This window comes from Epinephelus fuscoguttatus, linkage group LG18 (genome assembly GCF_011397635.1).
Source record: "Epinephelus fuscoguttatus linkage group LG18, E.fuscoguttatus.final_Chr_v1".
Taxonomy (NCBI): domain Eukaryota; kingdom Metazoa; phylum Chordata; class Actinopteri; order Perciformes; family Serranidae; genus Epinephelus; species Epinephelus fuscoguttatus.
In genome coordinates this window covers 1,009,565-1,291,267 of record NC_064769.1, presented here as the reverse complement: position 1 = coordinate 1,291,267, position 281,703 = coordinate 1,009,565, and the positions used below count along the sequence as shown (strand labels likewise).

At 41.8% G+C, this 281,703-nt stretch overlaps 2 protein-coding genes and 1 long non-coding RNA gene across 4 annotated transcripts in view; 1 reads left to right on the top strand and 2 right to left on the bottom strand.

The window, feature by feature from the left end:
• Positions 1-95,463: 95,463 nt before the first annotated feature.
• slc27a6 (solute carrier family 27 member 6) lies at positions 95,464-214,650 on the bottom strand. 2 transcript variants are annotated; one of them, XM_049604041.1, is made up of 11 exons: positions 214,042-214,650; positions 202,405-202,614; positions 191,869-192,027; positions 161,368-161,492; positions 148,578-148,772; positions 111,516-111,606; positions 111,187-111,385; positions 103,070-103,167; positions 102,647-102,777; positions 102,517-102,564; positions 97,384-97,457 (listed from the first exon to the last, which is right to left on the bottom strand). In XM_049604041.1, exons 1-10 carry the CDS (start codon positions 214,526-214,528, stop codon positions 102,532-102,534), a joined length of 1,728 nt encoding a protein of 575 aa, XP_049459998.1. In that variant the 5' UTR covers positions 214,529-214,650; the 3' UTR covers positions 97,384-97,457; positions 102,517-102,531. The 2 variants fall into 2 exon arrangements, with proteins under 2 accessions (XP_049459997.1, XP_049459998.1); XM_049604040.1 differs by lacking the exon at positions 102,517-102,564 and having other exon boundaries at positions 95,464-97,457.
• Positions 214,651-233,458: 18,808 nt separating this feature from the next.
• Positions 233,459-235,620, top strand: LOC125905873 (uncharacterized). The gene is made up of 4 exons (XR_007451706.1): positions 233,459-234,146; positions 234,222-234,282; positions 234,601-235,402; positions 235,496-235,620. It is a non-coding gene; the product is annotated as an uncharacterized LOC125905873 (long non-coding RNA).
• A 22,258-nt stretch (positions 235,621-257,878) lies between these two features.
• Positions 257,879-281,703, bottom strand: part of lmnb1 (lamin B1) — a 103,529-nt gene continuing 79,704 nt past the window's right edge. The window contains exons 5-11 of the mRNA XM_049604049.1: positions 276,993-277,118; positions 272,968-273,188; positions 272,597-272,825; positions 272,359-272,463; positions 266,490-266,609; positions 261,420-261,524; positions 257,879-259,502 (exon numbers count right to left, since the gene is read on the bottom strand). Of these exons, the coding sequence (XP_049460006.1) occupies positions 259,461-259,502; positions 261,420-261,524; positions 266,490-266,609; positions 272,359-272,463; positions 272,597-272,825; positions 272,968-273,188; positions 276,993-277,118 (948 nt within the window). The 3' untranslated portion in view covers positions 257,879-259,460. The remainder of the gene's footprint in view (positions 259,503-261,419; positions 261,525-266,489; positions 266,610-272,358; positions 272,464-272,596; positions 272,826-272,967; positions 273,189-276,992; positions 277,119-281,703) is intronic.

Below are 281,703 nucleotides of genomic sequence, written 5' to 3'. Positions count from 1 at the left end.
CTCTCCCGAATTGATCATTTTGTTGATAGCACCGTAGGCTCGCTACGAACAACGCTCGACTCTGTAGCTCCTCTTAAAAAGAAGTTAAAAAAGCAAAGAAAGTTCGCTCCTTGGTATAACTCTCAAACCCGTAAGTTAAAACAAATATCGCGAAAATTTGAAAGGAATTGGCGATTAACCAAACTGGAAGAATCTCATTTAATCTGGACAGACATTCTAACTATTAGAGGCAAAACTTATAAGAGGGGCCTCCGCAATGCCAGAGCAAACTATTACTCAGCTCTAATAGAAGACAATAAGAACAACCCCAGGTTTCTTTTCAGCACTGTAGCCAGGCTGACTGAGAGTCAGAGCTCTATTGAGCCTTGTATTCCCTTAGCCCTTAGCAGTAATGATTTTATGAGCTTTTTTAATGACAAAATTCTAACTATTAGAGGCAAAATTCATGACCTCCTGCCCTCAGATAGTACCTATCTAACCTCAAACACAGCTGTAAAATCTAATATATATTTAGATTGCTTCTCCCCAATTTCTCTTCAAGAATTGACTGCAGTGATTTCTTCATCCAAATCATCAACGTGTCTCTTAGACCCCATCCCAACTAGGCTACTTAAGGAGGTCTTACCTATAGTTAACACTCATATATTAGATATGATCAATATATCCTTATTAACAGGCTATGTACCACAGTCTTTTAAGGTAGCTGTAATTAAACCTCTACTAAAAAAGCCCACCCTGGATCCAGAGGTGTTAGCCAACTATAGACCAATATCTAATCTTCCCTTTATGTCAAAGATCCTTGAGAAAGTAGTCGCAGACCAGCTGTGTGATTTTCTCCAGGATAATAATTTATTTGAGGAATTTCAGTCAGGATTTAGAGTGCATCATAGCACTGAGACAGCTCTAGTTAAAATTACAAATGACCTTCTGATTGCTTCAGACAAAGGACTCGTCTGTACTTGTTTTATTAGATCTTAGTTTGACACAATTGACCATCAAATTCTGCTGCAGAGACTGGATCACTTAATTGGCTTAAAAGGTTCAGCACTAAGCTGGTTTAAATCTTATTTATCTGATCGTTTTCAATTTGTTGACGTTCGCAATGAACCATCCTTACGTACTAAAGTTTGTTTTGGAGTTCCGCAAGGTTCTGTGCTCGGACCAATCCTGTTTACTCTATATATGCTTCCGTTAGGTAACATCATTAGAAATCACTCTATAAATTTCCATTGTTATGCGGATGATACTCAGTTGTATTTATCAATGAAGCCAGAAGAAAGCAATCAATTAACTAAACTCCATAATTGCCTTAAAGACATAAAAACTTGGATGAGCACCAATTTCCTGATGTTAAATTCAGACAAAACTGAAGTTATTGTTCTTGGCCCCAAACAACTCAGAGACTCTTTATCTGATGACATAGTTTCTCTAGATGGCATTGCTCTGGCCCCTGCCACTACCGTAAGAAACCTCGGAGTAACATTTGATCAAGATTTGTCTTTTAATTCTCATTTAAAACAAACCTCACGGACTGCATTTTTCATCTGCGTAATATTGCGAAAATTAGGCCTATCCTGACCGAAAAGATGCAGAAAAATTGGTCCACGCTTTTGTTACCTCAAGGCTGGATTACTGTAACTCTCTATTATCAGGTAGCTCTAGTAAGTCCTTAAAAACTCTCCAGCTAATTCAGAATGCAGCAGCACGTGTACTAACAAGAACTAATAAACGTGATCATATCTCTCCTGTTTTAGCTTCTCTGCACTGGCTCCCTGTAAAATCCAGAATTGAATTTAAAATCCTACTGTTAACTTATAAAGCTCTAAATGGTCAAGCTCCATCATATCTTAGAGAGCTCATAGTGCCATATTATCCCACCAGAACACTGCGCTCTGAGAACGCAGGGTTACTCGTGGTCCCTAAAGTCTCCAAAAGTAGATCAGGAGCCAGAGCCTTTAGCTATCAGGCTCCTCTCCCGTGGAATCATCTTCCTGTTACGGTCCGGGAGGCAGACACCGTCTCCACATTTAAGACTAGACTTAAGACTTTCCTCTTTGATAAAGCTTATAGTTAGGGCTGGCTCAGGCTTGTCCTGTACCAGCCCTTAGTTAGGCTGACTTAGGCCTAGTCTGCCGGAGGACCCCTCTATAATACACCGGGCCCCTTCTCTCCTTCTCTCTCTCGTATCCTATTACTGCATCTAGCTAACCCGGCCATTCTGGATGTCACTAACTCGGCTTCTTCTCCGGAGCCTTTGTGCTCCACTGTCTCTCAGATTAACTCATATCACAGCGGTGCCTGGACAGCGTGACGTGTGTGGTTGTGCTGCTGCCGTGGTCCCGCCAGATGCCTCCTGCTGCTGCTGCCATCATTAGTCATTAGTCATACTTCTTCTGTTATTATACACATATGATTATTGTCACACATGTATACTGCCAGGTATTAATACATACTTTCAACATATTGTACCGCAGTAACCAGAACTATAACTATAATATTATTACTTCCATTAATGTTGTTGTAAGATACTGTCATTACCTGCATATCTCTCTCTCGCTCTCTCTCTCTCTCTCTCTCTCTCTCTCTGTGTCATATGGATTACTGTTAATTTATCATGTTGATCTGTTCTGTACGACATCTATTGCACGTCTGTCCGTCCTGGAAGAGGGATCCCTCCTCAGTTGCTCTTCCTGAGGTTTCTACCGTTTTTTTTCCCCCGTTAAAGGGGTTTTTTTGGGGAGTTTTTCCTTATCCGCTGTGAGGGTCTTAAGGACAGAGGGATGTCGTATGCTGTAAAGCCCTGTGAGGCAAATTGTGATTTGTGATATTGGGCTTTATAAATAAAATTGATTGATTGATTGATGTTCCTCCAGAACGCATGAAATTAGGTGTGGGGTGCCCCAAGGGTCAATTTTAGGTCCAATTCTTTTTAATCTATACATGCTTCCCCTTGGGGACGTCATCAGGAGGCACGGCATCAGCTTCCACAGTTACGCAGATGACACACAGCTGTATATCGCCCTGTCTCCTGATGACACTGGGCCAATTGATACCCTTTTTAACTACATTTTAGATATCAAGTCATGGATGGCAGTGAATTTCCTACAGCTCAACCAGGACAAAACAGAGATTTTAATTATTGGTCCTGAAGGCCAGAGAGAGAAACTTTTACCAAAACTACAAGATTTTAAACCTTCACAATGTGTAAAGCACCTGGGCGTCATTTTTGACTCTGAGCTTAGTTTTACTCCACACATCAAAAATGTAACAAAGACAGGTTTTTATCATCTTAAGAATATAGCCAGAGTCCGCCCGGTTCTCTCTCAGACTAACACAGAGGTGCTGATGCATGCTTTTATCTCTTGTTGTTTAGACTACTGTAATGCCCTGCTGTCTGGTCTTCCCAAAAAGACCATCTCTAACCTGCAGCTACTCCAAAACTCAGCCGCATGAGTGCTGACGAGGACCAGAGGGCGGGAGCACATTTCACCAGTTTTACAATGGCTGCATTGGCTCCCCGTGTGTTTCAGGATCGATTTTAAGGTTCTTTTATTAGTTTTTAAATGTCTTAACGGCCTTGGGCCATCTTATTTATCTGACCTGCTTTTCTCATATCAACCCTCGCAGATCCTGAGGTCCTCTGGCAACGGCCTTTTAATTGTTACAAGAGTTAGAACAAAAACCCATGGGGAAGCTGCATTCAGCCATTATGGCCCTCACTTATGGAACAGCCTGCCGGAGAGCATAAGGACTGCAGAGACTGTTGATGTTTTTAAAAGGAGGCTCAAGACTCACTTTTTTAATTTAGCTTTTAACTGATTTCTTTTACTCTTTTAATTCTTCTATTATATGTTCTTTTTACTTTCTAATGCTTTTAAATGATTTATTTTTAAATCTTTATGCATTTTAGTTTCTAAATCTTCATTTATTTATTTATTATTATTAATATTATTTTAATCTTTAACTCTTTAATTTTTCCTAATCTCCACACCATGTGTGGAGTCCACCCCGGTCTGTCTGGGTCGGGGTGGTCTCTGTGGCGGCGCTCCCTGTGGCCGTGGGCTGTAGCGCCTCTCAGTGTGGATGGCTCCCCATAGGTGGTTCTTTCCTCACCTGGTTCCTCAGTGCCCAGCCATGTTACTGACTATATTGACTGTGTGTGTGTGTGTGTGTGTGTGTGTGTGTGTGTGTGTGTGTTTGGCTGACGTATTGCGGTAAGCGAGTTCCGTTTCCGGTGTTTCTGTGACAGCGTCTCTGTACTGCTCTGGTGAATTCTAGTAGCCTGTTTTCTCACTTCAGTTGCTTTAACATTGCTTTAACGTCGACTTCAAGTCTTAACCCACACTAGTTCTGTTTAAGCACTTATAGCTCTCCTCCTTTCTACGACTTTATCGCTAATCTCTTAGCTGTTGTTTGCACGTTACTAGCCTTGGTAGCTACATTAGCTTTAAAGTTAGCGATGGCTTCTCCCTCTGCTTTCTCTTGCTCGGTGTGTCAAATGTTCAGTTATGCCTCTGCCTCCTTTAGCGACAGTGGTAATTGTAATAAGTGTAGCTTATTTGCTGCGTTGGAGGCGAGGCTTAGTGAATTAGAAGTGCGGCTCCGCACCATGGAAAACCATTCAGTAGCTGCGGTAGTTAGCCAGCCCCCTGTAGCCGGTGCGGAGCCACATAGCATAGCCTTAGCCTCTGCTAACTGTCCTCCGGTAACTCCCGTTCAGCCGGGAGGTTGGTTCGCCAGAAGCACAGCTCCAAGCCGAAGCCCACGGCTCACCACCAGCCTGTTCACATTTCCAACCGCTTTTCCCCACTCAGCGACACACCCGCTGAGGATAAAACTCTGGTTATTGGCAGCTCTATTCTGAGAAACATGAAGTTAGCAACACCAGCGGCCATAGTCAAATGTATCCCTGGGGCCAGAGCGGGCGACATTGAATCAAATTTAAAACTGCTGGCTAAAGCTAAACATAGATTCAGTAAGATTGTTATTCACGTCGGCGTCAATGACACCCGGTTACGCCAATCGGAGGTCACTAAAATTAATATTGCCTCGGTGTGTGAATATGCAAAAACGATGTCGGACTCCGTAGTTTTCTCTGGACCCTCCCAAATCTGACCAGTGATGACATGTTTAGCCGCATGTCATCATTTAATCGCTGGCTGTCCAGGTGGTGTCCAGCAAACGATGTGGGTTTCGTTAATAACTGGCAAACTTTCTGGGGAAAACCTGGTCTTATTAGGAGAGACGGCATTCATCCCACTTTGGATGGAGCTGCTCTCAATTCTAGGAACCTGGCAAACTTTATTAGTAATTTAAATCCCTGACAACCCAGAGTTGAGACCAGGACTCAGAGTCGCAGTCCTATACGCCTCTCTGAGCTTCTAGTTCAGTTACCCAGCCATAGTTTTCATAGTTTTATACAAACGGTGTCTGTCCCCCGACCACCTAAATTATTTAAATCTAAAATTAAACAAAGAGGAGTTGTGCATAACAACCTCATAAAAATTAAAACCTCTTCTGTGACAGAAAGACAAAACAGAGAATTAAATGCGGACTGTTAAATATCAGGTCTCTATCGTCTAAAGCAGTGTTAGTAAACGAATTAATATCAGATAATCATATTGATTTACTTAGTCTCACTGAAACCTGACTGTGTCCAGATGAATATGTTAGTCTAAATGAGTCCACTCCTCCCAGTCATAATAATACCCACATTCCTCGGAGGGGGAGTTGCAGCCATTTTTAACTCTAGTCTGTTAATCAGCCCTAAACCTAAACTAGATTATAATTCATTTGAAAGCCTCGTTCTTAGTCTTTTACATCCGACCTGGAAAACCTCGCAGCCACTTTTATTTGTTATAGTGTACCGTGCTCCTGGCCCGTATTCTGAATTTGTATCTGAATTCTCAGAGTTTTTATCCAGTTTAGTTCTTAAATCAGATAAAGTTATTATTGTAGGCGATTTTAACATTCATGTCGACGTTGATAATGACTCCCTGGCTACCGCGTTTATCTCATTATTAGACTCCATTGGCTTCAGTCAGGGTGTACGTGAACCCACTCATTGTTTTAACCATACCCTCGATCTAGTTCTGACGTATGGAATTGAAATTCATAATCTAAAAATCTTTCCACAGAATCCCTCGCTATCGGATCATTATCTGATTACTTTTGATTTCTTTTTACTTGATTACACGCCACTCAGCAACAGTTACTATACTAGATGTTTATCAGATAGTGCTGTCGCAAAATTTAAGGAAATGATTACTCCGTCATTAAATTCAATACCAAGTCCCTCAGTAACAGAGGTTTCCTGTATCGACTTTGATCATTTTGTCGATAGCGCTGTAGGCTCGCTGCGAACAACACTTGACTCTGTAGCTCCTCTTAAAAAAAAGTTAAAAAGCAAAGAAAGTTCGCTCCTTGGTATAACTCTCAAACCCGTAATTTAAAACAAATATCGCGAAAATTTGAAAGGAATTGGCGATTAACCAAACTGAAAGAATCTCGTTTAATCTGGACAGACAGTCTCAAAACTTATAAGAGGGGCCTCCGCAATGCCAGAGCAAACTATTACTCAGCATTAATAGAAGACAATAAGAACAACCTCAGGTTTCTTTTCAGCACTGTAGCCAGGCTGACTGAGAGTCAGAGCTCTATTGAGCCTTGTATTCCTTTAGCCCTTAGCAGTAATGATTTTATGAGCTTTTTTAATGACAAAATTCTAACTATTAGAGGCAAAATTCATGACCTCCTGTCCTCAGATAGTACCTATCTAACCTCAAACACAGCTGTAAGACCTAATATATATTTAGATTGCTTCTCCCCAATTTCTCTTCAAGAATTGACCGCACTGATTTCTTCATCTAAATCATCAACGTGTCTCTTAGACCCCATCCCAACTAGGCTACTTAAGGAGGTCTTTCCTTTAGTTAACACTCATATATTAGATATGATCAATATATCCTTATTAACAGGCTATGTACCACGGTCTTTTAAGGTAGCTGTAATTAAACCTCTACTAAAAAAGCCCACCCTGGATCCAGAGGTGTTAGCCAACTATAGACCAATATCTAATCTTCCCTTTCTGTCAAAGATCCTTGAGAAAGTAGTCGCAGACCAGCTGTGTGATTTTCTCCATGATAATAATCTATTTGAGTAATTTCAGTCAGGATTTAGAGTGCATCATAGCACTGAGACAGCACTAGTTAAAATTACAAATGACCTTCTGATTGCTTCAGACAAAGGACTTGTCTCTGTACTTGTTTTATTAGATCTTAGTGCGGCGTTTGACACAATTGACCATCAAATTCTACTGCAGAGACTGGATCACTTAATTGGCCTAAAAGGTTCTGCACTGAGCTGGTTTAAATCTTATTTATCTGATCGTTTTCAGTTCATTCACGTTCAAGATGAATCATCTTTACATACTAAAGTTTGTTTTGGAGTTCCACAAGGTTCTGTGCTCGGACAAATTCTGTTCACTTTATATATGCTTCCTCTAGGTAACATCATTAGAAATCACTCTATAAATTTCCATTGTTATGCGGATGATACACAGTTGTATTTAGCGATGAAGCCAGAAGAAAGTAATCAATTAACTAAACTCCATAACTGCCTTAAAGACATAAAAACCTGGATGAGCACCAATTTCCTGATGTTAAATTCAGACAAAACTGAAGTTATTGTTCTTGGCCCCAAACAACTCAGAGACTCTTTATCTGATGACATAGTTTCTCTAGATGGCATTGCTCTGGCCTCTAGCACTACCGTAAGAAACCTCGGAGTAATATTTGATCAAGATTTGTCTTTTAATTCTCATTTAAAACAAACCTCACGGACTGCATTTTTTCATCTGCGTAATATTGCGAAAATTAGGCCTATCCTGACCCGAAAAGATGCAGAAAAATTGGTCCACGCTTTTGTTACCTCAAGGCTGGATTACTGTAACTCTCTATTATCAGGTAGCTCTAGTAAGTCCTTAAAAACTCTCCAGCTAATTCAGAATGCAGCAGCACGTGTACTAACAGGAATTAAGAAACGAGATCATATTTCTCCTGTTTTAGCTTCTCTGCACTGGCTCCCTGTAAAATCCAGAATTGAATTTAAAATCCTACTGTTAACTTATAAAGCTCTAAATGGTCAAGCTCCGTCATATCTTAGAGAGCTCATAGTGCCTTATTATCCCACCAGAACATCAGGAGCCAGAGCCTTCAGCTATCAGGCTCCTCTCCTGTGGACTCATCTTCCTGTTACGGTCCGGGAGGCAGACACCGTCTCCACATTTAAGACTAGGCTTAAGACTTTCCTCTTTGATAAAGCTTATAGTTAGGGCTGGCGCAGGCTTGCCCTGTACCAGCCCCTAGTTTGGCTGACTTAGGCCTAGTCTGCCGGAGGACCCCCCTATAATACACCGGGCACCTTCTCTCTCTCTCTCTCTCTCTCTCTCTCTCGTATTCTATTACTGCATCTTGCTAACTCGGCCATTCTGGATGTCACTAACTCGGCTTCTTCTCCGGAGCCTTTGTGCTCCACTGTCTCTCAGATTAACTCATATCGCAACGGTGCCTGGACAGCGTGACGTGTGTGGTTGTGCTGCTGCCATGGTCCTGCCAGATGCCTCCTGCTGCTGCTGCCATCATTAGTCATTAGTCATACTTCTACTGTTATTATACACATATGACTATTGTCACACTTGTATACTGCCAGATATTAATACATACTTTCAACATATTGTACCACAGTAGCCAGAACTATAACTATAATATTATTACTTTCAATAATGTTGTTGTAAGCTACTGTCATTACCTGCATATCTCTCTCTCTCTCTCTGTCTCATTGTGTCATGTGGATTACTGTTAATTTGTTATGCTGATCTGTTCTGTACGACATCTATTGCACGTCTGTCCGTCCTGGAAGAGGGATCCCTCCTCAGTTGCTCTTCCTGAGGTTTCTACTGTTTTTTTCCCCCGTTAAAGGGTTTTTTTGGGGGAGTTTTTCCTTATCCGCTGTGAGGGTCATAAGGACAGAGGGATGTCATATGCTGTAAAGCCCTGTGAGGCAAATTGTGATTTGTGATATTGGGCTTTATAAATAAAATTGATTGATTGATTGATTGATTGAATTGATTATATGTGGGGGTGGGAAGGGCGGGATTTCAATATGTATGTATTATTTTTGTTTGTTTTTATTCTGTGAAGCACTTTGTGCTGCATTTTTAATGTATGTTGTGTGTAATGTATGCTATACAAATAAAGTTTGATTGATTGATTGATTTTTGTTACAGCAACTGTCATATCAAAACAACACAGTTGACAGTGTTAGAAATATAAAGCATTGTAGCACAACATATCTTCACAATGGCTTGAGTCAAAATTGACAAACTACCTTTAAATGGACAAACTATAGTCTCCGTATTGAATATGAACTGACATTTTACACCTGCTTCAATTCAAATAGAAATGAAAATAACTTCCCATCAGTCATGTCATAACCGAACTAATATCTTGTCAAATGAAAGCTATTAATGTCACTATTTTATCCATAAACACACATATGACAGCATGGAAATACATTTTCATATCAAATATATCCTCATTAAATGTCCAACACTGCACAGAAACATCACAAATGCACTTCTGAAACAACGCTGCTCACGCCACCGTGCAGCTAGCAAGAAAACTAAACAACGCTGCTCGCACCACCGTGCAGCTAGCAAGAAAACTACGGTGAATGTAACATTCACGTGTACTGAACTTATTATTAGCTCTCAAAGTTACTGTAGAGACCAGTGTTTTACTTCCTACTTATCTTCTAACACACAGCAAACATAAATGCATCACAAAACGTATTACAATCACTTTTCTTACCTGTAAAGGGGGATAATGAACTATAACTATAATATTATTACTTTCAATAATGTTATTGTAAGCTACTGTCATTACCTGCATCTCTCTCTCTCTCTCTCTCTGTCTCATTGTGTCATACGGATTACTGTTAATTTATTATGCTGATCTATTCTGTACGACATCTATTGCACGTCTGTCTGTCCTGGAAGAGGGATCCCTCCTCAGTTGCTCTTCCTGAGGTTTCTACCGTTTTTTTTCCCCGTTAAAGGGTTTTTTTGGGGGGAGTTTTTCCTTATCCGCTGCAAGGGTCATAAGGACAGAGGGATGTCGTATGCTGTAAAGCCCTGTGAGGCAAATTGTGATTTGTGATATTGGGCTGTATAAATAAAATTGAATTGAATAATACAAGGAAAAACACAGACACGATGTTACGTCAGTCACGTCCAGTGTTGTAATGGACGAACGAAAGCAACGTCTTCCCCTCTACAATTTAGCTCAGACACAAGCAATCAAAACCTGATCAATGATTAGAGAAATAACTTTCAAAGAAATAAACTTGAAGAAAAAGAATCACTGTAGCAAACAGTATAAAATAGTAATCAGAATAGCAATAGTAACCAAAATAGCATCAGGAATTACTTATGTTTTAAACACAGATGATCCTTTTTTAATTTATCACTATACTCATTTGTCTGGGAGACTAGAGTAGTAGATAATAGATCACTTAATAAGCAGATCACTATGAATTTCACCTTTATCAGTTTTTACCTTTGATGAATAATGTTTTGTTTTTAACCATGTACTCTCATGAATTAAAGCATTCTTTTGCTTACTGTTTTTAGCATGTTCACATAAGTATTTTTTAGTGTTTTAACAGCATTTTAACTTAACTTTTACTTTTATAACCACTACACACTCCCCCTCAACATAAATGTCGTACTCGACATTGAATGATTAAGGCAGTTGCATAGCATACAGTCCATATTCTTAAAGTACGTATGTAGACACTCTGTCTACCCAAAGTCCTTGAGTGTGTGTAACATGTGATGTGTATGGCAGATCCAAGCTGCTTCAACAGGCCAGTATGAGTGTGTTTGTGTGTATCACTCTGTTTTCTCAAAAGTCCATGAGTGTATGAGGATGTGTGTGTCAGCACTTGGTTGTTGCACAGTCCATGAGTGTGTATGTGTTCATGTGTATCTTCCATTTGGAAAACAGTCCATGAAGAAACAAATGTGTATCAGTATGAATGTGCACTCAGCTCAACAAGAGTCCATGTGAGTGTGTGTGTGTATGTGTTAAACAGTCCATGAAATGTCTGTGGTTACCTGTGCAGGAGCAAAGGTTGATATGTGGGGAACTGGACAGAATCTGGCCACATGGTCCCTGGTTGATAGGCTCTGTAGTGTTGCATAGGGTCACACCTATACATGGATCTGGCTGGAAGTCCCATGTTGTAGCAAACTGGATTACCAAACTCATTATAGGTGAATAGCTTTGGTGGTCGTCGTTCTCTCCTTGGCCGCTCTTGCACTTGTTCGTTGTCACTGTTACTTTCACTCGGCTGAGGTGAAAGAGGTGGCTGCACAGGGTTGTCTCCAAGAATTTCCAGTCCATCTGGTGCCTCATCCCTGTCCAGAAACTCAGTCCCGCCTTGATCCTCCCTCAGTTGTAGCAGTCTTTCTTGTTCCTCTCCTTGATTGTCATGTGCTCCCGTAGGTTCAGAGTCTGCTGACTGGTCAACATGTTCTTGTGTGTATCCTGAGAAAGCTGTTGAGGTAGGTAATAGAACCAGTCATCCTCTGAGTCCTCACCATTGTCTTCCTCTTGCTGAGTATTTGTTGTCCCTTCATGTGTCTGTTTTAAAATTTTCCTCTGTGGTCTGGCAACTTTTAGGGGAACTTCCAAAGGCAGATGATCACACAGAAGCAAGAAATTGCGATGTAGTATCCTGCTATCTCTCCCCTTTCCTTATTCTGGTACAACTTCGTAAACTGGAGCATCCTTGTTTACTCTGCGAACAACCTTGTGGATAGTTTCTTCCCAATGGCTGCGTAGCTTGCCAGTTCCTCCTCTTGGGGTCAAATTCCTAACCAGAACGCGATCTCCTGGTTCCAACTCTGAGCTCCTTACTTTACGATCATGGTTTCTTTTGCCTCTTTCAGCTGACTTTCTCGTGTTGTTCTTTGTTAGTTCATAGGCTTCTTGCCTCCCTTCTCGCCACTTTCGCATGTACTCTCTGTGGTCAAGCGTCCCTGTTTCTGGTGTCAAGCAGAAGAGTATGTCGACAGGCAGTCTTAGGGTCCTCCCAAAAAGAAGATAAAAGGCAGAAAAGCCAGTGACTTCACATCTTGTACAATTGTATGCAAAAATCAACTTGTTCAATGAGTCCTTCCAGTGCAATTTTTCTTTTTCTGTCAGTGTTCTAAGCATCTGTATGAGTGTACGGTTGAAACGTTCAACTTGTCCATTTCCTTCAGGGTGGTATGCCGTTGTTCGCGAACCTAACACTCCAGAGGTCTTCTTCAGTTGGGCGAGGAGCTGATTTTGAAATTCACCTCCTTGATCGTGATGGATGCGCTGAGGGAATCCAAATTTCAATGCATAATCATTGAAAAGCTTGTCTGCTACTGTTTTTGCCGACTTGCAGGTTGTGGCGTAGGCTTGGGCAAATCTTGAGAAGTGGTCAATAACAACCAATATGTACTCAGATCTGCCTGCACACTTGTCAACATGTAGAAAATCAATGGAGACTAATTCAAAGGGCTGAGTTGTGACAATGTTGGTTAGGGGTGCTCTAACCTCTCGGCTGGGCTTCTTTTGTTTCAAACATGAATAGCTTCTAGCCACAGTGTTCAATGTCCTGCTGCATATAAGGCCAAAAGAAGCGTTCTCTTACCAGTGAGGTGGTCAACTCCTTGGTGCCCCATGTCATCATGCAACTCCTTAAAAACGGTTGCCTTGTACTTTTCTGGCAAAACAAGTTGTGTTCGTGTGGCTGTTTTTCGACGCAAGATGCCATCATCATCAAAGGTGAGTTTTCCCATTCACTTAACAGCCTTTTACTTTGTGCACTGAATGCTTTTAAATGTTTGTTATCAGGTCTCTTATCCAACTGACGAAACTCAATCACTGGGCCGATATTTTTATCTTCTTTCTGAGCCCGACAAATCTCTGCAGGCAAGAGAGGCTGATGTTCTGACTTGTTGATGTCTTTACACTGAGCAGACAGAGCCATGGACCTCACTGGATTAGGGTTTGGGTCCTCAACTGACTGTACTACTGCTTGTACTGAGCGAGATGACATTTCCTCAGTACAGTCTTTCAACAGATTGTCGATAGGTACTGGCATCCTCAAGAGACAGTCAGCATCAATGTTTTCCCTTCCTGGCCGGTATCAAATGGTGAGGTGAAAATCCGCTAATTCAGCAACCCACCGGCTTCCAGTTGCATTTAGTTTTGCTGTGGACAATACATAGGTGAGCGGATTATTGTCCGTATACACAGTGCATGATGAGCCGATCAAATAGTCCCTGAACTTTTCACACACGGCCCATTTAAGGGCGAGGAACTCCAATTTTCCGGAATGTAGATGGTAGTTCTTCTCGGATGCAGTGAGGGTTCGGGACACGTATGCTATGACATGCAGTTTTCCTTCCTGTTCCTGATACAATACTGCTCCCAGGCCCAGGTTGGAAGCGTCTGTGTGCAGGACAAACGGTTTTCTGAAGTCAGGAAAGGCAAGAATTGGTGGCTCCACTAAATGATCCAAAAGTTCCTCAAGCAAGTGCTGATGTTTCTTTGTCCATACAATGGGCTGGTTGGAGGGTGCTCCATTGTGTTTTCTGTTAATCTGTCTCGTTCTTGTGCCACGTTTGTCACTCTTTTGTACATCAGCAGGGTTCTCATAAGGTTGTAGAGAAGGGCTGCGATTCGAGAGAAATCCTGAATGTACTGGCGATAATAACTCAGGAGGCCCATGATGGCTCTCAATTCTCCCACTGTGGTCGGCTGCTTGTCTTTTAAGGCTCTGACAGCTATGGTGTCAGCAGGATCAATTTTGCTGCCCTCTGATGAAACGACCCGCCCAAGATAGCGAACCTCTCGTTGAAACATCTCACATTTGGCTGGCTTCAGCTTTATGCCATACTCTCTTAGTCGCCTCAGCACAGTCCTGACATTTTCAGCATGGCTTTCAAATGACTGACTGAACACAACTGTGTCGTCCAGATATGGAATGCAAATCTCATCTCGGATCTCCTCCAGACATTCTTCCATGCATCGCTGGAAGGCAGCTGGTGCATTCATCAGGCCAAAGGGGATTCGAATCCATTCATATAAGCCCCAGGGGGTTACGAAAGCAGTAAGGGGGCGACTCTTTTCCGCCATGAACCCCTGATGGTACGCTTTTCCCTGGTGCAAGAGCGAAAACCATGAGTTGCCACCTAGACCATCCATGATGTCCTGCACTCGGGGTATGGGCTGACGGTCTGGTACAGTTTGCGGTTTAGCTCACGGTAGTCGATACATAGGCGTAAGCTTCCATCTTTTTTTCGAACACACACAACTGGGGATGCATAGGGAGAGTTAGATTTGCGTACCCAACCTTGTGCAATGAGATCATGCAAGTAGTGTAGAAGCGAAAATCGGTGTCTGGAAGTGGGCCAGATGGCCAGATGCAATCGAGTTTAATGTGTTCACAGGCTTCAACACATACAACTCATTGAGTCAGGCTCCGGAGCAAGACTGAAGTTTCACTTTCTGCACTCTCCCTTTTATGCTGGTGAAGATTCGAGAGAATCTCCACCCTCTTCCTTTAGTCCTTCCTACCTGCATTCAAACCTATTGGTGGCAGATCTTTTTCTTTTTAGCCCTTTTCCATCTGGTCCAAATCTATTGGTGGCAGGCCCCTTGGGCTCTTGTCTAAACATGACCTAAAAGTGTAATCCCTGGGCCTGGAAATCCCCAAATTCTCCCACCATTAGATTCGAGCCTGGTTTCACTTTATTTTTTAAAAACACATGAAACCTGGGTGTGTGTATCATGCAATACTAACATTAGAGTGTGTGTGTGTTATCATCAGACAGTACATGGTGTGGTATATGTGTGCTTTTCAATGTGAATACATAACCTTGTGTTATGAATACATGGACTTGTATAACAGTGTTTTATCATACATAAATGTATAACAAACAGTTTTATAAGAACTTATACATAAAACATTGTTATATGAACTTTTACTCTTAATCAACTTATGCAGTAAAACACCTTTACCTGATTAAAGATTAAATCTTACACTATAGTGGCTCTTCATTTCTTGATATAGTGGTTTCGGTACAGAGAGGTAAGTTTTGGCCACAGGCTCGGTATCTGTCAGTGAGATGGAGAGCTGCAGATTCTCAATACAGCCGATGTCGTCATCAGAATGAGAGAAAGAGTCTGACTCTTCTCTTAACATTTGTTTAACTTTTTCTCTTTCAGGTGGGTTAAGATGGTTCAAATCGACTGGGGGATCCCATTCATCACCAGAGGTTTGTTCTCTCCTTACTCCCACATTACTCACTGTTACTGGAGGAGAAGGTGCAGGGCTGTTCAAAGATTGTGGCTGGGTAAACTGCTTGAACTTGCTGCACTGTCACCAGTTCTGCCGGTGAGCACTATGTCATGATCTGTTGGGTTTTGCACATCCACAATTATGAATGGTTTTGCCCCTTTTTTCAGTGTCACAAGAGTATCGGTGAACTCAAGGCCCTCTGGCCACTGTGGATCAACACTAGGCTCGAAGATCAGTGTTGTCTTGTCTTGTAAAGGTGCTGTCAAAACACGGCACTCTACTTTTAAAGATGTGTGTCTGGGGACATGCACTCGCTCTCTGGTCGTCTTGACTACATACTCATGTGATCGCTATTCAGCAGTAACTTGCTCTACAAAAACTTCAGCGAGATCCATTCCAAAGCCAGGAAAAGCTGCTTGGACAGTTTTGATTAGCTGCTGTTTATCAGTGGTGTTATTCTGCTGTAGCTCAATACCAACAATCAGTTCAATAACATTTGAGCCAATAATAGGTTGAGCAAGACTGCTACCTTTAATCACCAGTGTGGGAACAACAACCTCTGTTGTGGGAAGTCCATCTGCTGCTAATTTAAATGTCACCTCTATCCATCCTGAGTATGGCAGGTCTTCTCCATTAGCTGCAATGAGGTTTAAAGTGTCATCAGCGTCAATTATTTCAGAAATGTCCCTCACGGTTACATGTAGTGAGTGCTCTGTTTTCCAATGTTCACTCACAACAGTCACTTGTGTCCCATAAGGCTCTAAGATGCTGGTCTTGAATATGGCAGTCGATAAGATATTTCTTTCCAACTAGTGGAGCAACTTTGACTTGTTTTCTCTTTCGTGTTGTGGCTCGGACTGTATCACATGTGGTTATTGAGCATTGGTTCTTGTGGACTGCCCAGTGTTCATGTTGACATGCCTTAGAACAGTATAACACACCTTCACATGATGCACATTGTCTTAGTCTCACATTTCTTCCATGTACACCACAGTGTGCACAAAGTTGGGGCGCTGTTGATGAAGCGGTCACTCCCTGCCCCGCTGGGGTAACCCTTGCCCGTTTAAAGCACTCCCTCTTAATTGACCTGATCTTCCCATTCTGCAACCGGCTGAGAAGTGTTCACTACTGCCACACCTGAAGCAGTGAATGCAGTCTTCTCTATTTCCTGTTGACAAGCATAACATGTCCTTCTACGATGTGGTGCAGGTGTGGGGAGAGGGTGTTGGTTGCCAAACCTTTGGTTGAATTGAGGATAGCCGTGTTGTGCTGCAGGGGCTGGAGCAACCCAGTGTCTCTGTGGTGGGCCATGATGGGCTGGCGTTAGCTGATGTGGCATGCAGTCTGGTGTGGATGCTGGATCTGGGTGCTGCTGGGGTAGGTAGGAGGGCTGCTGCATAGACTCTTTGATGGAAGACACTTCAGCTTTAAGATCCTTTAAGAGACACATGTTAGCTTTCATCTCCTGCAGTTCAGAGAGAATATCAGTTTCATTCTTACTGTGACTTGGCTGGCTCGTTTTCTCCTTCTTTCCAGCAGGAGTGTGGTCAGACTGAGCAGAGTTTTTTCTTGTCTTGCCTCTCACTTTCATAAGCACATGCAGTATCCAGTTTTTCAAACAGGAGTTCATGAGAAACACCAGCCTGCTCCAGATATAGCTGGAGATCCCGCTTGATATTATCGTTCTGCAAGCCAGTCATAACCGAGTGCAGGAACATGTTCTGTACTAGCACTGGATCATATCTCAGGCCTGAGTCTGACTCTTGCGAGGCAAACAGAATCTTCTGCCTTAGATCAAGGGCACGGATGAGGAAGTTTTGAGGTGTCTCTTTCATGCCCTGAGCTTCAGATGACAGCTGCTTGTATAATTCTGTTGCGCTCTTTCTTTGGTAATGAAAACGAAGTATTCTTCTAAGTGTTGGTAGTGTGAGGTCACTTTTTCCCTCTAAGTAACTGCGCAACTGCATTCCCGGAACAATGGCTCTTAAGACGGCATCAACAATCTCAGTCTCGGGGAAACCCTTGAGGAAGCCATGCTCAATCTGCCGTGCTAAGCTAGAAAATGTGAGGCGGTCTTTTTGTCCTGGTTCTCCAATTTGTCCAGCTATTTTGAATTCTTTGTGCCAGGGGTGAGGGGTCTGACCTGCACCTGCACCTGAAGCTGGCGTTCTGTGGATGACTGTGGTGACCTGAGGCTTGTGTTCACTTCCCCTGTGAGTGCTTCCTGTAGAAGGCAGTGACTGTAACTGAGGGGGCCTGTTTTCTTGTGCATTGTCCTGTTGATTTTGCCCTTCATTTAGTGGCGCTTGAGGCTCAGTTAAGTGCTCAGCCATGGCTACCTCTGCTATTTTGTCCTTAAAGAAGAAGAGCTCTGACATTCCCATATCCTCAACTTCTTGCAACTCTTCCCTCTGCAGGTGATTACTGATCATTGTGATTAATGATGCCCTGTTCTTTCCTTCCACATGCTCGAACACTAATCCAGCAATAGTGAGGAAGTCACATAATTTCTTAAGATTGTCTGTTGGCAGTGTACACAAAAGTCCAAGTATCTCCATCTGCACTGTCTCTATCTCAGTTGACTCCACTGTCCTTGCAGCAACAACTCAGTGTTCTGTAGAAGTAGTAGTTTGTGTGCTAAACCTTGGCAATAGCGCTCCTGGTACTTTAAGTTCACCTCAGATTGCTTGTGCTCTTTGTTGTAGACACTCAAACACCACAGGATAAGCCACTGGATGCTGCCTGCCTGGGTAAGTTGAAGTCAACTGAATGAGAGCTGAGGATGTCCGTTGCTGGCAGAAGTCGAACCTCGCCTCACTCAATCCCAGCGGTGCCTCCAGAAAATGTTACAACCCTGCAAAGGGGGATAATACAAGGAAAAACACAGACACGATGTTACTTCAGTCACGCTGCTCACACCACCGTGCAGCTAGCAAGAAAACTAAACAACGCTGCTCGCACCACCGTGCAGCTAGCAAGAAAACTACGGTGAATGTAACATTCACATGTACTGAACTTATTATTAGCTCTCAAAGTTACTGTAGAGACCAGTGTTTTACTTCCTACTTATCTTCTAACACACAGCAAACATAAATGCATCACAAAACGTATTACAATCACTTTTCTTACCTGTAAAGGGGGATAATACAAGGAAAAACACAGACACGATGTTACGTCAGTCACGTCCAGTGTTGTAATGGACGAACGAAAGCAACGTCTTCCTCTCTACAATTTAGCTCAGACGCAAGCAATCAAAACCCGATCAATGATTAGAGAAACAACTTTCAAAGAAATAAACTTGAAGAAAAAGAATCACTGTAGCAAATAATATAAAATAGTAATCAGAATAGCAATAGTAACCAAAATAGCATCAGGAATTACTTATGTTTTAAACACAGATGATCCTTTTTTAATTTATCACTATACTCATTTGTCTGGGAGACTAGAGTAGTAGATAACAGATCACTTAAAAAGCAGATCACTATGAATTTCACCTTTATCAGTTTTTACCTTTGATGAATAATGTTTTGTTTTTAACCATGTACTCTCATGAATTAAAGCATTCTTTTGCTTACTGTTTTTAGCATGTTCACATAAGTATTTTTTTTAGTGTTTTAACAGCATTTTAACTTAACTTTTACTTTTATAACCAATACACAGACGTATTGCGGTAAGCGAGTTGTGTCATTTCCGGTGTTTCTGTGACAGCGTCTCTGTACTGCTCTGGTGAATTCTACTAGCCTGCTTTCTGCTTTCTCACTTCAGTTGCTTTAACGTCTACTTCAAGTCTTAACCCACACTGGTTCTGTTTAAGCACTTACAGCTCTCCTCCTTTCTACGACTTTCTTGCTGATCTCTTAGCTGTTGTTTGCACGTTACTAGCCTTTGTAGCTACATTAGCTTTAAAGTTAGCGATGGCTTCTCCCTCTGCTTTCTCTTGCTCGGTGTGCCAAATGTTCAGTTATGCCTCTGCCTCTTTTAGCAACAGTGGTAATTGTAATAAGTATAGCTTATTTGCTGCGTTGGAGGCGAGGCTTAGTGAATTAGAAGCGCGGCTCCGCACCATGGAAAACCATTCAGTAGCTGCGGTAGTTAGCCAGCCCCCTGTAGCCGGTGCGGAGCCACATAGCATAGCTTTAGCCTCTGCTAGCGGTCCTCTGGTAACGCCTGTTCAGCTGGGAGGTTGGGTAACCGTTCGCCAGAGGCATAGCTCCAAGCCGAAGCCCACGGCTCACCACCAGCCTGTTCACGTTTCCAACCGCTTTTCCCCACTCAACGACACACTCGCTGAGGATAAAACTCTGGTTATTGGCAGCTCTATTCTGAGGAACATGAAGTTAGCAACACCAGTGGCCATAGTCAAACGTATCCCTGGGGCCAGAGTGGGCGACATTGAATCAAATTTAAAACTGCTGGCTAAAGCTAAACGTAGATTCAGTAAGATTGTTATTCACGTCGGCGGCAATGACACCCGGTTACGCCAATTGGAGGTCACTAAAATTAATATTGCCTCGGTGTGTGAATACGCTAAAACGATGTCGGACTTTGTAGTTTTCTCTGGACCCCTCCCAAATCTGACCACTGATGACATGTTTAGCCACATGTCATCATTTAATCGCTGGCTGTCCAGGTGGTGTCCAGCAAACGATGTGGGTTTCGTTAATAACTGGCAAACTTTCTGAGGAAAACCTGGTCTTATTAGGAGAGACGGCATTCATCCCACTTTGGATGGAGCTGCTCTCATTTCTAGGAACCTGGCAAATTTTACAACCCAGAGTTGAGATCAAGACTCAGAGTGGCAGTCCTATACGCCTCTCTGAGCTTCTAGTGCAGTTACCCAACCATAGTTTTCATAGTTTTATACAAACGATGTCTGTCCCCCGACCACCTAAATTATTTGAATCTAAAATTAAACAAAGAGGAATTGTGCATAACAACCTTATAAAAATTAAAGCCTCTTCTGTGACAGAAAGACAAAACAGGAGAATTAAATGCGGACTGTTAAATATCAGGTCTCTATCGTCTAAAGCAGTGTTAGTAAACGAATTAATATCAGATAATAATATTGATTTACTCAGTCTCACTGAAACCTGGCTGTGTCAAGATGAATATGTGAGTCCACTCCTCCCAGTCATAATAATACCCACATTCAGCAACAGTTACTATACTAGATGTTTATCAGATAGTGCTGTCGCAAAACTTAAGGAAAAGATTACTTCGTCGTTAAATTCAATACCAATACCTTCAGTAACAGAGGTTTCCCGTGCCGACTTTAACCTCTCCCGAATTGATCATTTTGTTGATAGCACCGTAGGCTCGCTACGAACAACGCTCGACTCTGTAGCTCCTCTTAAAAAGAAGTTAAAAAAGCAAAGAAAGTTCGCTCCTTGGTATAACTCTCAAACCCGTAAGTTAAAACAAATATCGCGAAAATTTGAAAGGAATTGGCGATTAACCAAACTGGAAGAATCTCGTTTAATCTGGACAGTCTCAAAACTTATAAGAGGGGCCTCCGCAATGCCAGAGCAAACTATTACTCAGCTCTAATAGAAGACAATAAGAACAACCCCAGGTTTCTTTTCAGCACTGTAGCCAGGCTGACTGAGAGTCAGAGCTCTATTGAGCCTCGTATTCCCTTAGCCCTTAGCAGTAATGATTTTATGAGCTTTTTTAATGACAAAATTCTAACTATTAGAGGCAAAATTCATGACCTCCTGCCCTCAGATAGTACCTATCTAACCTCAAACACAGCTGTAAAATCTAATATATATTTAGATTGCTTCTCCCAATTTCTCTTCAAGAATTGACTGCAGTGATTTCTTCATCCAAATCATCAACGTGTCTCTTAGACCCCATCCCAACTAGGCTACTTAAGGAGGTCTTACCTATAGTTAACACTCATATATTAGATATGATCAATATATCCTTATTAACAGGTTATGTACCACAGTCTTTTAAGGTAGCTGTAATTAAACCTCTACTAAAAAAGCCCACCCTGGATCCAGAGGTGTTAGCCAACTATAGACCAATATCTAATCTTCCCTTTATGTCAAAGATCCTTGAGAAAGTAGTCGCAGACCAGCTGTGTGATTTTCTCCAGGATAATAATTTATTTGAGGAATTTCAGTCAGGATTTAGAGTGCATCATAGCACTGAGACAGCTCTAGTTAAAATTACAAATGACCTTCTGATTGCTTCAGACAAAGGACTCGTCTCTGTACTTGTTTTATTAGATCTTAGTGCGGCGTTTGACACAATTGACCATCAAATTCTGCTGCAGAGACTGGATCACTTAATTGGCTTAAAAGGTTCAGCACTAAGCTGGTTTAAATCTTATTTATCTGATCGTTTTCAATTTGTTGACGTTCGCAATGAACCATCCTTACGTACTAAAGTTTGTTTTGGAGTTCCACAAGGTTCTGTGCTCGGACCAATCCTGTTTACTCTATATATGCTTCCGTTAGGTAACATCATTAGAAATCACTCTATAAATTTCCATTGTTATGCGGATGATACTCAGTTGTATTTATCAATGAAGCCAGAAGAAAGCAATCAATTAACTAAACTCCATAATTGCCTTAAAGACATAAAAACTTGGATGAGCACCAATTTCCTGATGTTAAATTCAGACAAAACTGAAGTTATTGTTCTTGGCCCCAAACAACTCAGAGACTCTTTATCTGATGACATAGTTTCTCTAGATGGCATTGCTCTGGCCCCTGCCACTACCGTAAGAAACCTCGGAGTAACATTTGATCAAGATTTGTCTTTTAATTCTCATTTAAAGCAAACCTCACGGACTGCATTTTTTCATCTGCGTAATATTGCGAAAATTAGGCCTATCCTGACCGAAAAGATGCAGAAAAATTGGTCCACGCTTTTGTTACCTCAAGGCTGGATTATTGTAACTCTCTATTATCAGGTAGCTCTAGTAAGTCCTTAAAAACTCTCCAGCTAATTCAGAATGCAGCAGCACGTGTACTAACAGGAACTAATAAACGCGATCATATCTCTCCTGTTTTAGCTTCTCTGCACTGGTAAAATCCAGAATTGAATTTAAAATCCTACTGTTAACTTATAAAGCTCTAAATGGTCAAGCTCCATCATATCTTAGAGAGCTCATAGTGCCATATTATCCCACCAGAACACTGCGCTCTGAGAACGCAGGGTTACTCGTGGTCCCTAAAGTCTCCAAAAGTAGATCAGGAGCCAGAGCCTTTAGCTATCAGGCTCCTCTCCTGTGGAATCATCTTCCTGTTACGGTCCGGGAGGCAGACACCGTCTCCACATTTAAGACTAGACTTAAGACTTTCCTCTTTGATAAAGCTTATAGTTAGGGCTGGCTCAGGCTTGTCCTGTACCAGCCCTTAGTTAGACTGACTTAGGCCTAGTCTGCCGGAGGACCCCTCTATAATACACCGGGCCCCTTCTCTCCTTCTCTCTCTCTCTCTCTCTCGTATCCTATTACTGCATCTAGCTAACCCGGCCATTCTGGATGTCACTAACTCGGCTTCTTCTCCGGAGCCTTTGTGCTCCACTGTCTCTCAGATTAACTCATATCACAGCGGTGCCTGGACAGCGTGACGTGTGTGGTTGTGCTGCTGCCGTGGTCCCGCCAGATGCCTCCTGCTGCTGCTGCCATCATTAGTCATTAGTCATACTTCTTCTGTTATTATACACATATGATTATTGTCACACATGTATACTGCCAGGTATTAATACATACTTTCAACATATTGTACCGCAGTAACCAGAACTATAACTATAATATTATTACTTCCATTAATGTTGTTGTAAGATACTGTCATTACCTGCATATCTCTCTCTCGCTCTCTCTCTCTCTCTCTCTCTCTCTCTCTCTCTCTCTCACTGTGTCATATGGATTACTGTTAATTTATCATGTTGATCTGTTCTGTACGACATCTATTGCACGTCTGTCCGTCCTGGAAGAGGGATCCCTCCTCAGTTGCTCTTCCTGAGGTTTCTACCGTTTTTTTTCCCCCGTTAAAGGGGTTTTTTTGGGGAGTTTTTCCTTATCCGCTGTGAGGGTCTTAAGGACAGAGGGATGTCGTATGCTGTAAAGCCCTGTGAGGCAAATTGTGATTTGTGATATTGGGCTTTATAAATAAAATTGATTGATTGATTGATTGATTCCTCGAGGCAGCGGCCGAGGAGGGGGCGTTGCAGCCATTTTTAACTCTAGCCTGTTAATCAGCCCTAAACCTAAACTAGACTATAATTCATTTGAAGCCTCGTTCTTAGTCTTTTACATCCGACCTGGAAAACCTTGCAGCCACTTTTATTTGTTATAGTGTACCGTGCTCCTGGCCCGTATTCTGAATTTGTATCTGAATTCTCAGAGTTTTTATCCAGTTTAGTTCTTAAATCAGATAAACTTATTATTGTAGGCGATTTTAACATTCATGTCGACGTTGATAATGACTCCGTGGCTACTGCGTTTATCTCATGATTAGACTCCATTGGCTTCAGTCAGGGTGTACATGAACCCACTCATTGTTTTAACCATACCCTCGATCTAGTTCTGACGTATGGAATTGAAATTGATAATCTAACAGTCTTTCCACAGAATCCCTCGCTATCGGATCATTATTTGATTACTTTTGATTTCTTTTTACTCGATTACATACCATTCAGCAACAGTTACTATACTAGATGTTTATCAGATAGTACTGTTGCAAAATTTAAGGAAATGATTACTCCGTCATTAAATTCAATACCAAGTCCTTCAGTAACAAAGGTTTCCCGTACTGACTTTAACCTCTCCCAAATTGATCATTTTGTCGATAGCGCCGTAGGCTCGCTGCGAACAACACTCGACTCTGTAGCTCCTCTTAAAAAGAAGTTAACAAAGCAAAGAAAGTTCGCTCCTTGGTATAACTCTCAAACCCGTGAGTTAAAACAAATATCGCGAAAATTTGAAAGGAATTGGTGATCAACCAAACTGGAAGAATCTCGTTTAATCTGGGCAGACTGTCTCAAAACTTATAAGAGGGGCCTCCGCAATGCCAGAGCAAACTATTACTCAGCATTAATAGAAGAAAACAAGAATAACCCCAGGTTTCTTTTCAGCACTGTAGCCAGGCTGACTGAGAGTCAAAGCTCTATTGAGCCTTGTAGTCCTTTAGCCCTTAGCAGTAATGATTTTATGAGCTTTTTTAATGACAAAATTAGAGGCAATTAGAGGCAAGAGACTATTTCATGACCTCATGCCCTCAGATAGTACCTATCTAACCTCAAACACAGCTGTAAGACCTAATATATATTTAGATTGCTTCTCCCCAATTTCTCTTCAAGAATTGACCGCACTGATTTCTTCATCTAAATCATCAACGTGTCTCTTAGACCCCATCCCAACTAGGCTACTTAAGGAGGTCTTGCCTTTAGTTAACACTCATATATTAGATATGATCAATATATCCTTATTAACAGGCTATGTACCACAGTCTTTTAAGGTAGCTGTAATTAAACCTCTACTAAAAAAGCCCACCCTGGATTCAGAGGTGTTAGCCAACTATAGACGAATATCTAATCTTCCCTTTCTGTCAAAGATCCTTGAGAAAGTAGTCGCAGACCAGCTGTGTGATTTTCTCCATGATAATAATTTATTTGAGGAATTTCAGTCAGGATTTAGAGTGCATCATAGCACTGAGACAGCACTAGTTAAAATTACAAATGACCTTCTGATTGCTTCAGACAAAAGACTCGTCTCTGTGCTTGTTTTATTAGATCTTAGTGCGGCGTTTGACACAATTGACCATCAAATTCTACTGCAGAGACTGGATCACTTAATTGGCCTAAAAGGTTCTGCAGTAAGCTGGTTTAAATCTTATTTATCTGATCGTTTTTCAGTTTGTTGACGTTCATAATGAATCATCCTTACGTGCTAAAGTTTGTTTTGGAGTACCGCAAGGTTCTGTGCTCGGACCAATCCTATTTACTCTATATATGCTTCCTCTAGGTAACATCATTAGAAATCACTCTATAAACTTCCATTGTTATGCAGATGATACACAGTTGTATTTATCTATGAAGCCAGAAGAAAGTAATCAATTAACTAAACTCCATAATTGCCTTAAAGACATAAAAAACTTGGATGAACACCAATTTCCTGATGTTAAATTCAGACAAAACTGAAGTTATTGTTCTTGGCCCCAAACAACTCAGAGACTCTTTATCTGATGACATAGTTTCTCTAGATGGCATTGCTCTGGCCCCTGCCACTACCGTAAGAAACCTCGGAGTAACATTTGATCAAGATTTGTCTTTTAATTCTCATTTAAAGCAAACCTCACGGACTGCATTTTTTCATCTGCGTAATATTGCGAAAATTAGGCCTATCCTGACCCGAAAAGATGCAGAAAAATTGGTCCACGCTTTTGTTACCTCAAGGCTGGATTATTGTAACTCTCTATTATCAGGTAGCTCTAGTAAGTCCTTAAAAACTCTCCAGCTAATTCAGAATGCAGCAGCACGTGTACTAACAGGAACTAAGAAACGCGATCATATCTCTCCTGTTTTAGCTTCTCTGCACTGGCTCCCTGTAAAATCCAGAATTGAATTTAAAATCCTACTGTTAACTTATAAAGCTCTAAATGGTCAAGCTCCATCATATCTTAGAGAGCTCATAGTGCCATATTATCCCACCAGAACACTGCGCTCTGAGAACGCAGGGTTACTCGTGGTCCCTAAAGTCTCCAAAAGTAGATCAGGAGCCAGAGCCTTTAGCTATCAGGCTCCTCTCCTGTGGAATCATCTTCCTGTTACGGTCCGGGAGGCAGACACCGTCTCCACATTTAAGACTAGACTTAAGACTTTCCTCTTTGATAAAGCTTATAGTTAGGGCTGGCTCAGGCTTGTCCTGTACCAGCCCTTAGTTAGGCTGACTTAGGCCTAGTCTGCCGGAGGACCCCTCTATAATACACCGGGCCCCTTCTCTCCTTCTCTCTCTCTCTCTCTCGTATCCTATTACTGCATCTAGCTAACCCGGCCATTCTGGATGTCACTAACTCGGCTTCTTCTCCGGAGCCTTTGTGCTCCACTGTCTCTCAGATTAACTCATATCACAGCGGTGCCTGGACAGCGTGACGTGTGTGGTTGTGCTGCTGCCGTGGTCCCGCCAGATGCCTCCTGCTGCTGCTGCTGCCATCATTAGTCATTAGTCATACTTCTTCTGTTATTATACACATATGATTATTGTCACACATGTATACTGCCAGGTATTAATACATACTTTCAACATATTGTACCGCAGTAACCAGAACTATAACTATAATATTATTACTTCCATTAATGTTGTTGTAAGATACTGTCATTACCTGCATATCTCTCTCTCTCTCTCTCTCTGTGTCATATGGATTACTGTTAATTTATCATGTTGATCTGTTCTGTACGACATCTATTGCACGTCTGTCCGTCCTGGAAGAGGGATCCCTCCTCAGTTGCTCTTCCTGAGGTTTCTACCGTTTTTTTTCCCCCGTTAAAGGGGTTTTTTTGGGGAGTTTTTCCTTATCCGCTGTGAGGGTCTTAAGGACAGAGGGATGTCGTATGCTGTAAAGCCCTGTGAGGCAAATTGTGATTTGTGATATTGGGCTTTATAAATAAAATTGATTGATTGATTGATAATATATGTGTTCCCCAAATGCCGGTTCATGCATATTCGATACACACCTAGGAACCTTTTGCAAGTGTTTGTTTCTTGGGGGACTGTTCAAAATCATAACAACATCCGGTCGAAGGAAGCGGACATTTCCGGTTTCATCGCGATCGCATATGCAAAGCCAAAACAGAGAAATTGTCCTATTTGAGGTAAGTTGCTCTAAGATAAATATACACGCCAGCTTACTGTTTGCTTCTACAGCTAAAATATCTGTATAGACTACCTGTGACGGATATTTTTGAAGTTATTTCAAGTTTTCCGTTTGTAGCGAATTTGCTACATTAGGCCATAATGGTACGGCTACTGAAAGCCATCTAAAAATAGCATTAGCCACTATAGCCGTTAGCTATAGTGGCTAATACTATATTTAGATGCTATATTTGGCCATCTAATGCTATATGCTATATTTAGCCATCTACATATAGCATATTTAGATGCTATATTTAGCCATCTAAATGCTATATCCTATATTTAGCCATCTAAATATAGCATTAGACACTATAGCCATTAGCTATAGCCACTATAGCCATTAGCTATAGTGGCTAATGCTATATTTAGATACTATATTGCTATATTTAGATGGCTTTCAGTGCTTGCACACATTTTTTATATGAAAAAACACTCTATTTCTATAATCGTTATATGAATAGCATGCTGGTATATAAATGCAATTTCTGCCCTTTATTTTTATGCAGAAATGCCATAAATGAATCCATCTGTGTTTTACGCAAAACTGAAAACGGGACTTCAAACCAGGGTCCAACCTGAGGAGAGTGAAGACAGCTGTCTCAGTGACAGTGGGGACAGCGATGACGAGTATATCCCAAACCCAGGTGATGAAAATAGCAGCAATAATGCTATAACACTACAATATTATAGTATAGAATTTCAGCTTTTTTGTTGTTGGCCATATATTTGTGAATGTAACCTGAGTACATGTTGTATATATAATATAAATAAAACATTTTTGTAGTATATACTTTTCAATAGTGAGTTCATTGTTTTTTTTGTTTGTTTTTACACCATGTGATGAAAGCAGCAGAGAAAGCAGTAATGAGACTGACAACAGGAGCAGTGCTGATGATGATACAGATGGAGACGAACTTCCTAGCACCAGTGCTACTGCTGCGAGAGAGAAATCAGCTGCTACATCAAAAACAAAGAGACAAAATGTAGTTTGGAAGACGGTGAGGCAACAGAACTCTGCAAAAGAGGTTCTGGAATGGCAAAATGCTCTCCCAGATGCCGATGCAATCAGACTGCCGATTCAGTATTTCAGAGACTTTTTTGATGCAGATCTTTTAGACACAATTGTGGAGCAAAGCAATCTGTATTGCACTCAAACAAATCCAAATTATTCCCTCAAATTGGAACACACTGAACTGGAGCAGTTTATTGGCACTTTAGTCTACATGAGTGTTTTTCACTTGCCAAGGTCAAGGATGTACTGGTCAACTGCATGCCGAACATCACAGGTGGCTGATGTCATGTCCCGAGACAGATGGGAACAAATAAAACATTTCATCCATTTCAGTGACAACATGGCACCCGACAACAGTGACAGGCTTTTCAAAATCAGGTCACTTATTGATTCACTTCTCCCCAAATTCCAGGCTCTACCTCAAGATCAAATGTTGTGTGTTGATGAGCAAATGGTGCCTTTCAAAGGCAGATCAAGCCTAAAGCAATATATCCCCAAGAAGCCATACAAATGGGGATATAAAATATTCGTGCTTTGTGACACAAAAGGGCTGGTGCACTCATTTGACATTTTTGCAGGGAAAACTGATCCTGCACCAAGAGAACCAGACATTGGGGGAAGCGGGAACATCGTGCTAAAGCTTGCACAAGTCGTTCATGGTGGTGTCAATCACCTGCTCTACTTTGACAACTGGTTTTCCTCAGTGGATTTGCTTGTTGCACTTGCAAAGAAAGGGATACCAGCCCTTGGGACAGTGCAGCAAAGGCGTCTGCAAGGATGCAGTTTCAGTTCAGACACAGAAATGAAGATGAAAGGAAGAGGGACATTTGAGGAAAAAGAGGCTGTTGTGGACAATGTGGGAATAAGAGCTGTGAAATGGTTTGACAACAGAGGGGTGATCGTTGCCAGCACTTTTGCCAGTGCCCAGCCCGTTTCAACTGTGGAAAGATGGGACAGAAAGTTGAAAATGAAAGTGCCTGTGGAATGTCCAAGCATCATCAGCCAGTACAACAAGTTCATGGGCGGCGTTGATGCTCTTGATGCGCTGATTGCCTATTACCGCATCCAGATCAGGTCAAAGAAGTACTACCATCGGTTCTTTTTTCACTTTGTGGATATGGTCATCGTCAACAGCTGGTTGTTGTATCGGCGTGACTGTGAATCACTTGGTCTTCCACAGAAGAAGCAGAAGGATTTGCTTTCCTTCAGAACATTCATTGCACAGGCACTCTGCATGCAAGGCAAGGATCTGTCCAAAAGGAAGAGGGGTCGGCCTTCATCAGATGTGGAAAGGGAGTTTGAAAAGAAGAGACATCGAGGACCAGCCAAGCCTATTCCAGCACAGGAAGTCTGCTCAGATGCTCAGAGGTTGAAAGTGTGCGGCAACGCTGCAAAATCCCAAATTGCAAGGGCCAGACAGTGATCAAATGTTCAAAGTGCAATGTTCACCTGTGCCTAAACAAAAATAACAACTGCTTCCGTGAGTTTCATGCGTGAGACATGAGTGCAAAGGCAACTCAACTGTTTGTTGACAGACACACGCACGCACACACACTGTTCACTAACTCACTCACTCACTCACTCACTCACTGTTCAAAGTGCACTGTTCAAAGTGCAATGTTGATGAATGAGATGGCAAAGACAGCTCAACTGTATGTTGTGTTTCACTCACTCACTCACTCACTCACTCTCTGTTCAAAGTGCAGTGTTCAAAGTGCAATGTTCAAAGTGCAGTGTTCTGAAGTGTCAAATATCGGTGCCTGGTGGTGGGGCCTGTAGGCTCCCGACCTTGTACTTCTTGTCTCTTGTGAGTTGTCTTCAAATGTCGATTTGGTATTTTAGGTTCAGCAGCAAACACTTAAAGAATCACTGGAAACAGGCAAAGTCCGATGCAATCAAGTTTAATGTGTCAACAGGCTTTAACACATACAACTTTGTGAGTCAAACCCCGGAGTGTGACTAAAATCCTGCTTTCAGAGCCCTAGCTTATATGCTGGTGGAGATTCAAATGAGTCTCCACCTCTTTTTGCTAATCCTTCCCACTCAGGACCAATTCTATTGGTGGAGAACTTTTCTTTGTGTCCAATTCTGATTGGGCCCATTTTTAATGGTGTAATGCAGCCTGGAATTTCCCAAATTTCCTTCCCTTAGATCTGGTTCCATTTTCACTCTATTTTTAAAAAAATATGTGAATTCTGGGGACTCTCTATGCAGTCCACAGTGCTCCTAGTTTCGTGCAAGATAAAACCTTAAGAGTACAATATGTGAGTGTGTGTGTGTGTGAGTTACAACAGTTGAGTATGTGTTTCATCATTAGACAAGACATGGTGTGTTCTTTCAGTATGTGCATACAACATTACATAGTCTGGTGTTATGTGTACCTTGACAATATCTAATGTAGGTTCAAAGCTTTTATAATGCCTTATACATGATTATATAGCTCTTTTTGTTCCCCAATCAACTTAGGTATCTTAACCTTGTCACTTGATTCATTGAGCTCAAACTTTTACACTACATTCCCCCCTTTGGGGCTACACAGTCCCATAACTATTTGAATCAAAAAGGGAGAGAAAAATATATATTCCCCCCTTTGGGACTTCATAGTCCCATAACTATTGATTAAGATTGACTATTACCACACATAAATCATCTGTGAGTGATTATCAATAGCTCTAACTCATAGATCAGATTTCATCAATCATCGTTTCGTTACATATCACTTCATTAATGAATAACATACATCATGTGTCTTCTTATTAAGGAGTAGGCATAAATCACAATTCATTGATTCGCACCCAAATCACGTATCAATAAGCATTATGACATCATCATACATAGGTTTCATTGTCACTTTATGGTGCCCATTTCAATTCTTTTGGCTTAGGAATTGCTGGGTCGCCAGCTGCTCTCTCAGCATAGAGAGCTCGGCCAGGATAGCGTCTCTGAACTCGGTCATCTCCTTAAGTTGGGTGCGCAACTGCAGCAACTCGCTGGTGGCGCGTTGGTGATGTTGTCGGCTCAGAGTATGATTCTCACCCTTCCTGATTGCATAGATGTCACGGCGGATTTTGCGCACTTTCTCACGCAGGGGGAGGGGAAGACTGCGCACCAGCATGCAGTAAGGTCCTTGGGCAACAGAGTGAAGCTGTGAACGCAGTGTGTTTTCTATTTCACGATCCTGTTTGGTTTTGGCCTTTCCCTCTGGCAACAGCCATAAGTTGGCTTCAATAAATTCTGGGACTATTCCATATTCATTCTGCAGCCTTTGACGTGTGTAGGTCTGCAGGGGTTGTACTGGTGCGGGGCCTATTGGCCTGCCCCTTGCATTCCTTGGTTGTTTGGCTGGTGCTGGAGGGAGTTCAGGAGTAGTAGGTGAGTAACTCAGTGACTCAGCATCATCGTCCGTTGCTGATGAGGTGTCATCACGCACACGGTACTGGCAAGGAAGGCATCCACTCTGGCATGGCACTTGTGGGGAGGTAGGTGTCTGAACCTCTTCAGTGCCGGCTCGTGAGGTGGTAGGCCCTTGATCTTCCATGTCTCTCTGTATATTCTGTAATGGGAGATATTGTGAAATGGGGTTTTCTGGGATGGGGTCAACTGGGGCCTGACCTCCCCTGGTGGATGTGTCTATTGCTGGATGGGAAATTTCTTGGGAGTTGTCAACATGGCTGGGGGCTGTTGGTGATAACAGCAGTGAACGAAGGGTGTGTGCTGGTGGTGGACTGCTCAAGACTGCAGTGTAGACCTGCGCCGGTGTCATCGCGTAGGGGTTGGAGCTGTGTCGTCCGCCCGTCTGGACACCTTCATTGGGGTTGCAAGAGGACACCTGGCGACTGCCCACGGGGTACGGTGGTGGAGGAGGACGAGGAGGTCCCATCACGCCTGGCACCTGCTGTTGGTACTGGAACACTGGCTGGTCCTCTGGGTTCTGTTGGTATGGATGTGGGGTTCTCCAAGGCTCAGCCATGGTTTATATCTATCTCGAAAGTTTGTAAAGGACACTTTTAGTATGCTATCCCTTTCCTGTTAGTGCTGTGTCTGTCCCTTCAGCATTAAATTGTGTACATAAGCCATGCAAGCAAGTTTACTACATTTAGTGGCTAAGTTGTTAGTAGGATTGGTGACAGCAGGACCTCTGTGTCCTACATCATTTCCACATATTCTTCCTCAACTGACCTCCATTTCTGATCATCCTGACCCAGTGTATTGTTTGGCATCATTATTTCATACTGATTCCCCTCATTCGGCCCTTGAAATCTTTAAAGTCTTTTCCTCCAGGGCCACTCATGTTTTCATACCATTCTGTGATTGTCTTGGGACGAGAACCGTGATCTATTATAATAAATTGTCCTGCAACGCTTGCCATCGCTGTTTTGATAAGGAGTTGCACTAAAGGGAGAATACAACAGGCTATTACCCAAAGAGCCAAAACAACAAATCCCAATAACATTCCTATCATGTATAAAATCTTTCCTGGGGATAATGTTGATAACCAGTCCCAAAGTGAAGGGATCTTAGTGTTCCAATTAGAGTGCTGCACATGTTGGTCCCTTAAGGTACGTATATTCTGTAAGGCGCGGGTCAAATTGCTTTCTTCTCCCGTGTGCATAGGAATGACAGTACAACAATGTTCCCCTATTACATCACAGACCCCTTGATCTTCAGCAAGCATAGTCTCGATAATGAGCCTGTTCTGCACTGTCATTAAGGATGTGGCATGCAATTGCTCACTCACACCTTGTAAGGCTTCTATCGTCCAATTCACAAATCGTTGCTGATTATACCATAAATAATTTACCCAATGGCTATTACGAGCTGTATACTGAGCATTGGCTGCAGCTCCCCAGAGTGGCCAGGAGCCCAATGCTCTGCCTGACACTATCCACCCGTCTGATATGGCTTGGTGTTCTGTAGGGATCCCTTGTGGCACCTGGTCCCATGTAATGTACACACTAGCATCCTCCTGCCAAGAGTGCATGGGAGTGTTAGCTGATCTATGAGTCCGATTGTGAGTAGTGTTACTTAAGCTGCTATTTACAGTCAACATTGCAAGTTGGCCTGTTAACATTAGTGGGGTACAGATTCCTGTCCAATTTGCTGGCAGTACAACTTTTACCTGTAAATCTTCTTCACACATCCAAAATATGTCTGCCAGTGGTGTTGTACCATTAGTTAAATTGATTGTCAAAATCCAAGTGGTATCATTATAATGACGTCCCATCACATATGAATCATTCCCACCATTTACCACCTGGTGGCACTGGATGTTAGCTTCTGGGGTTGTATTACACACCTTCTGTACCCCTGTGAGGTTAACTGAGCCTCCAGATGTGGTTACATTGCCTATAATAGCCTCATATCTGCACTGTATCAGTCCCTCTGCTTCCTGGGAAGAGTTAGTAGCAGTGGCATTGCTTAACCAATGTTCTATATTATTTCCCCGTGCTACACGAAATGGGAATACAAGGTCCAGTGCCAGATGTACTACTGGGGGCATGTGAAATTCCTGCTGGAACTGATCAGTGGCATTGTTAAAGGTTCCAGGACAGATTGCAGTCGTGTTGGACCACCTTGTTCGTCCCGCTGCCATCCACATAACACAGGCAGTAAAGCACGTCTTATGTTCCCAGCACTTATCTATATTTGGGAGTGGTCTGACCCCTGGTAGACCCTTCCTTCTATGGCATGCTATACACGTAATATTAGTTACCTGTCTGGCGGAGTATTCTAGCCATTGGTAAAAAAGGTTATACTTCCAAGTGGTGGTTCTAATTAGTTCTACCCTCTGTATCACCACATCTCTTGGCTTTCTCTGGGATGACGGCTTCAATTGGAGCCACTGGTGAGCTACTTTTGTGGATACACTGTGCCCTGTGTCTGTATCAGTGCAGCCTCTCATGTCACACATAACTCTTGCTGTCACCTTTCCCTCTGCGGTGCAGTGTGAACCTATAGCTTGACCATGTAACCTCATATTTCCTGGACCCTCCACCAAGATGTCGTCATAAGCATGTGATTTGTAGTAGGTTAGTTGTATCATCTCCCTATGTGGTATCTGTCCTTGTTTCGCAGCCATGGTTCCTAAGGCCACCAAGCACTCACTCATCTGCATCTGATGTTGATTGCCCAGTTCTACTCCTGCACTCTGCCTCACTCTTAGGATGAGCAATAGGGTTAGTAGCACTACACCTATCACTCCCACATTAGCTCCTCCTTTTCTGCTATTCAAGCCCTCCCGCTTGCCGGGGGGCTGTTCCTTCTCCTGCGTCTGATCCCCTTGTGTCTGTGTCTCTTGAGTTTGAGTTTGAGCCTGAGTCTGAACCTGAGTCTGAACCTGTATCTGCTGCTCTACTTTCGCCTGATCCTGAGCTGAGGCTTTCTTCTCCTTCTTCTCTCTCCGCTTCTGTTCCCTCTCTCTCCTGTCCTTCTGCCTCTGCAGCCACCTCTCTCTCTGCACTTGTCCTCTCATGATCTTCCCTATCTCTAGCAGATGGTGACTCATGAGATTGAGATTGGCTGCCAGTCCTGGCAGTTGAGGAGCTCCTCTCTGATGAGCTCTCTGCCACTGTTGATACCCTCTCCTGTAGTGACCCGCTGCTCTCACTCTGGGCTGGACTGCTGCCATCACCCTGGGTTGCCTCTGCCCTGCGTCTTCGCGCAACACGTGCTGACCTTCTTGTCCCCTGTTCCTGTGGGGAGGCGTCGCCATCCCCTTCTGGTTGATCACTTTCTGGGGAAGCTGCTCTCTGCCTGGTTCTAGGCCGGGGTATGGGTCCTGCTGGGCCTTGTGGGTTAGCTCTGCAGCAGTGGTTAAGATGGAACCAAATGTCCTTACCTTCAACTTTCAAGGCAGTTGGTGTGGCAAGTATCACCTTGTATGGACCTTCCCTTCGTGGCTGGTCCCACTTTCTTTTGAACACCTTGACGTACACCAAATCTCCAGGAACAATTCTCTGGAGGTCTGCCGGGATGTCGACCCCTCTGTCTGCTGTGGCCCCTTTCACCTGCGGGAACACTGCCCTGTGGATGCGAGTCAGACATCGTAAGTAATCAAACATCTCACCTTGTAACTGCTCCAGGGACGGTCCCTCATAGGGACCTCTTAAGTAAGGTAGCGGCATGGGCCGGCCCGTAAGCATTTCATGCGGTGTTAGATGCGTGACTCGGCTGGCTTGTGAACACATAGACATTAGTGCAAGCGGTAAAGCATCCACCCATTTAAGTTTGTTTCCACTATCTGCTACTATTTTGGCTATTTTGGTTTTCAAAATACCATTTGCCCTTTCTACAGCTCCCTGTGATTGGGGATGATACACGCAGCCAAATTTTTGTTTGATCCCTAGTTGCTTCAGTGTCTCTTGTATGACGTTAGACACAAAATGGCTGCCGTTATCTGATGATATGGTATCTGGCATTCCAAATCTTGGGAAGACTTCTTGGCACAAGAATTTTGCAACTGTCCTGTGGTCTGATTTTGCTGTAGCTTTTGCCTCCACCCATCTGCTGAATCTACATATGACCACCAAAATGTATCTCATTCCCCTAACTCTTGACTGTAGTCCCATGTCTATGTAGTCTAGCATGATGTGTCTAAAAGGACCGTCTGGGGGTGGTATGTGTGCCAATGGAACTGAAAAAACTTTCCTGATGTTGTGTTGTGCACAGATGTCACATTCGTTTAATACCCTATCCACTGTAGCTGCCATAAATGGTGACCACCATACTGCTTGTAGTTTCCTTAGTATCTCCCCCCTTGCGCAATGGTCACTACCATGCGCCCAAATTATGGCATGTCTTAACAACAAAGTTGGTAGTACAAAATGTCCATGAGCATCTAACCATACACCCTGCAGCGGCCCTGGTCACATGTTCTTTATAGCTCCCCTTTTTGTCCACAAACATTTTTCAGTGTCGTCTACTCTATCCTGGGCAACTTTAAGCGAGGGCAAGGAAGTGAGTGACTCGCAGTCTTGTATGGTAAGTATAGGTGCCATTACTGCACCTATTGCCGCTCGTTTGGCCGCTTCATCTGCAAGGTTATTACCTCTTGCTATCAATGTGTCAGTTTTTTGGTGGGCTGGACATTTGATTACAGCTAGAGCTTTGGGAAGTGACATGGCTTCCAAAAGGTCAAGAATGGCAGCTCCATGGGTTACCGGAGTGCCGTCTGCTCTGCGAAACCCTCTTTGTTTCCAGATGTTGGCATGAACATGGCATACACCATAGGCATATGCTGAGTCTGTGTAAACATTTAGTGATTTACCCCTTGCCAATTGACATGCTGCTGTCAAGGCTTTTATCTCTGCGAGTTGAGCTGAGCAAGGTTGAGCTAGGCTACAGGATTGCAATGTCACAAAGCTTTGATCAGTGTTATTGAGTTGAACAATACCATATCCTGCGTGGCTGCCGGTGCCATCGCGAAAACAGGAGCCATCAACAAACAATGTGAGATCTGCAGGAATTGGTTGGTTATGTAAGTCTTCCCTAGCGCGCATAAAGTTGTCTGTTTCATGAATGCAATTGTGTGGTGCACCTTCTGTGGGCAACATCAGCTTTGTTGCGGGATTAACGATGGTGCAACGCTGTATGTTAAGTTCTGGGGCTGACAAAACAACTTCATAGCCCGTGCGTCTGGCTTGCGTTAAAACAAAACGTGGACTCGTTAATAACGCATGAATTTGATGCGAGGTGTATAGCGTCACAGGATGTCCCATGGTCAGCGATGATGCTTTCTGGAAGGCAAAAGCAGCTGCTGCCAGTCCCTGGTAGCAGGGTGGCAAACCAGCCTCAATGTTGTCAAGTTTGGTGCTGTAATAGGCTAGTGGTTGTTTACCTGTGGGCGTGTCTTGCATCAGGACAGCACAGGCAAACCCAGATTTCTCTGCAACATAGAGGTGAAAAGGTTTAGCATAGTTAGGTGTTCCCAACGCGGGAGCGGATTGCATGTCACTCTTTAGGGCTTGGAACGCTGCCTCCGCCTCCTCTGTCCACTGCAACTGTGCTGCATTGTTTGTTTGTCCTGCTGCTCTAATCAGAGGCCTGAGGGGAGCAGTTTTTATAGCATAGTCACAAATCCAAGGTCTGCTGTAACCTGTCATACCCAGAAAAGACAGCATCTGGCCAACCGTTTGCGGTTGAGGGGCCTGGATTACTGCTTCCAACTGTGAGGGTGCAATAAGCCTTTTGTCCCCAGATAATTGTCTCCCCAAGTACTCTACTGACTGCTGGCAGAATTGCAGTTTGTTTTTGCTAACCTTATGTCCGCCCTCTGCCAAGGCTGTGAGTACAGCAATGGAGTCTTTTTCACATTGCTCTTTGGTTGCACTGCAAATGAGCAAATCATCTACATACTGTAACACAGTGCTTGATACATTCAGACTAGCCAGATCCTGCGTCAAAGTGCGGTTAAATAGTGACGGTGATTCGGATAGACCCTGTGGCAAGCGCTGGTATGTAAATTGTCGACCTTCATACGTGAAGGCAAAGAGATATTGAGAATCTGGATGCAGTGGTACACTGAAAAAGGCTGAACACAAATCAGTGACTGTGTACCACTGGGTGTTTGGTGGGATATTTGATAGCAACGTGTGAGGGTCTGGAACCTGTGGTATTTCCCCGTCTATTACCGTGTTTACAGCTCGTAAATCGTGGACCAAACGGTAGTCTGTTGAATTTGGTTTCCTTATGGGGAAGATAGACGTATTGCAAGGACTTCTAGTCTCAACCAATACCCCTGCTTCTACCAACCCCTTAATTGTTGGTCTGATACCATCAATGGCATGCTGCTTGAGAGGATACTGTTTTTGGTATGGTAAGTTAACACGTGGTTTTAACTTAATGTGAACGGGTTGAGCTGATTTTATTAAACCTACATCCGTCTTGTGGGCTGTCCACAATTGTGGAGGAACTTGATTTAACATTTCTTCATGTTCTGCTGTAATTGCCATTTGTGTGGGTGTGGTGACATTTACCGCTACCTTGTGTGCTACTGCCTCATCACCTACTTTGAGTGAGATCCTGATGAACTGCTTATCTTTAGAAATGTGAATGTATTTACTTTGTGTGGGCGTCCACTCTTGCACCTGCAGGGCACGCCTGACCATAGGACCAAGATGATGAGACTCACAATTTCCTGCCACCAACAATGTTATATGTGGTGTGGAGTTTGGTACCTGAAACCACCCTGATAATTCTTCCGGAAGGTGAATAGCTGCCGCTACACCCTCCGGCCCCAAAAATATGTCCTCACTTGTGACCAGACATGGTTTTTTGTTGATTACAGTATCCCAGCATTCTTGGTAATCTACGTGAGTCTGATCTTTGTCATACATGAGCGTGCAGTGCAGTGGCAGAGTGGGAGTGTGTGCTGTGTCATAATGCGTGCGAATCCATGTTTCCCATTCAGCCCATTTCTGTTTGAGATGTGACTCTTCAGGTGACAACTGAAGCCAATAGACTAGGGCCTGTTGTTTTTCTGATGTAGTCTGGGGAAGCTGGGACATCATGCTCTGTGGGGGATCATCAGGGAAATCCAAATACAGTCCATCTTGGGTGCACATAATCTTAGCCTTTAAAGGACATAAAATGTCTCTTCCCAACAAATTCACTGGGGTGAAGGCTGAATATAGCAAAGGAGCACAAATGACCTTGCCTGCAATGAGCATTGGAACGGGCTCTGTTAATGGTATGACTTGTGATTTCCCAGAGAAGCCTATGGTCTTTATCGATGATGTGGACAGGGGGATCCTTGAGCCTTCTTTTCCAATGCATGAATATGTAGCACCAGTGTTCACCATGAAAGGATATTCACGGTCCTGGATGACAACAGGTATGATTGGTTCATCATGTGATTGTAATGATATAGCTGGTAACATCAGTTCCCCCTCAGGCTCCTCTGGGCATCCCTACCAAGGGCGTGGCTGTTCCATGTTAGGCCAGTTCTGTGCTGGTCCTTCCCATGGGTTGCTAGGGCATTGAGCACGTATGTGGCCTGGCTGTCCACACCCCCAACAGAGACCATCGGATGGAGCCTGATTGGCTCCTGGGTATGTTGCACCCATGTGAGGTGGTCCTGATTGCTGATTGAATTGTTCCTAATAGCCCTGCTGGTTGCCTGGTGTGTAGTTTCTGCCCCCTCTCCATCCACGGTTTCCTCCTCGGCCCCGCCCTCTGGGGGGTCGCTGAGCGCCACCACCTCTCGGTGCCTGTGTCTGATAATAATGATGGTGGTGTGTGGCGTTGACAGCAGTGTCATTACCTGTCACGTTAGAGTCAGTCAGGGTTGGCTGTGGAGGAGCTGGAGGCTGGCCATTCTGCAGGGCTGCTTGGGTTGCCATTACCATGGGGGCTTGAACCTTTGCCTTTTCTTTCTCTTTTTTCACCATTTTGCTCAACTCTCCTAGTTGTAGCTGAGTTAATTTGGTAGCCAACTGTTTGTCATCTTCCTCCTTTTTCTTTTTGTCTTTCTTATAGAGCTCCACATGATGAACAATGCGCTCTGTAAACAATGGCCATTCCATCTTCATCAAGCCCACCACACCCTCTAGGCATCGCTGTACCTCTTCAGGCATGGCCTTTTTTACCATCATTTTAAAGAGGCTCTGAGTGGTCTTGTTGGCGTTCCATGCCTCTCCCGTCTCCTCCTTCCATCTCTTTTGGAAATTGTGCAGGAATTTCGAGGGACACTCATCCTCCCCCATGGTTTCTCCTTCCAGTTTAGATGGATCTCTTTTTGCTGGGTAGTGTTTTCTTAGTTGCTCCCACACACGAGACCGATAGCCTCCAAATTCCACCCCATCATTGATATTGGTTCCAAAGGCTGCACTCAGTCCAGCGTCTGCAAATATCTCCTTGGTGTTTTGTTTTCCTGCCACGTACATGAGGATGGCTTTGATGTCCCCTAACCGCCAACCGTATGCCGGCTGTAGTCTCTTCCAGGGCCAGTATCCATTTATCAGCACCATCTGTGAGTATTGGTAGGCGTTCTGCCAGGCCTATCATGTCCATAAATGGCCAGGGTTCATATTGTCTTCTGCCACTGGTCTTTGTTATTATAGGGCACATGCTGGACCCCTCACTGTCTTCATTCTCCTCCTCAGCCATTTTGAGTACTTTTATGACTCTCCCATTTCTTAGTTTCATACCTTCTGGACTCAGACTGCTGCTGTGCATTGTGATACTATGTGGCGCCAGGTCTGTGCCTGTCTCTTGAATTTCTTCTGTTTGCCACTGGTCTTTCTCCATTGTGCCTTGGAGTTGTATAGTAATGTGTTCTGTCGTGGGCTTGGCATTAGGTCTTCTTTGTTCTTGACTCGGGCCTTGAGGTTGTTTAATTTCTTCTTCCAAGGTCTCTATTTCCTGAGACATCTGGTCCAACTTTTTGTTGGTTTTATCAATCATGTCTTGCATTTGCTGTATCATGTCCCCATGCCCACTCTCTACCTTGGGACTGTGGTTGCTTCTGTCAACCTGCATGGTACTCACGTTGTTGAGCGTGCCACATGGTGGGTTGGAGGCGGCCTTTTGCTTTAGCCAGTCCTCTTTGAGGCGTTCCGACTCTTGTTCCAGTAATATTTCCATGTCAGAGGCGCTCTGACATCTCAGCAGTCGCTCTTGTTTCGCCTTTTGTGGATGTCTGAATTCTTCTACAGAGACGTCACAGCAGCTTGAATAGCGGGGCTTGGTATCCTTCACCTTTAATTGTCTGTGCCTCTGATCTTTACGTCGTTTCGTAGGTGGGACCTGTTCTTCAATGGGAGGAGCTTCCTCTTGACTGACAAATCCTGTTAGTTCCATGTCTGCGGTCCAGGCACCACCACTAACTCTCCTGTTGTGAGGTGCCCATTGACGTTGGTCTGTCTCTGGGGCCTCAGCTTCTTCATCTTCTTCATCAGCTATCGAGCCATCAGTACTTTCTGTGTCTGAGGGGAGAGGTTTCTCCATCGGCAGCTGGGCTCTCGGAGTTGATGTTTTTCTCCGTTTGGGCTCCTTCTTAATGTGCTTGTTTAGGGTTACTGTAAACGTCCCTCCCATTTGATCCCCCAGCTCTATGGTTTCTAACAATGGATATTGTCCCATTATTGGTTGTATAGGCTCTTGTGGGTATGGGGGCGGTGGTGATGTGGGCAGGGCCGGTGCTGTGGGCACTGTAGGGGTTGTGGGCGTCATCTGCTCTTCTGTCTGTTCTTTTCCTTTTTCCTCCAACTGCACCATTATTTTTGTTCCTGCTTGTTTGAACCACCCCAATACCTTTCTTTCCTTTGCTCGCTTGTTTTTCAACACGTAACTGGCCTTAGTATCGCGAGCCTCAATGTGTCTTAGTTCTGATTCTACCTCATCACAGCATGCCAGGTTGAAGGTACCATTCAGAGGCCAACGATGTCTTCCTGATGTTCTCTTGTGCCATTTGGTCACACACTGTTGGATTCTTTTAGCTCGAGTTGGGTGTTGTCTTATCACTATTTCTACAGGGGTTAAAACCTATCTCTATCTTACCCTGTTTGGCTCCCATGAAGCCTTGCTTCGCCTCACTATTTCTAGGGATTTCTGGCTGTCTGTCTGTCTCTGTCGTACGTATCAGCACCACTATCTTCCCTACAGTTATGGCAGTTTTGTATCGTGTTCCTCCAACTGGGTTATACTCTAATTTATGTGACCCGTCCTCCTGTGGAACCTGAACTATGCACCCAAATTTTCCTGTCTCCCACTCAACTTTTCTGGGCACTACAGTGATCTGCAGCCGCGGATGATATATCTCTCCTGTACTGTTTTGTATTCTTATCTGTTGCAGAGGCAGTGTGGCTACTGGCGCACCTTCATAATTTTCACACATGTATTGCAACAGTGAATGTAATGAGAATGGATTCCACAAGCTACGCAAAATCGCTTCCCACGGGGCACCTGGAAATAGTTCTTTTACTCTTTTCAAATTTACAAATTTAGTGATTTGCCAAAGCTTTTGTTTAATTTCTTGCTCACTTTGCTTGCGCTCAACCCCCTTGCTATCGTAACAAGTCCTTTCTATCCAGAAATGTGTTCGTATTCCCCTGTATTCTATCGGGCCCTCAGTTAAACAGTGTTCTTCTCCCCAAATCTCGTCTTCAATGATCTCTCCCTCATCCATCTATTTTTAGATCCTCAGTGTTACTCCCTTTAGTGCTCACCTCCCTCCTTATCAGTTTAGTTTCTTTTTTGCTGGCTCTATGCCACCCAGCCCTCAACAGCTTGATTTCACTCCTTCCTTTTATTCACTTATTTTATTTCTTATAAACTTATTCATATCAACTATAATTACTTATTTTAGACTGTATTTATCACTTATTCTGATTCCCTGCAACATCAAAGTAAGGTTGCAGATATTTTCTTTTATCCTCCCCTTAACAGCCAACCAGTTTGTATGGAGTTCACCCGAGCAACTGGTCCAGTCAGTGAAACATATGGACTCTTCGTCGGCACCGTTAGGGTTTCCAGTCCCCAGACAATTTGCTGACACCGTTAGGTTACTCTTGTCTGTTTTTGTTTCACTGAGACACTGTTAATAACTACCTCATGTAACAAAACTTTTGAAACAGATTTCACAAAACAAACACAGATACCAGATTATGACAAAGCATTCAAACCCTAGATCGTCTGTTTTTCTCGTGATGATCTTTAACCCAATAAAGATCAGAACCAAATGCCAAATTATAACAAAACTCTGTTTTTGTGTCAGCCTACTACTGTTGGCTGTGTTCCTCAGCCTGTGCTGGCTGCATTCCTCACCTCCTCCCTTCGTACTCTCTTTCAAGTCAGTCTCCCAATGATTTGTACTATTTTTTACAACTATATGTCATTTAACCCTTTACTGCATTTACAACACTTATATTGTTTTATACTACAACTTACTTCTAACTATACTACAATGTATGTACAATAAGTTTACAACTTACACTTAGATTTTTACAAATTTTACACTTTTGACCGATCTGTTAACTTTTTTGATTTATTTTTTGTTTTTTTTTTCTCTGGCTCAACGACCCTGCCTTCACAGATTTAAAGGGTACGTTGGTCAAGTCAACAGCGGTAACCACGGATATGCTTTTATCTCTTACTCTTTCACCGGTTTTACTTCTTATTTTCTCTGTTTTCTCAATACTTTAAATACTTTAACTATCTTATCTACTTTTGTTGCTTATTTTCCTCACATTCACACACACATTCACTCTTCCGCACCAAGATCGCATGCGCTGCACCAGACCTAGCCGTCTCTCAGTGATGTTAGTTATGACTCAATAATATTCCTAATAATTCAACCAATTTAGATCTCTTTTAGTAATTCAATAATTCATCATAATTAGGTTCTTTAGAGGAGGAACAATGTCAAATACCTTCGACCTGGGCGGCTCCAGCACTGCACCCCAGACACACCTGTTTTAGGCAGAAAAACTCTGCTTACCTTAATTTGGTGGCCACCTGTGTGTCCGGCGTACAGCCCAGTGCCCCCGGTCTCCGGCTCCAACACGTCCTTCTCTCCTGGCTGGCAACTCGCCACTTGAAGTGTCAAAAATCGGTGCCTGGTGGTGGGCCTGTAGGCTCCCGACCTTGTACTTCTTGTCTCTTGTGAGTTGTCTTCAAATGTCGATTTGGTATTTTAGGTTCAGCAGCAAACACTTAAAGAATCACTGGAAACAGGCAAAGTCCGATGCAATCAATCAATCAATGGTGGAGAACTTTTCTTTGTGTCCAATTCTGATTGGGCCCATTTTTAATGGTGTAATGCAGCCTGGAATTTCCCAAATTTCCTTCCCTTAGATCTGGTTCCATTTTCACTCTATTTTTAAAAAATATGTGAATTCTGGGGACTCTCTATGCAGTCCACAGTGCTCCTAGTTTCGTGCAAGATAAAACCTTAAGAGTACAATATGTGAGTGTGTGTGTGTGTGTGAGTTACAACAGTTGAGTATGTGTTTCATCATTAGACAAGACATGGTGTGTTCTTTCAGTATGTGCATACAACATTACATAGTCTGGTGTTATGTGTACCTTGACAATATCTAATGTAGGTTCAAAGCTTTTATAATGCCTTATACATGATTATATAGCTCTTTTTGTTCCCCAATCAACTTAGGTATCTTAACCTTGTCACTTGATTCATTGAGCTCAAACTTTTACACTACAGTTCAAAGTGCAATGTTGATGAATGAGACTGCAAAGACAGCTCAACTGTTTCTTGTGTTACACTTACTCTCACTCACTCACTCTCTGTTCAAAGTGCAGTGTTCAAAATGCAATGTTGATGAATGAGACTGCAAAGACAGCTCAACTGTTTCTTGTGTTACACTCTCACTCACTCACTCACTCACTCACTCACTCTCTGTTCAAAGTGCAATGTTCAAAGTGCAGTGTTCAAAGTGCAATTTTGATGAATGAGACTGCAAAGACAGCTCAGCTGTTTGTTTGTTGCAATAAATGCAATGAATCATATACCTGAGATGGGAAAATGTTTTATTACTATCTTACTATCTGTTTATTACTAATGTTAATGCCTGTTGTCGCTAATTTGCATCATACCTAAATTTCTATCTGTTCTGTGTGCTAGAGTCAAATTAACAATCTCCACTTAATTTAGCATCTGCTTGAAGGCAAAAACACAAATAATTTATTTTTTAATATAATTGTATATAAATTCAGGCGTCAAGGGGATATTATTACTTTCATTAATGTTGTTGTAAGCTACTGTCATTACCGTCTGTCCTGCATCTCTCTCTCTCTCTCTCTCTCTCTCTGCCTCTCTGTGTCATTGTGTCATTCGGATTACTGTTAATTTATTATGCTGATCTGTTCTGTACGTCATCTATTGCACATCTGTCCGTCCTGGAAGAGGGATCCCTCCTCAGTTGCTCTTCCTGAGGTTTCGACCGTTTTTTTCCCCCGTTAAAGGGTTTTTTTGGGGGAATTTTTCCTTATCCGCTGTGAGGGTCCAAAGGACAGAGGGATGTTGTGTTGTGCTGTAAAGCCCTGTGAGGCAAATTGTGATTTGTGATTTTGGGCTTTATAGATTGAAACAGGACCTATACATGCACAAAGTGGAGTGATCTCAGAGTGAGGGGGGTGCCCTTTGGTCAGGCGCCCCGAGCGGTACGGGGGTTCGGTGCCTTGCTCAAGGGCACCTCGGCAGTGCCCAGGAGGTGAACTGGCACCTCTCCAGCCACCAGTCCACGCTCCATATTTGGTCCAGACGGGGACTCGAACAGACGACCCTCCGGTTCCCAACCCAAGTCCCTATGGACTGAGCTCCTGCCGCCCCAAAGTGGAGAGATGTCAGAGTGAGGGGGCTGCCCTTGGTGAGGCGCCCCGAGCGGTTGGGGGTTTCGGTGCCTTGCTCAAGGGCACCTTGGCAGTGCCCAGTAAGTGAACTGGCCCCTCTCCAGCCACCAGTCCACGCTCCATATTTTGGTCCGGACGGGGACTCGAACAGTGACTCTCCGATTCCCAACCCAAGTCCCTATGGACTGAGCTACTGCTGCCCTCAAGAGATAAATAAAATATTCACACTGAGTTTTCATTCAAGTGTGCAACAAAGTAAAGATAAAGGCCAACCTATGTCTACATACCCATCTCATCATGATGATTTAATGTACAGTTTACATTTAATTCAATAAACTGAATTTTTTTCACATCTGCTATTTACATTTTACTTTCTGCATTGTATTTGTTTCTTTATGTCCCTGTACATAACTTCATAAATGATTAAACCCTGACTAAATGACTATACCCTGTGCATGCATACTTCCATGTCAGGATATCTGACATGGGGTTCATGTTTATATTTTTCATAATCCTACAGCTTGCTTTTTTCTTATTTTCATCTCACCTATGTAAAGTTTTTCATTTATCCCTTCCAATGTTGAAGTGTTGTAATTTCCCTTCAGACACTTGACAGTCTGTAATCAACCTAGGAGCTGAATCAACATTCTAGAATATCTTTAAGCACATTTTCACAGACAGCATACCCTAAAATTTACTTCTGCCTTCAACATCCAGCAAGAAATGTTAGTTTCTGCATTCTGACATTTTGTAATGCAGTAAAACTAACTCACTAAGTTTTGCTGCCTCTTCAATAAGATACACTGTTAGGACTTTACAACACACTAAACTCTGTACAGTCAGTTATGAATAAAGTAATTAATAAATAAAGTGATTTTGCCTGAACGTAATTCTAATGCAATAATGGGGATTTCACAATGATTTTTCCCGTGTTCTGTCCTTTTTTTTTTAATGATATACACCACGACTGTCTAAAGTAATTTTAGTTCATGGGCCACATACTGCCCAATTTGATCAGATGTTGGCCAGTCTGGTCAATTCATTGAATATTAACCAATAAATACCACATTCCAATTTTTCCCCTTCTTTTAGTGTAAAGAAGTAAAACTAGCCTACATTCTTAAAGTATTAGCTATTTATAAACCATCAATTTACAATAGGCTATATAAAAAAGCCTGACAAGTTCATAATGTCAGATTCTCATTTAAATTTGAATTTATTATTTTTCTGCAATTTTCACTACTCAAACTCAGTGTCAGTGGGCTGGGCTACAGAAGTACATGACAACTATTAAGAAAACATGTATGCATGTCTACAAGTTTCTTGATGTGACTGTATAAGCATAACATTTCATGTACAGCACAGCAGTAAAGTCATCCAAGGCAAACTATGATTTATAAATTTGGGTTCTACAAATAAAATTAGATTAGATTTGGTTTAATAAAATAACACAAGAAACATACAGGTCAAGTAACAAGATAAATATTTATTCAACCTGACTGCTATCGTTTGAGCACCGAGAGACCGAGTTTCGCACAAGAGGAAGAAGACCGAACGAATAACAAGACCGAGTAAGAGAAGAGTAATAGTAAGTTAATACATATAATAATTATAGATAGATAGACAAATAGATAGATAGATAGATAGATAGATAACCCTAATAAGTACAACGAACCGTAACGGCGCGAATTGAAGTCGTCTGTCGTGGTTGAATGGTAAAATCGCTAGCATTCTCTGGTAATGTCTTCACTGTGTTAGCAGGCAAATTGGGTAACACTAATAAAAGGTACATTGATTTTGCTAAAAGAAATTGGAGCAGAAATAAAAGTGTGCGATATAACGACACATCATATGCTGTTTAGTGTCTGTATAAGTTTGTTTGTATCAGTTAATGGTATATCTTTTTAACTATAGCCTGACTGCGCATGTCAGACTGTGTGTGTTGCAGTGGATCCTCCAGGAGAGATGCCGTCTGCCGAAGCACAGGTGGGTTGCTGTCTGGTCATGATAACCAAGCTAGTTAGGTAGCCGTCTTATTTGAATAGCCCCCTTCATCATAAGCCATTTCCCCACATAAATAGCACAGTGTTGCAACAAAGAAGTGCCTTTCAGGGACACTGCACGGTCAAGCCTTCGCATAGCCGTGGTCTAACTAGCCGCCCCCAACTTCGCTAAATCCGACGCAGTTTTATTCATTGTATTATATGTATTGTGTTCACATCGTGTACAGTTTAGATTTCATAGCCTCTGCCTCTTAGGTAAGACTTCACCACAGTTTTAGGCACGTCGCTAGTGTGTGCTATAGCCACATCACAAATCTACATAGCTCCAGTTAGATCCCCTAATGCATGTCAGATTACATTTTTTTAAATACAGAAATACGTTGCTCGTGCAAAATGCACTTTTAGTTGTGGCTGCAATGTGGATATTATTCCTTTCATATGTGATGTAGTGAGCGGCCTGAGTGCAGTCGAACAACACAACATTTTCTCACAGTGATGAGTATAAGCTCTTCGTAGTTCACATAATCGGGTTTATTCTTTAAAAAACAAAAACAAAAAAAATATATATATAAATATATATACATATATATATATATATATATATATATATATATATATATATATATATATATATATATATGTATGGTTGACATACTGCAACTTCTTTATTGACAAAATTAGAACTTGCTTATAAAGTGACTCAGAGCTCATGAAAATAGACCAATTTTGTTAGCACACCCACATACTGGTCATGGTCCCCCTTAGCACCTGGAAAATAAACACAGAATCAAACAAGACCAACATAATGCTCTGCTAGTGTTAGATTTTAGACTCAGAGAGACTGGAGGCAAAAGTATGAGCAGCAGTGTGGCCATTGGTGCATTAATCTTTATCAGGGTGACAGCAACACTGACGAGTGACTGAGGAGACTGCCCACAGAAAATGATGAATAAAGTTTTACTGTTAAAACTTTGTTGAATATAAAACACCAAATTGGCCCACAGACAACAATCTCAAACAATGGGCTAAAAACAATGTTAAAAATATAATAAAAGACAAGAGAGATTAAAGGTTCGATTAAAAATCAAGGGGCTAAGAATAATAAAAATGCTGGGCTTCCTCCCAGTCCCTCCACGCGCTTGGTAGAGGTTCAGCAGTCGTTGGAGGTTACCCACAGGCTCTGGCCAGCACCTAAAACATAGAGAACGCTGCCAGTATCCAAAGCAAATAAACACAGTACTGTCTAACATTCTATGGAGACCAGGAGGTGACACGCATATGTTATTTTTTCTAAAACGCACGTGCGCTTTTTAAGTCGTGCACACGTTTTATGACACACGCGCACGTTTTATTAAAGTGCGCGAGTTATTACTATTTCGCGCGGGCGTTTTATAAAAGCGTGCCTGGCTATCGGCGCCTCATACTCCCACCAACTGCAGCAGATGGACAGATATCAAGAGGAGGGATATCATCTGTCTATGCCTTCGCGTGCTGAGGTAAACAGTAAGACAACAGTGATGATGAGACAGTGAACTGTGACTGCTCTTCACAAAATCCTCCCGGATAATGCTATCTTTATTAAACATACGCCGAGGCTTACTAGCATCATCAAATGCTAACAGAAAGACCGTAATTTAGCTAACATTAGTGAGACTACATGCAAAATAACACAGCGGGATAACCAGAGCTATACTACCAAATTTTTAAACACCGATGCATTAAAACAAATCCATTATTTGACATTACACACAGTGTAACGTTACTGTCTTACAGTCACACAAAACTATTGGTCAACACACTCTCACTCGCCTTGGTTTGGTTGTTGTCTGTTCTCATTAGCAGCTCAGCTGGCTGGCTGGAAGTCCCCGGTGTAAACAACAGTTCAGTATACTGGAGAGCAGCGCTGTTTGTTTGTTGTACAGTTTCAGACATTAATACTACAACGCACCAAACCAGGAAGACTGAATAATTTTGTTAAAAAACAGAATTGAATTTATTATTTGAAACCACTGACGCTCTTTTGGCATCCCCTCCAGCACCAACTGCCGGTGCCTAAACGCACCACCCCCATTCAAAATAAATGGGATTTCACACGTTTTTGCCAGATTGTCTGATCCTGTGTGAGGGTATAGCCTACTGCTGTCTCAAAATACTCAGCTTTTGATAAAGCCTTCTTGTTTTGTTACATAACCTCTTTATTAGCACCAGATCACATTAGATTGATGTTAAATTCAAGAAAACAAAAGCTTCTTTTACCATAGACTGGTGTTTTCTTTGGCTGACGATTGGTTTGTAACATTTGCTCCCCAGACTGGTATTATAGAGCACAGAGCACCATCTGCTAGTATCCCTATTATCAACCAGAATAAAATATTCACATCCAGCAAGTGGGTTTACTGGGAGTTTAGTATTTTCAACATCTAATGCCCAGCTCCAGCACAATAACACCGGCAAGAATTTAAAACTACTGTCACACCTTGGGCTCTAGTTTCCCGGTGCAGAGCAGGGTGGCGCAGGGTGGCGAACCCCGCACAGAGCTAGTTTCGAGCAGCGCAACCCGAGGCTCGTTCAGTTGGGTAGTTTGGCAGACCGAGGTGCGCTGAGATGGGTGTGGCGGTGCAGCAGGGGGAGGTGTCAACAGATCCAGCTTGGCGCAGTGACAGTTTTGTGCCAAAAGGCTTCACCGAAGGTGCGCTAAAAGCTCGCCAGCTGAAACCAGGTCTACTTTCAGCGCAGGCGGAGCGCAGCTGGTGTAAGCCGAAGTTTGGCTGACTGGCGGACAGTGCACACACGTCACCAAAACCTCACAGGCAGGTTTCCAGAATATCAGGCACATTAATAATGCAATAAATACCCAAAAAAAACACTATTCAATGCAACTATCTGCAATCAGCACATAAATGTATCTCTATATCGACTGTCCCGTCACATCTGATGTCAGATCGAAGGGGATTGGCAGCGTTTGGCACGCGTAATGGAAACCCAACCTACAAACAAATGAGTTCACATCCCTCTCAGCCAACCACAAACAGCCACAGCATCAGATAGGGAGTATATATTCAGCATCTGTCATCTTAGAAAAGTCAAAAGAAAAGAAACAGAGTGAGACTGCGAGAGAGAAAGAGAGAGTGCGCGTGCACGAGAGAAACGCAACATTGATTTACAATTGTGGTGACCTCCTCCCAGGCTACCTTTGCATCATCAGCCCGTGGAGGTCTGCTCGCAGTTCCATATATTCGGACACTGCGAGCCTGGACCTCCCGGACCAAAACATCAGTTTCCTCCTGGAAGAAGTTCGGCCGTCTGACGCTGCTGCCCTCTTCTGCCATGGCGAATTGAGTAAACTCTCATTATGCCTTCGCGCGGCGCATTTAAGGGCGAGGAGAGGGGCTCATTTGATTGGTGTGATGTGTGTAAAACCCACTCCACGCCTTCTCTCCTCCCTCTTTCCGACTTGCGCAGGTAGGAGGGATGGAGGTGGGAAAGAGGAGTAGCTGTGCCAAACTTGCAAAATCCGCCTGGCCACACCCAGTAGGCGAAGTGCAGGTGCACTGCGCCCCCGCCTCGCCCGGTCTGCGAAACTAGAGCCCCTTCTCACAACTGTCTCACAGATATAATGTACTTGCATCCATTGTTACATTACACGCAGTTTACAAACTTGTGCTGAACAATTTGCTATTAGGCCCACTGTGCCCTAAAGGATGGATGACATTCCTGCAGCAACGCCTGGTTTCAGAGGAAACCATTGAGAAGATGGAGAAAGACAAGGTAAACTGAAGTTTTTATTTTAATTCATTGTAAGGGGATGGCCACCATATATGAAAGAAATCATAAAAAGTAATTATTTGCTCTATCTGTCCATATTGTTATGCAGTAAACAAACCAAAACCAAAAAGTTAATCTTCTGATGTCGGCCTGTTTTGATGTTGCAGATTGATGTCTCAGTTATTCCTCTTATGGGGGAAAGTGATCTTGCACAGTAGCCTTCTGCCAGAAAAGGGATAAAGACTCAAGAAAAGAAGCAATCATCAACCGAATTAAAGGAAGGTTTTTGGGAGGAAGTCGGGAAGCAGCACCGTCAACATCAACAGGCACTAGGGGAACTCCATGGCAAGGTAACAAAAATGGAGAGAAAAAACAGAGGAGGTTAGAATTAAGGTGGATGGATTATGATTCTGCAGAGCAGCGATTTAAGCAAGTGCGAGTGGTGAAAGGAGGAGGTACAAGGTCCTTGACAACTGAAAGAAATACAACTGTTGATGAAATCAGAGTATTGGCAGAATCTATTTTTTTCCCCAATGGTTGTTCCACTCGAAAGAAGCTCTCTGACTATCACACAGAAGTCAGAGACTTTGCACAGTACCAGATAAAGTCTTCTAGCACATGCAAGGAGCTTTATGAACATACTAAAGTTCGTCTACTTAGACTCTATCTACGAAACGCAAAGACCCAGACCAGTCCTCCAACTCTCCCCTGCAAGATAATGCCATGCCCTTGAGCCACCTTCCTCACAGTGCTCATACATCAAACCACCTGCCTCTCAGACCTTTGTGCTCAAACTACCTACTTCACAGTGTTCAGCCAATGAGCCATCTACCTCACAGCACTTGGATGTGGAGCCACCTACCTCACAGCACTATGACATGGAGCCATCTACTTCACAATGCTATGTCTTAGAGTCACCTTACTCCCAGCGCTCTGCTCTTGAGTCACCTGTGTATATAAATGCTGGCACCCCAGAGGTGTATGTGAATTCTTTTACACAATGCCTTGACCACTTCGACGTTTCTGTTGAATTCCACAAAATGTGCTTTACAGTGTTGACATACAGTACAGGCCAAAAGTTTGGACACACCTTCTCATTCAATGCGTTTTCTTTATTTTCATGACTATTTACATTGTAGATTCTCACTGAAGGCATCAAAACTATGAATTAACACATGTGGAGTTATGTACTTAACAAAAAAAGGTGAAATAACTGAAAACATGTTTTATATTCTAGTTTCTTCAAAATAGCCACCCTTTGCTCTGATTACTGCTTTGCACACTCTTGGCATTCTCTCCATGAGCTTCAAGAGGTAGTCACCTGAAATGGTTTCCACTTCACAGGTGTGCCTTATCAGGGTTAATTAGTGGAATTTCTTGCTTTATCAATGGGGTTGGGACCGTCAGTTGTGTTGTGCAGAAGTCAGGTTAATACACAGCCGACAGCCCTACTGGACAACTGTTAAAATTCAGATTATGGCAAGAACCAATCAGCTAACTAAAGAAAAACGAGTGGCCATCATTACTTTAAGAAATGAAGGTCAGTCAGTCCGGAAAATTGCAAAAACTTTAAATGTGTCCCCAAGTGGAGTCGCAAAAACCATCAAGCGCTACAACAAAACTGGCACACATGAGGACCGACCCAGGAAAGGAAGACCAAGAGTCACCTCTGCTTCTGAGGATAAGTTCATCCGAGTCACCAGCCTCAGAAATTTCAAGTTAACAGCAGCTCAGATCAGAGACCAGATGAATGGCACACAGAGTTCTAGCAGCAGACCCATCTCTAGAACAACTGTTAAGAGGAGACTGCGCGAATCAGGCCTTCATGGTCAAACAGCTGCTAGGAAACCACTGCTAAGGAGAGGCAACAAGCAGAAGAGATTTGTTTGGGCCAAGAAACACAAGGAATGGACATTAGACCAGTGGAAATCTGTGCTTTGGTCTGATGAGTCCAAATTTGAGATCTTTGGTTCCAACCGCCGTATCTTTGTGAGACGCAGAAAAGGTGAACGGATGGATTCCACATGCCTGGTTCCCACTGTGAAGCATGGAGGAGGAGGTGTGATGGTGTGGGGGTGTTTTGCTGGTGACACTGTTGGGGATTTATTCAAAATTGAAGGCACACTGAACCAGCATGGCTACCACAGCATCCTGCAGCGACATGCCATCCCATCCGGTTTGCGTTTAGTTGGACCCCAAACACACCTCCAGGCTGTGTAAGGGCTATTTGACCAAGAAGGAGAGTGATGGAGTGCTGCGGCAGATGACCTGGCCTCCACAGTCACCGGACCTGAACCCAATCGAGATGGTTTGGGGTGAGCTGGACCGCAGAGTGAAGGCAAAGGGGCCAACAAGTGCTAAACACCTCTGGGAACTCCTTCAAGACTGTTGGAAAACCGTTTCAGGTGACTACCTCTTGAAGCTCATGGAGAGAATGCCAAGAGTGTGCAAAGCAGTAATCAGAGCAAAGGGTGGCTATTTTGAAGAAACTAGAATATAAAACATGTTTTCAGTTATTTCACCTTTTTTTGTTAAGTACATAACTCCACGTGTTAATTCATAGTTTTGATGCCTTCAGTGAGAATCTACAATGTAAATAGTCATGAAAATAAAGAAAACGCATTGAATGAGAAGGTGTGTCCAAACTTTTGGCCTGTACTGTATCTTTAATTGTTCTATTTTAAACATATGGATCATATCATTTTCAGGTATTCTACAGAGTTTTTGTCAACACATCAACAATAAACAGGTAACGCAAAACTCAGTTATTGTTTCTAGGCTAAAGTAATTCATAATCATGGATAGTTTATGGCTTACTATATTACAAGTAAAAGTCATGTATTCACATTTTTACTTGAGAAAAGGTACAAAAGCATGAATTTCAATATATACTTAAAGTACCAAATAAAAAGTACCCATTTCACCATCATAATTTTGCATTGTAATTAGAAATGCATTTATGTGTTCATCATTTAAATGTTGCAGCTGATAAAGATGGGTCTGATTTTAATTACTAACCTTTAATAACCTAACCCATAATAATACATGGTAATTTATCAGTTAATGTATGTTTTTTTTTTTTTTTTTTTTTTTTTTAAAGTAATTTAAGTCTTAAAAGTAACTGGTAACTAAAGTTGGCATTCAACTGTAGTGCAGTAAAAAGTTTTTGTCTGAGATGTAATGGAGTAAATGCAAAAGTATCAGGAAATGGAAATATAAGTACAGTAAAAGGAAACTTGCACTTTTTGGGGAATTAAGCCTATTCATCCAGAATTCGTGGAAGTACATTTTGATTGTTTGATGTTTTCTTTGGAAAATGAATAATATGAAAGTACTGTGTTATATTTCTATAGTACTCTCAGTATCTTGCAACCTTAAATGTTCATTGAAATACATAATCACAATAGGTGTTTAAGACTTTAGATGAGTGTTGTAATCACTGTTGGTGACACAGAAGCACATACTGTATATCAGCAGGCTAGAGAGAAGAGAACAGACACAGTAGGAGACATACCAGATGATGGCTCAACCTACGAATCACTGAGGTATACTATCTACATTGAATGTGAATTATAACTACACAATAGATAATTCTGCCAATAAAGTGATGTATAAAGTGAATATGTTTTTTATAACTCGTTACTTGAAGGCTCAAGATGGCCTTCGTGAAATCTTGAAGGACTTCAGAGGAGAGAACATCTGTGAATACACTACTTTGACGGTGGTGGTCAGAAGAAAGCGTGTTCTTCAAAGTGCCATTAATACGCTAGGTAAATTTTTATAATTTTTTTCAGTTTAGGTGTGGAGTGGTTCACTGATGCTTTTAGGACACATTTAAAATGTTGTGCCTGGCACCTCTGGTGCTGTGTAGCGCAGCCTTTTTTCTCCCTTTCTGCACCCTGTCTCTCTCTCCCTTTCGCTCTTCCTCTCTCTCTCTCTCTCTCCCAGGCAGCGTGCAGGCGGCGGCGGCACAGGTGTGGTGAATCTGCAATCAGGCTGCCGCACACCGGCGGCAGCGCTCCAATCAACTCACTCTGCTGCAGCGTTTATGAGGAGACAGAAGCCCACAACTCGTCGCCAGTCCGTAAACCGACAAACATCAGTGCTTTGGCTCTGTAAGTGTTTTTTGATTCCGAGTATTTTCCTTGAAGTAATCCTAGTTTGTTCCGTGTGTAGATTCCTCGCTTCAGAGCTCATTCCTGTCCTGCCTCACCTGCAAACGTCTCCTCCGGATCATCTCCTCGCCTCTCGCCAAACTCCACGCCTGCCTGGTTTTCCACCTCCAGCCACAGCTGCCGCCGCCTGTTCCACCACGCTGCCAGCTCCATCCAGCACTGCAGGGGGCGCTCTACCGTGGACTCCAAGAGACACTCAAGAACGAACTCGCCACCCGAGATGACTCCTCCTCCCTTGACCATCTGATCAGCACCGCCATCAAACTTGACAACCGCCTCAGAGAACGCCGTCGAGAATGAGGGTCTCGGTCTCCAGCTTCCGAACCACACCTCCTCCAGAAAGTCCGCCCGCCGATACCTCGTCTGACACCGGACCCGAGCCCATGCAGCTGGGAAGAGCCAGACTGACACCACAGGAACATGAACATCGTCGTGCTTCTAATCTCTGCCTGTATTGTGGAAAGAGACTTCATCGCTGCCTGTCCTGCTCATCCAGTAAAAGATCTGGCTCGCCGTTAACCGGGGGGCTAACGGTGAGTCGGGCCTCCACCAGGACCCCCCAACGTTTCCAGATGACCGTTTCCTTGTGTTGGAAAGATCAAACAGTACCTGTCCTCGCCTTAGTGGACTCTGGGGCAGAAGAGAACTTCATTGACAGTGAGTTAGCCAAGCAGCTTTGTGTCCCTTCTGATCCTCTACCAGTACCCCTAGAGGCCAGAGGCCTCAATAGACTAAATCTCACTCAGATCACCCACAGAACAGTTCCAGTATCCCTAGTCATCGCTGGTAACCACCGAGAAGAAATCAGTCTTCAGCTCATCGATCACCCCTGTTCTCCTCTGGTGTTGGGTTATCCCTGGTTGAGACTCCATAACCCTCACCTGGATTGGATCAAAGAAGAGGTTTGTTCCTGGAGTCCATTTTGTCATGCTAACTGTCTTCGTTCAGCTCTGACTCCCTCCGCTCCTGTTAAGACTGCACCTGTTAAACCCATAGACTTGTCCCTAGTTCCTCCTGAGTACCACAACCTAGCCGTTGCCTTCAGTAAAGAAGACGCCCTGTCTCTGCCTCCGCATCGCCCCTATGACTGCGCCATAGAGTTGCTCCCTGGCACCACCTTGCCCATGAGTAGGCTGTATAACCTGTCCAAGCCTGAGCATCAATCCATGGGGGAGTATATCCGTGACTCCTTGGCTGCTGGCATCATTCGCCCTTCTTCGTCTCCTGTAGGAGCTGGCTTCTTCTTCATTGGAAAGAAAGATGGCTCCCTCCGTTCCTGTATCGACTTCCGAGGATTGAATGAGATCACCGTTAAGAATACATACCCACTTCCTCTGATTAATGCAGCTTTTAATCCTCTCCACGACGCCTCTGTCTTCACGAAGTTAGACCTGAGAAACGCATACCACCTTATCCGCATCAGAGAAGGTGACGAGTGGAAGAAGGCCTTCAACACCCCCTTGGGACACTTCGAATACCTGGTGATGCCGTTCGGCCTCTCCAACGCCCCAGCTGTCTTCCAGAACCTGATAAACGACGTCCTCCGAGATATGATCAATCGCTTTGTGTTCGTTTACCTCGATGACATCTTAGTCTACTCCAAAGATCTCCAAGAACATCGCCAGCATGTACGCCAAGTACTAGAAAGACTCTATAAGAACAGACTCTTTGTGAAGGCCGAGAAATGTGAATTCCACGCTGCCACGGTTTCCTTCCTCGGCTACATCATCTCCCCAGGGGAGATCAAGATGGACCCCGCCAAAGTGGCAGCAGTCAAAGAATGGCCTCAGCCAGAGACCAGAAAACAACTACAGCGTTTCCTAGGATTCGCTAACTTTTACAAACGTTTCATTAGAAATTACAGTAAGATTGTTGCACCTCTAACTGCTCTTACCTCCACAGCCAGAAGTTTCAGCTGGTCCCCGGAAGCCGCCCAGGCCTTCCAGGACCTCAAGGAGCGCTTCACCGCTGCTCCTATCCTCACCCAGCCTGACCCGACCCTACAGTTTATCGTGGAGGTAGATGCTTCTGACACAGGAGTTGGAGCAGTCCTGTCTCAACGTTCCCTAAAAGATGGAAAACTTCACCCGTGTGCCTTCTTCTCTCGCTGCCTAGCACCTGCAGAACGCAACTACGACGTAGGTAACCGGGAGCTGTTGGCCGTCAAGATGGCGCTTGAGGAATGGAGACACTGGCTAGAGGGCGCCAAACATCCATTCATCGTCTGGACTGACCACAAGAACCTCGAGTACATCCGCTCCGCTAAAAGATTGAACCCTCGCCAGGCCAGGTGGATGCTGTTTTTTGAAAGGTTCCAGTTCACCCTCACCTATCGACCCGGCACCAGAAATATCAAGCCCGACGCCCTCTCCCGTCAGTTTTCCCCAGATGAACTCCCAGAAAAGCCTGAGACTATCCTGCCCAGAAGCTGCGTGGTGGCCTCCCTTACCTGGGAGGTCGAAGCCCAGGTTCATCAAGCTCAAGCCCAGCATCCTGCCCCAGAAGATGTTCCTCCTAACCGACTCTTCGTTCCTGATCCCGTCCGATCCCAAGTTCTTCAGTGGGGTCACTCCTCTCGCATCGCCTGCCATCCTGGGTCCAACCGCACGCTGGAGCTCATCAAAAGAAGATTTTGGTAGCCTACTCTAGAGAAGGACACCAAGGACTTCGTGGCTGCTTGTCCTGTCTGTGCTCGGAACAAGACCCCCATCAACCCAGCTCCGGCCTGCTTCAACCACTCCCTGTTCCTAGTCGACCCTGGTCACACATAGCTGTGGACTTCGTCACAGGTCTGCCCCCCTCTCACAGTCACACCGTCATTTTCACCATTGTTGACCGTTTCTCTAAGTCAGCCCATTTTGTGCCTTTGCCCAAGCTTCCTTCTGCCAGAGAGACTGCTGACGCCCTGATCCAACACGTCTTCAGGATCCATGGTATCCCCTCCGATGTGGTGTCTGATCGTGGACTCCAATTCATTTCAGAGGTCTGGAGAGCCTTCTGCGGTGCGCTGGGGGCTACAGCCAGCCTCACCTCGGGGTTCCATCCTCAGTCTAATGGGCAAACGGAAAGAACCAACCAGACGCTTGAGACTTTCCTCCGATGCATGTCCTCAGAAAACCCTGGCTCCTGGAGTACTCAGATTCCCTGGATTGAGTACGCCCATAACTCCATGACCAACTCCTCTTCGGGACTCTCTCCATTCCAGTGCTCCTTGGGTTATCAACCCCCCATGTTCCCGGACCAAGAAACCGAGCTCTACGTTCCTTCAGTGCAAGCTTTTATTGCCAGATGCCCAGAACCTGGAAAAAAGCACAAACGTCCTTACTCCAAGCCGCCCAGAAGATGAAAGTGCAGGCCAACCAACACCGACTCCCTGCACCCACATACACTCCAGGCCAAAGAGTGTGGCTCAAGGCCAAGGATCTGTGTGGAATCTGAAGTGGAATCCCGTAAGTTGGCACCTCGCTTCGTGGGGCCTTTTGAGATCGACAAGATCGTCAACCCCAGCGCTGTTCGCCTGAAACTCCCGCCTTCCATGAAGGTTCACCCGACGTTCCACGTCTCTCAGCTCAAGCCTGTGATGGACAGCGCTCTGGCCCCCCCTAGCCGTCCCCCTCCTCCACCCAGGGTCGTCGATGACGCTCCTGCCTTCACGGTCCGTCGGCTTCTGGATGTCCGGAGGAGAGGTCAGGGTCTCCAGTACCTCGTGGACTGGGAGGGATATGGTCCTGAGGAGAGGAGTTGGGAAGGTTGAGTTTAAGCCTTCAATGGGATTTCCGTATGGAGTTCCGTATGGAGTTGATAACATCACATGCCCCTGACTGTCCCTATGCCAAAAGGCTGCATGCATCATCTCATCTCCCCACCTGTCAGCGAGTGTGTGATGGGCCTACTTGTCCATACTGGCTGTTGTGGCATTATCCAGGTACATGATCCATATTGGTGGTGTTGGAGACACGATGCCTAAGCAGTGTCATCTGCTGTACAAATCAGAAATCATTCATTCATTTACTTAACAATTTCAGACACTTTAATTTGACCTTAAATGTGAATTATGAAACATTAATTTCTTGTTAAAGGGAACCAGATTTTTTTCAGTTTTCTCTGAGATGGCTGAATAACAAACTGTTAACATTTCAAAATGATGGAACAGTACTGTATAAAAGATAACATGCATGCATGTATGTATGTATGTATGTATAGTGTTGTAATGTGTGTGTGTGTGTGTGTGTGTGTGTGTGTGTTTCCACAGAAAAACAAGCTTCCCTTTTGAGGACTTGCTGACATTTGTGACTGGAGCAGATGCAGTGCCACCCCTGGGTTTTCCACAAGCAGGTGGAGATTCAGTTCTTTGATCAGGAGTATGGTAGGCTACCGAACGTTTTCCAAGGGCCTCTACGTATGCTTTGATTTTTTTTCCCTTCCAAGAGGTGGTCACAGTGAGCAAGAGCTGACAGACATCCTCACAGATTCTGTTATACACTGCAGTTGAAAGAAACAGAGGTAGAGATATGGGGAGGGGGAGTAAGAGTTGGGAACAAGCTACGTTGTTTACCTTTACTTGTAATGAATCAGGAAAAAGTTAATTTACCACTGTTTTGCATGTTTTCTTTACTGCATCAGATAGCATGTATTTTCAATTAGTTATGCAAATTTGCAGTCAGCATCACTGGTGGGCCGTAAGGGTATTGTAAGTGGGCCTGCAAATCATTAGCAAAACAGTCCAATTTTCATGAAAACTCTGAAATTCTGAAAGTCCTGCAACACGATCATGGGTTGGGGTAATATACCCAGTTTTGTCACCAAAAAAATGTCTACAAATACCCGGTATTGTTTGATCATTATCATTAAAATAAAAAGTGCTCTGAGAACACATTATTTGGCCTCCAGATTGTTTATGGGGTCGGATGTGGGCCGCAAACATTTTTGAGATTTTCAAGTAGGCCATGAGTTAGAAAAGGTTTTGTAAGGTGCAGGGAATAATCTTGCGCGGTACTTTAGTTTCAAAAATACATTAATTTATTCATCATTAACAATATTAAAACCTTGGGGAAAGGGGAAGGGGAAAAAAGTTTTTTTTCGAGTCCCTGGAGCCTTCTCGCCGCATCCACAGCTGAGCCTTAATTACTGGGGGACACCCCCCACTCCGGGAGTGACATCACGCACCCAGGTGAAGGTGATTCCCTCGTTGAGATGCCAATAGACTCGACATACTCTGGCCCGATGAACTTGCATCTTCCAGTCAATGTTCATCCACTTCCAACGGGTAGAGTAGTTGAACAGGTCTCCTGAGAATAAGACGAGAAGGCAGTCTGACAGCACATAATCTAATTTTCCCGTCTCTTCCCATAAATGTTTCCTCAATCCGCCCCATTTTCCACATGTGTTTTGGTTGTTTATCTTCATGTAACAATACAACATCTCCCACCTTGAATGGTGCAGATTGGTTCAAGTTACTCACGCAATGTGCAGAACGAAGCTCCATCAAATAATCCTTCCTCCAACGATTCCAGAAATGATTACTCAGCCTCTGACGATACTGCCATCTCCTGTTGAGCTGGGTGGCGTTCGTTTTATCCAAACTGGAGTCGCAAGCAGGGTAGGAAGGAAGAGTAGTGATCCTTTGTCCGGTCAGGAAATGAGCTGGGGTGAGAGGTGAGGGTTCGCTGCTCTCTGTGTGAAGATAGGTTAAGGGACGAGAGTTTATCACAGCCTCAACTTCACAAATTAATGTCTGAAGCTCCTCATGTTCAAGGCAAGACCTCCCAAGAACCTTCCGGAGGCACGTCTTGACGGAACTCACCAAGCGCTCCCACATACCGCCCCACCAGGCGGCCCGCTCCACAATATACCTCCAAGAGATCCTCTTCTCTGTGAACAATTCCTGCATTTCTTTACCCTTCATCAGAGTCCACATATACTTTAAATCTTGTTCAGCTCTCTTAAAGGTTCTTGCATTGTCAGAATAAATTACATTACAGATGCCACGTCTGGAAATAAATCTTCTGAAAGCAAGCAGGAAAGCATCAGTAGATAGATCTGTCACAAGTTCCAAATGTACAGCTCGTGTTACAGCACATGTAAATAAAGCTATATATACCTTCTTGTTGTCTGGTTTCACATACAATGGTCCAGCAAAGTCCACACCAGTTGTTTCAAAGGCTTGCGCTGTGGTGTTGATGCGTTCCCTTGGCAATGGCGCACTAACCTGCTGTCCAGCTTTAACTCGAGCTCGTTTACAGATCAAACAACATTTTACACATCTCTTCATCATCTGTCTTGCTCAAAGAATCCAATAAGTTTCTCTGAGCTGATTGAGAGTAGCTTGTAAACCCGAATGCATCACATCTTTATGGGCTCTTTGCCTCCTGTAATCTGCCTCCCACTCGCAGCAGTCCAAACTCATCCAAAAACGATGATTTTTGATTGTCTGTCCAAACTTGTACCTTTTAACAAGTGATCCACCTCCTTTGGAAAGCTGACATGTTGAGTCTGCTTGATCCAGTAATTCTCCGCTTGCTGTATCTCCTCCTTACACAGCTCTCCAGTGCGTCTCTCTCTGGTCCGTGCGTTATAAACAAAACGCTGTATCCAAGCTGTTATTCTCAAAGATTTACTGAGTTTACTGTGCCTGCTCAAATCAAAAAGAGGTTGAACTGTACAGTCTAGTTCAGTCACAGTATTCTGAATGAGGTACTCATGAATCTCATCCTCTTCAATGATCATTTCATTGGTGCTACTCACCTCTTTCAGCCACTCCAGCCCGTGCCACCACAGATCATTCTCCTTGAGATCCTGCGCACTCGTTCCTCTTGTTCCACGGTCCGCTGGGTTCTCCTTTCCAGCACAATGATTCCAGTTTCCAGGTACAGTCAAACTCTGAATTTCACTGACTCTGTTCGCCACAAATCGTTTCCACTGTTTAGAGCTGCTCCGAATCCAATGTAAAGTTATCATAGAATCAGTCCAAAAATGCACATCATTTTCTCCAACATTCAGGTTAGTCATAATGAATTTTCCAAGTCTGGCTCCAATTAGTGCTCCCATTAATTCCAATCATTTTTTTCAGTGGGGCAACCTTAGTTTTAGAAACGACTAAAGTTTTGCGCATTGTCCATCTGATTTTACGCACCGCAAGTATGCTGCAGCGCAGTAAGCCCTTTCACTGGCATCTGTGAACACATGGATTTCACGTACCTTTGTTGAATGCGCATCCCACTCATCACTGTTCAGTTCAACACCATACTGTCGGTTGATGGCAATGTTGCTCAAATCTGGGATTTCTGAACACCATTTATGCCATTTCTCTGCCAGATCATCAGGAAGATCTTGGTCCCATGCAATTCCTCTCTCCCACATCTCCTGGAAAAGACACTTGACACGAATGATAAATGGAGACAACAATCCGATGGGATCAAAGATGCACGCAGCAGCCTGAAGCACACCTCGCTTTGTGTCCTTTCTGTCCTGCAGATATTCAATTAATTCATTAGTCTCAAACACAAATTCATCAGTGTCAGTTTTCCATGTCAAGCCTAGGACCTTGAGCAGATTTTGACCTTTGATTTCCACTTGTTCCATTTCATGTTCCTGTTTCCACACAGTTTGCAACACAGGTGAGTTGGTGTTCCACTTGCATAATTTCATGTTTGCACTTGACAAGAGTTCTTTGGCTCTCCGAGATAAATTCAGGGCCTTGTCATCACTCTCCGCTCCAGTAATAAAATCATCCACATATAAACACTCATCCAGTGTCTTCACTTCATCTGGATAGATGTGCTCATATTTTTTGAGATGATGTTTAATCGTTGCTGCCAACAAGAAGGGACTAGCAGATGCACCAAATGGCACGCGCGCCATTCTCATAATCACCACCTTTAACTCCTCAAAGGGGACTGGTCTCTCTTTTAGCCATAAAAAGCACAGCATATCTCTGTCCTTCTCATTTACGTTAATTTGCAAGAATGCTTTACTTATGTCTGCTATCATTGCAACTCTACGCTGTCGGAATTTAATCAGAATGCTTAGCAAATCGGGGTTCAAATTTGGTCCAGTTAAACATTCATTTAGCGAGGGACTTTCTTTCTCATGAGAAGAGGCATCAAATACTACTCGTAACTTAGTAGTAGCTCTACTTTCTTTGATCACTGGATGATGCGGCAGATAATATACTAGGTTTTCTGTGTGAACATTAATAACTCCTTCGATAATTCCCGATAATTTCCCAAATACTCTTGGAAAACTTGATTATACTGATCATACAGTTGTGCATTATTCTGAAATCTTGTGGCAAGACTATTCAGTCGATTCAGTGCAGTGCAGTAATTAGTAGCCAGTTTCACATTATTTTCTTTCCAAGGCAAACAAACTTCATATCTACCTTGGTGATATTTCACTGACTCGTCGAATCTCCAGACTGCATCTGTCTCCAGGCTCCGTTCAGTTTCCATATGAATCCCCAACGACTCCGTCTCCCAGAAGCTGCGCAGCTGGTCGTTCAGGTTTCAGTTCTTCTCCGACACTCAGATGCAAAACATCCACATCCACAGGTTCTGTGGTAACATTCATAACAGGGATGGACACAACACCTTGAATCAGCCATCCAAACTTACTTTCCACAGCCACGAGTCCATCGTTAAGTCTCTCCATGTGTCCTGACACCACTTTCCAGTATTGATCCCCTCCAATTAAGATTCCCAGACATTCCTTTTCCATGCCTCTCACCGGAGTGTCAGCGACCTGCAGACCCTTGTCTTCCAGAGACCGTCTTAATGTTTCATCTGCCATTTGTATTTTTGAAGAGCATACAGTTGGTGTTTCCAACAGCTCCACATCCACAGCTTCATTCATTTTTAAGTTTCTCAGAATTGCCTTGACCTTCTTTGCAATTACTCTTTTGTGAGTTACAGAGCCAAATGTGTGTAACTTTATAACTTCTGTTCCTACAATTGGCAGACCCAGAGCCCTGGAGATGTCTTCCCGAATGCCTTCAGAATTGCTCGGGGAAACTGACACTACGGTGTCTGTGGGTGTGGGTTCGTTAACGTTATCACCTCGTGCACATTTTGATTGTTGCATGCAAACAGTTTTATAATGTCTTTTGCCGCATGCGTCACATCCAATGCCTTGCGCCTTACAATTACGCGCAAGGTGTCTGGGCCCAAAACATATAAAACATTTGCCAAATCGTTTTACTTTATCTCTTCTGATATCGACAGTGAATTCTGTGCACTCGGAAGATTTATGATCACCCCTCCCACAAAATAAACAGTTACCATCATCATTTGGACTCCATGTGTGGAAAGCTGCAGCCGAAGCCGTGGTGCCCGTGAATGGTCTTCTTATTTTGCGCTCCTTCTCATGGCCAGCATTTCTTTCCTCAGGCTGATATCCTTCTCTTTTTTGTGTGAGATTTGCTATTCTCTCTCTGCTTTCTACGTCTAGTTTCAGGAACTCCATCAAATCCTTTGCTTTGAGCACATTATCAGCTTCTTGTCGGGTGAACTCAAGGGCAGTTTCCTCAGGAATCATTTTTAACAATATGGGGCATAAAAGACTTCCATAAGTATCGGATACAATGCCCATGGCATCAAGACTGCGCACTTGCACTTTACAGTCATCATACAATTTGTGCAAAGACGCTACATCAGTGGCCCTTTTTACTGGAGTCATGTTTAGTAACTTATTCATGTGTGCATTTATCGCCAGGTCCTTGCGGCCAAATCTCCTTTTCAGCATGTCAATTGCACATCACAATCATAATTATCATCAGATAATGCAAGGCCTGCTACTGCGCTCACAGCGGTACCTGTTAAAAATGTAACTAACTAAAAAGTAACTAAATTTGTCTGTTTTACTCAAACCTTCATTACCATGTATGGCTGTTTGATATTGACCCCAAAACCCTTGCCACTCCCTTATTTCCCCAGAAAATTTCGGCATGACTAGTTTGGGGAGTTTGACTGTATTGTTTCTTTGTCCATTGTTTCTTTGAGTGGAGGTACTTGCGCTTGACTCTCCATCCATGCACATTGCGCATCTGATCCTAGTCTTCCATGCGCTTATGCCATCCATATACTCAATTGCTGTGTTTATTTCTTCATCCAAATCATTTTCATCAATTGCTGCTTCAATGTCTCTGTCGTATTCAATTAAACTTTGTTTCTTACTGATCAACTGTTCCATGAATTCTTCCAGAACACAGAGGTCTGGTTCCTCCTTCGTTAGTTCCCCATCAATCTTATTCAATAGCCGGGTCGTGGCAGATCTCACGGCTCCTCTTATCTTTTTCGTTTGCACACTGCCTTCAGCCATGCTTCTCTTTTTCTTTGTCCCCGCAGCTTCATCCGAATTCCTAATCAACACAATCTTGCTCATCCTCTGTTGTATTATATCCCGGGTTTTGGCACCAGTTTGTAAAGTGCAGGGCATAATCTTGCACGGTACTTTAGTTTCAAAAATACTTTAATTTATTCATCATTAACAATATTAAAACCTTGGGGAAAGGGGAAGGGTAAAAAAGGGTTTTTTTTCGAGTCCACAGCTGAGCCTTAATTACTGGGGGACACCCCCCACTCCGGGAGTGACGTCACGCACCCAGGTGAAGGTGATTCCCGGTTAAGATGCCAATAGACTCAACAGGTTTGGAACCACTGCTCTAGAGTGTATGGAACCAAATGGATTACAAATGAGTTAGGGTACAAGTATGTGTATTAGACTAAATGTTTAAAAAAAAGAGTGTCAGATTGCTGCTTTAAACACGATACACTGAATAGCCCAGAGGTAGACATTCAGATACATGTATCCACATGGTCTCACAGCAATACAAAGCTGCATGTTACAAGTGTGAGTTCACATTAATTGAAGCTTTCAGTTACTTTTTCAAAGACAGTATTAAGACAAATGTTATGAACATTAGACTTAATTGTCCCTTTTTTCCTTTCACTTCCTTACATAAAAAGGTGCTATAGAAAACATTCACAAAGCAATGGTTTATACATTTTCTTACTGTACTCCTCAACAATACAGAGCAGAACCTATTTAAGCATATATTTTGACAAATAGACTATTCTGTATGAAAAATGTCTTGCAAAGTAACAAAAACCTCAAACTTCAACTACTAAATGCTTAGGAATAACATAAAAAGTCACACAGGTAAGAAACTACCTCACCAGGGACAGATTCAGTCAGTTGAGAAAGTCGCAAAGGCATGTAAAACTTAAAGGGCCAGTGTGTAATATTTGGCATGGTTTATTGTCAATCTGAATCTGAATCTGAGTATTCTACCCATTAATATGTTTATACAAGTGTATGATCGCTATAAAATAAAATTCGTTTGGTTTTCGTAGCCTTATAATTATGCTTTTATATATATATAGCAAGGGCCTTGCTTTAGAGAGATCGCCATCTTGCGCCGCCATGTATGTACGGCAGACCAAGCGGACAATCCAGCCAGCCAGAGAACGCGTTTCACGTGTATAAATGAACCAACGAAGACAGCCAAAGGAAGGAAGAAGGAGGAAGAAACAGCAGAGTGTCAGTAGTTCGTCGATAGAGAATAGTGAAAAGTTTTTTTTAGTTATAAAGTTTGCGAATGGACCACACTTACCACGCAACAGGAGAGAATGAACCCGAACCGTCATCTGCGAGGAAAAGAAGACGTAACTTCACTCCTTGTGATGCACTCTCTGCGGCGCTTTTCCTCCTGGTGATATATCTCCCCAACAATGGCAGCAGTAGCACCGAATCCCATTCTGTGCATTCAGCCTCTCTTCTCACCCGCTCAGCATCAAACACATTCCTGAGTTCCTCATCTGTATGCTCCAGCTCAAACAGGTATGGGTCTGGGTCTGTGTCCGCTACAAGAAACTCTTCAAAATCGCGTTCAAAGTCATCCATTGCAGCTACTGTAGTCCGGAGATATCGCTAGGCTAAATAAACAGCTGAGCACTGTTTACAGGCTACGCTGTCAGTCAGTGTGCGGGCTGGAGATTGGCGGAGCAGAGAGGGGAGGGGGGTCCCCACTCAGTATGGTAAACAAGTATGTGTGTAAAGTTATGAACTGTGTCTGTTACGCTAGAAGAGTCAGAGTTCGGGACTGAGTGGAGTGTTACCGGAGTTTCTTTTAGATTTCTAAATAAACATTCACCTCGTCAACTCGTGCGCAAGGTTTTTTGTCCCTACGAGGCCACCGTCATTTACCCGACGGGAGGGGTGAGCGAGAGAGCTTTGCAATCTAGAATTTGACCACTGATGTCACTGTTTTCAACCTATTTTACACACTGGCCCTTTAATACAAGTTAAAAGTTCTTTCAAACACTGTGGTTGATGGGGAAAAAAATTGAGTGGAGACTTCTTAGAAATGTAAATAACTGAATGTGACACTCAATATACACTATCTCTACACCCAATACTCAAGTTGTAAAAAAAAAAAAAAAAATCAGGTGGTGGATTTTATCACATGGAGACATAATTTGTCCTGATGACAGCGCAGAGGGTCTGCCATAGCACCACTGCTATACATAGTTGGTCAAATGCACAGGACAAGTGCAAAATCATTTCTTCTTCTACTTGGGTCAACCGATGATACTAATAATAATCAAAGTCAATTTTGCTTTTAGAATATTGAATTATAGTGTATTTTTCAAAAAAGCAGTTAGTGGTATATGATCAAAACTGGCATCTAAGGGTTAATTCTTAATTGTGATTAATTAAATAATATAAATTAAACAAGAACCCCTTCATGAAAAAAATGAAAAAGAAATTGGGAAAAATGTTGATCTTTATCGATACAAATACAGATATTGTAGGTTAAAATTCCCAACTTCAGGGCATGGAGTGCAAGTTGAAACTTAAAATATACAAATATGTTAAAAATACAAATAATACAAAATACATAGCACCAATTCTATGGCTGCCTACCCCAATCTCCCCTATCTCCTAAAAGTTTCCATAGTCATGCTTTTTGTTCTCAATATTTCTTGCCCTTGCTTGCTGGCCATAGTTATACTCTATTTGAAGAAAACAAGCTCTTTATGGTTTTTTTAGAATGACTGAACAGAAATCTTATGCAAGCACATGACATTACTCTTCCAGTTGATTTTTAAGAAAATTACATATTTTCTTGAAAGTGCCCAACATTCAAGTGTGGATTTTTTGAAAAAAAAAACAAAACAAACAAAAAAAAAAAACACTGAAGATAAAATAGTTTGGGGGCTGATTTCTCACCTTCCTTTTAATATCTTTGTTTAACCCCTTGGGCCCTAGGCCTTTAAGCTCAAACAACAAATCCAAAACAAATCTGTGTTACTAAATTCTTACATTTTTACATGTATCTCACCATAGCAAGTTGGAAGTTGACATGTTCTGCCATATATGAAGAGGGGAGACTCTCTGGAATCTGGCAATATAAGAACCACGATGGTGGGACATTCTGTCACTTCACAGTTGTCCAAAACATGTGGTAGCCAGTATTTTTTCATTATTGCAAGAAATTCCATTGACTCATTCACAATTCAAAAATGTGTTTTATCTGAAAGAAACATGCAATATTTACATCTAAGATAATAGAAAAATAGTAACAATATTATTCCTCACTGTATGAAGTGACTGATAACAAGATCTGTATCATGGATTGTAAAGAAATTCATCAGGTTTTTATTTTGTAGACATTTGATCTGTATTTATAGCATGATGGGATCACAGCACAATGTTGTGTGTGGTATCACTGGAAAGCTCTGGTCCTGCGCTTTCATGTGATATATGCACCCACCTGAAGACTAAGCTCCTGCTGGTATAGCTCTTAGGGTCACTGAGGCACGCAAAACCCCTGACTACAATAAGGTGGCAATCCCTCAGGGAGGAAAACTGAAAAATAAAATAAACAAAAAATAAAATAAAAATTAAGAAAAAATAAAAGAAAAATATCCTTTCTTCCACAGCTGGAACACAGCACGGAGTGGAGTGGAGACAGATGAGAAAACTTTTCTGTTTTGTGCACCCGTTGATACAAATGCCGTAGGGTCTCAACTTATCGTAGGAATCTGCATGCCAAATAAAATTTGGTCCTTTAGAAAAATACTGCCTCCTGTTCAGTCGTCGTGTCCGGCGGGCCGTGCTCCTCACAGGATCAAGGTCGGACAGGATCAATCGCACATCCTCTTTTCGTACCTTAAGTCCACCTGTCAGGCACTTTCCATACATCCACCTGTAACCATGATCTCTCCAAGGGCCTCTTAATTCTTCATTTATTAAGTCTATTACCTCCTGTAAGTCTGAATACTCTCGACGTCTAAGTCTATGTGCTTTCAGGGTTCTGATAAGATGCCTCCTGCTTAGAATAAAACCATGTAAGGCTAAGCTTCTGAGAATTTCTTTGTGTTGCATACCTAAGTTGAAGAAAAAATGAATGAGTTGGTCTCAATCCATGATAATCCAACTGTGGCCTTCTGTTCCGTAGCTTTCCCTCTTCCAAATGGACCAATATTGCACGCAGAGCTTTTTAAACTATTGTTTTTATAAAACGCAAAAATAGTAATAAATCGCGTGCGTACTTTAATAAAACGCACGTGCATGAAATAGTAATAACTTGCGCGCGCACTTTAATCAAACGTTATAAAATGTGCGCGAGTTAAAAAGCGCGCGTGTGTTTAAAAAAAAATAACATATGCATGTCACCTCCCGGTCTCCGTAGCATTCAGCTTCGCTTCACCCAGAGTGTTACTTCTCACAGCGCAGACAGAGTTTCTCACGCCTGGGATCCACTGGTGTTTTTTGTGTCCGCCGTGATGCTTATGCCTATTCATTTCCTATGGATCGCGTCAAACCATTGCTGACATCCCCGCAAAGCATTTTGGGTAGGCGGCGCAGCCGTATGAACAGCTACGGCACATCCAAAAGTTGACTGTGACTCAACTTTATGCAAATTAACGTGTCAGACGCGAGGACACTATCCAATGGAGAAAAAGCTTGGTGGTGGTCTGTCGTGATGTTTCGTTTACTTTCCCTCTCTGGAACAACATGGCAGTGGAAGATAAGCTGATGGTAGCAGTGGCGAGAGCTTTCCTATAGTAGCCGCGTCCATCTGTATTTCCGCATATTTCCGGGCTTCGCCTCCAAAGTGTAGGGTGACCATATTTTGATTTCCAAAAAAGAGGACACTCGGCCCGGCCACGAGATAGCCTACTTAAATGATATTCGCAGTTTACTCAAAGATGCCTTATAATTTTAATATATTTAAAGTTTATATGTATGGATAGAAAATTCTGTTATATTACAAAATAATATTTCTCAAAGACAGAAATTCAAATAGGCCCCTATAGACAGGGGACACATACACACACTAGAGTGTGGCTACCCGATTAGAGCCCAACGGGTCCCAACGGTAGACCTACCCAACGGGTTGGGCTGGATTCGGTCAAAAATGTATAAATTGTATTCGGGCTCGTGTCGGATTCGGTCAGCTTTCAGTGAAAATGTAGTGTAAAAATAAATAAAATCCTATTGTCTGTCCTGTTTATTGCTTGGGCACTGTTATTTATGTGACAACACCTGAACAGAACACACACACATTGGCTGTTTGTTTCTAGCTCTCCCCTCGCTGGAAGCCTCGGACCTTCCGCCACCCGCCTCCGCCTTGATTAAACGCTGAAAATAAAATAAAAGAGGGAGACAAGTTTTCCTATTTTATCTTATTTTGTTATATTTCTCCCTCTCCCCTAGCTGGAAGCCTCGGAACTCCCGCCGCCCGCTCCCGTCTCAAACACGGAGGTCTCCCTCTCCGCGGAGCACCCACGGCGCACGCTCAGCCTGTTAAATAGCCTGTAACCATAACAACTGTGTGACACAAACTCAGTGCTTTAGTAATTAAATAATGTTGGGCTCGGTTCGGTTTCGGACATAACAAAACAGAATGACTGTCGGGTTCGGACAGAAATATGCCCGTGCCGCACTCTAACACACACATACACATCGGACACACAAACCGGACATTATCATCAATTTATAAACACCCCCCGGACAGGACGTGAACAGTGGACATGTCCGGGCAAAAGAGGACATTTGTTCAGCCTACCAAGGCGTCCTTTTCAGGGTAGGCGTCACGTCTGGCAACGATTCTCGTTGACCCCAGTGGATCCCAGGCGTCACTCTGCCGCCACGTGTAGTCAGCATCATAACACTCGGGTCTCCTGTACTCGGCTGGCGTCCAATCCTCCTCTCTGCACGCTTTCCTGGTCCAGTCCTGTGTATGGTGCCCGTCTCCCCACGTCCGTCTGTCTGCCCTTCTCCTTTTGTCCGTCTGCCCGTAATTGTTCCTCTGTCAGTGTCTGCCCATCTCCCTCTGTCAGCAGCACAACCACGTCACACGATCCAGGCACAGCTGCAATACAAGGTAACCTGCAAGACAGTGGAGCACAAGAGAGAGAGAAGGTGCTCAATGTATTATAGGAGCTGTATTATAGGAGGTCCCCCGGCAGCCTAGACTTATGTCAGCCTAACTGGGGGCTGGTCAAAAACAAGCCTGAGCCAGCCAGCTTTATCAAAAAGTGAAGTCTTAAGTCTAGTCTTAAATGTGGAGATGGTTTCTGCCTCTTGGACAGAAACAGGAAGAGCTTGATAGCTGAAGGCTCTGGCTCCTGAGCACAGTGTTCTGGTGGGATAATATGGCACTATGAGCTCTCTAAGATATGACGGAGCCTGACCATTTAGAGCTTTGTAAGGTAGGAGAAGGATTTTAAATTCAGTTCTGGATTTTACAGGGAGCCAGTGCCGAGAAGCTAAAGCAGGAGAAATGTAATCTCGTTTCTTAGTTCCTGTCAGTACATGTGCCGCTGCATTCTGGAATAGCTGGAGAGTTCTCAAAGACTTAATAGAGCTACCTGATGAAAGGGAATTACAATAATCCAGCCTAGAGGTAATAAAAGCATGGACCAATTGTTCTGCATCTTTTTTGGGACACGATAGGCCTAATTTTCGCAATGTTACGCAGATGAAAAAACACAGTCCATGTGATTTGTTTTCAGTGGGAGGTAGAAGACAAATCTTGATCAAATATTACTCCGACGTTTCTTACGGTAGTGCTAGAGGCCAGAGCAATGCCATCCAGAGAAACTATATCATCAGATAAAGAGTTTCTGATTTGTTTGGGGCCGAAAACAATACCTTCAGTTTTGTCTGAATTTAACATCAGGAAATTGGAGCTTGGAGCTTGATCCATTTCTTCTGGCTTTATCGATAAATACAATTGTGTATCATCCGCATAACAATGGAAATTTACAGAGTGATTTCTAATGATGTTATTTAAGGGAAGCATATATAAAGTGAACAGAATTTGTCCGAGCACAGAACCTTGTGGAACTCCAAAACAAACTTTAGTATGTAAAGATGATTCATCTTGAACGTGAATGAACTGAAATCGATCAGATAAATAAGATTTAAACCAGCTCAGTGGTAAGGCCAATTAAATGTTCCAGTCTCTGTTGTAGAATTTGATGGTCAATTGTGTCAAATGCAGCACTAAGATCTAATAAAACAAGTACAGAGATGAGTCCTTTGTCTGAGGCAATCAGAAGATCATTTGTAATTTTTACTAGTGCTGTCTCAGTGCTATGATGCACTCTAAATCCTGACTGAAATGCCTCGAATAAATTATTATCGCAGAGAAAGTCACACAGCTGGTCTGCAACTACTTTTTCAAGGATCTTTGAAAGAAAGGTAAGATTAGATATTGGTCTATAGTTGGCTAACACCTCTGGATCCACGTTTGGCTTTTTTATGAGAGGTTTAATTATAGCTACCTTAAAAGACTGTGGTACATAGCCTGTTAATACAGATATATTGATCATGTGTAATATGTACGTGTTAACTAAAGGTAAGACTTCCTTAAGTAGCCTAGTTGGGATGGGGTCTAAGAGATACATTGGTGACAGGGCAGATAAGTACTGTCTGAAGACAAGAGGTCATTTAGAATTTTGTCATTAAAAAAGCTCATAAAATCATTACTGCTAAGGTCTAAAGGAATACAAGGCTCAACAGAGCTGCGACTATACAGTACAGGCCAAAAGTTTGGACACACCTTCTCATTCAATGTGTTTTCTTTATTTTCATGACAATTTACATTGTAGATTCTCACTGAAGGCATCAAAACTATGAATGAACACATGTGGAGTTATGTACTTAACAAAAAAAGGTGAAGCTCATGGAGAGAATGCCAAGAGTGTGCAAAGCAGTAATCAGAGCAAAGGGTGGCTATTTTGAAGAAACTAGAATATAAAACATGTCTTCAGTTATTTCACCTTTTTTTGTTAAGTACATAACTCCACATGCGTTCATTCATAGTTTTGATGCCTTCAGTGAGAATCTACAATGTAAATAGTCATGAAAATAAAGAAAACGCATGGAATGAGAAGGTGTGTCCAAACTTTTGGCCTGTACTGTATGTCAGCCTGCTGAAAAGAAACCTGCGTTGTTCTTATTTTCTTAATGATGAGTAATAGTTTGCTCTGGCATTATGGAGGGCGCTCCTATACGTTTTAAGACTTCCCAGACTACATGAGACTCTTCCAGCTAAGTTAATTGTCAATTCCTTTCAAATTTTTGCTTTATTTGTTTTTATTTTCGAGTTAGGGAGCTGTACCAAGGAGCAAACTTTCTTTGCTTTGTTAACTTCTTTTTAAGAGGTGCTACCGAGTCAAGTGTTGTTCGCAGCGAGCTCGTAGTGCTATCTACAAGATAATCAATTTGGGAGAGTTTAATGAAATAACACAAGAAACATACAGGTCAAGTAACAAGATAAATATTTATTCAACCTGACCGCTATTGTTTGAGCACAGAGAGACTGAGTTTCGGACAAGGGGAAAAAGAAAACTAATGACAAGACCGAGGAAGAGAAGAACAAACAAGACCAACATAATGCTCTGCTAGTGTTAGATTTTACACTCAGACTCAGAGACAGGAGGCAGGAGCATGAGCAGCAATCTGGCAAAAAGAGAACATCCTCTGCCCTTTTCTATTGCAACGTACGGCTGATCTTTATAGTAGCCTCATTCATTAATCATGTAAAGCGTTTTATGTGTACCTGGATAAGCAGAACGTGAATTCTTCTGCAGCAAACGAGTTAAAAGGATGTTAGCAGCGGCTTCTCCTCTTATCACACAAGGGGATGTTCCTTGTAACTTCATTACTGCAGAAGAAGCTGGAGCAGGTGGCGGACGACCAATGGGCGACGAAAGAGAGGGCGGCACAGTGGAAGGAGAATTGCTTTTATGGAGATATCGGCACCTGAGCACGAGGAACAATCACGGGCACACAGACACGGGGAGAAGGGCAGACACTGATAGAGGAGCAATTACGGGCAGACGGACAAAAGGAGAAGGGCAAACAGACGTACGCGGGGAGACAGGCATCACACACAGGACTGGACGAGGAAAGTGTGCAGAGAGGAGGATTGGACGCCATCTGAGTACAGGAGACCCAAGTGTTACGACGCAGACTACATGTGGCGGCAGAGTGAGAAACTCTACCTGCGCTGTGAGTATCCTTATAGAGAAGTAACACTCTGGGTGAAGCGAAGCTGAATGCTAGACAGTACTGTGTTTATTTGCTTTGGATACTGGCGGCATTCTCTATGTTTTAGGTGCCAGCCAGAGCCTGTGGGTAACCTCCAGTGACTGCTGAACCTGTACCAAGCGTGTGGAGGGCCTGGGTCCGAAAAAGAAGCCCAACATTTTTATTATTCTTAGCCCCTTGATTTTTAATCGGACCTTTAATCTCCCTTGTCTTTTATTATATTTTTAACATTGTTTTTAGAACACTGTTTTAGATTGTTGTCTGTGGGCCAATTTGGTGTTTTATATTCAACAAAGTTTTAACAGTAAAACTTTATTCACCATTTTCTGTGGGTAGTCTCCTTGGTCACTCGTCAGTGTTGCTCTCACCCTGATATTTCAAACGAATCTGGCAATAATCTTTCAACAGTACAATCAAATCCACATACACACCACCAAACAGTCAAACCCACCTCACATTTTCTGGCGTTGTTGGCAGGATCGGCGTTGAGAGCACCTGCAGTGATCAAGGAGAACAACAACAAAAACAAATAGAAAATGATGATGCCTGTGTATCCTGGTGCCCCTTGGCTGCCAAAATTTAAGGGTCTAAATGATGATCTTAAATACCATGATTGGAAAGAACAGATCCAGGGTTTATTAGGAGTACAAGAATTGACTGAGGCCAGGCAGGTAGCCATAGTCTTGGGTGCACTAGCTGGGGAAGCTAAGAGGCAGGTTAGCGTCTTGGAGGAAGGAGAGAGGGACAAAGTTGGGAAAATTTTTCTGTACTTGGACTTCCTATATGGCAGTAGAACCCCCATCCCAGTGTTGAGGTCTCAGTTTTTTAGCTGTGTCCAAAAGCCTGATGAAACTGTATCCTCATATATTCTTATGCTACGAGAGCTACATTGCAGGCTGCGGCAGCATGACCCAGACCACACCCCCTCCAATGCAGCCCTGCGAGATTAGCTGCTGCTTGGGCTGCGTAAAGGCTCCCTGGCTCAGGCCTTGAAGGTTTACGCACGCTGCAACCCTGACGAAACGTTTGCTGCCATTCGGCAGGAGGCCCTGTTGCTGGATGCAGAACATGGAGGCTCACAACCTAAGGTATAGTGTACTGCTATAAATAACCCGCGTGTGCCTTCTCCACCACAGGACTCCAGCTGGAAGGAGACCCTAAAAAGAGAGATCATGGAGGATGTCAAACTGCAAATGTCAGGTCTCACACAAGAACTGCTAAGGGAGATCAAACCACTCCTACAGCCAACCAGCGCCCCACCACTGCCCCCAGCACGACCCAGGAGAGAGTGACAGTGTGAACAGAATGAACAAGGTAGGTCCATTTGCCGCCAATGCAGACAAGCAGGTCACATGGCTAGATTTTGTAGGAGGCCAGCTGCCTCCCAGCCGGCTCTAAAACTCAAGTGGCTCGAATGGGCCTAAGAGGAGCAGACTACTGCGCTCTGGTGGAAGCACTGCCGGAGACTAGCAACGTGGGAGTAGCCAGGACACTAGCAGTGTTAAAAGATGGCAGGAGTACCTGTGAGAATTTGTAACCCACACCCCTACTGTTTGACTCAAGGTCAGTACCAGAAACCTGGGAAACTGTACCATGTGGATGAAGCAGATGTGCACGGGCCCCGTGACCTGAACCTGTCTTTGGAGAACGACTGTGTTGTGGAGGTGGCATTGGCGGATGCAGAGGCTAACGTGGAGAAAAAAGAACTGCCAAAGGAGGTGAGCAATCTCACTAACCGATCTGATCTGTCTGAGAAGCAACAGGAGGAGCTAAGCAACCTGCTGCTGAAGTGGAGGAAAGTGTTTGCACAGCATGATGAGGACTTTGGTCGCACAGATCTGGTACAGCACCGCATCCACACTGGAGACGCACCACCTATCAGAGAACGATATCGGCCCCTCCCTCCAGCAATGTACAAGGAGATGAAGTCCCTACTTGCAGATACGCTTAAGAAAGGAGTCATCAGAGAGAGTTGTAGCCCCTGGGCTGCACCCATAGTGCTGGTAAGAAAAAAGGATGGCAGTTGGAGGTTTTGCGTAGATTATAGAAAATTGAACGCAATAAGCCATAAAGATGCCTTCCCTTTGCCCAGGATCGAAGAGACACTGACCAGCCTGACCCAAGCAAAGTGGTTTTCCACTCTCGAACTGGCCAGTGGCTACTGGCAGGTTGAGATGGACGCACAAGACAGAGAAAAGACAGCTTTTACCACACCTCTACGGTTATTTGAGTTTGAATGTATGCCATTTGGTCTCTGTAACACACCAGCGACATTTCAACGTTTGATGCAGCAGTGTTTGAGTGGACCATTGACAGAATCATTACTGGTGTACTTGGATGACATCGTCATTTACTCACCCAATATCTCCTTGCACCTGCAGCATCTGATGAGGTGTTCCAAAGGCTGTGGCGGCATGGGTTAAAACTCTCTCACAGACAAGTGCAAACTTCTTCAACATGAGGTGAAGTTCCTAGGCCATGTTGTGGACCAAAACAGGGTGAAACCAGATCCAGTAAGATTGCAGCAGTGCTAGACTGGCCTATCCCCTCTACCATAAAACAGGTACAAGCTTTCCTTGGGCTAGCTGGCTATTCGTGCCTGGCTTTGCTAAGATGGCACGCCCTCTGAACTACCTACTGACAGGTATACCCACTGATAAAAAGCATGAAAACCGAAAGGTACAGTGGTCTCCTGAATGTCAAACGTCTTTTGAAGAATTAAAAACTGCCTTAACCCAAGCACCTGTTTTGGCATATGCTGACTATTCCTGCCCATTCATCGTCTATACAGATGCCAGTAATCAGGGGTTAGGAGCAGTCTTAGCCCAGGTCAAAGAAGGCCAAGAGAGAGTGATAGCCTATGCCAGCCGCAGCCTACACCCAACATGCTAGTTATAGCTCCTTCAAGCTGGAACTCCTTGCACTTAAGTGGGCAGTGACAGAGAAATTTAAAGACTATCTAACTGGTGCACATTTCACAGTATACACTGACAATAACCTGGTTGCTCACCTTCAGACAGCTCACCTGGGTGCAGTGGAACAGCACTGGGTTGCCCAACTTGCTTCCTTTGATTACAACATCAAATACCGTTCAGGTAGAAGTAATGTTAACGCAGATGTGCTGTCCAGGTTCCCAGTTAACCCTTTGCCCCCAGGTCGAGAAGTTGAAATGGAGACCGCCCCTATTAATGGAGACCGCCCCTATTACGGCAGCCATCGTCCTGACTCCTGAAGGAGGTAGGGAGTGGGCCAGCAGTGAATGGGTGGAGGCACAAGCTAGTGACCCAGACATTCAGACAGTTAAGAGGTATGTGGAGACATGGGTAATGCCCCAGAGACCCGAGCGCCTATCATTGTCTGACCGAGCTCAGAAATTGTTACAACAGTGGAAAAGACGGCAAATTAAGAGTAACATACTGTGCCGTAAAATGATAGATCCACGCACTCACAAGGTATGCTTTCAGATTGTGTGCCCAAGCTCTAGGAGCCAAGAGGTGTGGAGGAATGTCCATGAAGTGGCTGCCCATGCTGGGGTGGGGAGGACCCTGGCTCGGATCCGCCAGTGATTCTACTGGCGGGGTATGGAGGGGGAGGTACATCATCCTCATCAGGGTTGTGTTGCCTGCAGTAAGTAAAACCTAGGGCCCCACTGAACCCAATTACAGTGTCATATCCCCTCAAGATAGCAGAGTTAGATTTCCTGTCCCTAGGACGGCCCACAGACACTTACCAGAATATCCTAGTTGCCACTGATTTGTTCACCTGTTTTGCTTGGGCTATCCCCACAAAAGACCAAACAGCTCAGACCACAGTAAAAGCCCTCTGGACCCATGTAATTCAACCCTTTGGTGCCCCTGCCTGGATTCACTCTGACTGGGGACCAAATTTTGATACCTATGGTATAACAAAAAGTCGCACTACCCCATACCATCTGAAGGTAATGGCAGTGCAGAGCACTTTAATCAGACCTTGCTAAAAATGCTCCGCTCCCTAGAGGCAGACAAACAGAACCATTGGCCAGAGTATTTGCTGGAGCTAGTACAGGCTTAAAATAACACTGCACACAGTGCAACAAGTTATGCCCCCTCCTTTCTCCTGTTCAGGCGGCACCTTCGCCTCCCCGTTGATGTTGGATTAGGCGTAGGCCCCCAACAGACGAGGCATGACGTAGATGGGTGGGTAAAAGATCACCAATACAGGCTGTCCTTAGCATACAGCCTGGCTAGGCAAAAGATGACTAATGCAGCATCCCAAAATGAACAACAATATGATAACAGGGCCAGAGCTTTACGGCTGTTACCTGGGGAGAGAGTGTGGGTACGGGACAGAAATAAGCAAGGAAGAGGCAAATTGTGTACTTGGTGGAATCCCGAGCCCTATGTGATTTTGGAACAAGTGGGAGACACAGGGGTGGTGTATAGGGTTCAGCCGGAGAAAGGTGGCCGAGCACAGACTATTCACAGGAACTCCCTTAAGGTGTGTACAGCTCCTCCTGTAGAGGCCCCGCCACCAGCTACTGGGCCAGCCTCAGAGACTCAAACATTCTTTCCCCCATTGATGTATGGGTTTCCCCCGTATGCAGTCCTCATAGATGGTACTGCAGCGCTCTGCAGGGTCTGAACCAAGCCTAGGAGACTGGCCTCCTCAGGGGCCTGGCCCAACGCTTGAGCCCTTGTGGAAAGAAATGGAGGCGGAGCCATGGAAAAGAATAGTGGGCAATGGGCATTGTCCCTGGTTGCAAACAGGTGGGCCACTGCTCTGCCAAACAGTGCCAGACCTTACCGCTCACCCTGGAGAGCAGGTCTGCCCCCCAGTTCACCAACACAGGCAAGTGTATGGCCCTGAGGGACAGGAACTGTGTCCATGGCCAGGTCCACAGCCTGTGCGCTATCCTGCAAAGGTACGGGGAGCCCAAGCCTCTTTGTCTGTTGACATATGCTGCCACCACCATGCTGTTGGTTTTTACCAGCATGTGACCGCCTTGCAGACTTTGGAGAAAATGCTGGAGGGCAAGGTGATAAGCTGTCCCTTCTGGTGTGCATTCCAGATCCCACTGGTGCCCCTGCCCTTATGCAGTGCACCCCACCCCTCCAGGGATGCATCAACAGAGAGCATCTGGTGACACAGTACAGGACCAAGCATACTTCCCCTTGAGATGTTGGCTGGATCCTGCCACCACCTGAGGTCTGCACAAAGCTGACCCTGGTACCCAGCTGAAAATGAGAGAGGTAAGTCTTGATTGAAACCTGCCTCTTCTGTGACAGCGTCACCAACCCAACTGTAGCATCCAGCCACATGCCTAGAAAACAGGTGGCCTGTGCAGGCTACAGACTGCACTTTTTCTTGTTGATGCACAGCCCCAGACCCTGAATGTGATCCAACAGCACAGACACACAATGGCAGTGCTGCTCCTCTGTCTGTGCACATATCAGCAGGTAGTTCAAGTAATTTAGTATCCTGAGACCCTGTTGCTGAGACCACATCCATGCACCTGGTGAAGGTGCGGGATGCCAGCGAGATGCCAAACGGGAGGACACAGAAGTTGAAGGTTTTTGCCTCGAAGGCAAACCTCCTGTACCCCTCCCAGATCAGAATTTGCAACAGGCGTCCTTGAGGTAGACAGTTGCCAACCGGTCGACTACCTAGGGTGGCTGTGGCTCAGAGGTCCACCAATCGGAAGATCAGCGGTTGGATCCCTGGCTCCTTGAGTCTGCATGCCGATCTATCCTTGAGCAAGATACTGAACCCCAAATTGCTCCTGATGATGCTTCCATCAATGTGTGAGTGTGTTTTGAAAAAAAAAAAAAGAAAAAAAAAGTAGCAGGTGGCACCTTGTATGGTACCCTCGGCCACCAGTGTAAGAATGTGTGTGTGAATGGGTGAATGTGACTCGTAGTGTAAAAAGCACTTTCAGTGGTCGGATGTGTAGAAAGGTGCTTTACAAATGCAGGTCCATTCCATTACCTCCTTGACACTGGGAATAGTCATCATTTTGCACTTCAGGGGTCTGAGAAACTTGTTCAGCCCCCTGAGGTCTAAGACAGGCCTGAGCATCCCATCCCGCTTCAGAACAAGAAAACTGAGGGAATAAAACCCAGCCTGCCAATCTTCTTCCTTCACTTTCCTGATAGCTGATTTTGCCATGAGAGTGAAGATCTCATGGGGCAAAACCTCCCTGTGCTGGTGGTCTGCAATGATGGAAATTGAGGGTCATTGTTGAGACAACCCAGGGGTCTGTCCCAGAGCCTCCCATACTGCCTGAGGGAAAGGGAAAGCTGGGGATGATGTTGTGTCAGGACTGAGGTGAGGGCTTGGTGAGTGGCCCCTGCCCCTATTTAGGTTTGCCGTGCCATGCTGTATCCAGTTGGCACTGAAGATCCTCCTGGCCCCAAGCAGGTTGAGGTTGCTTGGGTTGCTGCGGCTGAGGCCACTGCCAGCCCTGTAATGCCCGCCAATGTAATAATGTCCACAAACATGAAAAAAACCCCACAAACTTAATAAAAATCTGCAGCATTTAATGTAATAAACCCACAAATGTAATAAATTTTCCACAAACGTAATAGCCGCTGCCTACTACAAACGTAACACGCGATTTCCCGCAAATGTAATAACTATTACGTTTGCAGGGATTTATTACGTTTGTGGGGAAGTGAAAATCTTTATTGTAATAACTTCCCACAAATGTAGTAATATAATGAATAATGGTCGTTGTGGTTGTTGTTTGTTTGTTTGCCTATACACCTACTAATACTACTGACCGTGGGTGCAAAATCCAGCTGCTGACTCTCCGCTCCGCTATCACACAACGGATCCCCCGCCTGCCAATGGTGGCCACACCCCCCCATAAATTTGCTGGCCACCCCACTGGCCACCCCACTCGCCAGTGGGGACCAGGCGTTAGTGCGACCTCCCATAGGTCTGACTACCCATAACTCCGACTACCCGCTAATCCGACCATGCAGGTCTAGGCAAGTTTTATCGTTTTAGTCCCATAATGTCGACTGCACATTAATCCGACCATTTTAATGCCATTATTCCGACGTCGGATTTCATACCCAGTAGTCCGACCGCCAGTTAGTCCGACCACAGCACTTCTAACATGAAGCAGTCTGGGCATTTCTCCCTCACTGCGCCGACACGGACTGTGAGGACAGATGCGTTTATCTCATCGACGGGAAATCACATCCATCTGCTATATGTGACGTACATGCCCTTATTTGGATAACACATCCTAGTATTCCCCACACATACTGTAAAGCCTATTGACAGCTAATGCGCTCTGGCTGCAGATGTATATTAAGCATTGATCCGTTCTTGCAGCACATCTACAGAAAGTATTTTGTTATAGACAAACCATCCGTCTGTCATCTCACCTGTACTAACGTTTTGCTGAGCCTTGACCAGCGAATTCATCAGCTTGTAACAATTCGCCAACAACAGAAACTGAGGTTTATGTCACTATGTGATTTCCCGTCAATGAGATAAATGCAACTGTCCTCACAGTCCGCGCATAGAGACATTGCCGCTCTCTAGCGCTGTCTTCCCCACTGAAAGGGGGAAGTTGCCTGGTCCCCCCTGAAATGTAACTTTACTGCGGTCGGATTTTTGGGAGGTCGGACTAATGGCATTCAAATACTAGGTTGGACCTTTGGGATTTTTTTCTTGTAAATCTAATTCTTTTTGTATTACATTAAGCAAAGATATGAGAGATTGTTACACATACTGTATAGTCTGGTAATCAGAATCAGAGACTACTAACCTCTACTAAAAAAGCCCACCCTGGATCCAGAGGTGTTAGCCAACTATAGACCAATATCTAATCTTCCCTTTATGTCAAAGATCCTTGAGAAAGTACACTGAAGAAAAATATAAACGCAACACTTTTGTTTTTGCTCCCATTTTTCATGAGCTGAACTCAAAGATCTAAATCATTTTCTACATACACAAAAGACCATTTCTCACAAATATTGTTCATAAATCTGTCTAAAATCTGTGTTAGTGAGCACTTCTCCTTTGCCGAGATAATCCATCCCACCTCACAGGTGTGGCATATCAAGATGCTGATTAGACAGCATGAGTATTGCACAGGTGTGCCTTAGGCTGGCCACAATAAAAGGCCACTCTGAAATGTGCAGTTTTGCTTTACTGGGGGGTCTGGGGGGGTCAGAAAACCAGTCAGTATCTGGTGTGACCACCATTTGCCTCACGCAGTGCAACACATCTCTTTCGCATCGAGTTGATCAGGTTGTTGATTGTGTCCTGTGGAATGTTGGTCCACTCCTCTTCAATGGCTGTGCGAAGTTGCTGGATATTGGCAGGAACTGGAACACGCTGTCGTATACGCCAATCCAGAGCATCCCAAACATGCTCAATGAGTGACATGTCCAGGGAGTATGCTGGCCATGCAAGAACTGGGATGTTTTCAGCTTCCAGGAATTGTGTACAGACCCTTGCAACATGGGGCAGTGCATTATCATGCTGCAACATGAGGTGATGGTCATGGATGAATGGCACAACAATGGGCCTCAGGATCTCGTCACAGTATCTCTGTGAATTCAAAATGCCATCAATAAAATAAACCTGTGTTCGTTGTCCATAACATATGCCTGCCCATACCATAACCCCACCGCCACCATGGGCCACTCGATCCACAACGTTGACATCAGCAAACCGCTCACCCACACGACGCCACACATGCTGTCTGCCATCTGCCCTGAACAGTGAAAACCGGGATTCATCCGTGAAGAGAACACCTCTCCAATGCGCCAGACGCCATCGAATGTGAGCATTTGCCCACTCAAGTCGGTTACGATGATGAATTGCACGACGACGAGCATGCAGATGAGCTTCCCTGAGACAGTTTCTGACAGTTTGTGCAGAAATTCTTTGGTTATGCAAACTGATTGTTGCAGCAGCTGTCCGGGTGGCTGGTCTCAGAAGATCTTGGAGGTGAACATGCTGGGTGTGGAGGTCCTGGGCTGGTGTGGTTACACGTGGTCTGCGGTTGTGAGGCTGGTTGGATGTACTGCCAAATTGTCTGAAACCCCTTTGGAGACGGCTTATGGTAGAGAAATGGACATTCAATTCACGGGCAACAGCTCTGGTGGACATTCCTGCAGTCAGCATGCCAGTTGCACGCTCCCTCAAAACTTGCGACATCTGTGGCATTGTGCTGTGTGATAAAACTGATAAAAATGGGTGATAAAAACAATGGGTGATAAAAACACCCATTGAGCATGTTTGGGATGCTCTGGATTGGCGTATACGACAGCGTGTTCCAGTTCCTGCCAATATCCAGCAACTTCGCACAGCCATTGAAGAGGAGTGGACCAACATTCCACAGGACACAATCAACAACCTGATCAACTCGATGCGAAAGAGATGTGTTGCACTGCGTGAGGCAAATGGTGGTCACACCAGATACTGACTGGTTTTCTGACCTCCCCAGACCCCCCAGTAAAGCAAAACTGCACATTTTAGAGTGGCCTTTTATTGTGGCCAGCCTAAGGCACACCTGTGCAATAATCATGCTGTCTAATCAGCATCTTGATATGCCACACCTGTGAGGTGGGATGGATTATCTCGGCAAAGGAGAAGTGCTCACTAACACAGATTTTAGACAGATTTGTGAACATATTTGTGAGAAATAGTCTTTTGTGTATATAGAAAATGATTTAGATCTTTGAGTTCAGCTCATTAAAAATAGGAGCAAAAACAAAAGTGTTGCGTTTATATTTTTGTTCAGTGTAGTTGCACACCAGCTGTGTGATTTTTCTCCATGATAATAATTTATTTGAGGAATTTCAGTCAGGATTTAAAGTGCATCATAGCACTGAGACAGCACTAGTTAAAATTACAAATGACCTTCTGATTGCTTCAGACAAAGGACTTGTCTCTGTACTTGTTTTATTAGATCTTAGTGCGGCGTTTGACACAACTGACCATCAAGTTCTACTGCAGAGACTGGATCACTTAATTGGCCTAAAAGGTTCTGCACTAAGCTGGTTTAAATCTTATTTATCTGATCGTCTTCAGTTTGTTGACGTTCATAATGAATCATCCTTATGTACCAAAGTTTGTTTTGGAGTACCGCAAGGTTCTGTGCTCGGACCAATTCTATTTACTCTATATATGCTTCCTTTAGGTAACATCATTAGAAATCACTCTATAAATTTACATTGTTTTGCGGATGATACTCAGTTGTATTTATCGATGAAGCCAGAAGAAAGTAATCAATTAACTAAACTCCATAACTGCCTTAAAGACATAAAAACTTGGATGAGCACCAATTACCTGATGTTAAATTCAGACAAAACTGAAGTTATTGTTCTTGGCCCCAAACAACTCTTTATCTGATGACATAGTTTCTCTAGATGGCATTGCTCTGGCCTCTAGCACTACCGTAAGAAACCTTGGAGTAATATTTGATCAAGATTTGTCTTTTAATTCTCATTTAAAACAAACCTCACAGACTGCATTTTTTCATCTGCGTAATATTGCGAAAATTAAGCCTATCCTGACCCAAAAAGATGCAGAAAAATTGGTCCACGCTTTTGTTACCTCAAGGCTGGATTACTGTAACTCTCTATTATCAGGTACTTCTAGTAAGTCCTTAAAAACTCTCCAGCTAATTCAGAATGCAGCAGAAACGAGATCATATTTCTCCTGTTTTAGCTTCTCTGCACTGGCTCCCTGTAAAATCCAGAATTGAATTTAAAATCCTACTGTTAACTTATAAAGCTCTAAATGGTCAAGCTCTGTCATATCTTAGAGAGCTCATAGTGCCATATTATCCCACCAGAATACTGCGCTCTGAGTACGCAGGGTTACTCGTAGTCTCTAAAGTCTCCAAAAGTAGATCAGGAGCTAGAGCCTTCAGCTATCAGGCTCCTCTCCTGTGGAATCATCTTCCTGTTACGGTCCGGGAGGCAGACACCGTCTCCACATTTAAGACTAGACTTAAGACTTTCCTCTTTGATAAAGCTTATAGTTAGGGCTGGCTCAGGCTTGCCCTGTACCAGCCCCTAGTTAGGCTGACTTAGGCCTAGTCTGCCGGAGGACCCCCCTATAATACACCGGGCACCTTCTCTCCTTCTCTCTCTCTCTCTCTCTCTCGTATTCTATTACTGCATCTTGCTAACTCGGCCATTCTGGATGTCACTAACTCGGCTTCTTCTCTGGAGCCTCTGTGCTCCACTGTCTCTCAGATTAACTCATATCGCAGCGGTGCCTGGACAGCATGACGAGTGTGGTTGTGCTGCTGCCGTGGTCCTGCCAGATGCTGCTGCTGCTGCCATCATTAGTCATTAGTCATACTTCTACTGTTATTATACACATATGACTATTGTCACACATGTATACTGCCAGATATTAATACATACTTTCAACATATTGTACCACAGTAGCCATAACTATAACTATAATATTATTACTTTCAATAATGTTGTTGTAAGCTACTGTCATTACCTGCATCTGTCTCTCTCTCTCTCTCTCTCTCTCTCTCTCTGTCTCATTGTGTCATGTGGATTACTGTTAATTTGTTATGCTGATCTGTTCTGTACGACATCTATTGCACGTCTGTCCGTCCTGGAAGAGGGATCCCTCCTCAGTTGCTCTTCCTGAGGTTTCTACCGTTTTTTTTCCCCCGTTAAAGGGTTTTTTTTGGGGGAGTTTTTCCTTATCTGCTGCGAGGGTCATAAAGACAGAAGGATGTCGTATGCTGTAAAGCCCTGTGAGGCAAATTGTGATTTGTGATATTGGGCTGTATAAATAAAATTGATTGATTGAATTGAAGCCCTGACCCCGCTTCAAAGCACCTTACACCTCCTTAGCACAGACAAGCTCCCTGGCCCTGCTGAATCATTAAGGATGCGCCAGGCCCAAACAAGGCAGATGGCTCAACAGTTTGAGCAGACATGCCCTATCATCTGGCTGCAGCATGGACTGTGACAGCCAGGGAAGACACCTGGCCACCCAAAAACTAGCCATAGCAATGCCAGCCACTTCCCCCTGCTCCCTGATGAGTTTAGGAAGAGGTGAGGAGATGTGTTGTAGTTTGGCTATCAGTTCCGTACTACACTCCTCCTCCAGCTATCCAACTAGATGGCACTGGCACAGGGACAGTAAGACACCCATGTTTCCCAGCTGTGTCTCTGGGCCGCCATGGCTCCATGGCTTCATTACCTTACAGTTTCTACTTGGGCAATTCCCCTTGCCCAGGAGGGACTTGACAGAACCACCAAGGCAGCCAAAGCCTGATCCATGGGAGCAATGTCATGACAGCGATTGTCAACAAAACTATACAACAACAGAGTGCTGACCAACATGCCCCTGCCATCGATGCTGACCCCCTCAAAATCAGAAAGGAGAGGCACAAGGAAACGTACAGGCTGACTCCCTGTCACCATCGAAACCAGAGGGGGCGGGATCCTGACCAGCAGAGCACCGGAGCCAAGGCTGCCCGTACAATAATTTCCTGCAGGAGAGGCTACTGCTGGCCGTGCTCCTTTGCAGGCACCTGCTGCCCATCTGAGGACAACTCATCATTCTCTAGGGGCCCAAACCCAAGACCTGCTCCTCCAACCCAGGGGAGGAAGGGCTCCTATCCAATCCAACAGAGGGCCATGGAACAGGGGAGTTATGAACTGCTGGCAGGGGCCACTGTGACAAAGTCTGCTCACCCCCTACTGATGCTGTAATAGTGGAGGCAGGGGGTCGCCCTAATGGGTCCCCGTCCCCAACTAAAGGACCTGCCAACCTAGAGCACTTGGCTGCGGGCCCTGGGCAGGGGCTAGTGGCCCTCTGCCAAATGAATGGCAACGGGCTTCCCTTTGCCTTGCAGACATGCAGAAGCAGTTCATGCATGAAGCCGTATTATCACAAGCAGCCAATGCACGCTCAATTCCCACACATAACACATAGTAGTCATGGCCATCTTCTACTGGCATATTAACATGAAATCCCACACAAGAGGACCCCTCGAAGCTTGCCATAGTCTCTCTCTCCTCTCTTTCTTTTTTTTAAGAGTGACTTCACTGTAGCGCGACCAGAAAGTACACTCTTTAGTTATGGCAGCAGTACTGCTAACTGTGTTTATTTAGTTTTCCTGAGCCAACAGATGTGAGTGTAGCCACAATATGGATTGTTTATTTTTGAGAGCAGATGATGTGATACTTCTATTGGGAGATATCATGTTTTTATGAGGACATGGGAAGCTTCCGCGGGTGCGAACCAGAAAACTAGCACCACCTCGTGGTGGCTACTTGTGGAGGTAAGCTGCTCATCGCCTCCCGATTTGGTCAGGTTCAAGCAAGCAACTACACCCCTGAGGAACGTTGCAATCTGCCCAACCACTTCAGAGGGATGCAGCCCGCTGCCCCCTGACTAAGTTAGGCTTGAGCAAGCTGCTATGCCTCAACTGTGCGTAAACAGACAGCTGCACTACACGAATATAGCACCCCTCTCAATTGTTTCATTTTATATTGTCAAAAAAAAAGAAAAAAGAAATGGCATGTAGCTATCCTCAAGAGGAACCCAGCAAGGCCAGCTCTACAATCTAAACAAATGTAGGAGGACGAATGCCAAAGTCCTGTCTTTCTTTTTTTTCTCTGCTCTCACGTTGACTTTGACAAGTGGGACACAATGAATCAGCTGGTGCATGAGCTTTATAGCCTGGCCCATGCAGGCCACATAAAGTCGAGTGTCTTAAAGATAATTAATTTTCCACGTCAATTACCTAAGATGGTGAAAACTACCATAGTCATGATATATCACAGTTCAGAAGGGATCAAAAGTATTTGTCTCTTGCCGTTGACTATCCTGCCTTTTTTTTTTAAATTGAGGTCCCATGGGAACACCAGAAGGGGAGAGGCTTTGCCTCTGTTTTCTGTGCTAGTCTCACTTTTGAATGCTGCCTCGTTCTCTGCTTCTTCCTCTCATTAAGTGTTTATAGGCAGTTGGCAAACCAGTGTAGAGGTGCATTACCATTACCAAGTGGAGTGGAGTCTTTACACATTATCATTATTCCTGGGCTCTGCAGTTGCAGTATGTTCCACTTGGGTGTGACTGCTGAGTCGAGTGCTACACCTAGTGGTAAAACTCGGTACACTGGTCTGTTGCAATATTTGGCTTAATATCAAATGAGTTTGAAGATTTTTTCCCCAGCCAAACCCTAATACCAAACATTACACACTGATTTGACCTCATAAAGTTCCCAAGGATGGATGTCTGTAAATACTTTTGGCAGTACCTATTAAAGAATGACTATGCAAGAGAGAAAGAAAATTTTAAATAAATAAACCATGGAATCAGAACTCTCACAGCATTGAAAAACCTTTTTTTAGCCATTGCATGCCTAAATGGGCACTTTTGGGCTTTCATATTCAAAATCTCTCATGGTCAAGACAATATACATTTTTTCATAAATAATATGATCTGAACAAACAGTGCCTTGATTGGTCAATCTAATATAAATATTTGCTAAATGAGTAAAATCAGTAAAAACAAAGATTTCATCTTCATCTTGTTGGAAAATTTAACAAAGACATTTTGAGCAATTTGACAGGTGTCAGTATCAGACAGAGACGTATCTGTGAGTCTTTTTTTTTATTACTTTATTGCAGGTTTTGGAGATTACAGAATGATTTCATCAATTGTTTTATTCATCCTGCTACATTTATAATTTTTTAAACATTGAAAAAAAAATAAAGAAGAAAAAAGTGGATAATAAAAGAAAAAGGAAAAATAAGGGGGGGTAGAAATGAATAAATTAATAAAAGTAGTAATAATAAAACAATAGTGTGTGTATGTGTGTGCGTGCGTGTGGGTGTATGAGTGGGTGGTGTGTGTGTGTGTGTGTGCGTGTGTGTGTGTGTGTGTGTTTGGGGGGGGGGCACCCTCACCCTCACCCTCACCCTCACTACTCAGTTTTATTTTCCATTCCATCTATTTCTTTGACCCATTTACTCCAGTTTATTTTATACTCTTCTTCTCTATTTCTTAACTTATAAGTGATGAAGTGATTCTTTCCATTTCTTTAAGCTCTTAAACTGTTGATTTCCAGGTATTAATTGATGGTGATTTAACCAGTTTTGTGTAATTTGTTTTAATGCTGCTATACGTAATATTGTATACAAGTATGTATCTCCTTCTTTATCAATTGCTGATGGGATAATACCTAAAACAAGATTAACTCGTTGTAATGGCTTCTTTAAATGAAAAATACTTTTAATTTTCTCCTGCACTACCCTCCAAAATTCCTCCAACACTGGACAGAAGTAAAAAATATGCGCATGGTTAGCTTCTTGCTCTTCACATTCCCTCCAGCATTTAGCACTTCCTGATGAGCTATATTTTGATTTGATTAATGGTGTTAGAAACAGCTTCATATTGATTTTCCAGGCAAATTCTTTCCAGTATTTTGATTGTGTTGTCTTAAATATTCTCTTACATGCTTCTTTCCACTCTTCTTCCGAAATTGTTGTTGTCAGTTCCATTTCCCATTTTTCTTTAGTATTATCCGCACTCTCCTTTGTTTCCTGTAAGATTTTATACAATTTTGAGATTTTACTACAAAGACTATTTCTATTTTTGTTTATGAATGCCATTAAACTGTGTATTTGCTGACTCTGTTCTTCCCTCTGTTTCTTCATGAGATAGCTCCTTGTTTGAAAATATTGGAATAAATCATTTTTACCTAAATTAAATTTTTTTGCTATTGTTTCAAAAGAGCACAGCACTTTATTTGTCATCAGTTGTGAGTACAGTTGTAATCCCTTCCCTGCCCAGTCTTCTAGTGCTTTATTCATTTTACTAGGTAAAAAGTCAGGATCATTTGCCATCTCTCTCAAGTAAATGCATTATTTATCAAAATTGTACATTTTTTGAATACGTCCCCAGTTTATTAATGTATTTTCTATACATCTGTTGTTCCTGTTGTATTTTTACATTTCTTTTAAGTTTAAGTAGGGTAGTGTTCCAATTGATATTGATACTGACTGTTGTTCTATTAGTTTCCATTTAGTTCTTACTCTATTATTCATCCATTTCATTATTATATCTACTTGACTAGCATAAAAGTAGGTCATTAAGTCTGGAAAGCTAAGCCCACCTTTTTCTTTAGATTGGGTTAGTTTTTTCCTTTTCCTTTTATAATTCCAGATATAATTTGAAAGTATTGTATTCCATCTTTTAAAGGTACTACATGGGATGGTTATTGGTATGGTTTGAAATAAAAAAAATTGTGGAAGGACCATCATTTTCACAATGTCTATTCTATTCAGTATTGACTCTGGTATTGATTTCCATCTATTGAGGTCTCCTTTCAACTTGTTTTCTAAAGCTTTGTAGTTGTCTATATACAGAGTTTTTATGTCTCCAGTAAGGTATATTCCCAAATATTTAATTTTCTTTGAATGCCATTTCAATTTGTATTTCTCTTTACGTTCTGGTGATATATCTTTTCCAAATGTTAATACTTCACTTTTATTTTCATTTAGTTTATATCCTGAGTTTTTACTGTATTCTAAGATTGTTTCCATCAAGTTTGGTAACGATTGATCTGGAGAAGTTAAGTAAAAGATCACATCACCTGCATATAATGCCAATTTATGTTGTTGTTCCTTTATATTTATACCTTTGATGTTATTATTTTTCCTTATACTTTCTGTGAGTGCCTCTAAGCATGTAGCAAATATAATTGGTGACAGGGGATCCCCTTGTCTTGTCCCTTTATGGACTGAGAAACTTCTAGACAGTGTGCCATTTACCTTTACTCTAGAAAATGGATTTTTATACATTCCTTGAAATTTTTTTCATGAAAACCAAAACTATTTGAAATCTCAAACATAAATGGCCATGAAACTAAATCAAAAGCTTTCTCTGCATCTAATGTTAAAAGTAGAAGATTGGTGTCATTATTCTGTGCATAGTCTATTATATCTAGTGTCTGTCTGATGTTATCTGACAGTAATCTACCTGGTATAAAACCAGACTGATCATTATCTATTATATCAGGCACAATTTCTTTTAATCATATCTGTGAATCATTTATTTTGGTCGTCAGTTATAAACCACATTTGTGAATCTCCATTTTCATATGCTTTATCAATGAATCATTTATTTGTCACATGGGATTACACAAGGTATAACTCCAGTGAAATATGAATCCATCAGCTCCTTAAACTTGTGCACTGTTTAATCCTTTTTTTGGCGTCCTCTTACATTTTTGGCTGCTGCTTTATAATTGTCCATGTTTCTGGATGGTTCTGGTAATCCATGGTTTCTGGTTGTGGAATGATTTAACTGTCCACAAATCCTGACCTCAACAAGATGGCTGCATGTTTGCTCCTCCCAAACATGGGCAGCAACGCTCTGCAGCCCCCTCTGAACAGCATATAGCAGTGATCCACCATTCCCCTCGTCACACCAGTCGTTCTTCACGGTTAAGCACATGCTTCCTTTCCTTCTCTTGCCAGAGTCCATTGCTCTGTCACATTGGCATGAAATTTTGTACCATCAAATTCCTTCATTTCATCCTTTAGTACCTCTGTAATTAAGGCACTTTAATTGGATTTTAAGGGAACTGTTAATACACAACTTACCCTCCTAATCCATGCAGATACAACCCCATAGATTTCCCCAAACTTTAATAACACCTTAAACACACAGTCACAAATATCTTGGTATCACCCTGGACAATAAACTGAGCTTTGAACAACACACCACTGACATCCATAAACGCTGTCAACAGAGACTCTCCGCCATCCGAAAACTCAGATCACTCTCAGTTGCCCCCCACCTCCTGCTGCTACTCTACAAAAGCATTATCCAGCCCATCCTCCTCTACTGCTCACCCTGCTTCTTCTACATGCTGTCAGCCCCCAACAAGAACAGACTCACACAGATCACACACAAAGCTGCCAAGATCATTGGCCTCCCCACTCCCAATCTCTCAGACCTTAACAACACAGCCACTGCACGCAGAGCTCAGACCATTGCAAAGGACCTCAGTCACCACCCTCAACCCACATTTCACACTGCTTCCTTCTGGACACCGGTACAGGACACTCCCCTGGAAAAAAATCGAATTCAACAATAGCTTTGTCCCCAAGGCCATCACAGAACTAAACAAAACTCAAAAACCACAGTGACGTGTAAATGCGTCTGTGTTACACTGTATGTTATGTGTTGAGAATCCATGTGTGTGTGGCAAATGTATGTTGTGTCTGTGGGGTACGTGTATATGTCGGGTTGGCACTCAAGATGTATGGAAGCGTGAAGAAAATTTTCCTAATAGGACAAATAAACTAATCTAATCTAAACAGGTTATTAATGGATAGGAAAAACATTTCTAATTATTTTATACATACGTTAAGGGGAAAGTCATATACCCGTCAAAAAATCTACTGAATTCATTTATTAAAGGTCCAGTGTGTAGGATTTCGGGATATAATAGCAGAAATGGAATATAATACCCATAACTATGTTTTTCAGTATGCATAATCACCTGAAATAAGAAATGACGTGTTTTTGTTCCCTTAGAATGAGCCTTTTATACAGTATATATCTACACTGTCCCTCTACAACAAATAAAGATAAATGGAATTGGAAACATTTGGAATGGGTTATCGTCTATGGAGATCGCCATGTTCTACAGTAGCCCAGAACAGACAAATAAAACACTGACCATTCACATTTTCGTGTCAGTCACCATAGTTCTTCTACACCCTTGGCACTTGTGAGAAGTTTCAGTTGTAAGCAACTGCAACATCAACCGGCCTATTCTCAGGTCATCAAATACCCTCATTTTGTAATGCCCCTCAACGTGTGGTATCGACACCAAAGGCACCCTTTTGCATCTTTATGTGACACATCGGGCTTTCAACTACTCCAGTGTAAAACCATCTGCACTAACACTTGACACTGACAGCAACTGACGAGAAACGAGTGAGAAAGTCAGCAGAGAGCGGAGGGCAGAACGGAGGGGATGCGGATGGTTCAAACAAAACCAGACTTTCACCACAGTTCATGTCCCCTGCCATTGTTTTGACATAACGTTATGTCATTTACATATAGTCATTGCACACTAACATCAGTCACTTTATGTAAATATGTCACATAACAAATGTATCCATTTAACTATAAAGCATGGAATCTCTGTATGTATGTATGTATGTATATTTGTGTATACATTTGCCCCTCACATATCTCAGGAACCGTTTATCCAATCTTCTTGACACTTGGTGGGTGTATTGCTGGGGAACCAATGATGTGCATTGTTGACTTTGGCAAGGACCTTCTATTGGTGGCTGTATGGTACATTTAAAAAAAGATGATGAAAGAGACCAGAAATGTTACACGTAGCAAACATTTCAAGCATCAGCAATGTAACTTTTGGAAAGAGCACTTTGCTCCCGGACCAGAGTAAATGTAAAGTTCTGCAGAGCAACCAGCATGTCATCCGCAGCTGGTACCCACTGACCGGCTATGGCTCATCAACTGCAGCTCAGATGCTGGATATACTAACGTTACAACCGAACTCTTCTTCACTTTCTTGGAGTCAACAGGCACAAACAGATAGCCTATGGGATAAACAAGCACGAGAGGAGAGCGCAAGGGATAAGTGCCACTATGCCAGTGTAAAGTGTGAAAGTTTGTAACAGCGAGCTGGGACTTGGCTGTGTTTTCAGGGGTAGATTGAGTGATTTGGGAGTCCCAGGCAAATGTCATGTTGCTTTTCTTTACACAATTTCTTTAACTGGGAATGTCAAAGTTGGCAGAGCTTGAGGAAACCCTTTTTTTAAAAACTACACTTAACTTATTACTGCATCTTGCTAACTCGGCCATTCTGGATGTCACTAACTCGGCTTCTTCTCCGGAGCCTTTGTGCTCCACTGTCTCTCAGATTAACTCATATCGCAACGGTGCCTGGACAGCGTGACGTGTGTGGTTGTGCTGCTGCCGTGGTCCTGCCATGGTCCTGCCAGATGCCTCCTGCTGCTGCCATCATTAGTCATACTTCTACTGTTATTATACACATATGACTATTGTCACACATGTATACTGCCAGATATTAATACATACTTTCAACATATTGTACCACAGTAGCCAGAACTATAACTATAATATTATTACTTTCAACAATGTTGTTGTAAGCTACTGTCATTACCTGCATCTCTCTCTCTCTCTCTCTCTCTCTCTCTCTGTGTCTCATTGTGTCATGTGGATTACTGTTAATTTGTTATGCTGATCTGTTCTGTACGACATCTATTGCACGTCTGTCCGTCCTGGAAGAGGGATCCCTCCTCAGTCGCTCTTCCTGAGGTTTCTACCGTTTTTTTTCCCCGTTAAAGGGGTTTTTGGGGGGAGTTTTTCCTTATCCGCTGCGAGGGTCATAAGGACAGAGGAATGTCGTATGCTGTAAAGCCCTGTGAGGCAAATTGTGATTTGTGATATTGGGCTTTATAAATAAAATTGATTGATTGATTGATTGACTTCTTGTCGGCATGAGGGTCAGTAAGTGGCCATTTCCTAACGCTGAGGACGGCTATGAGCTGAAACACGTCCATTTGACTGCTGCTGTGCAATCCATTATATTAAAAAGTATTATACATTAGTGAGTGCTGTCGGGTTTTTCTGCTTTGCTGTAGTATTTTGGACCGGCACCCAGTTACACTTTGAGACTTTTGAGTGAGCATGGCAAGTTTGCTGAAGACTTATCCCCATACACAACAGTACTAGCCAGCAGGCAGTGACCTCCCCAAGATGGCGGCGACGTTGACGCATCGCTGAAGCGGGCCGAAGCCGAAGGTATCTACTGTATATGATATCTATGGTTTCATCAATGTTATCATAGCTTTTTGGTACGCAGCGGCTACCATTGTTGAAACAGTGAGGCGCTAGAGTGTACTATCTGTTTGAATGCAATATATGATGTGTATATATATATATATATATATATATATATATGTGTGTGTGTGTGTGTATGTGTGTTTGTGTGTATATATAAAAGAATAAACTCTAAATACTACACAGTAAAATCCTGCATTCAAATATTTACTTAAACTGAATAGTGAAAAACAGGCATTACCAGCACATTGTACTTGAATTTACTAATATCTGTTTAAGGTGGAGTATTCAGTTCATAAAATGCTGAATAGTTGAATGAATATTAATGCATCACATCTTAATTGATAAACATAACATGTCACTGTCAGGTAAATGTAATTGTAGACCTACAATATTTTTCCTCTGAAGTAGAAATACAAATACATAGTAAGTAAGTCGCACAGCGCTGAGTATTTTTTTTTTTTTTTTTTTTACATTATTATGGGGTACAATGACTTAAAATAGCAACATAATTTTATATGTCCATACCTAAACATCATAAAATAATCTATGGGTCCAGGTGTATTGCTCAAAGAAGCAGTTTCAAGTGTGATGTTTGGATGAGCAGTTCTTGAGAAAGCTGCGAGCAGGGATACCACAGGCCAAGCAATCAGCACATTCTGAACAGGCATGTTTTGAACGAGCACTGGGCTCGTTTAAATCAAAGCATGATCTTTTTTCTAAACCTGACTAAGTAGGTATGTTGACTAAAGCTAACTGCGACTGTTTCACAAACTTAACCAAGTTACAATGTGTTTCAGCCGTGCATCACATAGAGACACTAAAGAATGCCCTGTGCGTAGCTATAAGAGGCCATAGGGCATGAAGCATTGTTATTTGACGACCCGAGAATGAGAATGGGAAGCCTCACAGCTAGATGCCACTAAATTCCATACAGTAGACCTTTAAGGGCCTTTAAATTAGGTGTTTAGCAGTGTTTTTATCAAATGCATTGGCAAAAGAGGGGCTTCCTTATTAAAATGACAAACACATTGTTTCAGCTGATGTGAGGGTAAAATAAAGTTAATTTAGAAGTTGTTTTTTCATGGTGATACATTCACGTTCCTTCGATCTTTTGTTTAACAAAGAAATCTCATCAGGACATCACCATTCACATGTATACAATCAACTCTTCGTGATCCTATAATTCACTAATTAGACAATGGCTTTTCATTTAGACCATAGCAAATTGTCATTATTCCACTGAATACAACGTGCTTCGATAAGCCGTGTTTATTTCTACTCTGCTTTGTGCATTGTTTCAAACTGTATCATCATCACATCCATTCTTTGGAGGTCTATAGCTTGCGTTCCCCAGAGAGGATGCTCTGGTAGATACTGTCTGTTAAAGGAATGTAGCTCATCAGCTGGTAGTCCAACACATATAGAAGATCAGAGATTGTTGAGGGGTTGAAGCCGCTCTGTACCAGATGAAACTTCTGCTGCTTGAAGGTGCTCGTCATTTCCATGACCTCCTGAGGGAAAAAACAATCAGTGTGATTTTAGCAGCAGGTTTCACAAGGAATTTAATTAGTTTAGTGTTGGTTCTTTAGTTGGAAACTACAATAATACAATATCTACATTAGCTACTTTAGGTGATCTATTATTGCTGACTAGCTCACAATTGTGCATGCCATTGGAGCCTGCTGGTAAAACAGGCCTTTCTGTTGGGCATACACTGACTACAATAGAGCTGAAATGATAAGTTGATCAGCAAAACATTAATCAGCAACAATTCTAATAATTGGTCAATCGTTTGAAAATATTTTTTAAATGATAGACTTTGGTTGGAAACACTGGATTCTGGAAGTTTAATTGACTGAGAAAATAACTGATGATTTAATAAATGATTAATGCAAATAATCAGTAGTTGCAGCTGTAGACATCAACAGTAGAATAACTCTTTCCTTCACCTTGTCTAGAGCAGTGACTGTAGCTAAAATAAATGTCATGCCACCTTAATGACTGATCCAGTTTTATTTTTAATAACCAGTGAGATTAAGCCAATAATTATTAACTGAAGGAGCCAAGTTAAATTTCATTGAAATAATATAATAATCATCCAGAACTGCACCTGGATTCGTGAGTAACGACATTTCATTCACTGTATGCTGTTGTATATAGAGAATGAAAAACTGATTTGAATTGAACATGAACTGTATGTTTCTAATTAGTTAAATAACGAATGCCAGTTAAACGTAACACACTAAAGACACAAGGCTCTCCTGCTACAGCATACTAACACTCAACTTGAGAGAGGGAACAGCTCCTTCATACTTGACCAATGTGTTTGCCTAATGAACTTCCCTCTTTTACTACCCATCACAAGTGCGTCCATGTTGTACTTATAAATCTTCCTATCCCTAACCTTGATAGCCTTGCCCTTATTTGTATGGTGTGGTTGTGAATCTAATATTATTCTCCACCAAATTTTATTTGTATTTTGCTTTAAAAAAGCACACTGATGTCATGTACAGAAAAACAAATGTGTTAAAGATTTATATATTTTAAGCAACACTGATTAGAAAAAAGGTGAGGACAGTTTTTCTACCAATTAAAAGTAGTATTTTTTTTGTTCCTTAAGATGAACAATGCTGACAAAACACAAAGAAAAGAAAATTATTAGGAATGCACAATATTGGATTTTTTGCCTATATCCAACATGCCAACGAATAACAACTCATATGGCCGATAACTGTTAACTTGTTGCTTTTTTTATATATTGTATGTGTTTTACTATTCTACGTAGTTTTTGAAACTGATTATGCTGATTTTGCCACTTCGCTGGAGGAAGAAATCTTGTACCTCAATGGGACCTTCCTGGCTAAGAAAAAGGATGAACTAGAATTACCACCCTGTTGTACAACAACAGGGTGGTAATTCTCCGCACTCCAGTCAAGTTTCTCTTACAGTTTCCATCCATGTCAGTGAAAATATGGATGCTTCACACCCATCTGTCCCCCAACAACACATAAGATCGATACAATCAGCACAGTTTCAAGGTGGGCACCCAAGATTAGAGTCACCAATGCAGTATCTGACCAAATATTACCCCTTTCGCTCCTCAGATATGACACTGAATAAAGGCCACAAAAGTGTTTTATGTAGAACATTATGATGTCATGGTGAAGTTGACCCTTTGGATATAAAACGTCATCACTTCATCATTATATAGCATACTATTCGACATTTCTGTAAGGTTTTCTCGTAAATAGCATAAGAATTCTTGAGTTATGGCCAAAAAAATGTTTTGTGAGGTTACTCTGACCTGCGACTGCCAAATTCTAATTAGGTTATTCTTCAGTCCAAATTTTTAAAAATTCCTTATTGGCATTCATGAATACTGCTTTTATGAGAATGGGACAGATGGATGGGCAATCCGAAAACAAAATGCCTCAAGCCACAGCTGTTGTTGGCGCAGAGGCATAATTAAAATATCTTTAAGAATACATTTAAAATACATTTATGTATATTTACTTAATTGCTGTACTTCAGTAAAGTACAAGTACCCAAAATTTGTACTACTATTTGTATTTTAATTTTAATCTACTTAATAGTTTTACTGTACAACAATTCAGAGGGAAATTGTTCTGAGTCCACCACATGTATCTGACAGGTTAAGCTACTTCGCAGTTTAAGATTCATTTTGCAAGTTGCTCAGTGGTGCATAAAGCCAAAAAAGTTTGATTTCCTGGTTGTAAAATTACCTGGATCTTCCACAGTGTTAGGCCCATAGAGCAAGCATACTAGTTAGTTACTGTGTGTATTCCAGATGGCTAGCTCATTGCTGCCACTTTGCCCTTAGGGTCATATAGCGGTTACTGCTGTTATCAGGGTAGCTGCATTGTGGAAAGGTAGCGCCCACCCTCCTGTTTCCCCCTGGTTAACACCATCAGTTCTGTTAGCACTGCTGCCATTGTTTTGCACTGTTTATGCAGTTAACACATTCAGCTGCTAGCTGCTGGCTCAGCCACCTCCATGTTAAGAACTGTGTCCAGAAGATTCACATAATCTCACCATAGAACCCCTTATAAGTAGATTATCTGACTAGTTGTTCCAACCCTGCACACTGATTCATTGGAGGCAATTTGGGGATCAGTGTGCAAGAATCATCGATTCATTCATTATCCATAACGATAATGATCCAATCGATTATTCTGTTAAGGGCACAAGCCATCCCAGCTGACATTGGGCGAGAGGCAGGGTACACCCTTGACAGATCGCCAGACTATCACAGGGCTGACACATAGAGACAGACAACCATTCACGCTCACCAAGGAAGCCGGCCAACTCAGTGAAAAGCCACTCTGACATGGAGAGAACATGCAAACTCCATGCAGAAGGGCCCCAGTCGGCCAGTGCTAACCACTGCACCACCATCCTGACCTGTGTAATGCTGGGTTCAGACTGCACAACACAACATTTTTGTCTGTTCCAACAGTCACTATGTCAGATTAGGCAATTGTGGGGTCATAAAATCTTGCAGTGACTTGTTCTATATTTATTATTAATACTAATATATTAAGTCACTGTAGCTGTTCATGTCCTAGCCTAAAAGTTATTGTGGTAATGCAAAAAGTGCCACCAGATGGGAGGAGCTACATTTGAAGTACCACATGCAAACTATGCAAGTCTACAGGACGTGTTGAGTTTGAAATGACGGTACGATGCATTAAATTTACCAGGACAAACAAGAGTGGATTAAAAACAAAAAATACAAAAATACAAAGGTAGAAAGAGAGACCAGTGTCTGGAAATAAAGACCTGTTTCTAATGTAGTCTGTTTCAAATAAAGCTGGGACCCTCTGCAGCTATGGTAAGCAAAAGCCCCGCCACTGTTTGTGAATTTTATTCCTTTATCCTTCTACATTATGAAGAATTAACATTCTTTGCTAGTTTGATGCTAATCAAGTCAAGTCAAGTGAAGTCAATTGTATTTGTCAATATCACATATGCACTGGACATACAGACAATTGAAATTAATTATTATGTTAAATAATGTGACTTAATTAACATTAAATCACCTCGTGGGGCACCATTCCCGGGGGGGGGGCTGTAAAGCTGCGATGAAGCTATGCCCAGTTGTTACTTTACCGATCCTTGAACGGATGGAAGAAAGAGTCACCTGGTGGTGTACTGCTTTGTTAGCCAGCAGAAGAAGGCAGGAAAGAGCTGTGGTTCCAGGTGCAGCTCTAGAGTAAGAGGGAAAATTGTTTGAAGGGAGCAGACCTTCTACAGATGCCTGTGACATCACAGAGTCACATGTCACTGTAAAAGTCCTGTCCAATCAAGTTTTGAGACTTGAGTCTCACTGAGGTGAGAGGTGAGACATCCTGGAGATGGGTCTCAAATAGCTGTCTTTGTTTGGAGAACAGAGCAGGGAGGGAGTTGAGTGTCCTGACAGCTTGGTGTATGAAGCTGTCCCTCAGTCTGCTGGTCCTGCCCCGGAGGCTCAGTAATCTCCTCCCCGATGGCAGAAGGCTGAAGAGGGTGTGTGATGGGTGAGTGGAGTCACCAGCAATGCAGAGGGCTTTGTGGGTGAGGCGGGTGATGTAAATGTCTTGGAGGGGTGGAGAGAGGCACTGATAATCTTTTCAGCTGTTCTCATGATGCGCTGGAAGGTCTTGCGGCTGGATCCTATGCAGGTGCCATACCAAACCGTGATGCAGCTGGTCAAGACGCTCTTGATGGTGCCTCTAATGGCAGTACTCACTGGGTTGTGCCTCTGGTATTTCATGCCATCATTTTGTCCTTTTTACTCTGTATGGTAGTCACTAGAGGAAATATCAAAAAGTCGGGGGTGTTTTTGCATCATCTGTGGCAGCAGATCAGTCTGTGTTTCTATTGGTCAAAGTGATGGATGTGACAGAAGAAGTCGTGGAAGACAAAAAGAAAATCAAACATGCTAGACTTTCTGTCGGGACGTCGTGAGGAATCCCAGATGTGGCGTTGGTTGTCGTCTGAGATAAAACAATGGATTATCGCGTATGACACTCATTGTCGTTCAAAATCCAAGCCAACACAGTACGAAGTCGCATTGGGCTACAATCAGGCTGATATCGCGTAGTCTGAACCCAGCAAAAGAGTCAATGAGAATCAAATCCTCATACTTTCTAGTCCTGGGAGACCTCTCCTACCTGAGCTACAGCCAGGCCAAAGTCTAGTTACATGTCCACACACATTAAGACACAGTGGAATAGCTCAGAAAGAGTGTTATAATAAAAGAGAGTTATCATAAAAGAGAGCAAAGTAAAGAAACGTTAACGTTATTTTCTTGCAGCTACTGCAACCGACTCCTGTGTCATGCATTTTCACTTCCCAGTGGGCCACTAGGAATGAAGGTGAGGAGTTAATAATGCCATTTAGTTTTTTGAGTGACCTTATCTTTTAGACTGCTTTTATGTGTGTGGGAATAAATTGTGTGGTTTATTTTTTCAAACTTGCGAGGCAAACAAAGTATTTTTGAATTTAACAGTAATAGTTCCACATTTATATGAGTTTATTGTACTGTTGTGCAATTACACATTTCCCAACCTGAGATCAGTGTTGTCACAGTAAGCCCTTTGGTTCCATGGTTCCGTCCTGAATGAATTTACAGTCCTCATTATGAAGAATGCTCATTAACAAAATCACGATGCAGTGTCAGCGTTTCTCTGCTCATTACCTGATGCCTTATGAAGAGTGGACGAGCATAAGCTGGTATGTCCCTCACCACATGCTCAAAAAGTTTCTTCCCATCAAACATGCAGCCTGGTCTTGTAATCATGGCAGCCATACCTGCTCTGCCTTCGTGCCCTGTGGACAACATGGTTCAAGGTCATCACTCTCCAGCTCAGTGATATTCACTGCTGGGCTGTTCATTATTAGCAATGTTACATCAAACAGCATGGGGTCCCAGCTTGGGCTCTCTTAGCTGTAAATAATTGCTATAATTAAGCTATTACACGTGGTACATCATTAGGAGACGATTACACTGAAAACCTCTATAAAGCAAGTTTTCACAGGCTTTGTAATTTTGTTGCTAATTTAGATGAGTAGTATTCTGATAGCAGAGGTAGAGATGCAAACAAACACTTCTTAAACATACCTTGTACTTCCACTCCATACACATTAACCTCTTGGATAAAATCCACCTGCCCAAGAGTCTCTGTTATCTCTGTTGTTGCTACATTTTCACCCTTCCACCTGAAAGCAGGGAAACAAGATGATGATTTCAATCAACATGATTAAGAGTGCAAGTGTTGAAGCCAGAAACCTGCCTTTACAACTTCTTGGCTGCCCATATAATAATAACTTCTTACTGATACTGTGTTAGAGTCGATTTAGTATTTTTACTGAGTTTCATTTATGCAATGTTGCCCCCTGCCGGCCAGGCTATTCGATAGATGCCAACAGGATGTGAAACCTCTATTAAAAGGAAATGAAGCCCTTAGTAAGGGGGAGTTTAGAATTGGCAGCCGGCAGCTAGGACAGCAGACAGTTTTTTGACCATGATTGATTTGAACACATCTATACTGATTCTTACACACATCTACTGTGAAGCTCATTTTTGTTGTTATAAATGCCAGAAGGAATTAGTTTATTATGTTTAACTAGAACATATGTCTGATCTCCCACTCTGTCTCTGCCTCTGGCTCACACCTAAGGCAAGGTAGGATCAAGTAACTGTAATACATTGTCATACAAAAGGAAAAAAAATAGAATTACTGCTCCTCTGCCCCATGTACCAGTGAAGTTTCTCTTACAGTTTACATCCATGTCTGTAAAAACATGGATGCTTCACACCCAACTGTCCCCCAGCAGCGCAGAAGATCAATACAATCAGCACAGTTTCAAGGTGGACACCCAGGATTAGTGTAACCAAGTCAGTATCTCACCAAATATTTCCCATTCTGTTCTTTGAGTAATGGCCAGAAAAGTGTTTTATGCAAAACATTATGATGTTGCAGTGAAGCTGACCTTTGACCTTTTGGAAATAAAATGTCATCACTTCATTATTGTATCCGATTAGACATTTGTATGACGTTTTGTCATAATTAGCAAATAAATTCCAGAGTTATGGCCAAAAACATATTTTGTGAGGTCACACTGACCTTGACCTTTGACTTTCGACCACAGAATTCTAATCTGTTTATTCTTCTGTCCAAGTGGACAATGGACAACAACAAAAAACATAATATGGAAGCATATAAACAACCAAACAGGAATTTCTCTACACAATCCAGCTTGTTAAACTTGCTACACACTCACAGGTATCACCTGGGGTCCGTTTCACAAAGCAGGTTTAGTGAAAACTCAGAGTCTGTTAACCTTGAAATGAGGAGTTTTCCGTTTCAAAAAGGGAGGTAACTCAAACCAGGGAAAGAGGGGTAACTCTAGCCTGTTTCAGAGAGAGGTAACTTAAGCTCTTGGTCAGTTATCGTAGTAACAGACTCTATGAACCTAACCTGGTAGGTACCAGGTTTTTCTCAATGAACCTCGAGTTTCTCTCTGTCTCCGCCCTCTCTCAGAGCCACACACTCCATTTGATTTCCTCATTCACTCAGTCAGCAGGCGAGTTTTGGCGTAGCCTAGTTCTGCCGTCTGTCATTTAAAAAAATCATTAAAAAAATCAGAGTCAGTATATTAGAAGTCCATTAGGCACAGTAAGTGGCGACTTTTTCACTAGCATGGCATGTCCTTTTGATAACGATTCCGTGGATGAAGGTGCAGCATTACTGCGCAGAGAATTAAATATTCGTCGGGAGATGGTTATCAGACCGCGCATAGATGTTCTAGCATTTCCAGACAATTATCTTTTTGAGCGGTACCGTTGCACGTCACAGTCCATCATCTACATACACAACCTAATCCGTCCTTACATTTGCAACATTACCAATCGTAGTCATGCTCTCACATCCCAGCAGATATTGTGTGTTGCACTGCGTTTCTTTGCAAATGGAAGTTTTTTGTACAATGTCGGAGATGCAGAGCACTTGAGTAAAGCCTCTTTCACACAGAGCGCAATTTTGAAGCGCAACGGTGGGGTAGGGCGCAGAGCAAGCGGAGAGCAAGGCGCGCAAGACAGGATTTGGGAGAGTACAGGCTTGTTCAGGAGCTACAGCTCCATGGTGACCGCTTCCAGGTCTACTTCAGACTCTTCTCTGCTACTGGACGTGCCGAAGTGTCGTCACAGCGTGTTGCGGTGAAATTAAAAAATGTTCAATTCGAGCGCAGGCTGGCGGGGGGCAGACGCCGCGGTATGTGCCCTTATGTGTGTGAAAACAGCATTATGTTGGGGATAAAACAACTGCACAGTCAAACAGCCACTTAGCCTAATATTTACTTTACAATGTAAAACATGATCAAAATGAGGTACCCCCATGAGATTATGCCGAGGTCTTACCTGTTTGAACAATGTTTATATATTTCATCCTAAACTGCTGCCAAGTGCGCTTCTCCCCTGCGGGATTGCACCTAAATGAAATAAATTAATAGGCTACCATTCAAGCAGTTTTGCCCTGTAATATTATTGTGATTGCAAAGGACTACATTTAAACTTACGCATTGACCCGTGCAGCAATGTTCTCCCACGCTGTCTCCCTCTCTTTTGCAGCTGCAGCGGTGTTGCACTTCTTTTTGAAAACATGTGCAAACTCGCCGTATGAGCGCATTAAGATTTCTAATTCTAGTGGGGTGAAAAACGTAGCCTTCCTCTTCCCTGTTGCCATGATGACTCGTCGAATCGGGGCTCCATTGATGCTGGCTTTTTATAGTTGTGGTGCATGTGCTTAACTCCAGGTGAAACTACTCCAAGTTGATTAAACTGATTCAAATCAGCTGTTCTGGAACCGGAAACTCAGAGTTTCCTATCTCAGAGTAGATCAACTCAGAGTTCAGGATAAGACTCAGAGTTTGTTGAACCTGCTTTGTGAAACAGACACCTGGTGATGAAACCTATGCAGCACATCCACAAACACCTTAAAACACCTTAATGTCATCAAACTGCTGCAAATAATACTGCAGCCAAGGACAAGGTAAACTAGAGAATGCAATTTCTAAAGAAATTGTAGGTCTGCATGCACCATGCTGAATAGCGGATGGTACACTGCAATACTCACTTTAAATGTTGAATAATACCATTTATGTATAAATGATGTGGAATATTTTAAGGTTGTTTGAAAAGCTGACGCTACACTGCAATGCTGGCTTTAAATGTTGAATAATAACATTAATAGTTAAAGGATGTGATACATTTGAAGGTTTTTTTTAAAAACCTATACTACACTGCAGTGCTAGCTTTAATGTGTAAGAACAAGGTTAAGTGATAAGAATAGTTGAAAAAGTGGAAAGGGGTCTAATTAGTATGAATGCCATTGAAAAGTTGAATGATACTCATAAAGCGGAATATTGTGAGGATTGTTGAAAAGCTGATGCAACACTGCAATGCTGACTTAAATGTGTAAGAAGGTGACATAGTAGCAATAGTTGAAAAGTGCTAAGGGATGTAATTAAATGAATTTATGCTGCATACTACATGTACTACAAGTATTGAGTACTATGTGTGTATAATATCACAGTACATTACAATGTGTTTAACAGTCATAATCACAAAAGTAGCAACAGTAGTACTAATAGTAAAGGCTGTAGTAGTTAGTATATGATATATAGAAAACGCTGATATATAATGTTTACATGGACTTTAAAATGGAGCTGCTGTCATCTCTGCATTTGAGAGTCAGAAACACCCCCACACCCATATGTCTGTGTTTGTGTGTCAGTAGCGGTTGCTAAAGTATTTAATGAGGGAGAGCACAGGGAAGAGGGGCAGACAGATACTAAGAGCAGAAAGTTGTTTTATTGAAGATCAGACTTCTCAAACAACTTCTTTTTATGCCAGCACTGTGAGAGAGGAGATTCTCCTGAATGCGTAAATACCTTTTTTTGTTTGTAGAGTCAAAAATGTGATCATGGTTGCAGATTAGAAAACTTTATCATAAGCTGTTTTCCAGAAATTTTCCATTTCAGTTTACATAGGAGTGAATAGGAAAAAAAATGATTGACTCTTCCCTCAAATATGTAGGTGTGTTTGATTCCATAGTAACATTTCTATGACCAGCACAAAGTTTCCTATGTTTTGATGTATAAAATGTGTATGTAGAGTGAAAATTGTGGCTGTGAAAGTGAGTTAAAGGGAAATTATTGAGAAGGTTTTGAAGCTGCTCCACACTCCAGCCATCAAGTCACCACTGTAGCTCAGTCAATAGGGACTTGGGTTGGGAACCAGAGGGTTGCCTGTTCAAGTCCCAGTCTGGACCAAATATGGAGCGTGGACTGGTAGCTTGAGAGGTGTCAGTTCACCTCCTGGGCACTGCCAAGGTGCCCTTGAGCAAGGCACCGAACCCCTCCCAAGGCAGTCTGACATCTCTCCACAGTGCATGATAGGTCCTGTTTGTGCATGTGTGTGTTCGGACCTGTGTGTAATTGACAACAAGAGTGAAAAAATTTAATTTCCCTTCGGGAATAATTAAAGTATATATATATATACATATATGTATATATAAAAAAAACAAAAATCAATAAGAAAAATACAAGCAATCCATTCCTAATGGAGCTGCATATTTTGGCATTTGAATGAAGTTTCTGCGTTGAAAAATGTGGAAGGATTTACATGGTGAGAAACATGGCATTAGGCTTGTGCTGGTTTGAAAGTTTTCCAACCGGTTTGATTTAAAGTCAAATATCTAACCAAACGGATATATCGAATTATATACCTAATTTTACCACTGGGGGTCGCATTTGAGCCATTTTTCCCAATAAATGCCCATTATAGGTGTAATGCGCTTCCAATCCACTAGGTGGCGCTAATGCTGTATTAACCGCCAATACACACAAGGTTACACAAGAAGAAGAAGAAGCAGAAGGACACCAAGACGTTAGGGCAAAGACGGTGGATAAACCAGTAATAATAGTAGTAATAGTACAGTACTGTATAGTAAGTAGTAATCCAGTATCTTTGGTTAGGGCAACAAACTAAATGACTGCTGACTCCCTCGCACTTTTCCCCACCCCCAATGAAATTTGATCTTTCGCAGCAGCAGCAGACAGCTGAGCAGAGCTCTAGAGTCACTCTGCAGCTTCTGAGACAAACCAAACAAAACACTTGTAGGCGCCTCCACTTCATTTATAAACAAATATAAAACTTATTAAGCTGTCACAATGAATGTTACAATGCAAGATAAGTTGAATATAGTCCCTTGACACGTCGCTGATGTGAAAAACTTTTTTTTTTTTTTTTCCTTTTTTTCCCCGGTTTATCTGGTTGACGTAAATTAAACCGGGTGGAGCTCTTAAACTGGACCGAACCGGTTAAACCAGAAATCAGCACAAGCCTACATGGCATAATAATAATAATTAAGAATTTTGGCGTAGAACGTAAGCTTCACATTCACAGCCAGTTAAATCGTGGGGTCCTTTATACGCAATGTCAAACAGTACGAAATAATAATAAAAACAACACTAGAACGGCAAGCAGTTATTAACAGGGTCCAAGCCTCCCCATGCAACTTGGCCTCCACGCCCCATGGAGTCCACGAAAGCCAGCCCCAAAGAACAACGGGCTCGGGGCGAGCGTCAGGACACAACGTCTGAGCTGCAGTATTCACTGTAATGGGAAGTGCAATTAAAGTACCAAAGGCTGAATGCATTTATTGCAATGAGTCACGCCCACTTTGACCAATCATTACCAAACTTTGCGGCTGTCCACAGGACTGAACCCACATCATGCTCACCAAGTTTTGTACAAATCCGATCAACTTTTACAAAACGTGATATTTCAGGGTTTACAGCGTCCACTAGTGGCCAATTTGTGCCAATTTTGGCACCGAGCCTCAGAACGACCTCTGAAACAAGCATGCTAAGTGTCATTTTGATGTAATTTAGTCTGACAAAAATTTGCAACAATATGTGTATTTTAGCTACCAAAATTTTTTTTGTTGTTAATAATTCACACATTTTTTGACCGGGCAAAATTCTTTTGATAACTTTAGATCAGGTCTATCTCAAGAGTCTACGTGCCAAGTTTCAGGCCGTTTGGACAAAATCTGTAGGAGGAGTTTGAAAAAGTCGGTTTTGGATGTGTAGCGACTTAGCGAAGATGTACAGCGGAAGTGGGCGGGGCCTATGTCAGAAAGTCCAGCTCTATTTAGGGAATATGTGGATAGAAAGTTTATGAATATGTGATCTAAAATGTGGAAGTTACAGGAAAAAACATTTTTGTGTCTGTTATAGCGCCACCTAGTGGAGTATCTGCATAATTTTTGGTATGGCAGGCTGTGTCCTAGTCTACATGTACTCTATAAATTTCACAGCCCTCAGTACAATAGTTCAGCTGAAATAAATGTTTGTTGTTTGTCTTTTAATAAGCCACGCCCACTTCAACCAGTCATGACCACCTTCAATACATGACCTCAGGAATGACCCTAAATCATACCCACCAAATTTCATAAAAATCAGGGTAGCCATTTAGGTGATATAATCTTCCCATGTTTATAGCGCCCCCTAGTGGCCAGTGTTTACCAAATTCTGTTCACACCCTCACAGTCACATAATAACTAATTATCTAAGCCTTGGGTTTGAGGTTTTAATTTGACAAAGATACGCAACAGTTTGTGTTTTGATAGCTAGCTACAAAAAATTTTTTGACCGGGCAAAATTCTTTTGATAACTTTGTATCAGGTCCATCTTGTGAGTCTAGGTGCCAAGTTTCATGCAGTTCAGAAAAAATCTCTAGGAGGAGTTCAAAAAAGAAGGTTTTGCAGTTTTTGCAATTTTGGGCGGGAAAAAAGTTAGGCGGAAGTGGGCAGGACCATGGCCATGTGATGCAGCTTCTTTCAGGGAATCCATAGATATAAGGCTTTTGAATGTACGACATATGGTGTGGGGTAGTTACATGTCAAAACGTGTTGGACTTGATTGTAGCGCCCCCTGTAGGTGCACATGTGTAATTCTTTGCGTCTGAGGTCCGTGTAGGCATCTGGACCAACCCTCCAAATTGCACGGTGTCACCTGCAGCACCACTTTTACTTAAGGAAAAATAGTAAGATGTATAATAGTAATTAAAAACCTGAACAAAAACAATAGGTTTCCCAGGACCCTTGGACCCCTAATAAATCATCAATTGACCTCTTGCACTACTATAGTAAGCTTTGCATAATATACACTGAACAAAAATATAAACGCAACACTTTTGTTTTTGCTCCCATTTTTCATGAGTTGAACTCAAAACATCTAAAACATTTTCTATATACACAAATGACCATTTCTCACAAATATTGTTAACAAATCTGTCTAAATCTGTGTTAGTGAGCACTTCTCCTTTGCCGAGATAATCCATCCCACCTCACAGGTGTGACAGATTTGTGAACAATATTATTCTTTTGTGTGTATAGAAAATGTTTTAGATCTTTGACTTCAGCTCATTAAAAATGGGAGCAAAAACAAAAGTGTTGCGTTTATATTTTTGTTCAGTGTACATTGAATATACCTTGACGACATAGCAAACTGTTTCAGACCAGTCTCTAACCTGCTATGGTAACACAGAACATGCATTAAATCTGCTTTTATCCCATTTTCACCACATGTCTAATCATTCATCCTTTACTTTAAACATCATCAGGTCTGCATATTTTCTGTTGATTTGTATTTAAGTTATAATCCTTTAGATTCCAGCCATAATAGATTTGGCAACACCTGTGATTACCAGTATTGGTAGATTAAAAAGGACAGACATACTATTGTCTGACACGAAATGCATAACTTAATTGCATGACAAATACTCTGCACTGACTTCTGCATTACATCCAGTTTGATCTGCATCATTTCCTGAGAATCCTTTGTGAGAAGAGAGCACCCAGTGAAAGACATGCTATATGAGAGATTTCATTGACTTACAGAGGGAAGTGGAACAGAGAATAGCGTGATGTGGCATCAGTACATCAATCCCTGTATATTATCTCTTTGTTAGACCCTCTCTGCCTGGTAAATGCCCACATCTTCCAACTCAACACCTGTAATTTGTATCACAGGCCCAAGTTAAAAATGTGTTGTCTTTAAGCCTGATGACCACATCAGGTCAAAAATCATCAGAGATGGATTTTCTTACAGGTCGTGAGGTATGGTTAGTGCCTGCAGTAGGGACATCTCAAACATCCTATCCAACTGTACCTGAAGGTGTCTCCCACTCTGTCTTTGAAACAGATGAAGCCCTCCTGGTCTTCAGCCATGAGGTCACCTGTGTTAAAGTAGGCATCTCCCTTCACGAACACATCTCTCATCAGCTTCTTTTCAGTCAGCTGCTTGCTTCCAGCATAGCCAAAGAATGGGCTAATGGCGCTCACCTTGGACAGTAGAAGCCCTGTCTCACCTTAAAAGAAAAATACCACAGAAATTCAATACAAAGTACTTCTTACATGAAATAAATTTCTCGAAACTCAAAGTCAACTCAAAACATTATATATATATAAAAAATCATTTGTGGAAATGTTGCACCTTACCCCTCTCCACTCGCTGACAGAAACCATATAGATTTTTCACTGGTTCATCTTTCACCATATCATACTTTATCAGATCATACTTGAACAGGAGCTACATAAGAAAATAAGATAAATATAAGTTAAATATAAGATACTTTTCACAGCAGATATTTTGACACTAACCATAAAGCAGAGCAGCCTTTATTAAAGGAGCTATATGTAAGAAATCTAAAGCAAATAGTCGTAAAATCCTCCTAATATGTCACAGAGACTAAGGATTAATGTTAATATAACATACTGATCTCACCGACAACAATAGTACAGCCAGAATATTCACATTTAAAAATATTTTTTACGGTCTGCAAATCATGTTTATATTTTGAATTTGTGTTTTGGCCTGTTGCACCACCCACCGCCGTCTACCAGTCACGCAGTCAGTGGAGTCTCAGCATCAGTTACAGTTACGATTGAGCTAAAATGGCTGACAGTGCGACTAAACCCAAACAACCTCGTTATGATTCCCAAAAACGCCAAGACAATACTCTGAACGGTGGAGACGGTTGAAAGCGGAGAAGAATTTGAAATCGGATGTTGAAGTGGCTACTCTTCTCCTTGACACGAAAGCTTTAGCCAAAGTTGGCTAACTAGCATCACAGCTAGATGGGGATGGACATTTCGAATACTTTCAACTGTTATTTTCGATCATACATTGTAGCCCATGTGCAGGTGGGTAATCGACCCGACTGATTTTTTTGAGAAACAAACGTTAGCAGCACAGCAAGCAGCATTAGCAGTGTCCCAGTACGTAGCATTAGCAGCTGGCTCCTCCTCAGCTGTATCCCCGCAGCAGCGTTAGCAGCAGAGAAGCTGGACTTGCTCGAACGGTCCGCTGGAAAACCGAAGATCAAAGAAGTGGGCGACGCGGCCCAGCCACGGCAGCCGCCCGTGGGCAAACAAATCATGCCCAATTTCCACCAGATGCGTGTTGGTTGTGTCTGCACTCCGGCATGGCAGAGGAGCCGATAGGATTCAGTTCTAGTCAATGTGTGTCTTTCCACCGGCTGTGGCTGTGCTGCTTTCCGGCTCCGTCTCAGCTGCAGCACTCCGAAGCCCTCTGCAACAGATACACAGGACTTCTATTTTTGCTGGACACTGGAACACAACGCAGCAATTCAGCACAGAGCAGCAACCTCGAATCTGTAGGGGAGGGGGGGCGGACATGACTCGCGGCAGTATTTTGAATTTCAGTGCAATAACCGTTTTGGCCATGTTCTTACATACAGCACCTTTAAAATGATCGACTACAGCTGTGCCTTTACTGCTATAGCATGTCAAAATGACTGCTGTGAAAAATATCAGAGCAATTGTAACACTCTTGAAACTAGAATTACCACCCCTGCACCAATCAAGTTTCCATGTCTGTGAAGACATGGATGCTTCAAACACATCTTCCCCCCGATAGCACAGAAGATCTATACAATCAGCACAGTTTCAAGGTGGACGCCCAGGATGAGTGTCACCCATTGAGCATCTAACCAAATGTCTCCCCTTCTGTTCCTGGGATATGACGTTGAGTAATGGCCAGAAAAGTGTTTTATGCAGAACATTATGATGTCACAGTGAAGCTGACCTTTGACCTTTTGTAAATAAAATGTCATCACTTCATTATTGTATCCTATTAGACATTTGTATGACGTTTTGTCATAATTAGCATATAAAGTTATGACCAAAAACATATTTTATGAGGTCACAGTGACCTTGACCTTTGACCACAAATTCTAATCTGTTTATTCTTAAAGAAGACCTATTGTGCTTATTTTCAAGGTTATATTTGTAATATTCGGGTCAAGTGGTATAGATGCTAGTTGATGCTAGGTGCTGTAATGTTCAAAAAACACATTATTTGTCTTATACTGCCCACTGCTGCAGCACCTGTGTCTGAAACAGTGTTTGGGCTTGTGTCCCGCCTCTACAGCAGCTCAGTCTGCTCTGAGGCTACATGAGCTAGTAAACACACAGCTGTGGCTAAGCTAACAACAACGGCCAATCACCCTCTTCAATTTGAGTGAAGAAACAGGAGCTGATAGACTCTGAAGACTGGAGCAGGATGTTTCACAGTGGTAAGAATTTATTTCGTAGCTGTCTTATATTTCAGCTGTTACATGATAACTGTAACTTATCTGACATTATGGTTACAATTGTATGTCCTCTGACATAAGTTGAAAATGTCTGCTGCAGAGTACAAAAGGTTTCTAACAATATAGTCAATTACTACATTATGTGGAAACACCAACACTAGCACTCACCTGTCATATGCAGTGGTGAAAAGCACAACTCCTTTTTTTTTTAATCTAAGCAGGCTCATCTAAGATCAAACTAATGTAGCTTGCGTTGGCCAATAACACCAGTTATTATAAATTTGGCCAAAAGTTATTATAAATTTGGCTACTACCACACAAGCTTTAAGTCATGAATTCAGCAATTTTACCACAGCAGATAGAGATGACAGATTTCTGTATTATACAGAAACAAATGGATGAAAATTACAAGTATATTCAGATGTCTTAGCTGTCATGTTTACTGTAACCATTCAACTAAAATGTAGCTGCATTTTATAATCATCTTCATCTTATGTTTGTGATCTACAATATGTACATTGTACCAATTTATCAGTTTCTCCACATCATTTATATGAAATCAAAGTTTCATAGTACACCCACATGTTGCTTTTTGGATCAGTATTTGTTCTATGCAGTGATGTTGTCTCCTGAGTCTTTATTTGCTTACTGCAAAACAATATGTCTTGTCTCTTTTTTACTTATTAGGTTTTGGGGTAATGAACCAGGTTCCAGTTCATCCTACATGTTTGATACACCATCCAGGCCTAGAGCCTAATTGCTCGAATCTTTACACCCTGCAGAACATCCACAACATGTACAGGTCTCACTATGGACCCTTAAGACATAGAACTGAAGAAAAGTAAATTTTTATGACATATAAAGAGATACAACTGCATAAACTCGATTCTGAACATTATGGTTTCATTATACCAAAAAACCCACTGATAAAAAAATGACAAAAAAGTATTTTGTCAAAATTCCTTTATTTTTAGCACATGTAAACAATGAAAACTACAAAAAACTCTGAAAATAACATACAATAGATAAATGCAAAAATATAAACACAGCAGCATTTTATCTGCAACACTAAACCAAACGCTGCCAGAGCTGCAAAACAGCTGAATTCGCTCTAGCAGCGCCGCTGGTAAAATATTTGTGGCAGCGAAAGCAGCTCAAGTTGCTCATGACGTCAAATTCTGAACGTTCGATTATGCTTCTCAATTTAAAGAAGCCGCAAATCAAGTTACTGGCTGGAGCACAGAAATGTGACTGTGCATTTGCCTGAGTACAGAAACTTTCTCTTTGGACAATGAAAACAGAATAAAAAGTCTAAATAGGTCTGACATTAAACATTAAACACACATAGCCTGTGTTGCGTTCAGACGTTGTCACGTAAATAACAAATTCCAGCACTTGAATAGGCTGTAGCACAACACAGCAGCATGTCAAGTGGGCCGAACCCGTACCGAATATGAGCAAAGGTTTTTTATTTGTTATTCCCCCCCAAAGCTGTAAACCTAGGGGAAACACTGTCATTGGTTTGCGTTCGAGTGCCTACAGTGCGATTAGTTAAACTGGTGGTAAGGAGAGCAAATGAATTGCATTCCCACTAATAACATGCGTTCCAGAACACAAAGAAATTGTGTAAGTAAGTGCACTTGTCCACACCTGTGTATCGATTCAACATGGAAGAAGACACTGCTGCTGTGTGGTACCTGCGTGGATGTAGCCGCCGTCGGCTCTGGGTTCACGATATCCTCCAGGGCTGCGAACAGCATGGGGAATATCATCGGCTGGTGCGGGAGCTGCAGCTGGATGGGGAGAGGCGCTACTTCAGGCTGAACATAGATCCGTTGGACAGCGTACTGCTTGTTTTGAAGCAGGAACGAATGTGTGGTAGGAACTAAAAGTTTCCGAGGATGCTCTCTGGGTTCCACACAAGTGATGGACATCTACATTCCAATTGGTTGCTGGTCATTTGCAGTTCAAACGTGTCATAGCTAATTTGCATAAAGTTAACCAGTCTTCACCTTTCTTTTGCAGCTCAAAACGCCTCTAGTCGCCATATGTCCATTGAAAATTAATTAGACCTGTCGCCTTTGCAGCTCTGGCAGCTTTTGGTGTGAACTTATAGTAATAGTGTTCAATTCTTTCCATTCAGGTGTCTAACCCGTCCTGTAGTCAGGATATGCCAGGAGTTTCCTGTTCTGGCTGGTCACTGCGTTGGCCTCAAGCTGCTGCCTTCGCTTAAGTCAGAGACGTGTAAGGCAACCATTTCCTCCCTTTAGGGTCTCTCATACTGGGATGCTAAGTCCTTTGGGATGGGGATTTTATGCATCTCCTCAGCAAATGGCACTGGATTCTCAAACACCTCCACAAAGACGAGCCTGATCAGGTCATCTACAGTCTGTAAAATATAGCATTTAAATATTGACTTCCTTGCTCTTTTAAATTAAGTGCTTCTCTGAAACCACCTTTCTTGTATATATTTCAAGTATTGCCATAACTCTTTTATTTTTTATCTGATGTTTTTGTGTTGGTAATTAAAATACAAATTATGTACAAATTACTGTATGTAGGGTGTGCTTTTATAGCCTTTGCTGAGGGTAAAACAAAAGTAAAATAATACATTTTTGCTTTACTTTTCCAACATTTTTATAAAAACTCTGCTAATAGCTCATAGGAACATATACAAAAAGATGACACATATGAAATCTCAGATTCCTCTGTAATAACAGCATGGCCAGGGTTAGAGAGTCATGAGGGTCTGCTAGCTGTTTAAGTTTCTCCCTCTTTCTCCTCCTACTCCATGAGGTTGCATACTTGGTTTGAACCTATGCCCTTTATAGGTGTTAATGACAGCTGAAAGTCCAAATGAAAGAAAATATGTGTGTGTGTGTGTGTGTGTGTGTACATACATATATATATATATATATATATATATATATAATAAATTTGTTTCTGCTAACATCATAACAAAGTCAAAGGCATGTGATAATGTGAGGCAGAAATATATATCCTGAAGCTTTTGGGAAAACATTTCAATACTGTTAAATATTTCCAGGTACTGTATCTCAAACACAAAAACACATATAATTTCTGTGCTATATATGTCTGCTTCTCAGGCTGCTCCCTCAGAGTAGCCCTATACAGCTGTGTGCTAATCACTACCATCTTTTGAGATGCCACAGACTGTGTGCCCACTAAGAAGGTTTGTGGAGAGTCTGTTTGGCATCCTATATCCTGGAATCTAGCTGTAGTGGAAAGGTGTTAGGCACCAGGGCTCTGCTGTGATGTACTCTGAAAGGCAAAGGAAAAATAAGTAACTTAAACTGATATTGCACCAGATGAAAACAGTCAACATCTAAAATGCTAAACAGTGTTGTCCCCTGTAAAATCAGCACACCACACATACATATTCAAACACATGTAGAGACATACACACAACATCCTTTCATCACATAAATACCTCCCTAGCTGTATATGTAGCAGGTTTTGTAACACGCCACGGAATCACCACAAGACCACAGCTCTCTCTGGATTTGTTTTACTGAGTGAGTCTGTAATGACACAACATGTGACAGGGACTGCATCAATTCACATCCTCCTCTCAAACTACTGTAAAGGATGAATAAAATAAAAATGTAAAGCAAATGACAAAAATAAAATAAATATGCCCTGTTTCACATGCATAACTCATCACAGAGTAAACATGATGACCTCACACACACACACACACACACACACACACACACACACACACACATATAACATTGGAATAGTAGAATTGCACTTACAGGGCTCTAGTTTCGCAGACCGGGCGAGGCGGGAGCGCAGCGCACGTGGGCTTCGCCAACTGGGTGTGGCCAGGCGGATTTTGCAAGTTTGGCACACCGTGCGCCTGGCGCAGCTACTCCTCTTTCCCACCTCCGTCCCTCCTACCTGCACAAGTCGGAAAGAGGGAGGAGAGAAGGCGTGGAGTGGGTTTTACACACACCATCACCAATCAAATGAGTCCCTCTCCTCGCCCTTAACTGCGCTGCGCGAAGGCGTAATGAGAGTTTACTCAATTCGCCATGGCAGAAGAGAGCAGCATGATGCTGAATATATACTCCCTATCTGATGCTGTGGCTGTTTGTGGTTGGCTGAGAGGGATGTGAACTCATTAGTTTGCAGCTGTGTTAATCAAATCAGGTTGGGTTTCCATTACACGTGCCAAACGGTGCTAATCCCCTTTGATCTGACATCCGATGTGACGGGACAGTCGATATAGAGATACTTTTATGTGCTGATTGCAGATAGTTGCATTGAATAGTGTTTTTTGGGTATTTATTGCATAATTAATGTGCCTGACATTCTGGAAACCTGCCTGTGAGGTTTTGGTGACGTGTGTGTGCCGGTCAGCCAAACTTCGGCTTACACTGGCTGCGCTCCGCCTGCGCTGACAGTAGACCTGGTTTCAGCTGGCGAGCTTTTAGCGCACCTTCGGCAAAGCCTTTTGGCACGAAACTGTCACTGCACCAAGCTGGATCTGTCGACACCTCCCCCTGCTGCGCCGCCACACCCATCTCAGCGCACCTCGGTCTGCCAAACTACCAAAGTGAGCGTGCCTCGGGTTGCGCTGCTCGAAACTAGCTCTGCGTGGGGTTCGCCACCCTGCGCCACCCTGCGCTGCGCCGGGAAACTAGAGCCCATACATTCCTTTTATACAAATACCACTGGAGAACTACATTTCCCATAAGGCTTTTTGCCATGCATTTAACACTGGAACAGCATTTAGATGCAGGTTTGCTCCACCGACATACCTGTCTCTCTCAGCTCCTAATAAAGAGAGAGAACTTCTCCTGCGCATGCATCACAGCGCAGCTGGGGTGTTCACTGACAAAAATACAAAACATATTTTCATGAAAACAAAAGCACGTAAAATATTACTCTTCTTAATAGTACTGTAAACAATCTCACAACAATGTTATGACTGATCCAAATCCATTAAAGTACTTGAAATATATACACTCCTCCTCTCATTGTCTGCAAATGGAATTTACCAGTACACTGAACAGAGCTTAAAGTTAGCTGGATCAGAACACATTATAACTCAGATTAACCACAATGTTTGGTAATGATATTGTGAATGGCCTCCACGTATGAGCATGCATGAGTTGCAAATAAAACATGTTGTACATCTTCCATAAAACGTATATTCAAAGCCAATTCACAATCAAATTCCAAGTAAAGCCACACATTTTTACAAATAATTGTCTTACTTAGACCCTAGGTCTGACTGCTGCCGTGTTGTCAGCTAATTGTTTGAGCTAGCAGCAGTTAGCTGCTTAGATCAGACATTACACACATAAATGTTGAAATTTTGTCAATATGGAAATGCTGCACATCTTAGTTCTGTTAGATTCTCCACAATTCAATCATTAAATTCATCTTACTGACACCACTCAGCTGGCAGCAGTGTAACTTACTGTAAACTGAGTAGCAAAAGCATTTCAAAAAACAGTATCTTTGGTTAGCCAGTAAGCCATCACCTACAGCTATTGCTGCATAAACACAAATAAAAAGGAAGAAAGACATAATAGGTCCCCCTCAAAAGCTGATTCACAATCAAAGTCGGAGTTCAGCCACACATTTTGACATATAAATGCAGGTCTTAATTCACCCCCAGGTCTGACTGCTGCCGTGCTGTCGGCTAACTGAGCTAGCGTTAGTTAGCTGCTTAGATCAGGCATCACATATAAATGTTGAAACTTTTGTCAGTATGGAGATGCTGCAAATGCATCAGATGCTCTTTTAGATTGTCCACAATTCAATCATTAAATTCATCTTACTGAGACCACCCAGCTGGCAGTGTAACTTCCTTTAAGCTGACTGGCACAATCATTTTAAAACAATAACTCCGACCTCGGAGTTTTCTGCTGTCCTGTCTGTCTTCCCCATGTGGAGGCCTCTGACTGACATAACCGCTTGCGTGACACCGACCAGCGAAGTTAACACGGTACAACAAGAAGTAAATTCTTCAGTGCAATATAGTCGCGCTAGCCCTGAGATGACTCCTGTGTTGAGCTAATGGGGCTAACACTACATAGAGCAGACAGGGAGGCTGCATCATCTGGTAAGCTCCGTGGTGGCGGTGTGGCAATATACACAACAATTCACGGTGCTGTGATGTTAAGAGGATCTCCCAGTTCTGCTCTCAGAATGTGGAGTTTTTGACTGTGAAATGTCGACCCTTTTCATCTTACTATTGCACTATGTTCATTCTTATACTATGTTGCACAAATTGTTTTTAAATGTTTTGTTTCTTTTTGCTTGGGGTGTGCGAAATGTCATTTTGTTTGTGTGCTGTGCATTAAAATGACAAATGAAGTTCTGTTCAGTTCATAACATTATATATGACAACACAGCATCCAGTTGCTAATGGCTAATGTTAGCCTACTGTAGCATAGCCTCTGAAACATTAACGTTATCTTCCTTGTACTCCACTTACTAGTAACGTTAATGCCACCATCTAATGTTAGCAATGTAACCTTATTCTAAAACTCATCAGTCATCACTGACTCCGGTTGAGTTTTAAAACTCGAGTTGCGTTTGACTGTCTTGGTTGTAACACTACACTCACTCTCCTCTTCCATGTATCTAATGTTACCTTGCCAACGCCTACGTCTATCATAGACATAATGAGGACGTAATGGAGGAGGGGGGAGTAGGCCTTTGGAGGGAGGTGAAGTTACAGGAGGGGGATGGGACTTTGTGGATGTTCAAATTTTTGAACAAAGTGCTGTGTGAAATGCAAGAAAGGTAAAAGTTGCTTTAACGTTTGCTCCTACAGCCATCTGCTCCATACTTCAACACTCAGTAGCAGCTTCCTTATCTGTTTTTACACAACAAATTCACAACTCATAAAGTATACTTACAGATAGTGATCCCAAATCTCCAGATTTGCCCAACAAAGTGGGAACTGCCCGTCTTTCAAGAGTAACTGGTGTGAAAATCCAGCTGTAAGCTATTGCCAGTCTGTGAAGCGGTCCTCAGGAAAATGGAGCAAACACAATAACATGTCCGAGTTGTATTGCTGAGGAATAGTATTGAAAATAAACCATTTTCTCTTCGTTTCTTCCTCTTTTGGCAGTCCAAACAAGGGTAATTTGTGGTCATACAACACAGGGAGAGACAGACAAACACAATGTCTTTTCATCAAATAAAAAAGCATTATAGGTCCTCTTTAAGTCCAAGTGAACCTTTGTGTCAAATTAAAAGAAATTCCCTTGAGGTGTTCTTCAGATATTGCATTCACGAGAATGACACAGATGCAAGGTCACAGTGGCCTTGACCTTTGACCACCTAAATCCAATCAGTTCATTGTTTAGTCCAAGTGAACATTTGTGCCGAATTTGAGGAGATTCCCGCAAGCTGTTCTTGAGATATCACATTCACAAAAATGAGACCGACAAGGTCACACATGACCTTGATCTTTAAACAACAAAATCTAAGCAATTCATGATTGAGACAAAGTGAATTTTTGTGCCAAATTTGAAGAAATTGCTTCATGCAAGGTCACAGTGACCTTGACCTTTGACCCATGACCACCAAAAACGAATTAGTTTATTGTCGAGTCCAACTGAACATTTGTGCCAAATTGGAAAGAAGGACACTGAACAAACTGTTATCCATCATGGATAATCCTGACCACCTTCTTCACCACATACTAGTCAGACAGTGGAGCTCTTTCTCCAACAGACTGATACAGCTTCACTGTCACAACGACTGATAAAGGAAATCATTCCTCCCCCAAGTCATGGTGCTATATAATACCTCACCTCTGTCTGACAGGAAGCACTGAGAGCTCTGTACAGTCGGTCCTCTATAGCTTGATAGTTATACCAACCATTTGTTTGCACTGCTGGTCATAATGAATTGCACACTTAAGCTATTTTGCACTTTTTTACAACCTCTACTTCAATTCTCACAGTGTTGTGCATATAATTGATCTTCTTTTTTTACTCCTGCAGTTTTTCATATTTTTATTTTATTCCTGTTTATTTCTCTTGTATATTTTAAATTTTAGTACTACTTATTTTTGTATATATTTTATATTTCTATATTCTAATGTCCACATACTGTTTGATTACTTGCTACTATAACACAAGAATTTTAAACATGAACACTCTGACAACTTAATCCAAAAGTAACTTTTTACTATATCTTACAAAACTGAAAATAAGGACATGTGTTAACTGTTGTTTCATAACTTCACTTTTATAACTATATTTTATAACGGTTTGTGGGTCAGCAGGAAAAGCAATGGGGCAGACCTTAGAATAGCTGAGGTCAGAGATTAGTGCTAATTACATGTAGCCACTCTTTTGTAACTCCTCCAATTAACAACTCCACAGACAAGCATTAGTGAAGCTAATACCTACCATAGCCCCAGGAAAGCCACTTCACTGGTCATCCTTCCTAACTGTCTCAACAGACTTACAACTTAATCACTAGAAATAATTATTCAGGGTCTTTACTCGTGGTCTTTCCAAGTTTCAGCAGCATAAAAATGTTGTGATGTCACATCGTTTTCATGAAAGGTTGCTGTTATTTTATTAACCACAAGATATCACTTAGTATTCCTTGACAATTCATTGTAATTATAATAAATCATATGAGAATACATTATATCTAATGCATTGCATACAATTGTTATATTGACCACCAAATGGACAAAATAAGCATAGCTTTTGTGTGGTAGTACATTATATTTTAATTTTGGCATAAGTAGAAAGTTAGTAATTTTTTTCTGTGATATGCATACTTAATGAGGATTAGATACAGATGATTAACAATAAAAATGGTATTCATTGTTCATTTGTGATGTTTTTAAGTCTGCTAAGCTTGTCTTGAAAGCCTAGAAAAGAGAACAAGATGGATGATTTAATAAATCGTTACTTTATTTACTCTTGTAGGTTACTTGTAGATTTCTTTCATAATTCATGGAAGTCTGAAAACTTGGAGTAACATATGTGAATTATTCTCAGTTTTTGGACTTTGTATTTCCCTGAGTCAATCTCAACAAAAGTGAGGATGTTATGTTCTGATGGAGTACACTTGCTGCCTCCTGGATAACACATTACCTAACAGAGCTCCTCTAAGCTGTTTACCCCTCCCCCCACCACTCACTACAGTTTACTGGGCTCATCAAGTACACACATTTAGTGGTTATAGTCAAGTCTTGCACACTACCTCTGCTACAGGATGTGCCGGATTAGCAATGCAAGGAGAATGAATGAGGGTTGTATATGTATGCACCCCTTTAACTAATCATACAACTGTGTTGCCAGGTTGCCTGGGTTCAAAATAGATTTACGTAATGCAGAGGCAAAAGGGTCATTTGGACATTTGGGACATGCTGGCAGCTGAGAAAGTGGTTTTAGTGGTACTGAGTAACTTATATTAATCTATCTCTGGATGAATGCATGACAACAAAATCTTGTTTTCTACTGTTATTTAAAGGAGCATTAAGCAAAATTCATCATTTCTAGATTGAAGGAATTAAAAAATTGCTATGTAGTGGGGTGGCTTAGGTCAATATATCACAACAATCGTTCATTTTGTGATGAAAGCACAAAATTTGGTACATGTGTTGGTGGATATATTTCAAACAAATCTGGATATTTTGGCATCGCAAAAACGCACCCTAGTTGCCATAGCAACCATTTATTCAATAAAATTAATCAAAATATTTAAATGATTCATTACAAGATTTAAAAAAATGTAAATATGTATTAAATTAAGAAAAATACAGTTAGACACACTCACAGTTCACATTAAATTAAGAACAAGTGCAAATTCGCAATAGCTGCGACCTCATACATGTATGCATCCACACAACATGCACACACACAACCTCAAGAAAAGCAAAATTTTCATTTTGAAATGCTTAGTATAGCACCACCTATGAATGAATCCTCGTCATTCTTTCTGGCGTAGATACTCATGATCTCTACTTGCAGTATGCAAATTTCAAACACTTTTTGGTCAAGTACTTTTTGAATTATTCAAGAAAAGTTTTGTGGACTGACCGACCAAAAAATACAGTTAGACACACTCAGTGTCTCAAACACTTTCTACCCCACCACCACTACAAGCCAGCTAGCCAACTGCCAGCCAGCGGCAGTTGCTTCCTGCAACAAGCAGTGCAGTGGACTGTCCATCAAGGTAAACATTTTATTACATAGAGGGAAGTAGAACTTCCTGGAAAGTTGAAGTTGTGGTATTTGCAATTTGGGCTATATCCTAGGTTAATGTGGCCACTGTCAATTCATGAAATTCCAGCATCTGTTGTGGAGAGAATTGAAAGGTCGGTTTGCTCCTATATTAGGAAGTGGTTGGGCGCTCCTAGGTGCCTAAGTAGGGTTGCATCGTATGGAAAAGTGATACTTCAGCTGCCAGTATTTAGTTTAACAGAGGAATTTAAATGTACCAAGGTCAGGACAGAGCTCTTGTTATTTGGGAGTAAGGACGTGGTATTAGGAGTGTGGTTCCAAATCCAACCAAGGGGAGGAAGTGGAACCCAAGATCGGCAGTTCAGGAGGCAGAGGCAGCTCTTAGGCATGCAGAGATTGTAGGTAATGTTCAGTTTGGCCAGGGAGGCCTGGGGCTTGGCTCAGGCAAACCGGTATGGAATAAAGCAGGTCTCAAAGACAAAAGAAAGCTGGTGGTGGAACAGATACATAGACAGGAGGAGATATTAAGGGGTGCAAAGGTAGTGGCCCAGGCTAAATAGGGACAGTGGTTGAATTGGGAAAGTGTAGAGAAGAAGAAGCTTAGTTGGAGGGACCTGTGGAGTATGGAGGAGAATTGTATTAGATTCCTGGTAGGGGCTACATACAATGTGTTACCAACCCCCCAGAACCTAAAACTGTGGGTAAATGAGGACCCATCATGCCCATTGTGTTCAGGTACCGCAACCTTAAAGCATATTTTGTCAGGCTGTAAAGTTAGCTTGTCACAGGGTCGATATACATGGCGACATAACCAGGTGTTGAAATGTTTAGCTGCAGGCATCGAAGGGAAACGAAGATGAATGTGAATTCAGAAGGTATTAAGGATGGGAGTTTAGCAATTCAGTTTGTCCGTGAGGGAGAGAAATACAGAAGGGATAAGTTAGTTAGGAGGCAAGGGTGTGGTCGCCTAGAAGGTGCTTGTGACTGGGAAATGCAAGTAGATTTAGGGGAAAGCTTGTTGTTCCCCAGGAAATAGTTTGTACCAAGCAGAGGCCTGACATAGTGTTGTGGTCAGTGAGTCAACGGATAGTTTATTTCATTGAGCTGACAGTTCCTTGGGAAGACTCAGTGGAAGAAGCCTATGAAAGAAAAATGCTTAGATATGCAGACTTAGCAGAAGCTGAGCAGCGAGGATGGAAAACTAGGATTTGTCCAGTGGAAGTGGGGTGTAGGGGATTCATAGTAAGCTCAGCTGTCTCGCTCCTGGGGGAACTTGGAGTGCGGGGACAGAGTTTGAGGAAGACAGTGAAGGAAATGTCAGATGAAGCAGCCATCTATAAGAGAAGAAATAATGTCAGTTGTGGGCCAGCAGGGGGAACTACTAAGCAGGGTACATAACTCATTAAGATCAGGTGGAGAGACCCCCCAATCAGTAATCTCAGGAGAAAATCCAGGAAGAGGAAGGTTATTTAAGTGTGGGAGTGGCCTATTTGAATCCCTTTTGTTTGAGACCATGCTGCAAGGTGAGTGTGTTTGCTGATCATGTGAGTTTATTTATCTCTTTTTACTTAAGCTTATATTGGAGTTATACTATGTAGTAGAGCCCTGCGTGGGACTGTTTTCTTCATCCCGCTCCTGCCCGCTCCCACTGAATTTCTGACCATTACTGCCCGCAACCGCAACATGTGTGTTACACTCCTGCCCACTCCCGCAATGTGTATGTCCACTCCCACCCGCTCCCGCAAAACTCTGAGAATTTATGCCCGCACAATAATAGAGATGCATTGATTTTGTGTCTTCTCCCGTCCCGCAGGAGAAAACACATCATTTTATAGGCTCTTAATAAAGAGATTCATGGGGTTGTTTGTTTCGTTTCCCTGGCCTGCATGTCTTTTGACATATTGGTCAGGAATAGCACTCCTATTTCGTTGTTTTCATTTAGTTTTTAATGAAATAAAGGCTGTTTCATATTCTATTCTCCTCCTCTGTATTTTATTTACTTTTCTGCCTTTATATAATCACGCAGTGATTGAGGTTAAGGTCTCTTTTCTAAGAGAGACCTGAATAAGAAACATTAATGAGATAAAGATAAAGCCTATGCTCAATAACACCAGCATCATCACGCCTCTTTATGTAATTAACAAATAGCAACGAGAGTAGGCTGTGAGTGGCTCAAATAACACTAATCAAAAACATAAAATAAACAAAGTTAACGAATGAATTTAACAAATGAATCGCTTGGCCATAATATTGCTGTGGAGGAAGAGAATGTTGCTGACCGACTGCGGTCCCAATCCTGTGCGTCTGTCTTCCAAGATGCGCCCACAGACACTAAAGGCCCGCTCTGAAGGCGCACTGGATGCGGGGATACTGAAGATGAAACGCGCCAGCTTTGAGAGCGCTGGGAAGTAGAGGGCTCAGTGCGCCTTCATACCTTGTTTGAGCTTCTTTTCCACATCATTTGTTAACTCCATCCTGTCACTATAGGCTACATCCCAATCCCGCAGTGGTTTTTTTTAGCCGCCCGTTCCTGCCCGCAGCAAAGTTCAAACTGCCTGCTCCTGCAAGATCTGGGTTGGGTCTCACGGGACCCAGCGGGACCCAATCCCAATGCAGCTGTTGGGAAGAGGAGGAGCTAAATGTGATCATTGGCAATAATTCATAATTATTAATATTAATTATGGATTATTAAAATATTTGATTAATTAATTAATAATTAATTAATTATTACATAAGCATAATAATCGAATTAGCTTACAACGGGGCACCACCGGGAAAACCGGACCAATGATCAGACGTAAATTCAGTCTCAAGAGTGTTCACTTAGGAAGCTAATTCTAGGGAGATACCAGCAACTATAAGATGAACAGGAAGGAGTGGAGCTCAGGTACTGACTTTGTCAACCAGCTTTATCACAGTATACAATGAAAAACCAAAGCAACCTCTCTTTGCAGTATAACAGGGTTTATTCACACTGATGACATTAATTTACAACCAACATCAACATTGCCCTATAAACCCTATCATCTATAAAACATTACTGAATCAACCAGCAAGCATCAAGAAGGGTGTGTGTGTGTGTGTGTGTGTGTGTGTGTGTGCGTGGGAGAAAGTGGGTGAGTGAGCAAGGATGTGTGTGTGTGTGTGTGTGTGTGTGTGTGTATGTGTATGTATGTCTGAGCGAGTGGGTGTGTGAGAGAGAGAGGCGTGTGAGCGTAGCAAGATGGCGGCTGTGACGCTGCAAGCTGCGTCATGCAATGGCGGCTTGCCAAGAAAGCACGCGACTCAAAAAGGAGGGGAGCCGGTAGAGAGGGAAGTTCAAATTGCTCGGCTCCAAGTGTAGGTTAGTGGAAGAGAGGAAGAGAGAAAGGGAAGCACTCAGAAGTGTGGTAACGCAGGCGGTATTGAGATGCAGTAACCCGTCTGTGTTACGCAGAGATGCGCTCGGCTCAGCTGGTGAGCGGCGTGAATTTGGACATTGAACCAACACAGCCTAAGTACTGATCAATCCCGCGTGCGGGGCGACACAATAGCGGTCCGACGAGGTCGGATCACTACGTATTACAAGCAGACACAAACGGGCAGAAGAATAACAGACAGCAGCAACACAGGCAATATTTTTACAATATCAATGCAGCCAAAATCGGACGCGGCGGTCCGTATCAACAAGCCCTTACAAACTTAAAAAGAAACACACACTAACTAATATCTGCCCAGAGCTAAAGCCTCTTACTGTTGCAGAAGGTGGAGTGATGTGTCGGTCGTTCCTGGCCCTTTGTTACGGCAGAGGTGAAGTGGTTAGCGGCTCACAGTGGCTAACGGGTCCTCGGCGAGGGCAAGTCTCTGGCGAGGCGAGTTAATTCCGGCTCGTGAGCGGGAATCACTCGGGGAAAGAAGGGGGTCCTTGTCCTTCTTCTTGAAGCAGGCAGTCCTTGTTATCTACCAAACTTCGCATCCGCGGGCATCCGGGTGAGAGGGTCAATCCGTGGTCTCGTACCGGGCTGCTCTGTGTTCCTCGGCACACAGAGTGAGGGAGAGGAGAGGAGATCAGCTCGACCAGCGAGGGAAATCCGTAGGCCTAAAACGCGTCTAACTGTGCACAGTAATAACTCTTTCTAAAGCGTTCGCCACGTGGGACGAGTTGCTAAGCTTTAAGCTTTAGGAACAGTTGCGGGTACTTCTATTAGCTATGAGGGTCACAGCCAGAAGCGTTTCCCTCAGGTACGCTTTGTGATGATATACCCCGGCGTGACGTCATCAGTGCGGGGTTGGCCATGGCGGATTTCACCCAATGGGAGCTGTGTATTTCAAGGGACCTCTGCTGGTCAGCTGGGGTGCTGTGTTGGGGGTTGAATCAGCTGATTCACACAGAGAAAGGGGGTTGACTGATTCCTTTGTTCTTTTGGGCGCCAACATGTGGTCTCAGGCTTTGATTGTTACATGTAGGCCCAAAAGTTTATGGATAAAGTGTAGGCCTTTGTTATAAATCCTTGTACGGCACAACAGCAGCCCTCCACTATGTAGCATGTGAAATAGAGTATGGTGAATGTGCTACGAAAGGTAGTATCAGCACGGTCTCTACCTGGAGCTCGCATGTACGGAGCCTGGGTTTGTTGAAGGTGGCAGTGCTGTTTGGGCTGAAAAAGCCATGCGTAAGTAAGGTGTGTTAGTAAAGGTAGTATCAGCACGGTCTCTACCTGGAGCTCGCATGTACGGAGCCTGGGTTTGGTTGAAGGTAGCAGTGCTGTTTGGGCTGAGAAAGCTATGTGTAAGTAAGGTAAAGGAGGTTATTGGGTTGGTGCGGGGAGCAATGAGAGCTGGCATTAGGGGAGTGTCTCTGGGACGTCAGAGATCACTGTCTAGCCTCCTGGAGGTGTCGTGGGACTAACTAGACGAAACACTGGTGAAAGGAGGTTCCCACCCGATGACCCCAAAGACATGTTTATTATCACTGCTCACTGGTCTGTATAGTTAAGCCTTGCCATAATAGCTTATCATAGGGCTTAGGAGGTTATTCACTGAGTGCTGATCCTTTCTCTAGAGCACAAACTTCTTGTGTTTATTTGAATGAATTATTTCAACTGTAGTAACTATGTAATAAAATGTTATTTTTAGGATGTACACATTTTGAACATCATAGGTAAAGGCTAAAGAGAAAAACAATCAATATGGGCCTCAGTGGAAAAGTAAATTCACAAGTTAGCAAAGCTAACTAGTTAAGCTAGGTAGTTAGCTTGGAACATGTAGCAGTGGCAGAGCTGAGTGTGGGAGAGTAAGACATTGTAAAATTATGAAGGAATGTTTGAACCCCGCTGGACGACACTGCCACAGGCATCAAAATCCTGTCGTGAGCTGATCTCTTGTGGTTGCAAGAGTGGTTGCAGAAAGCTCTGCAGGTGCAAGAAGGCTGCTCTTCGGTGCACAGGCCTCTGCTTCTGTGAGGGAGAATGTGAGAGCTGACCATATCTCTCATAACTCAAAGTACAAGGTAGGTGTTCTATTTATTTTGTACATTCACTGTACTGAAAATAATGAGTCTAACAATATCATCTGGCAAGTGATTAAAATATTTTCATTTTTTTGCTTTTGAAGGAGCAACAAAGGAGAACAAGCCAAAGAGGAGGCCGTAAACTGTGAATGAGAAGCTAATAAAATGTTTTAAAAAGCTCATGTTCTGTTCTATTAGATTTTAATAAAGCTTTTTCCACTTTAATATGCCTCTAAATTATATTTGTGGCACTAAAAACATGAAACAGCAGCTATAGGATAGACAAAGCATTCCATGCCAGTAACCACTGGCAGCCATTTTTGAAAATGGCTGCCACAGTCCTCAGAATTAAAATTTGCGATGCCCCAATATCCAGATTCATACAACATATATTCAGCAATGAGTGTACCAAATTTGGTGCTTTCATCACAAAATGAACGATAGTTTAGCTATGCTGCCCCACTAATGTGAAGAACTAGAGGTGTAATTTCATCTGGAGTATAGCATGACCTTACACACCCTCTCGCTGTCTTGATCTCCAGCCCCTTGTTTACAAGCCGGTCCGGCTGCACGTTCATGTACGTTCATGTAAACCTCCCCCCCTCTCTGAGCCCTTGGCCCTCCCTCCCTATAAAAGTCTACAGCCAGTGAGCAATGGCAGCGCGTATTTTCGAAGTGAAATGGCAGAGAGCGGAACAAAACATCCACCTGATGATGACCAGGATCTGACATTACCCCTTAAAGGGAAATTTCGGTTTATTTCAACCTGTCTCCTATCGTCCTAAATTTGTTTCAAGTCACTAGTGACATAGAAATAATAGTTAGCATGTTAGCCGTTAGCCTAGATACAGCCGTAGCGTAAGACCTGTTAAAACGTAATTGAACGGGCATCCTCTCAAGTGCAAAGTTAGTCCACTAAACAAGCTTTTTCTCCACAAAGACTGCCTCATATCGTTAGGATAAATGTCAAAGAACATATAGAAAACGACATGTAAACGTGTTGTCTTACCTTACCGGTGTGGTGCCATGTTTGTTGTTTACCATTTAGCTAAGGCTGCAACCGGTCCCATTCCTTGCAACAGAGGTATTCCTCTTCTGTGGGCATTGGGGTACAGCATTCACAGGTAACGTTACACCACCAATCTCCAGAGCTAAAGCCTTCCAGCAGCCATTCCTCCTCTGTCGTCCTCTAACGTTACCTGTTGTGCCTCTGTCTCTCTCCTCCTCCGATCTTCAATTTCACAAAGCTCTTCGTCAGTGTATTCTGGCTCAAGTAAATAAGGGCAGCCATCGCCTCTCGATGTGGAAAGCCTATATACTAACATTCCACATTTAGGTGGTCTTCAGAGTTGTCTTACCTTACGGTGTGTTTACCATTTAGCTCTGCTTCCCAAAGCGTGGCCGAAATATCGCGAGAACAAGCCGCAGCAGCTGCAAGGCAGAACCGGACAGTAGCCTGAAAGGTTCATTCATTTATTTTATGAAAGATTTATAGAATAATGGCTGACGTTTTGCCAGACTTCGACTTTGTGGAGGAGGAATTTGATTTTGCAGAGTTTGATGGCCGCCCTTGTTTAGTGGACTAACTTTACACTTGAAAGGATGCCCGTTCAATTACGTTTTAACAAGTCTGACGCTACGGCTGTATCTAGGCTAACGGCTAACATGCTAACTAATATTTTTATGTCACTAGTGACTTGAAACAAATTTAGGACGATAGGAGACAGGTTGAAATAAACCGAAATTTCCCTTTAAGAAATAATGGTTGTTGGCGAAGAAGTTGTCGGATAAAGAAAGGGACAGAACTCAGGTTAACATTGGCCTTGCATTTCCAAGGTGGAGAGCACTGTGAGAGCTAAAGGGGCTACAATTTCACTCTGAGCTGACTCTTCTTCTCCTGGACAGGTAACATTAAGTAACAACATAAAGTCAAATGTCGGTTTTAATTAGTGTTACAGTAACGTTAGGCACATGTCGCTATGTCAATTCAATTAAATTTAATGTTACAATCGTAGCATGGGTTAATGTCCAGAGCTTGAGTTATTAGCGGCTCTGTCCCAGCAATGGGTCAGGCGTTACGGTTGTGTTAAGTGAGTGGCCCGGCAGCCCAGCTAACATTTAAAATTAAAATGTAGCCCGGCAGGCAGCCTAGCGACTGCGGTCAAGCCAGCCATGGTTCACTTTTGCTTGGTCAAATCAGCCGCACGTTTTTTTCTATTGCGCGAATCTACCAACACGTAATCGTAATGAAACGGCTCTGAAGAGCTGCTGGGAGTGACTGTGGGTCAGACTGCAGAGGGAAAGTTGAAGGATATTTTGCCGAACTTTGACGTAGAATAAAAAAGGTATTTTCCATAAGTAGTCCATGATTCATATACCGCTGAACTAAGTACTTCCTAGACTATGTGCATGAATAACATGAAGTACTTTTACTGTGTACTTTTTGAGTAATCCTGTGTCAAAATCCTTAACAGATCACAAGATCAAGGATATTTTGCCGAACTTTGACGTGGAATAAAACACTTATTTTCCATAAGTAGTCCATGATTCATATACCGCTGAACTAAGTACTCCCTAGACTACGTGCATGCATAATATGAAGTACTTTTACTGTGTACTTCTCGAGTAATCCTTTGTCAAAGTCCTTAACAGATCACAAGATCAACAATATTTCACCCAACTTTGATGTGGAATAAAAAAACTTATTTTCCATAAGTAGTCCAAGATTCATATACCGCTGAACTAAGTACTTCCTAGACTACGTGCATGCATAATATGAAGTACTTTTACTGTGTACTTTTCGAGTAATCCTTTGTCAAAGTCCTTAACAGATCACAAGATCAAGAATATTTCACCCAAATTTGATGTGGAATAAAACACTTATTTTCCATAAGTAGTCCAAGATTCATATACCGCTGAATTTAGTACTCCCTAGACTACGTGCATGCATAATATGAAGTACTTTTACTGTGTACTTCTGAAGTAATCCTGTGTCAAAATCCCTAACAGAGGATACGATTAAGGATATTTCGCCCAATTTGATGTGGAATAAAAAACTTATTTTCCATAAGCCGTCCAAGATTCATATACCGCTGAACTTAGTACTTCCTAGACTACATGCATGCATAATATGAAGTACTTTTACTGTGTACTTTTTGAGTAATCCTTTGTCAAAATCCTTAACAGATGACAAGATCAAGGATATTTCACCCAACTTTGATGTGGAATAAAAAACTTATTTTCCATAAGTAGTCCAAGATTCATATACCGCTGAACTTAGTACTCCCTAGACTACGTGCATGCATAATATGAAGTACTTTTACTGTGTACTTTTTGAGTAATCCTATGTCAAAATCCTTAACAGATCACAAGATCAAGGATATTTTGCCGAACTTTGACATAGAATAAAACACTTATTTTCCATAAGTCGTCCAAGATTCATATACCGCTGAATTTAGTACTCCCTAGACTACGTGCATGCATAATATGAAGTACTTTTACTGTGTACTTTTTGAGTAATACTGTGTCAAAATCCTTAACAGATCACAAGATCAAGGATATTTTGCCGAACTTTGACATAGAATAAAACACTTATTTTCCATAAGTAGTCCATGATTCATATACCGCTGAACTAAGTACTTCCTAGACTACGTGCATGCATAATATGAAGTACTTTTACTGTGTACTTCTCGAGTAATCCTGTGTCAAAATCCTAAACAGAGGATAAGATTAAGGATATTTCACCCGACTTTGATGTGGAATAAAAAACTTGTTTTCCATAAGTAGTCTATGATTCATATACCGCTGAACTGTGGTATTGCTCCCTTTTTGTTAAGTAAAAGATCAGAGTATTTTCTCTAACACTGTGTAAATCTGAAACTTGGATTCATGAGTAGGTGTTTTTCCAGTCATAACACCCCAAGCACATACGGCCATGGATACAACTTGAGAATTGAGTTGACCATCAGCCAGCAGACGTTGACTGTGGTTGACTAGGAGCAGAAGAGAAGAGAAGAGAAGAGTTGAGATAGATTTGCCAATCCTAGCTGACAGTAACATCAAGAAGATGGAGCACCAAAAGATCCCAGGGCTGGGAGACCACGGTGACAAATATGTGACCTGTATAATGCAGGTAAAGCAGGGGAATGAGGACACAGTCTGTCTTGTTTCCTTTCCAGATTGCCTCTCTGTATGATTTATGGGTAACACTTTACAATAATGTACACAAAATTAGAGTAGTTACTGAGGAACTAATGAGGAACTAATGAGTAGTTACTGAGGAACTACGGTACACAAAATTAGAGTAGTTACTGATGAACTAATGAGGAACTAATGAGGAATGAATGAGTAGTTACTGAGGAACTAAGCTACCATACCACATCAAAGCTGGGTGAAATATCCTTAATCTTGTCATCTGTTAAGGATTTTAACAAAGGATTACTCAAAAACTACACAGTAAAAGTACTTCATATTATGCATGCACATAGTCTAGGAAGTAATATAGTTCAGCAGTATAGGAATCATGGACTACTTATGGAAAATAAGTTTTTTATTCCACATCAAAGTTGGGTGAAATATCCTTGATCTTGTGATCTGTTAAGGACTTTGACAAAGGATTACTCGAAAAGTACACAGTAAAAGTACTTCATATTATGCATGCACGTAGTCTAGGGAGTACTAAATTCAGTGGTATATGAATCTTGGACTACTTATGGAAAATAAGTGTTTTATTCTATGTCAAAGTTCGGTGAAATATCCTTGATCTTGTGATCTGTTAAGGATTTTGACACAGGATTACTCAAAAAGTACACAGTAAAAGTACTTCATATTATGCATGCACGTAGTCTAGGGAGTACTAAATTCAGCGGTATATGAATCTTGGACTACTTATGGAAAATAAGTTTTTTATTCCACATCAAATTTGGGTGAAATATCCTTGATCTTGTGATCTGTTAAGGACTTTGACAAAGGATTACTCAAAAAGTACACAGTAAAAGTACTTCATATTATGCATGCACGTAGTCTAGGAAGTACTTAGTTCAGCGGTATATGAATCATGGACTACTTATGGAAAATAAGTGTTTTATTCTATGTCAAAGTTCGGCAAAATATCCTTGATCTTGTGATCTGTTAAGGACTTTGACAAATGATTACTCAAAAAGTAACCAGTAAAAGTACTTCATATTATGCATGCACGTAGTCTAGGGAGTACTTAGTTCAGCAGTATATGAATCTTGGACTACTTATGGAAAATAAGTTTTTTATTCCACATCAAATTTGGGTGAAATTTCCTTAATCGTAACCTCTGTTAAGGATTTTGACAAAAGATTACTCAAAAAGTACACAGTAAAAGTACTTCATATTATGCATGCACGTAGTCTAGGAAGTACTTAGTTCAGCGGTATATGAATCTTGGACTACTTATGGAATATACGTTTTTTATTCCACATCAAAGTTGGGTGAAATATTGTTGATCTTGTGATCTGTTAAGGACTTTGACAAAGGATTACTCAAAAAGTACACAGTAAAAGTACTTCATATTATGCATGCACATAGTCTAGGGAGTACTTAGTTCAGCGGTATATGAATCTTGGACTACTTATGGAAAATAAGTTTTTTATTCCACATCAAAGTTGGGTGAAATATCCTTAATCTTATCCTCTGTTAAGGATTTTGACAAAGGATTACTCAAAAAGTACACAGTAAAAGTACTTCATATTATGCATGCACATAGTCTAGGAAGTACTAAGTTCAGCAGTATATGAATCATGGACTACTTATGGAAAATAAGTGTTTTTAGTCTAGCAGCAAGTCCTCAAAAAAGGCTTTAGTTTTCGAGATACCCCTACCCGAGGTAGAACAAAACACAACAATGTTTTTTTAAATCTTCAGGGTCTCCCATTCATGAAATGGATTGTCTTCAACTTTTATTTTGGGGCAAAATTATTTTTGGGGGGCATTCTTTACAACTACCCCAATCTCTGAAAAAGGGACAAATCAGGCCAGTTCGGATAAGGGAAATATGACAAAAAAGCCAATTTCTTGAGAATGCTCACTCCTTTCCTCATAATATTTGCTGAAGTATAAAACAAGTGTCTGCCCTACATCACAAAAGAGTCAGAAAGTAATTCACTTTAAAAAATCCTGAAATATAACCCTGAAAACATGGCTTTAATTTAGGCGGAAATTGCATTTTTGTGATAATAAGAAAAGAGGGCTTCTTTACTTTTCTCTTATTTAACAGAAAATCATAAAGTCCTGTCAAATACACTGTTACTGTATTGTCTAAGGTGTTTTTGAAAAATAACCATTGGTTGTTTGGAGATACCTAGTACAGTTTTGTTGTAAATGAGGTTTCTATAGGTAAACCCCTTCTCTAAAAACAGCCAAATTAGGTCATTCCGAATGAGGAATGGGTGGCATAGCCTATAAGTTAAGAATGCTTATTCTGATGGTCATCACACTTGGGGAAGAAAAGACCAGGTGACTGAAAGGTTGAGATGTGTATAATACAGTCCTGTCAAGACCTTAAACATGAGTTTTATGAGTGGCAAGTTATGGGAAGTTTTATCCAGGGAGAAGAGATTCATTCTTCGAATAGGGAGAGGGCAACATAAAATACGTCATTTATTAATGGAAATCTATTTTGATCAGATTTACAATTTCAGTAGTCAGAACAATCTGTTCTACACACTCAAACAGAAAGTGTATTAATAAATTAATTTAGCTGGGAATTATAAGGCTCTGAATACAGACAAGTGCTGCACACTTACAGTACACTTACAGTAAGTGTAACAGTAACAGTCAGTGTGGGGGCGGGGCTACTGATGGTCAGTTATTTTAAATCACAACATACAGCTCTGCTGAGGAGAAACATGAAATGCGCTGGAAACAAAAGGAACCACCAACCTAATGGCAAATAACAGGTAAGACAAATGTGCAAATGACATATTCCTTCATATTTTTAGATTAAAGAATAGTTTGTTTTATTTGCAAGATAGATTGGAAGTTGTAAGTCACTGGCAGGTGTTCTGATCTAGGCTGACAGAGGCTAGCATGAGTTAGCAGTTGTGTGTGTGTGTGTGAGTGTGTGTATGTTTATGATGGAGAGGCTTGGGCCAAAATTGGCCACATAAAACTACTGTATTTTCCATATTTTCCAGAGTTTACTGTAATAATGGAGCCAACAGAGCCAGCGCAGTCAGGAAGCCAGCCACATTCACAGACACTGGGAGCTGTGTTTAATATGTGAAAGTGCCCTACAAGGAGATAAGAATAATCCACGTCAAGAACCCCACCTTGCAAGGACTCAAAACAATACTTAAGGCTGCTGAGGAACGAGGTGATGAGGTCCTGGCGACTATCCCCCCACTCTGACGACATACTGTCCTTCAAGGTTAAGGTTTCATATCACAGATCATGTAGGGCCAGTTATTCCAATGCACATAACTATAAGCCTACGGCCAGTGAGCAAGAACCAGCCAAGGATCAGTACACAAGGAAACGACTGACCAGAGAAACTGGATTTGACATTCGCACCCAGTGTTTCATTTGCAGCCAGAAAGCCACAAAGGGAGAAGGCCTGACGCCTATAAGTACTGGTACAGGTGAAAGCACAAGGTCAAAGGTCCTCAGTGCAGCTTCAGAGAGGCATGATGAAAAAGTACATCATCGTATGCTCACCCATCCAGATTTATTTGCTTATGATGCCAAGTATCACAGAAGCTGTCTTGGACACTACATTTCAGAAAGAAACATTTCAGCAGCCAGAAATAAATATCTGTCAGAAAAGAAGTTAAACGAACATGAAAGAGCTTTCACTGAACTAACTGAAGAATTAACTAAGACAGTTTTTTCAAAGGATATGACTGTCACAACACTGAATGCTGTAACTGAGAGCTATAGTGGAAAACTGAGTACAGCTGAAGGACCAGCAATGTGTAAATCATGGAAACTTAAAGAAAAGTTGAGGCGGCATTATGGAGATAAGCTGATTTTCATTGAACGTCCTGGAAAATCTGATCTGATCTGTTCTAGTGCCATTACTGTTGGTCATGCAATGAAAGAAGCTTCCGTCCTCAGAGAAAAACTAGCAGAAGACAGAGAGCCAATGCCTCCACAGAGAACAGAGACTCTCACTGACACTCAAATCCTACACAAGGCTGCAGGTATACTAAGGAAAAGTATGGAAGAGGTTAGCATTGAGCCTCAATTCTACATAGGAAGTGACAAGCTTTCCCTTCTCCAGTGCAGTAAATATGTACCAGACACTCTGTATGATTTTGTCAACTGGTGTGTTAGTTCTGATGCTTTCAGAAAAGTGCAGAGCTGTAATGAGATCAGGGCAAAAGGTTATAACACTTAGATTATCCTTTAGAGCTGGGTCCTCATAGTGTCTGGTACATATTTACTGCACTGGAGAAGGGAAAGCTTGTCACTTCCTATGTAGAATTGAGGCTCAATGCTAACCTCTTCCATACTTTTCCTTAGTATACCTGCAGCCTTGTGTAGGATTTGAGTGTCAGTGAGAGTCTCTGTTCTCTGTGGAGGCATTGGCTCTCTGTCTTCTGCTAGTTTTTCTCTGAGGACGGAAGCTTCTTTCATTGCATGACCAACAGTAATGGCACTAGAACAGATCAGATCAGATTTTCCAGGACGTTCAATGAAAATCAGCTTATCTCCATAATGCCGCCTCAACTTTTCTTTAAGTTTCCATGATTTACACATTGCTGGTCCTTCAGCTGTACTCAGTTTTCCACTATAGCTCTCAGTTACAGCATTCAGTGTTGTGACAGTCATATCCTTTGAAAAAACTGTCTTAGTTAATTCTTCAGTTAGTTCAGTGAAAGCTCTTTCATGTTCGTTTAACTTCTTTTCTGACAGATATTTATTTCTGGCTGCTGAAATGTTTCTTTCTGAAATGTAGTGTCCAAGACAGCTTCTGTGATACTTGGCATCATAAGCAAATAAATCTGGATGGGTGAGCATACGATGATGTACTTTTTCATCATGCCTCTGAAGCTGCACTGAGGACCTTTGACCTTGTGCTTTCACCTGTACCAGTACTTATAGGCGCCAGGCCTTCTCCCTTTGTGGCTTTCTGGCTGCAAATGAAACACTGGGTGCGAATGTCAAATCCAGTTTCTCTGGTCAGTCGTTTCCTTGTGTACTGATCCTTGGCTGGTTCTTGCTCACTGGCCGTAGGCTTATAGTTATGTGCATTGGAATAACTGGCCCTACATGATCTGTGATATGAAACCTTAACCTTGAAGGACAGTATGTCGTCAGAGTGGGGGGATAGTCGCTTGTGGACCTCATCACCTCGTTCCTCAGCAGCCTTAAGTATTGTTTTGAGTCCTTGCAAGGTGGGGTTCTTGACGTGTGGATTATTCTTATCTCCTTGTAGGGCACTTTCACATATTAAACACAGCTTTTCGTCCAGTGTCTGTGAATGTGGCTGGCTTCCTGACTGCGCTGGCTCTGTTGGCTCCATTATTACAGTAAACTCTGGAAAATATGGAAAATACAGTAGTTTTATGTGGCCAATTTTTGGCCCAAGCCTCTCTCCATCATAAACATACACACACTCACACACACACACACACAACTGCTAACTCATGCTAGCCTCTGTCAGCCTAGATCAGAACACCTGCCAGTGACTTACAACTTCCAATCTATCTTGCAAATAAAACAAACTATTCTTTAATCTAAAAATATGAAGGAATATGTCATTTGCACATTTGTCTTACCTGTTATTTGCCATTAGGTTGGTGGTTCCTTTTGTTTCCAGCGCATTTCATGTTTCTCCTCAGCAGAGCTGTATGTTGTGATTTAAAATAACTGAATCTTGGACTACTTATGGAAAATACGTTTTGTATTCTACGTCAAAGTTCGGCAAAATATCCTTCAACCTTCCCTCTGCAGTCTGACCCACAGTCACTCCCAGCAGCTCTTCAGAGCCGTTTCATTACGATTACCGTAAGTGTTGGTAGATTCGCGCACTAGAAAAAAACGTGTGGCTGATTTGACCAAGCAAAAGCGAACCACGGCTGGCTTGACTGCAGTGCCTGGCGGGCTGTGTTTAGCTATTCTCCTGCCTACTTCAATGATGATGGTCCCTGTAATAAATGCAGACCTGCCAACCTGTACGCATTTTGCGTACCAGGCACGCATTTTGACATCAAAGTACGCTGGTACGATTTGATGCTCTAAAAGTACGCATATCACTCGATCGCGCATTTCGCCGGTTTCAGTGTATTTGTCTATGCAAGATGTTACTCAAGTTGATACCCGGTGAATATAGGTGCGTAGGCAGAACGAAAAGATTTCGGCCAATCAGATTGCTGCATATTGACACTCCTCACTGTCAGCTCAGACCGGAGTTACCGTGTGTTCAGTCCGGTAGACGGTAGCACCTTCTCACGCTCGTTTAAGAAATCTCACTCCACCACCAAGTCCTTTTTATTTTTTTACGCCCTCTAGTGTGTTCACTCGTGTGTGTGTGTGTGTGTGTGTGTGTGTGTGTGTTTAGAGAGGAGGGTTGTGGATGGTATGTAGATTCCTGAGTCTCATATAAAGCCGTCACGATTTGCCGCTTGACTCTAGATGATCAAGACTGAGAGGCACTTGCTGACTCCGGATCTTCTGACAGCTCGGACACTTCATCTTCATCACTTGGAAGCTCCTCTACAGCCAGGGTATCTTTCATGGAAGTGGGAAGCTGTCATAAAAAGATGAAATGGTATTTTCTGGTATTGCTTGATATATCTGCGTATAACATGATTACTAAAATACAACTATTAAAAGAAAAAAGGCAATAACGATCAAAAAGAAAGAACTACAGTAGCCTAATATAGCACTTACACTGGTCTCTGTAGCACGTTGGATGACGTGTGTTTTCAGGAAGGACAGGGACTTGAGCATCCACTTTTGCTTTCCCGTCAAGGCCTTCTCTCCACTCCTACTGGGTTTGCTTCTCAGTAGTTTGGAATACTGGGTCCTTAATGATGTGGCTTTTGCACGTACTTCTTCCACTGCAATTATGAGCACCAACAAATAATGTTACTTTCTTTTCATTCTCTGTCTCTCTCTGTCTCTGTCTGTCTGTCTGTCTCTCTCTCTCTCTCTCTCTCTCTCTCTCTCACACACACACACACACACACACACACACACACGTACTCCACTACATGCCCATACTCCTGAACCCCCCATATGACCAAAAAGCCCCAGAAAATCCAATGTGCTGATTCCATTGAATTGGATAAAGTAATAATCTTGCAGCAGGTGTCTACTACTTTTCAGGTAAATAGAAGCAGTGGCAGACGGTGACACCACTTTGGGGTGCAAGTTACAGCAGAGTTGAAGCTGATTAACTATCCAGTCATAAAGACTAGAGTTAAGAGGCAGTTAAAGGGAAATTTCGGTTTATTTCAACCTGTCTCCTATCGTCCTAAATTTGTTTCAAGTGACTAGTGACATAAAAATAATAGTTAGCATGTTAGCTGTTAGCCTAGACACAGCCAGGGCACATAGTAGCGTCAGACCTGTTAAAACGTAAGTGAACGGGCATAATTCAAGTGCAAAGTTAGTCCACTAAACAAGCTTTTTTTCCACAAAGACCACCTCATATTGTTAGGATAAACGTCAGAGAACATATAGAAAACGACATGTAAACATGTTGTCTTACCTTACCGGTGTGCTGCCATGTTTGTTTACCATTTAGCTCTGCTTTCCAAAGCGCGGCCGAAATATCGCGAGAACAAGCAGCGATCACATACAGTGCTTGAAATCTTGCGAGCTCTAGATAAAGCCCAGCCGGATACTACTCCAGGTGGAGGTGTCTCGTCCTTGGTCACATCCACTTGAACACTGACTTCAGTGGACGTGCTGTGGACGTGCTGACGTATTGCGGTAAGCGAATTGTGTCATTTCCGGTGTTTCTGTGACAGCGTCTCTGTACTGCTCTGGTGAATTCTAGTAGCCTGTTTTCTCACTTCAGTTGCTTTAACATCTACTTCCAGTCTTAACCCACACTAGTTCTGTTTAAGCACTTATAGCTCTCCTCCTTTCTATGACTTTCTCGCTAAGCTCTTAGCTGTTATTTGCACATTACTAGCCTTGGTAGCTACATTAGCTTTACAGCTAGCAATGGCTTCTCCCTCTGCTCTTTCTTGCTCGGTGTGCCAAATGTTAAGTTATGCCTCTGCCTCCTTTAGCGACAGTGGTAATTGTAATAAGTGTAGCTTATTTGCTGTGTTGGAGGCGAGGCTTAGTGAATTAGAAGCAAGGCTACGCACCATGGAAAACCATTCAGTTGCTGTGGTAGTTAGCCAGCCCCCTGTAGCCGGTGTGGAGCCACATAGCATAGCCTTAGCCTCTGCTAACTGTCCTCCAGTAACTCCCTTTCAGCCGGGAGATTGGGTTACGGTTCGACAGAAGCACAGCTCCAAGCCGAAGCCCGTGGCTCACCACCAGCCTGTTCACGTTTCCAACCGCTTTTCCCCACTCAGCGACACACCCGCTGAGGATAAAACTCTGGTTATTGGCAGCTCTATTCTGAGGAACGTGAAGTTAGCAACACCAGCGGCCATAGTCAAATGTATCCCTGGGGCCAGAGCGGGCGACACTGAATCTAATTTAAAACTGCTGGCTAAAGCTAAACGTAGATTCAGTAAGATTGTTATTCATGTCGGCGTCAATGACACCCAGTTACGCCAATCGGAGGTCACTAAAATTAATATTGCCTCGGTGTGTGAATATGCCAAAACGATGTCGGACTCCGTAGTTTTCTCTGGACCCCTCCCAAATCTGACCAGTGATGACATATTTAGCTGCATGTCATCATTTAATCGCTGGCTGTCCAGGTGGTGTCCAGCAAACAATGTGGGTTTCGTTAATAATTGGCAAACTTTCTGGGGAAAACCTGGTCTTATTAGGAGAGACGGCATTCATCCCACTTTGGATGGAGCTGCTCTCATTTCTAGGAACCTGGCAAACTTTATTAGTAATTTAAATCCCTGACAACCCAGAGTTGAGACCAGGACTCAGAGTCGCAGTCCTATACGCCTCTCTGAGCTTCTAGTTCAGTTACCCAGCCATAGTTTTCATAGTTTTATACAAACAGTGTCTGTCCCCCGACCACCTAAATTATTTAAATCTAAAATTAAACAAAGAGGAGTTGTGCATAACAACCTCATAAAAATTAAAACCTCTTCTGTGACAGAAAGACAAAACAGGAGAATTAAATGCGGACTGTTAAATATCAGGTCTCTATCGTCTAAAGCAGTGTTAGTAAATTAATTAATATCAGATAATCATATTGATTTACTCAGTCTCACTGAAACCTGGCTGTGTCCAGATGAATATGTTAGTCTAAATGAATCCACTCCTCCCAGTCATAGTAATACCCACATTCCTCGAGGCAGCGGCCGAGGAGGGGGAGTTGCAGCCATTTTTAACTCTAGTCTGTTAATCAGCCCTAAACCTAAACTAGATTTTAATTCATTTGAAAGCCTCATTCTTAGTCTTTTACATCCGACCTGGAAAACCTCGCAGCCACTTTTATTTGTTATAGTGTACCGTGCTCCTGGCCCGTATTCTGAATTTGCATCTGAATTCTCAGAGTTTTCATCCAGTTTAGGTCTTAAATCAGATAAAGTTATTATTGTAGGCGATTTTAACATTCATGTTGACGTTGATAATGACTCCCTGGCTACCGCGTTTATCTCATTATTAGACTCCATTGGCTTCAGTCAGGGTGTACATGAACCCACTCATTGTTTTAACCATACCCTCGATCTAGTTCTCACGTATGGAATTGAAATTGATAAACCTAAAAGTCTTTTCACAGAATCCCTCGCTATCGGATCATTATCTGATTACTTTTGATTTCTTTTTACTCGATTACACGCCACTCAGCAACAATTACTATACTAGATGTTTATCAGATAGTGCTGTCGCAAAATTTAAGGAAAAGATTACTCCGTTGTTAAATTCAATACCAAGTCCCTCAGTAACAGAGGTTTCCCATACCGACTTTGATCATTTTGTCGATAGCGCCGTAGGCTCGCTGCGAACAACACTTGACTCTGTAGCTCCTCTTAAAAAGAAATTAAAAAAGCAAAGAAAGTTCGCTCCTTGGTATAACTCTCAAACCCCTAAGTTAAAACAAATATTGCGAAAATTTGAAAGGAATTGGCGATTAACCAAACTGGACAAATCTCGTTTAATCTGGACAGACAGTCTCAAAACTTATAAGAGGGCCTCCAAATGCCAGAGCAAACTATTACTCAGCATTAATAGAAGACAATAAGAACAACCCCAGGTTTCTTTTCAGCACTGTAGCCAGGCTGACTGAGAGTCAAAACTCTATTGAGCCTTGTATTCCTTTAGCCCTTAGCAGTAATGATTTTATGAGCTTTTTTAATGACAAAATTCTAACTATTAGAGGCAAAATTCATGACCTCCTGTCCTCAGATAGTACCTATCTAACCTCAAACACAGCTGTAAAACCTAATATATATTTAGATTGCTTCTCCCCAATTTCTCTTCAAGAATTGACCGCAGCGATTTCTTCATCTAAATCATCAACGTGTCTCTTAGACCCCATCCCAACTAGGCTACTTAAGGAGGTCTTTCCTTTAGTTAACACTCATATATTAGACATGATCAATATATCCTTATTAACAGGCTATGTACCACAGTCTTTTAAGGTAGCTGTAATTAAACCTCTACTAAAAAAGCCCACCCTGGATCCAGAGGTGTTAGCCAACTATAGACCAATATCTAATCTTCCCTTTATGTCAAAGATCCTTGAGAAAGTAGTCGCAGACCAGCTATGTGATTTTCTCCATGATAATAATCTATTTGAGGAATTTCAGTCAGGATTTAGAGTGCATCATAGCACTGAGACAGCACTAGTCAAAATTACAAATGACCTTCTCATTGCTTCAGACAAAGGACTTGTCTCTGTACTTGTTTTATTAGATCTTAGTGCAGCGTTTGACACTATTGACCATCAAATTCGACTGCTGAGACTGGAACACTTAATTGGCCTAAAAGGTTCTGCACTGAGCTGGTTTAAATCTTATTTATCTGATCGTTTTCAGTTTGTTGACGTTCATAATGAATCATCTTCACGTACCAAAGTTTGTTTTGGAGTTCCGCAAGGTTCTGTGCTCGGACCAATCCTATTTACTCTATATATGCTTCCTTTAGGTAACATCATTAGAAATCACTCTATACATTTCCATTGTTATGCGGATGAAACTCAGTTGTATTTATTGATGAAGCCAGAAGAAACTAATCAATTAACTAAACTCCATAACTGCCTTAAAGACATAAAAACTTGGATGAGCACCAATTTCCTGATGTTAAATTCAGACAAAACTGAAGTTATTGTTCTTGGCCCCAAACAACTCAGAGACTCTTTATCTGATGACATAGTTTCTCTAGATGGTATTGCTCTGGCCTCTAGCACTACCGTAAGAAACCTCGGAGTGATATTTGATCAAGATTTGGCTTTTAATTCTCATTTAAAACAAACCTCACGGACTGCATTTTTTCATCTGCGTAATATTGCGAAAATTAGGCCTATCCTGACCCGAAAAGAGGCAGAAAAATTGGTCCACACTTTTGTTACCTCTAGGCTGGATTACTGTAACTCTGTATTATCAGGTAGCTCTAGTAAGTCCTTAAAAACTCTCCAGCTAATTCAGTATGCAGCAGCACGTGTACTAACAGGAACTAAGAAACGTGATCATATTTCTTCTGTTTTAGCTTCTCTGCACTGGCTCCCTGTAAAATCCAGAATTGAATTTAAAATCCTACTGTTAACTTGTAAAGCTCTAAATGGTCAAGCTCCGTCATATCTTAGAGAGCTCATAGTGTCATATTATCCCACCAGAACACTGCACTCTGAGAACGCAGGGTTACTCGTGGTCCCTAAAGTCTCCAAAAGTAGATTAGGAGTCAGAGCCTTCAGCTATCAGGCTCCTCTCCTGTGGAATCATCTTCCTGTTACGGTCCGGGAGGCAGACACCGTCTCCACATTTAAGACTAGACTTAAGACTTTCCTCTTTGATAAAGCTTATAGTTAGGGCTGGCTCAGGCTTGCCTTGTACCAGCCCCTAGTCAGGCTGACTTAGGCCTAGTGTGCTGGAGGACCCCCCTATAATACACCAGACACCTTCTCTCCTTCTCTCTCTCTCTCTCTCTCTCTCTCTCTCTCGTATTCTATTACTGCATCTTGCTAACTCGGCCATTCTGGATGTCACTAACTCGGCTTCTTCTCCGGAGCCTTTGTGCTCCACTGTCTCTCAGATTAACTCATATTGCAACGGTGCCTGGACAGCGTGACATGTGTGGTTGTGCTGCTGCCGTGGTCCTGCCGTGGTCCTGCCAGATGCCTCCTGCTGCTGCTGCCATCATTAGTCATTAGTCATACTTCTACTGTTATTATACACATATGACTATTGTCACACATGTATACTGCCAGATATTAATACATACTTTCAACATATTGTACCACAGTAGCCAGAACTATAACTACAATATTATTACTTTCAACAATGTTGTTGTAAGCTACTGTCATTACCTGCATCTCTCTCTCTCTCTCTCTCTCTCTCTCTCTGTCTCATTGTGTCATGTGGATTACTGTTAATTTGTTATGCTGATCTGTTCTGTACGACATCTATTACACGTCTGTCCGTCCTGGAAGAGGGATCCCTCCTCAGTTGCTTTTTCCTTATCCGCTGCGAGGGTCATAAGGACAGAGGGATGTCGTATGCTGTAAAGCCCTGTGAGGCAAATTGTGATTTGTGATATTAGGCTTTATAAATAAAATTGATTGATTGATTGATTGATTGATCCAGACCTTGAAAATAAGGCTGCAACCGGTCCCATTCCTTGCAACAGAGGCATTCCTCTTCTGTGGGCACTGGGGCACAGCATTCACAGGTACACCACCAATCTCCAGAGCTACGCAGCCTTGCAGCAGCCATTCCTCCTCTCTCGTCCTCTACCTCTTGCGCCTCTCTCTCTCTCCTCCTCCGTTCTTCAATTTCACGAAGCTCTTCATCAGTGTATTCTGGCTCAAATAAATAAGGGCGGCCATCAAACTCTGCAAAATCAAATTCCTCCTCCACAAAGTTGAAGTCTGGCAAAAAGTCAGCCATTATTCTATAAATCTTCATTCATTCATTCATTCATCTTCTAACCGCTTCATCCTCTTGGGGGTGCGGGGGGGCTGGAGCCTATCCCAGCTGACATCGGGCAAGAGGCAGGGTACACCCTGGACAGGTCGCCAGACTATCGCAGGGCTGACACAGAGACAAACAACCATTCACGCTCACATTCACACCTATGGACAATTTAGAGTTATCAATTAACCTAGTCCCCAATCTACATGTCTTTGGACTGTGGGAGGAAGCCGGAGTGCCCGGAGAGAACCCACGCTGACACGGGGAGAACATGCAAACTCCGCACAGAAGGGCTCCCACGCCCGGGATCGAACCAGCAACCCTCTTGCTGTGAGGCGAGAGTGCTAACCACCACACCACCGTGCCGCCCATTCTATAAATCTTTCATAAAATAAATGAATGAACTTTTCAGGCTACTGTCCAGTTCTGCCTTCCAGCTGCTGCTGCTTGTTCTCGCGATATTTTGGCCACGCTTTGGAAAGCAGAACTAAATGGTAAACAAACATGGCAGCACACTGGTAAGGTAAGACAACACGTTTACATGTCGTTTTCTATATGTTTTCTGACATTTATCCTAATTTAGGACGATAGGAGACAAGTTGAAATAAACCGAAATTTCCCTTTAATGACAGCTTTATATGAGACTCAGAATCTACATATCATCCCCCTCCACAACCCTGCTCTCTAAACACCCCCCCCCCACACACACACACACACACACACACAAGCGAGTGTAAGTGCTGGCTAGTGCTAGCTACCAATGCTAGCGGTGAGCTTGCTAGTTGCCAAGTGAGGTTGGGTTTTGGAGTAGCATTTGATGGAACAGGGAGATTACACCTGTGTGGACGTATAGCTAGCAAGCTAGCTTTCTAGCTGGTTTAACGTTAGCTACTATGATTACACCACTGGCTGGAGCAAGTCTAGCTGTTAGCCAGCTAGCTAGCTATTAGCTTACCTGATAACTCCATGGCACTGGCAATTTCTTCACCAACTCTTGCCCTTGTCATTCCTGTTGTGATACGACTTGGCGGAGATATTATATAAACATTCCTGTATTTTCCACAGATCTACGAGCTGGTCCTTCATTTCCAACGTCCACCTCTGTGCTTCGGGTCGGCCATGCTTACTTGTTTATTTCCTATGTCTGCTTCCTTGTTCCTCAGTCAGCTCGCTGACCCCGTTCCACGTTCGTTCCACGTCACAATTCACGGAGACAGGACTTGGAGGTCGCCGGCTTTCCCCACACACGAGGATTTTTGATCGGAAATATTGAAAAAGTTTAATATTTACGATTGTCGACCCCAGATTATCAGGACAAATTGACTCTTAACACACCTCACACAACAGGATAATCTTATGAGACATAAGATAATCAGGCGTTTGCCATCCTTGGTCGGGAAGGGGGAAAATCGGGACAAAATCAGTATCATTATATATCTTTATGTGTGTACCCAGCTTAATTGGGGGCTGCACCTTTACCATGACTGACGAGCCCTCGGCCCTCGGGGCAGCTCTACCTCTTTGTTCTTTCATGTGACTGAGGGTAGACTGGATGCTACAGTGTTTCATAAACCGCTCTCAGGGTAAAAATAGTATCGCAAGACACAATGGGCCGAGGCTAGCTGGTTAGCATGCTTATTTGTATATCACCGCAACACAATACAAAGACATCTTATACATATCAAACCTGTTATTTCTTCACATTCTATAATAATGTTTGTTTAGTTTTTTCGTTATATTTTAAACTAAGTTTCTGGCCATATCTCCAACATTATACCTAATCCTGCTACTAACTAACTAGACTTCCAACGCTTGTGCTTTTTGCTTCTTTATTTTTTGGTCTTTTTGGCAGAGTGAAGGCCTGTAACTATCAGTGGCTGATAACGTTGCCTACAGTAAGGTAAAGACATAGTTAATGTGCCAGCAAGGTGTATTAAGTGAAGTGTGTGACATGGGACTTCCTGTTTGGGTAATGTGCCCACATTTACTACTTGTCAGGAATTCATCCCCTTTTTACATCTTGCAGACCTAACACCATAAGATTACAAAATACTCACCCTGTAGAAGAAGTTGGAGCGGCCCACAGTTCCAATTTTGCCGATGTGGTTCATGAAACACAGGTTTCCCTCAGTGGAGCCATACACCTCACACATTTTAATGTTTCCAAAGCGACTCTGGAACTCCTGCCAAACGTCCTGTCGCAGTCCATTCCCAACTCCCATACGCACCTTGTGAATTTCATCAATCTCTGTCTGATGGAGGGAGAGGGATGTGATGATATTAACAAAACAGATCTAACAGGTGACAACTGATCATTTCACAGTGACATGTAAAATTCAAGAATGATAGAATATATATATTCTATCATTCTTGAATTTTATATAGGTAAAAGTCAGTTATGCAACAAGCTTTCAAACTGCAGCTCTCAAGGAAAAAAAAGTCTTGCCATGAATACATAATGACTACCTACACATCACAAAGAATGCTATACAACCACCCCATAATATAATATTATTTCTACTTAGGTTCTTCTTCATTCCATCCATGCACTGGTAATGTAACAAATGGGCCTCGATAATGTTTGCAGAAATGCTCAAAGCAAGACTGTTTAACTTATATTACTTTATGTGTAACATCATTGATTTAACTCTGTTCACTTAGTTTTATAGTTGTGGTCATTTTGTAGTCAGGCTATTGGTTAGCTGGCTGTGCCACCACTAAATCAATGTTAGTATGCCTCATACAGACACCAGGTGTTGCATGCAATCTAATCAGTCTGATTCTTACCTGGCACCATTAGTCTGCACAGATCACACACTTAACACATTGAACTGTTTGAAACATAGATCAGAGAGGGCACTCAACGTTTCCATTTCACATGGTTTCTTTGTTCCTCTGTTCTTCTACTGACCTCATATTCAAGCAGAACCTCGCTCTCTCTCAGAGGCCATCTTTGATGCAGTCATCTTTGTTGTAGTTTTCTGTTGTCAGCCATTTTGTTTTGTTGGCCAGGAGGCCTTGTCTCACACCAGGGATGCACAATATTGGCTTTTTTGCTGATATTGATATATCCATATATTGTGAAAAATTATGCAACTTTCTTCCCCTAATTCTCTGACTGAATATACCTCTTTATCTGTATGCTTCTACCCAAGTTTGTCTTTATTTTTATATGTATTTTCATTTCTATAGGCCTATTTAAGTGACACCCTGGTTAAAAGGAAATTTTGGTTTATTTCAACCTGTCTCCTATCGTCCTAAATTTGTTTCAAGTGACTAGTGACATAAAAATAATAGTTAGAATGTTAGCCATTAGCCTAGATACAGCCAGGGCGCATAGTAGCGTCAGACCTGTTAAAACGTAAGTGAATGGGCATAGGCCTACTTCAAGTGCAAAGTTAGTCCACTAAACAAGCTTTTTTTTTTCCACAAAGACCGCCTCATATCGTTAGGATAAACGTCAGAGAACATATAGAAAACGACATGTAAGCGTGTTGTCTTACCTTACCGGTGTGGTGCCATGTTTGTTTACCATTTAGCTCTGCTTTCCAAAGCGCGGCCGAAATATCGGGAGAACAAGCAGCGATCTCATACCGTGCCTGAAATCTTGCGAGCTCTAGATAAAGCCCAGCTGGATACTACTCCAGGTGGAGGTGTCTCGTCCTCGGTCACATCCAGACCTTGAAAATAAGGCTGCAACCGGTCCCATTCCTTGCAACAGAAGCATTCCTCTTCTGTGGGCACTGGGGCACAGCATTCACAGGTACACCACCAATCTCCAGAGCTATGCAGCCTTGCAGCAGCCATTCCTCCTCTCTCGTCCTCTACCTCTTGCGCCTCTCTCTCTCTCTCCTCCTCCGTTCTTCAATTTCACGAAGCTCTTCATCAGTGTATTCTGGCTCAAATAAATAAGGCTGGCCATCAAACTCTGCAAAATCAAATTCCTCCTCCACAAAGTCGAAGTCTGGCAAAAAGTCAGCCATTATTCTATAAATCTTTCATAAAATAAATGAATGAACTTTTCAGGCTACTGTCCGGTAATGCCTTCCAGCTGTTGCTGCTTGTTCTCGCAAGATTTCAGGCACGGTATGAGATCGCTGCTTGTTCTCCCGATATTTTGGCCGCGCTTTGGAAAGCAGAGCTAAATGGTAAACAAACATGGCACCACACCGGTAAGGTAAGACAACATGTTTACATGTCGTTTTCTATATGTTCTCTGACATTTATCCTAACGATATGAGGCAGTCTTTGTGGAAAAAAGGCTTGTTTAGTGGACTAACTTTGCACTTGAAAGGATGTCCGTTCAATTACGTTTTAACAGGTCTGACGCTATGGCTGTATCTAGGCTAACGGCTAACATGCTAACTATTATTTTTATGTCACTAGTCACTTGAAACAAATTTAGGACGATAGGAGACAGGTTGAAATAAACCGAAATTTCCCTTTAAAGACCATGTATTTGTGTTTGCATTGTGTAGGCTATTACTATTTTTTCATTTTCTGATTTATATGCAATTATGAAGAACATTTCCTTCAAAATTTGAAAGCCCTAAAAAAAATAGTATTTTGTTTTGTTGTTTTGTTTTCTGAGGGTGTTTTACTTTGTAATGGTTTAAGAAAATTGTAAGTTCAAGTTGAATGGGTGTTAATTAGCTTGTTAAGCTGTCAGCCTATCCCAGGGGCAAAGAAGAAAAGTGTCAGACCTGGCAACCCTGGAGAGATGGTAGCATTGAGAGGAGCAGCCATCGGAAAAAGCACTAAATAGTGAGTTGATAAGAACTGACTTTAAACACAGGAGCATAGAGAGTGTGGGACTTTTGCTCAGTGACTGTGAATGTTTTGACAAAGTGCCATGTTGGAAGAATTGTATGGACGGTTTAGCCCACTAGCATCTAGCTAGCTACTTCAGCAGTTATAAACTAGTGTGGACTTTAGCTCACTAGCCATTAGCTAGCTCAGTAGTTGATTTTACTATGGTCGGCAGATCAAGAGAGGATAACACATCATCAAAAGAGAACAACACAGCACTGCAGGACTCATCCTTGCACAACTTGTTTTTTTGGCATTGGCCTTTGGATATAAAACTGTTTTTTTTTTTTTCTGTGAAGGATCTCATTAGGCAGTAGCCTCTGGATTTACCGAGGTTAGGACGGTGCAGTGCTGAGCTCCAACGCACATACTATATAGACCAGTGGCCCTCAAATGGCGGCCCGCTGTCTGCAATGTTAAGGCTGCGCAACAAAGAATTAACGACTTGGAGGTGAGAGAATCAACTAATATTGAAGGACTAATTCACCTGCTACAGCAAGAAAAACTTCTGTCTGAAAAAGTGGAGTTTTTAGAAAATAAATCAAGAATGAATAATATAAGGATCAAGTAAAAGAGCAGGCGAAATCGGATGATATTGTGAAATTCATACAGCTGCTCATTTCTGAGAAACTTGAGATACCAGAAGAGCAACTTATTATTATTGCAGCACATCGATCTTTTCAGAAGAAACCAAAGCAAGATGGACAGGCACCATGTTCAATAGTGGTCAAATTCTTGACATGGGAAACTCGGCAAAAAGTGCTTCATTCTGCGTGGACGAAGAAACAAATAACATACGATGACAGGCGCATATACTTTGACCAAGACTACACATCAAAACTACAACCAGAGAGAAGCCAGTATACTCCTATAAGGAAGGAGCTACGTAACAAAGGGGTGAGATCACATCTTATTCATCCAGCAAGGCTGAAAGTGTTTGGTGCCGGAGGAGTGCAGGTGTTCAACTCTGCAAGGTACGCGGCAGCAGCCCTCCGCACCCAGGGTACCATCAGTGGAGCTCTACAGCTGCCAGAGCCGTGCACCCAAGCAGAGAAGCCACCAGCGCCGTTTCAGCAGCGCAGGAGGCAGGCTGGAGAATACAACGCCACTACTGCCTATCTACTGAAGAAGCTGATGGGTAAGCCATAGGTTATATTTGTTTTTCTTTTTTCTTGTTAAACTGTGGATTAACATGTATGAATTAAAAGTATAATTAAATATATGATAAGTTGTAGTTAAGATGGCTTTTGTTAATCTCCAATAAAGTATTATTAGTAAGGGGTGATACATTTTATTTAACTAAGACATAAACCGCACAGCGATGATACTGTAATTTAGCCTTCTTAATATGACCAGTCAAAAACAGACTCGTGTTTATGTATTTGTGTTTTGTCCGTGTCTGGTCGTGTATGTTTGTGCAGGTGTATGTTTTGTTTTGTATGTATTCGCAATGCGTAAATTGTGTTGCTCCCATTCTGAGTTTAAAGATGACAGGTATCTTTTTGAATGCATGTTATGTTAAAATATTCTAGATTACCTAAAAAGGGATTAAGGATGGCTCACATCAATATTTGTTGCATAACAAACAAATTGGCCGAAATAGCAGACATATTGCATTCAGATAATTTACACATTTTAGCAGTTTCAGAAACTCATCTTGACTCAACATTTGAAGATGGGGCAGTAATGGTAGATGGATACAGTATTTTCAGGAAAGATAGGAATGCATTTGGCGGAGGGGTGGCATTTTATATTCAAAATCACATACCGGTGAAAATAAGAGAGGATCTAATGATAAGTGACATTGAAGTGATTTGGCTGCAAGTACAGTTGCCACATTTGAAGCCAATGCTTTTTGGTGGCTGTTATAGACCTCCTAGTGCGAATTCTGAGTATCTAGACAAAATATGTGAGACGTTAGAACATGGATGTGAAATTTATTTTATGGGAGATTTAAACATAGACAGGAATTTAAATTGTTCATTGAAGGTAAGGCTTCAAATGATTGCAAATTCATGTGGATTATCTCAAATGGTTAATAAACCCACTAGAATTAGCCAGAAAAATGATGGCACCAATATTTCAACTTGCATTGATCATATTTTCACAAATGCACCAGAGCTTTGTTCTGACACTGTTTCTGTGCCAGTTGGTTGGAGCGACCATAATTTAGTTGCTATTGTGAGGAAAGCGAAAGTACCGAAGCCTGGTCCTAAAATAATATTAAAGAGATCATATAAAAACTTTAATCAAAGTAGTTTTGTTAATGATGTGAAAAATGTGTGTTGGTCAAATATGTTACTAGAAAAAGATCTTGAAGTAGCACTGCTTAAATTCGATGTGTCTTTTATGCCTCTGGTTGAAAAACATGCACCGCTGAAGAAATTCAGAAGTGTCAGAACACCATGGTTAGATGAGGAGCTGAAACAGTATATGGTAGAGCGTAATCAAGCAAAATTAATAGCATATACAACTGGTTATAAATCGGACTGGCAAATATATTGTAAATTTTTAAATTACGTAACCATAAGTCAGGTAGAAAAACTGCTTTTAATTTGTAAAAACAAACCACCTGGTCTGGACTGCCTTGATGATAAGCTTCTAAAATTAGTTCCTGAATTAATAGCCCCAGCTATCTGCCACATTCTTAATTTGCGTCTTAGTCAAGGTTTGTTTCTACAAGGATGAAAAACTGCTAAAATAATACCATTGCCCAAAAATCGAAAAATGCCATTCTCGATGTCAAATAGCCGTCCTATCGGCTTGTTGCCTGTGTTGAGTAAGATCATGGAAAAAGTAGTGTGTGAACAAATTAAAGGCTATTTCTCCTTGAATAATTTATCCACTGATTACCAACATGCTTACAGAGAAGGCCATTCAACTGCCACTGTGTTAACTCAAATGACTGATGATTGGTTGAGAGAAATTGAAAATAAGAAATAATTGGTGCTGTTCTGCTGGATTTTTCAGCAGCATTTGACATTATAGATCATGAGTTGTTACTGAAAAAATTAGAATGATATGGCTTTTCTTTGTCTGCATTATTGTGGATGAGAAGTTATTTATCTGATAGGACACAAACTGTTTTCTTTAATGGAAGCTTTTCAGAGGTTAAAACTGTAAAGTATGGAGTGCCCCAGGGAATTTGCCTTGGGCCACTCCTATACACAATTTTTACAAATGATCTGCCACATGTTTTAAAAAAGACCAGTATTTCGATGTACGCCGATGATTCTACCATATACACGTCTGGAGCTACAGCTTCTGAGTTAAATGTTATCTTAAATTCAGAGTTAAGGTCAGTGGTTGAATGGATAAACAAAAATAAATTAGTTCTTAATGTTTCTAAGACAAACAGCATCATTATTGGTTCAAATTATGCTATTAGTAAAATGCCTGGTCTGAATATTTGCATAAACAATGTGGTAGTTGAACAAGTCCAAGAGACCAAACTACTGTGAATCACGCTAGATAATAAATTATCATGGTCTACACACATAAATAAGATGGTCACAAAGATGGGAAATGGTGTTTCTGTTGTGCGAAGATGTGCAAAGGTCTTGACACACAAACTCAACCAAGCAGGTGATTCAGGCTTTAGTCCTATCCAATCTTGATTATTGTCCAGCTGTGTGGTCAAATGTGACAGCAGAGAAGTTAAAGAAATTACAGACAGTACAAAACAGAGCAGCACGTATAGCACTCCATTGTGGTTACAGAGCAAATGTTGTGGCAATGCATGACTGTCTTGGTTGGTTGGTTGGTTGTCAAAAACAGATTACTTTATTCATTGCTTTCATTTACAGTACAGGCCAAAAGTTTGGACACACCTTCTCATTCAATGCGTTTTCTTCATTTTCATGACTATTTACATTGTAGATTCTCACTGAAGGCATCAAAACTATGAATGAACACATGTGGAGTTATGTACTTAACAAAAAAAGGTGAAATAACTGAAAACATGTTTTATATTCTAGTTTCTTCAAAATAGCCACCCTTTGCTCTGATTACTGCTTTGCACACTCTTGGCATTCTCTCGATGAGCTTCAAGAGGTAGTCACCTGAAATGGTTTCCACTTCACAGGTGTGACTTATCAGGGTTAATTAGTGGAATTTCTTGCTTTATCAATGGGGTTGGGACCGTCAGTTGTGTTGTGCAGAAGTCAGGTTAATACACAGCCGACAGCCCTATTGGACAACTGTTAAAATTCATATTAAGGCAAGAACCAATCAGCTAACTAAAGAAAAATGAGTGGCCATCATTACTTTAAGAAATGAAGGTCAGTCAGTCCGGAAAATTGCAAAAACTTTAAATGTGTCCCCAAGTGGAGTCGCAAAAACCATCAAGCGCTACAACGAAACTGGCACACATGAGGACCGACCCAGGAAAGGAAGACCAAGAGTCACCTCTGCTTCTGAGAATAAGTTCATCCGAGTCACCAGCCTCAGAAATCGCAAGTTAACAGCAGCTCAGATCAGAGACCAGATGAATGCCACACAGAGTTCTAGCAGCAGACCCATCTCTAGAACAACTGTTAAGAGGAGACTGCGCAAATCAGGCCTTCATGGTCAAATAGCTGCTAGGAAACCACTGCTAAGGAGAGGCAACAAGCAGAAGAGATTTGTTTGGGCCAAGAAACACAAGGAATGGACATTAGACCAGTGGAAATCTGTGCTTTGGTCTGATGAGTCCAAATTTGAGATCTTTGGTTCCAACCGGCACACTGAACCAGCATGGCTACCACAGCATCCTGCAGCGACATGCCATCCCATCCGGTTTGCGTTTAGTTGGACGATCATTTATTTTTCAACAGGACAATGACCCCAAACACACCTCCAGGCTGTGTAAGGGCTATTTGACCAAGAAGGAGAGTGATGGAGTGCTGCGGCAGATGACCTGGCCTCCACAGTCACCGGACCTGAACCCAATCGAGATGGTTTGGTGTGAGCTGGACCGCAGAGTGAAGGCAAAGGGGCCAACAAGTGCTAAACACCTCTGGGAACTCCTTCAAGACTGTTGGAAAACCATTTCAGGTGACTACCTCTTGAAGCTCATGGAGAGAATGCCAAGAGTGTGCAAAGCAGTAATCAGAGCAAAGGGTGGCTATTTTGAAGAAACTAGAATATAAAACATGTTTTCAGTTATTTCACCTTTTTTTGTTAAGTACATAACTCCACATGTGTTCATTCATAGTTTTGATGCCTTCAGTGAGAATCTACAATGTAAATAGTCATGAAAATAAAGAAAACGCATTGAATGAGAAGGTGTGTCCAAACTTTTGGCCTGTACTGTATGTGGAATATTTTTATTACGAAGACCCCATTTATTTTATATAAGAATTTATCTCTTAGTTTAGATAGACATAACTATTTGACCAGACATGCTACAGAAGGAAATTTCACATTACCGAAAGCAAGAACAAATGCAATTAAAAGAACAATCACTTACAGAGCCACGCAGGAATGGAATGCACTCCCGAGACACATCATGCAGGAAGAAAGTAAAACTCAATTCAAAATTTTACTTAAAAAGCATCTTTTATTAAAAAACATTGATATGATTTAATAAAGGACTTGGTTAAATTAGAACATTGGCGAAATAAGAGTGCATCCTTTGATTTGTCTCATAGTTGTGTGTGAATGAGTGTCTTTCATAATGCCCACATATGAACAGATGGAATAATTATAGTCATGTTTTATAAGTACTTACTGTTAAATATTATTGGGAGCTTGTCTTGTCCATGATTGTGTATAGTTTTTGTTTTCTTGTTTGTTTTTGTTTATCTTAGTTATAATTTTGTGTTATGTTTTGTGCAATGTCGTGTTGTATGTTTTGTTATATTATGTGTTATGTATGTTGAGTGTTAAGTGTATTGTATGTTTTGTGTTATGTAAACACATAATGGAAGTCTGTTGCATGGACCCCAGGAAGAATAGCTGCAGCTATGCTGCAGCTAATGGGGATCAAAATAAATATAAACATAAACATAAACATAAATAAACATAAATCTGGCCCGCAAGCCGCCTATTTGCAGACCGCAAGCTGAACACATGACTCCTTCACTGTGGGGGTTTGGTTTGGTCAGCACATGTAAATGGGCTTTCATCTCCATGCCAACAACGAGCTGATAGGCTGTTAGCTAGAACGGCACTTTTTTACTTTTGCTTTTGAAGTGATACGCTTATCGATACTTTGCCAGCAGTAGGAGCCTAGATTGAATGAAAATGGCATGTTCCAAGTTCGAAAAGAAAAGAAAGGTGTTGAAAGGTTTTGTTTTATTTGAGTATTTATTTGAATTTATGTCAAAATGGAAATGGCATTTTATTTTAATTTTATTTTTGTATGTATTTTTGTTGTTTTGAATAAAAAGGACATTTTGTTTTAAATATGACAGTATTATGGCTTGTGGCTTGACCAACTATAATAAATAGACCTCTGACTCACTGAAAAAATGTCGCACGCATGTGCGCGACCACGTTGCGTCACCACGGCCTATGTAGTTGAGGGGACAGGTCTGCTCTGCAGCAGCAAACTGATATGATGCTGATTTACACGTCAATTCATGTAAAATGGAGGTTGAACCATGGACTTAAATTACAGATCGCCTGTAAAGTATTTTAATTAATTCATTATGATTAAAACAATTGGAGACTGAGAACAAATTTATATATAAGTCTGACAATATTTTAAGAAATCTACATCATATAGGAAAGGATGTATGTGTTTCTGTGGCTTCATGTATGGACTGAAGGCTGCTGGAAACTGTTTGGAAACTGTCCCACTTAACTGCAGGTTTTTGTCACCGCCCCCTGCTGCAGCTGCCTGATCTCGTCTACTTTCCAGATGAGGCGCAGTTCATCTCAAACGAACCTAGTGTGTCACTAGTTGCAAAGCTTGTTCAATACCAATCTGGAAATCCATCAGTTAAAAGAAAAAAAAAACAAAAAAAACCCCTTTTTTTTCTTTCTTCCTTTACCTCTGGAGGCACAGCCCGGAGTTTTTCAACTAATGGAAGTGCAGGGGCCACGGCGATCGCTCACGCCCTTCACTTCCGGCGGTGCCCCAGGGAATCGCAGTGTTGTTTACAAATACTTTGGGTAGAAAACCAGCAGAGTTTAGCTATATATCACATTTTTCATGTCACTATATCACCGTGTAGACTAATCTGATGTTTGTTAAGCCTATAAACACAATGACTGAACAAATGTTACTATTTCTGTGTACATGTTTTGTAATTAATAACATGGTTATCGTAGATTAGCTGGGCTAACCATTAGCTGTTAACGTTAGCCGTTAGCGGTGTCTGTAATAACCACAGACTGTATAAAAATAAGGCAATAACTCAATAAACAGTCCGTGAATAAAATATTTTTCCAGCGGATATCTTAGTTACAACATGATTGAGCTAGCAAAGCAGTTTTGTGTGGTATTTATTCAGTTATGGGAAATCACGATGTCTAGAAAGCATCAGTGGCTGCAGCTGACAGGGACAGTTAGCAAAGCTAACATCAGGACGTCATCTGTTAAAAGCCTCCCGTTGTCGGATACGACATGAAACTACTCTAGTTAGCTCAATCATGTTGTAACTCAGACATCTGTTGGAAAAAATATTTGGGGACATATTCGGGGACTCAAGAATCTGTCTTGAGAGATTAGTTCAATACTGAATGAGTTCTTGAATACTTAACACACATGCACCACGCAGATAGAACTGAATAAAAGCACACGTGCTCGTGATGCCGCTGCACATATTTCCATTCCTCCAAGGAGAGCTGTAGGCATGAGGACAGAGCTCTCATGGCATGAGCATGAATATTAGGTCCTCCCCCACTGCGACATATGCGCCATCATATTTTAAAAAACAAGACATAACTTCTCAATATCTAGAAAGATACAAATATTCTAAAAGTCAAGTCCTTTCAAGTCATTTGCATCAAATCTCAAATCATAAATACCAAGTCAAGTCAAGTCAAGTCTTTCATCAGTGTTTGTCAAGCAAGTCTTAAGCCCTCAAATTTGCGACTAGAGTCTGACTCAAGTCAGTCCTCGTCCTCACTCGAGTTTTGAATATGACAGTATTATGGCTTGTGGCTTGACCAACTATAATAAATGGACCTTTGACTCATTGAAAAATGTTGCGTGCATGTGTGTGACCACATTGCGTCACCACGCAATATTCATTAAATTTTATTCAACAGTCTGCTAATACACTGAAATGATAAACGTATTTGCATGTCTGGTTACTTTAACGTGATTGTGAAAATTATGTTCACACAGCAGTATCAGCATTTCATACTATATTGTAACGTTAAGCCCTTTTTCACCATAAAGTTAATAACTGAATCTTAAGACATGTTATCTTTTGTAAAACTCTTTTGAGTTATCTTTTCTGCTCTGGTGGTAATCAACACAGGCGACTGTGAAAGGGTTACACACGTTCATTTTTTTGTCTGTTTATCCATCAGTTTTAATTATTGACTTTTATATTCTTCATACATATTTGTATATCTTTGTTTTGTTCATGTGCTGTGTCATTTACCTAATGTTTTGTTCATGTTAACTTTTTCAATTAAAAAAAAAACAAAGAAAATCAGTATCAGTTGATACTGATGACATGCCAACATTATCATGCATCCCTATTTCACACACATCCCCTCTCCTGTGGGGCCCCTGAGGATCTTGGGCCAAGGGGTAGTTGCCTGAATTACCTTGGTTAGTTATCCAGCCCTGCCTGTATGAACTGCATGGTGCAGCCAACACAGCTTGAGCAACTACTCTGTGAGAAATACAACAGAAGAAGAAGAAGGAGGAGAAGAAGAACTGGTGCACTGTGGGCTGGGAGGACTTATTGTTTTCTTGAATAGAGAAGAAGGCTTTTAAATAGATGTCATTAAATTTTAACAGTTAGAGCAATTTTGATATGTGGGGTCCAAAAAAGTGTTGTATCAACAGTTCATTCTTGGTCTCTGCACTCCTGATCCAGTAAAAAATACCTTTGGACAAACAGAGATGAGCAAACCCCTGCTTGCCAAGGGTGTTTGTATTCTCTGCTCTGAGGACATGGTGTTTGCCATGTCTGCACATTGATCACTGTGAATAATGAAAGCACACAAGCAGTAATTAGTACTCATGCCTGTGTGCACACATTGACCTTGTGAAAAGGTGCTTATGTACTGTACATGCCCACATCTTTCATTTGCCAATCAGTGGCAAAGGCAGCCATGGCAAGCCTTCCACCCACACAGCCAAATAACAGGGGAAGAGTGGACAAAGAGGACTTTGAGTCCAGCCTGAAGAAAGGATGAGCTCTCACACTGTGTGTGTGTGCATGCATGTCTACGTGTCCATGGGAGGACACAAATATTAAAACAAAGACCCCGCTTGTCTTTTTGCCACAGTTGTGCACAATGTTACTTGAATGATTTACCAGTAGCAGTGAAAAGTGTAGTCAAGGACTCTCTCTACAAAGTAAAAAGTCTGCTACCTGTAAAAGGAACCGATGCTTTCCTATTGCTTTACTCTAACTCATTTGCTCTGTCATTTATTAAGTGGCAATGTATGTTGACTGTGCTGTTTTGTAGCCTGCTGTGTGGATAACAAGTTAAATGTGAACAACATGAGGGCAAGTCACACTGAGATAAAAGCAAGTAATTGAATAGAATAATAAAATCCGAATGGAATAGTATAGAAAGTTTAGGTGATTTGGCTGTTTGTCCATTAGATTCAAAACAAAGCATGTCTTTTTAATATAACTAATATAACTAACTAAAAATAATATAAATGATTCTGAAAACAAAGAAATTACTAATAAGACATGTTGGAAGAACATGGGCACACTATCATTGTAATTTTGCTTCTTTGTAAACTATTAAGTCTTCCAAAGAGTATATTTAAATTTAGGAGAGTAAGGCAATAATGTAAATTTTATAGCAATTTTAAAACAAAGTGAATCAGAAAAACAGTGTTTTGTTGCTGCCAGTCTGTCCATACAGAGACAGGCTTGTTATCATGTTTGCAAGAGGTTAACAGAAGCTTACCTTAGGCTGGTTGCAGAGGTATCTGCATAGTTCACCAATATACTGGAAAACAGTAACATCATGATTTCGACAGTCATTCCAGAACTGGGAGGCTGAGAACTTCCTCTTTAAGATGCAGGTTGCACCTGTGATAGAACAAACAACAATGTCATTACATTCACTATGAAAGGATATTCTTATATTCTCCTGTTTTCAATGCTAGGTATATCTACCACCTATGTTTGTAAATATCAATTTGGATCTTAAATAATATTGTTGATTGACATTTAATTTATGGCCAGCTTTGAGTGTGGCCATTCAGAACTATACAGTTCCAAATATACGGTAAGCAAATTTTCTGACATGGTCAGGCAACAGTTCATATGAACCAGATCATATGAAGTGTTGTCCTATTGGGCATTTAGACCCAATGCAATGTGCATTGCACCGGTGCAGATACTTTATCTTGTTCTACAAACATAGGGCACAGTTGCCTGGTGAGATTCATTTCTGACAGCTGTAGACAGTGGTTAAATGGTAAATGTACTGCACTTGTATAGGGCCTCTGTAGTCTTCTGACCACTCAAAGTGCTTTAACACTAAATGCCACATTCACCCATTCACACACACAGTCACACACTGGTGGCTGAGGCTACCATGCGTGGTGTCACCTGCTACTCAGTAACCATTCACACGCACTCACACTGATAGAACAGCCATCGGGAGCAATCTGAGGTTCTGTATCTTGCCCATGGACATGTAGACGAGCAGAGGCAGGGACTGAATTGCCGATCGTCCAATTAGTGGACAAGCCACTCTACCTCTAAGCCACAGCTACAGTTATAACTACTGGTTAGGGCAGGGGTCGGCAACCTTTACTATTAAAAGAACCATTACTAGCCAAAAAAAAAGAAAAAAAATCTGCCTGGAGCTGCAAAACATATTTGAATAAAGGTAACAGCCTTTTAAGTATAAATCAGCCCACCAACATTACCAAAAGGTCTAAATGAGCATTCATGAATATGATTTACTACAAGGTGGCTACTCTGCAGTGGGCTATTTATAATTATCTACTACTTTAACTTTGCAACGTTGATGGCAAAGGAAATGAATCTGTCTACACATTAATAACCTCTATTTTCCTACCAGACTTCTCCTTTTTTTGGTTTTGATATCCATGACCACAGTCTTTTAAGGTAGCTGTAATTAAACTTATACTAAAAAAGCCCACCCTGGATCCAGAGGTGTTAGCCAACTATAGACCAATATCTAATCTTCCCTTTATGTCAAAGATCCTTGAGAAAGTAGTCGCAGACCAGCTGTGTGATTTTCTCCATGATAATAATTTATTTGAGGAATTTCAGTCAGGATTTAGAGTGCATCATAGCACTGAGACAGCACTAGTTAAAATTACAAATGATCTTCTGATTGCTTCGGATAAAGGACTCGTCTCTGTACTTGTTTTATTAGATCTTAGTGCGGCGTTTGACACAATTGACCATCAAATTCTGCTACAGAGACTGGAAAACTTAATTGGCCTAAAAGGTTCTGCACTGAGCTGGTTTAAATCTTATTTATCTGATCGTTTTCAGTTTGTTCACGTTCATGATGAATCATCCTTACGTACTAAAGTTTGATTTGGAGTTCCGCAAGGTTCTGTGCTCAGACCAATCCTATTTACTCTATATGCTTCCTTTAGATTAGAAATGACTCTGTAAATTTCCACTGTTATGTGGATGATACACAGTTGTATTTATCGATGAAGCCAGAAGAAACTAATCAATTAACTAAACTTCATAACTGCCTTAAAGACATAAAAACCTGGATGAGCACCGATTTCCTTATGTTAAATTCAAGTTATTGTTCTTGGTCCCAAACAACTCAGAGACTCTTTATCTGATGACATAGTTTCTCTAGATGGCATTGCTCTGGCTTCTAACGCTACCGTAAGAAACCTCGAAGTAATATTTGATCAAGATTTGTCTTTTAATTTTCATTTAAAACAAACCTCACGGACCGCATTTTTTCATCTGTGTAATATTGCAAAAATTAGGCCTATCCTGACCCAAAAAGATGCAGAAAAATTGGTCCACGCTTTTGTTACCTCAAGGCTGGATTACTGTAACTCCCTATCATCAGGTAGCTCTAGTAAGTCTTTAAAAACTCTCCAGCTAATTCAGAATGCAGCGGCACATGTACTAACAGGAACTAAGAAACAAGATCATATTTCTCCTGTTTTAGCTTCTCTGCACTGGCTTCCTGTAAAATCCAGAATTGAATTTAAAATCCTACTGTTAACTTATAAAGCTCTAAATGGTCAGGCTCCGTCATATCTTAAAGAGCTCATAGTGCCATATTATCCCACCAGAACATTGCGCTCTGAGAATGCAGGGTAACTCGTGGTCCCTAAAGTCAGTCTGTGGAATCATCTTCCTGTTGCGGTCCAGGAGGCAGACACCGTCTCCACATTTAAGACTAGACTTAAGACTTTCCTCTTTGATAAAGCTTATAGTTAGGACTGGCTTGTACCAGCCCCTAGTCTGCCGGGGGACCCCCATTATACACCGTGCACCTTCAATCAATCAATCAATTTTATTTATACAGCCCAATATCACAAATCACAATTTGCCTCACAGGGCTTTACAGCATACGACATCCCTCTGTCCTTATGACTCTCGCAGCGGATAAGGAAAAACTCCCCCAAAAAAAACCCTTTAACGGGGGAAAAAAAAAAAACGGTAGAAACCTCAGGAAGAGCAACTGAGGAGGGATCCCTCTTCCAGGACGGACAGACGTGCAATAGATGTCGTACAGAACAGATCAGCATAACAAATTAACAGTAATCCACATGACACAATGAGAGAGAGAGAGAGAGAGAGAGAGAGATGCAGGTAATGACAGTAGCTTACAACAACATTATTGAAAGAAATAATATAGTTATAGTTCTAGCTACTGTGGTACAATATGTTGAAAGTATGTATTAATATCTGGCAGTATACATGTGTGACAATAGTCGTGTATAATAACAGTAGAAGTATGACTAATGACTAATGATGGCAGCAGCAGCAGCAGGAGGCATCTGGCAGGACCACGGCAGCAGCACAACCACACACGTCACACTGTCCAGGCACCGCTGCGATATGAGTTAATCTGAGAGACAGTGGAGCACAAAGGCTCTGGAGAAGAAGCCGAGTTAGTGACATAAAGAAAATGGCCGAGTTAGCAAGATGCAGTAATAGAATACCAGAGAGAGAGAGAGAGAGAGCGAGAGAGAGAGAGAGAGAGAGAAGAAGAAGAAGAGAAGGTGCCCGGTGTATTATAGGGGGGTCCTCCGGCAGACTAGGCCTAAGTCAGCCTAACTAGGGGCTGGTACAGGGCAAGCCTGAGCCAGCCCTAACTATAAGCTTTATCAAAGAGGAAAGTCTTAAGTCTAGTCTTAAATGTGGAGACGGTGTCTGCCTCCAGAATTCCACCTTCTCTCCTTCTCTCTTTCTCTCTCTCATGTCCTGCTACTGCATCTTGCTAACTCGGCCGTACTGCATGTCACTAACTCGGCTTCTTCTCCAGAGCCTTTGTGCTCCACTATCTCGCAGGTTAACTCATATCGCAGTGGTGCCTGGATAGTGTGATGTGTGTGGTTGTGCTGCTGCCATGGTCCTGCCAGATGCCTCCTGCTGCTACTGTAGCAGCATTAGTCACACTTCTACTGTTATTATACTGTTACTATACACATATGATTATTGTCACATATGTATACTATCAGATATTAATATATACTTCCAACATATTGTACCACAATAGCCATAATTATAATTATAATATATTACTTTCATTAATGTTGTTGTAACGTATTACCGTTACCATCTGTCCTACATCTCTCTCTGTCTCTGTCTCTCTTTCTGTCTCATTGTGTCATACAGATTACTGTTAATTTATTATGCTGATCTGTTCTGTACAACATCTACTGCACGTCTGTCCGTCCTGGAAGAGGGATCCCTCCTCAGTTGCTCTTCCTGAGGTTTCTACCGTTTTTTTTTTTTCCCCCGTTAAAGGGTTTTTTTGGGGGGAGTTTTTCCTTATCCGCTGCGAGAGTCATAAGGACAGAGGGATGTCGTATGCTGTAAAGCCCTGTGGGGCAAATTGTGATTTGTGATATTGGGCTTTATAAATTAAATTGATTGAATTGATTAATAGAATGCAATACTCACTTTAGGCCTGCAACTATGACAAATGAAAATCTTCATGTTAAAAAATTAATTTATTCATTTCCATATAATTTTATCTCAAAGCCACGGCTAGCCACTGGAGAAGGTCTAAAGTGCTGCATGCGGCTCAGGAGCAGCAAGTTGCCTACCCATGGGTTAGGGTAATGGACTGTAAAAGATCAAACTGCACTAAAAGATGTCCACACGCCCTAAATGTCAAAAAATTAAATGAGTGGATTCATATTATATATTTTAAGTTTGTGTATGTGTCACCATCTGCCTCATCTTGCAGTGGAAATTAATGAAGTACATTTACTCAAGTACTGTACTTAGGTAATTCTAAGGTACTTTTACTTTACTTATTTCCGTTTTGTGTTACTTTATACTTCTGCTTCACTACATTTCAGAGGCAAATATTGCACTTTTCTTACAACTCCATTAAACTTTTCTGAAAACATTAGTTTTTTGCAGATTGAGATAATTAATACAATATACACTGGTCAACACTTAAATCACACATCCCAGATCTCAATGAATTAAATATTGCAGATGAAAATCTTTATTGATTACATACTGTAATTCGTTGACAAAGAACAATCCATGGAAACCAAAATTATTAACTCATTTAGGACTGGATTCAGAATCATAGTGGAAAAGCAGATCACAGGCTGATCCAACTTCTGTGAATTTCCTCAGGACAACTCATAATGTGGCTCAGTAGTGTGTATGGCCTCCACGTGCCTGTATGCATTACCTACAACATCTGGGCATGCTCCTGATGAGACGACGGATGGTCTCCTGGGAGATCTCCTCCCAGACCTGGATCAGGGCATCAGTCAGCTCCTGGACAGTCTGTGGTGCGATGTGGTGGTGGATGCTACGATAAATGATGTCCCAAAGGTGCTCGATTGGATTCAGGTCTGGGGAACAGGCGGGCCAGTCAATAGCATCAATGCCTTCGTCATCCAGGAACTGCTAACACACTCCAGCCACATGAGGCCAGACATTGTCATGCATCAGAAGGAACCCTCTCCTGGTGTACTGGCCTGTCTCCTGGTATCTCATCCATGTTCTTGACACTGTGCTGGGAGACACAGCAAACCTTCTGGCCACTGCGCGTATGGATGTGCCATCCTGGAGTAGCTGCACTACCTGAGCAGCTGCAGATACCGCCTCATGATACCGCTAGTGGTGAGGGCACTGGAAAAATGCAAAACTAGCCAAGAATCAACCAGAAAAGACGCAGAGAGGGAAATGGTCTGTGGCCACCACCTGCAAAACCATTCCTAAATAGGGGTTGTCTTGGTAATTGCCCCTCCTTTCCACCTGTTGTCTGTCCGATTTGCACAATAGCAGGTGAAATTGATTCACAATCAGTCTGTACTAATGGCACAGGCTGCTGAGCTGACAGACACCACGACACCAAGCAGTGGGGGGTGATGATATTGTTAGTGTATTGTAAACAGCGGCAACAGCATACGTCATTTACTATATACCCTGGTGAAATTTCAGGAAGGTATGAAAAAATAAATATCGGCCATGCCCAATAAGCACCTTTGCACATCAGGAGACCCGGCACCACTGGCAGCTCTGATGGCCATGACCTGCTGCGAGCGTGCACTTCAGCCACATACTATTGCTACTAGGAATATCAGGAGTGTCCACCAGTGGGTGACAAGTTTTTTAAAAAAAAAAACACTAGTTTTGATACCTTGGCAACCTCCCAAATGAGTTTTGTTGTATTGCAGTATTCTAGAAATAGTTGAAATAGAATGTGTCCTCATATACTCAGAACATTCCCCTGGGTGCTCTCAGTGACATCTAAAACATCTTTCTCAATTCATTGTCTATGAAGCAACTCCAGACTTTATACCCTATGACATCATACATTTGAGTTTTAGCACTCTGAGTTTTGGATTTGGGAGAGCTGTTGATGTTACCTAATATTTTTGGACAGTCTTTGACCATATAAATAATATGTATGAATTTTAAAAATGGGTGTAGTTCCTCTTTAAGTCAGCTGCTTGACGTGTCTGCAAGGTAGTTTTAGCATTCTGCTGCTTAATGCACTGGAAACTACGTAACTCTCACTAAATAAAAGAAACTAGACATTGGACAACACTATTTTCCAGCAAACCCTGCATATGATAATAAAAAATATCTACAAATCATTTTATTGAATAACTTACACATCTATACTACACTGAACAAAAATATAAACGCAACACTTTTGTTTTTGCTCCCATTTTTAATGAGCTGAACTCAAAGATCTAAAACATTTTCTATAAAGCAAAACTACACATTTCAGAGTGGCCTTTTATTGTGGCCAGCCTAAGGCACACCTGTGCAATATTCATGCTGTCTAATCAGCATCTTGATATGCCACACCTGTGAGGTAGGATGGATTATGTCGGCAAAGGAGAAGTGCTCACTAACACAGATTTAGACAGATTTGTGAACAATATTTGTGAGAAATGGTCTTTTGTGTGTATAGAAAATGTTTTAGATCTTTGAGTTCAGTTCATGAAAAATGGGAGCAAAAACAAAAGTGTTGCGTTTATATTTTTGTTCACTGTATATATATACAGATCACAGACATCAGAAAATGTGACTGCAGTTTTAAAATGACACGTACTTGACATGTCACGACTCTGGCATGTAATGTCAGAGCAACCATGATGGACATAAATTACCTCATGCACTCCACAGAGAGTGGAAACATTATGAGCCTGTTGCAGTAATAGAGTTATCAAGTGTGCCATTCTCTTTGGCCTACTGAACTCATCGATTGCAAATAACAAGAACACAATGTCTGCCAATCTTATCTTTTGGTAAAGGTTCAAAGAAAATTTGATGCAATTTTGTTTACCTTCAGTCCTACAAGCTCATCTCAGTCCATTGAGGACAATCTCTTTGTCTAACATTACAAAATAACTTTTCACAGTGACAGTGACTGTGACCTGACATAGGCCTAGTCTGCTGGGGGACCTCCTATAATACACCGAGCACCTTCTCTCCTTCTCTCTCTCTCTCTCTCCTTTGCTAACACTCATGTCCTGTTACTGCATCTCGCTAACTAGGCCATACTGCATGTCACTAACTCGGCTTCTGCTCCGGAGCCTTTGTGCTCCACTGTCTTGCAGGTTAAATCATATCGCAGCAGTGCCTGGATGTGTGGTTGTGCTGCTGCCTTGGTCCTGCCTGATGCCTCCTACTGCTGCTGTTATCATTATTCATACTTCTACTGTTATTATACACATATGATTATTGTCACATACATATACTATCATGTATTAATATATACCTACAACGTATTGTACCACAATTAAATTAATGTTGTTGTAAGCTATTATCATTACTGTCTGTCCTGCATCACTGTTCTGTAAGACATGATATAAGACAAGATATTGCACGTCTGTCCGTCCTGGAAGAGGGATCCCTCCTCAGTTGCTCTTCCTGAGGTTTCTACCATTTTTTTCCTCATTAAAGAGGTTTTTTGGGGAGTTTTTCCTTATCCGCTGTGAGGGTCCAAAGGACAGGAATGTCGTATGCTGTAAAGCCCTCTGAGGCAAGTTGTTATTTGTGATATTGGGCTTTATAAATAAAATTGATTGATTGAACTGATTGACCTGAGGTCTGAAGTTACAGTGTAGGTTAGACAGCTATATTTTGTTTAAGAGTATTGATGTAACCCATCAAACATACCTGGAAGCAAGATGGCGCCGGTGTGTATGGCTTGCCGTCTGCTGCTCCCACTTCTTGGTTTTTAATCCTTGGCACTGTACAGATCAAGTCTCTGCTGGTGTATGATCGCCAGTCCCTCTTAGATCTGAGACATAATGTCAGAGATCTAGGTGTATTTGATCATGGTGGACAGAAAACTCCGTCCCTGCTCCTGTCTGAAATCCTGACTCACCTTTTCCGGGCCTCGGCTCTACCCCCCGGCGAAAGCGTCTTCGTTGCCGCGGTAAACGCAGCAGTTGGCTGGTGAAGCTGAAGGTCTGCCTGGCACGTTCTTCGTCCATTTCCCGGTCAGGACATGGATTATCCTTTCCCTTTGCTGTGCCCCGGCGTTTCCTGGACCCGATCGACGCCTGCCTGGTACCTGTCGCCAGTCTGGTTGAGGGATTCCGGCCCCGCCGCCCCTGCTCTCCCCGGCTCTCACAGCGCGGGGTGAATCTCTGGAACCTGAAGACGCTGCTCCGGGCTCCCCGATCCGCCGAAACACAGGCCCCGGCTCCTGCCAGGATTGGGCTGGTAAATGCCAGATCACTGGCAAACAAAACTTTTATCCTGAGGGATTTCTTCAGCTCCCGTGGCCTGGATTTTCTCTGTGTGACAGAGACCTGGATCGGTGCTGGTGAGTGCAGCACTCTTGTCAAACTTTTACCGGCTGATTGTTCTTATTTTAACTTCCCGCGGACGTCAGGCCGTGGAGGAGGAACGGCGACGGTTTATAAAAATGACTTTAAATGTAAGCAGTGCGCTGTGTCATCCTCTTTCTCCAGCTTCGAAGCGACTTTATTTGAGGTGGGTCGCTCTGACCCGGTGATGTGCGCAGTCATCTACCGGCCCCCCAAGTACAATAAGGACTTTGTGAAAGACTTCTCGGATTTTCTGGCTGAAATCATGCCAAACTACGGGGATTTTAATATTCATGTGTAGGGATTTTAATATTCATGTGTGCTGTCCTGATAAGCCGTTGGTGAAGGACTTTTTAAGCCTTATTGACTCTTTTAATTTGGTGCAGTGTGTGTCTGGCCCCACACCCGAACATGGTCATACATTAGATCTCGTTCTTTCTCATGGTTTGTCTGTGTTTAACTTGGTGATCTGTGAAAATGTAATTTCTGACCATATGCGTATTGTTTGAAGTTGTTTTTTCTTGTACTGCAGTTAAATCTTGCGCTCCTGCTCAGCACCATCAGACTTTTAACCCTTCCACTGCTGGTCAGTTCTCTGCTGCTTTCGATCAGCTCTGTGCCTCCTCTGACTCAATGTCTGCTGACACGGAGGAGCTCAGCTCCTGGTTCCAATCCTCCTGCCGAACCATTCTGGACTCTGTGGCTCCATTAAAAACAACGCAGCCTAAAGTGAAACCCAAGCCCTGGTTCAGACAGAACTCGTGCAGCTCGACGGGAGTGCTGCAAAGCTGAACGCAGGTGGAAGAAGGACAAGCTGCATGTTTCATTCCAAATCTTAAAGGACTGTTGGCATCGTTATCAGAACACTATTAAGGAAGTCAAAAGAGAATACTTGTCAAACCTCACTGTGTCAAATAGCCATAACCCTCGTGTGTTATTCAAAACTATTGACTCTGTTTTAAATGCCCCACAGTCTGTCTGCTTGGAAGCATCCCCTGAGCTATGCAATAACTTCCTGCACTTTTTCATAGACAAGGTTGTTAACACAAGGGCTCTCATTTCAGCGCCTGCCTCTGACCCCTCTGTCTCTGTCCCTTGCCAGGCTGTGTTTGATAAATTTGAGCTTGTGACCTTGTCACTTTTAGATGATGTGGTTGGCCATATCAAGCCATCAGGTTCCCCTTGTGATGCTGTCCCTCCTCACTTTTTTAAAGAAGTCTTCCCTAGTATAGGGCAGCTGGTCCTTGCCATCATTAACAGCAGTCTGTCTTGTGGTGTTGTCCCCATAAGCTTTAAACATGCAGTAGTGCAGCCCCTGCTGAAGAAACCTGGCCTTGACCACACTGTATTGGCTAATTTCAGGCTCATCTCCAAGCTGCCTTTCATTTCAAAAATCTTGGAGAAAACTGTTCATGCACAGTTAAAATCTTTTCTGGTGAGCATAATATCCTGGAGGTCTTTCAGTCTGGTTTTAAAACCCTGCACAACACAGAGTAAGCTCTACTAAGGGTTTTTAATGACATCCTCCTGGCAAATGATTCTGGTGATTATGTAATTCTTGTCTTGTTGGACCTAACAGCTGCCTTCGACACTGTGGACCACAATATTTTAGTATCCCGGTTGCAGCACCATGTGGGCATCTGTGGTAGTGCTCTGGAGTGGTTTAGATCCTATCTGGCAGACAGAACTATGTGTGTAAGCCTTGCTGGTTCTGAGTCCTACTCTGCTCCTCTGTCATATAGGGTTCCACAGGGCTCAATTTTAGGGCCCCTGTTTTTTTCATTGTATTTGCTTCCTCTGGGTTCCATTCTTAGAAAGCATGGTATCTCCTTCCATTGTTATGCTGATAATAGTCAGATTTATGTGCCGCTGAAGAAGAGAGATGCTTTCTCCCTACAATCGCTTCTGTCATGTCTTGATGACATTAAAGCCTGGATGGCCTTAAACTTTTTAAATTTCAATGAAAAGAAAACAGAGGTGATGGTGTTTGGTCCAAATAGCTCTTGTGAAACCCCCCCTGTTGATTTGAGCCCCTTGGCACTATATGTGAAGCCAACAGTTTCTAACTTGGGTTTTAAGATGGACAGTGGTTTTAAATTGGAGCGTGAAATTGGTGCAGTGGTTAAGTCCAGCTTCTTTCACCTTAGGCAGCTGGCAAAGGTTAAACCTTTTCTTGCGCAAAAGCACTTTGAAATAGTAATCCATGCCTTCATCACATCCCGGCTGGATTACTGTAATGCACTTTATTTTGGAGTCAGCCAGTCTTCCCTCGCATGTCTCCAGTTGGTTCAGAACGCCACTGCTCGGCTACTAACTGGAGCACGTAAGAGCGAACACATTACGCCCATTCTGGCCTCCCTCCACTGGCTGCCCGTGCACAATTCATTTTAAGATTCTTTTATTTGTTTTTAAATCTTTAAATGGTCTCGCCCCGCCTTACCTCTCTGAGCTGCTTCATCCCTATGCTCCTGCTGGGTGCCTCAGGTCAGCTGATCAGCTGCTCCTGGATGTACCGAGGTCTAAGCGGACGCTCAGAGGGGATAGAGCCTTTTCTGTGGCGGCCCCCAGATTGAGGAATGATTTACCTGTCCACATTAGACTGGCCCCCTCAATGTCCGTTTTTAAAACCAGTCTTAAAACCCATTTTTACTCCTTGGCTTTTAAACCAGCATGAGACTCTGCTCTTGTTTTACTGTTTTATTGTTTTTATTGTTTGTCTTATGTTTTTATTTTTGTACAGCACTTTGTTTCAGCTGTGGTTGTTTTTAAAGTGCTCTATAAATAAAGTTGAATTGAGTTGAGTTGAGGTGAGAAGAAAAGTGTCCTGCCTTTGGAGGCTGAAATTGCTAACTGATGTGTTAACTAGTTTGTTAAATAACTTCTATTTTATATACTACAGTACATTCCCAAGGAAGATCTATACTGTTAGCACAGTTTCAAGGTGGGCACCCAAATTAAGTGTCACCAGTTCAATATCTGACCAATTGTCTCCTTTTCTGTTCCTGATATATGACGTTGAATAATGACCAAAAAAGTGATTTTGCAGAACATTATGGGCTCTAGTTTCCTGGCGCAGCGCAGGGTGGCGCAGGGTGGCGAACCCCGCGCAGAGCTAGTTTCGAGCAGCGCAACCAAAGACGCACTCAGTTTGGTAGTTTAGCAGACTGAGGTGCACTGAGATGGGTGTGGCGGCGCAGCAGGGGGGAGATGTCGACAGATCCAGCTTGGCACAGTGACAGTTTCGTGCCAAAATGCTTCGCCGAAGGTGCGCTAAAAGCTCGCCAGCTGAAACCAGGTCTACTGTCAGCGCAGGCGGAGCGCAGCTGATGTAAGCCGAAGTTTAGCTGACCAGCAGACAGTGCGCACACGTCACCAAAACCTCACAGGCAGGTTTCCAGAATATCAGGCACATTAATAATGCAATAAATACCCAAAAAAACACTATTCAATGCAACTATCTGCAATCAGCACATAAATGTATCTCTATATCGAGTGTCCCGTCACATCTGATGTCAGATCAAAGGGGATTAGCACCGTTTGGCACGTTTGGCACGCATAATGGAAACCCAACCTGATTTGATTAACACAGCTGCAAACTAATGAGTTCACATACCTCTCAGCCAACCACAAACAGCCACAGCATCAGATAGGGAGTATATATATTCAGCATCTGCCATCTTAGAAAAGTCAAAAAAAAAAGAAACAGAGTGAGACTGCGAGAAAGAAAGAGAGAGCGCGCGTGCATGAGAGAAACGCAACACTGATTTACAATTGTGGTGACCTCCTCCCAGGCTACCTTTGCATCATCAGCCCGTGGAGGTCTGCTCGCAGTTCCGTATATTCAGACACTGCGAGCTTGGACCTCCCGGACCAAAGCATCAGTTTCCTCCTGGGAGAAGTTTGGCCGTCTGACGCTGCTGCTCTCTTCTGCCATGGCGAATTGAGTAAACTCTCATTACACCTTCGCGCGGCGCATTTAAGGGCAAGGAGAGGGGCTCATTTGATTGGTGTGATGTGTGTAAAACCCACTCCACGCCTTCTCTCCTCCCTCTTTCCGACTTGCGCAGGTAGGAGGGACGGTGGTGGGAAAGAGGAGTAGCTGCACCAGGTGCACGGTGTGCCAAACTTGCAAAATCCGCCTGGCCACATCCAGTTGGCAAAGCACAGGTGCGCTGCGCCCCCGCCTCGCCCGGTCTGCGAAACTAGAGCTTTGACCTTTTGGATAATAAATATCACATCATTATTTTATCCTATTAGACATTTGTGTAAAGTTTTGTCATAATTTGGGTAGGAATACTTGAGTGGAGCTGTTCTATAAATGAATTACTTCACAGTCAATGGAGAGGGGGAATGATTACAGGGACCCTTAATTCTTAAAATATACACAGCATGTGAGAACTTTTCTATGATAGCAAGCATATCTCAGCCATTTGCAGGACCACAGTGCTAGGAGTGTCAGACCTGCAGATCTGGACTCATGTTCAATCTGTGCCATCTATTCTGTTTCAGATCTACAGCAGCCATCACTTCCCTTGCCTGTCAGTGGCAACATGTTCACCTGTGCAGGTCTAAATTTGTGCTACCCTTTCCTTTCCTATAGGAGGTGGAGTTGGCAGATGTAGACCTGAGACCTTTACTATGAAGTCAGTTCAACTTACCCAGGATATCTTTTGATTATCTGGCTTGACTAGGCTGTCACATTGGCCATCTGGATAACAACAAAGCTAGTTATCAACTAGATCAGTCAGCTCTGGGTTTTCCTATCCAGCACGTTAATGTGAAAGAGTTAGGGCTGTTAATTATGAGTGACATCATCAAAACCATGAATTAAATAGGTTGCTTCATATCATATGAGAAGAGGCAGTATCAAAAGTGTCTGCGACTGCGAGACAGTAAAAAGTAAGTGGTGTGGGATGTAAATGACACTCTGTAATCTAATAACAAAAAATGTAGAAACACTGAAAATACTATGCAATAATTCACTGTTGGCTGAGACTTACATTATGCGTAAGTATCACAAGGCTATATGTGAAATTAGTATAGAGTATTTTTTGCTATTTAGTTGAATGATGATAAAACTCCTCTGAATGTGTCACACAAAACACGTTGAAGTAACGCCAGACTGTTTCTGCTACCAAAGTAAAGGATGGAAAAGTAGCCGATAGTTAATGACTGATGAGGTCTATCTGACCCAAATGGAGGACGTTCAACTGTCAACTTTGGTAGCAGTTTAAACAAATGCAGAAGCCAAGGTCTCATCATTGGGATAGCTGATTAGAATTTGCTGCTTTTTCAAAACCATTTTATAACTGCAACATTATCTTTAAGCTCATTCTAAATCAATGGAGCGTCTCTGAGGAAAGAAAAGAGAAAAACAATGACCTAACACCAACAATACTATCCATAATAGTCTCTAGTGTCCACTTCCTGCTCTACAGCCTCTAATTAAGCCGCTTGTTGAGGTGAAACAGCGGGGCCTCAAAGGGGTCACATTATTTGGCAGTTACATTGTGGTCAGTGGACATTGTTTGCAGTTTGTCCAGAGAATTGCCTCTCTGTATCTATTATGGAACTTAAATCATATGACACTTATGTAATGAGGACACATGCCTTCATATCAGTGACATTACTAAAACAGTCCATCCATTTACACCATTTTGTGTAAAAAAAAAAAAAAAAAGAAAAAAGAAAAAAAAAGACTCTTAGAAGTTCAAGAGATAATTGCATATGTAGACTATCTTGATTTATGTTGTAATACCTCCAAGATTCCAAAATATATTCTGTGACTAAGACCACCAAAATGTTGTCAGATAATTCAATTTTTATTTTCACATTTGTCTAGGACGAGACGATTTCCCTTAGTCTAGTTTTTTCTATTAAGCAAAGCCTACATAGTGCAGGTAGATATATGGCAGGAAAGTGCTACAGTAACTTAATAACGTGTTTTCATTATTACTCTCTGTTGCCATATTTTGTTCAACATTAGAGAAGTTGTGTTTAGCATAAGGATATGCTGCCACTATAATGCCATACTGCAAATATTGCAAAATATTGCATATAAGCAGCAAGACTAAAACTCTCTGTTATAACAAACCTGATAGCAGGAAATGATAGTAACATATTACAAGTAACATGCATGACTAAAAAAGTATTTTTTTTTTTTTTTTTTTTTTTAGGAGAGAAATACTTTTTATGCTCCTTTTTTAAATTTTAAATTTAAGCAGTGATGGAGCTGAAGATATTTCCAGAATTCTGTATTTGCCAGATTATATTTTTGTTTGAGGTGTTCAAAGGTGACTATATGAGCGTTGTCATATAGGTCTCCTAGGCACAGTACCCCAACTTTAGCCCACTGGTACCAGCAGAATGGCTCTTTGACTATCCTAACCTTGGAGTTAAACCATATTGACGCCTCATAAGTAAGTGAGGGGTTGCTTTTAATATAACTATATGACATTTTCCAACTTTCTCTTAAGAATTCTAATATTGGGTTGCATGAGTAACTTGCCTATGTCACAAAGGTTTCAATTTGGAATGAGTTGATTAAATCTTTTTCAATTTCTACCCAGGCCGGGACTCTATGAGAGAGTAAGTTATATTTGGGCAGTTGCACTAGTGAGAATGAGTAATGGTACCAATCCAGCCTGGGAAGGGACAGTCCCCCACCATCTTTGGCAGCATATAGTTTAACGCGATTACAAATGGGTTTTATTCTTTTGCTATATGAATGATTCAACATATTTATTGTAGTCTTTTAAGAGTTTTGCTGGAAGGGGAAGTGGTAACATATAATTTACTTTTGGTAAAATGATCATTTTGATTAAATTAACCCTGCCCAATATTATATATATTTAGTTTACTCCAGTTGCATAAAAGACATTTAATGTTTTGTAAGATAGGTTGTAGGTTAGCCTGCATCATTTCCCTAATATCAGCTAGTAGTTTGATACCCAGGTATATCATGCCAGAGGAGACCCACTTAAAGGGATAGTGCACCCAAAATTGAAAATTCAGCCATTATCTACTCTCACCCATATGCCGACAGAGGCCCTGGTGAAGTTTCAGAGTCTTCACATCCCTTGCAGAGATCGGCGGGGGTTAGCACACCTAATGGCTGACAGCGCCCCAGACTAACGTCCAAGAACACAAAATTGAATCCACAAAATATCTCTAACATGCTCATCCGTAGTGATCCAAGTTCCTGAAGCCCCAACATAAAAGTTGTTTCGAAAAACATCATTTGAACTCTGTTTTTAGCCTCACTGTAGCATGTAGCTCTGACTGTTTCTCTGTGGTCCGCGCTTTACCTCAGATTTGGTCCAATTAATCCTATAACAAGATATATGTGAAAAAGTGTCAATCAGGAAGCAGACTATCGGGATAGTAATATTTGGGTTGCTAGAAATCAACAATATATCGTCTGCGTATAAAAATAATTTATGTCCTTGACGCTATGACCCCTTTAATATCAGTGTTATTTCGTATCGCAATAGCTAGGGGTTCCAACGCGATTGCAAATATGACATAAACATAGCACTACTTCCTGTCCTAGATATGAGTGCCTTTCATAATAAGATTATACCACAGTATTAACTCAGGTTCCACCACATCTGCCTTTCTTTGAAAAACCTGCAGACTGAAACAAGTTAAATCAGAATCAAAACTTGCTGAACTCAGTATCAAGCGTTGCTGCTTATTTCACTGAAGATATTCACACTTAACATTTCTTAAATACAAGGACAGAACTTTCTCACTTGTACTTTTACATAACTTATAAATTCAGTCTATGAGGTTTTACCACCACTCTGCCAAACCTAGTCCTGATAGGGGCAGGTGTAACTGTCTCTAGAGTCTGTACTGGAGACTCTGGATGGTCTGGGGTAGCCTGTGTGGACTCAACAGGCTGAGCTGGTGTGCTGGGTGTCTGAGCCTGAGGTGCAGTCTCTGGCAGTGGAACAAGATGGTGTCTGTTCCGCCTGATGGTGCCTGTGGGGCTGTCCACTAGATATGAGCGTGCCGTGGAGTGAGATGCAACCACTGTGCCAGAAGACTTGGTATCTGTAATCCACACTGGCTGTCCTGGTGTGAGCTGGGTTAAATCCCTCACACGGTGTCTCTTGTTGAACACTGAAGTATCCTTTAACTTCCTTTCCCTTTCTTTAACTGCAACAAAAGCTCCATTAGGAAGATCTGGAGTGAGCAGAGAGGGCTGTTGGGGCATGGGAGTGCGAAGTCTACGTCCCATAAGAAGTTGGGCAGGACTGTAGCCATTAGACAACGGAGTAGCTTTATAGGCTAACAAAGCCAGGTATGGATCTTGGGCTTTCTTTAGTAGCCGTTTCACTGTTTGGACATGGTGTTCAGCCTCACCATTGCTTTGAGTGAACTTAGGGCTGCTTGTAACATGCCTAAACCCATAAGCTGCTGCAAAGTCCACAAACTGTTGGCTTGAGAACTGCGGTCCATTGTCACTGTGAAACAGTTCTGGGATGCCGTGTCTCGAGAAGATGGACTTGAGGTGTATGATCACATCCTCTGAATGTGTGGGAGTTAGCTTTGCAATTTCAACAAACCTTGAGTAGTAGTCCAATACTAACAGGTAGGTGCTGTCGTTGAGGGTGAATAAATCTGCAGCCACTTTTTGCCACGGCCTCTCCGGAAGCTGGACAGTAGTGGCTCCACCGGATTAGCACGCTCTTTGATGCATGTTTTGCAATTTCTCACCAGTTCGTTCAGTTGGCTGCTCAGGCCGGGCCACCGTACAGTTTCTCTGGCCCGCTCTCTGCATCTCGTCATCCCCTGATGTCCCTCATGCAGTGCATCTAGGACAGAGTTACGCATCGCTGTGTGAATGACTAGTCTGGAGCCTTTGAGCAACAAGTCATCATGCACTGTCAGTACAGCTCTTTCCGGCCAGTATACTTTCACTGGACCAGTGAGTTGATTGTGGTCGGGCCAACCTCTCTGGCAAAATGAGATGACATCAGAGCAAACACTGCCCTCTTTCAATTGTTCTTTCAGTTGTGCCATGTAGGTTGAACTGGCAGGCAGGCCGTTCATAATTTCATCGACATATATGTTTGTGTCCTCCATTAAATCTTTGTCTGTGTCCTTTAGATTTGTGTTCGGACTGACAGGTGCAAGTGAGAGAGTGTCTGCTGTGAGCAGCGCTTTGCCAGGTGTGTGTGAAATGGAGTAGCTGTACCGCATTAGCCTGGGTCAAAACCACTGGATTCTGGGGGGGAGCTCGGTTAGTGCCTGGTGGCCTAACAGGCTAACGAGTGGCTTATGGTCGGTTTCTAGGGAGAAATGACTGCCAATGAGAAAATCTCTAAACCTCTCACACCCCCATGTCAATCCTTGTGCCTCCTTCTCCACCTGTGCGTACCTCTGTTCTGTCTCTGTCAATGGCCGTGATGCGTATGCCACCAGTCTCCACAGCTCACCCTCCTTCTGTAGGAGGACTGCACTTAGTCCATATGACGACGCATCTGCTGACATCTTCAGCTCTTTGTTTGGGTCATAGAGGGTCAGCACTGGAGGTGATGTAAGATCATTTTTCAGCTGGTCAAATGCTCTTTGTTGTGCACAGCCACAAGCCCACTGATTCTTCATGGAGAGGAGGTCCCTCAGTGGCTTATCCTTCTTGGCTAGACCAGGAATGAATTTCCCAAGTTGATTAACCATGCTGAGGAAGCTACAAAGCTCTCCTGTGTTAGATGGCGCTTTCATCATCTTGACTGCCTTTGTCTTGTCTGGGTCTGGCTGTAGTCCGTCCGCTGACAGAATATGACCAAGAAACAACACTTCACGCCTGCCTAGCTCACACTTCTCCATGTTTAGTGTGACACCGGCATTCTGGAGCTTGTGCAGCACAGTGTGAAGTCTGGTGTCATGCTGGTCTTGATCTTTTCCCCATATGACATACTACTCCGTGCAGCCCAGGAGGATCATCGACATTCTCCGTTGAAAATGTTCTGGGGCCAACGCGGGAGGGAGTTATGAAGGTTGTATAACATGCTGACTCAGGGGACAGAGGAATCTGCCAAAATCCTCTGTTAGCATCCAGTTTGCTAAAGACCTGAGCTCCTGTGAGAGATCCTAGCATCTGCTCAACTGAAGGCAGGATGTATTTCCTCTCCAGACTGCATCATTAAGGTGAATGAGGTCCACACAAATGCGCACTGAGCCATTTTTTGACGGCACCGGAACCATACCAGAGCACCAGTCCGTTGGCTCTTCAATCTTGGAGATGACTCCAATGGACTCCATACGTTCAAGCTCCTCTTTCACTTTGCCAAGTAAAGGGATAGGGACACGTTGTGGTGTTGCTAGGGAAAAAAGAATGGCATCTGGCTTTAATCGTGTATGGCTGCTGCAGTATTCCTAAACCCTGACATAACTTTGGGTAGGACTCTTTCATCTCAGTTTCTCAGTTAAACACAAGTTTGAGTTTAACGCTAGCTGGTCTGCTTAATAAAGCTATGTGTAAGTCTTTTATTACATACACATCCTCTAGAATCACACGTTCACCTCTGCATAGAGACTCTGTGTACTTGCCTAAGACAGAAAGTGGTGTACCATTTGGGCCAATTAGTCGCCTGTCAGATTTAGCCAACTGGGTGTTTTTCTCAGTAATAGTGTAGTACGTCTGAGCAGGCATAACTGACACATCAGCTCCGGTGTCGATCTTAAATCTGATCTTATGATTTCTGATAGTCATATCTGTATACCACGGGTCTGTGCCTGTATCTACAGTGCAGAGGAATAAGGGTGTGTCATTACAGTTCTGAGTAGTCTCTACTACATGCACTTCTTTAGCAGACCTGCACACCTTACTGTAATGTTCTTTTTTCCTACATGTGTGGCATGTCTCATCTCTGGCAGGGCATTGCCATTTTCCATGTCCAGGGGATTTTCCACATCTGTAACATGACTGGAGATCTTGTGGTGCTTTTGACTTTGTTGATGTGTGTTTCTGCTGATTTGGGGTCTTAGAAAAGGGCATCTTCTGTTTCCTCTGCCTTGAAGTTACTGCATCAATGTCGTTTCTTGTTTCTCCTCTAAGATCCATTTGCTGTCTTTTTATCACTTCTGACTGCCTTGCCATACTGACTGCTTTTTCCAGTGTCAAGTCCTTGTCTAGCTGCATTCTCTCAGCTAGGCCGGTGTCTCTCAGTCCCACTACAAGGTGATCTCTGATTAACTCATCATGAAGTGCTCCATAGTTGCAGTTTTCTGCTAGGGCATACAAAGCAGTAATGAAGGAGTCTACAGCTTCGCTAGCTTGCTGCACTCTGGTTGAATCTTGCCCTCTCGTATATACATTTTTCCTGGGCACAAAGTGTAACTCAAAGGTGTCCATCACTTTGTCGTACTGTTCTCTCTCTCCATCTGATAATGCAATATATCGTCTGCTTCATCCCCCATGCAGCAGATTCATGTGTTCACCTGATTAGCTTGTGAGCTGAGATGTAGGTCACTGCCGAGTCGAAATCTTTCAAACCTCCGTATACACCACTCCCAGTCCTGGGGTTTTGAAAAGTTTAACACTTTGGGAGGTTGAATGGTGAATTTGGCGCTCGGAGGTACGTTAGCAGGATTAGCTGCTAGCTAGGGAGGTTGTCCGTTAGCTCCACCGGCGTTGCCCATCTCGCCATTCAGAGACGTAAACAAACTTTTTAAAATTCTCCCGTTCAGCCATCTCTGACTTGCTCTTTACTGCCGCAGCACTTCTGACACCATGTAGTGTTGTGCATGAATGATTCCTGCAGCAAGTTTGTAGAGCTTAAATCCAACTTTATTACCGGACAACTGCGTAGTCAAGTTCCCGACAACATCCAACATAAACATAGCACTACTTCCTGTCCTAGACATGAGTGCCTTTCAAAATAAGCTTATACCACAGTATTAACTCAGGTTCCACCACAGGTGTATAACTGTGTTACATATATTGTCCAGTCTGTTCGCTAGTATCTTACAAGTAAGCAGGTATTTTACCATCTACATTTCCTAATGATATAGGTCAATAGCTACTGCATTGTTGGGGATCATTCCCTTTCTTATGGATTATGGTAATCAGGTTTTTCCTCATACTTGCAGGGAGTAAACCTTTTCCTAGGGCAGACTGAAATACAGTCAATAGTCTAGGTGCAAGTATGTCACAGAATTTTTTATAAAAGTCTGAGGGGTAACCGTCCTCTCCAGGGGTCTGGCCTGATCTAAGGCTTTGTATTGCGTTCTGGACCTCCTTTAATGTAATCTCCTTTTCCTGTAAGTCTCTATTTGATGAAGAGATACAGGGCATCTGTATGGCTGAAAAGAACTGTTCATATTCATTTGTGGCTACTTCCCCCTGTGATGTACACTGCCTGGCCAAAAAAAAGTTGCCACCTGGATTTAACTAAGCAAATAGGTACGAGCCTCCTATTGGATAATTACAGCATGGGCGATTAACTTTCAGCTGGCAACAAGTTATTTAACCCCAACTGGTGCAATGAGTTGCTTCTCATTCTCATGTCGAAAGACACATCCCGTGGTCGTGGAAAAGATGTTAGTCTGTTTGAGAAGGGTCAAATCATTGGCATGCATCAAGAAGAGAAAACATCTAAGGAGATTGCAGAAACTACTAAAATTGGGTTAAGAACTGTCCAACGCATTATTAAAAACTGGAAGGATAGTGGGGACCCATCGTCTTCGAGGAAGAAATGTGGCCGGAAAAAAATCCTCAGTGATCGTGATCGGCGATCACTTAAACGTTTGGTGAGATCAAATCGAAGAAAAACAACAGTAGAACTCAGGGCTATGTTTAATAGTGAAAGTAAGAGCATTTCCACACGCACAATGCGAAGGGAACTCAAGGGATTAGGACTGAACAGCTGTGTAGCCTTAAGAAAACCACTAATCAGTGAGGCTAACCGGAAAAAAAGGCTTCAATTTGCTAGGGAGCATTAAGATTGGACTCTGGAGCAATGGAAGAAGGTCATGTGGTCTGATGAGTCCAGATTTACCCTGTTCCAGAGTGAGGTAAGAAGAGAGGCAGATGAAGTGATGCACCCATCATGCCTAGTGCCTACTGTACAAGCCTGTGGGGGCAGTGTTATGATCTGGGGTTGCTGCAGTTGGTCAGGTCTAGGTTCAGCAACAGTATGTGTTCAAAGAATGAGGTCAGCTGACTACCTGAATATACTGAATGACCAGGTTATTCCATCAATGGATTTTTTCTTCCCTGATGGCACGGGTATATTCCAAGATGACAATGCCAGGATTCATCGGGCTCAAATTGTGAAAGACTGGTTCAGGGAGCATGAGACATCATTTTCACACATGGATTGGCCACCACAGAGTCCAGACCTTAACCCCATTGAGAATCTTTGGGATGTGCTGGAGAAGGCTTTGCGCAGCGGTCAGACTCTACCATCATCAATGCAAGATCTTGGTGAAAAATTAATGCAACACTGGATGGAAATAAATCTTGTGACATTGCAGAAGCTTATCAAAACAATGCCACAGCAAATGCGTGCCGTAATCAAAGCTAAAGGCGGTCCAACGAAATATTAGAGTGTATGACCTTTTTTTTTGGTGGTGACTTTTTTTTTGGCCAGGCAGTGTATATAGTTTTTGATAAAAGTCACAAAACACTTTGTTGATTTCCTTTCTCTCAGTAATTAGTTCATTTTGTGTATTAAGTATTGATGGAATGATGTTTTGGGGTCGTTAGCTGTCTTATTCTATGTGCAAGCAATTTTCCCGCTCTCTCACCCTGCTCATAGTAGTGTTGTTTGGTGCAAAATAGGGCAAATTCTGCTTTCTTTTGAAAAATGCTATTAATTTCAAATCTCGGTGAGTTCATATTGTTCCAGGTTGTTTTATCCAGTTTTATGACATATTGCTGTTTTAAATATTTCAGTTGTTGCTCTGAGTTAGATCATTTTTCATGTTCCTTTCTCTTTTAATAAGAGCAATATTGAATTAATTGGCCCCTTATTACTGCCTTAAACACGTCCCAAGTAGTGCCAGGGTCAGAGGTAGAACCCCCATTAAATGTCCAGTACTCTTGTATAACAGACTTTATAAAGGTATTCAGTGTATCATTTTGCAATAGTGAATTGTTAAATTGCCACCACAGTGTTTTCACTTCTTTATCTAAGCTATTTATAATTATGTCAACTGGTGCGTGATCAGAGATAACAATATTCCCATTGAAGCATTCTGAATCTGATTAAAGAGATTCTTAGAAGTAAGTATATAATCAGCTCTAGAGTGAGATTGGTGAGGGTGTGAAAAAAAAGTGAAATCTTTATCTAAGGGGTGAAGTAGCCGCCAAATGTCAACAAGACTCAGTTCATCCATAATTATATCTATAGCTGTGTGAGTCCAAGATGTACCCTGTCTATCCCCAGATTTGTCCAATTGAGGATTTCTAACCTGGTTGAAGTCTCCTCCTAATATAATATTGTTGTTCCCTATAGTTCTTATGACATTGGTGACATTCTGATTATTCATTTGTGCATTAAGAGCCACGCATCTACCCTCTTTATCGGTATGGCTACTCACAACTACTAAATTTAAATTTTTTCTTATCAAAATGCTAACACCTCTACTTCTGCTATTATATACACTTGAATATACCTGTGCAATCCATCCTCTCTTAACCTTTTCAGACTTTTCCTTATTCAAGTTGGTCTCCTGCAGCATAGCAATGTCTGATCTATTTTGTTTAAGGTAGGTTAGGATTTTTTTTCGTTTGATGGGATGATTACAACCAGAAATGTTCCATGAGATCACTTTTATGAGCTCCATATTCTTTGTTTGTAGGCATTGTTTAAAGCAGCCCATACAGTATTGTCACATAGTTGTAAGAAATACTTAAATTGATCATCACATATGGTTATGTTGTTCAGCTTACTATCAAAGTGTATAATAACCCTAAATAAAATAGGAAGGTGAGATATATTAACTAAACTAAAATGATAAACATCGTACAAACCAAAACATAAAAACAAAAAATCAAAATTATCCTAGAGTTAGCTCTCAAAACTGAGGCCAGCCAACAACCCCCACTATTTATAACCTTGGCCCATCCCTATCAAAGAGGACGCTATATTTTACATTATCATAAACATCGAATTCTTTCAGAAGCAAGTCGGAGAAAAAAAATATAATAAAAATAAAATAAGTTAGAAATAAATAAATAAATTCTGGATATATAAAACCTGGATCCATCGAGGTCATGAGCATTATTCTGAATTCCCGAGTAACAGAGTAAAGAAAAGAAAAATGAAGTTACCAGATCCTTCTTATAATATATAAATGTAGTAAGAACAGTGTTCATTTACTTTTTAAAAGGAAAGTCCATCATTAGTCCATACCTTAAGATTTAGTGTTTTAAGTACACTAATTCGTCCCTTTGAGCATAAAGTAGGCTTCTCACAGGTTTCTCTCCTCTTGTAGATGGCCTGATGCTGCTATATCTGGACTGAATGCAGCTGATGCTTAGTCGGGCTGTGTAAATAAACAGTCTTCAGAAAGTAGTCGGTGCGGCATGTGCATCAAACCACAGTTTCGCCTCTTCAGGTGTTTCAAAGACGTGTGTTTCTTCATCCAGTGTAACCTGAAGTCGGGCGGGGTAGAGCAGGCGAAAGGGTATCGCTCTCTGGTACAAGGCTTGTTTAAAACTGTTGAACGACGTCCTTTTCTTGGCCAGCACGGTGCTCAGGTCCGGGTAGACACTCAGGACGGTCCTCTTGTATTTTAGTTTGTTTATCCTTGCCTAGTGTAGGGCTCGTTCCTTCTCCTGAAAGTAATGAAAACACACCACGAAAGCCCAAGGTCTCGCCAATCCACCATGTCTGTATCCAGGTGTGCGGTGTGCCCTCTCCAGCCTCGGGGGCTTCTGGAAAATCTCAGCACCCATGCTGTCTTTCAGCAGCTTGGATATAAACTCTACCGGGTCCCGGCCACTCTCGTTGCCTTCTGGAATGTTAACGATCTGCAGGTTGGCCTTGCGGGATCTGTTCACCAGGTCATCCAAACTGTCCAGAAGAGAGCTGTTCTGCGCCTGCAGAGATTTTATGGTGGCCTCCACCGCGGTGAGTTTTTCAAAGTTTCCACCAACCACTGTTTTGGTATGATCTAGACAGCTCTGGAAGTCATGTTTTTGCTCACGAAGCGAGTCCACAGAGGACTGGATCAGCTGGATTGATGATTTGATCAAAGTGGACATGTCTTCTCTGAGACTTACACGTTGTTTGGCAAGTTCCGCCATCAGTTGCTCCATTGTGATTGTGCTAGCTCCACTCCAGGTTCACCACTGGTGCTAGTGAAAGCAGCTAAGTTAGCTATCTTGCTAGCAATGTTCGCAGCAGTTCGTGTTGTCAGAGCTTGAGAAGTAGGCAGAGAATGTAGGCTCTAACTCACAGATCAACTCTCATAATCTCATTCCCCTCATTGGGACATTTATGAATGAGAGTGATCTTGCAAAGTCAATCACCTTGTATTCTGGGCATATGTTCTTGATAATAACCTTTGTTCTTGATGATGTGTCTCAATACAGATGTTCTTATATATTTTAACATCTCAGTCATCTTTCCGTCAATCAATCAACCAACTAAATCATAAAAAATACAATTTTCAGTGAAATGACATCCTTTCTTTCAATTTGTGCTTGACTGTAATTATAAATACTGCCCCACAGTTTTATGCCTCTGCACACCATTCAAGTTTCTCTCTCTGTGAAAACATGGATTCTTCATACACATCTTCCCTTCAACAGCACAGAAGATCGATACAATCAGCACAGTTTCAAGGTGGACACCCAAGATTAGAGTCACTAATTCAGTATCTGACCAAATATTTCCCCTTCTGTTCCTGAGTTATGACATTGAATAATGGCCAGAAAATTGTTTTATGCAAAACATTATGATATCACAGTGAAGCTGACCATTGACCTTTGGAAATAAAATATCATCACTTCATTATTTTATGCTATGAGACATTTGTGTGAAGTTTCGTCATAATTAGCATATGAATTCCTGAGTTGTGGCCAAAGAGGTCACACTGACCCTGATCTTTGACCTTTAACCACAAAATTCTAATCTGTTTATTCTTCAGTCCAAGTGGATGTTTGTGTCAAATTTAAAGAAATTCCCTCAAAGTGTTCTTGAGATATCGTTTTAGAATGAGACAAGGTCACAGTGACCTTGACCTTTTACCACCAAAATCAAATCAGTTCATTGTTGTGTTCAAGTGAACATTTGTGCCAAATGTGAGGAAATTCCCTTGTGGTGTTCTTGAGATATAGCATTCACAAACATGAGACAGACAAGGTCACATTGACCTTGACCTTTGACCATCAAAATGGAATCAATTCAGGGGGGCTCATTTCCACACTGGTGCCAGTTGCTTGACTGTGTGACAGGTGGGACTGACTGTGGAAATTCTGGCTCTGAGGCTGAAGAGAGGAGTAACAGTCCAGTGTTGGTGCACTGATATTGACATGAATTAAAACTCATCTCAGAACGGGTTCATCAACACGGAAGTTCAGAAGAACTCCAATAATCGGACTCCCTGTTCTATTCAAGAGGATTATACTTGCTGCGCCTGAACACACGGAGCTTCCTGCAAGAGTAACATGCAACACACATCAATGCCAGTGGCGCGCAGCGGCACCGTCGACGTGTATTTCCCACCCCAGCCCGCTAGGTGGCTGTACCTACACTAGTTGCCAACAGTTGCCAACTGCTAGTAACGAAAAAGGAAGAGGAAAAACTTTGAGCAACAACAACTTGGATTTCACGTGTGAGTTTCTTATCAAAGTCGTCTTATTAAAAATTTGAAACAACCGGAGTTGATACTATGGCGGCTGAGACGTACATAAAAGGCGTTTCTTGCAGCGCCGGCTGCGCTGGAAATAGAGCAGTGGGCTGAAACAGAACGGCGCGGCGCGTCGGCCAGCGCCAGTGTGGGTTGGTTCATAGAATATAATGGAGGCGGGCGTTTTGACGCGCGTCGTATGGCGCCGGTGTGTGTTGCACTTTAGGTGGCAATCAAATGCAATACTGTAGTTTGGTTTGATGATTCCATGACTGACTCTGAAATAGAAATTGAGCATTTATAAGGAAAGATAGAAACCACAAAGGTGGAGGTGTCTGTGTTTATTTCAGGTCCGATGTTAAATGTAAAGTTCGAACAGACCTAAACAATGAGCTCATTGAGGCTGTGTGGCTGGATATTACTTTTCCAATAAGCAAGCCCTCTTTAGGCTTTAATCCCAGTATACACTATGCAATTTTGGGCTGTCCCAGATGAAAGATGACCAGCAGCAGTTTGCCTACCAGGCTGGCATTGGGGTGGACGATGCCGTCATCTTCCTCCTGCATAGAGCTCTTTCTCACCTGGAGAAGCCCGGAACCTCTGTGAGAATCATGTTCTTTGACTTCTCCAGCGCTTTCAACACCATATAGCCTGCACTTCTGAGGGACAAACACCAGTGAACATCCAGGGAAAGGACATTGAGATAGTGACATCTTATAAGTACCTGGGTGTTCATCTGAACAATAAACCTGAGTGATCACATAACAGTACTATACAGGAAAGGCCAAATCAGACGCTACCTGCTGAGACGGCTCAGGTCTTTTGGAGTGCAGGGGGCACTCCTGACGACCTTCTTTGACCATGTGATGGCATCAGCCATCTTCTATGGAGTGGTCTGCTGGGGCAGCAGCGTCTCGGTTGCAGGTAGGAAGAGACTGGACAAGATGATCAAGAAGGCCAGCTCTGTCCTGGGATGCTCTCTGGACTCTGTGCAGGTGGTGGGAGAAAGGAGGATGACAGCTTGGCTGTCAAGCTGTCATCTCTGAGGACTAATGACCCCGGCAGGAGGAGATAAAAGCTCTGGAGAGTTCCTTCAGTGATAGACTGATTCACCCAATGTGTGTGAAGGAACGCTATCACAGGTCCTTCCTGCCTGCTGCTGTCAGGCTACGTAACCAGCACTGCTCACAATAAACTGCACAATGGACACTTTAGGGACACCATAATAAGCAGAACTGTCCCCCTTGTTGTTGTTTATTTGCACATACAATATTCACTTTGCACTAAATAAGCTCACTTTAATCCATTGCTCACTTTTTATCCACTGCTCATTATTATCATTATCATTATTAGTTACTGCTGTTTCTTGTATTTTTTTGTACTTTTTGTGCATGTCTAGTCTTTTAAGTCTTTGAATTTTGAAATCTTTAATCTGACTCTTTCCCCTTGACTGCTGTAACACTGGAACTTCTCAATTGTGGGATCAATAAAGGTGTATCTTATCTTGTCTTATCTAATCACCCAAAAGTTTTCTGGTTGTCTTGTTTTTGTTTAGTTTTGATTCACCAGAGAGTTGCCAGACTAATTTTATTGGAGCTGTGCATACTGTGAGAGTAAAGATCATTCATTACAAAACCCCATTCCACTGAAACCTGCCCTTTAAACCACATCAAGAGGGAGGCTGACACAGGCAAATTTTGTGGAATGGTAATGTTAGACTTTCAATAGGCCATTGATACTGTAGATGATACTATCCTGCTGTTTGAGCTAAAGGCCATGGGGTTTAGGAATATGGCCATTCAATGGGTCAATTCTTACCTCTCAGGAAGGACACAGTTAGTGGATGGGACATTTTCCAAAGCTAAAACTGTAAGTTCCCTCAGCAGAGTGTAACAGGGCCACTTTTTCCTTATAATACATGAATGATATGATGACAGTCATCTGTCTTGTTTCTGTATGTGGACTATTCAGCTATTGCGGTGTCTCATAAACATTCAGCAGTTGTGGAAGTATTTGAGTGAAGAGCTTCAAACTATTGGGACTTGGATGTCTGTTTATTCCAGGATCCATACACCAGACCATCTTTTTTGGATCCAGAATAAAATTAGGAAAGACCCCAGAGATGACAGTAAAGGTAGGAGAGACCCACCTCTATTTGATAGCCCAGATTGGTTGTGGCAATGAAAGGCCTCACTAAAATCTGCCAAAAGACCAAAGTCTTGGCAAGAAAGTTGTTGGATAGATCAGCTTTAACGATGTTAGCTGAGGATTAGTTCAATGTCATTTTGACTATAAACTCCAGACTGCCCAAAACAAGTTAATCAGGGCTGTGTTTAAGTTACCTCATCATACCCGTCTAAATTCAGCTCATTTTCTACAAATTAATTGTCTTGTTAATTAAAGACTCACAGCGGGTTCACACTGCAGAAGCATCCGGATTTGTTAACTGTCGCGCAGCAGTCCAGCTGTTGCCTGGCTGTTCACTCCAGAAGTGCATTTCTCTGCGGCAGTCAGCTTCTGCACTCTGCTCTGTTTAAATCACATGTAGAGCTCCTTCTGCCTGTGTGTGTTTGTGTGTGTGTGTGTGTGTGTGTGTGTGTGTGTGTGTGTGTGTGTGTGTGTGCGCGCGTGTGTGTGGCTCTGCTCATCTCTCTCGCACTCTGTTTTGACACAACTGACAAATATGTGAAAGCATGGGGTGCATACTCTATCACTTGTCACAGACAGGTCATTTATATCATATCTAATATACATTTTATATTGTTCACAATACATTTCAGTGTGTTATCTTGCCAGATTCGCTCAGAAAAATAGACCAGACGCAGAATCTATCGCTGTAGATCGTGAGCCGGCCACATCCAGTGTGAACAGCCCAATCGGTTAACATGTTTAATTCCTCCACGCTTTACTGGATTGACTATTGTGACAGATGTTAGGGTGAAAACCTCACCCAACACATCATGTACTCTGCTATTGACTGAAAAGTTACATAAAAATTGAAAATGTAAATTCTCAAAATGAACGTGGCATACATTGTGATGATGCACTGCAAGGTTTTCAAATTGTGAGGTGTTCCTCCCTCGGGGGCACGTAGGAGAGTTAAAGAGGAGGTGCAAAAGGAAACACTTGAAGCAAAGACTGCATGAGTAGAATTTGAATCAAAAATCTTACTCAGAATCTCAGTCAAATCTGAACACACAGACATGAAACACTTTTTTTCAATCAATGCGACTCCAAATAAATCAATACATCAATTTAGGATCATAGAGAAACTGCTCCCTATACTCCAGAGCTTAGAATCATCAGGTTTTTTTCAGTATCAAAGTTGCCTGTACATCATGACTACACTGCAAACAGGAACTGCTGATAGGTAAGTCTGCAGACTTTTAATGGCGACAATTTGCCCAAATATAAATACAACAAATATAAGTGAAAAAAGACAGGGCTCAAGTTGTCTGGATTTTGTCTGAGAAAGGGCCCACAGTGTCTAACTATGAAAAAAACACCTGATCTACATAGTTGTTTGCCAGATGTTTAGATTTAATCTGACAAGATAAAAGAAATGCAACATATTAGGGCTGTACCCAACTCAGAATTATGTCAGTCGGATCAGACTTTTTGTTTCCTATAAAGTTTTAAAGTTTGAACGGGCTCAGCAAAACGTTTAGTATAACATTCACCTAATACAGTCAACAAACTAACAGCGCTAACAACGGATTGGCAATGTGCAACATTTTTTGCTTACTCTACATATCAAGTCAGAGACTGTGTCGTATTGAGTTGCTGTGAACTGTGAATTCACCACCTCTAAGCAGAAGGGAGAAGATAACTGTTAGCTCAGAACCTTGCGGTGCAGAGTCTCTCCTCCTCTAGGCAGCTCTATAATGTCCACAGCTGTCTGTTCCAAAGAGTATTGTAAATGTCAAGAGTCCACTCTGCAGCGAAATCTGGGGCCAAAACATCCCCAGAAGTACAGTGCAGAGCACAAAAAAAAAACTGATGTCGACAGCTCGCTTTGAAGCAATCTCAGTCAACTGAGGGGCCTCTGACTGACAATGTGATTCTCCAACTTTTAAGGGGCAGCCCAACAACATACAGATACAAAATAATCACTCATGCAGACACATTCTGAGGCCTACCCAGCTCTATGGTTCCTCCTATACCGATCAGTGAAGCTGCACTGTGGTAAAGTGGCAGAGGGATGTACATTACATCATCTTCAGTTGCTCCAAACGCCCAAAACCCTGCTGCTGCCTTCAAGCTCTGGAGGTGGGTGATCACTGCAGCCTTAGGGAGCCCTGTGAAAATAAAAGACATAGCTTACATGATATTGCACAATAAACATTAATACTTACTGTTCATTTCAACTGTTACATACAATGTCAGCATGGGGAAGGGGTACATAGTCATGTGCTACCTCTACGACAATGCAACAAAATGTCATGCAATGCTGCATTCAGTTTTAATTCTGCTAATTTTTGTGGCTGCTCCTGTGAAGGAATCCTGAAAGGTTTTTGACTTTAACAATGTTAAGGAGAGAAAAGTAGAGTGAAATGTAATCAGGTACACTGCTGACATTTCTTTTAGTCATCATCTTTTCAATTTGATCAAGAGGCCAATGATCCAATGATGCTGAACCACCACATGCTCTCTGACTTTGTCTCTATGTTGCCTCCCTCCCTGGTATCTTTCTGCAAAACCTGATGCCTTATAAAAATATATATTCCATCCATTTCCAAAGATATGGATGAAACCTTAAGACAGTGTGACACACACTGGATAGAACCAGTTTCCAAATTAAAGTTAGACATTGACCAAAACCATGATGCAAATGTTCAACCCAAATTTTAACCTCTAAAAACTGACCCATAATGTAACTAATGCGCTTCGTTTGCTAAGGGCTGGGATACTCACACCCAGTTTAACTGTGAGCAACAAAGACCATTTAAGGTGTGCACAGCACAAAAAATGTTTTTCTCCAATAATAGGGAAAGGAATGGCAACATGTATTTATCTCAGTGAATGAACTTAATACTACACCATATTTCAACTTAATTCTTAAAATCTCACAGAAATGTCCCTAATACTCTGTCAAAACAGCAAATGGCAAAATGTTTCCATCTAGGTGAATCACTGATGTACTTTTAAAGTTAATTATAAGCCAGCCTCACAAATATGGTAGACCTAGGGTCAAACAAATTTACTCAATGTGCTTGTCTGTTCAGTCTATCCCAGCATGCATTAGGCAAAACACAAAAAAATCTTGGACAGTTCACCAGACCTACTCTTAGCCTGCATGCCTTTGTGCAGTGCAGCTCTTGTTGTTATTTTTTCATATTTTATACACTAAACCATTCATCAGAAATGACTAATAAATACTAAATCCTAATTTAATTGTCATGATTTCAATGTTTAAGCATGGTGACAGCTGTGTCATGTTCTTGGCATTAAGTTGAACACAATGAGGAAACAAAGAGACCCAAACAGTGGAAGGATTAACCTGGGGAAACACTGGAGAAGTCCTCTGGTAACATGGGAACTACTCTGGTTACCTGGTTACCAAAACTGCCATGACACACCATGGTGGTGGACAGATGATTTTTTTTGTTTGCGTCTGTGGCTCAGAGGAAGAGTGGGTCGTCCACCAATCAAAAGATTGGCGGCTCGATCCCCAGCCCCTCCAGTCCACATGTCCAAGTATCCTTGGGCAAGATACTGAACCCCAAATTGTTCCCGATGGCTGTTTCATCGGTGTGTGAGAGCGTGTGAATGGTTACTGAGTAGCAGGTGGCACCTTGTATGGTAGCCTTGGCCACCAGTGTGTGAATGTATGTGTAAATGGGTGAATGTGACTCATAGTGTAAAAAGCGCTCTGAGTGGTCAGAAGACTAGAAAGGCGCTATACAAGTGCAGGTCTGTTTACCATTGCCATTTGTTTTGGTTTGTTTTGGGGGTTTTTTGCTTGAAAAGCAATCTTGTTTTTCTGATTTTAAAACCAGAACAGAAAAACAGGAAGACAGAACAACAGAAATAACATGTTTTGTAGTTGTTTTTTGTTTTAAAATTAAAACAGAACAACATGAAAATGAAGTTTTTCATTTCATTGTTTTGTTATTGTGATATTTGGATAAATTCGGGGAATGCTGGGAGATCTGCGGAGGAACTTTTGAACTTTGCTTTGGGAAGTTCAAAACTTTTTGGGAGTGGCAAGACACACGCAAAAATCAGTGACATTTTGTAGCGTGAAGGGACCACACAGTGTTCCGTAATGAGCGTCAGGAGATTCTGCATGGAGCACAGCCTTCGTCGGAGAAGTGATGTTTCAGACGCCGAATTGGAAAAGGCTGTGGTTTCTGCAATAAACAGGGTATGTATGTATGTATTTCGTATTACGGGCAGACTTTTTAATTACTGCCCCAAGTCTCCATAACCATGGCAACAATGACTAAGAGGGACTGAAAACTTGCCTTCCTCTATGTCTCGTGAAACTCTTTGATTTTATTATTTCTCATTTCAAGCATGTGATAGCGTAGTGTAGCCTATGCATTAGAGAATGTACGAAAATACTACGGGATTAATTGCCTCCAGTATTGATTTAGTAGCTAAGCCGTATTACAAGGATGGATACCCTATACATACATACATACATACATACATACCCATGCTATAAATGGCTGTCAATTTCCCCCATCTAAGAATTGTGAGTGCCACTGGAACTGATGCTGACATGAATCGGTACAAAGACAAGATTGCAGGACTGTTACAGGAGTTTCAGCGGCAGTTTCAGGTCTTTGGTAACCTGGAAATCCAGATGCCCCGCCCATAGCAAATTCTAATTTGCACTGTACAGGGATCTGGCCCCGACGAGCAAAGCCTGGTGAATTGCAATCGGACCAATCAGATCAGTCTATCTGTCCGAGGCGGGCTCTGGGCGGGCGCAGCGTGATGACGAAAGCACTGCGACATAGGAGTCGAAAAGTAAACAGCCAAGATGGCAGCTGCTGAAGGAGCGCGTCCATTCAATTTAGCTTTGCCAGTTTGGCGATGGGATATGGCAGAAGCATAATATATCAGTTAGCCCCACTGTTTGGCAAACAAATGGGACTTAGTGCAATAAATACGTCACCTTGTTTTTTGCTTTGATTGGCCATCGTGCTATCCAATGGCGTGCAACGGCATTTTAAATGCCTCACTTAGTGCCGCTCCTTGGGTAGGATGGGTGTATCCGTGAGGGCCAGACTCAAAATCTTTCTAGATTTGAGTCTGGATTTCCAGGCTAGGTCTTTGGTGAAATGCAGACAGAATTCTCTATTTTTCTTCGCCATTCACAGTCAAGGCTTCTGATCTGCCCGTGGACATCCAATTTGAGGTAACTGACTTGCAGTGTGATCTAGCTTTGAAGAACAGATTTGCCTCATGGGCTTGGATACTTTTTATCAGTATCTTTTACCAGGGTACCCAAAATTGACAGCCCTGGCTGCAAAGGTTTTGTGCATGTTTGGGGCAACTTACCTTTTGTGAACAACTTTTTTCTGTGATGAGCATCAATAAAACAAAACTGCGTTCCGGGCTCACACACAAGCACTTACATCACATTCTTTAAGTGGTAACAACTCAGGATTTGACACCTTAAAATTGATGCACCTGTGAAGGCTAAGAGATGCCAGATCTCTGGTGCAAGTTAAACAGTGAGTAGCCTACTTCATGTAAAATGCTGCTTCAGAGGCTTTTCCAGCCTGACCAAAATAGGCTTTATTGTTGTCATATTTAAAGATATTGAACACTGTCAGTGTTGTTAATTTGCAGCTTTAGTTCAAAGAATCTGTTGCTAAGATACTGCCAAAGCGTTTGATGTGTGAGGCAGGAGATAACTCAATCTGTTTCTTCAACAGCTTCAAGTTTAGTTTGGTGTGGTGAAACCAGCATAACTGCACAAATACAAGTAAAGACTGTGTGTAGTAGACTGACTGGATGTAGAAAAACTGAGACACATTGTTAAAATTGCACTATTTTTCTTAAGTAATCTCAGGCTGTTCATCATCTGTTTTGTAAATGCCATGTTCATTAATTGTGAATGCTTTCAGATATGTTGTTGCACTGTTTTGTGCCTTTTTAGATCCACTGTGATGTAAAAATTGTAATGCACATGTAGACTAATAGTGAACAATAGACTGATGGAATGTGGAAAAACTGAGACATATTGTGGAATTGCAGTTATATTTCTGAAGACATTTCATGCTGCTTATCATCTGTTTTGTAAATGGATTGATCATTAATTGTGTTTATAATTCTTTACACTAAAAGAAAGTAAACAATGTGGAGGTGTTGTTATTTATATCCCAGACAGCACGCATACGTCTCGCCGACGTCGGCACAATGAATAAAGTTGCATCGGCAAGACGTATTATGGAGAGCGTTTGCTCATTGGGAAGACGTCGCCGAGACATCGGCATTTGGTAAAAAATGCCCTCCAGACGATGTTTGGACGATGAATCAAAGATGCTCAGCGCAGCCCCTCTACAGCTTTTATACGACCTTTATTTAGGTCGGATCATTCAATTAGTATAAATATCTCCATATCCATAGTCGAAATTAACATGTATTTACTTAAAATGTGATAGGAATATGGCAATATCATAACAAAAAAACAATATGCTTGACCACTAAATAGCTTTGTAATATTGTGTGTGGATAAAATAAAGAGACAGGTACGATTCAAGTTCGTGATCATAAATTTATTTCCAGCAGCATATCCAAAAGAGCCCCAGCACAAAAAGGATAAACAGAACAGAAAACATATGGCAGGGCGGGAGACGAACACAGGCAGCAGGGACTGGATTGCTGGGAGACGCAGTCTGCAGGGGAGCCCGGGTTGTTCATTGTGGATTGAGGAGCAGTTACGTGTCCAGTCCGTGCTCCTCATCCTTATAACAAGTCCCCATCCTCGCTCCTCTGTCCCGCAAACACTATTGTGGGTGGAGGAAACAGAGAAAGTGCACAAAATTACGCTCTGGTTTATCCAACCAGCTCTGACAGAAGCACACAGACCTTTTTCTCCCCGGGTCGTGCCGGTCTCGTGGGGTCGGATATAACATCTTTTGTATGTTAGAAATCATAATTGTTTAATCCTTGTTTTTTCTGGATCCCGATAAACACACAGACACAAACACTACAGCTGTTCCAGTTGTCATGCTGGCTGATCTGTGTAAGACGATCTGACAGCTGTGATTCCATCCTGCGCGCACTTAGAGATTTATCGGGCTTTACAATTCTAATAATAATTCATTTTTTCCTTATTAGTGAGATTAAGTTTAAAGTCGCGCGCACACGACTGTTCAACATATATGAAGGTGTTTTGCGATTGTGATGTGTGTGCGCCTCAGCTGTGTGCGAGACACACGTGCACGCCGTTAACATATTTACACTTAAGTGCTGATAGAAAATATGTTTAAAGGACACTTTACTAATCCACACTCCTGTATTCTGCGGTTCCTCCGCTGGTGCGAGCCGAGGCTGCCAGAGCGAGCCTCGCGTAATAACAAAGCAATAAATAGTAGGCTAGAAGATCAGTCAATTAGAATATACGCTTTGTGTTAATTAATAGTCTGTGTTGTGTTTTACCGGCGCACAACACGCACACACATATCTGCTGCAATCCACACACCTCACTGGCAGGACAGGATGGCAGTTTGACAGCCCGAGGATGGTGGAAGTGGACAGTGTTTGTCATTTCCATATAATTTTTTGTCAAAGCCACAGGGAGCCACTCAGATCAAGATCAAAGAACCACATGAATAGGGCTGCACCTTATGATTTTTTTTTTAATTATTTGATCAACTAATCGGAGGATTATTTTTAATCATTTGATTAATAAAATAATTAATTTACCTAAAATAAATATCAAAAAAACTCTCATTAATATTTCAGTATTTTATTCAATTAATATCCACAGACACATAGCTCATTAGAATAATAATGGTGGCATCTTTTAAAGTTAGTCTGTAAAGTTAGATTTCCACCATATCTATTAGACTCACGTCGCGTACTTTCCAAGGTGCTAATGCGCTGTCCAAGGTGCTGATCCCGACTATGTTCATTGGTTTGTTTGTTCAGTACTGTTTTATGGTTATTTCCTGTAGTTATTTTTGCACAATTTCGTACTTCGTAGTTTGACAGAGTCCATAAATAGCCTTTTGGAGGTGTGTGGATTAATATTTTCCCGAAAATTACATTTTCTATCCTGGAAACAGAGGCGCTCCATCCCGATGTATGTATGTTCCCAACCTCAACACTTTAGTGTATTTTCTGCTGATATTAATAATTATTATTGAGGAAGAAGATCACCATTTCAATATTAATCAACATTATTATGAACATAAAATAAAATTGTATGCATCCCTGGAGAATTTGGCGTCTTTCTTCAGTGAGGTTCACTTTGTGCCACAGCCAGCTCATGGTAAATCCATCACATGCAGTATTTCATCCCGATAGGTTTTGGATTAAGTATAAATCCAGTGATCTTTAAGCTCTGAGCTTCACCTGGGATTTTATCTGAGATTCTGAAAGTTGCAGCAAACATAAATCCAGCGGATTTTATCCATCCAGCGCAGCGCACAGTTTGCATCTTCATTGTTTAATATTTTGAACTATTTCCACACAAAGCTGGTGGCAGACAGCGTGTTATGTGTCTCATTCAGATGGTAGAGACAAAAGTTATTGTATTAAGTGAATTCATAACATGCTTGAATTCATGGCGATTTGTGATCGTTAACCAATTAATAAATGCACCCGGTGTACTCAGCTGGTAGCAAATAGGAGCCAGAAAACACACACACACAGCCCGAGCTTGATCGCACATAGCTGCCGAACTCCAGACCGCTCGGGAGAGGCGGAGGCAGAATGGAGCTTTTAGGCAAATAAACATCGCGAGTCACGATTCTGTTCGGATTCGACTTCATGAACGCACAGATGTACAGAGAAGGGAGGGGGGACTGTAAAATGGAGGGTCATGACAGAAACAACTGGAGTCTCTTGCGCTTTCCAGTGACGGTGCACTAAAACACACCCTGAGGCGGATATTAGCTTTACTTCCAGTACGAACACACCAACAATAACCCATAACCAGTACCGAACCATGAGAAACTATTATACCGGGCCATGTTAAATAAAGGCACAAACCCAGCGCTTCCCTTCGTCAGCTGCCGGTTAACCACTAGCTCCGCAGCTGTACAAACACCGAAGCCGGATACTAACCGCTAACGCTAACTAACATTACCTGACCCTTTCCCGAATTCAACATTAATTTATTATCCAGAAGGGGATTGTTCATGTGTTGGAAACACTTATAACTACCTAGCAATGGCGTTTGCTAATCGCTAGCTAGCTAGCAAGCTTGTTAAGAGTCGGTGTCTGACCTCTTTACCTTCACCAGCACACCCGGTCGGGACTTAGCAACTAGCAACTTTATTGAATGTCATATTCACAAAATAACTATTTTTATGTGAGCTTAAAGTGGGCTTACCTGAAGACCAGTTGACACTGACGAGAGGCTGTGTCCTCCGTCTTCAACGCCGGCTCTTTGTTCCGTTGGCGCCAATTGGATGAATTGCAATGGGCCGATCCACAGCCGACCTATCTCCGACTTTGAAATAGAGCACATAAACCCGCCCTCTGGCAAACCATGTCCCTGCTATGGGCCGATGCTTCTCAGACGCATCAACAGCCGTTAGGAGTAGAATGCCGACGCACGATCTGAGGCCGACGTCGGCGAGACGTATGCGTGCTGTCTGGGTATGGTTATTATGCAGTGGTTTTACTGGTCCGACCCTCTCGACATCAAATTGGGCTGTATGCAGCCCCTCAACTGAAATGAGTTTGACACCCCCTGTCAAACTTTTGCTTCTTCTCTTGGTTTCCTTCGATTTTATGTGTCACAACAGGGCAACAGTAAGGGCAAACACTATCTATGACTAAGCCACCATGCTGCAGAGTGCAGTTATAGTCTACTGTTTGACTCGAGTGTGTTGCAGGAGGCTTTCCTGGTTACAACAGGGCCAAGCAGAAGTGCAGAAAGTGGGGAGAAGCAGAGTGAAGGCTCCGGTGCTTGGTTAGCAAAGGAAGGATAGCCCTCCCAGTCATACTGCTTGCTAACGTCTAGTCTCTGGATAATAAAATGGACAAACTTCATGCACAGATATCTACACTCGGGTACGTTCAGGACTGCTCCATGCTGTGTTTTTATGAAACATAGCTGTGAGAGGAAAGACCGAACAAGCCATAACACCGGGAGGCTATGCGATTTTCAGGTCAGACCGCAACACAGAGAGGAACAGCAAGACCTGCAAGGGAGGAACGGCCATCAAGCAGTCCTGGTGCACTGACTGTAAGGTTATTTCACTCTTCTGTTTAGAGGATGTAGAATACTTAGAACCTAGATCGTAGATGGTTTCACCTACCAAGAGAACTGCAATGCATTATCGTGAGTGCAGCAAGGCAATATCCGTGTCTGCCCTCTGCCCAATTTCTTCCTTCAGGGCTCTCCACCGAGCAAAAGCGACGCCAATACAAATCCTTGTTTGCCTTCTCCGTCGGTCACGTTCTTTCTTTGCTAATAGACCTTCAGCCGAACGTCCAGGCTTTTTCTTTGTGGTAGGATCCACTCCTGAACCGTGTCTTGGCCGCTTCTCCGGCATGTTGCTTTCTCTTTCTACCTGCGCTTTACCTCTTGCTATGACACTCTCCGCACTTCCTCCCCCTCCCTTCTTGTTGTGAGGAAACATTTCCTGTGCGCCAGCGCGGGAATGTCACTGGTCGACACGCAAACTAAAAATGATATATATTGAAAAATACCACAAGATGTTAAAGGAGCCGATTGGCTTAATCAGCATTGTGTCATCTCCTCTAGTAGTGGCTTGGGTGAAACGGACATTTACGGACCCGTAGAAGTTACGCACTATAGCTTATAGCTAAGACAAGCAGTAGTCCCATGCATATTCAACTCCTCAATTATCATACCAGTTCCAAAGGCACCCGACATATCTGACCTGAATGATTATAGGCCAGTGGGGCAGAAAGGAATGGCGAATCCTGGCGGTTGTGGGATGAACGGGGATCACAGACAGGAATACGGCAGAGGCCCATAGTGCTCCGCGGCGCAAGATAACAGCTTACCGGCGCCGCACCGCACTTTAGGGACTGTTCTTTACTTATGGAGGGACTGTCAGGGGAGGAAGGTGGCTGGTTGATTTTTATTTTATTTTTGTATTTTATTTTGATCCCCCCTATGTTAATCACTTATTGATGCTGTTTTTGAAGTATGAATAAGTCAATAAGCGGGGGGGATGCCGAAAAATTTCCCTTATTTTCAAATCCAAAACTTGACAGGTATGTGCTGTGGTGACATGTGTCAGTCAATTCATTATGCAGTCAGTGTGAACCATATGACAGCATCATGAATAGCTGGCTTGATGATGTTAGACAGTGGCCTCCGGTAACTGATGAAAGTATCTTAAATGAGTGCCGATATTAATATAGAAATGAATCATTTGTTTGAGCGATAAGCAGGAAAGATTGGAGTAATAGGGAGATAACAGACTGTATCATTAAACACTGTGTAATATAATGTTAACGTTAGCATACATTACGTGTGCTGACGTTAGCAAGCTAAAGTTAGCAGCGTGACATTTAATCATTATGGACAAGCTACGTGACCATCACATCATATTGAAGGCCTTCAATATGACGTGATGGTCGTCTAAAAGGCGGTGTAAAATTTGCCCGACCCATCTGAAGCTCACGTAATTTTGACCCTCAGAGACCTGTAATTGCCGTTTTTCTGGTCATCGGAGGCCAGGCGATCAATAAAATATTCTTGAATACCTAAAACAAAACACAAACACGTGTTGTTGTTTTTAATCACGTAGCCTGTCCATAATGATTAAATGTCATGCTGCTAGCTTGCTAACGTCAGCACATGTAACGTATGCTAACGTTATATTACACAGCGTTTAATGATACAGTCTATTATCTCCCAATTACTATAATCTTTCCTGCTTATCGCTCAAACAAATGATTAATTTCTAAATTAATATTGGTACTCATTTAAGATACCTTCATCAGTTACCAGAGGCCACTGTCTAACATCATCAATCCAGCTATTCATGATGTTGTCATTGTAGAGAGTCAGTTGACTCTCTACAGCATAATGACAGCATAATGAATTGATGACTGACATGTCACCGCAGCAATGGCGCTGCCGCAAGATGGCAGCATACACAAATCACTCACCGAATTCGTCTATAGAAACTCTCTCATCCATCAGCGTAGGCCCCGACCATTAAGTGCAGTTGAACTTGCAAGCAAAACTTTAACTCGCAATCAAAGAGGACTGATCTGCAAGCAAAAGTTTTTATCTCGCAAGCAAAGAGGACTGATCTGCAAGCAAAACTTCTTAACTTGCAAGCAAAGAGTACTGACTTATAAGCAAAATGATCATACTTTTTACTTACAAACTTGATTTTTGATTGCAGTTCAAGAAATATGCTCTCAAAACAGTTTGATATGATTGCAACAAAAAGACACAAAAATACCTCCATAACTACGTGTGAATTATTAGTATGAACTGTGCTTCAAATGTCATTCCTCGCTGAGCTGAAAAAAAAAAAAAACAGACCCACCAGTTGTTCCAGAGGTGAAGATGTAGAGAGTGGGGGATTTTAAGGAGGTGGTGGCTCTTAACACTGCTGGTACAGGCTGGTCTGAGGCAGCATCGATCTTATCCAACAGAGTGTGCACTTGTGTGCGCTCACTCTGGCTCTTCATGGCCCACACCTGAATGCCGTCCTCCAGCAGGCTGGTTAGGATGTCGTCCAGACATTCCACTAAATCTGGGAGATGGGGACAACAAACCTATATTTCATAAAAATGATATTTTGAATTATATTTAAATTTTTCTATAATTTAGTTTAAATTTAAATTTAAATAAATAAAACAAAAGTTTTGATTATAAGTATGCTGTAACCAAATGTGTTATCTGACTGTGTGCTGTAGAGGCATCAGAGCAGTAATATACTTTATGATATAACATAAACGATGTACTTTTCAAAGGATTGTGAAACTACTAGTAGTGTTTCTTGGTGACTCTGCACAAAGTGACAGGATAGTTTAAGAGTGGAGCTGTAATGGATTTGAGCAAAGATTTTTCTTTATCATTGGCGGGTCATCCACTAATCTATTGAAATCTATTGAAAAGATCAGCAGTTCGATTCCCAGCTCCTCCAGTCTGCATGTCAAAGTATCCTTGAGCAAGATACTGAACCTAAGATTGCTCACGATGGCTGCTCCATCAGTGTGTGAGTGTGTTAACTTGTACGTAGCCTTGGCCACCAGTGTGAGAATGTGTATGTGAATGGGTGAATGAGACTCGAAGTGTAAAAAGCGCTTTGAGTGGTCAGACTAGAAAGGCACTCTACAAATGCAGGTCCATTTACCATTGAAGTAAAACACCATGGTAACTGAACCACATATTTAATAAGTATTTCACAATACAGCACCACCACTCCTGACTAGTACCCTGGAAATCCAGAGCTCTCACGAGAGCATAATTTGAATTTGCTCATGGAGTCACTCTGGCAATCAGTAATGGTGCTCATTACCCATGCCGTTGGAGCTGAGCTGCCCCAATCACATCGGTGTATCTAATATAGGCGGGCCAGAGGCGAGCTAAACAGATGACGACAGCGCTGCGACGACATTGCAAGATGGCTACAGATGAACACCAGTTGTCTGAAACAGCTTTGGCCGCTACAGTGAACGAGTTAGACTTGGCTTTTTCTCTAAAAGAGGAACAGAAGACGGTAACGAATCTTTCCTTTGCAAGGACATTTTTGCTGTGCTGCTGGATATGGCAAGAGTCTAATCTACCAGTTAGCTCCGCTAGCTGGCTCTGGATACGTCACCCCGTGTATTGTTCTGATTGGTTGTAGTGTTATCCAATTGCGTGCAGTGATATTTTCAAATGCATGCTTGGTGCCGCCCCTGGAGTTGGGCCATTTGCATTACTCATAGCCAGACCCTAAATCTTTCTAGATTTGGGTCTGGCTTTCCAGGCTATCTGACTAGGGCTTTGTGTACAATACTTTGTGATTATGGATATCTTGATTCAAGGATTCATCAACAAGTTCAATGATGCAACACTAAGTAATTATACAACACTCATAAAGAAATTACACAGTAGTGTAACACTCTGCTTCGTTGCTTATTACTTTGAGTCATGTTAGCACTACTGGGCCATCTCTTAGAGTCAATTCTAACCATTACCCAAGTATCTCAAGGCAATTGAATCGAACGCAACTGGACTTAGTTTTATCTTAGAAGATGTTTCATCTCTTATCCAAGAGGCTTCATCAGTTCATGCTTGTCTGACTAGGCTGGAACTAGTCTGACAAACTGGTGTGGAAAACCCAGGTATTTAACCTCTCAGGAGGCTTTCACAAGGCCACTGATGTCATCGGTGCGTTAGTGTCAACAACGGTCATTGAAACTCCTGCTGCAACGGTGGTCATTGGAGTCGTTGGAGTCACAGGAGGCCATTTGTGAACAACCATAGTTTTTAGAGGTTAAGCTGTTAAATCTCCTGGGCAAGGACCAATTTTTCTGCATCTTTTTGGGACAGGATAGGCCTAATTTTCGCAATATTACGCAGATGAAAAAACGCAGTCCATGAGGTTTGTTTTAGAGTTAAAAGACAAATCTTGATCAAATATTACTCCGAGGTTTCTTACAGTAGTGCTAGAGGGCAGAGCAATGCCATCCAGAGAAACTGTGTCATCAGATAAAGAGTTCCTGAGTTGTTTGGGACCAAGAACAATAACTTCAGTTTTGTCTGAATTTAAAATCAAGAAACTGATTCTCATCCAGGATGTCTTTAAGGCATTTTTGAAGTTTCATTAATTGATCAGTTTTTTTCGGGCTTTATCGATAAACACAATTGTGTATGATTCGCATAGCAGTGGAAATTTACAGAGTGATTTCTAATGATGTTACCTAAGGGAAGCATCAGTGAATACAACTGATCCGAGCATAGAACTTTGTGGAACTCCAAAACAAACTTTAGTATGTAAAGATGATTCATCGAGAACGTGAATGAACTGAAATCGATTGGATGAATAAGATTTAAACCAGCATAGTGCAGAACCTTTAAGGCCAATTAAATGTTCCAGTCTCTGCAGTAGAATTTGATGGTCCATTGTGTCAAATGCCACACTAAGATCTAATAAAACAAGTACAGAGACGAATCCTTTGTCTGAGGCAATCAGAAGATCATTTGTAATTTTAACTAGTGCTGTCTCAGTGCTATGGTACACTCTAAATCCTGACTGAAATTCCTCAAATAAATTATTACCATGGAGAAAGTCACACACCTGGGGCCTCATGTACAAAGACTTGCGTGGATTTCCTACTGAAACACGGCGTACGCTTAAATCCAGAAAACGTCATACGCACAAAAATATCCAGATGTATGAATCTGTGCGTACACATGAATCCAAGCACATTTCCTTTGTACATCCCAATCAACATGGAACTGAGCGCACATGTTGGAGTACCCGGCCCCTCCCTGTCCACGCCCCCATTTAAATATGCAGATCATATTTAAATGAACCCTGCACCTGAGATTCCCCTCTATGCACGATCAGAAAACTAAAACAAAAGAATGAGTAAGATGGGAAAAAAGAAAAACTTCACAGAATGCGAAATGGAGATGCTCACTGAAGTGGAGGCGCACAAAAATATACTTTTTGGCACGCCAGCATCAATACTAAACGTAAGAGGAGTGAGTGGGAGAGTGTGTGTGAGGCTGTCAATGCTGTGGGGTCAGAAAAGCGTACACACACAGAATTAAAAAAGAAGTGGTCTGACATTAAGGTGGACGTGAAGCGGAGGAGGGCTGCCCACCGCCAAAGTGTGGCCAAAACAGGCAGGGGGACAGAGAGTCGCCTGGGGTCAGTTGAAAGCAGACAAATAATTATGTGAACTGGATTTACATTTGTTAATTTTATACACCACTTACACGGATCACATACTATTGTTGTAAATGAATGCAGAAGTGCGCCGGGGAAAACGTGTGGCTGATTAAGAAATGTCACTTTACGCACGGGTTTATTGACGTGAGTACTTTACACACAGAGACAATCAGGGGCTTGTTAGAAAGCTCTGAGGCTGTAGTTTAACCAGCAACAAACAGCAAGTCACTAACTCTAACCACTGACTAGTACTGATGCTGTGAAGACAGGATAATATTTGGGGGCACACATGCTCAGTGCGCATCAGGAGGATTAATATTAGGACAACTAAACAAATAAATTATTTATTCACCAAGGAGCCACCCATCATGCACAGTGCCACCTAGTAGTCTGTTCCCAACCATGCTGTTACTCAGAATGTATGAATTGTGCATTGAATCAGACCACCTTGCCACAATGTTGATTAATTGCATTTGCGCAGCACATATGATCTGTACATTGATCGAATGAAAATGCTTCCTGTTGACATAAACAAATTCATCCTGTGATGGTGCTTTTATACTCTAGCCATGTGTGTGCAGTCGATAGCTCCAAGGAAAACCGGCTGTCGCTGCAAATTGCGCTTTAATGTTGGCCTGTTCAGCTGCATATGGGAATTTGATATACCTGGCTGACATGCGGATAATTCCGTCCCACACAGCTGGCATGGCTCGGCTCAGGGTCGACTGGCACAGTCCCGATGGGTCGGCCAGCTCCCTCTGGAATGCCTCTGTTGCTAGGAGCCCCAGTGTGGTCAGCACCAGTATGGATACAGGCAGCGCATGGCTCCTCGCCGTGTTGCGCTGCCGGCTGCAGCTCTGCGCACAGTTCCAGGAGGCTTGCCCTCGGGAACCTAAAGCAGCTGATGAGCCAGTTGTCATCATGTGCCAGTGCAATCTGTCTCTGAACACACGCTCTCTTCGTATTGCGCCATTTATAAATCTTCTAATACTGCTAAAGCAGACGTTGTTGTTAACGGTATTTTTGGCACCACTTTGCGCACGCTTTTATATCCACTCATCTAATTGCAGACACGTGGGAGTGTTAATTGTTCATCAGTGTTAATTGTTGATGTGTCTCTGATGTGCACATCAATCTGAGGACTAATTGTTTTCATATCTATTTATTATAACAGTTTCCCAGCATCACCTCTAAGTGTCGCCAAAGGATCAACAGCTGTAGAAACGTGCGTACGCCAGCCATGAAGTTGGCGTGAGGCACCGCACATTTCCACGGTCATTTCACTCTTGATACATCTGAACTTTGCCGTGGAAAAGGACGTACGCCACTTTTTTGTGCGTACGCACCCTTTGTACATGACGCCCCTGGTCTGCAACAACTTTTTCAAAGATTTTTGAAAGAAAGGGAAGATTAGATATTGGTCTATAGTTGGCTTACATCTCTGGATCCAGGGTGGGCTTTTTTGGGAGAGGTTTAATTACAGCTACCTTAAAGGACTGTGGTACATATCCTGTTAACAGAGATATATTGATCATGTCTAATATGTAGGTGTTAACTAAAGGTAAGACTTCCTTACGTAGCTCAGTTGGAATGGGGTCTAAGAGACACGTTGATGACTTGGATGAAGAAATCATTGAGGTCAGTTACTGAAGAGTAATCTGGGAGAAGCAGTCTAAACACATATCAGGTCTTACACCTGTGTTTGAGGGCAAATAGGTACTGTCTGAGGACAAGAGGTCATGAATTTTCCCTCTGATAGTCAGATTTTTTTTAAAATCATTACTGCTAAGGGCTAAAGGAATACAAGGCTCAATAGAGCTGTGACTTTCTGTCAGCCTGGCTACAGTGCTGATAAGAAACCTTGGGTTATTCTTATTTTCTTCTATTAATGATGAGTAATAATTCGCCTAATGAACATGCTCGTCATGGCAGCAGAAGTGGAATGTAGGGGCGCATTGTCCAGATCTGGCATTCGAGCCTTCATGAACGGTTTTACTTTCACAGCAACAACATGACATGATGCTGCTGGAGAGATGGACTGGAGGGGCTCATCACATGAGCAAGAATGAAGTTCAAGCCAGCCAAATCCAGGCCCCTTGTTCTGAGGAAGGGTGGGGTGGAGGACAAGCACACTGATCACTGGGTCACCCAGATGAATGTGTCTGATGATCAAAGATCCAAAACACCCTTTGACCCTGGGTTAACCTGACTTCTGCACAACACAACTGATGGTCCCAACCCCATTGATAAAGCAAGAAATTCCACTAATTAACCCTGATAAGGCACACCTGTGAAGTGGAAACCATTTCAGGTGACTACCTCTTGAAGCTCATCGAGAGAATGCCAAGAGTGTGCAAAGCAGTAATCAGAGCAAAGAGTGGCTATTTTGAAGAAACTAGAATATAAAACATGTTTTCAGTTATTTCACCTTTTTTTGTTAAGTACATAACTCCACATGTGTTCATTCATAGTTTTGATGCCTTCAGTGAGAATCTACAATGTAAATAGTCGTGAAAATAAAGAAAACGCATTGAATGAGAAGGTGTGTCCAAACTTTTGGCCTGTACTGTATTTAAAATCTTAATAATATTGTATTGTGACTTATGTAGCATGATAATATCATATCGTGGATCTTCTGGTTATTACCCTACCTAATATTTATATTGGTAGAGCCATAGTCAGTTTGCACTTTAGTTTGTGGAATTCCTTACAATATTGTTACGGACTTGAGACCTGAGTAAGATTCATATTTATTTTGCAATATTACATTATTGTTCACACTGGGCCTCTGATGCCCTAGGGGAAAACAGGTTGTTGAGATTATATGAAGAAGTTTAATTTAAGTTTAAGTTTATTTACTTTATTAATCCCCTGAGGGGAAATTCAGTGTTTTCACTCTTGCTTGTCAATTACACACAAGTCTGAAAGACACACATGCACAAACAGGACCTATACATGCACAAAGTGGAGAGATGTCAGAGTGAGGGGGCTGCCCTTTGGTCAGGCGCCCCGAGCGGTTGGGGGGTTCGGTGCCTTGCTCAAGGGCACCTCAGTAGTGCCCAGGAGGTGAACTGGCACCTCTCCAGCCACCAGTCCACGCTCCATATTTGGTCAGGACGGGGACTCGAACAGGCAACCCTCCGGTTCCCAACCCAAGTCCCTATGGACTGAGCTACTGCCGCCCCACAACAATGTTCAACATGTTCATGTTATCATTGGGCTTTACGTCATCTAAATATGTTTAGGGAGGCAGAGTCACAGTCAGGTGTTTCGTTTGTATAATTTGTTACTGTAACTGACTGGAGATCAGATTAAAAAAAATTAAAAAAAAAAATTTCAGGAAACAAAGGACATGCTCCAATCAATAAAAAATTCAGAAAGTCCAAAAAAAAAAAAAAAACGTCAACAAGATACTATGGGAATTGTGGATCAAAAACCTCTGTCCTCAGTCTGGAGGTGGAGTCAACAAATATCAACCCTTTATGTAGTCACATTTATCTATTTCGATTCACACTATATATGGATTTAAAACTTCATAGGACAACAGAGTGACAGTAACACATTGTTTCTTTTATTCCTTACAAATACATTTGCAGGTTTAGCTTACTCAATCAGTGCAAACAAGGGTTGCCTCTTTCATCTGGCTGCATGAACAGATGAGTAGGCACTATTCATCAACTTATATGACATATATGAATATGACAGCAGGCAACAAGTAAAACAGCTGCTTGCAGTCTCTGCCCTCGCAGACTTCACATGATGACAGTAAATACGTCACACTACCTAAAACTGAAGTCTGCGAGGGCTCAGTCCGCAAGTCCAGAGGGTGTTTATTTGGATTCAGCCTCTGCCTTGACCGCACCTTGTTGTCATCGGGCCCGTTCAAGATGAACTGCACCTCACCTGGAAAGTAGATGAGAGCAGGCGGCTGCAGCAGGAGATGGTACAACAAGCTGCGGTCAAGTCGGACAGTTTCCAGCATCCTTCAGTCCATATAGTCACAGAAACACTCACGTCCTGTCTGATATGATGTCAATTTATTAAAAATGTTTCCAGACCCATATGTTAGTTTATTATCAGTCTCCAATTGTTTTATTTATGATGGATTGAGTTATTAAAATGCTCTACAGGCAATCTGCATTTATGTTCATGGTTCAACCTCCATTTTACATGAATTCTCAAAATCGGCATCAATTTGCTGCTGCAGAGCAGACCTGTCCCCTCAACTACATAGACTAAATAAATTGTGTCTGACTATTAGGTAAATTGCGTCAGCGGAAAAAAACAACAAGACAACAGCTTTCATTAAACATCAGTCAAATATAGTCAGGGCTTCACATCTGTACAGTATCCTCACATCCCACTGACCACAAGTCTTTGTAATGCTAAATGCCTCAATAATTAAAACAGTCCAATATTAATATACAATACACCATGTATAGTTTGATGATGAATATATTTGGTCTCTGACAACTAAACTTCGTCATCAGTAAAACAACATGTATTCTGTTAACAGAAAAAACCTCCAAATCAGACAAATAAAATTTAAATCTCTGAAATTCAACAAAAATGAAAAGTTCATCAAACACATGAGCCAGCATCTTAACCAATCAGCTGTTAGATCAAGTAAGAGCCAGGCATTTCCCATCATGCTCCAGGTCATACAGTCAGTGGAGAGCAACTGCAGCGCCTGGCTCTAAAAAATACTTGCACTGACTCCAAACATGGTCGCAAAAGGTGACCATTTGGTGGCAGTCTGGAGCCCTGTAACTGACCCAATAATTGTGTTAGTAAACTGTTAGTGTAAGTTAAGTGTATTTATGTGCTGAGTCATGCTTCTTTTGAAGTCATTGGTCAATATTTTCAAAACTCAATGATATATCAACAAGCTTTTGAGAACTTAAAAAGCTTGATCCAGTTGTAATCTACAAGAAGTGTGGCACAAATCTGACACATGATTCAGGAGTTGTTGAAAGTATGTTTTGTTTTGTTTTTATTCAAAAATTCAAAAAATCCAGTCAGACTGTAACGGTTCTTCAGGCTTTTTTAGTGAACAACACTTGTGTGTCAAATTCCAAGTCAGTCTGACTTACAGTGTGAGAGGTAAGGCCATTCCAAATTGAATTTTTGGTTCGTAATTACAGCGCCAACATCAGGCCAATTGGGGTCATATATCTTGGGCAGCATTTGCAAACAACTTCCAATCACTGGTGAAAATTTCATGTGTCTACAATGTCTCATGGGAATTTGCGAAAACATTTCTTAAGAAAAATAATCAATTCACGTAAAAAACATTAGGGTTTCAGCCCTTGAACCCTGAGTGATGCCATGCTACTTCACCATGTCATCATTGAAGAATGTTGTGGTTTTAACCTCTAGATTCAGACTTTGATCAACAATCCTAATTTCCAAGCCATACATACATACATACATAACTGTTGCCTCACAAAGCCCACCTAAATCTAGGAAGCTTAAAAAACTTCTGTTTTGTTTTTGGCACCACATCTACTCTTCTTACATCTTACTATTCATGCTATTCCATGAATCCTTCTCCTGTTTGACTGGGATTGCAGTGAGGGCAGTGTCCCTGACCAATATCATGCTTGTCTGGTTGAGCAATCATCTGTTATCCTGTCACATGGCTTTAGCATGGTGAATCCTATTACGGATTCTTCCAGTGAAACATGGGTGGAAGCAGAATATGATTCAACTAAATTTCATAATGTTATGCTATTACACATGCCATACACAGCTAACATTCTAATTTTATTGCTGTTAAATAATTATGTCATTATGTTACAGCAGAGTGCCCCCAGCTTTATTTGGATATTACCAAGTTTGGGAGTTTTCAGAGTTGACTCCCACATTCAGCAGTCATTCAGGTCCCTCACTGGCACTCCACACAATTTACAGCTGAGTTTGAAAACAACAACAGCGACCTCCTAATTTGGAGATTACGGTTCATCAATGGGAACTATAACAAAATCAAGGAGGCCAAGATGTCTTGAAACTACATGTTATTTAATGAGCCTGTCAAATGTAAAAAGTACACTATTTTCCTCTGTAATATTGTGGATTGCAACACTTAAAAAATACACTCTGAAACTACCATTAAAACAGTAAGTTGATTTATCAACTAGTCACTCAAAAAACTAATCAAAGACAATTTTGATAATCTACTATTATCATTATAGTTGTTTATGAAGCCAAACTTTTGCTGGTTCTAGGTTCTCCAATGTGAAGGGTTGCCTTTTTTCCTTTTTTGTTTTTCTTTTCTTCTCTGTTTTATTTAAATGTGAATCATACAATTTATCTGTGTTATTTTACATAGAATATCTTTGGGTTTTAGGCCAGTAATTTGACAAAACAAGCATGTGATCTTGTCATGTGATTGACAAGTTTTGTTATTTTCTAACACTGTATACATATTAGGGTTGGGAACGATTAACCGATACGACCGGATATCCGGTTTGACAAGCGAGAGATACAGCTGCGTCAGTAGCAGCCTCTTCAATCGATACGAATCAGCCATGATGCCTTAGATGAATCGATTGTAGAGTCATGGATCGGGTATCGCGAGACTAGCAATCGGTTGACTGGCTTTAACAGTTTGCATCTCTAAAACAACGCGAGAGCCGGCGGCATGCTCCGTAGCAGGCATTACTGACAATGATAATGGATATAAACATCAGCGCCAGCTTGACCGGTGGAGCTGAGGAACAGAAGCTAATGCTGTTTGGATAAACCAGGGAGCAGCCAAGCCGCAGCAGAAACTAAAGGCGAATCCTGCCGGTTGTGGGTTGAACGGGGGTCACAGACACAGACAGAAATACAGATTCAGATTCAGAATACTTTATTAATCCCCGGGGGGAAATTGTTTTTGTTCCAATTTCCCCCTGGGGATTAATAAAGTATTCTGAATCTGAATCTGAATCTACATCTACATCTGAATCTAATCTAATCTAATCTAATCTAATCTAATCTAAATACATATTCCTGTCAAATACAGAGGCCATAGTGCTCCGCGGTGGCGACCGAGAAGCCCGGCTCCAGGTCCAAGAAGTCTTCGTCGGTGTCATGACTGCCCAAAAATACCTGAACAGCCGAGCTGTGGCAGCACCAGCACACAGGTATGTGATGTGTCAGAGGAGAAACGAGCCGTTCACATTTCCACAAACCTCACCGCACTTTAGGGACTGTTCTTTACTTGTCAGGGGAGGAGGGTGGCTGGTTGATTTTGATTTTATTTATTTTTTATTTTGATCCCCCCTATGTTAATCACTTATTGATGCTGTTTTTGAAGTATGAATAAGTCAATAAGTAATTTATTCCATTGAAATATCATTGATGTATTATAGAAAAGTGATTTATCTTTTTATAAATGACAAACACAGAGTGCAGCAAACACAGAGAAATAGTCTGACATGCTGTCAGTGATAAGCTGCTAGTCATCACAGTCCATGATATCAACTAATAACAGGAGATGTCAGATTCTGCCCCTACATTGCATGTTATTATTTTATTCTGCTTTATGTTTATATTGTACAGCGTTATGATAAACTTTATTCCAGACTCAAGTCCATATAAGATACATACAAAAACACAGACAATGTGTGATTTTGTTGTTGTTTGTCTTTTTATTTTATTTTTGCCAGTGCCATACAGCAACAATGCTTGGGGATGTGTCGAATCGTTCTGTATTAAAAATATATTGTTTTTGAATCGTATCGTAACCCCTGTATCTAGATAGGCCTACATATCGAATCGTCTATCACAGAGAGATTCCCAACCCTAATATATATATATAAAATTGATGTGTGTGTGTGTGTGTGTGTGTGTGTGTGTGTGTGTACAGACAGACTCATCATGGATATAAGATTTTTTTTTTTTTCAAAAAAAAAAAAAAAGAGCCAGGTTCAGGTAAGAGTGTAAGATCAAATGGTCTATCTACTTAGAATGATGTTGTAGGTTGGATCAATGTATCAGTTTATATCTCTTATTAGAATATAAACGCATTGTTTGGTTATTTGCTTTTTTTGCCCCCAAAAGTGTTGTGCTTTTCTTTCACAAATGTGGGAATGAAATTGCGTTAAAATGTACAGAACAGTGAAATTTATCTTACCTGGCCGGGCAGCTGTCTGGGTGCTCAGCACCCCTAAACCTCTGATTCTAGAATCGCCCCTGCCAATCAGGAAACTAAATGCTCAGAACCGGCTCTGATGAAGTCACAGTGGTAAAAAGAAGACATGGTGATTGACCCACAGCAATAACAAGTGAAGGCGAGAGCTTTACCTGAACCAACTATTAGAGTTTTAGCTCCACAGCAGTTGATGCAATGTAGCAAAGACTTGGACTTGATGTTGGTGTTGAGGAAAGCCACCGAGCAGCCAACCTTCGCCAACCCGAACCAAACGCATAGGAAGTCGGGCTCGTTGCTCATCAGCAAGGCGATGCAGTCTCCTTTCATCAAGTGTACTGTCTCGAGGAAAACATTGGCGAGTCTGTTGCTACGCTGCTCGATGTCCCGATAGGTGTGGACGTTTCCATCGTAGATAACAAACGGCTTGTCGGGTATGCGCTGAGCCTGCTGGATGAACTTGTCCAGGACCGTACACACGCTGGCTGTCAGCTTGGACAGCTCCAGCTTTACTCCGTACCTGATCACTTTAAGCAGGAATAAGAGGTCCCTCCAAAAGTATGGGAAGCAGAGTTTCTGCAAAACATGAGCAGAGAAAACACCCGCGGCTACAACTGAGAGCCATCCCAGAGGTAGAGTCATGTCTGCGGCTGTGAGACTCTGAAAGAATACGGTGAAGACAGCTGGAGACGCCCAGAGAAGAAGAGCGCGCGGTTCACCTCATACACACTGATGATCGTTACCAGTAGTACACACGGACTGTATGCGTGATGTAAGCCATAGTCACTAGTTCACAAACGGTTAAGCCACACAACATAACACCGGAGCAGGAGACATACTGCCTTCAAAATAAAAGGTGGATAGCATATATATATATATATATATATATATATATATATATATATATATATATATATATATATATATGCTATCCACCTTTTATTTTGAAAAGGTGGATAGCATATATGTGTGTGTATGTATATATATATATATATATATATATATATATATATATATATATATATATATATATATGGGGCATTCTACCCAATGTGTGCAAAGTTGGGCTGGAAATATTTTGAAATTTTGTATGTTTTTTTCCAAAACTTTGTCCCTATATATATTGTACCATATGTAAAGGTCACACATCTAGTAAAATGACTGTAAATTTTTATCTTGTATTTTCAGACTGTTTTGGAATGTTTTTCCTCTCCCAAAATTTGTCACTACCGAAACATATAGTATTATATTATAAAAAAATATGTATCAATCTGTTATGCTTGTTCCTTCCCTTGTTTAAAGATTTAAATTTTTACAAATTTTGACTTAAGGTTTTCACAATTAAATCTATAAAAATTAATATTTTAACAAATTTCTAAGTTCAAATTATAGAATTCTTCAAAATCTAAATGCAATCTTTCTTTGTAAAACGCTGATCAGATTGATTTCAGAGTTAATAACTGATGAAACAGAACATAAATGTAACCGATTAGCATCATAATACTTTAGCTGATAACTCAATATACTTTATTTTTTACAAAAAACAGTGTTTCAGTAGTGACTGTCCTGTTTTGGTAGTGACCATTATACTGTTTTTAAGGTTGCATCATATTTCCTCAAATGTATGCCTTATGGTGGGAATTACAAATTCAAAGACAAATGTTTTGTGGTCAAAAAAACAATTTAATTTTTGAGAGGGCAGAGTAGAGTAGAGTTGAGTAGAGTAGAGAAGAGTAGAGTAGAGCGGAGCAGAATAGAGCAGAGCATATTAGAGTAGAGTGGAGAAGAGTATAGTGGAGCAGAGTATAGTAGAATAGAGCAAAGTAGAGCAGAGTATAGTAAAGCAGAATAGAGTAGAGTAGAACAGATTATAGAATAGAGCAGAGTATAGCAGAGTAGAGCAGAGCAAAGCAGAGCAGAATAGAATAGAGTAGAGCAGAGCAGAATAGAGTAGAGCATAGTAGAGTAGAGAAGATTATAGAATAGAGCAGAGTTTAGTAGAGTAGAGCAGAGCAGAATAGAGTAGAGTATAGTAGAGTAGAGTAGAGCAGAGTAGAGTAGAGTAGAGCAGAGCAGAGTATAGTAGAGTAGAGCAGATTAGTGCAAAGTAGAGCAGAGTAGGACAGAGCAGAGTAGAGTAGAGCAGAGTAAATTAGAGTAGAGCAGAGTATAGTAGAGCAGAGTAGAGTAGAGTAGAGCAGAGCAGAGTATAGTAGAGTAGAGCAGATTAGTGCAAAGTAGAGCAGAGTAGGACAGAGCAGAGTAGAGTATAGAGTAAAGCAGAGTAGAGTAGACCAGGGCAGAGTAGAGCAGAGCAGAGCAGAGAAGAGCAAGACTTTAGACCACAAAATTATGGGGTTTAACTACTGACCATTCCATTTTGTCACTACCAAAATGATCATGTCACTACCGAAACTTTACCATAGGTTTTGGTAGTGACTGTTTCGGTAGTGACATTCCTAGCTATTTTTCAGGGTAACTAAAGAATGCTAGCAGTCACATGGCTAACAAGCACATGTTTGAAGAGTTGTTCACACAGAAAAACATAATATTTTGCATAAACCCCTCCCCAAAATTTTTAACATAATTGAAGAGAACATGTGTTCGGTAGTGACAACTTTAAAAGTTACACACTGATTTTCAGACTTTGGAAGACATTTATTTAAAAAATGATGGGAGTCAGCGACTTACCATGCAGCCATCTGGGACGGGGGTGCATTACTACCCCGATTCTCACAAATTCAGGGGTGTGGCTAAAATCCAGACTCAACCAGAGCATTAAAACTCTTGTGTTTCGGTAGTGACATGAAAACAAGGGACACTATTTTTTTTAGCATAGTTTCTTAATTTAAAAATTAATCCCACAATACATCTAAATCTTTCAACTTCTGTTTAAACTTAATCACAAAGATGTTTTAAACTACACTTTTGAAAAAAAATATGAAAAATGTTTTAAGTGTTATTTACATGAATTGAATTTTAGAGGTCAGGGTTGGGGACAGCTACTTCCCAATAGAAAGTACTCTATAAATGGTGATTTTGTATATATTTAGCTTATCACTTTTTCATTTTATGTCCTGGGTTTAAATAGGTCATAACATAATCTTTGTAAATGTCTATGTCTGAATACTCAATTTTATTATTTTTGTTGTTTTTTTGATAAGGGACAGCACTTTGCACAAAATCGGTAGAATGCCCCATATACACACATATATATATATATATATATATATGTGTGTGTGTGTGTGTGTGTATATACATACATATATATACACGCACACACACACAAACACACTCACTACTGAACAAAACAAACGCAACACTTTTGTTGCCATCTACACAGGTTTAAGTTAGAGACGTTTTAACTTTTTGACTTTTTTTCTCTCTATGTGCCCCCACCTGTGGGCCCCAGTGTGACCTCACTGCCTGAACTGTCTAACGACCCTGTCCTCCACATCCAGTGTCTTCACCTGCAAGACTGGGAGAAACCCAAACAGCTGAGGCAATAATTGATTTGAACAACCACAGAATTTCTGCACAAATTGTCAGACACCATTTCAGGGAAGCTCATCTGTATGCTCATCATCCTCACAAGGGTCTTGACCTGAGAGCAGTTTGTCATTGTACACAACTTGTGTGGTTGTGAGGCTAATTGGATGTGATGCCAAAATCAGGGAAATGATATTGGAGTGTCTATTTTTATTATAGTGAAATAAATGTATCCAGTTCACAGGCATCAGCTCTGGTGGACATTCCTGCAATCAGCGGGCCAATGGCACGCTCCATCTGTAGCCATGTGTTGTGTGATTAGACTGCACATTTAAGAACGGCGTTTATTGTGACCATCTCAAGACACACCTGTGTGGTAATGATGCTATGTAATCAGCATCTTGATATGCCACGCTTGTCAGGTGGAGTGCTCACTGACAGAGATTTAAACAAATTTGTGATATTTGAGAGAAATATTGGGTGCATAAAAATGAAAAATGGGAGCAAAAGTAGAGTGTTGTATTTAATTTTGTGTTAAGTACACGCATACTCACATACACAAACACAGACATATATAAATATATAGTCACTGTTGGCAGAGGTGAGTTGTGCAGCAATTATGGCATGTGTACCATAGACTTAAAATAATGTGCAATTCCAGTGTTGAACCAAAGAATAATGATGGAGGAATAAAAGACTGTGAGGCATGAGTTCATAAATTCAGCTTGAATGGAACTCTGTTGACAGGTAGACTGTAAACTTTTTTCACCTTCAAAATAAGAGCTAATTTACACAAGTGAAAGCACATTTTTATAAGTCAACACTACTACTTACTATTTGTTCTCACCCTATCATCTTTTATAAAAAAAAACACAAAAACACATCATAAGGTTCTTTACCTTGCATCATGCACATTTTCACATGTATGGTTAACCTCCAAATATAAACTTTGCAAACTCTGTTAACTGATATTTTGTTACAGGTTTTGTCTCCTGGCCGCTAAAGAACTGAACTGTAAGGGTCCTGTAGAAAGTCTCTGTATCTCCGTTCCTCATAAACCTAAGGGTCTGAATAATGACATCCATCAGTGCCTTCTAGTAGTTGTGTAACCCACTTAAAAAAATGTGGTTATATAGGTTGGTGATGCTGTAATATAAATAGTATTAAAATCATTTAAATGGGGCGTTGGTGGCTTAGTGGTAGAGCAGGCGCCCCATGTACAAGGCTGTTGCCGTAGCGGCCCGGGCTCGACTCCAGTCTCCCCCCCTCATACTTGTCTGTCCTCTCAAATAAAGGCTAAAAATGGCCCAAAAATATCTAAAAAAAACAAAAAACAAAAAACATTTAATAAGTATTGTTTAAAAAAAAAAAGTTTAAAAGCATTAAAAATGTATGACAAAAGGTTAAAAGCACTTTAAAAAGTATGTGTTGTTCTTTTTTTTTTTTAATTAAAAAAACAATGTATTCCTGGAAACTGTCTAAACCAGCATTTATGGGGTTAATAACACTGTAGGATCGTGAGGTCTCTCTGGTGTTTCAGCACGGACGAGAGAGAGGGACGGAGAGTACCAGTGAGCTGCGCAGGAGATAAAGCGACTCTTACTTTCTGGAAATTTTACACTTGTTTCGGTTAAAATGCTATTAATAAGCTGATGACACACTAAAATGTGAGTGAATTCCACCAGAGATGAAAACTCATCTCTCATAATTATACCATTCTCATATGGGTCTAAGAAAATTCCGACCAATCATTGCATTCGGACCGAATTCAATGATTGGTCGGAGTTCTCTCCTGTCCTGTCTGTCTTCCCCACGTGGAGGCCTCCGACTGACATAACCACTTGCGTAACATCCCACTTACCCACACCCTAGTCTGAGACAACAAACAGGCTAGTAACAGGGACGCTAGTGGATATAAACTAGTAGGCTAACGGGAGCGTATCTATGTTTCCCGGGTTCTATGTTCCCCACTCAACCAGAAAGGGTTCTGTGTTTCCCGCCTACTAAAAAAAAAAAAAAAAAAGGTTCTATGTTCCCCATTTATCCAGGAAACAGAACCTTTTTGGGAGGTAAGCGGGGAACATAGAACCCGGGAAACACAGGGATGACCCCAGACTAACAGGGACGCTTGTGGATTAAAAACTAGTAACAGGGACGCTTGTGGGTATAAAAAAGGGACGAGATGGTCGCACAGTTTCTGCTGGACAGGTATTTTTAGTTTGCCTCTAAGTTTGAATCAACATGGCAGTGAGACCAATGCTTGCGGCAGCCTCTGCGTACCCTGGGGAAGTACACACGGTGCAACAAGAAGTAAATTCTTCAGTGCAATACAGTCGCAAGTTTCAAACAGACATTAGAAACCGCTGCAGAGATCTAACGCTACAACCGAGAGAGCTCAGGATATGTAGCAAGCTTGGCCTGCTACATCGAGCTAGCCCTGAGATGACCGTGGTTTCGCCTGGAGCTGTCCCGATGGGGAGATGCTGGCAGTGCTGTGACAGGATGCAGGAGCGGGGGAAGCGCAAAGGGGTTAGCGCTAGGCTAAGAGCTCTAGGCTAAGAGCTAACCCCATCAAACCAGCTGTTCCCAGCGGCCTTCTGGCGAACGTCCGCTCGCTGGACGCAAAAATGGATTACACGCGACTGTGGAGATCCACTCACCGAGGAGTGAGGGACTGCTGCGTCCTTCTGCTCACTGAGACATGAGGCGTTTCTCAATACTCAAGTTCAGCAGGTCGGACTTGTGGAGGCAAGTTCGGACTTGGCAAGTCCACACTAGAATCCGGACTTCCCAAGAACGAGAGGACGGGAGGACAGGAGTACAGTCATTTCTGCTTTTGGAACAGCAGCGAACTTGATGATGTCACCACCTCCGCTCACCTTAGCTGTTGTACTGTGTTGTATACATGCATTTAGAATAAAACAATATAAACACAGCCCAGCCCTGCGTCTTTTCATTGTCATTGTCATATTTAATCTTCCTGCACCTGGCTTCTGATTATAATCAAAAGCCAGGTGCGAGGGGGAAAAGTTTGTGGAGAGTTGGTGGTCATTGTGATCGTGAGCATTGGCGAGTTGGAAATCAAAAATCAATAATTGACATGGATCGGAGAAGGTGTCTTGGTGCAGTTATTGCAGCGGGATTGCTGTACCTGCAGGCTGAGAAGGAGGCTGCCCAGCTGAGGAAGCAGATCTGAGAAAGACAGCGGAGAATGAGGCTAGGATAAGGATGAGACGTGCTATGCTTGCATGTCTCTGTTGTTTGATGTGTTTGTCCAGTTGTGGACAAAGTATCCAGAAAAAGTAGTAATATCACAACAAAGAGCAAAAACTAAGTAAAAGTGTTGCATACCAAATCTGACTTGAGTAGAAGTATATGGGTATTGTCAGCAAAATGTAGGCCTACTTAAAATGAAAAGTTAAAAGTACTCATTATGCATAGTGACCCAATTTCAAGTGTTGTAATTATCATATGCGAATATGTATTGAGTATTAATTGATCAATTTACACGTAGGCTACATGTAAGCAGCATTTAAATGTTGTCATGGTAGAACTAATTTTAACACCTTTCACCAGTGTACTAGTCTAATCTATAACAAGGCACATCAACTTGTAAATATGAAACTTACAACATATAAAACAAATTATCTGAAAAGTAACTATAGCTATCAAATAAATGTAGCTTGAGTAGAATGTACAGTATTTCCCTCTAAGTATAAAGTAGCACAAAATGGAAATACCCAAAAGTACAAGGTCATCAAATTTGTACTTAAAGGACAACTTCGGTATTTTTCAACCTGGGCTCTATTTCCCCATGTGTATGTGTGTGCGTATGATTCATGGGTACCACTCGTTCTAAAATTGGTTCAGTATTGAGCCGCGAAACGAGCTAACACGGTAATGGGGGCAAATGCGTCCTGTATAAAAGTGCTTTTTTTCCCCACTGACCAGTTTAGATCGCCAGTGCTATCTCTGTAAATAGCATATGGTAGCGGCCCTGGGGCAGTGGTGAGTGTGAATGAGTGGAGTCAGCTGTCAGTCAGTGTTGTAGCAGAAAGGCAGAAGGCGTCCCCGCTTGGTAATGTAAATGAGTGTGTGTGTGTTTGCTCATTACACAATAACTGGTTGTGCTTCATCTGTCAGTTAACTCTGCTGCCCAGTCTGCATTACTGAAAGCTTGTAGCCCCAGTTTTCATTGTTACTTTTCCTGTAACACAACTCTTACTCACTTGTGCCTCGTTCAGCACAGCTCAGTAAAGTCCTGTGACAGTTTACTTACTGTAAAAATCAGATCAGGTCTTGTATGTAGCCAGATAGATTAGGCATCTGTATTTTCTGACATCACTCATCATTTCTGCATTATCAGTGTATTTCAACTTTTGTTCACAAAATGTTGCTCGATTTTACAATCTTGCAAAACTGTAAAAACTGTATTTTCTCCACATACAGTGCCCTCCAAAAGTATTGGAACAGTGAGTCCAATTCGTTTACTTTTGTTGTAGACTGAAAACATTTGGGTTTGACATCAAAAGATGAATATGAGACAAGAGATCAACATTTCAGCTTTTATTTCCAGGTATTTACATCTGGATCTGATACACAACTTAGAAGATAGCTTTATTTGTAATGGAACACAAAATTTTTAGGTGAGCAAAAGTATTGGAACATATAAACTTAAAATAGATTAAAGTGAATGAGACTTAATATTTAGTTGCAAATCCTTTGCTTTCAATAACTGCATCAAGCCTGTGACCCATTGACATCACCAAACTTTTGCATTCTTCTTTTGTGATGCTTTTCCAGGCTTTCACCGCAGCCTCTTTCAGTTGTTGTTTGTTTTGGGGGGTTACTCCCTTCAGTCTCCTCTTCAGCAGGTAAAATGCATGCTCTATTGGGTTTAAGTCTGGAGACTGACTTGGCCAGTCTAAAACCTTCCACTTCTTGCCCCTGATGAACTCCTTTGTTGTTTTGGCAGTGTGTTTTGGGTCGTTATCTTGCTGCATGATGAAGGATCTCCCAATCAGTTTGGTTGCATCTTTCTTTAAATTAGCAGACAAAATGTTTCTGTAGACTTCTGAGTTCATTTTGCTGCTGCCATCATGTGTTACATCATCAATGGAGATGAAAGAGCCCGTCCCAGAAGAAGCCATGCAAGCCCACGCCATGACATTACCTCCACCGTGTTTCACAGATGAGCTTGTATGTTTGGGATCATGAGCAGATCCTTTCTGCTCATGACTTTCGCCTTTGTGTCACTTTGGAAAAAATTAATCTTTGTCTCATCAGTCCATAAAACTTTCTCCCAGAATTTTTGAGGCTCATCTCTGTACCTTTTGGCAAATTCCAGCCTGGCCTTCCTATTCTTCTTGCTAATGAGTGGTTTGCATCTTCTGGTGTAGCCTCTGTACTTTTGTTCATGAAGTCTTCTGCGAACAGTAGATTGTGATATCTTCACTCCTGCCCTCTGGAGGTTGTTGCTGATGTCACTAACAGTTGTTTTAGGGTCTTTCTTTACAGCTCTCACAATGTTTTTGTCATCAACTGCTGATGTTTTCCTTGGTCTACCTGTTCAACGTCTGTTGCTTAGTACACCAGTGGTTTCTTTCTTCTTCAGGACATTCCAAATGGTTGTACTGGCTATGGCCAATGTTTGTGCAATGGCTCTGATTGATTGTCCATCTTCTCTCAGATTCACAATTGCTTCTTTTTCACCCATACACAGCTCTCTGGTTTTCATGTTGGTTCCACCTCTAAATGCAGTCTGCACAGGCAAAATCTATCGTACCCAATCTGAAACTGAGCTCAGACATTCAGTGCTATTTATTGTTTGAATAATCAATGTAATTGGGAGACACCTGGGCAACAAAACACACCTGTTAGTGACATGTTCCAATACTTTTGCTCTCATGAAAAATGGGTGGGTTCAAACAAAAGGTGCTATCGTCTAAGTTGTGTATCAGATCCAGATGTAAATACCTGGAAATAAAAGCTGAAATGTTGATCTCTTGTCTCATATTCATCTTTTGATGTCAAACCCAAATGTTTTCAGTCTACAACAAAAATAAAGGAATTGGCCTCACTGTTCCAATACTTTTGGAGGGCACTGTATCTCTTTTGTGATGTTTTCATGCACTCTGGTTAAAGTCAATACCAAGAAAATGTTTTAGGTTTAAGTCTTTCATCTTGAATTTTGCTATGAGCATCTTCTTTATAACATTCAGTGAACTTTCATCACTAGCAGCTATGATCAAGTCATCAACCCATATAACATGACCATTTCCTCATTTTCTGTTTATTTTGTGTAAACCCAATGATCAGCTGGGCCCAGTTGTTATTAAAATTTAATCTGTTTAGCTGTCCAGGATCAGCTAATCCATTTTACTTTTGTGCCAGTTTTATAAAGCAACATTGGACTGGACTAATCTGCTTTATGTAGGAGAAATACCTAGAATATTTGCACCCGTAAAAAAGTTTGGGGCACCACCCTCCTAATGAGGGAAGTGACTATTCAAATTAATAACTCCGTAAACCAATTATTAATTCGTCAGCACGCTTATCAATAATGAATCAATCTCAGTATCTGGGTTATGAATTCTTTATACAGTGATCTTAGTTCCTGCTCAAAAGAGATATACACAGACAACAACTTGGCGATAAATGAAGATTTATTTAGGCTAAATGTGTAACAACTGAGTAAATGAATGAGGATGATATGAAACACAAAATCAACAGTATAAATGGATTAAAACAAGAAGTAACACTCGTGTAAGTTATCTAGTTTGGCGATAGTGAGAAAGTATGTGACTATAGATAAATTGGGAACGCAGAGATGCGCAAAACCATTTACCTCAGGATACCTAAAGTGAGATCAAGATAATTAAATCTCCTATTCGATATCACTCTCATCACTGTACAGCAGCTGGTGAAGGAAATTCTTTGCCTACTTTCTTAGCAGCATTGGATCATTCGTCTAATTCTTAAGGATTAAGGACCCCTGGACTGTCGCCTTGCAGCTCCCGGACTTCCCAGCAGAATGAAACCGGCTGGAACACAGTGGTGGAGTGATGTCCTTCGGGTGGCCGTCAGACGTTGGTTCTCTTAAGCTGCAGAAAGTCTCTGGGTTTGGCAAAAGAAACCACTAGCTGGTAGCCGCTGGCTCTGATGAACTTTTGATGGAGTGACAGGTCGAAAAGCAGTTTATCTGTTTAGCTGTGGCTACTTGCTTATAACAAAGCTGAAAACAATCTCGTCGGCCATTTGATATTATTATCAAAGTTATTATCAACGCGTAGAAAAAATTTTGCAATCGGCTGGCTTCGTCACTTCAGGCGTAAGGTTACTGAAGGCACTGGAAACAAAAGAAAAACTGGATAAGTAAAATTTAAAAGTTTAAAATAACTTTGATTGTGAGCAAGAAAGAGTTACACAGGAACCAAGTTTAAGAGCGTCACGGGTTCAAAAAGGGAAAAAAAAGAAAGAGGAAATAGAGTGAGAGAAGTGACAGAAAAGAGTTAAAGAGTCAAAAAAAAAAGAAAAACAACAAAATGAGAGATGAGATGCCCCGAGCTCACTTGTTTTATCCCATCCTTGAGGTGGAGTGTCCGAAGTGGGGCGGGCCTCTTAGTCTAGACATTTCTTTATTTTGGAGGAAACTTAATGAACTTTTAATGAAACTTTAATTTGTGAGATTATTTACTTAAGCAAGTTATGCGCAATAGACACATACTCTTCCCATTATGGTCAAAATCGGCTCTTAACATCAATTTAAATTTAATATGATTATTATGCGCATATCAGCGGAACATAAGTATAAACTGTTTCGTATACACACATTCTAGACTAAGTTGCAGTTGCAATAAAACATAATGAGAAGGCACATATTCATGAAAACAAGTTGATTAATCAATCCAACTATATTTTAACACTAAATATAATATGGGGCTCCTTAAAGGGAAATTTCGGTTTATTTCAACCTGTCTCCTATCGTCCTAAATTTGTTTCAAGTGACTAGTGACATAAAAATAATAGTTAGCATGTTAGCCGTTAGCCTAGATACAGCCGGGGCGCATAGTAGCGTCAGACCTGTTCAACCGTGAGTGAACGGGCACACTTCAAGTGCAAAGTTAGTCCACTAAACAAGCTTTTTTTTCCACAAAGACAGCCTCATATCGTTAGGATAAATGTCAGAGAACATATAACTCTCCAGCTAATTCAGAATGCAGCAGCACGTGTACTAACAGGAACTAAGAAACGCGATCATATCTCTCCTGTTTTAGCTTCTCTGCACTGGCTCCCTGTAAAATCCAGAATTGAATTTAAAATCCTACTGTTAACTTATAAAGCTCTAAATGGTCACGCTCCGTCATATCTTAGAGAGCTCATAGTGCCATATTATCCCACCAGAACACTGCGCTCTGAGAACGCAGGGTTACTCGTGGTCCCTATAGTCTCCAAAAGTAGATCAGGAGCCAGAGCCTTTAGCTATCAGGCTCCTCTCCTGTGGAATCATCTTCCTGTTACGGTCCAGGAGGCAGACACCGTCTCCACATTTAAGACTAGACTTAAGACTTTCCTCTTTGATAAAGCTTATAGTTAGGGCTGGCTCAGGCTTGCCCTGTACCAGCCCTTAGTTAGGCTGACTTAGGCCTAGTCTGCCGGAGGACCCCTCTATAATACAACGGGCCCCTTCTCTCCTTCTCTCTCTCTCTCTGTCTCTCGTATCCTATTACTGCATCTAGCTAACCCGGCCATTCTGGATGTCACTAACTCGGCTTCTTCTCCGCCTTTGTGCTCCACTGTCTCTCAGATTAACTCATACCACAGCGGTGCCTGGACAGCGTGACGTGTGTGGTTGTGCTGCTGCCGTGGTCCCGCCAGATGCCTCCTGCTGCTGCTGCCATCATTAGTCATTAGTCATACTTTTTCTGTTATTATACACATATGATTATTGTCACACATGTATACTGCCAGATATTAATACATACTTTCAACATATTGTACCGCAGTAACCAGAACTATAACTATAATATTATTACTTTCATTAATGTTGTTGTAAGCTACTGTCATTACCTGCATCTCTCTCTCTCTCTCTCTCTCTCTCTCTCTCTCTCTCTCTCTCTCTCTGTCTCATTGTGTCATATGGATTACTGTTAATTTATTATGCTGATCTGTTCTGTACGACATCTATTGCACGTCTGTCCGTCCTGGAAGAGGGATCCCTCCTCAGTTGCTCTTCCTGAGGTTTCTACCGTTTTTTTTCCCCGTTAAAGGGTTTTTTTTGGGGAGTTTTTCCTTATCCGCTGTGAGGGTCTTAAGGACAGAGGGATGTCGTATGCTGTAAAGCCCTGTGAGGCAAATTGTGATTTGTGATATTGGGCTTTATAAATAAAATTGATTGATTGAATTGTTATAGAAAATGACATGTAAACGTGTTGTCTTACTTTACCGGTGTGCTGCCATGTTTGTTTACCATTTAGCTCTGCTTTCCAAAGCACAGCCGAAATATCGCGAGAACAAGCAGCTATCTCATACAGTGCCTGAAATCTCGCGAGCTCTAGATAAAGCCCAGCAGGATACTACTTCAGGTGGAGGTGTCTCATCCTCGGTCACATCCAGACCTTGAAAATAAGGCTGCAACCGGTCCCATTCCTTGCAACAGAGGCATTCCTCTTCTCTTCTGTGGGCACTGGGGCACAGCATTCACAGGTACACCACTAATCTCCAGAGCTACGCAGCCTTGCAGCAGCCATTCCTCCTCTCTTGTCCTCTACCTGTTGCGCCTCTCTCTCTCTCTCCTCCTCTGTTCTTCAATTTCACGAAGCTCTTCGTCAGTGTATTCTGGCTCAAATAAATAAGGCAAAATCAAATTCCTCCTCCACAAAGTCGAAGTCTGGCAAAAAGTCAGCCATTATTCTATAAATCTTTCATAAAATAAATGAATGAACTTTTCAGGCTACTGTCCGGTTCTGCCTTCCAGCTGTTGCTGCTTGTTCTCGCGAGATTTCAGGCACTGTATGAGATTGCAGCTTGTTCTCGCGATATTTCGGCCGCGCTTTGGAAAGCAGAGCTAAATGGTAAACAAACATGGCAGCACACCGATAAGGTAAGACAACACGTTTACATGTCATTTTCTATAATCTCGCGAGGACAAGCAGCAACAGCTGGAAGGCAGAACCGGACAGTAGCCTGAAAAGTTCATTCATTTATTTTATGAAAGATTTATAGAATAATGGCTGACTTTTTGCCAGACTTCGACTTTGTGGAGGAGGAATTTGATTTTGCCTTATTTATTTGAGCCAGAATACACTGACGAAGAGCTTCGTGAAATTGAAGAACAGAGGAGGAGAGAGAGAGAGGCGCAACAGGTAGAGGACGAGAGAGGAGGAATGGCTGCTGCAAGGCTGCGTAGCTCTGGAGATTAGTGGTGTACCTGTGAATGCTGTGCCCCAGTGCCCACAGAAGAGAAGAGGAATGCCTCTGTTGCAAGGAATGGGACCGGTTGCAGCCTTATTTTCAAGGTCTGGATGTGACCGAGGATGAGACACCTCCACCTGAAGTAGTATCCTGCTGGGCTTTATCTAGAGCTCGCGAGATTTCAGGCACTGTATGAGATAGCTGCTTGTTCTCGCGATATTTCGGCCGTGCTTTGGAAAGCAGAGCTAAATGGTAAACAAACATGGCTGCACACCGGTAAGGTAAGACAACACGTTTACATGTCGTTTTCTATATGTTCTCTGACATTTATCCTAACGATATGAGGCGGTCTTTGTGGAAAAAAAGTTTGTTTAGTGGACTAACTTTGCATTTGAAGGTTGCCCGTTCACTTACGATTTAACAGGTCTGACGCTACTATGCGCCCCGGCTGTATCTAGGCTAATGGCTAACATTAAACGTATAAAGTTATAACGTTATAAACATATAACTTTACAAAATGACAAGACGGTGATTATTCAGAGTGCGGATAAAGGGGGAGCTATAGTTGTTTTGGACCGTGCTGCATATGATGAAGAGATACAGAGACAATTGAACAATACCACCTTTTACAAAAAACTTAATCAAAATCCAACACAAGACTTCAAACAGTGCATCAAGCCCAAATTGGATGCTTTTTTGGAGAGTGGTGAAATCACAGAACAAGAACATGCATTTATGGTGGTTGACTCTCCCATCACCCCAGTTATATACACTCTCCCCAAAATCCACAAATCTTATACCACTGTACCTCCTGGCCGTCCCATTGTCGCTGCCATTGGGTCCCTCACTGAAAACATATCAGCGTTTGTGGATTATTTTCTTCAGCCACTTGTCACTGCCCTGCCATCTTATGTTAAAGACTGTGCAGTTCATCAAGATGTCCCCTCCGGGAATTACAGATGTGGCAACTGTACCCAGTGTAATTTCACACACAAAACCTCTACTTTCAATCATCCACGGAATGGCAAGTCTTTTAACATCAAGGGTGTTATTTCCTGCAATACCAAAAATGTTATTTATTTGCTTAAGTGTCCATGCAGCCTGGCGTATGTTGGTAAAACCACCAGACCACTAAAAACTAGAATCTCAGCCTCACATAATGTCTCCTCTCTCAGATACATAGGTATAGAACTAGTTAAACAGCCCTTACATGGTGGTGACATTAACTCTCTCGTACTTAAAAGAGAAGCTTTTTGGATATATACCCTGGACACTTTGGCTCCCAAAGGGCTTAATGTTGATTTTGACTTGAGGCCTTTTTTATGATGTGTGTGGTCCATGCGCTTCATTTCTATGGGTCTAGGAACTTATCATTTGTGTTTACATTGTTCCCTCAGTAGCTGGTATGATGTTGGATTTGATCGTTTTCTGCTACTACTGTGTGAGCCATGTTTCTCATTTTGTCTGCACTTGCCATATCGCTGTGTTTGATATTTATTAGAGACGCCTCTACAGAACATTTTTTTTCCCTTTTTCATATCGCATACATTTATGATGGTCTTCACCTGATGTTCTCTTTATGTGATATTTAAAGTGTGTGGGATTTGTTTATATTTATATTTGCACTGCAGGCCTTATGCCTGCACATATTCTTAAAGATTTTCTTATAGAACCTTCTTAAAGAATCTTTGTAAAGTGGTATTCTAGCATTGTTGCATTGGACTGCATTTAAAGATTGTTTCTCATCAATCAGAAATATATATTTTTCTTTTCTGTTTTTCTTTTCTGTTTGATAATTATGATTATTCTTCTCACACCTGTGGTTTATTCACTTGATTGTGTCAGGTGACCCTGAGGGGTTGTGTGTGTATATATGGAGGTCTTTTCACATTCACTTCATGTCTGATGAAGAGCAGGGGCCCGAAACGTAACACATAAATAAATTGTGCAAGGAGCAGCTTCTGGTGTGCGGACTTTATCTTTTATTCCATATTCAATATCTTTATTTCGAACATGAAGATGGTATAAAAACACCAAAATAGGACCACACAAGGAAGTGCTAGAAACAAATAAAAGACAATACTGAATATTGTATTCGACAAGTCTTAACATGTTCGAAAGGGAGTAGGAGGAAGTACAAAACTTATATAGTCCTACCTCTTGGACTCTGTATTAACAATATAATAAAGAATAATCAATATCAATATTAAGTTTTTAAGACATCAAAAATATAGAAATCCATTCATAACTGAGATATAAATGCTATATAGTATGAATTATAGTATAAACATGTCTAAATAAATAGATACATAAAATGCTATTTACTCTGTGCACCTATATTCACCCATGTACAACCTATATACACCCATATACACATCTATATACACCCATATACAGACACATATATATACACATACATACATGTATATGTATACACCCCCAAATATTTGCACACATTACTAGCTTCCATTCACACATTTATACACATTTATTTTTTTATTTTTTACCCATCCATATTCCTGTACCTAGTAAAAATAACCTCCTTGACCCCTTAAATTATAGCCCCCCTCCCTTTCAAAAAAACATTTTCTGTATGTGTCCAGGTAATAGTTTGTTACTTGCTTTGAACATTATTTGTGCAATTTTGAATTCCACCAAATCATGGAGTTTAAGAATTTTAGACTGTAAAAATAATTGATATATATAATAACTGGCATTATGGATGATTCTGATGGCTCGTTTCTGTAGTATACACAATGTTTGTAAAGAGCTTTTATAAGTGTTACCCCAAATCTCTGAACAGTAGACTATCACCAGATGAGGTAACACAATGGTAACTGAGCCTATGGCCCACTGATGAAAGCCCCAGCATCTGCATTATTATGAACTGGATGTCTGATATAAATAAATTCACCAGCCTGGGGTTCCGCACTTGATTTGCCAACAGACACATTGCAATTACTGCTTTATTGTCATAGATTCCACCAAAAAGAATGAAGCCGAGATATTCATTATTGTAACTCTAAATCATTTTGGTTTAATATTCACAGCTATTTGGGAAGGTTATTTAATGGGGACAAAATACTAAAAGTGTTATTACATTTTGGTCCTGAAATCCACCCTTAATCCAGCCTTCTGCTGCAATCAGGATCAACCATGATTTTCTAGATCTAAGGTATCCCAATGTTATCAAAATGTTTTGAACAACACAAACTGAAGGTTTGATTCATATCAAAAACCAAGATTTGTTTACATGATCTAATCTGATTTAGAATCCTTTTTTTCTTCTGAACAACCCATTTTCAGGATTTGAACCAATAAAATGACTTCTAAACAACTGAGCCCAGGGTTTGATACATATTTGGATACATTTTTATATAGCAAATGAAGTTATACATTTATATGCTATGTTTCATGTTGTTTGTTTTGATTTTGAGTAGTTTAAGTTGTATTTTATTTTACTTTTAAATAAGTGTCTGCTGGTTTCATCAGCTGTTCCCCTCTATCTCTTGCATATCTATCATGAAATCAAAACATGCACATGGTAAAATATATGAACTTAAATTCTGTATGAAATGTTTTAATGTTGTTTTGTTTTATTTACATTGACAAATAAATCTTTGTGGGGGGAAAAATCATTTTTCTCTTTAAATTTGTTACAAAATATACAGTGTCTATTTCTCCAAGAATCGCCTCCTTAAAGCAGCTGTGTGGAACTTTACGTTTTTGTTGATTATAGTGCCCCCTTTGGTCGAAGCGGTATGACACCCACAGCCTGGTGTAAAATTCTGACTGCAGCTGGCATTCGGCTTCATTCGTAAAATGTCGACTGCAGCCGGCAATTAACGCATGCATTTGTTTTGGAGAGCGAGAGGAAAATCATAAATGTTCTAGTGTAGCTCTGAATTTCTTATAAACTGAGGACAACTGCCTGCTGTATATGTTGTGTATTAATTTTGTGGCGTTTGTTGTAATGTTACTAGACAAAAGCGGTTCACATCAGCTAACGTTATATTTAGCTTGCTTATAACTTCCATGTCGTCATACATTGAAGTGAAACAACGTCTGACAAGCTGCGGTATATTCTCTAAATAAAAACAAAAATTACATACCTGTCGATTAGGAAAAGGGCCAACTCGGGATCAGTTTTAAAACCTTTTAAATCTCTCAGGTCTCTCCACTTGGTGAATGCTCGACCGAGGTTTACACACGTTTGGGCTCGAGCCCTATCACTGTCCCGTTTAGCCTTCTTCTGTTCTTCTGTTCTTTTTCTTTTAGATGGTGCTCCTTCTTTATCCGCCATGACATCGAAAGTACAACCAAGTCCTTATAGATACATCTGGTAAAACTCTTATGTGTTCAGCAATGCCTGTTGCGTACCGCTTACTCAATACGAACTAGGGACAGTTTTGTAAATGGTAAAAAGTTCCACACAGCTGCTTTAATGTGGTAGAGGGGTTTGCGTGTCCCAGTGATCCTGGGACAGGGAACCCCAACACAGTGCTGCTGTGTTGGGGTTCTCCCCAGAGAAAGAGAAGGTCACCTCGATGCGACTGCGGGTCACTAAGAGAAGGTCTCTTAGTGTTGTTTGTGTGTACGCACTGAGCATCAATGCGGAGTACCCAGCCTTCTTGGAGTCTCTCGGTGGTGTCCTGGAAGTGGTGCCGGCTGGGGACTCCACAGTTCTTCTGTGGGACTTCAATGCTCTGTCATGAATCCTTTCTGATCTATGTTTAGTTTTCACTCAATAGCTTGTTCTTGGTGACTAATTCTCCTGTCATTCCAGATCCTGCCATTCCCCCATGCCTGGCCTTCATTCATTCCCTTCACCTGACGCTCCACGCCCATTTCCTCTCCTGCCCTCTATTCCCTCATCAGTTCCCCGCCCATCTCCTCACCTGCACTCTATTCTCTGATCAGTTCCCCGCCCACCTCCTCACCTGCACTCTACTCCCTCATCAGCTCCTCAGTATACTAGCCCATTTTTCCTTGTCCTCTGCCAGATTGTCTTAGTTTCTTGCTAGCAATCCAGCCCTTACCTTATCATCTGAAGATTGTTACTCTGCCTGATTCCCTGGATTCTGACCCTAGGCATGATTACCTGGACTCTGATTCCCTGCCTCACCCCTGTTGGTTAAGTTTGCTCTTTCTGATTGATCTCCTGGTTCTGACCCTTGCCTGTTTGTAGGATTAAACCTTTTGGACTTTGAATTGAACTGATTGTTTCTTGTCGTGCTTGTGGGTTCAAATTGCTCTGAGTCAGTGCCCATCACATGCTCAAGTTGGCAATGATGGAGAAACCTAGACAGGGGTGACTGGGAGGAACCTCCTGCCTGCCCTGAACCCAAGTGGTGTTTTGTTATTGGACTTCTGTCAGTTACTGGCCATAACAAACACCATGTTCGAGCACAGGTTCATAAGTGTACCTGGTACCAGAACACCCTAGGCCAAAGATTGATAATCAACTTTGTGGTTGTATCATCAGGTCTGCGGCTGTGTGTCTTGGACATTCACGTGAAGAGAGGAGCAGAGCTGTCAACTGATCACCACCTGGTGGTGAGTAGGATCAGATGGTGGGGGAGGCTTCCGGACAGACCTGGTAAACCCAAACGTGTAGTTAGGGAAAACTAGGAACATCTAGCTGAGGCCCCTGTCCATGGGGCATAGCCGTAGCCAGCTATGAGGTCACAGAGGTCCGGACCTTGGTAAAACTTTCAAAGAGAAAAAAATAGAAGAAGCCCCAAACAGCATGGTAAACATATTAACACACCGGACAGCTTTTATTTTGAAATGACACGCAGGAAGTTATCTGATGTATTGGCGGAAAGCTGAAAACTTGTTAGTTAAAATTTAAGAAAAAGTTAAGTTCTTGCTAAGTAATGTTAATGTTAGAAGCTTTAGCTGTGACACAATGGGTTGAAAGCTACTGACTAATCATGCATGATGTGAGCTCATTAAGTCAGGGCCATGCTCCCAAAGGTAACGTTATTTAACATTATGCAGGTGGCTGTTTCATGACCCAATAAAGTTACATGAGGTTAGGTGGTGTAGAAACTATATATATGTAGCAGGTCCCCTTTAAATTCCAGCCACTCTCATTTTGCCCTGCCTAGTCCTGTTATTTTACCTGGCTGGTCACCTCTCCCCCGGGCCTTGCCATATAAGGAAGACGCTGTAGCATGAGTTGACTGTGTTGCCGTTTCCAGCAGCTTAAATACGGGGTGGGTTTTACAATGAAAGAATGCTGTCTTCCTGCTAAGCTGGGTGCCGTGTTGCTGCCGTCGGTCCTCCAGAACCTTTTCGCTGGTCTTGTACAATAATCCGCTGGTAGATGAGAGGTTGCATTCCCCTACCTGAGGTATGTTTACCCCTGATTTGTGTGGTTTGGTGAAGCACACAATTTCCTACATTAACTTATGTTTACAAACCTTAGGTACAGAGTCCCCGGGACTAAGCGTGTGTGGTGTGTGACAGGTTAAATCCCTCCTGTAGAGGTAGGCTGTTTATCGATTAGCAGCATGATTTTATAGTCTATGTAGTTATATTGACAGTTGTTTCCCACATAGGTGTCCGGACTGCAATACAGAGCTTCACGAATACTGGCTGCAGATGTTTTGAGGAAGTCTGTTGCTGTTTTGCCTTTAGTACTGTTTTAGCTCGACTTTTAGCTTATAGTGTTTTTGTATTGTTTCCTCTGCCCTGCTGACTTGTACTGTGTCAGGGTCATTTTCTTGGTTATTGACCATAAGATTGTGAGACGGACCTACTGTAACCCCATGTTTAATGCTGTCTCTGTGCTTGCTGTTTTATAGTTTTCTTACCTGGACTGTACTGCTGGGGGCGCCGGTTGGTTGGTGTTGCACACTTGCATGCAGATAAGTATTGCACTACACTTAGGGGTGTTGGTTTGCCGTGCTTGGGTGTGTGTGTTTGTAGTTGGCTGTGTGATTTAAGGCGGGATCACGTGGTGGCCTAGAGTAGGAGTACCTGCAGGTCCCCCTCAGTCAGTCTTGTTATTCAAACTTCATGTTTTCTCTTGTTAATAACTGTTATCTCATCCTTTTTTGCAGCACAGTTGTCCAGAGCCAGCATAGCATCGAGGATTGTTGAAATACTTGTTTCACATTTTTAACTTGAACTCATATAAATTAAATTAATATAGGCCTATTTTAATTGTGAAATAAACATCTCTACATTTTGAATCTTGAAGCCACATCTCTCATTTTGTTACACTTATCTGTGTGTGTACCTGTATTTTAAAATTGGTATTGTAAGGGAACCCAGGCTATGAAAAGCTTAAAGTGCCTTATCCACCTTAGTCAGGTCACATACAGATAGGTATGACAAAAAATATTGAACTTATTATGATATTCTAAATTGTGGTGATGCACCTGTTGTTGTGGTTTGTATTTACTGCTTTTATTTTGATAGTATGTTCTGGTGGTGTTTGTTTGTGGCTTTGGGTAACTTTACTTTTGTTCTCCGGAGGCACCCTTCCCACCTGCTGTGTCGAGGAGTGATTGGACTCACCTGTTTCTGCTTTGCCAATCAAGCTGCCTACTTTAAGCCTGCTGTGACACTCCTCGACGCCAGAGTATACAGAGAACCTCCGTGGTATCAGCTTGGCTCTCATTTGGTAACATTGTGAATTTTCTCTTGAGCATTTTGGTGAATTTTGTAATCGTGTCTCTCCTTCGTCTTTTCCAGTGCCTCCCGTGCCCTCACAGCCCAGCACTCTCTGGATGTCTTTTGTGTTTTTGATGGACTCTGGCAGTTACTGATTTTTTGTGGATTCACTCGCCCCTTTGTGCAAATAAATCATTGTAAACACCTGCTCCGTTTCCGCTCCTGGGTTCCCTCTCCGCACCACACGTCACACCTGTATGTTGTACACTAGATTTGATTGAGGTAGGTATTTGATATATAATGCACTGGGCAATAAGAGCATCCCTCTATCTATCTGAACACTATTCAGTGGCCTGAAGCCTTAAACGGCATCAAATAATGTTACATTATGCTGCGCTTTATTCACTTATTTGAAGAGTACATGACCTCACATGTTTGTGTCATCTACTATTTATTTGTTGTTGTTGTTGTTGTTGCATTACTCTTGCTAGCCTAGAATTAATAATATATAATAATAATATAATAATAATGATTATAATAATCACATGCCATAATTCAAACCCTTCATTCCAAATTATCTTCAAGCATTGCATCTAATCAATAAGGTCTAATGAAAGATGTCAAAAAGAAAACACTTGGACAGAAGAGAGAGGAGGATAGAAAGAAATATGGAACTACACAGAGTGGAGAATGGAAAGGGCAGAGCAGAGAACTGTGAGGAAAGACAGGAGAGCAGAGAGATCAGAGTGGAGAACCAAGTGGACAGGGAGGACAGAGAGGAGAACCGAGTGCACAGAAAGGAAAAGAAAGAATCCAGAGAGGGTCAGCACAGACAGGAGGAGAGACAGCACAGAAAGCAGAACAGAGAGGAGAGAGAGGAGAAGAAAGCATCCAGAGTGGACCAGCACAGAGAGCAGGAGAGAGAGCACAGACCGCAGAACAGAGAGGAGGAGAGAGAGTAGAAGAAAGCATCCAGAGTGGACCAGCACAGAGAGGAGGAGAAAGAGCACAGACAGCAGAAAAGAGAGGAGGAGAGAGAGCACAGACACACTGCTGAGCCGAACTGGGGACATTGTCGAGTGGTTGAAGGAGCACTTTGAGGAATTCCTTAACCCGGCCATCACGTCCACCATGGAGGAGGCAGAGCCTGAAGACTCAGGAAAACTCTTGCCCATATCCCTGGCAAAGGTTGCTGAGGTAGTCAGAAAGCTACCTCACAGCAAGGCACCGGGTGTGGATGAGATTTGCCCTGCTCTGGACATTGTTGGGCTGTCTTGGTGGCACGCATTTTCAGTGACACGTGGAGTTCAGGTATGGTGCCTGCGGAGGGGCAGACGGGTGGCGGTTCCCATTTTCATAAAAGAGGATTGGAGGGTGTTCTCCACACTGCTTAGCCTTGCGAGAAAAGTTTACTCTGGGGTTCTGGAAAGTAGGCTCCGACTGATTGTTGAACCTCGGATTCAGGAGGAGCAAGAGTGGACCAGCTCTTTACCCTTACAAGGCTGCTAGAGGGTTGTGGGAGTTTGCCCATCCAGTCCACATGTGCTTTGTGGACTTACGGCCGCGTCCCCCAGGGGGTCTTTTGGGGGGTACTGCAGGAGCACGGGGTACCGCGCTCACTGCTACAAGCCATCTGGTCCCTGTATGACCAAAGTGAGAGCTGTGTCCGAATACTCAGCGTTAAGTCAAACACGTTTTCAGTAGACTTGCACCGATAACAATTTTTTGGGCCGATACCGATTTGCAGAGTGTTTGGATGGCTGATTCCGATTTAATTTTTTTCAAACCACTTTACAGCACACAAGATATTGCAATATTTTCTATCATTTTAACCAAGATACAACCAGCTTTTCAATAATCATCTCAAACAAACAAACAAAAACAGTGACACAGGTTAAGAAACATTTTCCTTTTTGCTCACATATAACTTCAGGTACAGTATTAAAATAGAAAAGTAAACAAGGCGTTTTATATCGGCATATTTTAGACCGACCGGCCGGTCACAGGTCACGACCGATTACGTGAAAATCGGCCCGAATCCAAGCACTGCCGATTAATCGGTACAAGTCCAGTTTTCAGTGGGTGTTGCCCTCCGTCAGGGTTGTCCCTTTTTACCGATCCTGTTTGTGATAATCATGGACAGGATCTCGAGGCACAGCCGGGGGGAGGAAAGGGTCCAGTCTGGGGACCTCAGAATTGCATCTCTGCTTTTGCAGATAATTGGGTTGTAAAGGAGTGGTGGTTGGATAAATCAAATTGCTGTGGCGAGTCCGGTCAGAACTCTGTGTTTGCCGGTACAGATAGCAGTCCATAAATCAGGCCTTATTCCAGTTAAGAGTTTCTTTACTCACTGTAACAATGGTGATGGAACTTGTAGTTTCTGAAAACCATAAACAGGATATACAAAAATAATAAGAATACATTCACTGAAATACACAATGCACATGTAACTCTTCTTGCATGATCAAATACCTATTATCCAACTATACATTTTGAACTTATGTACTGCATACCTTTAACATCAGTATTATATGGAAAATGCACTCTATAAAATTGTGCAACTACAATGTATCAAATAGCCTACACTCTTAGAAATACAAGTGCTAAGTAGAACCATATAAGGTTCTTCAGCTTGTCCTCATAGGAGAACCCTTTTCTGGTGCCTGGTAGCAGGGGCGAAAATCCCATTTCATAGGTGGGGGGGGGGACAATAAACAGTAAAATTTTAGAGAATAATTCCAGGGCGGGACAAGGAAAAAAGTTGTAGCCTGTCTTTTATACAGCATCTTTTACCGCAGTTTGACGCTTTAATTTTCTTTCTATCTCTCCAACAGGCAGAGTGGATGTCTATACTTATGAGAAATGGCTTAACAACTAAACATTTCCTGCAATTAAACTGGTGAACTGGTTTATAAACAGTGTGCTGTGAGATCTGCCGCTGCGCACCTCACAACCGTGCGTAATAGTCACACGTAATGACCGCTCCTCATCGGTTAAACTGCATGTCTTTCATGTTTGTCTCACTGACAGGTGGAGAGCCTACAGACAGGTACCCATAGCTACGAGCCGCTCCGCCACTGACTGCTCTTGTCCTGTCCTCTCCCTCTTCTTTCTCTCCTGTCCTCTCTGACTATCACTAAACTCTGAGCTAATCATTAGCTTTTAGCTTAGCAGCACTCGTAATTGAGTAGACTTTTGAATAATGCAGGAGAAATATTGCAGACAGTTTATATTGCCAGCCTGGGCCTGGGGCTTGTTGTAACAGTAAATGGGATGTGTTGTAACTTGTGTAAGTTAAACTGTGTCTGTGTGAGTGGACTTACCCTGCCATGCGTGATGTGGGCAGCGGGTCCAGCCACACGCTGCTACTGCTGCCAAGCAGCCCCGCCCGTTGGAAAGAGTGTGGGATATACCACTACTAGGAATGGGAGGGGGGGACTAAATCTTTTAAGATGTAAATATCACATTATTGCGCGATTATAATGAGCACCGCTTACATTGTGCTTTTAATAAATACTACTACACTGTTCAAAAATTATTAATTGTGTCTCAAATTATTCTAGGGGGGTACAGCTTTACTGAAGGGGGAGTCATGTCCCCCCTGTCCTCCCAGGGATTTCCGCCCCTGGTTCTGTACACGAGGAAATATGCGATCATAGATCTCGGAGCGGCTTGTGGTGGAGGTTTTGGTCCAAGTGACTGGTGGCAACGTTGTATTTTAAGGTCAATGTCCAGTAGTTGCAGCTCTGACTTAACAAACTTTTCCAGAAACTCACATGCATCGCTCCCCTCCTCTCCCTCGGGAATCCCAAAGATGCGGAGATTACTTCTGCGGGAGCGTGTTTCTAAGTCCGTTAACTTGGACTGAATACGCTCTTGTTCTTTCAAAGCCTGTAGAAGCACGTCTTTAGCGTTGACAGTCCACTCTTCCACCTCTGCCACTCGGTTCTCCACTTCATCCATCTTAGACTCTGTGTTCTTGAGTTCTGCACCGATCTCGCTCAGTTTCCTGTTAACTTCTTCTTTGAAGTTTCCGAGCTCTTCCTTCATGTCTCTCTTGACTGTCTCACAAAATCCGCTCAGTTCTCTTTTTATGTCCAGATGACCCGCTTTAATGTCAGCGCAGATAGCACATATGCTAGCATGCAGGGAGTCCACAGTAGCATTAGCTTCACCTGCGTCAAGTTCGTCGGTATCTTTTGTCGCCATTTTCTTGCTTGTCTCACTATCCTGACTCGTTGTGGTCTTAGCTTTTCTTAGTTGATATTTCCCCATAAGAAATTCTCAGTTGTAAACACGTTAATCACTTCAATCAGGGGAAATAACGAACCGCTTTGGGAGCTCTCCAACTACGCTACCAGCCTGGTCGCCGCCATACCGGAAGTCCCAGCTGGAGAGTTTTTAAAGACTTACTACAGGGAGTTACAGTAATCCAGCCTTGAGGTAACAAAAGCGTGGACCAATTTTTCTGCATCTTTTCGGGTCAGGATAGGCCTAATTTTCGCAATATTATGCAGATGAAAAAATGCAGTCCGTGAGGTTTGTTTTAAATGAGAATTAAAAGACAAATCTTGATCAAATATTACTCCAAGGTTTCTTACGGTAGTGCTAGAGGCCAGAGCAATCTAGAGAAACTATGTCATCAGATAAAGAGTCTCCGAGTTGTTTGGGGCCAAGAACAATAACTTCAGTTTTGTCTGAATTTAACATAAGGAAATTGGTGCTCCTCCAGGTTTTTATGTCTTTAAGGCAGTTATGAAGTTTAGTTAATTGATTAGTTTCTTCTGGCTTCATCGATAGATACAACTGTGAATCATCCGCATAACAATGGAAATTTACAGAGTGATTTCTAATGATGTTACCTAAAGGAAGCATATAAATAGGATTGGTCCGAGCACAGAACCTTGCGGAACGCCAAAACAAACTTTAGTACGTAAGGATGATTCATCATGAACGTGAACAAACTGAAAACGATCGGATAAATAAGATTTAAACCAGCTTAGTGCAGAACCTTTTAGGCCAATTAAGTGTTCCAGTTTCTGTAGCAGAATTTGATGGTCAATTGTGTCAAACGCCACACTAAGATCTAATAAAACAAGTACAGAGACAAGTCCTTTGTCTGAAGCAATCAGAACATTCATCTCATCTCATTCGTAATTTTAACTAGTGCTGTCTCAGTGCTATGATGCACTCTAAATCCTGACTGAAATTCCTCAAATAAATTATTATCATGGAGAAAATCACACAGCTGGTCTGCGACTACTTTCTCAAGGATCTTTGAATCCTCGAGAGATCATGGATCAAGGATCATGTCTAATAAGTGAGTGTTAAGTAGTAAGTGTTAAATGTATATTTTGTCACCAAAATTGACCTTCTGAGTAGCTTGGAAGCTGAGATATTGGCACTTATAGATTTTACATGGCGGCCGCCTTCCACCATTGTGATGAAGCGGCTCCCCTTCTAAATTGAAAGCTATGGTGATGGAGAACACATAAAAAAATGTTGGTGCTTTTGTCCGGCGCATCCCCATTCTTTTCACATGTCTTTAAGCCGCCTGACTATCAGTGCTGCAGCACCTCTGTCTGAAACACTGTTTTGGCTTATGTCCCGCCTCCCCAGTAGCCCAGTCTGCTCTGATTGGTCAGCTCTCAGTCTGTTGTGATTGGTGCAACACTTAGAGCGTGAATTGGAAACGTCATGCCCCTTACCTTAAAGGGGCTTCACCTCTGGAGGCTGGCATAAGCAACACTGCTGAGGCTAAAGCTAAAGTTAACGATGGTGGTGCCCTCCTTGTGGCCCAATTGTTGAAAAATGCTCGCAAAAGTGCCCTCCTGGGTGCCAAAGCGCACGCTGAAGTGCTCTCCTGGGAGCCAAAACGCATGCTGAAGTGCCCTTTTTTTTCTTTTCGCCCCTGCCCTTCAAAAAGTCTGTGCACGCAACTGGTTAATATAAATTCTGCTTCTAACACATTCCCCATTAAAAACACAAAAGATTTCACCCGTGAATTCATCAATTTTACCACAGCAGATTGAGATGACAGCTTTTTGTATTATACAAAAACAAATGAATAGAAATAACTGGTACATTCAGATGTCTTAGCTGTCATGTTTACTGAAACCATTCTACTAAAATGTAGCTGCATTTTATAATCATCTTCACCTTGTGTTTGTAATCCATAATATGTACAATGTACCAATGTATCACAGTTTCTCCACAGAATTTATATGTAATCAAAGTTTCATAGTAAAACACATGTTGCTCCCTGGATCAGTATTTGTTCTATGCAGTGATGCTGTCTCCTGAGTCTTTATTTGCAATTTGTATTCTAGCATTTTTTTTTTAAGATAATATGACTTGTGTCTTTTTTACCCCTTAGGTTTTGGGGTAATGTACCAGGTTCCAGTTCATCATACATGTATGATACACCATCCAGGCCTGGAGCCTGACTGTTTGAATCCGTACACCCCACAGAACATATAACATTTACAGGTATGACTATGGACACTAACAGCACAGAACTGAAGAAGAGTGCGTTTTTATGACATGTAATGAATTCAAATAAACACAAGAAGTTTGTGATCTAGAAAAGGATCAGCACTCAGTGAATAACCTCCTAAGCCCTATGATAAGCTATTATGGCAAGGCTTAACTATACAGACCAGTGAGCAGTGATAACTAACATGTCTTTGGGGTCATCGGGTGGGAACCTCCTTTCACCGGTGTTTCGTCTAGTTGGTCCCACGACACCTCCAGGAGGCTAGACAGTGATCTCTGGCGTCCCAGAGACACTCCCCTAATGCCAGGTCTCACTGCTCCCCACACCAACCCAATAACCTCCTTTATCTTACTTACACATGGCTTTCTCAGCCTAAACAGCACCGCCACCTTCAACCAAACCCAGGCTCCGTGCATGAGAGCTCCAGGTAGAAGCAATGCTGATACTACCTTTTCTAGCACATTCACCATACTCTATTTCACACGCTACATAGCGTAACTCCAATATAAGCTAAAGTTAAAGGAGATAGATAAACTTCCAGGATCAGCAAACACACTCACCTTGCAGCATGGTCTCAAACAAAAGGGATTCAAATAGGCCACTCCCACACTTAAATAACCTTCCTCTTCCTGGATTTCCTCCTTCCTTACACATGGCTTTCTCAGCCCAAACAGCACTGCCACCTTCAACCAAACCCAGGCTCCGTACATGCAAGCTCCAGGTAGAAGTAGTGCTGATACTACCTTTCCTAGCACAATAACCATACTCTATTTCACACGCTACATAGCATAACTCCAATATAAGCTAAAGTTAAAGGAGATAAATAAACTTACAGGATCAGCAAATACACTCATCTTGCAGCATGATCTCAAACAAAAGGGATTCAAATAGGCCACTCCCACACTTAAATAACCTTCCTCTTTCTGGATTTACTCCTGAGAGGAAGTGGATCTCTCCACCTCATCTCAAGGAGTTATGTACCCTGCTTAATAGTTCTCCCTGCTGGCCCCCAATTGACATTATTTCTTCTCTTATAGATAAACTGGCTGGCTCTGGCTGCTTCATCTGACATTTCCCTCACTGTCTTCCTCAAACTCTGTCCCCGCACTCCGAGTTCCCCCAGGAGCGAGACAGCTGATCTTGCTATGAATCCCCTACACCCCACTTCCACTGGACAAATCCTAGTCTTCCATCCTCGCTGCTCAGCTTCTGCTCCTAAGTCTGCATATCTAAGCTTTTTTCTTTCATAGGCTTCTTCCACTGAGTCTTCCCAAGGAACTGTCAGCTCAGTGAAATAAACTATCCGTTGCCTCAATGACCACAACACTATGTCAGGCCCCTGCTTGGTACAAACTATTTCCTGGGGAAACAACAAGCTTTCCCCCTAAATCTACTTGCATTTCCCAATCACAAGCATCTTCTAGGCGGCCACACCCTTGCCTCCTTACTAACTTATCCCTTCTGTATTTCTCCCCCTCACGGACAAACTGAATTGCTAAACTCCTATCCTTAACACCTTCTGAATTCACCTGTCTTCGTTTCCCTTTGATTCCTGCAGCTAAACATTTCAACACCTGGTTATGTCGCCATGTATATCGGCCTTGTGACAAGCTAACTTTACAGCCTGACAAAATATGCTTTAAGGTTGCAGTGCCTGAACACAATGGGCATGATGGGTCCTCATTTACCCACAGTTTTAGGTTCTGGGGGGTTGGTAACACATCGTATGTAGCCCCTACCAGGAATCTAATACGATTCTCCTCCATACTCCACAGGTCCCTCCAACTAAGCTTCCTCTTCTCTACACTTTCCCAATTCAACCACTGTCCCTGTTTAGCCTGGGCCACTACCTTTGCACCCCTTACTATCTCCTCCTGTCTACGTATCTGTTCCACAACCAGCTTTCTTTTATCTTTGAGACCTGCTGTATTCCATACCGGTTTGCCTGAGCCAAGCCCCAGGCCTCCCCGGCCAAACTGAACATTACCTACAATCTCTGCATGTCTAAGAGCTGCCTCTGCCTCCTGAACTGCCGATCTTGAGTTCCACTTCCTCCTTGGTTGGATTTGGAACCACACTCCTAACTACCACGTCCTTACTCCCAGATAACAAGAGCTCTGTCCTGAGCTTGGTACATTTAAATTCCTCTGTTAAACTAGATACTGGCAGCTGAAGTATCCCTTTTCCATACAATGCAACACTACTTAGGCACCTAGGAGCGCCCAACCACTTCCTAAAATAGGAGCTAACCGACCTTTCAATTCTCTCCACAACGGATATTGGAATTTCATAAATTGACAATGGCCACATTAACCTAGGATATGGCCCAAATTGCAAACACCACAACTTCAACTTTCCTGGAAGTTCTGATTTATCTATTATATCCAATCCTTCAGCCACATCTTTTCTAAATTTCACCACCTGTTCCTTATCATTCAACTCCACATTGTACCACCTACCTAAGCTCTTTACTGACTTTTCCCTAATTATTGGGATGTCCTCATCATCTATGACAAACTTCCTATCACTTAACTTCCCTCTACATATCGAGATGCTTCTAGATTTACTAGGCTTGATCTTCATGCTGGCCTACTTGAGGTTCTTATTTACCTTCTCTAGCAGCCTCTTTGTACATGGCATTGTTGTGGTCACCAGTGTCATGTCATCCATGTAAGCCCTAACTGGTGGAAGATGCAACTCGTTCTGATGTCTCTCTCCACCTACCTACCTAATGCCTATTTCTAGCCTCTGCCAACCTGTTGTGAAGTCTGCCGTACTTAGACACAACCTAATGTCCTGAAAGTATGCTTTCACTAAGTTAACAACTACCTGTGGCACTCTGAAATAGTCAAACGCACTCCAAAGGAGGCTATGCCGTACTGAACCAAACGCATTTGCAAGATCTAAAAATATTACACATAGGTCCCTTTTGTTAATCTTCGCTGCCTGAATCTGGTGCCAGATCATGCTAGTATGCTCTAAACACCCTGAAAAACCTGGTATTCCTGCCTTCTGCACCATGGTATCTATTAAGCTATTCCTTTTTAAGTAGCTAGCTAATCTCTGCGCAACTGCACTAAAGAAAATCTTCCCCTCTACATTCAAGAGAGAAATCATCCGGAACTGGCTAAGGTCCACAGACTCCTTCTCCTTAGGAATGAGGACACCCCCTGCCCTACGCCATGCTCTTGGTATAATTTGTTTTCCCCAAACTATTCTTAGCTGTTTCCACAAAAATTTAAGGATATCAGGCACACTTTTATAAACCCGGTATGGGACTCCATTAGGCCCTGGGGCCGAAGAAGCCTTTGCACGCCTGACCACCTCCTGAACTTCTGAGTTCTGAGGCCTTTTACTGATGTTACTTTCTGCCAGCCGCAAGGACAAACCTGAAGCATCTTGTTCTCAACTGTGCTACTTTTATCCTCTACAGATGCGCTCGCCTTGCCCTGAGTGCTGCTAATTCTAGCCCTGGTGGATAGGTCCGTGCCCCTATCCTTCACTGAGTCACAGATCCAAGTCATAGTCGTGTCCGTTCCAATGTCTGTTACTGTGTAATCCACCTGTGAGTCATCTTCCACCCCTGCTCTCGCTGACTCTTGGGGTATTTTCCCTATGTTGGCTGTAGCTATGAGAATGTAATGTAATGTGTAAACTCAATTCTGAACACTAAGGATTCATTATATTAAAAAAAAAAAAAAAAAAAAAAAACATATAGAAATGACAAGTCTTTTGTCAAAAGAACTTTACTTTTAGCACATGTAAAAAAAGAAAAACTACAAAAAAATGTTCTAAATAATATACAATAGATAGCTGTATAAATATAAACACAGCAGCATTTTATCTGCAACACTAATAGTGTCCAATTCTTTCCATTCAGACGTCCATCCCAGCCTGTGTTGGACACGCCAGGAGTTTCCTGATCCGGCTGGTCACTGCTTTGGTCTCCAGCTGCCCCTTGGCTGAAGTGAGAGTCATGTAAGGCAACCACTTCCTCCTTTGAGGGTGTCTGATACTGGGATGCCAAGTCCTTTGGGCTGGGGATTATGGGGGAAGACTCATCAGGTCATCTGCAGTCTGTAAATTATTTAATTTAAATATTGATTTCCTTGTGTGTAAATTAAGTGCTTCCCTGAATCCACCTTTCTTGTTTTTATTTCAAGTGTTGCCACAACTATTTCATATTTTTTATCTGATGCTATTATTTTGATAATAAAAATAAAATAATTTACAGATTACTGCATATACGGTCTGTTTTTACAGCCTTTGCTGAGGGTAAAATGAAAGTGAAAGAATACATTTTTGCTCAGGTTCCTCTGTAATAACAGAGTCACCAGGGTTACATGTTGAGTCATGGGGGTTTACCAGCTCTGTTTAAGTTTCTCCCTTTTTCACCTTTCTTTTTGTCCCTGCTCTAACATCATAACAAAGTCAAAGGCATGTGATAATGTGATGCAGAAAAATATATTCTTGTAGCTTCTGGGACACATCAGTACTGTAAAATATTTCCAGGTACTGTATCTCAAACACAAAAACACATATAATGTCTGTATTACGTACCATTGCTTCTTGGGTTGATCCATCAGAGTAGCACTGTACAGCTGTGTGCTGATCACTACCATCTTCTGAGATGCTACAGACTGTCTGCCCACTGAGAGAGTTTGTGGAGGGTCCTTTTGACATCCTACGTCCTAGAATCTGGCTGTAGTTGAGAGGTTTTGGGCACTGGGCCCTGCTGTGATGTATTCTGAAAGACAAAGAAAAATTGTAAAAGTATCTGAAATGGATATTGCACCAAATGAAACCAGTCAACATTAGGGATGGGTATCGTTAAGATTTTATCAATACTACTACTTTTATCAATACTTCTTATCGCTTCTTTTTCATTTCTGAATAATTACTTTTTAGAAAATATATTGATTTAAAAAGAATAAATTCATAACAGGATAACTGAATATTTCGAATATAAGTTAATGTTTCTAGAGCAGCAACAGTAATTTTTACAACAGCAACATTAATTTATAAATAATATTCCTGAAATGACAATACTGAGTGAAGTTTAGTTTTTTATCAGTCACTGTAAGTCAGTCCTGCTTTCCTCTGTCCTGCTGTGCTGCTGTCCTCCTGTCCTGTTCCCTCTCTGCTGATAAGTATCTGCCTAATTTTACGATTTGTGTCAAACTAAGTAGAGTCTACATAAAGGCAGCTGTCATTTGAGTTTATTAGTAACAATTCGCTATCAGCCAAACTAGCGTGCTGTCTAAGTAAGCGTGTAAGACATAAAACGTTTGATAAAAGCTGATTCACAATCAAACACAGAGTACAGCCACATATTTTGACAAATAAATGCAGGTCTGATTGCTGCCTGTCGGCCAATCACTCGAGCAAGTGGCAGTTAGCCTCATTACTCAGATTGGGCATCACTCATAGAAATGTTGAAGCTTTCGTCAATATGCACATGCTGCAAATAGTTAGCTCTATTAGATTCTCCACAATTTCACTGTTAAATTCAGCTTCCTGAGACTAGCAGTGTGACTCACTGTATGCCGCGTAGCAAAAGCATTTCAAAACAATAGCTTAGCCAGTTAGCCAAGACCTACAGTTATAACGCTGTGTAAAACACGAGAGTAAAAGGGAGAAATAGGTCCTCCTTAAAGCCGATTCACAATCATTTGCAAGATCAGAAACGTATTACACAGAATGTTTGGATTCTACTGCAACTTGTGGTGTGATGTACCAAAAGCTACGGTAGCAGCTAGCTAACCTTTGCCGTCTGAACTTGTAATCTCGACCACGCACTTGTTTCGCACTGGACTGTTTTGTGCACAACATATTTCAGTTTAGAAATCATTTTCAAATGCATTACTTTCACAAGTTCCCAATTCTTAAACCTGGTGGAGAGTGTAGCTGGTCGTTGGGTTTGCAGGAGAAACCATGCTGACTGCAAACTAACTAGAAGCTAGCAGTTAGCCTTACATCGTTCTCAATGGCAAAACACATGCTACAACACGCACAAGTTCACGCTAATCTACAAAAGAAACACACAGCTTATTATTTGTATACTTACTGTCCATTGTCTGCAGGTATTCCACGCAAAGTTGGAAGTGACCCCTTGTTTAAAAAAAGTCTCCTGGCTAATCCTGCCTCGTACTGACTGAGGTTGGAGAAACAGCCAGTCTCGAAGTGGTTAGCACACACCAACAGTTTTTTGCCAACTGTAGCTGGCACATTGCCTTCAAAAACAAAAATGAATTCAATCCACGCCGCTCTTCTGTCCTCTACGGCTGAGATCTCTGAGAAGGTAGCGCTATATCTGGTCGGTGGAGACACTGTAGGTATGCTGTGATGGGAGGGGGGTGGTGGGTGGGAATATTCAAATGTACCGGACAATGACATCATTGTCTGCGCTGAATTTGACTGGCTCATCTGGAAACTGCAGGTGGGGTACTTTCAGAAATCCGTATCTCACTCAGAAAAGCATGGACGGTCTTATTTCACAGTTTGTATGCGTGTGGCAGCACCAGAGACCCAAAATAACACCCCAAATCCCAGAAAAAGTTAGTTTTTCATAGTGTGGGACCTTTAATAAAGATATATTGATCATGTCTAATAAGTGAGTTTTAACTAAAGATGAGACTTCCTTAAGTAGCCTAGTTGGGATGGGGTCTAAGTTGATGATTTAGATGAAGAAATCACTGCAGTCAATTGTTGAAGAGAAATCAGGGAGAAGCAATCTGTATGTATGTATGTATATATATATATTCATATATATATATATATATATATATATATATATATATATACATGTATATGACATCACATCAATGAAACATGCAGTTACAGTTTCACTTTGCATGGTGAATTTGTAGATGAAGCGATAAACTTGTTTTTACTGTTGGTTTTTCAAAGTGTTCCAAAGCCCATGTAGTAATATCCTTGATATAATCTTGTTGGTTTTTAATGCAGTGCAGCCTGAGGGGTCAAAGGTCACTGGCATTCAACATTAGTGCTCAGCCTTGTCTCTTACGTGCAGAGATTTTTCCAGATTCTCTGGATCTTTGATGATATTACGAATTGTAGATGGCGAAATCCATAAAGGTCTTGCAAATATGCATTGAGAAATGTTCTCAAACGGTTGGACATTTTTCCCTTATAGTTTTTCACAAAGTGACCACTCTTGCTAGTAAACACCTGAGCCTTTCAAGGATGCCCCTTACTTCCTTTTTAAAAATATTATTTTTCAGCTACTTTTGCCTTTATTTGAAAGCTTCAGAGTGAAAGGGGGAGAGAAAGGGGATGACATGCAGCTAAGAGCCATGGGTTGGAATCAAACCTGTCGCCGCTGCAGCATGGACATAGCCTTAGTATACGGGGCGCCTGCTCGACCAGGTGAGCTACTGGGTGCCCCAGAGAAAGTTCCTGTCGTACCTTTTAGTGACACTATCATCCAATGAATCTGCTTACCTGTGGAATCTTCCGAACTGGTGTTTTTTGAGCAGCAACAACTTTCCCTGTCCCAACTTTTTTGGAACGTGTTGCTGGCATCAAATTTAGAATGAGTGTATATTTACAAAAAACAATAAAGCCAGCTTTCATGATGCTCTTGTATGGCTGACAGAGCTGAGCAAAGTCTTTCTACTTGCCCATAGCGATGTAAATTAGTCTTTCCAGAACAACACAGTTCCAAAGCTCCTTTATCCAAATTCTTAATGATGGGGCGTCCATATTCTTCCAACATAATGCAACACACTCCTGGCTTGAGGATGGCCAAAGTCCAGAAGTTTAGTCTGTTTCAATGTTTGCATTGAGTCCTCAATGTATATTCACAGCACACAGAGTTTGGCATTCAAGGAGACTTTGGCATTAAATATTGCTGGCAAACATTTCATAACATTTCTGACAAGTTTGAAATCTTCAGACATTCCAACAGAAGGTAAAATATAGCACCTCTGTTGTTCAAACATTTAGTACAATCATTTGGAACACGATCAGACATTATGACATTTGACAGGAGTTATGTACATTTTCATTAACTACATTCTAATTAATCATTTATATTTAAGTACACTAAACAAAAATTTAAAGGCAACACTTTTATTTTTGTTCCAATTTTTCACAGGTTTAAGTTAAAGAGCTAAGACTTTTTTTATGCGCTTTACAGATAGATTTCTCTCAGATTTTAGTCACAAATTTGTTAAAATCCGTGTCAGAGGAGGAGAAATGCTCACTAAGATAATCCATCCACCTGACAGGTGTGGCATATTAAGGTGCTGGTGAAACAGCATCATTACAACACTGGTGTGCCTGGGATGGTCACAATAAAAAAAAAAAAAAAACACTGTCAGTTTGATTTTGGAAAAAAAAATGTATTTGGACTCCACAGGACTAGCACTACAGAAATATATTTTTTCGGTCACAGATACCCCAAAGAATCAGTCATTATCTGGTGTGAGCCCCATTTGCCTCATGCAGTGGGACACATCTCCTTCACATAGAGTTGATCAGGTTCCTGATTGTGGCCTGTGGAATGTTGCCCCACTCCTCCTCAATGTGCTGGATTTGGAAAATACTGTCTATATGCTGACCAGAGCATCCCAAACATGCCCAGTAGGTGACATGTCGAGTGAGTATACAGTGGTGGAAAAAAGTTTTCGGACACCCTTAAAATTTTACACAATCTCAAATATTATCATGAAATATTTGTGGAAAAATCTTTTTTGTGTTTCAAAAGGTGTGGCTGCATTAGACAGATACAAACAAATACAAATTATATTTTTTTGTTTATTGTTTACAAGAAAAACTAACAAAACTAAATTCTTGACAGTTTCAATATGTCAGTTCTCAACATTGTCGGTATCAAAGTCAACAAGGGGCAAGGGGCATTATCTTGTTGAAACATCCAGTTTTTACCTCGACGGAACAGTGCACGCGCAGAAGGGAGCATGTGGGTTTCGAGAATGGTACAATACTTGGTAGAATTCAATGTGCCATCACAGACAGTGAGATGACCAACACCAGCAGCACTCATGCATCCCCAAACCATGATACTGCCCCCACCATGCTTGACAGTAGGTACTGTACATGCTGGAGATAATGCTTCGCCTGGCCTTCTGCGTACCCTCACATTAGTAGGAGGAAGATAAAGCTGGAAACTGGACTCATCTGACCACAAAATCTTCTTCCAATTCCTGGCTGTCCAGTTCTTGTGTGCCTGGGCCCAACGACGCCGGGCTAACCTCTGTCTCTCATTGATCAGGGGCTTCTTGATAGCCTCGTAGGACCTTAAGCCATGATCTAAAAGTCGGCCACGTACAGTGCGGGTGGAACACTGGACACCAGTTTGGTTTGACCACTGCTGCTGAAGCTCCTGTGATGTCATTCGGCGGTTTTGCCTGCACATGCGGATCAGGATGCGGTCATTTCTTGCTGAAGAAACCCTTGGACACCCAGATCTTGGTTTGTCTTCCAAGCTGTTGGTTCGTCTGTATTTCTGCAGAGTGTATCCAACTGCTGAAGGACTGCATCTGCATTTCCTGGCTATCTGGCGGCAGCTGTACCCTTCCTGGCTGAGAATCTTTATCTTCAGGCGTGTTTCCTGCGTTAGGTTCCTTGTTTTAGCCATTTTTGTGTCTGAAGAACTTTCAAATGTGCTGGCTTTATGTAGACACGAAGCTTGGCAACAAAAATTGTGTCTTTTAATAAGAAGAACAACCTTCATCACTGGTACCAAAATGACCCAATACTCAAAATTTCTTATGTATTTTTATGGAACCAATCAATTTTAAGTTTTTAATGGCTTTTTTAGGATTTATTTAGTATTTTAGCTGTGACTGTACTAAAAGAAATTGCACTTGAAGACCTAAGAGTGATTCTTAATGCAATATTTCACAAATGCATGGGGCGTCCGAAAACTTTTTTCCACCACTGTACAGGCCATAAAAGAACTGAGATGTTTTCAGCCCCCAGGAATTGTGTACAGATACTTGCAACATGGGGCCATGCATCAATCAATCAATCAATGCCTTCTTTGTCATTACACAAGTGTACAGTGAAATTAGGTGTCTAACATTTAGATTTAGCATTTAGATTTAACATTTAGATTTAGCATTTAGATTTAACATTTAGATTTAGATTTAATATTTAGATTTAGATTTAGCATTTAGATTTAATATTTAGATTTAGATTTAACATTTAGATTTAGATTTAATGTTTAGATTTAACATTTAGATTTAATATTTAGATTTAACATTTAGGTGCCACATTTAATATGTAGATTTAACTATTTAATATATTTCTAAGTTAACAAATATTGCTGTAAATGTGGTAAAAGGTGACGTTAAAAAATTCACAACACTTTTTTAAACATTGTTTGAAGCTAAATGTGGCAAAATGTTGATGTTATTTTCAGCGTGAGCCACTTTACAAACGGTACCCCATAGGTGTCTCCACTGGTACACAGAGTATACAGAAATTTCACAGATAAACAGCCACATTAAAAACTGTATACAAAAGTAATTCTATTGTGCATTATAATAATGCAACATGACGTCAGGGCGGTGGATGAATGGCATGACAGTGGGTCTGAGGCAGAGGTGGGGGACTCGAGTCACATGACTTGACTGACTTGGCTTGGCTTGAGACTTGCTTGACAAGCACTGATGAAAGACTCCACTTGACTTGGTATTTATGACTTGAGATTTGATGCAAATAACTTGAAAGGACTTAGATTATTTGTATCTTTCTAGACATTGAGGAGTTATGTCTTGTTTTTTAAAATATGATGACGCATATGTCGCAGCGGGGGAGGACCTAATATTCGTGCTCATGCCATGAGAGCTCTGTCCTCCTGCCTACAGCTCTCCTCGGAGGAATGGAAATATGCGCAGCGGCATCACGAGCTTCACTGTGTGCTTTTATTCAGTTCTATCTGCGTGATACATGTGTGTTAAGTATTCAAGAACTCATTCAGTATTGAACAAGCTTTGCAACTAGTGACACACTAGGCTCGTTCAAGATAAACTGCGCCTCATCTGGAAAGTAGACGAGATCAGGCGGCTGCAGCAGGGGGTGGTGACAAATGAGTCAAAGGTCCATTTATTATAGTTGGTCAAGCCACAAGCCATAATACTGTCATATTCAAAACAAAATGTCCTTTTTATTCAAAACAACAACAAAAATACATACAAAATAAAATAAAATAAAATGCCATTTCCATTTTGACATAAATTCAAATAAATACTCAAATAAAACAAAACCTCTCAACACCTTTCTTTTCTTGTCGAACTTGGAACATGCCATTTTCATTCAATCTAGGCTCCTACTGCTGGCAAAGTATCATAAGCTTACCACTTCAAAAGCTAACGTAAAAAAGTGCTGTTCTCGCTAACAGCCTATCAGCGCATCGTTAGCATGGAGATGACAGCCCATTTACACGTGCTGACCAAACCGAAAAGCACACAGAGAAGGAGTCACATGTTCAACTCACGGCCCGCAAATAGGCGGCTTGCGGGCTGCCATTTGAGGGCCACTGACTAGACACTAACTGTATTTCCATTAACCCTAGAAATGCACAAAACCTAAATATCGCTATAAAATGCTGGTAATGGAAACACCTACATTTCGTAAAAACTCAAAAATTGAGAAAAAGTTTTTACGCTCTCATGAGGTGTTTTTTCAGATGTGTATCGCTAGTATATCGCAAAAGTGTAATGGAAACACTTTTTTCGTAAATATACGTCACCGGACATTCAAGTCCTCTGTGAATTCCTCGTTCGTGATCCTCTCCCAGAAAACCTTTATCCGTAGTCGCTGCCACACATCAGTACTTTGCCTTTGGAATACCACTTGCTCTCTTCGTCTTCAGTTGATTCTTCTGAGTTGATTGAGTCTTCAACTCACCTCTGCTAACAGTGACTATATATTTATATTTAGAACATGGCAAATACTTGATTCTGATTGGTCAATCAACAAAATTCTGCGGTGTTTATTTCTTGAAGTATCACCGCTGCTCTGCTGCTCGGTTGCTAGGGACGCCATAACAATGGATTTAGACTGAGGAGCATCAAAATCAGTTAATGTTTGTCCACACAGGCCAAATAGGATTGGGGTGCCAAAATGCAGCATTTCTTTTTGCGAATTTTGAATCAATAAAATGTGCTTTAGTCATTATTTTGTATCACTGATTGTTTTAGTAGTAAGCCATGTTCTAAGCGGGATAATGTATGTTATGTTTTTGCAGACACCAAACAACCGAAGTCTCCATTTTCTGCGTAGACTTCGGTTGTTTGGTGTCTGCAAAAACATAATGCTAATTTTCTACAGACCAACAATAGAGTCCATTGTACGGTACGGTATCACCAGCTGGTTTGTCAAATCAAAAACTCAGATTCTAAACCTGGTCAGAGTAGCGAGTAAGATTATGGGTCACCCCCCCCCCCCCCCAGGAAGAAGGTACAGGGTTCCCTTATGTAAACACAACCGGTACAAACATTCCTTTGTCCCGTTATCAGTCAAGCTCATTAATGAGCAAATGTAAGCAGGTATTGTGTACTGTGTATTGCATACAGTGTATTAACGCCATAATGTGTACTTTTTTTCTGTGTACGGTGTATTTAGCACCTTTATGTATGGGGTGTTGTTTGTAAAGTGGCTCACGCTGAAAATAACATCAACATTTTGCCACATTTACCTTCAAACAATGTTTAAAAAAGTGTTGTGAATTTTTTAACGTCACCTTTTACCACATTTACAGCAATATTTGTTAACTTAGAAATATATTAAACAGTTAAATCTAAATGTTAAATGTGGCACCTAAATGTTAAATCTAAATATTATATCTAAATCTAAATATAAATCTAAATGTTAAATCTAAATGCTAAATATAAATATAAACATAAATGTTAAATCTAAATATTAAATATAAATATAAATGTTAAATCTAAATGCTAAATATAAATCTAAATGTTAAATGTTAAATCTAAATGTTCTGGGTGAAACTAAATATTTAGCTAATATGCAAATTCACACTGCCGGTCACCGGAAGTACCAAAATAAAAGCTCAAGATGGTCAGACTGTGTTTATAGAAACAAATAATGAATTAAAACCAACTTATCGGGGGAAATGGACAATTGAACATACATTAGCATGATAATAACTACCTAAAATAACAAGAAACGTGTTTGGAGAAATTTTATTTGATGTGTACTTTGAGTTGTTAGTGTTCCTTCGGAGGGAATCACCTTGTTGTTTACAAATACTTCTGGGTAGAAAACCAGCGGAGTTTAGCTACATATACATACATATATATATATATATATATATATATATATATATATATATGCATATCTCACATTTTTCACGTCACTATATCACCGTTTAGACTAATCTCGTGTTTGTAAAGTCTATAAACACAATGATTGAACAAACATTACTATCATGTTCTGACATTAATAACATGGTTATCATAGATTAGCGGGGCTAACCATTAGCTGTTAGCCCCGTTAGTGGTGTCTGTAATGACTCATTAACTCTAAACGGTCCGTGAAAAAAAAAAAAAAAATTTCCAGTGGATGTCTTAGTTACAACATGATTGAGCTAACTGGAGTAGTTTCATGTCGTATCCAACAACGGGAGGCTTTTAACAGATGACGTCCTGATGTTAGCTTTGCTGCAGCCACTGATGCTTTCTAGACATCGTGATTTCCCAAAACTGAATAAATACCACACATCGCAACACAAAACTGCTTTGCTAGCTCATGTTGTAACTAAGACATCTGCTGGGAAAAAATATTTTTTTCACAGACCGTTTAAGAGTTAATGAGTCATTACAGACACTGCTAACGGGGCTAAGAGCTAACAGTTGTTAGCCCCTCTGAAGGGACACTAACAACTCAAAGTACACGTCAAATAAAATTTCTCCAAACATGTTTCATGTTATTTTAGGTAGTTATTATCATGCTAATGTATGTTCAAGTGTTCATTTCCCCCGATAAGTTGGTTTTAATTCGTTATTTGATTCTATAAACACAGTCTGACCATCTTGAGCTTTTATTTTGGTACTTCCGGTGACCGGCAGTGTGACTTTGCATATTAGCTAAATATTTAGTTTCACCCAGAACATATAGAATTAACATTTAGATTTAGATTTAGCATTTAGATTTAGATTTAATATTTAGATTTAACATTTATATTTAGCATTTAGATTTAACATTTAGATTTAGACTTATATTTAACATTAGATTTAGATTCAATATTTATATTTAATATTTAGATTTAACATTTAACATTTAGGTGCCACATTTAATATTTAGATTTAACTATTTAATATATTTCTAAGTTAACAAATATTGCTGTCAATGTGGTAAAAGGTGACGTAAAAAAAATTCACAACACTTTTTTAAACTTTGTTTGAAGGTAAATGTGGCAAAATGTTGATGTTATTTTCAGCGTGAGCCACTTTACAAACGGCACCCCATATTTATGTGTACTATTTTCTGTGTATGGTGTATTAGCACCCTTATGTGTACTAACACCTTGATGTGAACCAGCACTTTAATATGTACCAGCACTCTGATGTGTGCCAGCACTTTGGCTTCAGCAGGAGGGCATGGCGGATTGCGCAGCTCAGATGAGCAGGTATCTTTTTGCACATTGGTCCCTATCTGGTTACAAGAATGTTTTTTTAGATGCTGAATGTTTTACTGTCTTTTATGTATTTTTGTTTGTATGTTTCATGCTGTTTAAAGCAGCAGTACCCTGTCTCCAATCCAAATTTCTCCCAAGGGAGACAAATAAATGGACTTTGATTTTGACTTTGAGCTGGTGACAGTTGAAAAATAACTCCCTTCAGGGGAATGGAACCCCTCCGCTCCGGCACGGCGCTGTGGCCGTCAAGTGCCGCCCCCAACACACATTGGCAGCAGCGCGCAGCGGCACCGTCGACGTGTATTTCCCACCCCAGCCCGCTAGGTGGCTGTACTTACACTAGTTGCCAACGGTTGCCTACTGCTAGTAACGGAAGAAGAAGAGGAAAAACTTTGAGGCAACAACAACTTGGATTTCACGGGTGAGTTTCTTACCAAAGTCGTCTTATTAAAAATTTGAAACAACCGGTGTTGATACTACGGCGGCCGAGATGTACATTAAAGGCTTTTCTCGCAGCGCCAGCCGCGCTGGAAATAGAGCAGTGGGCTAAAGCAGAGCGGCACGGCGCGCCGGCTGGCGCCAGTGTGGGTTGGTTAGACGCGCGGTGTATGGCGGCGGTGTGTGTTGCACTTTACATGTCTGTGTGTGTGTATGCGTGTACTTTTAAAAACAAAATACAACACTTTGCTTTTGCTCCCATTTTTCATTTTTTATGCACTCAATATTTCTCTCAAATCTCACAAATTTGTTTAAATCTCTGTTAGTGAGCACTCCTTTTCCAAGATCCATCCATCCACCTGACAAGTGTGGCATATCAAGATGCTGATTAAATAGCATCATTACCACACAAGTGTGTCTTGAGATGGTCAAAATAAATGCCGCTCTTAAATGTGCAGTTTAATCACATTTAAACACATGGCCATTGGCCCACTGACTGCTGGAATGTCCACCAGAGCTGATGCCTGTGAACTGAATATTTATTTCACTACACAAACCATCTCCAATGTCATTTCCCTGAATTGGGATCACGTCCAATCAGCTTCACAACCGCACAAGTCGTGTACAGTGACAAACTGCTCTCAGGTCAAGACCCATGTGAGGACCATGAGCATGCAAATGAGCTTCTCTGAAATGGTTTCTGACCATTTGTGCAGAAATTCTGTGGTTGTTCAAACCAATTATTGCCTCAGCTGTTTGGGTGGCTAGTCTCAGACAATCTTGCAGGTGAACACACTGGATGTGGAGGACTGGCGCATGATTACATGTGGTCTAAAGCTGGTTTAATGTATTGCCAAAGTAATAGAAACAACACTGGAGATGGTCATTGTGGTCAAATTTTGGATTTTATTTATTATTTGTTTGCAGTATTGTTTTTAGAGTAGATTGTTTTATATAGTTTTTTTATTCTTCCTTGCACCATCAGAGGCAGCTGTTTTAATTTCTTCATACACATGTTGAACGATGACAACGTGTCTTTCTATTTTTTCTTCCATTATGGTAGTGAAATAATGATTCAATTTACGGGCAACAGCTCTGGTGGACATTCCTGCAGTCAGCATACCAATGGCACACTCTGTGGCATTGTGTTGTGTGATCAAACTGCACATTTTAGAGAGGCCTTTTATTGCAACCATCCCAAGGCACACCTGTGTAGTAATCATACTGTGTAATCTGCAACTAAAACCAAGTACATGAATAGTACATGTTTGTGTGCAGCATGCCAAACTGAAATTGCATTGTTAAGAAAAGGATTTATGTGATATTTTATGATATGATGCTTAATTTTTATTTTCATGATTGTATGAAAAAAGGTGGAACACAAGTACCAGAAAGCGTATTTAATCATTCAGTTATGATGATTACAGCCATAGCATGCATAGTAACAGACCAACACAAAAAGTACTTCAAACACTTCAAATATCAAAATTTAAGGATACAATCAACACTTCTTAATTTGGGGAGCAACGCTGAGTCAAAGTCAGGAAACTAATGTTTGCTGAGTGACATCACATCACAGCCGCTGTGAGTACACTGTGATCAGAAGGTCTATAAAATTACTTTGATGGCACTACTTTTTATTTGTCAAAAAATGAGACGTCCTGGGAACAACTGTTGCAGGCTATTGCTTTCAGTTCATTTATTGTCATGTCCCTACTCACATCTTTTTTCCATACTACCACAAGAAGTTGCCAAAGACAGTTTCAAATCTTACACGTAGCCGCTTCAAGGTAACTCAACAACTACCAATTACCTTCAACTGTCCTCTGACTTCCCTCTAAATACAATCAAATAATCACCATATTTAATGGTTAATAACCATAGGTTTTCACACTGTGTCATTCTAAAATGTTATCCACTAAAAGGTCTACACTGATGGAAAGAAATTTATTACATAGACTCCTGGTAACTGCTGAGCTTTAGTGTACCTGTCCTTTCAGTGTTTATTTTATCCATTAAAAAAAAAAAAAAAAAAAAAAAATACAGTAGGTTTTGAGCAAATTAAAAAACTGTTTTAAAACAGCCCCGATCTAATCTCATCACAGACACCCTGTCGCTCCTGTTGTAGCCTAAAATATAGCTATATAAATAAATAATAACTAAATGAAAATCTATTTCAAAAATGACATAGCCAATGACTTATTTTCTTCAAAGACACAGTTGGTCACTTGTTGCATGGTTTTTAAAAGAAGAAAAAGGATTTTAAACTATAATACTAATTTTGTTCACCAAACGTGTTATTTTGCTTCTCCAGTTGAAAATACATCTACCAAAAGCATTTTTATGAAAAATAAAACCATTTATATGGATATACACTACAAAAGATAGAAAATTTGTTCTAGTGTTACAGTTGGCAGCAGACTGGCTGGGCTCAGAGGAGGAGGAGGCGGCTGGTTGGGGTGGTGGGATCACATGATGGAGCAGCCTCTCTTTGCAGTGCGAGGGTCCCCCTGCACAGAAACATTAATTCACAGAGCCATTCCAAACACAGTGCTACAAATGCTCTGATGTTTGGCTGACACCATTGCCTGACTTCAAACAGTGAAACACACAACTTGAAACTCTAAATCAAGACTGAGATTAAAGGAAGGCCATCATGTTAGGAAATACACTTGAATGCAGCCTTGAGGCCTTTGCACATTAAATCTGTGTTTTTCATCCAAAATTGTTCCATGTTTCAAAATAAATGTGTTTTCATGCATCAGTCATGTTTACTCTGAAATTATTTTCTGTCATTAAAGTTTCCAGAACAGGTTTGATTTCTGCCTTTTTCCTTCCCATCGGTCAAAAGCCTGTTAAGAGTTATGTGACAAAGAAGCAGTGAAGAAAATATGGCATAACCTAAGGGACACACATCCACAACAAGGAAGAGGAACAGAGTGGGCAGAAACATGGGCAGAAACTGAATATAATATAATAAGTATGTTTTCTTTAGTGTTCAATCACCTAAAAATAATAACTGTTGTGTTGTCCTCACCTCAGGATGAGCTGTTTATATACACAGGGAGCAGATCTTCAAGATCACCATGTTGCACCCGGCATGTTTCTACAGTGGCCCAGAATGGACAAACCAAACACTGGCTCTAGATAAGGCTAGTCACGTTTTTGTTTTGGCCACCCTAGTATGAAGCCCAACTGTAATGTGCAGCGCCAGAGTTACAGATTTGTAACATCAAACTGCTTTATTCAGTGTTTTTATCAGCCTCAATCTGATCGTCCAGTTCCCTCTGAAATGCCCCTGTTGCTAGGAACCCCAGTGTGGTCAGCACCTGTACTGATACAGGCAGCCCATGGCTCCTTGCTGTGTTGCGCTCCAAGGCTGGCCGCAGCTCGGATGAACCATACATCTGAACTTTGACGTGGAAAAGGACGTACGCCACGTTTTTGTGCGTACGCACCCTTTGTACATGAGATCCCAGGTCTTTTTGTTTTGGAAAGGAGGAGACCCCTGTGGATGATTTATCTCAAGGTAAAAACCTCCTGAACATCTCGATCACAAAAGGTTAACACATAGTAACTTATGAGAGCAAAGGGGAGAGCACACAAAAGCATGTTGTAGGTGAGCCCTGCGATGTCAAATAGTGACAGAGATGCACTGATTTGTAACGTGAAACAGCTTTATTCAGTGTTGTTGTTCAGTGATTAAATTCGCCTGGTCCATTTGTGTTGGAGGAGAGACCTCTGTCGATAATTCGGCTCCTGATAAAAAAACTCCCGAACAATGGAGGAATTCTGGCCAGCAGAGGTTTTTAGCTGGTTGCAATCTGCAATTCACCGCTAGACATTAACCGAATCCTCCTAGATCTTACTCACTTCACCTTTAAGGTGGATGATGCTGGAGAGGTAGAGGGTGAAATAATGAATGAAGACCACACAAAGGAGAGAGAGGACAGCTCAGTCCACCACCACAATGCCAAATGCAAGACACGGGCAGAGTGGTGAAAGCCAGGGAGGTACCTCCAGTGGAGAGACACAAGGGAGCAAATGTGTCTTTACATTTTGTGTAGTATTGCGAATTTCACAACCAGTTGTACAGTTCAGTGTGCAAGGTTTCTGTGTGTGATAGTTTTTATTGGATGAGCGATTAAAAAAAAAAAAAAAGGCATAAGAAAAATACATCCTTGGTGTGCAAAAGCCTTTAGAGTCAGGTTGGAAAACAAACATCAGCTTCCTTTCTGAACACAGGAGCTACGTTACTAGTTGATCTTTTATTCTATCTGTGTGTGACACAGACAAGCCTTTTTCCCAAAAATGTGTTCATATTGTCAATAAATAATATATATATATAAATATTCTGAACATATTTGTATTTAGTAGTTGGATCTTAGTGGTGTTTATAGTGAGCTGAGTGTGGCTGGTAGTCTCACCTGCTGTTGGAAGAGGTCCTCCTCAGTGGCCTCCATTCCATCATCATTTTCCTCACAAAGCTCATCTACTGCTGTCTTGTATGTTGTGGTTCTCTTTGCCACCTCCTGACACACACACACACACACACACACACACACACACAAACATTGAGAATATATACCCAAGGGTACTTTGCTTTGCTTCTTTTCCTTGACACAGAGCTGGCTGACAGACACTGCTCTGAGGCTGTATGATAGGCTTGGGCGGTTTCACAGTATACCAGAGTTGGGAGATCCCAAAGATAGGATTTTCAATACTGTCAAAAATACATGATCATCTATTTATTAACCTCATACTAGAGAGGCTGTACTGAGGATGTTTTGTATGTAGTGCATGTCATGGGACACTAGAGGTCACTGTGGTGCAAAAGGCAGCTGAGCTGACTGTGAGTGGAGATAAATGTAGTCTCGCCACCAGACAATCAGAGATCTCCGCCTTCTTATAGTCTGGGGACACTCCTTTCTAAAGTGTGTTTAACACACCGGAGAAAACGGCCGGCAACAAAGCAACGCCTCTTGCATTTTTGAAAAGGACACGCCCTCCTGGAAATGTGCACTCGCTCCCCCTTTTCTCGTCGGCAAGGAAACAAACACACAGAGAACTTGAAAATGGATGCCAAGAGATTTAACTCCGTTTTATCAAACGTGTGCTCAGTCCACAATATAGTGGAAATGAAGGACTTACAGCGACTTTGTTTAAAACTTTTAACGCAGTCGGACTATGTTTATGAGCACAAGAGTTCAGCGAGCCACCGAAGGACCACCCTGCGGATTTACTACTAGTTCTGCAACATAGGGAGTTTTTTTAAAACTCTGAAATTGTATCCGCCCATCTAAACACAAAATCAGGGAGAAAGACCTCAGTCTTTAGTTAAGCAAAGCATCTAAAGACTGACTTGTGAGTCTAAGATAAATGAAATGGGACTGAAATTAAAAACCCAGCATGTCATACCCCCAACAGAAAGAGCAGAGAGACCGCAGGGGAAACTTCGTATTTTTGCATCCAACTCTAACTCTGTGAATTAAAGGTTTATTTCAACCAAATCAGAGCTGGTGATTATTGGAACAGTGGACTGACTAACTAATACTCCTTTTGCATTACAATGGCCTGATTCAGCTTTACTTGGTTCGACTGGGCCAGTCAGCCTGGTACTGCAGAACTTTGCATTTCCATTACAACAGGGCTACCTGCTTGAAGTTGTGTCTTTAAATGACAGCTTGTCTTGAATGATGATGTTTAAAAGCAGCGGGCTGATCCAGGGTTGAAGTCCCTTGTTATTTTTGCTGAATCTGTTTTTCTACCATACAGTAGGGCAGGTAAAAAAGACATTTGCCTGTTGGTGGTGAGTTGTTTGCAGAGGTGCAATAAGAGCCTGTCGTTAGCAGCTCTTCATCATCATCTCATTGTGGCTGTTTCTGATCTCTGTGGTGTTAGATTTTTTTTTGGAAAAAAAGATGCTAACAAAGTTCCACTAATTCATTGATCAACATATTTCATTTCCAACAGATTCTTCACAGCAAAAGTCCCCTGTTATTTTGTTAGGTAAAAGCTATTACTGTAAAGCAGCAAAATGACAAAATTTTGAGTTTTCATCAGCAGGAACAGCAACTTCACACAAGTTCTATACAGCTGATGAAACAGTAAAACAAAGCAGGTATGTAAAGTAAAAATAGGACGCAGGAGAGAAACTAAACTCATGACCAAAGAGATTCAGTTAGGAACTACAAAAGCATTGAAAGCTGAACACACAGACTTTTTGGCCATGGTTGGTGAGATGTCACTGCTACCCGCTTGGGGGCAGGTGGCCCGCCTTTTGGACCTACTCCAGAAAAGGTCCATCCCCACAGAGCTCAGCATGGCATGGTGCATCTGAACTGATAATGGAAAAACAAATTGGCACGGCATGGTTTGACTCAGTATGGCCAAAGCCAGTCATGTCATTTTCCATAACTGCTTATCCTGTTGGGGGTCGCGGGGGGGCTTGAGCCTATCCCAGCTGACATTGGAGAGAGGTGGGGTACACCCTGGACAGGTCACCAGACAATTGCAGGGCTGACACAGAGACAGACAACCACTCACGCTCACATTCACACCTACGGGCAATTTAGAGTCACCAATTAACCTGCATGTCTTTGAACTGTGGGAGGAAGCTGGAGTACCTGCAGAAAACCAACGCTGACACGAGGACAACATGCAAACTCCACACATAAGGGCTCCCCCTATCCTGGGTTCTAACCAGGAACCCTCTTGCTGCGAGGCGACAATGCTAACCACTAACCATCGCCAACAGTGTTCATTGAAAAGGGGTAAAAAGGACCAACAAGACCATCCAAGACGGTTTTTGAGCTTTATTTTGTTTCTGTCAAGTTTGAAAAAGGGTGTTTTACCAAGAGTTAATGAGGCAGTTAAGCCTGGCATAGTTTGGTGAAAGAGGGAAACTTGTTTAAACTCTGGGGGGCATGTAGCGCTGCACACTGATACCCTCATATAACCATACACCCCAGCGAAATTCCAAGATGGTATGAAGGTATGAAGTATTTGATACTTAAGATATTCAAGACTACTGTGTAATTATCAAATTTTATTTTCAATTATGACTTTAACTTCCAACAATAATGAAAACAAGATAATAAAGATAAAACAATTACTGTGCTGCATTCTGTTTCACAATGATGCTCTCATTTTGTCTTGCATAATAAATCCAACACACCCCTTTATCTTACAGCTGTGCGCTCAGTGTTACTAACCTGGCAAATTTCTGGCCAGATATGGTGACTTTTCAGAGCCTTTAGTAATTTATTTCTAAAAGGCATCCTGCTGCCACCGCGACCACTTCAGGTGCAACCTACTGTGCTCTCATTATGTTAAGAGGTGAAGCTCTCAGGATGCCTACAAACAGGCTGCTGACGGCATCGCCACCTGCTGAGTGGCAGGTTTGCTTCATTGAAGCTGGTTGCCCGCTGAGTGTGTAGCAGGAGACATTGTGTGTCCTTTTGTGAATAAAGTCGTGGACATTGAGGCACAGTTTATTCAGGGCTGTTGCATAAGGAGATGGTGATTAGACCTCATTTGGATGTCTTCCCGGAGGAGTGTCTATATGAAAGATACAATTTCACCTCACACTCTATCATTTATCTGAACAATCTGTTCCACCCAGATATATCAAATATTACAAATTATGGATTTGGATTATTATTGGAGCAAATTTTATGCATTGCCTTCGATTCTTGGGCAACAGCAGTTTACTTTATAACATCAGATACTAAACACCTCAAGGCAACTGTGCCGTAAGAAAAGTGACTCTGGTTCTGAAAAGACATTGAAATGAAAGCATATGGAGCTTTAGCTTCGGTACAATGTGCTTTTACATGAGCATTTTAGTCAGTCAGCAGTGCCTGCTCTGTATAACTGAGCACAAGCTGCAGTTCAGGATTTATCAACAGGTCAGTCTTATGATTGAGAATTACATTACGGACGTGTTATTTTTTTTTCCTTAGAGACAGTATGTCAGCATTTAAGCCCCTTAACAAGAATGATGATCAATGAGCCACCTACAGTTGAATTATATTTAAAGTTGATGAAAATCCACTGGTAAAAAGACCAGTTTTTGTAATGTTCACGAGCATGATGTTTCCAAAGTCAAGGAGTAATCATATTCAGGAGCGAAAAACCCATTTCATAGTTGTTGGTGGTGGTGGTGGTGGTGGTGGGTGGGTGGGTGGGGCAGAGTGAATGTCTATACTAACTAAACTAAAACTAAAACTAAACATTTCCTGCAATTAAACTGGTAAACTGGTTTATAAACAGTGTGCTGTGAGGTCTGCCGCTGCGCACCTCACAACCGTGCGTAATAGTCGCGCGTAATGACCGCTCCTCGTCTGCACGTCTTTGATGTTTGTCTCACTGACAGGAGGAGAGCCTACAGACAGGTACCCATTAGCTACGCTCCGTCACAACCGTGCGTAATAGTCGCGCGTAATGACTGCTCCTTGTCAGTTAGACTGCACGTCATTCATGTTTGTCTCACTGACAGGTGGAGAGCCTACAGGCAGGTACCCATACGAGCCGCTCCGCCACAACCATGTGTAATAGTCACACGTAATGACCGCTCCTTGTCAGTTAGACTGCACGTCATTCATGTTTGTTTCACTGACAGGTGGAGAGCCTACAGACAGGTACCCATTGCTCTTGCACTGACTGCTCTTGTCCTGTCCTCTCCCTCTTCTTTCTCTCCTGTCCTCTCTATCACTAAACTCTGAGCTTAATCATTAGCTTTTAGCTTAGCAGCACTCGTAATTGAGTAGACTTTTGAACAATGCAGGAGAAATGTTGCAGACAGTTTATATTATCAGCCTGGGCCTGGGGCTTGTTGTAACAGTAAATGGGATGTGTTGTAACATGTGTAGCCTAAGTTAAACTGTGTCTGTGTGAATGTACATCTTGCCCTGCGATGTGGGCAGCGGTTCCAGCCACACGCTGCTACTGCTGCCAAGCAGCCCCGCCCGTTGGAAAGAGTGTGGGATATACCACTACTAGGAATGGGAGGGGGGGACTAAATCTTTTAAGATGTAAATAGCACATTATTGCGTGATTATAATGAGCGCCGCTTACATTGTGCTTTCAATAAATACTACTGCATTGTTCAAAAATTATTAATTGTGTCTCAAATTATTCTGGGGGGGGGGGGGGGGCAGCTTTACTGAAGGGGGAGTCATGTCACCCCGTCCCCCCCGGGATTTCCGCCCCTGATCATATTACATAATTGTGATCTTAATACTGACCTAAATAATCACGATAATCAAGCAGCCCTTCACTGCTCTACAGCTTTGTTGCCAAAAAGAAACAAGAATTCTGACAATGACCAACAAAAACAGGTGTGGGGATGGATGGGTGACGATTACACAAGCCTAGAAATGGTGATAGTATATCAGTGTAAATCTGTGCGTGAAGTCTGAACAGACAAAAACACAGAGGGTGGATGACAGGGACAGGGACAGAGATGGCGGATGGATGTGTGTATATGGTCTCACCTCTCCCTGTGGGTTGATCAGCACCACATGGACGTTCTCTCCTGAACCCCAGGACAACTGGTTCTTCCATACTAGATCTGTGGGAGGTTTAGAGCTGACACCAGCATCAGACGCCCAAATCTGCACATAGCAAACACCGTCATAGGACTGTTCAAAAAGCCCCAAATCCATCCACATATTCAAAGGCTGAACAACAACCTACTAAGGACCACCTTTCATTGTCAGTAATGCAGACCTGCCAACCTGTGCGAACATGTAGAGACAGAAAAGACATGCCGTGTAGAGCTGCACGATTCTGGAAAAAAATGAGAATCACGATTTTTTGGCTCATAATTGAGATCATGATTCTCTCACGATTTTTTTCAGCAAAGATTTATTGTACTTATTTCCTGATAACAAAACCTATGATTGTACCTGATACAAGAGACACAATGCACATAAACTCTGGTCAGCAGAGAGGGAACACTCCTGTTTTTAGCTTAAATGCAACAGCTGACAGCCTGACACTAACCGTAAAAACAATACACTTTAGTCTCTTGTCTTCTCTTACAGCTTTTGAACAATTTTAAAGGGACACTGTGTAACATTTTCAGTTGTTTACTGGCAAAAATTGATGTCTGCATTCATAAATATGTCATCACTGGTGTACTATTACCTCCACCAATATGACTTATTCTCGTAAAAGGAGAATTTCAGATTTGTTTGTACATTGTGCGGGTAAGTCGTCTGTGGGGTTCCATCACGTTTGGCCATCTTGAGAATACACCTGCCAGCAAGGGACATACAGCACCGCCCTCGGCGTTTTCGTTGAGAGCCAGGCCAACACTGCTTGACTGAGGAGCCGAAGGAGAGGAGCAAGAGGCGCTTCGCTACTACCCTGACAAATTTGAAACAAGTCCCACTCTTTGAGCATAATGCAGGATCATGCATATGCGGCATCATGGGAGACAGAATCCTTGTCGCCAAGAAAGCGCAAAAGGGAATAGAAAAGGCAGCGTGACTGGCGAATTAAAAAAACGAAGGCCCACATCGGGGTAGCCTTTCCCAGGTAGAGAGAGCTGCTGAGGGAGAATGGTAATGCAATCACAGGCCAGCGCCGCTGTTGGCTGTTAGCCGCTGTTAGCACTGGCCTGTGATTGTATTACCTTTCTCTTTCAGCATCTCTCTCCACCTGGGAAAGGCAACCCCAATGCTGACCCTTGTTTTTTTTAATTCGCCGGTCATGCTGCCTTTTTGATTCCCTTTTGCACTTTCTTGGCGATGAGGATTCCGTCTCCCGTGATGCTGCATAATACATCATCCTGCATTATGCTCAAAGAGTGGGACTTTGTTATGTGGCAGTAGTGCCGCTGGCCACTAACAGCTGTTAGCGGCGCAGTAATGTGAGGAGAGGGATAAGGTGTGTGAGGCTGAGCCACTTGTGAGTTGTCAAAGGACAAGACGTGATTGGTTTGTTTCAATTTACATCCGCCCCAACAGTCCTACGTTGTAAACACAGCCAGCATGGTGAGGAGGGGGTTTGTCAACTCGCGTCGCGTGTGTCTGTGTAGAAGCCTGAATGAATACTCCATGTAGTATCGGATGACATGGTTTCATCAGTGTTATCATAGCTTTTTGGTACACAGCGGCTACAGTTGTTGCAATACGTGTTTGAAACAGTGAGGCGGTAGAGTGCGCCATCTGTTTGAATGCAATATATGATTTCAACGTTAGATGGGAGAAATTCCTACACACTGTGGCTTTAACAATAATATCAATGTTGAACAACATTTTTCTGAGGTAGGTACCAGGCCAGGAATTAAGTCATTTTTAGGGCAAGGCCATTTTGGCGTTTGATAAATACAAATTCATTGGGGCGTCACGGCCAAAATGTGGGGCACCAAGGCCAAAACCAATGGCGCAATAACAATATGTGCTAATTACACTGAATGAAGACAAAACAATATATGTGTTGAAAAAGAGTACTGAGTTTATAAAAACTGTAAACTGAACATTTGACTTTTCCACAAAACTGTGTGATAAATGTTATTAAAATTAAATTAAAATGTGAACAATTCATAATATCCATTGTTATTGTTATGATAAAATAAAGTCTAAATGGACTAAGGAAGATCAAAATTAAATGTTTCAACACCATGCATTTGACAAGAGTAATCACCTAACATAGCCTACATATCTTTAATTATATAATTATTCATATGTCTCTATGTATATTTTTACATAAATCCCCAATATTTTATTTGAAAAATCCTCTTCCTTCATTTAATTTGCCAGTGTTTACTGTATTGTATTATGTATTAATTCTCTACAGGATGTTGTATGTTCTTTAATGTGTGTTCAATTTATTAAAAGAAAAAAAAAACAAAAAACGTTTTGGTGAACCCTGCAGCAAAGTGAACCCTCTTCCTCAGAGAGGATCTTTGCCTTCCAGTTTGTTCCTGGCGGCAGAACAGAGTGGACCGTCTTTCTTCTCAGAGGACCTTTGTCCCATGAGAGCAGGCACTCAGCTGCTCTCCATGTCCGCATTTTAAGCAACTTTCACTGGCGATTTGACAGTCACTAGAAGCACATTATGACCCTCTGTAAAAGTTTCTGTGTGGTACAAATTCATGTATATATGTATATATACATATATACATATACATATATATATATATACAAATTCATGTATATATATATATATATATATATGTGTATACATATATATATATATATATATATATATATATATATATATATATATATATATATATATATATATATATATATATATATATATATATATATATATACACATATACATATATATATATATATATATATATATATATGTCCCACACTGGAGTTGAGGTGAACTGAGAACTGTGTTGTGACCTAAATAACGTGCTGTTGCTATCTGCAGAAAGTATTAAAGCATGAAATCCCACATTTTTAATGTACGAAAGCATCCTGTATCATAACTACATGTGTGCCGTTTGTAACAAACCAAACCACGTGAAAATCAGTTAAAAATTCAGTGAGTTATTCTATTTTACTTGTGCCTACAGCTCCTTCCTCAATAGAAGTGAATGCACTGTGGAGGCGAAGCGAGACCCATCCAAGATGGTGGCCGGGAAGGACGTCGGCTCCGATAGGCAGCGGCAGTCAATGCGGCGTCTATGTATATATGTCTATGGCCGTAGCCTTGCTGTATCGTCGGCAGCCCTGAATAGCTTGTAAAGCTTTAGCATAGTTAGTTAACACATTTGTTATCGGCCCATGTGTTTACTGCTACAGAAAATTAAAGCCTTTGGAAACATAGCTAGAAATAGTAAAAATGTATTATATCAAAGTCGAGTGTCTCATTAATCATCCACAAAAGTCTGAGTGAAAATAACCATTAATAACTATTAGAAAACCTGGTTTAAAAACAGCTCATTTTGCTGTTTAGACCACTTGCCAGGACAGAGTGGGCGTGGCAGATAACGCTCTGATTGACAGCTCCCTTGTTTTGATCGACATCTCCCTGGCTCAGCAATGGCTGCCACAAATTTAATCCAGCTGTACATGTTTGAGCCCTCTGATGATTCAGAGGACGAAGCAGAAGCTGAAAATGATTCCTTTCAGGTGGTCACTGAATGGTAAGTTGCAAAATGTTTTGTGATTCATATTAATGTTACTTCGTAGAATAGTTAGCATAACTTTTACATGCAATGTTACGGCCAGGCTCCACCAGCTGCAAACGTACAGCGTAGCATCGCAGCGTATTCATTTGGGCTCCACTGACTGCGTACGGAAGCGACAAGTAGAGAAGCCAGCGGGGTTGTTTACAGTTTGCTGAGCCGAGAGGCTGCATGTAGGCTGCATGAAATGTTAAAGCAGTTTCCACCCAAGTTATTACATATATTTGAGTTATCTACAAGTTTACTGTACTGTTTGTCATCTACTCGCTTTCAAATGTCCGACACAGACACAGTGTCACGGATAAACAATAGAAGAGCCGCTTAAATAGAGTTGTCGCGCCGCTCTCGTTGCCGGTGGAGCCGCCGTAATTGATTAACAGGGGGGCGAGCTGCTACGGGACTCGCGCTGCAGACGTGCCCGGTTGAGCCCGGCCGTTAGCTGAGATGAATGACAACGGGAGGCTAGCGCTTTGCCTTTCTTCATTGAGATACGTTTTCATTGAAAACATAAATCTGCTCCGTTTTTCTGATACTAGCCTTTTTCATTCAAACACATCCAGTCTTAATAGATTAAATATGTCTTTACTCTGACACACACACCGACCATCAAAGCGGGAGAGACCGGTGCCGGCCGGCCGTCTCTCTCGATTTAGCTGGAGCAGAAAGGTTTTGTTGCGCTGCCACTGGGGGGCGGGATGAGACAACTGACTGATGATTTATGATTGGTTTGGAATTTATTGCGTAATAAATCTGAGAGATAACCATGGCCAAATCAAACCCAATTTCAAGAATGTACAAAAACTTAAAAGACAGATATTTCGAATTTGGATGGAAACAGATTTTTAATTGTTTTACATGTTTAATATTATGTACATAAGACCCTAAATTACATTGTTAGAAGGCTATTGTGGATTTGGGTTTCCAGAGGCTTTAATAAATCTTTGGTTTATTTGCACAACGTTGCCTCTCTGCTGTCTTTAATCACACTTGCTAACGCTAAGTTAACTTTACCAGCAGATCTGTATGAGGCAAAGACTGACGCTACAGTCAGTGTGTTTCCCCCGTCTCACTGCTTTCCAAACTGCTGGTCGGCTGTCGCTCTGCATCACGTGGTATAATGCTGCGTCGTTGGGAGTGCTTGTTTTCATGCAGATTATGTCCCACCTCCCGGCAGAATCGCCGTCATTGAAAAATTAGATCGCATATGCATATGAATCGAGATCACGATTTTATTACGATTAATCGTGCAGCCCAAATGCCATGGTGTACATAAGATAAATAACACAAGGCTATTTAGTTTGTTTAATAAAAGGACAAGGTATTGACCTGTTCTATAGGCCTGGCTATGAAGCGTCCATAGCGCCAAATAATATAATGGTAGTTTCTAAAGAGCTAAGACGAAAAAACAAACAAACCATCAGCGGTCATATTTTGGCAAGTTTTATATAGCAGAAACACTGACTTCAAACAGCCAATGGTTTTATTGTCAGAAGAGCGGCACAGTTGATTTAGAATCACCTCATTTCACCCAAGGTTACACTCTACGGCTTACTGGAGAGGCTCCAGCTATTAGCCTGATACCGTTTACCAGACTGAACACAAGGTAACTCCAGTCTGAGCTGACGGTGAGGGCTAATAGGAGCTAATTGCTAACAGACAGAAGCTAACTGCTAAGAGACTGTAGCTAATTGTTTACAGACAGAAGCTAACTGCTAAGAGATATAAGCTAACTCTAATAGACACAAGCTAATGCATGCTAAAGCATATGCAGCACTCTGATTGGTCGAAATCTTTTCGTTCCACCTATGCACCTATGCTCACCGGGCATCAACTTGAGAGTGACAACTTGCATAGACCAATAGACTGAAACCAGCCAAATGCGAGATCGAGCGACATGTGTACTTTCAGAGCATCAAATCGTACTAGTGTACTTTGATGTCAAAATGCATGCCTGGTACGCAAAATGCATACAGGTTGGCAGGTCTGGTAATGTTCCAGTGACTCACGTCAGTCAGTGGGTCTGCTGATACAGAGTACCTATATACATCTGAGAGAAACGGAGCAATTCTGATATTCCTCCAAAGACTCTTTTTTTCTTTTTTAAAAACATTACAAATGTAAAAACGACTTGGACATGATTTAAGACTGATAGTTTTTAACGGGTTAAGCAGAAAATGATTAGAATCTAACAAAAGACAAACTCCTACCGTGACTTTCTGGCCAACCTTCAGGACATATTTGGGTGTGAACTTGTAGGTGGCTGTAGCATTTCCAATTGTCTTAACCATCTCATAACCGACCATTGCTTGGTCCTGAGACAGACACAATTATTGACACAAAGACATCAGTCAGATACAAAGGTTATACTGGGTGATTTTCAGCTGGATCTCCACATGAGCATTAAGTAACTAAAAGAATGTAACATCTAAAAACCCAGGTGCTCACCTCATCCCCATTGTTGAGGAGGCAGATGAACTTGCCATCTGTGTCGATCTCATCGATGCAGATAGGTCCTGTGGCAGAGGCAGAGTGAGCAATGGACACCGAGCTGCTGGCTTCCTGTTCCTCCACATCAACACGTTTCCTCTTTCCCTGAGTGGTCCGCACACTGCGGCTGCTGGACGAGGCCCGAGACAACGTGACACGACTTGAAGGACTCGGGGACAGTTTCAGTCTGGGGGTGGAAAACACAATTAGATATCCAGGTCACCAAAAAAAAAAAAAAAAAAAAAAAGGAAAAATATCAGCCGGTGCATCAAAACAGAGTAAAGATTTAACTGATGCCATCACTACTAGCAAACTTCCTGTGTCCTCACCTCTCTTCTTCTCCCTCCAGAAGTTTGCGGTAGGCGTTGATCTCCATGTCCAGTGCCAGTTTAACATCCAGCAGCTGCTCGTACTCATTCAGCTGTTCCTGCATCTTGGCCTGGATCTCAGCCACCTCGCGATCTTTGTCTGCCAGCAGCTTGCGGCTTTTTGCTTTCTCCTGAGCCAACTCCTCCTCCAGCTCCACTATACGGTCACGCCAACCACGAGTCTGAATATAGATGAGGATATAGATGAGGAGGTCAGAGTCGGAGGTGGCAATGTTGCCCATGTGTCACAGAGCAGGTCAGCACTTAATCATGTGTCATTTAAAAAGATTAAGCCCTATTTCCACCAAATACTTGCAGTATAGTACCCTTGGAACCAAAAGTAACCCTTTAGAGTCTCTTACCATGGAATATTCAAAAATAGCGGATTTATGCATTTAGTCCTTCACAAACAAGAGCAGAGGTTTAGTGTTGTCATAGCCCACAGGAAACAACACACTGCAACTTTTTTTTCTCCTCAAGTGTCCAAGTGAGGATTAGAATGTGCAGTTAAGGTAATCGGGTCGAAATTAATATATATTTTTAAACGCTTGAACATCCACTAATTACTAAAAGTGTATGTCATCCAAGAAAGGCAATAAAACGGTCAAAGTTGTCTTATTAAAATTTAAGCTGGGTTGATGGATTCATGTCACCAACTCATGCATTAAGTAACATTACAAGTAAATGTTCAACTTTAAAAGTTGCCGGCAGTCGGCCTAGTGAATTGTTTTTTGTTTTTTTTTCAGGCTACAGTTCCTGCAAAAGGCAGCAAAACATCCTTTCATTTTAAAGTTGAAGTTACAGCACTGAACAAGAGTGATCGTTTACTATGACAAAGAAACGCACTACAGGGTTTCTAGCTCCACCTTTTAGATACCAGATCTGTGTGCTAAGCACCCCAACAGAGGGGTGACCAAACACGGGGATCTAAGAAATGGTTCCTTTGGGACCATCCACAACTTATCACAGAGGAAACACAAAAAATGCGTACCCAACTGAACTGAACCATACTGGACTCCTTGGGCGAAATGGGGCCTTTGATAAATTCAATAAAGTCATTGACTTACATGACTTAAGCCATTTGCTCGTCTAGGGAGCACAGGCCTTTGACAAATGTCCTCCTCCTTACACAGAAAATAAAATCACTACTCAGATGAAAATTCAACCCAAAGTGGAACTTTGCTGAATAAGCTACTGTGGTTGTTTTATTTGTTGGCTTAAGTAATTCTTTAATTTTTCATTTCATTTCAAATTTACTGTGTCAGTCAGTGTGACGCCCCTCCCACTGTCTGCAGTTGGCTGATATTTGGAGGGTCAGTACTAGGGCTGTCAAAATTGCTCAAAAATGACGTTCAAATATTCCTTCTAAAAATAACTCATAGATTGAACCATTCGAAAAAAATTTTTTTCGCATTATGTCCACAAGAGGGCAAACTAATAAAAGGAAACATACTTGTAAATGTATTAATACAAGGAAACATAACTACCTGTAGGTATTTTTATTTCAACATAAACGTCTTTGAAAACATTTACATACCTACACATTAAAACACATAAAACAATTATCTCTAACGTACCGCCCATGTTAACCGATTGTGTCATCCACGCCGGCTGCGCCGTGCCGCGCAGCTCCGTTTCCGCGGCTGGTCTATTTTCTGCACGAGCCGCGAGCGAATGTGTCAAGCCGGGGGGTGACGGAGACAACTGCTGGGAGCAGAACCTCTTGTCGACCAGCAGCACTTCCGCGGGCGGTGTGGCCCTGGCGTTTATGCAGTGCGTTCAGTGCAGCGGCCCAGGCCAACGCACACTCGCAAAGAGGACAGCTGCGGTGTTTTTTTTTCTCCACAATTGAATATCAATTTTCACATTCGAAGGTCCATTTTTTTTTTTTTCAAATTCAAATTTAAATTCGAATTTAGAATATTCGTTGACAGCCCTAGTCAGTATCTTGATGAAGCTCACCTGGGCCTCCCAGGCTATAAAAGCTGCCTCATGTTTTCACCTGCTCTCCCCCTTCCTGCAGCAAACATCCACCTGGCATCATTGCTTTTGCTTTGTACCTTCAACACCTTCACACCTTCATCGCTGACTTTGCTGACCCAGACACTCCATTGGCTATTTAAGTTAGCCTTACTTTATTAAATTCTGCTTGTTTTAACTAAATCTTTTGTGTGGTCTCCCTACTTGTCACATTCATTAAGCCAGTTTGTGTCAAATGGGATCAGATCCGTTCCTAAAGGCTAAATCTTGCCTTAATGTAACACAGTGGGCTTGATTTGTTATACATAATCAATCTGGTTTGTGACACTTGTGGTTTGTAAATGCTAAACTGAGGTTAAGCACTTTTCAGGAGTACAGTTTAAAGTGTTTTTGGTATTAGCATTCTGGTTGAGATTTTTGGGAGTATCACAAAAGGATTTTCGTTTGTTTAGTTATCTTTGTGTAGTTCATTTGTGTGAACAATGAAAGGTAGCATCATTTGTCCCCCTTTGTTTGATTGTAAGCCCATGTTTTAGGAGTTTGGAAAAAGTACTGGTGTGTATATGGTGCATATAGCCACATTAGTTTGAAGGAGCCATGCACCCCCCCTGTAGGCATAAGTGGAGCAGGAGATCAACCAGTTTGTTGTTTCCACTTAGTGTGGCGGAGAATGTGGTTGAAGACAATGTCTTGGGAGCACTTCCCTGGTTTCCTGAGGATCGCCACTTTCTGGTTGCCTTATGGGTTCCGGTAGAATCAGTGCATAAGTACCCACCACCAGTATTTGTCCAAAGTGTGTTTGTGTGATGGCTAGTCCAGACACTTGGTAGTCTTCAAGTCAGAAGTGGGAAATGTTATTTCTCTTCATGTTGTATTGTTTCAAAGTTCAATGTTTTGTGTTCCAGATGTCAAAATGGAACCTTGATCTTAAGCCCTCTGAGTCAAACTGTGATTTGTGATATTGGGCTTTATAAATAAAATTGATTGACTGACTGAAAAGGCGGGGTGACGCCCCTCCCACTGTCTGCAGTTGGCTGATATGGGAGGGTCATTACCTTGATCAAGCTCACCTGTGCCTTCAAGGCTAAAAAAGCTGCCTCAGGTTTTCACCTGGTCTCTCCCTTCCTGCAGCAGACATCCACCTGGCATCATTGCTTTTGTTTTGCATTTTCAATACCTCCACAGCATGCCTGGCACACACCCATGCACAGCTTTCATTAATGATTTTGCTGATATACACACTCCAGTGGTTCTTCAAGTTAACCTTACTTTAATAAATTCTGCTTAGATTTTTTTGAACTTAATCTTTTGTGTGGTCTCCTTGCTTGTGACACTCCTTGAGCCAGTTTGTGGCAGTCAGTCATTGAGGCAACAGTAAGTTAGATCCAGACATGTGAAAAATGATTTTGAGCGATGGGGATTGATCCAACAAAAACTGAACAAAGGTGAGTGTAACACAGACTTTAGATATGCTTAAAAACCAGGCCAAACTGTTTATATACAGACAATTTAGATGGGGGTTGAGGCATAGCTGTCTGAATGGCAGCATAGTCAGTACTTAAAATGTTTAGGAAGCCCAGTTAAACCCGTGGTAGTCTTTTATTGTGACGTCAGAATGCCATGACGAGAACAATTAATCTAACTGCAGCTGCAACCTTGAGAGGAGAGTCTGAGAAACAGAATGAATCAGCTGCACTTGAAAACATATTTGGTTATGCTCCATGAATGTGTGATTTACGGTCTGCTTTAATAAAGATATTTGATGTTTTATTTAGAGAAAAGACAAAGATAATAGTATCTGGTAACTTTCTGTAAAGGATCAATCTGACAAATCTGTTTCTTATCTTCACAATCTTTACCAAATAGGTGTTGAAAAAGGTAAGACATCAGATTTATCATTTTGATTTTACAGTGTTTTATCAAATATGACTACTTAGGACACCAATTTTATTAATAAACAAACCAAAAAAAAAAAAAAAAGTTGATGAGTAAAATAAAATGTTAACCTCCTTCTGCATTCCTGCCAGCTGGGCGGTGAGGCTCTCGATTCTCGTGGTGGATTCTCTGAGCTCCTCTCGGGCCATGTTGGCAGATGCTCCGTTCATCTCAGACAACCTACGCAGGTCCTCCAGCTGAGAGACAAACACACACAGATGGTTAAAGAGTCAACAACATCATCAGTTTCCTTCTCATTACACCCCGAAAGAGGAACTGAGCTGGGTCAGTCACTTCCTGACATGCAGGAAGTTAGTAACATGCTGTTTGGTATCTTGGCTTTCTACATGTGTTACTTGCAGTTTCACTTGATTGCAAGATAAAAAAAGACAAAAAAACATTGTCGCTTATTTAACCCTCTGTTGCCAAATATGCTAAATGTTAGGATGGGCTACTATTTCAATTTTCAATCAAACAGGACCCTGATGTTCTTAACAGTTGATGTTGAGCTGGCTAAATTTCCACTTTACCAAATTAATGGTCAATCAGGCTTAAGAGAAAACCATAAACAAGGTAGAAATGATGATAACCACAGGATATGTAAAATAACAATCTACGGTGAATAACTTTCACCGCATTAACTTTTACACTTTGTTTCAAAGTTAATGAAAACAACAAACGTGTCTAACCTGACTGCACTTTCACTTCAAACTGGAGCCAAACCATAGTACAAAACCGCAACATGTGCGAAATCAAGCTACAAAATAATACTTGCGCCAACACAAACAAGTGTTTTAGTCTGCAAATATTGTCCACCTCGATGTTAAACTTGCTTCTTTTTGCTGACCATCCACACACCGCTCTCCCTCCTTCACATACGTCTGGGCATTGTCTCTCTGCTGAACTTGACTCTTTTCCCTACCCTCAAAATCCTTTCTGATTGGCTCAGAGTACATCACAAATTGAAAATACATTGGCTCGTTACCAGAACCCCCAAAATTGACAACAAACAAAGGATCATGGGAAATGTAGTTCTTTCATTAAATTAACTCATATGTGGCCCGTTCTTTTTTCGGCCAATCAGCTCAACCACATGGCTACTTATACAGCCAGCCGCTCCTGCATAAGGAACTGCTACTTCTGGAAGCTGCATGTGTTTTCATCATTGAATGAAGATGGACCAGGAAAAATGCATTGCAGAAGAGCTAAATCGTGGCTGCTAAAGCGCAAAAAGCGCTGCTAGCATTCCACTGAGTCAGAGTCAAACCAGTCTTCTGCTCCGCGAGGATTTAAACACTTCGTCAGTATTTCTGGACCTTTTATAATGTCTCTGCTCTCCATCATTCTGCTGAGAACTACGGTAACGGTACGTGTTTGTGCGTTTCGGTGAACGTTAACTCGTTTGTTGACGATTAGCAAGCTAGCTTAACCGTTAGATTCTGAGGGAAATATCTGCTCGGGGTTCATTAATTAATTAATCTACTACTTTTAAGATTTTATTTGCCTTAAAGTCTGTACGTTGGCCGGATGGTGGATGGCTGATCTCGTGTCGTTGACCGGCGGATTTTAAGCTTTTTGGGACACCTGTGTGACTGGTGCCGACACAGCCACACCAAACTACTTCAGCGTTTTGCTAACTCTTAGCAATATACTAGTTTTTTCTCCATTCTACAACCAGATCGACCACAACAATACTGCCCGCCTGAGAGGGAAAGACTCTGTGAACACTTCGGCCACCCCAGAACCCATTTTTACACCTTCTGTGCTGTTTTCTGGAGACTGGACTGACTGCAGCTGTGGACAGCGGACACCCATTCATCTCAACAGGCCCAGTGCTTGGTCCCGCGCCGGTAAGTCCCGCTTTCTACTGGATTGAAACCACCCTGACCCAAGACCTACGTTTAAAATTCTAACTGTTTAATGTGTGTACTTTGACCGGATGGCCCATCGTGTATACTTGCTCGGCGGATTTTTGAGTTTTAGGGCATTTACTGTGGATTAAACGTATGTACGCACACACAGAGGAACACAAAACACATGTTTGTATACAGAATAGTACACCCCCAATGATCAACTTTATTCAGGGGCTTTAGTACACCCCCAATGATCAACTTTATTCAGGGGCTTTTTGTAACAAACGCATTTCCATTTCAGTAAAGTACATTCTGATTCTGATCAGTCCACTAAAATACTTAAGGAAAAGAACACTACATCAACATTAACTACATTGTTCAAACTACTACAATAGTTTCTGCCCTGCAGGCTAACAGATACCAGATGTCACTGAGAGCTAGACCAGTAGGGGGTAGGGCTTTTCTACATGAGATGCAAATGAGCAGCATTGTGTTACTTGGCACCTGAGAATTCAGAATTGTTCAGGCTGGATTTCTCAGTAAAGTAGTTTGAGGAGTGCCTGCATTCAAATGGCCCCTTCAAATATTTTCAGATTTCCATGTGTTAGACATCGTTGGAAAGCTTAGAAACTACACTTTCAGAATCTGTAAATAACTCAAAATGCCTCTCGGGAGACTTGTTCCTGGTTTTTCCATGGCTGGTCACATATGTTAAAGAAACACACTCCTTTACATTGTCCCCTTTCATTTACCAGAATTTTAGGGGTCCCTACACTTGCTTGTGTATTATGTAGAGGATTATTTACATTACATTTAAGTAGTCTATAAGCATACTACAGAAACTAGAGGTTGACTGATAGTGGATTTTTAAAGGCCAATATTGTAACAGTAGTTTTTGAACAAGAATTAACATGTATTATAACCAATACATGGGCGATTCTCATGTATTGAGCTCTTTAGCAGAAACATTTCCGGATGATTTACGTTATTGTTCACTGGGGCATGGTAAATATGCTATGTTCTTTCAACACTGGATACTGTTGTTAATGTGGTAACTGGCTAACTAGCATTAAATGGTCTTCTGGTTTCCTTTTTGAATGGCAATTACAGAGGACTGCCGTCTACTGGTGTGGAATGTTATTTCCTCTCACACAGGTGCAGAATGTATGTGCTGGTTGGCCATCAGCTGTAGTCTTTCTTGTGTTTTCATGTGCAACTTTTTGGCCGAGACACAAGTGACATGAGCCAACACAATAGTCGGCTTTCATTGCCACTAGTGTTTTTGAGGTCGGCTTTGTGTGTCTGGGCCTCAAGAGAAAGCATATAAATGTTATGTAATAATTTATTATTGTGTCAGTATTATAAGCAGTTGGGCCTTAACAGAAAGCATACAAATGTAATTTAATAATCTATTATTGTGTCAGTTTCTAAGCAGTTGGACCATCTGTATTTTCCTCATGATGTGATTGCTGCTAAATAATATAATCTGATCTCGTCTTAGGTTTGTTAGTTCTTTCATTTTCATATTTTGTGGGATCACATAAAAAGGCCCAATGCATATGGACTGCAAATCTGTGCTCAGAAAGATGTTGTATAACACTGTGAGCAGAAGATTCTCAGATGGAATCTCCACTGCAAACCAACTAAAGAGCTTTTAAAAATGATAAGTTAGTGAATGCATTGAAGCTTCCACTGTAATTGCATTCTAGATACCAGTTGGCAGAAGTGCATCTGAACAAAAGAGAATAAATGTGTATTATGAATACGGAGCAGTATTTTAAGTTGAAGACCTTTTTTTCATTGAGCAAAACATTTATTTTTTGATGAGGAAAACTACGATGAAATGTATGTTTTGTTTTCGCTGAGAAGACAAGATGGGCTAAAGTGTTTGTGGTGGGAGCTCAGAGTCCAGTATACACAGACTCTGGGAGAGGACTTGATACATGTTGCAGATTTAGAAAGCATTCAGGCTGAAGTTACTTTACATTTCTTAACAGTGAGATCGATAAGTCTGAGTTTAGAGTGAACCAAGGAACAAAAAGTCTATTTGGAAATAACCAATCATTCTAGAATTATTGGGGTGGTTTTGTAGGGGAGCGCATTTGCATAGGAAAAACAATAATAATCAAAGCTGACAAATGACTGCAGCCTTAGTCAGTTACGGACCTCACCAATGCTCTTGCAGCTGAATAGGAGCAAAATCGCTGCAGCCAGGAGTGCTAGTTTTAACGCCGAGAGTTTTGGCAGTGTACCAACTGTTGTGTATCAGCTGCAGCATGCTAGTCATCTAAACAGTTAGTCAGGATAGTAAAGCTCAACCATTTGTGTCAAACTGTATGTCGACAGTGTTCAGCTGAATCTGAGTATGTCTTTAGATACTAGGACTGTAAACTCCTGGTCGGTTGGTAAATTGGTTGGATGATATGCTCTTGTCCGACCAATTTCTCACTGGTTGGACAGTGTAACTGCTGGCGTTACTTCGATAAGGCCGTGTGTACAACAAAGTGTTTTTTTCCAGCTTAAAACAGCAGTAGTTGTTGTTCAGCACTTGTATTTATTGCTTTGTGGGTTTTTTCCTACTGATGCCCCCTGTTTGCACTATCCCTCTGCAGTACTCCAGTTGAGGGGGGATGGCGTCCCCCTTGAAATAAAAACGGTCAAAATCATCCCCCTTCCAAAACTGCCATCCTCCCTTTCCATCCCTTGTGTCACTTCTTGAATGAATGTGGTATTACTGCTATTTCAACATTTAGTTTTACCTTTGGTTTCACGCATATCGAGTAAAATACTGTGGGCGAGGGCACACATGCAAAGATATTTTTATATCGTATCTCAGCGAGCTGCGCCGTGGATGTTATGCCTGTGCTCTATAGAGGGTGCCCGAACATCGCATAGTACGTCCAAATTCACTCTTGTTCTTCTCTATGGA

Excerpts from the sequence above, each read along its gene's own strand:
- slc27a6 (XM_049604040.1), bottom strand. The coding sequence starts at position 214,528 with ATGACTCTACCTCTGGGATGGCTCTCAGTTGTAGCCGCGGGTGTTTTC. Across the intron at positions 192,028-202,404 it reads CTTCACCTCTGGAACAACTG|GGCTCCCTAAGGCTGCAGTG; the intron begins GTGGGTCTGTTT and ends TTATTTTCACAG. Across the intron at positions 103,168-111,186 it reads AGAGTGGGAGACACCTTCAG|GTGGAAGGGTGAAAATGTAG; the intron begins GTACAGTTGGAT and ends CCCTGCTTTCAG.